Source organism: Lissotriton helveticus, chromosome 1_1, assembly GCF_964261635.1.
Source record: "Lissotriton helveticus chromosome 1_1, aLisHel1.1, whole genome shotgun sequence".
Classification (NCBI taxonomy): domain Eukaryota; kingdom Metazoa; phylum Chordata; class Amphibia; order Caudata; family Salamandridae; genus Lissotriton; species Lissotriton helveticus.
Genome location: NC_136057.1, coordinates 1,389,544,343 through 1,389,832,700, shown reverse-complemented (window position 1 = coordinate 1,389,832,700; position 288,358 = coordinate 1,389,544,343). Strand labels below are relative to the sequence as shown.

The following is a 288,358-nucleotide window of genomic DNA, read 5'->3' as shown; positions in this document are numbered from 1 at the left end:
GGGTTTACTCAGTGTAGTTTTTACTCTGGTTCTGACTTGCTGTGATTAAAGTAACCAGCAGCAATGTAATTGACTGCCCAGACTGCTGCTGCAACCGCGTTCGTGCACGGCGATTCTCCGCTCCTTGGGAGGCGTGGCTATGACATCAGTCAAATGGCGAATACAGGCATCCTATTCGAGGACATCCAGTGGTGGGTGACGTAAAGTGGGTGGTTGACCAGCCCCTCTTTTGCCATGTGGGATTCCTGTTGGTTCATCAAGCGCCGCCGGAAGGGAGCCGGCGTCCCATCCCAGCGAGGCTCTCCAGGGGGAGAGAGCACCGCCCGCCGCCAACAGAAGCCAGCCCAGCCGCCTGGCCCACTGCACTGGAAGAGGAGCCCCTGTGAAGGGGGGGGCTCCACAACGCAGCGCAAAGGCCAGAGGCGGCACCAACAGAAGACCGACAGCCGGAGTCCCGGTGAGTGGGGCTCCGTTTGGCAGCACTGGGGGCATTTGGTACTGAGAGCCTGTGAGGCACCCACGAGGCTCCTCCTGATTTTGGGGCCATTGTTCACTGAGTCCCCAGAGCGGGACTCTACCGAAGGGGGCATTATTTTGTTATTTAGAGCCCAGAGGCTCTTGGGGACATTTGTGTATTCCAAGTCCTCCAGAGCCCACAAGAGGCTCCAACGTCTGGGCAGCATTATTGGTCCGAGCCCACGAGAGGCTCAGGGGCATTTTGTGTTTGTATTTCAGAGCCCACGAGGCTCCCACGATCCCGGGCATTCCTGGTGGTAGAGCGGCCCCAGCTGGCAGCGGGCCGCTCCCCCAGTGGTGGCAGCATTGTTTTGAGAGCGAGGCTCAAAGGGGGCATTTGTTGTTCAGAGCCACGAGGCTCCTGAGGCCCCAGTTATTTCTTTAGAGCCCACGAGGCTCCAGCATCTTCGGGGGCATCTGTGTCATTTGGGGAGCCCACGAAGGAGGCTCAGAAGGCACGCTGGTGCCAGGCGCAGTCCCTACAGCTGCCCAGCACTTAGTGGGCAGCTGCTTCGTTTAGGCCCCTGCATCCTTCTATGGCTGCCTGCGCAGCCTGCCCTGACTGCGAGCAGCGATGAGTACCCACGCACGAATTTGCTGGCATGGAGAGGTATATTAATGCCATGACGAGGGACCACGACTTCCTAATAACGAGTACACCTGGTCTCGACTGTCAAGGCGACAGAATGTCGGTCTGTTGGCCCTTTCAATTTAAAGGTCGGAAGATCCCCCTACCCGTGGCTGCTTTGTCACAGGGGTGCTCTTCACACTGACTCCACAAGTGTTATTGCGAACTTAAGGTATTGGGGAAACAGAAGCGGGTCCTCTGTAGGGATAGGTGTGGTTGTATGAATAGATAGACTGCAGAGGAAAAAAAATAGTTAAAACTACCTTTTGGTGGATCCTACGCATTTTATTCCTGTCCCCGGTATGGAGAAGACAAAAAGGCAGGGGTTAGTTGATCCGCAGCAGTGTCTGTGCTACACATTCATTATGTGTGTGTCGTGCAGGAGTTTGGGAGTGAATTAGAATCAGAAACTTTCCCCTGTCCGTACTAGAGACTCAAAAATGCAATACTTCCAAGACAATCGGCAATTCCTTTTATAGAAGTTGTGCCTGGCTGGGAGCATAACGGTCCGCTCACATCTTGTCACCAAACTTAGTAGTCCCCAGGGTAGCACAGATGTGTCATGCATGTCACTTCACTAGCTGACCCAAAAATAAACTAGAATATGCAAGTACAAAAAATACAAGAAGGTAGTGGTGGTAATATGCAAGTGTTTTACTTTAAAAACCTCTGTAGGCCTGGTAGGTATATATGTTTGGTATGTTATGTTGCCTTTCATTCATAAATCTCAGTTATACCAAAGTGTCATGTAATTTCATTCAAATAGTGCTCACTACGTCTCATAAAGTGTTAAAGCACAAGCATTAAACTGCTTGTAAACACAGGGTTAGTGGTTAATTCAGTGGTTATTGGTTAGTTTTGGTTGTTAGAATTAGTCTTGTGCTCTCAAGGAAACCATTCCATGCATTTCCTCCAGTTTGTGGTAAATTAATAGGAGATAGGTGTGATCATTAGTGGGGGATATGTGAATCATGCAGAAGGTAGCAAGATTCTTAGATGGACTGAAGGAGTGTTAGGTGGTATGGGCATGGCTATTGACGATTCAGAAATTGTGATCCTTGATATGTGTCATGGACAATTTGCAGAAATACAATAACAGAAAGGGAAACATGCATAGGTCTTAAAGATCAGTGTACTCAAAGGAGGCATGCAGAGGATGGCCTTCAAGGAGGGAGTCATTTGAAAGGGGGGAAAAAAGGAGAGGCATGAGTCTGACGTTTCAAGTCAAGGTACATTTTTGATGCAGGACTTAAGGAGTTTAGAGGATGCCTTTTGAGGTATTGTAAGAAATTGGCTCTATATATACTGGACCAGAGTAAGGTACAGTGTGTATAGAGTCCACAGTCATCAACAAAACACTCAGAGAATGGTAGGGTCAAAGGGATAATTTAACTACCTGCCACAGTTCTATTCCCCAATCTTTACAATACCCATAACCTATTGAAATGAGGGTCTCGCAAACAAAGGGCCAACACTTGTTGGCACTTTGTTTGCGGGACCCCCAGTTCAATTGGTTATTAGAGTCCATAGTCCCCAGAGGATTGGCAGAGGCTAAAGTTAGATATAACCTTACTCTCTAAACTGGTAGCTTGGTCAAGCAGTAAGGCAGTATCAGAGGACAGTGTAAAGCATTTGTTGTACACACTCAGTCAGCAAATGGTCTCACACACTCAAGAACTGAACACTAGGCCAATTGTTTTGTATCAAAATATATAGTTGTTTTATTTTAAGAACCAACAAGGTATCAAAATATACTTTCTCAGAATGAGTTATTTTAGTTAAATACTTTTTGAAAAGGCAATAGGCTTTTTGATTACAATAGTTACAGTTGTTGAAATAGGCAACACAATTTCAAACACACAAGCAATTAAGCTATTGGCAATGTAAATGACAATGCCATTTATTTATGATTTAAACAAAAAAAATCATGAGCAATGCTAATAGCTCTACCTTTAATAATGCCAAGACCATTGCATTGTAAATGCTTGTTGTTTGGTGTTACTAGTGTGGGTAACATGTCTTGATAGTGAAATACTGCCAATTTCGTTTTTCACTATTGAAAGGCTATCTTGCCCATAGGATAGCATGGGGAATGCTGTGTAACATGTTTACCTGCATATCTTCCCATAACGGCAAGATGGACAAATGGAATCTGGTATCCCTGAACTCAGAATTTAATAACACATCCTTTAGTGAAGATGGTTTTTAAATTCTAAGTTTGGAAATAGCACTTTTAGAAAGTGGCTATTTTCCTGTTCAACCTTTCTGTGTGTCTCTGCCTGGTTGTGTATTGACTTTCTGGTTTGTGAGTGACAGGGGCTGGGGGCGGCTCCAGGAGGCTGGCTGAGTCAGCACAAGGCTGAATAGACCCATCTGCAGGTACTCTACATGCAGATGGGTGCACTCTGCCAGTGCACCTCTTCTTCCTTTGTGAGTGTGGGCCATGGCCATCAGACGCACCACAGGAGGTGGAGCCAGCATTGTGGCAGGCAGGCACAGCCCTATTGAGACCCAGGTGCTACTCCTCCCACCACTCTGGTAAAGTGTTTGGTATTTTATGGCTTCTACTTAATAAATATACCTTTTTGCCTATTTTATTATCCTTTGCTGGATGCGACTTCATGATTTTCTTAAGCACACAATGCTAGTTATCTTGATTTAGACCACGCCCCTACTTGGATAGGCCACACCCCTTTACGAAATTTGCCACGCCCCTTTTAGAGCACCACCAGTTTTTTCCCCCCACTTAAAGCCCTGTTGCTCATGCACATTATGTGATTGTGTGTATCATGAAAAACATGTGGAAGGCTCCCCCACAGACACCTGCCGAATGCGGTACACCCCCTCCCGTACCTTAACTCTTAAAACAAAGGTGTGCCAAATCCTCTTAATGCCGTTACTATAAACAAGTGTGAAGAATGGCGATGGCCCATGGGGCAATAAACTCAAATTAGAAGATAGGACAGTAGAAACGCAGGAAGTGAATGAAGGAATAACATATATAGAAGAGAAAATAAGGGGAAGAAGGAAGTACGGCTGAAAGGAATGGGAGCAGATAGGAAGGAGTAGAAAGACGGAATGGATGAGGAAAATAGAAACGAAGCAAAAGAGCAACTAAGGAAGAGAGGAAGTAGGAAGAGAATGATGGAAGGAAGACAGAAAGGAAGGCGGAAGAGTTGAACATATGGCAAAATGGTATAAACTAACAAATAAAGAGTGAAGAAAGAAAGAAGTGAGAAAGTAAGGGAAGAAGGAAGGAAGGTAGAAAGTGGGGAGGTAGAAAGTAAGGAGGAGAAAGGAGGAAAGGGTAAGTAAAATACGAAATAAGCAAAAAAGGGAGGAAGAGAAGATAAAAGAAATACAGGAAGGGAGAGAAAGGAAGGAGGAGAAAAGACATGAATGAAAGGAAGACGAAGGAACGAGGGAGAGTTGAATAATGTACCATAAAATGCAAGGAACCAATAAATGAAAAGGAGTGAAGAAAAAGATGAAAAAGAAACTTTGCGTGGAGGGTAAAATGGAATTCCTGCCCACCCCTGCCCCCAGGCCTATATGTTTCCAGCGCTGCCCAAAGCAGCTCGAATTCTCCCAATCAGTCTACGGACATGCGCCCCCACCCCAGTCTGGAAGGCCTCAGAGGGCACTGGTGTAAGACGAACAAACTAACCAGCTCCTAATGTCGTGACGTGGATTTAGGAATCAGGTAACATTCGACGTTTATGTTTTTATTTATGTAAGACCGAGAGTTTGGCAGCCGTTATTTTGGAGTTTCAATTTTTGTGAGACATGTTTGTATGTTTTATGATTCCCAGATGGGCCCACAAGCTGGCATCTGTTCTCGGTTCGCCCTAGTGACACTGGCATTAGAAGAGGGGCCTCACTCTTACCACAAGAACTGGCCAGGGCCTCTGAGAGCGAGGCAGCATGCCTCTGTCGGTCTGTGGTGAGATGGGTGGTCTGTGGCCTGCCGAGGAGCCCAGTGTCCGCTAACGAAGACGCCCATGGCCTCTGACACATAGCGCCTAGTGACGCCGCCGGGAGGGATGCAGGGAGCGCCACTCTCTTTTGTGTAAACCGCACCTGGAAGCTTCCTCCGAGCTGTAGAGAGAGTGCACATGGTGAAACATGACTTCAAAATGTCTTTTTTCATGCCAGTGCCTCGCCCAGAGCAATTAACACCTCCTGGCCCTGCGGCTCGGTGCACGCGGGTGTGAGTGAGGAGGTGCTCAGCAGACGGGCAGTGCGAAGGGGAGGGTGTGCACATGGGTTGAAGACCATGAACTGGGCGCAAGCTTCACACACTTTTATTCCATTCATTTCCCAAACTTCTAAGTATTACAAAAGACAAATTAGTGTTGGGCGCAGCTCTGTTCCTGGTGACGAGCGTGGGGAAGCCTTCGTGGCTGGGACCAAATCCGAGCGCGGCTGGGCAGTGACGTCTGGGGAATCCCTCGAGGTTGGACCAATACCAGTGCGGCTCGGCGATGACATTTTCAGAATCTGCGCACTGCAAATAGGGCGAGAGACCCGCGCCCCACACCGAGACATGTGTTTTAAATTATCGCGCAGGCATTTGTGCACGATAATTCAAAACACATGGCGCCCGTGCGGGTAACTGCCACCAATAGTCCTTGGGCAGAGCACTGCGCCCGCCTTTGGCCGATTGCGTGCAGTCTTTGTTAAAAAGACGCACGCAAAGGCCAACAACGTAGGACAAAAGAAAAAGCACACGTACAAGCATATGCAAGTGTGAGGGCAGATTTCAAAAGCCCCTACATAGAGTCGTCGCAAGAACAGTGTATGCGCGCTGTTACAGGCTCGACCTCAAACAGATTCACCCTACCTTCGTAGGCTGACACAAGAACTGATTGTGCCAGCCATATTGGTAGGGATGAACAACGTTTTAACTAGTATAGGTAGGACCACTGGAATTATGTGATTGTGTGGCAATTTTTGCATAATTTAAGATTTGCCGCTTAAGCCATCATTTTGCGCATAAGCTGCAGATGTTAACAAAAAAAGATATTTGTTTCTAGCTCAAACAGTTCAAAAGTTACTAAAAATGCAGCAACACATTTCTCCTCGCAGTGGAAGGCTCTTTGCAAAGCTGGACTGGTCACCTTTCGGTTGTTTTTTGCTATGTTTTGGTGTTAAACTAGTATTCACGTGGTTCAGCCAATGCTCAGAGAGTGTTACTAAGTTTAAAATCAAAGTAATACTATTCCAAAATGTGCTGCAGTATTGCATAGTTCCACTATATGACGAAAGGGGAGCAGTAGATGGTTTGCCCAGGATCACACACTGAACGCCTGGTTCTCAAACGTAAACCTACACTTTCGTATAAGTTTACGATTGTTTGTTATTCAAAAGGGATTTACTTTAGGACTGCGGAGTCTCCGAACATAAAATACCCATACTTTGTAATATGCTGGCTCTCGTAAAGATACTGCTCATAGAGCCGGTGGTATGGCTTTTTGACTCCGGAGGGGGGGGGGGGTTGTAGGGGGCGGAGTGGCCCATAGTTAATAGACATCTTGTGAGAGGTCTATGCCCGTGATGGGCCGGCAGTGCGGACAGTCAAATTCACATATAAACCTACTGACCCTGCCCCAGCCATGCTTGCCTTCCACCCAGCCTGCCACAGTCTCACCCCCCTTCGACATTTCTTTCCTCCGTCTCCTTTGTCATTTCTCACCCCCGTCTCTTCCACATGTTCCCCTCACCAGGCTGTCCTCTATAGCCCCTCTGCCCTTTCTCCTCCCAACCTCTCTGCATCTTCCTCTGCCACCTAGAGGGGCATCGAGTTCATGGGACTGAAGGACACCAGCCACCCTGGGAATGCATTCATGAGGTCACTGACCTCCAGAAGGGTGCCTTGCCCTCAGCAGACAGCCAGGGGCTGCTGGAGGGACGAGTCCAGCCACTACTGACCCCTCGTCCTGCAGACTACCACTGCCTGCTACCAATAAAGCACCTTCCACCGAGGGCCTTTTAATCTTTGAACATTTGTGCCTCACCCTGGCACCGTTACCTTTGTAGAGATTAAGGAGGTGGGCAAGCTGTGGTAATCAACACATGCGTTTTGCCACTTCCAGATGTCTATAGCTATGGACAAGGGAAGGCTCAGTGTCACACATGGTGGGCAGGCTGAATGAAGGTTACCACATGTGCCATAAATGTGAATATCGTTCTGCTGTTTGATTGTTAATCTCGAACAACATATTGTAGGCACAGTTAAGTTGTATATAGTTTTTTTCGCAGGTAGTGTGGACCCACGTCATGTGGGATATTTTTAGCCAACAGCACTTTGTATTCTCAGATTTTAGAGCCAATTTTTGCATGGAATAAAGTAAGACTACATGTACCAGAATGCAGCACGCTGTGGAAAATATAGCCGGGATCGGCTCCCATTACAAGCTTTCCATTGCAGCAATGGGAGTTCATAACTTCTCCAAAAGAGTATACATTAAGTTATTGGTAAACATATTTTTCGCTTCCCAGATAATAATTTACTTGTTTGTCACTAGGCAGGTTGAATGACTAAGTCTTAGGGGTTCACATCAGTTTAGAGGGGTTTCAAGTGGACAACCTTGCCACCTCTGATTAGACCACTCCATTATCCCCCTCGAAAGTGATAATATGTCTTTGGCAAGGGTGGGGTTGTGTTTGGGCCTGTTGTAGTTCTATGTAAACTAACATTAATTACTTTACATTTTAGAGATGTGAATGTCTAGTGGTTTTTCAGTGGCGCATGAACTCTAGGTGACACCAGATCTGCCACTGGTATGTGATCAGATTCTGTAAAGTGCACATCTGCCAAAAGGCCTCTCTGCGCTAGAGCTACAGAAGCAATACTACAATTAATCGTAAGCCATCCTAAAAAGCCAGGTCTTCAGGAGTTTCCTAAATTTGAGGAAAACTGGTGTCTGAGGGTAGGGTATTCCAGATGTGGGGCTCAAGTTTTGAAAAACTGGAATTTTACTATCAACGTATTTAGGCTTTTGTTATTGTTCATTTTGATGGGCCTTTTTTTCCTGCCACAAACTGTTTTGGCAGTTAGTGTTTTACCATTAGGTGTTGTTACAGTAGGTGAGGTAAAAGAAGAATTAAAAATGCAATAGGTCTCGCCTTTGATTAATTTAAAGCCATTTGATTTGCTAATGGTATTGTATAGCAAAGCAAATGGCTTTAACTTAATAAAAGGCGAGACCTATTGCATTTTTAATGCTTGTTATAAATGTTTTCTAAATTTCAAAGAACACACTGAGAAAAAGTATTGGGAAAACTAGTATATTATCTATTTCAAGAGAAGCCATTAAAGACTCCTTGAAAAAGATAGTGAATATTTTGAAAAAATACATGACTCGTAAGACCTAAGGCACTGATTGGTGGGTGGGAGAGACACCACCTTAGATTGAATTGTCACATTACTTCCGTTTTGAGGAGTCTACATCAGCTACATGTGTCTTCTCAAATAGAGACTAGTGCTCTTGCAGTGGTCGTTAAGGCTCCTCATAAAGACAGAGTGCCTCACTGGCATCATATTTTACTGGCACCACCCTTTGAGGGATCTCCAGCCAAAATCTAAGAAAGTATTGGCTATCTCTCTTATATGAGCTTCACCGTTCCAAATGACAGGCGTGCATCTTTGGAACCTCTTTCCCATTGACATCAAGCAGTCACAGAGCTTGCACGTCTTTAAGGAAATGTTGAAACTTATTACTTCAGCAGGCACCTAGATACCATTTGCTTTAGTTATTTTACAAATGCACTAAACTTAATGAAACCATTTTTGAGAGCACTGTCCACTCTCCGGCTGCCTGAAGCTCCTGTAACACTCCATTCCAAAATGCCGCCTCCTCCACTGTAGAAGGATCTTTAGGTCTGGCCTGGAGAAGGCTTTAGCTGTCTCACCAACTTCATGTTTTAAAAAAAAAATCTTAATCTAATACATATATGCTTACAGACAGGGGTTTCATTCCAGTTTCGTCACCAAATGGCCTCACATTTTCTTCCAACCACCACAGAATACAGTATGGGTCAGTGACTCTGTCACCCTAAGAGACCCCTCACCAAACAGGTGCACACTGCCACTGCAGCCTGCGTGTTTTAGTGCAACTAAAAGTGAAGAGTCGACCTGGCACACATCCCTGTATGCCAAGCCTGCCAGCACTGCAAGAGGCACAGTTAAGTCACTCCTACAGCAGGTCTTACAGCCCTAAGGCAGGGTGCACTACACCTCTTGTGAGCTCTATAGTGTCTAAGTCCATTCTTAGGCATTATAAGTGCATGGAAAACCATACTGAGTACATGAGCTGGGAGCCTGTTAATACGAGTTCCACAGCTCCATAACCGCTTCAATGAATCCCAAGATGTTTGGTACCAAAAATCTCAGATTAATGAGCCCACACTGATGCCAGTGTTGGATTTTTAATAAATGCACTCGGAGGGCACCACAGTGGCGCCCCCCTGAAAACCTACCAAACCACTAGTGTGTGGCTGACTGGTCTGCACCAGCCTGCCACTTTCAGACATGTTTTGGCCCCCTTTGTGCTCTTGTGGGTCAGAAACAATGCCTGCTCGGAGTGGAGGTGCTTCACACCTACCCGTAAGCGGGGACAGCATTCAAGGGCGGTGAGCCTCAAAGGCTTCCTACCCCTTGTTATGCTAGCCAGGACCTCTGCAGCTAGTGGAGATGCTCGCCCCCCTGACCAAGCCCCACTTTTGGTGGCAAATTTGGCAGGAAAATTAGTAAGCACTAGAGGTGTGTCCCCTCTCAGCCAGGACAACCTATTGTGTGTCCTGAGCTGAAGTGCCCCCTCCTTTGAAAATCCTTTATATTGTTTGGGAGGATTTCATGTCCCCTCTCCAAAGGGAGTGAACACACAAAGGGTGTAGTCACCCTAAAGGTAAGTGCCCATTGACTACTACCTGCCAGCACATGTAACACCACTAAATTGAGTATTTTAGCAGCAACCCTAAACCTTGATACTGAGATTCCTGGTGACCCAAAGAAGAAGAAGGACCAACGAGCCGTCCCAGCAGTGAAGACTCAAAATGACAACTGACTTGGCCCCAGCCGTACTGGCCTGTCTACAGTCCTTGAAGAAACCTGCTCCAAAAAGCTGCTCATCCTGCGGGCCCAGCAACCTCCAAAACCCTGGAAGGACTGCCTGCCTTTCCCAAAGACTAAGAACTACAGAGGACAGTGGCCCTGTCCACAAAGAAACCAACACCAAGAGCTCTAGTGCCCTGCTGAACTGCACAAATACCCCTCCGGACCCACCTCTGCACCCAATGCCTCAGGCCATAGTTAAAGTGGCCCACGGTCCCAAGAAGGTTTTCCAGCGGCCCTGAGGTCGAGTCCACCCCAGAGTGACCTCTCCTGGACTCCATAACAATGCTTGCAGCCTCCACAGGAAAGACCCCCAACCGTGACAGGCTCTAGTAAGACTTTTCCAACATCCAAAGACAGCCCTGCACGCGCAGCCCCCATGCCTAGGAGAGCTCCTCAGATGGTGTTCCTGGGTTCTTCAGCATCCCAACTTACCTTCAGAACCACCGATTCCCTTTGTCCACCTCTTTGGTCCAAGCCTGCAGCCGTTGTTTGAAATTTTCATTCTCCAGTGATTTGCATTGGGCGCCCAATGCTGTGTTTGCACTCTGCACCCGGCTGCCTCCGTGCCGCTGAGGGTGTGTGTTTGGTCCTGCCTCGTGGCCTCCCCAGTGCTGGTCTAAACCACCGGAGATTGACCCCCAACTCCAATTTGACCTACTTTCAACTGGCACCTCTTTGAGTGCCCTTAGTCTCCATAGATTAACATTGGGCACCCAGAGACTGAATTTGACCTCTGCACCCGGCCACCCCAGTGCTACTGGTGGAGCAGTCTCTACACTTACCTGACCCTTGCCCAGTGTTGGTCCTAAAACCCAAAGACTGGAATTGTAAGTTGTGTACTTACCTGGGACATTGCATTTATTTTTTCCTTCCATAGGTTAACTTTGAACTTCTTAAAAAATGCACTGTGTCCACTTTTTATACTGAAAAACTGTGATATTGCAGACATATTTTACTGCAACAAAGTATCTTTGGTTCTAAGTAATGAAAATACAGAAAGTAATATTTTTACAAACAGTTGGTCTTGAATTTAGTCATTGAGTGTGTGTAATCATTTCTTGCCTGAATGTGGACAACAAATGCTTAACACAGCCCTCTGTTAAGCATAACTGCTCACCCACACTAGCACAAAAGAGAGCATTAGTATTATCTACTTTAGCCTCTGTAAAGCCTCTGGGGATCCACTGGACTCTGTGCACACTATACCTTACTTTGTATAGTATATACAGAACCAGCTTCCTACAGCTCCCAAGACTTCCTATCTGACTCTGTATGCTTTGAGACTAAAGTCACCTTTGACCAGCATTTTTTAAGCTATGTCTCTATTGGCAATGTGCTTGTGTGCTTTGATTGCAATCTCTTCAAGGCTTAGTAAACATATTTTTCCATTTAACAGAAACTTGCTGATCTCATGTTTCTGTTTTCTTATGAACTTGCGTCTTTATGAAACCAAGGCATATATTACTCATTTAACTACGGATCGCTCTGCACTGCTCTCTACTAATGTCTAGGGTAGCTCAATCTCTTCAAATGTTATTTTCTCCTTAATATTCCACCCTATAGTTGAAATGTTAACTATTTTCTCTAATTCGGGATCTGCACTTAGTATCAAATAATATATATTACCCTAAGCATCTATTACCTGTGTAGGTGGCATGACCATAAACATCCCTCCAACATTTTTGCTCATCCTCTTACAACAAGCTGTAGTTAATTGGAAAACACAATAAATGGAAATAAAGCTTGAAACAGTCCTGATATCCAGGATGGTAGCCTATTGAACTATGCCTTAAGACACTCATCTGGGGCACCCTCCTCAACCACTACTTCCTTTAGTAAATTATGCAAAGTTTGTATGGCCTCTGAGAATGTTCCATTGTCACCATCATTTGCTGGGATGTAAATAAAACAAGGAGTTCCTATCTTGGAATAAACTTCTCTTTCCATAGCCATCATAAGATCAAGTATATAACGATGTTGCATAATCATCCTTCTCATGGCATGCAGCTCTTCCTTTACAGCATTGAATCTGTCTTTTGTTGCATTGATCGCTTTCATTAGTTACCATCTAGTTATTTGTCATTTGTGACTAGTTGCTTTTGCCCGGACAAATGGTAGAACTCTGCTAAAGAACAGCTTGGCATCATTGAACACCTGTACTCTTGGGGAACATCTTTTCAGGTAGTAGTGCCATGATATTCTGCAGCTGTTCTCCGGTGATGATATAACAAAGTCGTTGGACAGCTCATGGGGTGATCATACATTATTGAAATGTTGACTCTTTGGATAACCAAGAATGGTGTGTGCAAGGTGACTAAAGAATAGAGGACATTCCAGTTCGGTGGCAACTGGGTATATAGCTGTTCTCCACACTGCCAATAATAGTCCATCAGGCTGGAGGTACCCCCCTGCATGTCGGTGTTATCCATTGTGATATTGCAATTGATATTTTTTCCTACATTGATGGTGCCGTTGCCTCTGAAACAAAAAGAAACATATATTAGTTTCATGATTGTCCGGGGTTATTGTACCATCTATCCAAGTATATCACGCAATATTATCATCCTATATACGTGCATATTTCCCTATTGTATCCTGATAACATCAGTGCTATTCCATAGAAAAATGGCTGAACAGGGAATATTGATATATAAATGCTATTGTTCATCGGCATAAACTGAACCAGTAATTCTTAGTCCGGGCCTATGAGCACATTCCAGGAATAAGAGGTTTACTAGGTAACTGTTTCATCCAGTGGACGCGCGTGTCATTCCAAAAAAGCCTAAATCTAGAACTTTTTCTATCCATTCTGTAGTTTTGTTATAACCAATTCTCTGCATCTGTGCTATTTCATCCTTAATGTCCTGTTTTATCTGGACAAATGTGGTGTAGTGTTTCTACTAGGGAGTCATACTTTGTGGTGTTAACTCTAATTGTGCTACTCTAACATGTCCGCTGCATTCTGGCTTTAATCCTACAAAGGTAAAAGTGTAAGATACATAAAGCTGTTCCTGGGAATGCTTCTCTAGTTGAATGTAATCTATCTGAGCCAGTTGCCCGGGGTATCAAGGATTTGTTGCTTCTTTCTAATCCTATTTCTAACGTGTTGATACCACATGTTATCCAACACACTAGCACAAGTATAATGGACACATTAGCATGTACAGACACTTTTTAGGTTGAGCCTGTAACAGCGCGCATGCGCTGTTCTGGCAACGACTTTATGAAGGGGCTTTTGAAATCTGCACTCACACTCGCACACCACACGCTCGTGCCTGTGCTTTTTCTTATGTCCTACACTATTGGCCTTCGCGTGCGTCTTTTTAACAAAGACAGCAAGCAATTGGCCAAAGGCTGGCGCATTGGTCTGTCCATGGCCTATTGGTGGTGGTTACCCACACAGCCGCCATGTGGTTTCAATTATCAGACACGGGCGCGATAATTGAAACCACATGGCTCGCTTTGGCGCGCACATGGTCTCGTTCTATGTTAAAATCTTAACCGTGTTCTGGTTTTGAAAAGGAGGCTGCGCGATGTGGCTCGTGTGGATTGCTTGGCACGCGTTATCAGTTTGTAAATGTCTCATTTGTGAGCTTCATGTAATTGTTATAAATTATACAGTTAATGCCCATAGGTCGTATTTTATTCTTTGTTCCTGAGGGAATAAAATTGGCATCTATTTTCAACGAGAACTAGCGTTCGTGAGAAAATATTGTCAGATTGTGGGAAACACTACAGAGGGCGTTAATGGCAGAAAAGCAGCATACTGTATAAGCCAGTAATCGGGATGTAGATGAGATTGTTGTAATAAAAACTGCACAGTCCCTTTAACGGACCCATGAATGTACTGGCTAGGAAGTCCAACACTCTGGAAACCCGTGTCCTAATGTGAGGAACTGTAATTCCCCAATGAAATGGTCTTGCGGAATGTTGTTCTCGTGGTCTCCCGGTTAAGGGGACCGCATCTGGCACCAGTGGCTGCCTGGCACTCCAGGGGACTAGAGAAGAAAACACGCTGCCTCTTTTGTCGGTGACCTTTTCTTCATGGACTGCTGGAGATGCAGTTGACTGCAAGCTCTTTGTGTAGTGCCGGGAGTAGGAGGAGGATTGCAGCCACCCAGAGGGACTCGAATCCTCTTGACCGGCTATTGCTGTCTTTGCTCCTTTGCAGACAATGCGCCTTAAGCCGTTAAGAGGGTCACAGCTGTGGCTGGAGCTTTAGCCAGGCCTGATGCCTTCCAGGGACTGGGGTGATGCAGCTGCTCCTCCGATTGGCCGCTTCCCTGGGTGGTCAACGATAGCAGCCATTAACAGAATAGCAAAGCCTATGGGTGATCAGGGATGGTGGGGGTAGTGGTGGCGAGGACCTTGCTACTTGGGGTGAAGGCAAAGAGGAGGGTGTCGGGCTGGAGTCTGTGTATCAAGGACATCTGCTATTTCAGTGACTGGAGTAGGGGAGTACAGCCTGTGACTGAAGAACAAATTACTTATCTTCGGTAACACTTTTTCTGGTAGATACAATATCTGCCTGTGGATTCCTCACCTTGTGAATATCCCCTTGCGTCAGCAACATTCGGAAATTCTTTTTGTAGCCTCGCGCTGACGTGGACTTGGACGTCACAGAGTCACGGCCTCGCACGCGACTCCGCTGACGTCACCGACGCCTACAATAGGCCCACGCCGGCGTGATGACATCAGTTCCGCCCTTTTTTCCGTGCCATCGAGGCACACGGACGGACCAATGACAGTAGATATATACAAAGTATACACAGTACACAATAGCCAAGGCAAAACACACAGTGTAAAGCAAATGCAGGAAAGCAATTGAAACATTTCCTTGACAACAAAATAAATATACATTACATTACAATAACTCTGGTATAGAAGAGTGGACAACGGGGAGGCGGGTGGGTCAGTGAGGAATCCACAGGCAGATATTGTATCTACCAGAAAAAGCGTTACCGAAGGTAAGTAACTTGTTCTTCTGATAGATACATCTGCCGTGTGGATTCCTCACCTTGTGAATAGAGTCCCACAGCAGTCCCCACTCCCGGAGGAGGGTGTCCACTCTTCTTAAACCGGGAAATCCTGAAGAACAGAGCGCGCAAAGTGGCCGTCCCTCCTCACCTCGGTATCCAAGCAGTAATGCTTCGTGAAAGTGTGGAGGGAAGACCAAGTTGCTGCCCTACAAATGTCCTCTACAGGAACACCTCTAGCCAATGCTGAGGTTGACGATTTAGCTCTAGTAGAATGAGCCCTTATACCCTCTGGAGGTTCCTTACCGGCCAAAGAGTAGCAGATCTTTGTACATAGCACGATCCATCTCGACAAGGTTATCTTATTGACCGCTCTTCCTCTTTTGCAGCCAGCAAACCCAACGAAGAGCTGCTCATCCAAACGACAGTCTTTAGTTCTGTCCAGGTAAAAAGACACCGCCCTCTTAGGGTCCAGACGGTGTAACCTCTCCTTCTCCTTGGAAGGGTGTGGGGGAGGAAAAAAGGTAGGGAGGGTAATGGATTGACCAAGGTGGAAAGGAGTAACCACCTTAGTAAGAAAAGCAGCCCTGGTCCTAAGAACCATTCGATCAGCATGAATGGTCAAGAAAGGGGGCTTGGAACTAAGAGCTTGAAGCTCACTTACCCTCCTTGCAGAGGTAATTGCAACAAGGAAGACTGTCTTAAGAGTCAAAAGCCTCATAGGACATTTGTGAAGAGGCTCAAAGGGAGCACCCATCAGAAAGGTCAAGACAAGATTTAAGTCCCACAGAGACACAATAAAAGGAGTAGGAGGGAACTTATTTGTGAGGCCCTTCAAAAATCCTAAAACTACAGGAGACTTAAAAAGAGAAGGCTGGTCAGGCAAACAGAGAAATGCCGACAGCGCTGAAAGATAGCCCTTCACTGTGGCAACGGCAAGCCCCTGTTGCGCCAGAGAAAGGGCAAACTGGAGAACATCAGACAAATGGGCTCTCAAAGGGTCTATAGATTTCTCCCCACACCAAGTGACACATTTTGACCACCTATAAGAATAGATGGACTTAGTGGAGTCACGCCTGGCTGACAAGATGACATCCACCACGTAAGGCGGGAGAGAAAAAGAACTCAGGTTGCCCCGTTCAATCTCCAGGCATGAAGGTGCAATGTCTGGAGGTGGGGGTGTGAAACCTGCCCCTCCATCTGAGAGAGGAGATCTGCCCTGTGAGGGAGACGGAGCCGCCGGTGAGAGGAGAGGTGGAGAAGATCTGTATACCACACCCTTCTTGGCCAGTCCGGGGCGACCAATATGACTTGGGCCCGGTCCTGGCGAATCTTCCTCAGAACCCGAGGAATCAAAGGTATGGGAGGAAACGCGTAAAGGTGTTGATTTCCCCAACACAACTGAAACGCATCCCCCAAGGCTCCTTGCATCGGATACTGGAGACTGCAGAAAGACAGGCAGTGAGCATTCTCGCGAGTGGCGAACAGGTCCACCCGAGGAGTCCCCCACATCTGAAAGATGCCGTGAACCACCTCCGGATGAAGCCTCCACTCGTGGTCGGCAGAGAACTGCCGACTGAGACTGTCTGCACGAACGTTCAGAACCCCGGCCAGATGATTTGCCATCAGACAAATCTGATGGTCCTGAACCCAGGACCAGAGACGCAGAGCCTCTCTGCAAAGACACTGCGACCCCACTCCTTCCTGTTTGTTGATGTACCACATTGCTGTTGTGTTGTCCGTCAAGACCTGGACCGACTGACCGCGAAGGGAAGGGAGGAAGGCCTTGAGCACCAAACATATCGCCCGCAATTCTAGAAGGTTGATGTGAAGCAACCTTTCCTCGGGAGACCAAAGACCCTTGACCTCTAGATCCCCCAGATGAGCACCCCACCCTAGAGTGGACGCATCCGTAATCACTGTGGCCACCGATGGAGGCAGTTGGAAAGGCTTCCCTTGAGACAGATTGCCTTCCACGCCCCCCCAAGACAGATCCGCCGCAGCTTCTCTGGAGATCCTCACTGACTCCCCGAGATCTCCGTTGTGCTGATACCACTGCCTGCGGAGGCACCACTGGAGCGCCCTCATGTGCCGGCGTGCATGGTTGACCAACAGAATGCATGAAGCCATCAAACCGAGCAGGCGAAGGACCTTCAGGACTGGAACGACCGCTCCATTGTAAAATAAAGGAATCATTTCCTGTATGTCGCGAATCCTTTGAGGGGGAGGGAATGCACGACATACAGAAGTGTCCAGTACGGCACCTATGAACAGGTTGCGCTGGGAGAGCACCAGGTGAGACTTGGGTACATTTATCGAAAAACCCAACCTGTACAACTGGGTTGTCTCTCGCAGATGATGGAGCACTCTCTCTGACGACTCCGCTTTGATCAGCCAGTCGTCCAAATAAGGGAATACTGGAATCCCTGATCTCCTGAGATGCGCCGCCACCACTGCCATCACCTTGGTGAAGACTCGAGGCGCAGTAGTAAGTCCAAACGGAAGGACCGCAAACTGATAGTGCTGCGATCCCACCGTAAAACGGAGATACTTCCTGTGCGACTTCAGGATTGGGATGTGAAAGTAAGCATCCTGCAAGTCGAGCGACACCGTCCAGTCTTCTTCTAGCAGCGCCTGAAGAACCTGAGCAAGGGTGAGCATCTTGAATTTATCCTGTTTCAGATAGAGATTCAAGATCCTGAGATCCAGGATTGGACGAAGTCTGCCATCCTTCTTGGGAATCAGGGAATACCGGGAGTAGCATCCCTGACCCCTTTCCTGCTCTGGGACCACCTCTATTGCACCCTTTCTTAACAGAGTCTGTACTTCCTCCTGTAGCAGCAACAGATGTTCCTCGGTGCAAAAACCTTGACAAGGCGGGTAATTGGGAGGGAATTCCCGAAAGGGAAGGGCATACCCATTTTCTACGAGATTGAGAACCCAAAGATCTGATGTAACCGATTCCCAATCCCGTAGAAAGTGGGTAAGCCGGCCCCCCACCGGACCCACATGATCCTGAATGGCGGATCTAGGGCTGCTTTTCTGTGGCTGGGGGGTTGGAGGAGGTGGAGGAGGAAGAGGCTTGACGCCCTCGAGGACGTGCCCTTTGCTTTCCCTTGTACGACCTATACAAGGTATTTTGCTGCTGCTGCTGCGGTTGTTGCTGCTGCTGACCTTATCTAAATGTACGAAAGGAAGAGCGACCAAAACCTCTGAATTTCCTGGTCGTAGAACCTCTGACTTGAAGACCAAGAGATCTAGCAGTAGCCCTGCTATCCTTGAACTTCTCCAAGGCCGTATCTGCCTTTTTGCCAAAGAGTCCTTCACCATCAAAAGGCAGATCTAACAAAGCAGACTGTACATCAGCCGAAAAATCAGAGGATTTTAAGCAAGCTGAACGCCTTGTGGCAACCGCCGTGCCCATGATCCTTGCCACAGAATCCGCAGTATCGAGGCCGCTCTGGATAACCTGATGAGCTGCTGCCTGAGTGTCAGATAAAACTTCCTCAAAGTCACCCTTGCAGTCTTCTGGAACCTTAGGGATCAATGAACGCATAGAGTCCATAAGAGCGTGGACATATCTTCCCATAAGGCAAGTGGCATTTGTTGATTTTAACGCCATACTTGCGGAAGAGAAAGTCTTCTTGGCCACTTGATCCTGCTTTCTAGCTTCCTTGTCGCCAGGTACCTGTGGAAAAGCACCAACTGACTTCTTTGAACATGCCGCTTGAATCACCAAACTCTCAGGAGAAGGGTGAGATGACAAAAAGGCAGGGTCCTCAGGAGCTACTCTATACCTCCTAGCCACACCTTTTGAAACAGCAGGAGCAGAAAGAGGCTTCTTCCACACCTCCATAATGGGATCAGTCAAAGCATCATTAAACAGGAGTAATGGCTCCACAGCAGAGCTCGGAGAATGAAGAACCTCAGTTAGCAGATTTGACTTAAATTCGACAGTAGGCAAAGTTAAACCTAAAAGTCCCGCTGCCTTTTTCATAACCACATGATATGGTTCAACATCCTTAGAGGGTGCATCAGGGCCTGATGGTAAAACCCACTCCGGGGAAAATTCAAGACCACTCGCCTCTGCCAGGTCCTCGAAATAATTCCCATCCAGCTCACCTTCTTCCAAGTCAGAATGAGACTCACAATACCTCTGCTCCTCCAGGAGACGTTGAGCCTCTCTCCTAGACCTTTGCTTAACGCGGAGTGCAGCCGGATCCACTGTCGACTCCGACGGCGCCTGAGCCGACGTCGGAGTCGAACCCGAAGGCTTAGAAGGATGTTCCATAGACTTGCTTGGAGCGGGCGACGCAGGTGCTGGAGTCGTCGACTTCGGTCGAGCCGGCGTCGACCTCGGTGGAGCCTGGTACTGCCACATCGGGGTCGGGGCTCGCATATACGGCATGAAAGGTGCCGGGCCATAGGAATGAGGTATACCCAAATTGAATGCCATCGGACCCATGGGACCCGAAGGTGCTCCAGAGGGGTACCATGACCTCGAGAAAACACCATACATAGCGTTGAGAAACGCCGAAGGATCCTGACCTGGAGCTGGAAAAGGTGGATGCTCTGGTCGACCTCGAGGTAGATTCGAATCTGTTTCAACAACAGGAGTCGAAAACTAATCCTCAACAGGAACTCCACCGACGTCTTCCGGAGTCGGAGATGGAATCGGAGATGGAGCCGGAGTCGGATCGGGAACCGGAGTCGGAGAATGAACATGCGTCCCCGAAGGCGAGGCCTCGCCTTCTTGATCCGATTCTTGTGGAGGAATTACTTTCGATTTCAGCCTCTTAGGTGATTTCGACCTCGATTCAGACTTATCACCCGAATGACGTCGAGATTCATGCTTCCTCTTCTTATGTTTCTTACGCGAGCTCGAAGCATGATCTGACGAAGACTTCGAAGCCGACGCCTCTCGAGACCTCGATCTGGACCTCGACTTCGACTTCTTCGAGTGTTTTGAAGATCTTATAACCTTATCGGTCTCAGGAAGAAAGGGGAGCGCACGCTTCCAGAGATGCTTGCGAAGGGCCACGCCAAAAACGACAAAGGGGAGACGGCATTGCTTTCACAGTGAGGGAGCTGCTGAACATGCAGCTCCCTCTCTGTGAAAGCAGTTCTGCTCCACTTTCAGCATTTTCAATGCTCTTGCTTACTGAAAATGGAGCACAGTTTACTATGGCTTGGTGGGAGCAGTAAAGCTCCAGCCCAGCCAAGACATAGCAAACAGCTATGTCCCAGGGGTGGGCACCCGGGACAAGGGGGTTGGCAGTCCTCAAGGCCAAGATCAGCCCAGGAGGAGGGCTACGTGGCCCCCTTCCCATTTAAAAAAAATATTAATTTTGGCCCCGGGAGGTGGGGTCCCCGGGACCTGGAGATGTGCCTTAGGGCCCCCAATTACAAACTAAACAGCCCCGGGGAGGTGGTGGTCCCCAGGGCAAGGGGGATCCGCGAGTCCCCACAATTTCTTTTACATTAGCCCGGGGAGGAGGCCTCACCCGCAATCATTTATAAATAACCCCAGGAAGGTGGCTGTCTGTGGAGCAGCGAGGGGGCCATAAGAATTACCCCAGGGAGGTGGTGGTCCTGGGAGTTTTCATAAACCCTAGGAGTGTGGCCCCATGCAGCCCCTCCCTTTATTTTTGACATGCCCCCAGGATTTGGCCCACCCAGATCCAACCTTTGAATTTGCTGCAAAATTTAATCTTAAAATGTTTTTGACCCCCTCCCCCACCATATCTGGGGGGTCAAGGTATTCCTTCCCTGCTCCCTTTTCTTTATTTTTAAAAAAAAATGTCGGAGTCCCAAGATGGCTGCCAACACTTTCTGGTGTTGGCAGCCAATCAAATTTCAGCACGGAGACTGTGGATCCACAAGTCCACTGCAAGGGTCCCCAGATATCTATATTTTTTAACCTTAAATATCTTGAAAACTACTGAACGGTTTTACACCAAATCACAAAAGGCACGCTTTCTGGACCAACATCTAGCTTTCTGCCAAATTTGGTGTAATCCTGTTCAGCGGTTTGGGCTGTAGTCGTATTCAAAATCTCTATGGGAAAATGCATGGGGAAAACATGTTTTGGATCTCCTTTTTTCTCAGCTTCCGCTTGATGGCTCACCCCGAAACTTTCAACACACCAGCTGAACCATCGAAAGTAAAAGTTTTTTTAAATTTCGTGAAGATTCGTAAAGCAGCGCAAAGTTATTAGTAAAACAAAAAACGCCCTTCCTATGGAAACTAGGTCTAACTATAACTATAAATATATATGCCCTAGACACAAATGCCAAAAATGTCTTTGTAGATGAAGCAAACACAAAGAGATGATGGGCGGAGCTCTGAAAGTTTTCAGACACTCACCCCCAGTCACAGATCTGGGTTGAATCCATCATCATTCTTTAGTTCACTTCGCCACCCCAGTTCAGACACATCTATATGCAAATCAGTCTTGACCCCGTGCCTCATGGGAACAGTCCAGCCTGAACTGCCAAGCCATGTCTTCCCTGGACCGGAAACAAGCATCCTGGGACCGGTTTCTGGATATGACCCTTCATCATCCAGGCTACCTCGAATCCAGTGGTAAAGTGAGCATGGGACCCACGTCTAGGTATACCCTGCCAACTAAGGGCGAACAAAGCAAACACAAGGAGATGATGGGGGAGGGCTGACACTTTTCAGACACTCAGCCCCAGTCACATATCTGGGTTGAATCCATCATCATTCTTTAGCTCACTTAGTCACCCCAGTACAGACACAGCTAAGTGAGCAAGGGACCTACGTCTGGGCATACCCTGCCAACTAAGGGCAAACAAAGCAAACACAAGGAGATGATGGACTGATGATGGACATCGAAAGTGGCCCGGGGAAGGGGGGCCGCGTGGCCCCCTTTCCCTAAAAACAAATTAATACATTTTTAAACGGCTCAGCAAGTTGTCGGAGTCGCCACTCCCTTTAACCACCACTCTGCAGACGTGCCTTGTGGCTCCTTACTAGTTGGGGGAGGAAGTCCTCTTGGATGCTGAGGGTCCTTGGGGGCCAGCAAGCCCTCCTGTTACCTCCAGTAAGTCCCAAACAGCATAATTGCTGAAAGGTCATTGGAGGCCACGCCACCTTTCTCCACCACTCTGTAAACTCACCTCCTGGTGCACTACTGGTTGGGGGACGGCTGAGGGTCCTTGGGGCAATAAGCCCTCCTGTTACCTTCAGTAGGTCCCAAATAGCAGGACTGCTGAGAGGTTGTTGGAGGCCATGCCCCCTTTTCCCACCACTCTGCAAATACACCTCCTGGCACACTACTAGTTGGGGGATGGAGTCCTCTTGGATGCTGAGGGTCCAGGGGGGTGGGGGGTAAAAGAAGCCCTCCTACTACCACCAGTAAGTCTGACACAGTGGGATTCCCGAGAGCTGGAGCTGGTCGGAGGCCCCACCCCCTTTCTCCACCACTCTGCAAACACGACTACTAGTTAAAAGACCATAGAAATTCACTTTAAAAAGACAAAGTTTAGAGGGATGTTATAGTTAGGAAATAGAACATGAGAAACCATAGAAATCCACCTAAAAAAACCAAAGGTTGCAGGGATGTAATAGTTAGGAAATAAAATGTGATAAAAACATAGAAATTCACTGAAAAAAACAAAGGTTATAGTTGGGCTCAGATTTCACTTGTACAAACCCATAGATATTCAGCAGTTAAAGTTACCTGAGTTAACTATAACTTACGCCCCCAGAATGCACTGCTTATGACCTCGTATATTATGCCACTCATGACATGGTCAGGGACATCACTGGTGACATCATCACTCATGACACATCAAATGACATCACTGATGACATCATCCACAAAACCACTCACAAACCCACACACCCCCAAACAACCTCTCATAAGCCTACTCACACACCCACACAACCACTCACTGACCCATACCGGTAATCACATACCCACTCACTCCTCCGTAGAGGCACTCACACACCCACCCACTCTACAGCCACTCACACAACTATTTACTCATCCTTACAGCCACTCATACAACTAGTCATTCACCCGACAAGAAAGTTACATAGCCACACACTCACCCATGCAGCTAATCACACACCCACTTATTTACCTATACAGTCACTTACACACCCACTCACTCACCCATACAGTCTCTCAACACTGCCACTCACACACCCACAGAATCACTTACAAAACTATTCACACATCCATACAAGCCCTCACATCTCCACTCATTCACCCATACAGCCATTCACACAGACACTCACTCTTCAATACAGCCACTCAAACACCAACGCACTTAACCAAACACCCACTCAAACAGCCACTAACTCACCCAGACAACCACTTACACACCCAGTCACTTACTCATACAGCCACTCAGACACCCACTGACTCACCCATACAGTCACTACATACCCACTTACCCATCCATAGAGCCACTCACACCGCCACTCACTCACCCATACAGCCACTGACACACTTGCTCACTCACCAATACAGCCACTCACACAGCAACTCACTCACCCTCAAGCTACTCACACACCCACTCATATATACATACTGTCACACAGGCACTCACATAATATATGTTAGAATTAGTATCACTCAGTAGTAGTGCACGTAGTATACTCATTTAACTTTTGTGGTAGTACATAAACTCTTACAAAATACTTACACTCTAAATGAGGTCATCAGTGATGTAAATTTGCGATGTCATGAATATATATATATATATATATATATTGTGTCTGCCCTTCTGCTGGGTAAGAACCTCAAAACCACACCTTTCAGATTTGTGAACAAAGAGGTGACATTTGTTAGTATTGTAGGTAAACCCCAAATGGGAGATTCACACAGAGCTTGACGAGATGCAAAAAAGCTGGTTACATGATCTGATGTCCACAACAGTAGCTCAGGTGTGTCCTTGCAGGTAAGAGTCAACAATACTTTTGTCAACAATCCAATTATATCCACCCTTTCCAAAAGAGGTGACCATACACAATTATTGATTGGTTGCATTCAAAACATCACTGTATATGTTCATTATTTGTACTACTGCTTTTTCATGCATTTCCTTTTAGTGATGTTCATGATGTTTGTCAGTGGCCCACATGGGATATGCTTCGTAACTGTTGTGTGAAGGGAACTAATTCTATATTATTTTCCTCAGTTTCATAATTTCCTACTTGCCACTGTGTGAAAAGCAACCCGGTATGTATGAGAAACAACACACAATCAGGAAGAGTAGCCATGTCAGAACTGTTATAATCAATAACTTCCCCTGCAATGTCCTTTCTAACCATTTCTTAGTGACCAGGATGGCCACTGTTCCAGGTTGGGGCGGCACAAGGGTGGGTAGCTCAATGAACAGATATTTACCCTTCCTCACTATTACTGTTCCAGTGGCTCCTCTAAAGTATACCTCACCATCGATTGGACAACCACAACGCATTTTGTAAAATTTGTGTAACAAACTCATCTATTCTAGTGCTATCAAAGTTACATGTCCTTATCCAACTTAAGAACTCCTCCATCTCAGTTGTATCAAAGTCCCACTCATAATCACTGTAGGAAAGTTCCCCTTTTTGCATGGTCACCCCCCCCCCCACACTTTTTGCCTGACATCTGATGCAACCTGACTTGATGTACCTTGGGTCCCTGCCAATCACTTTCCAAGGGCCTGTGTTCTTTCCCAATACTGTACCTTTGTACCCACAATTGGCACATCCCTGGCCACAGGTAAACTCCTTGTAAAAGTTACCATGGGTACCAAGGGCACTGTGACCAGGGAAGGCCTCAAAGAGCTGCAGCACATATTGTGCTACCCTTAGAGGCCCTGTACCTTAACACTGACACACTGCCATTGCAGGCTGTCTGTTTTGGTGCAGAGAAAAGTGAAGAGTTGAGATTGCATACACCCCTATCTTCTTGCATTAATTTATTCAACAGTTACTGTAATGTGTAAATTGTTCTGCATGACAACTTTAACCCTTTAAAATGTATGCTTTCCCAGTGTCTTGCACTGCATGCAGCATTAACTTTGGAAAAATATGCTCTAACCAGACTTCGAGAAGCACCCACAGATGCTAGCTGTAACCAGACATATAGAAATGTGTGCAGACAGGTCTTTACGTGAGATGAAAAAAGTGGGTGCTCTCTGTAAAGGAAAATGCCAAATAAATTTCTGTGATTCCCATAGTGTGCCATCAGACCGGTATTTTGGTTTCTCTCTGAGTTGTAATTTTATCCAGATAAATGGCACAGCAACTGACATACGCCTAAAGCCTGTCAGTATGATTGGCTTTGTCACTGGGTGTTAGATGTTTAAAATAAATGGGTAACAACAATGATTTCTTATAAATAATTAACATTGCCCCTAAAAAATAAGTATTTAGGGGCAACCCTGACCCTTGCCTTTTCAGATTGAAGGGAGAAAGAAGAAGGACCAAAGAGACGCGCTGACCCAGGACGAAGAGGACACCAACTGATATGGCCCCAGCCCATTAGCCTGTCCTTTCTATGACCAGCAACCCCCAGGGCCCAGAGGACCTACCCTGCAACCATCTTACAGACTCTGTCTCACGTGAGCACCAGATTTGCTCAAGGAAACACTCACCCACAGAATCCGGATTCCGGCGACTCCGCAATTCTGCACCACTCTGCACCCGACGCCCACAGCCTGAGTTCAAGTGGGCCAATACCATAAGGAGGTCTCCCCAGCGAACCTGACCTGGGATCTGGTAATCACCGGCCTCCCTCAAGCTTTGAGACAACACATGCAGCCTCAACCTGAAGGGTCCCCCTGACCGTAGCTGGTAAGAAAACCTGATGCCAGAAGACACCGTTGTTCCAGACGCCCCACGGCCTTGGGTGGCCAAACTGACGGTGTTCAGACATCCCCCAAGAACCCCACTCACCTCTACAGCCGTTGGCCACCTTCAGGAAGACTCCCTCCCATAGACTACAGTCACAGAACGAAAGGTCTCCATTGAAAAGCACTGAGTCCCCGATGCCTTTTTGCACCCTTCACCCGGTCTGCCCTAGTGCTCCTTGTGGTGCAGCTCCTGTGCTGGTCATTTGTCCAAGCAGTGCTGACCTTAACCCTAGGAGATTTGCTCCCACACCCCAGTGGCCTGCTCATCAGCAGTTCCTAACTGGAGACCCTCAGACCCATTGGCTAACATTGGGCCCCTGCACTCTGCACCCGGCTTCCCAGTGGCGCTGGTGGTGCAACTTGAGTGCCCATCCAGACCTTGGGGAACCTTAGTCATAACCCCCAAATCTCCCACTCATAAGTTGTGTACTAACCTGAGAAACCGCTAACACTTTTTCTCCCAAAGGAAGCCATGTTAAGAGATTCTGGGCTTAACATATTCTACGTGTTGAACTGATGTTTGTATAGAGAAAAGAGAACTAAACTGCAAAGTATAAAACGTCTTATTTACCTTGTATTGTGAGATCCTAAGGTGTGGTATGTAGGCATACCACCCCAGTACTCAAAGTAATCCAAAAATAACTAAAAGGCTACCTGAAAGTAATTACTGTGTAATTCATACTGCATTATAAAGATCTACAAACCTGTAGCAATTGCAAATCCATCCTCAATTGAATTTCTGTGTAAATGTCTACAATTGAAAGTATATTTTATCAACCTGCACCAAGTCCTGCTTGGTTCTAGAAAATAAAATACAAGTATACCTTTCTTATACTTACACAATTGGTCTGGATTCAGTATCTGAGGGGGTGCATCAGTCTTGATTGAGTGAATACAATACATTCTTAACACACCCTCTGGATAAGCCCAACTGCTTGTCCACTCTACCACAAAGAGAGCTGTTAGTACTTACCTAATGTAGCCTCTGCTATACCTCTGGGGACTCCCTGGACTCTGTACACACTATACCTTACTTTGGTATAGTTTATACAGAACCAGCTTAGTACAATCACCCTCAAGATAGTTATCTATATTCCTGCATATACTGTCCAATAATTCTCTGTGTGTTTTGGGGTATTAATTCTTCTAGCCCCCAATCCTAAGGGAGTGCAGTTATGTTGTCCAGAGAACTAAAGGTTATGTACAATAAATACCTAGGTGTTTGAGGTTTTCTCAAATTAATTTGTCATTAGATGGTGCTCGTATTAGTGCTCTGCTGGGGTCAGTGCTGTTGGAGAGGGCAAAAATCTGATACTTATAAAGATGAATAATTAATTTGGGGATCTGCTGTGATTTATCACTTGCAAAATGTTGAGACATTTGCCCAGCTCAGTCAATCTTTACAGTTATTTCTTCTAAATTAAAAGAAGGGTACCTTCACCAGACCCGAAGATATCACCGTGATCTTCTCAAAAGTTCCTTTTCAGTCCTTAAGGGGCTCTGATACCGTGCTCATGTCTCAGTAATGTTGGTATATGGCGCTGTGAACAGTGGTATTCTCTTTAGATGGGATGCATGTGTACGGTCCTGATGGTTAGTGCATTTGATGTTTGTCTGTGTGGTGAGCAGGATTTGCTCTGGCCTCTTCCATCTTAAATAAGACACATCCAAAAAGTATTTTGTGTAGTGTCATCAGAAGTGTTTTATTTTGCACAATCAATTTGGCGCCTTGCTATTATCTTCTCTAATTTAACTAATATGATGGTCATTATTTAGGTTTTCTCAGGAACCCTTACATCTGAACAGAAAAATTACTCTGGGTATTGCATCAATATTTTTACTCCATTAATGGATCTTCCAGCTCCTGGATCCGAATATTCAGATCCTCCTGTATAATCTTCTCTTTCTTTAAAACCCTTCTGGAGTTCTTTGGCAGGGCAACATTCTGCATGACATTAATCCTTACTGGGTCGATATGCCTTTTGCCTACTTTGTCTTATTGTTTGACCCATACTCTGTCATCTATCATAGATAGAATATGTGGTGGAATAATCTGTAATCCTGATCTGACAAACCAATATAATCAAACGATTACAGCACACGTCATCTGAGGAGTGGCTGCTACTACAGCCCCTTCCTTTGCTCCCTTTGACCCTTCTTTTGGTCATGTGCTCACCTGCAGGGCTAGACCTTTGGTTCACCCTGCTAAATTATCTGTATAGGGTATGACATTATACCAATTGTTTTCTCATTGGGGTTGACATCATTGCTGTGTGAAGCAGATTGAACACTCAGCAGTGGTATTAGTTTATTACGTAGCGTCAATTCTCCTGTAACCTCACAAGATCCTCTTCTGAGATATGGCTAACCATGCGTTCCCTGAAACTGCTCAAGCTCTGTCACTTGGGGTTTCCTAGTATTAACCCCTTTGGCGCTGATGACAAAGCCAGCTCGTCATGGGCGTTACCTGCGCTACGCGGATGACGAGCTGGCTTTGTCATAAACAAGCCATTTTTTTTTCAGCGCACAGCGGGAAAAAGCAGTAGCGCGGTAGGGGTTAAAGAGAGTGCCCTGCTCTCTTTCTCTACTTGTCTCTATAAACATATTAGTGTGGCTGAGCGACCTCCTATGATCAAAATTGATGAGGAGCCTCTCTTGGGTGCTAGTGTTTTAAGTGGGGCGTCTAGCCTCCTGAGATTGAAGCATTTCACCCATGTCATCTGTGTACCTATGTACTGATTCTGTTCTGTCTGCCATCCTCCCAAAATTTCCCTGAAATCGTTCTGATGCATTATCACGATGTTCTTCTCTCCCTGCATCTCACGCATCTTTTCGATCTTCACTTCGTGACAACCATTTCTGAATGTTCTCTGGTGTAATTATAACACTTCCTTTCTCCTTTTGCTAAGGTGGCAAATCATCCTCAGTCTTTTTTAAATCCTCATCTTTGTCTCAAGGCACTGGCCATCGGTCTATACTAATAGCCCTATCTACATATTCATTCCACCTTGCAGCATCTGTATCTCTTTGTTGTGTGGTAGATACTTGCTCTACCACGCATGTTATGTCTCTTTTTTGTAACAAGTGTGACTTTGCTGATGAGATCTGTGACTGATAGTCATTATCTCCTGGGCCCTGCCCTTTGTCTCAAACCTCCTGGGAAGAGACTTGATCTAAATGTAATGTAACTGTGCATCCAATTGTCCTGAGAACTGTGAGTTTGCTAACCTTTGTTTGTTGTTTGAGAGTACTTGTGTGTTTTGACCTTGATGTCTGTAGGGCAACACTAGGGGGTCCCTTCGGAGATAGTGGAGGGGTCACAAACTAGGGATTCTCAAATCCCACTGCAGCTTCCTGTAACTGCACTAATGTATAAATACTCGGTACCTTGGGAGATTTACTTGTGGGGTCATATGGGAGTGGGGGAGTGGACAAGGTACAAGATGTATAGGTATTTAAGGAGTTTTTTAGATTTCTCACAAAAGACTTTCCTAAAGGCAATAGTGGATTCACCGCTTCTGTAACTTAATTCCTGTAAATTAAGTTTTAAGGTATGTGATAGTGTGTTCTAAGATGTTATCCTCAAATGTCCCTTACTCTGGCCAGAGATACGTATATTTTTGGGTAACCTAAAACCGCACTTTACAAAATGTAGTAACCTTTTCGATCAACAGGAAAAGTCTTTTCTATATGTTCTAGGCGAGTCTCCATACTCTCCGTATTTCTAGTAACGTTTTATAATATTTTTATTTTTTATTTTTATCTATTTACTTAATGTTTTACCTATTTAAAACTTACTTTCCTGTAGGTGTACACTATCCCTCACAAGATAGGAAATCCATCAATCTAGTCCTTAGTTACACATTATGCATCATAACATTATAAAACAACATTACTCTTTAGCCACATTTCGATTTACAAGTACATACACACATTCATCACCAATATATATATTTTCTTAAATATAAACACCTCAAACTTATTTCTTGAAATCAATCACAGTTGTTTCTACTCTAAACTACATACTAGGCCGGTAGCCATTGGTCACTTGCCAAACCATGTGCCTCATAGGCCATGGAATGACTTCCAGACATTAGGTCTGGGATAGTGATTTGAGTGTTCACTTTTTACTGGAGGTCAAGTTTAACGACATTGTCATTTCAGCCATCCCTCTAGGTCAAAATATTGGAACACAAATTGGACTCCCAACTTCGAATCACCCACACGTGACCACTTTCAACTTTATATTGGGAAAAACTCTCTACCAACTACATAGCGCATTAACCTAATATTATGCAATGTTCATACACAATCTTGCATGAGATAACCCATTTACATGTCATCCACGTTTACCATTGCCAAAAAACAAGTCATATATACAAACAAGGAACAAAGTCTGCGTTGTTCTCACCTTAAAGATGGCAATTTTTAGGTCCTACCTGTCCCCCGTGAATAGTCAGAACTGTAGGTAACATGGTGTCTGCTTAGCTTGTCATAAATATGCAGTATTCTATACAGCGGGGAAGGTGGTGTTCCCGTGACATAACTCAGTCGAGGACAAACAGGACTCCTGGCTGGCTTGCTAAATGTTGGGGGGAAAACTGAAATAAAAAGAGACAAGACTTCTCTTGGCAAGGCAAAAGTAGGTTTTCCTATTTCGGCCGGGAGATCAGTCACCTCCCTGGAGCTGAACAAACTGATATCAAATTGCTGCTCGCAGGCAGCTAGTTATATAGCTGAAAAACAAAACTGCTGACATTCTCAAATACCGATAAGTCAAGACAGGTTAAAAAGTTAATATGATGCTTTTACAAAAACATCACATCACTTGTGTCCTTTAAACTCCTAACCATTGCTCTACATTCTCTTTATCGTAGTTCTAACAAAGGTTTAATGAAACATTAACCTTCTTTTTTTGTTTGCATGCATATTTATTGCTCTGCTCCCAAGACTTCTTAACTGACTCTGTATGCTTTAGACTAATTTCACCTTTGAGCAACATTATCTAGGCCACGTCTTTATTGCCAATGAAATACATGCTTGTGTGCTGTGATTGCAATCTCTTCAAGGCTCGGTAAACATATTTTCCCATTCCATAGAAACTTACTGGACATGTGTTTGTGCATTCTGGTGAACTTTAACCCCTTGACCGCGGCGAAAATTCCGCCGCGGTGCGGGTGATTTATGGCGTGGTTCGGACGGCCCCCGGCCGTCGTCCGCACACGCCCATTTATTAACATTTAATTTTCTCTTTAACACAGGCTTGCCAAGGACAGAAATATTGGCTTTCTAAACGCTATTTTTAGTTGGGTACAATGCAGGAAATCTCAGATTCAACGAAGGTCCAGAATCCTTGATATGCCCCTGCTTAACTCAACAACTAGTGCATAAGGAAACTGCACAGGCAGAAAATTGGTTTCTGCACTACTTCAATCACATTGAAACTGTAGGCAACAATGCACAAAACAGCCACATATGATTGAAAATGTTGCATTTGGCTACGCTACGATCTAAGATGGCTGCTTAAGCTCCCGGCTCCGTCGACCTCCGCCGGCAGCTCGCATATCCTGTCATTTATCCTTTACCTACGCCGGACTCCCGTGTGTATGAAGCTCGCCTGATACCGGTGGTGCAATCCCGGACTCCCTAACATACTGGGTGGTGGAGTTATGTCGTGTTCCATTTTCGGCCTACTCCAGGGCTCAAGCCGGGACCTCGATTTCTAGCCCATCCGGGCTGGAATTGATCAACAGCGGCTGTGGAACCAGTGTTTCGTCCGGTCTTCCGTACTCGGATCTTTTTCTGCATCTCCGATCTGCAATCCAGTTACCAGCTGGCACTGAGGACTCGGTCTCGTGACACAGGGTGTGCATCGTGCGCCGCGGTCGGGGGCCGCTCGCCCAGAGACCCTGCTGGGGACGGCGGTGTTGAAGGGGGGGCCCCCGCGGTCGGCGAAGGTGTCGTGATCACCAGCTGAGGGAGCGCCTGCTGTTGCCATCGGCTTCGTGTGTGCCTGGAGCCTCGGAAGTGAGTCTGGGGCTCGAGTCCTGCTTCGTCTCTTTGGGGGGGGGAGATGGAGAGGACAGATGGCGCACCATTGTTGAGGTCCGTGATGGCCGCCATTGGGGCGCTCCACTCCCAATTCACAGTCACGTATGACCGAATGTCAGAAACGCTGGGAAGTATCTGCTTGGGACCGGACGATGATGCTGCAACACACGATCAGCATTCTGTGGTTCCAGTGGAAGATTTGGCCTACTGTTCTGAGGTTCCCGCACGGCAGCCTGACTCAGCTCACGTCGATGATTTTGGCCTCGTGAATGTTGCACCTAAGACCGTAGTTAGCTTTCCCGGTATGACTCCTGCTCTGCGAAACATCGTTGCCGAAGGTTTTGATCGCCAAGAACAGCTCTTTAGTGACCGTCGGAGAGGTCTGCTTATCTCCTTCATCTTTCCCCGTTGGTCCTGTGGATGCCGCCATCTTGTATCCTGTCCCCGGTCCGATTCAGCTGCTTCGAACTGCTATGGACGTTTCGATTACCACATGAATACTGTGGCTTGGGCGGCATGGGTTTTCATAAAGAATCGCACTGGTCAGGGCTGACTTCATCTTGTATCCTGCCCTAGATCCGATGCCACTGCTTTGTACTATCTGGGACGCTTCGCTTTCTGCGAGATTGCTGGCTTTGGCGACGTAGATTATCGTGAAGAACCGAACTGTCATGGTTGTCTTTGACTTTTGGGGTTAGCTACGCTTTGTGATCTATGCCGGGATTGTACTGTGTATCTCACTGGGAGTCGGGTGGTTTTGGTTGAGGTCCTCCCCATATTGGTGCTTAATACTTGCTTTTAATAATGGACAATATGTTTTGGGGAGGTCGCTAATGGCGGGGGGTATAGGTGGCCGGGAGTATGTTTGTTCTTCTCCTCCTCCGCTTTCTTTATTTCCCTTCTTTGGGGTGTTCCGGGGCGACAGGCACGCTGTTAGTGGGGTAGGCTGTAGCCATTACAGGGGTGCAGGGTGGCGGGTGTTGGGGGGGTTTGTTATTTTAGTTTGTTTTGTTCTATGGTCCCCTTTCTTTCTTTCCTCTTTCTTTGGGTAGGGTTTTTCCTCCCTTACAGTAGGGTTGGCTGTCTCTCCTTATCTTTTTTCTTTCTCTGTTTGGCGTCTATACTTGCCTATACCTTACTGTCTCCGGAGGGTGGGTTTTCGGGAGGGTGTGCTCGCTAATCGCTTGCTATTACATTGTCTTTTATTCCTCGTCAGCCTCGGCGGGCATAGTGTGCCCAATGTTCATATTGCTCATCACCTGGACTTGTTTGCACTGCGGGGTACCTCCCCCCCATCTCTTCTTAACTTCATGTTATGGTGTGACGCCACCGATAGTACAGCCACTTCTGCTTCTTTATAACTTTAAAATTAAACCTTTGATATCCTTCTGCGTTGAGGCATATACAATCACATGCTGTATCTGTATTGTCGATATTATTTGGTCGTATATACGTGCATGACTCCTGATCTGATTCCTGTGTTTGCGGCCGGCCTCTGTGGTTGTAGGCCTGCGCTTGTCATACTTTGATTAACTCAATAAAGGTTTTAAAAAAAAAAAAAAAATGTTGCATTTTGTGGGGAAAGAGTATGGGGTTTGGAAAGAGTATTAAAGATTTGTTAGATGATGCCTTAGAAATACATCATTATTGGAGTAAGATGGCGGAGTGTAGCCGCCACGGAGCACAGCCTTATCGAGGCTCCCCGCACTTATGCCGAGCGCTGAGAGAGAAGCGCCAATACTGCAGAAAAACAAAACTTTGGATAATCAGTGAATTTATATGCCGAGGCGCTGTTATATGCTATTCGCTTCGGGCTGATATCAGCTCAGGAACTTTACTGCGAGACTACGAGGGATTACGAGAGGAAGAAAAAAAGAAAACAAATGTGGCGGTCTTTTGCTGTAAAGAATGGGCGCTTTCTGTGGGCGCCTCGGCTGGCTACCTGGAGGTCAGTGGGCCGGTCTGTGCTTGCAGGTCAGGTCTGCTCTTGTTGGTGGCTCCAGCAGTGGCTCCTGTGTTTGGAGTCAAGAGAGTTGAGAGAGGTATGGCGCCGCCTAAGACTGCCCGAAGAGTACAGGGCCGGGAAAAACTGCTGCAGGCGAAGCGGGCGCGTCGGATGGTGGAAGTATTGTGGAGAAAGCGAGTAGGGCTATCGGTAAGCCGCTCTCGCGTCTGCTGCAGTCGGGGAAAGCCACCAAACTTTTAGCTGGCGGCTTGGACGGCCTGAATAAGGGGGAGCTAACCGGCAACAAAATGGCCAAAATTCTGCTTGCAGCATTACCAGACTGTAACAGTGTAGCAGAGGATTCTGCTTTGTTAAGAACCAGGACTTTGTGCAAGTGGCGGCCGGGGGTATGAAATACCTGGGGGTGTTCCTCACAGAATCTGTAGATATTGCCTGGGAACGGAATATAGTGCCAGTATGGGAGAGAGTCCAGACGGGTGTGAAAACGTGGTCACGGATGCCCCTAACAATCTTTGGTAGGTCTGCGATCTTCAAAATGGTTGCGCTCCCGCGCCTCTTATATCAGCTACAAAGCTACCCTCATCCAATTAACCCCCGGTGGTTTCGACAGGTCAACTCCATTCTGGGCCGCTTTCTGTGGACCGGAGGGGCGGCCAGAGTAACACTGCGAACATGCTTCCTGTCTACGTACTGTCGTGGTTTAGCCACGTCAGACCTCTTATCTTATTATCAGGCCTCCCAGCTGCTGGTACTCAATGAATGGTGGTATGGAGACAGGGACGACCCGGCGTATGCCCTGGAGCGCTTGCTGATGGGGAATAACACCCTCCACATGATTCTATACTCGGCTAGGCTAAGGCGGGCACTACCGTGTGCTACGCGAGTTGTCTTTGAGGTGTGGAGACAGGCACTGCGTCGCATGGGTTGGTGGGGTAGATTAACGGCGGAAACTCCGTTATGGCACAATGGACGACTACCCGCACTAGCTGCATTGACGGGATTTGATGGCTGGGACGCAATTGGGATCTCGTCATTGGACCATGTAATGACCGGGGTTACCCTCAAATCGTTCCAGGAGCTCAGTATGGAGTTCCGCATGCCCAAGACCCAATTCTTCCGATACCTTCAATTGCGCCATGCGTTAGCACCCAGCCTCACGAACCTGGAGTCACTCCCGGAATTTAGCCCAATTGAAGCGAAGGTATTCATGGGAGACCTGGGAGATAAGAAAGTGTCCCGAATTTATCAAACACTGGTTACTCACTGTTCAAACACCCTACTTTCACTCAAGGAGGTCTGGGAGGCCGATGTTGGTCCCCTGGATGAGGATGATTGGAGGGAGGCCCTGGAGTCCCCGCGAGGGGCCGCCATTGCCATACGGCTCAGGCTCATTCAGTTCAAGTACCTACACAGGGCATACTACACCCGAGAAAGGCTGTGGAAGGCGGGACTGATTGGGTCTCCGGAGTGTCTGCGCTGTGGGGCTGAGATGGGTACGCTGCTGCATACAGTGTGGTCGTGTGCTGGATTGGTCAGATTTTGGAGGGGTGTTTGGAGTTGCTTGTCAGAGGTATTGGGATGGGATCTTCCCCGCACTCCTCGACTAGGGCTGCTCCATGTATTGGAAGGAGTCGGTGGAAATATATATAAACGTCATCTATTGTTGTTGGGGCTTGTGGTCGCCAAAAGGGACTTACCGCGGGCATGGAAGGGAGAGCGAGCCCCCCCCCCCCTGTGTGCGTGGAAGGCTGGCTTAGATTACTTCATGGGACTGGAACGCCCGGTGTTTGAGGCGAGAGGATGCCCCCGGAAGCACTTTAAGATCTGGAAGCGTTGGGCAGAATATAGGGGATTGATACTGGACCCCCCGAGGGACCAAGAGGGAGAACTGCAGGTAGAAGATGTGGTACAGGCCTAGGCAGTGCGTCATACCTACCACAAAAACGACCAACTACGGATCGTCTGGTATATTCACGTGTAGGGGATAGGGAGGGATAAGGGGTGGGTAGTAGGGGGGTTGTGTGGTTGAGGTTGGTGGGTGGAGGAGGGAGGGGGGGTTCTGTTATTCATCTTCTCTTGTATGGAATATGCACTGCTAAAAAATGTGTCATGATGCTTGGTGGTGATCTCCTGATTGTGGGGAGCCACATATTTCTTATTTGCTTACCTGCTCAATAAAAATTCTGTTGTGAAAAAAAAAAGAACCAGGACTTTGAGTAATGGCAATGCTAGTATTAGGGAAGAGAATGGGGACAGAGGGGCAGTCCTCCCACCTTCAATGGCAACTCAACAAGGGATGGGGGGTGAGCTGCCAGGCAGGCCTATATCTAATGTACAGCTAGTGAATGCCAATCAATCAATGGATCACCTAGTGGTGGCGGAGAGAGCAGACTAGGTGATGGCTTCGGGCACAAAGATTTGTGATACTGTAAATTACACGGTGGAGGAAGAAAGTGAAGAGCAGGCTTCATATGAGGACATAGAGGAATTAGTGGAGTACTCCACGCAGGCTTCTCCTACTGACATAGCTAAAGTACCTGTAGGACAGAAAGGGAAGGGCAAAAATAAAGTAAAAAAGCCCCCAGCTAGGCAGAGTGTGGCATCTCCACGTGGGAAAGCTATTTCAGATAATAGGCCATTGCGAAAATGGGTGCAAGCGAAAGGGGGGGGGTCAAGTCAATGGCACTACGGATCTCGGGCAGTAGCCCTACTGAAAGTAACTCAATGAAGGCTCACCCAGTGTCATTAGCAGGGGGTAGTCCTAAGCTGGGGGAGTCAGATGGCGCGCAATCTCTACCGACTGTACCTTCAGTATCCAAGGCTACTCATACTACACCTGCAGCACGACAATTAATATAAGGAGCTATGGGTGGTTAAGAAGCTATGACACCCTCACTCTGAACGAGCAAAGACAGGAAGCTCAAAAGCACTATAAGCAGGCTCGAGAAGATAATAACAAACTGCAACAATCCTTACAGGAAATGGCAGATAAACTTGGTGGGATAACTCGGGATATATCAGAGCTGCAACAGAAGGTCGCAGATACAGAAGAACTGTCAGTACGTACAGATGCCCTAGCACAGAAGCATGAGGCACAAGGCTCAGATCTCAGGCATTCAGACAAAGCTGGAGGACATTGAAAATTGCCAACGCTGGCAAAACCTTAGGCTTTTTGGTGTTCCAGAAGGTGCAAAAGGGGCAGATCTTAGGGCCTATATGGTGCAATTGCTTCAGAAGGCCTTTCCCGATCTATCAGATTGGGATTGGGACTCTCAGCTGCAAAGAGTTCACAGAGTACCATTGGTCCAGAGGAGTAAGGGGGGTCAATTCCCTCGTCCATTCTTGATTTATCTTGGGAACTATTTGCTGAGACAGACCGTCGCATTGAAAGCCCGATCTAACTCTCCAGTAACAGTGGAAGCAGTTACTTTTTTTGTCAGATCTGATTTAGGCAAGGCCACAATGGACAGGCGGTGGAAGCTGCGCCAGTTTATAGATCCGATAAAAGCCCTAGGTTCTCAAGTTTTTTTGCAAGAACCAGCAGGGTTAAAAGTTTTTAAAGATGGACGTACCTATTTCTTTACTGAAGAAAAGAAAATAGGTCAGGCAGTGCATAAGTGGCAAACAGATGCTGTGGGGAAGACGCAGAACAAGGAACTATAAGGGTTTCTTTTTCAAAAGTTAAATTGCTGTGTGTGCCTCACCAAAATTTAGTTGGTTATATCTGACCAGTGGTAACCAGCTGTAATCATTTCTCATTTTCTTCTCTTTTTTTACGGGATAGCTAGGTAACTTTCTCTACTGGATAATGTATCTTTTTTTTTGGTGGGCACTCTCGAGGTTTGCTTTTCTTCTGTCTGTATTCAGTAGCAAACATTTAGGCGCTATCTTAAATAATGTTGACACAGAACAGGGTGTGGGGGTGATCTCTAGGGTTGTGACTCTGTATGGCTGCCTAGTCAGCGGCAGCTGGTAAAGGGGGGGGTCCTCTTCTATGGGACAGGGGGGTGGGGGGGGTTAGAGCTTTGTTAGGGGTGGTAGGGTTACGGGTGTTATAATGGGGCAAAAAAAGTCATCAGTAGGGTACTGTTGGATCAAGGAAAATGGAAGGTTTTTAGCTAGGTTTTTTCTGGTGCTAGAAGGTGAGACACTAACACGTACTCTTTTTTTGCTGAATTTAAAAGCAGAAATGGGGACTGGCTTGAAGGGCAGAAATTGAATTATGAACCAGGTTAAATGTATGGCCTGGAATGTGGTTGGTCTCAATAGTGCAATTAAGAGACAGTTAGTCCGAGAGGAATTACGAATGTATCAGCCCCATTTGGTCTTCTTAACAGAAACTGACCTCGCTTATAAAGATCTAAGCATGTTGAAACATTTAGGATATGATATTATTATTTGTACTGCCCAATCTGTATCTATAAAAGGAGTGGTCATATTAAAAGACAAGAGGTTTCATTGTAGCGTGATTAAGACTCAATCTGATCAATGGGGGCGCTGGGTGTTGGCACAGTTTGAATTAAGGGTTAGAAAGTTTCTGGCTTGTGTAGTATATGGCCCTAATGTGGACGATCCTGCTATATTCGAACACCTCAATCTAGAATTATTAAACTGGGAGGGCGGAAAACTGATTATGGGAGACTTTAACTGTGTAATAGATTACGGTATAGACTATACAGGGAAAGGTAGCAATATTAGAATGCGGAAGACCCTGGCTGCAATACTTCAGCTGGCAAGGCTTCAGTCGGTTAAGGATGTATGGAGGCATTTGTACCCAACTATACTGGGCTACACATTTTATTCAGCTCCCCATAAATCGTACTCTAGGATAGACATGGCCTGGGTATCGGACAGCTTAATTTAAATATCTGATATGGAAATATGTCCCCGGGTCACTTCAGATCATAAGCCCATTATCCTATTCTTTCAGGTTGAAGTAGAGAAAAGGGAAGGTTTGCTATTTTCTTTTCCTAGGTATATTCTGTCGGACAGCGAATATCTTGTTAAAATGGCCGAACATCTTGAGGAATTCTTTAGAGAGAATATAGGGACAGTATCCCTATTAATTGTTTGGGATACTATGAAAGCCTACGTTCGCGATATTACGCAAAAATATATTTTACTACAGAATAAAAAATGCAAAGGGGAAATGGGGATAAGGGTGAATGCTCTGCGTACTTTTGAGAAACCGCATGTCGAGGCAGTAAAAAATGCTCAGAGGAATCAAGATAGCTTGCTCCTGTCGTTAATAGACGCAAGAACTTTGGTGAAGAAGTTCCTCAGGGACAAAATTGCGGCTAGTTATAATAAACATTGAATAAAACAATATGAGTATGGGGAACATATGGGGCAGATGCTCGCCTATCAGACAGCGGAGGTGAAGGCTAAAACAAAGATAAGTGCAATAAAGGGCATGGATGGGTTTTTACATACTGAGTCTTCAGCTATTTTAGAGCAATTTTTGTTGTTCTATAAGCTTCTATATTCACTCACTTGGACATCAAATCAAGAGGAGATACTTCGATATCTCCAAGATAGCTGTCTGCCAGCAGTAGAAACTGAGGAAGCCTCTATGTTAGATATGACTGTAACCTTGGAAGAAGTGGAGCTGTCGATCTCAGCATTGCCAATAGGGAAGGCTGCTGGAGATGACTCGATACCATTAGAATTCTATAAATCTTTTAAAAAGATCTTGCTCTTGCCTCTTAGTAGGGTAATACAATCGGTGTCCATTAGTGGGCGGGTACCGGAGTCGTGGTGTATGACACAAATTGTGTTTTTTCTAAAAAAGGGCAAACCACCGACAGAATGCGGATCATACCGGCCCATTTCTCTAATTAATGCGGATGCCAAGATATTTTCAAAAGTCTTGGTGCCTCGTCTGGCTCCGTTAATGCCACAATTAGTCTCTGAGACACAGCATGGATTTATCATGGGTAGGGACACTACTTCCCATGTTAATATGGCTATCCGAGCGTTTGATTTTGTGGAGAAAAAAAAGATTAACTTCGGTATGATTCTTTTAGATGCAGAAAAGGCCTTTGACCGGGTCAGGTGGGAGTTTTTATGGGCTGTACTGGTCAAGGCCGGCTTGGGATCACAGTTTCGGGCTTGGGTGCAGGCTTTATATAGTAATCCACAGGCAAAGTTATCTTACTTGGGTTCTCGGTCCATTCCATTCAGAATCTTTTGTGGGACTAGACAGGGTTGTCCCTTGTCTCCATTATTGTTCGCGCTATATATAGAGCCATTTATACGCACGCTACAATCATGCATGCAAATTAAGCCATTGGAATCTGCGATTTCCAAACTCAAGATCACGGCATATGCAGATGATATCGCGGTCTATGCAACTAATGCAGGCGAGGCCGTGATAAGCATCAAGGAAGAAGCAGAGAAATTTGGCAATGTCTCTGGATATAAATTGAATGCTAACAAGACCCAAGTGCTCACTAACTTTGGGACTCAAAACTCAATCATCGGGGCTTGTACTACTGTGACTTATTTGGGGGTAAAGATAACAGCTAAAGTCATTCAGATTGTCGACTTAAATTACGCACCGCTTCTGAACGATACTACGAAACTGCTCAAAACTTGGCATAAGCTCCCTTTAGGGTTATTAGGTAGATGTAACCTCATAAAAATGAAAATACTTCCTAAGTTTTTATATTCGTTTTGGTCTATTCCTTTAAAAATATCTAAAATATTCTTTAAAAAAACTTGAGGGGATCTTTAGTAGTTCTATATGGGGATATAAACGACCTAGGAGGGCAATCGACTTGCTCAAATCGCCATTTGAGCAAGGCGGACTTGGTTTTCCAGATTTTAAAATGTACTTTTGGGCCTCCTTTATGGGTCGTTTCCGCAGCCTGTTGGGCCTAGACCACACAGATTAAATTTTTTGTTTTATTTTAGGCAATCAGAGGGATACGTTTTTATATGGCATTAGAGATCCAAATTACTTTAAGCGAGTTAGGTTCAAGACGGTCAGAGACACTGTATTTATTTGGCAAGCTATGGCTGATAGAGCTAAATTGCCAGCATATCATGGAAAACTTCCATTATGGAGGAATCCTCTGTTTCTCGAAGTCTTTCATGATCAATCAGGTATACTTTGGGCCAAATGTGGAATCACTTGTTTAGGTGATATATATGATCAGAAAGAAATTAAATCATTTGAAAGTCTACGGCTACTTTTTAAACTTCCTACTCATTACTTTTTCAAGTATTTACAGATTAGAGACTATTTGGCACAAAATCTGGAGGTAAAAGCAATAAGGCATTTAATTATCTAGGGCTGTCTGCACGGAGGGATAACTAAACCTTTAATAGGGTTAATGTATGAACATCTACATAGTTTTAGACCAGATGGCAGCGAGAAATTAGGAGAGCACTGGAGTACAACTCTGGCTATATGTGTTACACATGGGGGTGATCAAAAAGGCTCTTGGTCAGGTCAATGATTCAGTTCACTCTGTTAGTCTGCAACTTCAGCAATTACGCATTACTTGTATGCTGTACTACACCCCGGCAAAAATAATTAAATGGACTCAGGGTAACATGACAGGGATAAGATTAGATGTCCTAAATGCGGATTATACGCTGCCAATCTGATACATATGTTTATTGAATGCCCAGAGCTTAGGGGTTATAGGCGGAAAATCGAACAGCTACTTCAGCTTAAATTAGGCTTGGATTCCTCACTCACTAATTTTGAAATTATACTGGGTTATAAGGAGGATAACCCGGCAGGTGCCCGTCTTTTTTCAATTCTGATGGCAGCTGCCAGATTGGCCGTCACTCGGGTGTGGGTCTCTAAAGTACCGCCCTCGGTTGAGGATTGGTGGTCTATTATTAGAGAGACGTATGGACTAGAGGCAGCCTTGGCTAAGGCAAGGGGGGGTCTGTTCCTTAGTCAAGTTAAAAGCAGTGTGGAGACCATTGACTCTGGATGGAATAATTTAATTACTGACAGTCTCGTATGAAATTATGTTGTATCCCCTTTGTAATAATTTCTGCTTGGGTTTTTTTCTGCTGTACGTGTGTCCTCGCCCCTAATGTGTACATTTAAAACCTTCAGCTGATTTTTCTTTTTGTTACTGTTGTATATATGTGCCCATTCTGATGAAAAACAAAATAAGAAATACATATTTATTAAGGTCTGCAATACAAGTTTTGCAGAATTTAGTGCAGGGACACATGAGGTCGAAATCTCAGATTCCAGTCGGCGGGTGCTGGAATCTCCAATTCCAGCTGGTATCCCCACACAAAATTCTAATGATGAAGAGCTTTTCTCCCCAGAATGGAAAATAACTACAAGAACGGGAGATCCTGGGTCCTTTACCATGTGTTTCCCCAGATCTGGATAAAAAATGTCTGACATTTTTGCCTGCTCTGAGAATGCGGAAAGTGTCAACAGGAAGGACGGTGGAGTCTGGGTCAAGAGTTATGGGTAGGCTTTTGTCTGTCCGGGGAGAGCATTGTCTTCTCCTGTACTGTCTCAGGGGTGGGCAAGCTTAAGGCCGGCAATGATATTGCCTGCAGCACTGAAAAGGCTCTACTAGTCTACAGCCCCGGAATTATTGTGCCCATAGATTGCAGACCTGATAACACCGGGCATGAGACACTTGGAATTGTGAGGTACAGAACTTTACCCGGATGTATCGCTCTGCAAGAAATACCATAACTCCCAAAGAGGGCAGTGGGGCGTGGCCTGAACGGCTAAGATGGCGGACGCTCCTTGAGGGAGCTCCGATACAGACCCACTAAGAATCCGTCACTATCTTGAGCATTTCTTATGCTATAGGACCCCTTTATTTACTTGGAGAATCACAGGGGTGTTGATGCTGGCCTCGACTGGCAGCTCAGCCCCCTGTACAATCGAACTTCATTGCCTGCGGCCTACCTGGTTGACGAGCCGCGTTTGGAGCGCGGCATCCCTGACGGCGGCTGAAAGACTGGTTACGAAGTGTTGCAGTTGTGGCACTCGCTGAGCTTGCTCCGCTGTCTCTGCCTGGGGGCCTGAATTGACCTTGCGGTGGCCGCCTGGAGGAAGCCTGCTTCAGCCGTGGCCTCAGGGGCAAAGTGAGTGGCCGGGCCGGTGGGATTTCTGTCCGGTGGGTGCGGACCCGAGCCTCGCCCTCCTACAATTGTGCGGAGTGCGCCCTGGCTCGGCTGAGATGGAGCTTCGAGCAGAGAAAAAAACTATAAGGTAGGAGCGGCGGCTGGTAAGTGCAGACATCGCGCAATAAACAGGCCACACAGGTGTTAAAGCGTAAAAGGCCATTTTATTAGACCAGGCTGCATAACAGTAACAAATAATCAACATTATAAACAAACCCCCCAATATCACTCTTCAATACCTCACACTCTCCCGCCACTCTGCCTCATACACCAACCGCTCCATTCCATACCGTACCTCATCCGATTCACAAATTCACCTGTCCTCATATCCCGATACCTCTGACATTCCCGTCATTCTCTCAGTTCCTCAGATCATTCGAACTTCCCCCCCAAGGGATGGGTGCGCCCGCTCTTGACCCCCCTGTCCCTCCAAAGTATCGCCTACAGCAGCTCTGGCCTAAACTGGCACGCCAAGCCAACCCATCACCGAACCCTATAACTGCAGGGTGGGTGGGTGGCCTTTTTCACAACCCTCCCGATGGTGCTGAGTGCAGGAAGAGGAAGTTCCCTTCCTCCCCTGCACTTATAACCTCCCCACTAACTCCTCCCCTTCCCCCTAGCTAGCCTTGGTCTCGCGCGAATGACCCCGGGGGAAGACTAGTCTGCGACTGTGCTTCCCCCGGGGCTCGGCATCGCGCAATAAACAGGCCACGCAGGTGGTAAAGCGTAAAAGGCCATTTTATTAGACCAGGCTGCATAACAGTAACAAATAATCAACATTATAAACAAACCCCCCAATATCACTCTTCAATACCTCACACTCTCCCGCCACTCTGCCTCATACACCAACCGCTCCATTCCATACCGTACCTCATCCGATTCACAAATTCACCTGTCCTCATATCCCGATACCTCTGACATTCCCGTCATGCTCTCAGTTCCTCAGATCATTCGAACTTCCCCCCCAAGGGATGGGTGCGCCCGCTCTTGACCCCCCTGTCCCTCCAAAGTATCGCCAACCAGTGAACCCCCTGTAGGGCGGTTCACTGCCCCACCGCCCCCCCGCTACCAGTCGGCCTCAAGTGCATACCTCAAACCCCTTCCACATCGGCCTACGGCACCAGAATGCCACGTTCCCCAACCTACTGACCACATCCCTCATCACCATCATGTAATACGCATTCCCCAAACGTGACAGATGCACACCGTCATCCCCGAACAGTAAGGGTTCCTCCAGTCAAATACCCCCTTGAGATCACCTGTATGACCCTGTCACCACCGAACAGTCGCATCGCCCTCAGTTTCCTTCGTGCTCTCTCAATGGCACCGTGCTTCATTGCACTCCTCCAAACTTCCCTGGGGACAAGTTCAGTCCAGGCTATGCAATTCCCAGCAAGCCATACTTTGATCACTCCCACGTCCCTTTGCCTCAGCTGCAGGGGCGCCAAACCCGAGAGCTGCACCAGGTCAATGTCCACCAAATGGATTAGCAACAAGTCCTGACACCCTTTTACGGAACCATCCTTGCGAGCCAAGGCAGTAGTGCCCGCCATCGCATCCCACCTTTTTCCCCACCAGTGCACCTCATGTTGATGTCCTTCCAGTCCCAGGTGACGACCGTACACCTGCTGGTCCGCATACGATGATGCCCAGTGCACAAAGGAATGCCCCACAATACAGGTGACCGTCCTGGCCCCCGGCGCGCCCACGCAACCTACGAAAGAAAGATATGTTAGACCACCGAAAAAACCCTAAACCATCAACAGCAATGCACACCTTCCCAACACATTCGCACATATCTCTCACAGCACCGCGACCTCCATCCCCCAATCCATCGAATCCTCTCCCCTAACCACCCCAAACGGGCCGCAGCTGTCGCGGCCCCCATGCGAAAAGAGTGAGTCCCAAACCTTACCGGCTCAAGCCCAAAACGCAGCAAAGCCAAATGCATCCCCGCAAGCAACTGCCTAGACGTCACCCGCAAACCAGACTCATGACAGAAAATCACTCCCTGCCTCCCAAGCGATGCGGCTGAAAACATCCTTCAGTACACCACTGGGCACCCCCCCCCCCCAACTGTCTCACCAAGCCCGACACGCTTACCCCTGCCCAACTGATCCGTCCTAGAAGGACCCAGCCAAAACCCCAAACGTACACCCTCCAACCGGATCTCCACATACCGTCTCCCAACCCAGGACCGTGTGCCCAACAAATCAGACACCCGAAAAGCCCCAAAAAACACCCAAACCATACACAAACCGAAAACTTGCACCTCAAACCTGTCATAACAGCATTCTGGCAACATACTAACCAGGCGAACCAACAACTCAATGTGATTGCCTCCCACAACTTCCCACCCCCCACTCTGACACTCTCTACCCCTACCTCGGAGCATCCTACTGACCACCACATCCTTCGTTGGATCAAACCCTAAGAACAAAATACAATAAAAGGACACTCCTGCCAGTTTCCCGGATATCGTTGCCGCAGTCAAACCTCTGGCAATGCATCCTAAAACAAAACGCCACACACCCTGTTCCACTGCTGACCGGACCCCTGGCACCGGATCACCACCCATACAATCACCAAACTCAGCCCACGCCAGCTTGCATGTCTTCCTTGTTGCTGCGGCAATAGAGTGCTCCACCAGGCCTACCACTCGCACTCCCCCAAGGCCCAGCTGCCGGCCGGCAGCTCGGTCTTGCACAGCTCCGCTCCCGGTGCCAGAAGCCGGAACCGCTGCCACTGCGAACACGACAAAGCCTCAGCAAAGTCATTATCCGGTCCAAGGACATGCTTGGCTCAAAACACCACCTTCAGGCGCAGGCACTGCAACATGAACCTACGCAGCAACCTCAGCACTCTCAGATCTCTGGCTCTCTGGCGTTTGACCACTCAAACACTGTCATGATGTCAAAGGGGAGAAGAACGGACATATTCTGGAATTCCAGCCCCCCACACCTCCAGAGCCACCAGGAAAGGAAAAAACTCCAAAAATTGCAATGCCCCTCCCCTGTTTCAGCCAGTGAGCCGGCCAGCTCACCGCGCACCCCTGCCTTCCCAGCAGATGCCAAACCTGGCTGACCCCGCTGTGTCTGAGAAAATTAGACATAGCCAAACCGCCCTGTCTGCTTCAAAGTCCAGCGACACTCAGTTGAATTCAGCCAGAAACGTCAGCCACGTCCCCAAGTCAGCCCGCACCCCCATGGAGATCCGAACCCTGTAACGTGGAAACACCGCCCCCGACATGGCCATGCCGGGCCGCCGCCAGACCGCCCGTCCCGCCATGCCTACTCTGCAAGCAAAGTTCAAGAAAACCAGCAACTCCTGCACTGCCCTCAAGCAATCCTCATTACACCAATTGCCCACAGCAAACATGCCCGAACCTCTTCCACCGTAGACACAGGGAGGCGAGCCCGCCACTGGACCGAGTCCAACTCAATCCCCAGGAACGTCAATCAGCAGCTGGGACCAGCCATCTTTTCTGGCCCCAAAAGGACACCAAACCGCACTGCCAACTCCTGAAACCCAGCCAAAGCCATGCCACAATCTCCCGAGCCCATCCGCCCAAGAAAAAGGGGGAATCATCCAGGTAGTAAGCGACATCCCGACATCCGCCAACTGTCATGAAGGCCCACTGCAGGAATATACCCAAGAGTACAAACAGGGCACAGGAAATAGCACCCCATGGGCAAGATCCAGGTAATAAGGGAAATCCCGACAGCCGCTAAAGTTTAGGATGGCCCACTGCAGGAATGCACTAAAGACATCATCCGGAAATCCCCTTCTTCCCTCTTCGGTACCCCCCCCCCCCCCCCCCCCATTGGAGAAATGGGCAAATCACCCATCGGTCAAACAGTAAACGGGCCGGCTACTCCTCTTTCCTCAACCTCCTTTCTCAAGCACGCATCCACCACTCCTGGCAATTCCGTAGCAGCTTTCAACCCTCCGCCCAACTCAGCACTCTGGGACCCTGATAGCCTACCCAAAAGCCCTCCGTGAAACCCAGAAAAACCTCAATGCCGCCTCCTGGCCCGGGTCCATCCACTGCGTCCATAGTTCCCGGACAACTCCCCCCCAATACTTATCTGGATTGGCACCGCCTTTCGCCCTGAAACCCTCAACAGAACTCAACCAAGCGAAACCTCCAAACTGCATTTGCGCCTCACGTATACTGTCCATGCATTTCCACAACGCAATGGCCCTATCCAAACACTCCTCGCAGTATATGCTGGCCTAACTCAAGAAAGCAGAGGTCCAAATCTCCATTGTAACCGGTACCCTGGGACTTCCAGTCAGCTCCCACTCCTCTTCCGTAGAACCTCCCTTCGTCTGCACCTCCCTGTGCAAGCTTAAAAACACCCACATACTCAATGTTTCCAAATTTGCCCTCTGGTCTTCATCGACAAATTAGACCCCAGCGACACAGCCAAACCCATGTAAGGGAGCTCCTTCTATACCTTTGCATTCCCACTCTCGCTCTCTGTCCTCTTTCCCATCCCCTTTGTCCGTCCGCATCCCAGTCGTAGTCAACGACTTACCCTCCGCCTTCTTACCATCCGCAGGCGGACCACCCGTTGGTGCCCCTGGCTCCCGCACTGACCCATCCCCCACACCCACCGCTCTACAAACCTTCCTCCCACCCCCTTCGGCCCATGCCGTCCACCAAGACCCCTCACCTGTTAATGTGGAGTGTAATTCACGGGCCGCTCCCCAGGAGCCGACACCTTCCTTGCCACCGCCTGAACCTTGCCCTTCGTCGTCGTCGAAACCTGCAAAAACACCAAAACCTCTGTTGTCGTCCTCGTCATCCCTCACCTCCCCGACCTCAAGCTCCATGCTCTCATCCTCATAATCCAGTTCCAATGCAGGCTCCCCACCCACAGTCACGCATAGCACTGCCAACATCGCTCTCTGCACACCTTTGCCCACTCCTGCAGGCGCTCTCTGCACACCAGTCGTACACGTCGCCGTAGCCCGGTCCCGCGCTGGAGGGACGGCCGCCGCGGACCGCCCTGCTGCTTCCGGCCTGTGTTTTGGAGCCGTCTTGCGCCCCGCCAGGCCACCCCGACCTCTGCCGACACCTGCCGGCTTGGATCCCCACCCCACCCCTCAGGTCGCTCCAGCCTGAGTGGGCCCCAGCACCATCGGGCCTCAGAGCCGTCTTGGCCGTCCCTACCTGACCCCTGACCTCGTACACCCCCTCCGCTCACCTCCATGCCCTTCGCCTTCCTACCAAACTGCTCCTGCTCTGCCAACCTCTCCCCATACGACGTGGGGTAGGGGGTCCCTAAACTCATCCCCCCAGGCAGCTCCCACCCGGGCCACAGTTCGTCCGGCCCACCTCGCCTCCTGCCATAGCGCCAGGAGCCTCTGCTCCCTGACCCGTTCCCCCACGCCATTGGCCCCCCAACTCGGGAGGGGAAGGGGCGGGCATTAGCCCTGTAACCCCGCTCCAGGCGTCAATACCAGTCATGAGGGGCCCCCAGGGCAGGACCACCGACCCTCCCCAGGACACCCAGGAAGGCCGCCCCCACCTATCTCCCCTGGCTGTCTCGGCGCCCCCCCCCCGCTGTCTGGAGCCAGGGTCCCCGCCGTACACCCCACAGACAGGTCACTGGGAGCGTCCTCCCATTGCCCCCCTACCAGCACACCCAGGCGCCAGAACCTGCAGCGCTGACAGGCTAGTCTTCTTAAGCACACTCCCTGAAATCCACTAGACCAACGTCAAGACCCGCCCCCCGGACTCATGCCTCCCCCCCCCCCCCCAGAGCTCCTCCAGACGCCTCCCCCCCCTTTAGGGGCCAGTGATGAAGGGGCTGCCACCCGCCCTGCGGCCACAAACTCCAGCTGAGGGTACTATGCGTGGGGGCAAGCTCATACGCCTGCCTCCACGCGACGCCGGCTATGTCGCGCTGCCCCGCCCCCTCTCGGCCGCCTGCTCACTGGGCAGCCGAGAGTCATCCTGACACGTGAGAACCGCCGCGCGGGGCCCTCTCACAGCCAACCCACTCCTGGGATGAAACCCCAGTCTGCCGTAAATCCACATGTCCGGCCCTCGCTAGGACCCACAATGCCGCCCTCACCTCCCCAGCCGGGACCTCCGCCATCGTAAAATCACCGACGCTCCTACCGGCACACAAATGCTCCCCGTCGCCGATCAGCAACCTCGCCACTAAAATGCCAGAAAAATTGCCCCCTACAAGGCCACCTGAACTAAAACCACTACCTTTTTCACAACCCTCCCGATGGTGCTGAGTGCAGGAAGAGGAAGTTCCCTTCCTCCCCTACACTTATAACCTCCCCACTAACTCCTCCCCTTCCCCCTAGCTAGCCTTGGTCTCGCGCGAATGACCCCGGGGGAAGACTAGTCTGCGACTGTGCTTCCCCCGGGGCCCGGCATTGGCATCTGCGCGGTGACAGTCCCAGCCGGGGATGAAGCTTTGGCTTTGATGTGGGTCGTTCAACTCACCTTATCAGGCCGTTTATGAAATTTGGCTCCTTCTGGTGTACAGGTCTGGTGCCCCTCCTCCCCTACGTTTTTGGGCATTGTACTCTGCAGCCCCAATGCGAATGGGCTGGTTACCTCTTTGCTGATTCACTGGAGAGTGAGTGGTTGATGCTTGGCCCTACTTAAAGCACTGTGCTGCATCATATATCATAGATGAACTGCACGAGGACCCTGTAGCCTTCTTTATGGGTGTACGCATGCAAGCTGTAAGCATGGTGCATAGTAGGAGTGAACTGTATCTGCTTTTTACAATACTGCGTGCCTTAGCACCGTGATAAGCATAAGGCACTACGATCTACCCATTTCCAACTGTTGTCATTAATTATACGCCTGTCAGCAGCTATATTCCAGTGGAAAAGTAGCACCATTACTACACCCATTGCTGCAAGTGGTGGTAATATGGAAAAGGAACAACCTCCGTTTTGTTGGGTTCTTGAAGGGGCGGTGGGGCAATCAGTGGAGCTGATGAATGAAGAATGGATCAGTGAGTTCATGTGACCACCAACCCTGTCTATGTTCTACACGGTCGAACAGGCTCTCCGGGCTTCGAGGGCCATTATCGCCCGGATGTTCAATTACAGAGACCAAGATGCAATACCACAGCGCATCCGTGCAAAGGGCTCCCCTAACTATGAGGGGCAGCCCATTTATGTGTTCCCAGACTACACCTTGAAGGTACAGGATGTAAGAGAGTAGGATCTGCTTACTATGGTTACCCCCACTTTTTGCTGGTGTTTCACTGATTTGTCGACTTTAGTCTGGCTGGGGCCCTGCTAACTAGGACCCCAGCCTAGCTGCTTCTTCTCTAAATTGATTGCATGTACTTTAGGTACACTCCAGATTGGTTACTGGGTTACCCTTGTGAGTCACTAATATATGGTACCTTAGGTACCAAGGGCATAGGTACCCCAGAGGCATACCTGGGGCTGAAGCATGTATTATGCCACCCCTGGGAGCCTTCCAAAATGGCACCACAGGTCTGCTACTGCAGCCTGGGTAAGGTGGTGCTTGCACCCCTTGCTAAGATATAGGCTACCTATATCTACCTTTAAATAAAAACACATATAAACCTATAAGTCACTCCTATGGCAGGCCTTTACAATCCTGAAGGCAGAGTGCTTGGTTTTGTGTGAGAGGGTGCCCAAGCATGAGCTGAGCCCCTCTGCAGCTTTTGGAATCACTTCTCTGTAGCTGTTCTGTGATACAGCCATACCATATACTCTTAAGTGCATTATAACCTCGCAGTAAATTCTAACTTTGGAATGGCTGCATCAAAACATGTCGTGTTTGGTGTTAAACACTTTGGAATCCTATCCTCTGCCAGTCCTGGCGGCGGGGGTAGAATTCCACCCTTCTAGAGAGAGAAGACATGTACACACTTACCTGACCGGTAATAGTTTAAAAGAGCCCCAGCATCACAAAATGAATGCTGCTGCCACAGACATGAGTCTGACCTCCTGCTGCTGGACAAAATTCTGGCAGGGGAGGCCTGGACAATAGGTTTCCTGTCACAGGGAGGTGTAACCACCTCCCCAGACAGGCTTTAGTGTATTGGGGCTGGGCGGGTGCATTTAGTGAATGCTTTTCCGACAGTCCTGGGGGCACACTTGGTGACCCTGTGCATACCACAGTTCAAACCAGTTGCAGGGGCACTAAGCCCCTGCTCTGGCGTGAAACTGGACAAAGGGGAAGGGGTGTAACCACCCCCACCCCAGGTCCTCCCATAGGTGGGACCTCAAAGTAAGTCCAACCCCTAAACTTAGTATAAGTATAGGAACCCAGTCCTTAGGATTACCCTGGACGGAACTCTGCAACATATATCCTGGAACTTCGACATTCTATTTCGACTAGAAGACGGAAGGATCTCCCTTGGGGTCAAGGAGTGACTCCCCGGTTCAAACAGGTACCAAAGAAGCATCTTGCCGGTCTGCATTTCCAAGGCTCCTGCGGATAGAAGCACGCTTGAGGCTGATCTGACTAGGGAAGAGATCCTTGCATCTCTAAAACATCAAAAGTCAGCTAAAACGCCGGGTAGGGACGGCCTGCCTGAAGAATTTTTTAACAAGTCTGCAGACCAAATAGTGGATAAACTATTAGAGATGTATAGTGAGGCCATGAGTGTGGGAACACTCCCTGACACTATTCGAGAGGCAATGGTGGTGCTAGTTCCCAAGCCAGGTAAACCAATTTAATAGATGAAGTCATATAGATCAGTCTTGATGCTTAACGTAGATACTAAAATACTAAGTGGCCTGCTAGCCTCCCGAATGCTTCCTTACCTGCCTACGCTCATACATGAGGACCAATGTGGATTTATAGAGAAATATGATGTTAAACCTCCGTAGACTATTTCATGTCCTGCAGTCCCTGAAATGTAACAGGAGCCGTATGCACTCACATTCCTAGACATAGAGCAAGCCTTTGATTCAGTAGCCTGGACGTACATATGGCAGGTAATGGACAAAATGGGGGTGGACCTAAATTTATCACGTGGGTTGAAATTGTTGTATACTGCTCCGATAGCCAGAGTTAAGACAAGCCATTAGGTCTCCGAGGCCTTCCCACTGTGCCGTGGTATGTGACAGGGTTGTCCCTTGTCACTGCTACTGGATGGAGCCACTGGCGGTGTTCCAACGACACAGTCTTATGAATTGGGGCATAAAGACAGGTGGGACTGTACATGTGGTGTCACTCTATGCTGATGATGTATTACTGTACCTGCGGGATCCGGCAGTGCCACTGCCTATACTGCAGACAGCACTGGAGTTTGCAGCTGTCTCCGGCCTAGGGGTAAATCCCAACTTATGCCACTTGGAACGTTAGCGAGGTTAGATCTGTCCCAGCTCCCACAACTCCCACTACCTTGGTGCTGTGATGGAATCCACTATCTGGGCATCAGAATAGCCACAGACAAACAACGATTCTTGGACCTAAATATTCAAAGGGTCATGGTGAACCTCCAAACGTCAATTCAATTTTGGAAAGAACTCCCACTGTCGCTAATGTGTAGATCGGCTATAACTAAGATAGTGATATTGCTCCGTTGCCTGTACGTTATGCAAAATTCTCTTTATAAGATCCCCTGTAGGTATTTCTGAGAGCTCAATAGTCTCCTGGTGGAACTGCTCTGGTCTACATTACGAAAAAGAATAGGGCTCTGACAGCCCTCCGCAGGGCCCCATATGCCCGTGACATGCCGATCTGGGCAATTAAACCCTTTGCAGATATAGAATAAAATATGACAGTGAGAAAGATTGGTGGCTGCGAAGTATTGGGGGATTTGTACCTCGGTGCCCAATTTATAACCCGTGACGACACTACAGAGTCATTTGCCCTCGGCACAGGACAGTATCTACAATATATTATAACTATGCTGATGACACCCAGATAATCATCCGGTTGGATGATGGTCCGGGAGCCGTCACTAGGCTACAGGACATATTGAAAATCACAGTAAATTGGATGTCCGAGAACTCTTTGAAAGTTAATCCAGACAAGACAGAAGTGTTGCCCATTTCCATCTCGGGCAACCCTTGGAGCGAGAAATTCTGGCCTAAAGAACTGGGCGCACCACCAAAACCGGCAGTTGCGGTTAAAAGCTTAGGCTTACACGTGGACAATAAATTGTCCATGGAAAAACAAATCACCACTGTAGTAGGCACTTGCATAGGCCTTTTAAGACAACTAAGGAAGATCTCGGCCCTTCTCTCATTTTCCACTCTGAGACATGTGGTTTCAGCCACAATTTTGGCAAGGCTGGACTACGGGAACTCCCTGTACTTAGGATTGCCACAGCGGCTGCTGGACAAACTACAGGGAGTGATGAATGATGCTGCCAGGCTGATTTTTAAAAAACCCAGGACCGCTCATGCCTCTCCCCTGATGCAGGAGCTGCACTGGCTCCCAATTCGCCAGAGAATTGTCTTCAAGGGGCTGTGCATCGCTCACAAGGCTCGGTATGGCAAAGCACCAAATTACCTGAAATCACGACTATCCCCCTACATACCGGGTAGGACCCTGCGCTCATCGGACGCCACTCTCCTGTCCCAATCCCGCTTCAAATTGACCACGGTGGGGGGTCGTGCGTTTTCCAACACGCTCCCAGTTTTTTGGAACAAACTGGACCCAGAACTCAGGAAGGAAAGTAACCTACTCTCCTTCAGGAAAAAATTAAAAACTGTACTATTTAGACAAGCATGGGGCAGATCTTAGGCGTGCAACTGGTTTCAAGTGAATGTAACATCCTATCACGTAAATCTGGACACACAGCGCTTAGAGACCCCTGTGGTTATAACGCGCCATATAAATTAAATAAATAAATAAATAAATAAATATTAATATGTCAGACACTGCTTGCAAACTCTGGCCTGGCTTCCTGGAGGAGATGCCTCCCTCTCAATACTGACCAGACTACTGGACATGACGGGAGACGGAAAATGTATTACCCACTTATACAGACCATTATGCGAGGACAGCCCGCCAATTATCCCTAAAGACCATACCAGTTGGAGAAAGGACTGAGGTAAGATAATACCCCAAAGACCCCCAAAGAAGCATCTTGCCGGTCTGCATTTCCAAGGCTCCTGCGGATAGAAGCACGCTTGAGGCTGATCTGACTAGGGAAGAGATCCTTGCATCTCTAAAACATCAAAAGTCAGCTAAAACGCCGGGTAGGGACGGCCTGCCTGAAGAATTTTTTAACAAGTCTGCAGACCAAATAGTGGATAAACTATTAGAGATGTATAGTGAGGCCATGAGTGTGGGAACACTCCCTGACACTATTCGAGAGGCAATGGTGGTGCTAGTTCCCAAGCCAGGTAAACCAATTTAATAGATGAAGTCATATAGATCAGTCTTGATGCTTAACGTAGATACTAAAATACTAAGTGGCCTGCTAGCCTCCCGAATGCTTCCTTACCTGCCTACGCTCATACATGAGGACCAATGTGGATTTATACCTAAGAGAAATATGATGTTAAACCTCCGTAGACTATTTCATGTCCTGCAGTCCCTGAAATGTAACAGGAGCCGTATGCACTCACATTCCTAGACATAGAGCAAGCCTTTGATTCAGTAGCCTGGACGTACATATGGCAGGTAATGGACAAAATGGGGGTGGACCTAAATTTATCACATGGGTTGAAATTGTTGTATACTGCTCCGATAGCCAGAGTTAAGACAAGCCATTAGGTCTCCGAGGCCTTCCCACTGTGCCGTGGTATGTGACAGGGTTGTCCCTTGTCACTGCTACTGGATGGAGCCACTGGCGGTGTTCCAACGACACAGTCTTATGGATTGGGGCATAAAGACAGGTGGGACTGTACATGTGGTGTCACTCTATGCTGATGATGTATTACTGTACCTGCGGGATCCGGCAGTGCCACTGCCTATACTGCAGACAGCACTGGAGTTTGCAGCTGTCTCCGGCCTAGGGGTAAATCCCAACTTATGCCACTTGGAACGTTAGCGAGGTTATATCTGTCCCAGCTCCAACAACTCCCACTACCTTGGTGCTGTGATGGAATCCACTATCTGGGCATCAGAATAGCCACAGACAAACAACGATTCTTGGACCTAAATATTCAAAGGGTCATGGTGAACCTCCAAACGTCAATTCAATTTTGGAAAGAACTCCCACTGTCGCTAATGTGTAGATCGGCTATAACTAAGATAGTGATATTGCTCCGTTGCCTGTACGTTATGCAAAATTCTCTTTATAAGATCCCCTGTAGGTATTTCTGAGAGCTCAATAGTCTCCTGGTGGAACTGCTCTGGTCTACATTACGAAAAAGAATAGGGCTCTGACAGCCCTCCGCAGGGCCCCATACGCCCGTGACATGCCGATCTGGGAAATTAAACCCTTTGCAGATATAGAATAAAATATGACAGTGAGAAAGATTGGTGGCTGCGAAGTATTGGGGGATTTGTACCTCGGTGGCCAATTTATAACCCGTGACGACACTATAGAGTCATTTGCCCTCGGCACAGGACAGTATCTACAATATTATAAGATGTCAGACACTGCTCGCAAACTCTGGCCTGGCTTCCTGGAGGAGATGCCTCCCTCTCAATACTGACCAGACTACTGGACATGACGGGAGACGGAAAATGTATTACCCACTTATACAGACCATTATGCGAGGACAGCCCGCCAATTATCCCTAAAGACCATACCAGTTGGAGAAAGGACTGAGGGAAGATAATACCCCACAGGTTTGCCTAAAGTTCCATGAGGAAGTGCGTATAATCAGCACAAATGCCCGATTTAAACTAGTCCAGTATAACTATGTCCACCTTTTATATATTACCCCCAAGACTGCATGCTATCTATCCTATTCGATCCGATGAATGCCTGAGGTGTATGGCCTCTGCAGCAGATTTTGTATACATGGTCTGGCAGTGCACCTACATTGCATCATACTGGTGGGAGGCCCTACAGACAATTAAACATGCTACGAGTTGGGAATTTGAGGGCACCACTAGTGAGGTCTTGCTGGGCTTGCTTCCAGCCCCAGTAAAAAGGAAGCTCAGACACAAATTTTTGGCCCTGGGTTTGGTACTTGCCAAACGACGTATCACAATCAAGTGGATGAATGGGAACCCACCAGAAAATGGGGAATGGCTCAGAGATATGCTGGTTTGGGCAACAGCTGAAGAGTTCAGAATAAAGCATGTTAGAAAAGATGTGAAACTAGAGGACGACCTGGGGACATGGAGACAGATGTACATAGACCTGCAGATGGGGGCGCAAACACCGGGTACACAACACGCAGACGAGTAATAGATTGCTATATCACACACACGACATCCACACCAGCCAGCACTGGGTGCTGGAAATGGCCGCAGGACATGCTGCAGATCAGCCAAAATCACCCTGTACTCCAATCAGAAAATGCCTTATATTTGACCTGTTGGACTGTTTTATATTTACTAAACAGGCATTGTCCAACAGTTTTTGGTTAATATCGGAGTATAGCCTAAGTGGGTGGGTGGACAGGATGAATAGGCGATTGGAGTTGGCACATCCTAAATGATGAATAATGATGTGTTACTATTTGCAATAAATTGTAATCAGTCATTACTATTTAAAAATGAATAAACATGGTTTTAAAAAAAAACTCCCAAAGAGGGCCTATTTTTGTAAAACAATAAGTGCCGGGGTCCAAACTAATGAAAAAGACAAAATTGCCTAAACCGCACTTTCTTTATAAGCTTTTACGATTTTCGCTTCATGGCCAAACACTTTTTTTTTTGTTTGTACCGGTATTTTATTTATACCTTTTGTTACAAACGTTTTATATTTTCATTAAATTATTTCCGTTTGAAAAGGAAAAAGAATCCACTCTTTTGTACAATACATATACAAACAATTACAAAAAACATTTGAAATCCACATATTCATTAGGACATACTTGACATGCTACATCACAGTACATAATTTTACACAAAACGAACAAATACTCGTGACTTTGTTCATAGGTTCCAATGAATGAATCAATGTCCTAAACTTTTTAAGACAAAATATCTATATATCCATAGAAACATCAGGACATTAATGACATATTACATCAAAAGCAGAAATTAGTTCTAGACTATTCGAGAGCAAGATTTCAAAGCGCTATCCTTCTCGGCTCCTTTGTTGTGCCGACGCGTTTCGAATCATAGGAAATCAATACCTAGATTCTCATCAGGGCTTACTGATTTTCTGAAAAAAGTGCAGATATGCCTTCTTCATAGGTTTAATCTCAGGCTAACTTCAGGATTTTCTTTTTTATCAAGGAATCTCTTTTACTGGCTGCTTGGGGGACGTGACTATGTAGTCATACACTCAATTAAGATGTGTTGCGCCTTATACATGGAGCAGTGTTATCTTTACTCATCCAGTTCCCTTAAAGATTGTGACCAGCGTGTTTGTGATCGTGCGTCTTTTTTCGTTTCAAAATGATGTCCGCTTTGCTTCTAGAGCGTTGCCATCGCAGCGTTAATTTAGAATCTCGTTAAATCATATTGACGGGTCACGTTGCTTCTGGTTTCCTCTAATGTCTTTATTTGCGATCCCTTAGGCTGCATTTTGTAGCAAGATGCTGGCTACTCAATATCGTGGGGGGTCCAAACTAAGACACCCATAGCAAGTGCTAAGAATATCAGGGGTGCCGTGCCGTTACCAAGACTCCGTAGTCTTCTGACCTCATGCCTCTTTAATCTACAACAAGACTCTTCATGTCAGTTCATACGTCTTTATTTCGATTAATACATCATAAAAGACAATTTACAAGCAAAATTAAAAAAGACCAGATAATATGTACAAAATAGTGTTTAGGGCGATACAATTCATCTCGTCTCGAATTCCTTAAATAAAATCCATTAGATTCATTAAATCATTAAAACAAGAATTAAACAATTAATTTTAAAGACTCAGTATGAATGAATAAAAAGACCATGTATAAATGTTAAAATCACTGTACAAGATTGTGTCTAGCTCTAGAAATCCAAGCCCAACCTAGAAACTTAGCTACTCCAATAACCACGATCTCTGTGGTGTTTGTTCTTAAAGCCAAGAGTGCCTCATTACACCCTCCAACATTTAGCTTTCGACATATGGGCCCAATCCATTTTTTCCTTGCTGCTGAGTAAGCCGGACAGGCAAAGAAGAGATGTCCCACACTCTCCTTTTGGTCAATACACCAAAAACAGAACTCAGTTGTGTGTCCAACCCATTTCTTGGTAAATGACCTCACAGGTAGAGACCCTACTCTAAACTGGTGATATAATTTTTTGTCTAAACTCTAGGTAATAATATCCCAGTAGGTCTCAAATACGGGATCCAGTTTGTGGGCCAAGAAACAACCTGTTAGGGTGGGTGTATCTGACAATACAACAGAGCAGGATCTAACAGAAGCCCAAAAAAACAGTTTATATTCTTGTTTGGAGGAAAATATGTTAGACCCTGGGTTGGCCCACAAGTGGCTGAGTCCCATGCTTTCTAGGATTGTTTTCACTTCCCGGAACCATGGGATATTACCTGAACCCCTAATCGATCTCACGTCTGCTAATTCATTAGCAAAGAGGCTCAGGTCTGGAGACGTCCAGATCCGTCTCCATAGAGCTACAAGCCGATATTGTGCCATTTCTTTTATCGGTTTACAACCCATATCTATCTAAAGTGGTTTGATTGGAGAAGACTCTGGTAAGCCTGCCAGTTTACGCAAAAATTTGTTTTGGGCCCTAGCTAAGGGTGTGAGGTCCGTATGGGCCCATAAATCGGCCCCATACAAAATTGCAGAATTAATCTTCGCTTCATAGATTTTTAATACAGGTGAAACCCTTTTAGTCAGGGACAATCTATGTTCCTGGATCAAGCAGCCCATTAGGCGGGCGGATCGTAAATGGAGTGCCTCCAACTGTGGCTTCCAACATAGGCGGTAATCCAGGGTCACTCCAAAATATGTCATTACATTCACTTGTTCCAGTGCCACACCATTCATGTTCACATGACTTTTAACCTGACGATTCTTAGTAAAAACCATACATTTGGTTTTGCTCACGTTAATTTGCAGTTCATTTATTTTACAGAAATCCTCAAATCTATTGATCGCCTTTTGGAGACCACTACGGGTCTTAGAGAGAATTAATGTATCATCTGCAAAGATGAGCAACAGGAACTTAGTCCCACCCAGGATTGGCGCATCAGTTGGGGTATTTTCAAAATGATTCACCACCTGGTTAATAAATAATAAAACAAGCATTTGCAATGCAATAGGTCTCGTATTGGGAAAGTTTGAGCTATTGGTATTGTAAATGACAAATTTTTTATTTAGGTTTTGTTTTTGAAAATAGCGAAATTAATAGCTTTGTCATTTACCATGCCAATAGTTATAACTTTCGCAAATGTGACACCTATAGCATTTGTAATGCAATATGTGTTGTATTTACGTGACTTACATGTATTGATATTACAAATAACAATGGTTTTTAATTTTTTAAAATAATTAATACTTAAATAAAAGTCTGATGCCTGATGTTTGTGGATGTCTGACACTTGTGGATGTCTGACACTTGTGGATGCCTGACGCTTGTGGATGCCTGACGCTTGTGGATGTCTGACGCCTGATGCTTGCGGATGTCTGACGCTTGCGGATGTCTGACGCTTGCGGATGTCTGACGCCTGCGGATGTCTGACGCTTGCGGATGTCTGACGCTTGCGGATGTCTGACGCTTGCGGATGTCTGACGCTTGTGGATGTCTGACGCTTGCGGATGTCTGACGCTTGGTGATGTCTGACGCTTGGTGATGTCTGACGCTTGGTGATGTCTGACGCTTGGTGATGTCTGACGCTTGCGGATGTCTGACGCTTGCGGATGTCTGATGCTTGTGGATGTCTGATGCTTGTGGATGTCTGATGCTTGTGGATGTCTGACGCTTGTGGATGTCTGACGCTTGTGGATGCCTGACGCTTGTGGATGCCTGACGCTTGTGGATGCCTGACGCTTGTGGATGTCTGTTGCTTGTGGATGTCTGTTGCTTGTGGATGTGTGACACTTGTGGATGTGTGACACTTGTGGATGTCTGACGCTTGTGGATGTCTGACGTTTGTGCATGCCTGACGCTTGTGCATGCCTGATGCCTTTGGATGTCTGATGCTTGTGGATGCCTGACGTTTGTGGATGTCTGATGCCTGATGTTTGTGGATGTCTGTTGCTTGTGGATGTTTGATGCATGTGGATGCTTGATGCTTTTGGATGCCTGACGCTTGTGGATGCCTGACGCTTGTGGATGTCTGATGCTTGTGGATGTCTGATGCTTGTGGATGTCTGTTGCTTGTGGATGCTTGATGCTTTTGGATGCCTGACGCTTGTGCATGCCTGACGCTTGTGGATGTCTGATGCTTGTGGATGTCTGACGCTTGTGGATGTCTGACGCTTGTGGATGTCTGACGCTTGTGGATGTCTGATGCTTGTGGATGTCTGATGCTTGTGGATGTCTGATGTTTGTGGATGTCTGACGCTTGCGGATGTCTGACGCTTGCGGATGTCTGACGCTTGCGGATGTCTGACGCTTGCGGATGTCTGACGCTTGCGGATGTGATGTCTGACGCTTGTGGATGTCTGCTGCTTGCGGATGGGCGGATGTGCAGGACACTTGTTGAAAGAAATACAGTGAAAAGCGTGCAATAGAAACACGCCAGTATAATATGAGCTCTCCCTCCACCAATCAGCATAGTTGACAATCCGTTGACTTTCCGATGAGGGGGGGGAGGAGGGGGGTTAGTCATGAGTATAAGAGAGAGAGATCCCTTTAAGCTGAAAGCAAATGGACAGTTTTAAGAGGGAGATAAAAGGTTCGAAAAGAGGGTGACCCATTAATGTCTGTGACTGTGGATGCATTTTGTCAGGATGGTGAATATGTGATGAAAGAAGATGGCAAAGGCACAAAACAAGCATTGGCATAGCCAATAGGTCTCGCCTTTGGGACCTTATAAGTGTTTATCCATGCAGCATACAATCCTGCTTGCTACAACATCTACTGTTACTTCACATGTCACTGGTGAACAGCCACACACACCCAAGGATGAGCTTTCATGCTACTTAATTCCTCTGTGTGTGTTAGTGCATGTTAAGATTTGCACCTTCACCCATTATTCCTCACTATATGCAAGGAAGTTCCGCTGTCTGCAGCACTGTAACGAGCAGGGATACTGGAGAGCTTAGAGGCTGTACAGTGGCACTCACTCTGTGCAGGAAGCTGGGCAGTGAGACAGGAGTTGAAGCTACACTACTGCAGCTCCATGGATCTATTACTCTGTTTATATTTACCCTTTGGTGGCCTCAAATCAGTGATCCACATTCTAATATAAAGATCTTATTAATCATTTGATGCTGGCTGAGCAGGGTGTGGGAGGTGGAGGAGTGCTAGCAGAGATGGTGGAAGCTCAAGGGCGGGTGCTCCTTTTGGCTGATGAATAGCTCCCCCCAATGCTTGCAGCAGTAAAGTTCTACACAGGGCAGTGGTTGCGGGGAGAGCTGGGCAGCAGAGGGCAGCTGCAGGGGATGCTGGGCACTGTATGTTGACTAAGTGACATGTTGAACATCAGAGAAGCAGCTGGGCACTCTGAATAGATAGAGAGGCCTGTGAAGAATGAAGCTAGCCCTGGTGCTAGCCATAACCTGAGCATCTCAGCGTCCACTTTCTAGGGATGCTGGGGGTGGGGGCTCTGCATGTTAAATGAGTCGCAGAAAGGCCGGAGCACCTTCTGAATGGAGGGAGAGTAACCCCTCTCCGGTGGCATACGGGGTGGCTTTTGTACCTGTGTAACTCAATCCCCTCGCAATATAGATGCTAAAATCACAGCCGGCACTTCCACAGTTACTCACAGGTAATGAATCCCATGCAAAAGGACTTTCCTCCCTGAGCAACAAATAAGGTAAATGATATAAGTATTCATTCAATAATAGACATATTTTAAGACTCAGGTACAGCTGGTGAATAAACAAGGTCAGTACAAGTAAAAAAGTTTTTAAAGTAAGAATCTCGCTTAATTAGTCCATGCTTGGTGTTGTCCAAAAGTAAGAATCTTCCAATAAATCTTGTCCAAGATGGTCATTTATTTCAAATCAAGTGTCAACAAAGTCAAAGGTGCACTACATCCAATCCGTAGCAAAGCAGCCAACACGTGTTTCGTCATGCACCAGTCTGTGCAAATGACTTCATCAGGGCAGCAGTTCCAAAAGAACATACATTTAATTATAATACATCTTCCAAAAGAATTTTAACAAAACGGTGAAAACATCTTAAAAAAGTCATGCTTCCATTAGTCCAATAGTTTCGAGTATGAAATAAGTAAAGGAATGCAGAACAACACCACTAAAGTGTTATAACGGTAGTAGTGAAAAATACAGCAAGTCACCAGGGTCTGAGATCCACCGCAGTGCACAAATTCACCAAAGAATAAAATATAATAAATATAGTTATATTTCACCTTCTGAAACTATTAATTTTGAAGTCCCAAAATTCTACTTGCCAATATGACGTTAGGCTTGTACACTGAAAAATATTTATGATAACCAAAGCAGGTATATCAAAAATTAAATCAAAGCGTATCAGCCTTCTAGCAAAGTCAATACAAGATACTAGACATTGATCAGTAATATATGGCTCAACGTGACACCCCACCTGAGTTCATAATCAAGTATCACTACCCCTTAAAAAGACACCAGTAATTCGGCTTCAAAAAGTATAGGTGACTCAATATCCCTTACTATAATGCTCACCCGAATTCTTCAGTTATTCCTCACTCCATAATATTGACTAAATCATAAATATTTAATTTCCAAAAGGTAACCTGAAAATAGAAACAGGGGGTAAATATACACCCCAGAACGAATATACTCCACTATCAACAGCAACCCTATATTGCTCACCTATAATTCGAGGTCAGCAACAAGAAAACTCAATATCGATCCAATAACTCCTATCCGTCAGTCCTGTATGCAAAAATAGGAATAACGTGTATATCCTAAATACATCCATTAACATTCAAACCCCATAAGCCCCATTCCGTGTTCAAAATCTCACAGGAAATTGTCCGTAATCAATAGTACCGTTTACGTAGCCTGAAAAAATAATAAATCAATATAAACTACCGGTCATAGATACTAGTTGTAGAGCATAAATAAATCCCATAAAGAGCTAATCGCAAAATATCAACTGTTTGCACCGTATCAGTCTCTAACTGTATTACATGGCGTGCTCCCCGTGCGCCATTACAGAAGCTGTTTATAAAGTCGAAAACAAAATAGGCGCCATCTTGAAACGGTAAAAAGAACCCACTAATACAGGAAAGAAACGTATTACCTAGGCAATCAGTTCTCCCAATAGTATTTGTACCTACTTATGCATTATCTAATGCAATAGTATAAATTATAATGAATTATTAATTTCGTCGATCAACGAGCAATTTTCAGTCCGTAATAAAGTACATCATCACTTTCTATTAGTAATGTACGTCCTACCGTCGGCTTACAGGAGACGCTAAAATAATATTAGTTCCCTTTATCTGAGTCTGATTCATCCTCAAATAAATATAATGTGCGTAAGAGTTACATTATATATGTTAGAATAAGTTTGAAAAATACACTCAGACATAATGGCCAAAGCGATGACATCACTCACCTACGAAACGCAAGCAGCCCGGGCTGAGCGTGAGAGGGCGGGGGCTGCCGGCGCATGCGCGCTCCGAGCCCCGGCGCCAAAGCGGACTGCGGCATCTGAAGTCCCGGGTCCCAGGAGGGGGCCCGGGTGAAGACCAGCGCTGCGGAGGGAGATCGAGGATCGAGACTGACCCCCTGGCTGACGAGAGACAGAGACACGGAACACACTAAAAGAGCCCGGTGAGTTGGGGGGAGGGGGATGTGTGTGCGTGCGTCTGTCTGTGTGTGTGTGTGTGTGTGTGTGTGTGTTGTGTGTGCCTGCCTGTGCCTGCGTGTGTGCCTGCCTGTTCCTGCGTGTGTGCCTGCCTGTGCCTGCGTGTGTGCCTGCCTGTGCCTGCGTGTGTGCCTGCCTGTGCCTGCGTGTGTGCCTGCCTGTGCCTGCCTGTGCCTGCGTGTGCATGTGTTGTGAACAGCCGGCCGGGATCGGAGCGCGTGACCTGATCCGATTCCGGCCGGCTGCGTGCGCGTGACAGTCTGTTGTCTCTGCCTAGTCCTTGAACGGGAAAAGGACTGAAATGATTGCAATAGATCGCTTTGCGACAGCAGGGGCTTTCGCCCCTGCATCGCAGGCGCGACCTAAAAAAGAGCCTAACAGGGGCAGAAAAAACGCGGCTGCGAAATGAAATCCCTTTGAAGTCAAGCTGCTGAATGATAGGGAATCTGAAAGGCCTCTAGGAACCTGTAAAACAAGCTCTTGGCATTGCTGTGGGGAGGGGGGAGGAGAAATGCGAGTCACGGCCGTGAAGTGTGAAGCAGTGGGCGGGAAAGAAGATCCCTTTGAAGCTGCTGGGCAGAAATGCGAGCTCATGGCCTGGCGGCCGTGAAGTGTGAAGCAGTGGGAGGCAGGAGCAAATGGTATGGGGAGCCTTTGAAGAGCAAGCCAGAAACACCAGGGGGGCGGAGAAGCAGATTGCCTAGGAGGCAGGCAGAAGGCTCGGGCTCGTGCATGTGCTCATGCACTCGTGGAAAACCTCTTTTTGGTAGACCTTAGTTTAAGTCTTGGTTTCACTGCTATAGACTCGTCCTATTCCATTCCTGCGGAATGGGAATAGGCCGAGACCTAAAAAGGGTGGGTGCCAAATTTCACTCTTGACGAACACCCCTTGTGACTTGAAAACTGTCCGTTACCTGGCCCTGTCTCCCCCACCTCACTTTGGCAAAATTGTTCTCATGCAATCTAAGCAGGATCTCAAGTAGTTCAGGCGGTAGACCAATCTTGGCCAGAACTGCCCACATCTTTTCCCTTGGCACAAGGTCAAAGGCAGACTTAAGGTCCACGAAGGCGGCATAGATAGTCCCTCCGCCCAATAACACCACTTTCCAAAAAATCAAGACAAATCGGAAGACTTGGTCGATAGTGCTAGTACCTACTCTAAATCCTGCCTGTAATGGAGAGAGAATACTCTCCATCTCCATCCACCCATGAACCCTAGCAAGAATCATCCTAGCAAATTTCTTTTGCAGAGAATCTATTAAGCTAATAGGACGATAGTTGCTAGGGTTTGAACGATCGCCTTTCTTGAAAACGGGTAGGATTTCAGCCTCTTTCCAAGAATCTGGGATCCTTGCCCCCTTTGCGATTGCGTTAGCAACCTGGGTAATGTAAGGAACCCAGAATTGGGGATTAGATTTAAAAAGGTCAGCCGGGATGCAATCCATCCCTGGAGCTTTCCCGGCTTGAACTAATCGGAGCGCCGACTCGACCTCATCATTGGTGAACACCAAGCAGTGGATGGGCGATGGCTGGGACAGGGTCCGTATCACTAGAGTATCTCTACTTTCATGTTCTGAACCTCTAAACTGGGACGAGAAAAAATCGACCCATGTTTCTGCCGAAACATTGTTGTCTGGGATCTGTGATTCAGGGTTTCTACCCCATTTAACAACTTCCCAAAACTTAATATGGTTAGAGGAGAGACTAGCCTCATATAGGTCGGACCAATAACTCTCATCCCACTCTCGTTTCGCCACCCATTGGGCCCTCTTATAACTTTGCCTTGCTGATTTAATATCTGATGTTATTCGTGATTTGATTGCTTTTTTAAGACCACTAAATGCCTCCCTACAATCTCTGTTATACCATTTCTTACTAAAGCTGGGTGTTTTCTCTTTACTGTGCTTCTGTGGAAGGGTGAGGATAGCCTTTAATTTGATAAAACACTGCTCATGAAGATCAGTGATCTCGTGAAACGCCTCCGTAACAGAGGATAAATCACACATGGCCATTAACACTGTAGAAGCTACATGTGAAATACCATCCAGCATGGCTGGGTTCGCCAGGACCCTACACCATATAACCCGCCTTCTATCGTTAGTCGAAACGGCTTCTGCAGTAACACATGTGGCTGCCGGAGATCTTTCTGCGGCACAAGAGAGTATCAAACTTAAAGACAACGGGTTGTGATCACTCTCTGGCCTGTCCACTACTACCATGTCTATTACGTGGGACCAATACTCCATTTTAACCAGAATGTAATCTATTCTACTTTTACTAATCCCATTATCAAAAGTAGGATGGCCAGTTTTATCAGACTCCGTACGACCATTGGTCGCTCTCAAACCCCACTCCAGGCATAACCCTAACCAATGCAAAGCAGCCTCAGTACTCCTGTTGGTACAATTCAGGGACAAATTCGGGATGTTCCACGTAGCATCTTCCTCCCAACACATACCCTCGTCCTCATTCTTCTGGGGTTCAAAAGTACAATTTAAGTCCCCTGCTATAAGTATAAAGTTGTCTCTCCCAATTGACTCTAAGTAGGAGTCCAGATCATCTAAAATAGCCGGGCATCTCCCGCCAGGTAGACCCCGTGGATAAATATTAATTAAAATTATATTCTCCTGGTTTTCCATACACAATTTCATCCCCAAGATATCAGGGTTATTCACAGGGATTTCAATTGATCTACAATTAATGGATTGCCTTACTCAAATTACAAGGCCTCCTACAGCTCTACCCTTAATACCCTTTGTTGCCGGTTTATAAAAATTCAAATAACCCGGACGAAAGATTGGTTCTGGAGCCCAGGTCTCCTGAAAAACTAAAACATCAAATGAGTCAATAAAAGCTCCCCATTCTTCTGAAGATAGTCTCCCCTTGAGCCCTGCAATGTTCCATGAGGCTATTTTCAGAATCGAATCCTCATGTGAGGAGACCACATGATCTATACCCATCAACTCTTGTTCAGAAGCCTCCATTACAATCGGTACAAGAACATCATCATCGTGTATATATCCCATTATGGCACTCCCATTCGCCACTTCCGTGATTGATGTCACCCCTTCTTTGCTAGCTGGACATGTTATACTACATGAAACGACTACCCCAATTCCTGAATCATTAAGATGGCTCTCACCACTGGGTATAGGAGAGAGTCAGTTGTTACTCTCCAAACCAGAAAGAGCTTCAAAGCGGTTATATAGGTGGGGGAAGGACGGGGGATAGATATTCCTATCAACTGGAACTCTTCCAAAGGGTCTATTACTCATTAAAGGATTAAAAAAAGGAGCATTACATCTTTTGGGATAGAAGTAACTTAGACCCAAGTACTGTACATCCCCCACCCTCCCAAATCTAGCTTCCCTACTTATGAAATTCACCACACGAGGGTCCCTGAAATTAATGATGATACAATCACCTTCTAGGTCTTTCGGACAGGGTCCCACCCAGTCTACCCGCCTAACACTCAAGATCTCCGGGGCAAAAGATGGGGGGAGGGGTCTGTTTTTGTTTAACCAAAAAACTACTTTGTTTCTGAGGTCCCCATTCGATTCATTTTTATCATCTGTAAGGGGTGCAACTCCTGTTAGTACAATCGTGAAGGGGGAAGCCTCCGGTGGTAGGTTAATATATGGCAAGTCCTGTCTAAGAACTTTCCTGGGGGGGCTTGTATGTTTTTGCTTTGTTTCCCCATAACCCTAGGGTTTGGTTTTGTCAGAGTTGTCGAATGAGTGGGACCCCTAGCAATAATCGGGGGTTGGGCAACAATGGGAATTATATCATTATGCCTTACATCAACTGTCTTCATGCTCCCACCCCTTAATGTATCCCTAGCCGGATTGGATGTACTGGATTGGGTATTAGATTGCTTAGTGGAAGCCTGTAGTGGCCGTTTGGTTTTACCAACATCAACCGATGAACTAGGTTTACTAAAATAGATTGTGTTGGATGATCATGAACAATCTTTTTCAGGAGTCCTGTATTTTTCAGAACCAGATTTCTCAAAAGGTCAAGCTTCGTATTCATAAGTCTTGTGCGTTCAAATAATGGAAGCATGAGTGATTTTACTAACAATTCCATTTTCCTTAGAAGACCATCATCATCATTACTAGAACTGTCAGTAATAATGGCCTGGTTGATCAATTGTAACTGGGAGGGAACTAAAGGACTAGTTACAACCATAGGGGGTTGTGAATTAATAGATGTTTTAGGATTATGAATTAGCTGGGGATTACTGTTAATTTTGGGTATTTTAGAGGTACCCCCCTGCTGGGGGCTCTTACTCCTCTTCCGCTTTAAAGGGACGATCCGTTGAGATTCTAATAGGTTCGGATTGTCAGTGCTCCCATTTAATAAACTAACTCCACTAAGGCTTTCTATAGAAGTGCTAAGTTGGGAATCGCTACCAATAGAGTTCAGGATTGACTTTCCCCCCACAGAATGGACTTCCTCCTGAATTGTGTCCGAAGACACAGGGGGAGTCGTAGAGGATGGCTGCGGACTTGCCACTAATGCAAGGTGACCAATAGAGGAACGCTTCCCTGTAATGAGATCTAACGATAAATGTTTCTCCGCAAAAGCTATCTCCTTTTTAAAAAAAACAGTCGCCCTGGTTATGAAAGCATCAAGGGGGCCTGTTGCAACCCCACTGGCCGTTTGTATATTTACGACTCTTTCTTTCCCTGAGCGTAAAGGCATGATTCACCGTAAAAATATAACAGACAGAAGAATGAGGAGATAAGATGTCCGATGGTGCCAACTAAGATGTTAACGGATTGAGCCCTAGCAATCACAAGCAATTTACTCACAATAAAGTAAACACAAGGGGGGTGCCCCAACCCAACCTCATCCAACCTCGGACAGCAGCAGAAGGCCCCGCCCTTGTCCCGGGCTTCTCCCGGGACACTCCCGCGCGCTCCCGCGCAGCGGGCTACTACGCCTGTTATAAAAGAAAGGAGATGATCAAGGGGCGTGGCAAGCAGGGAGAGCGGGCCAGGTGCTGGTGATTTGATCCTGCAGGGACTCCTCGGAAATTGAGTCCCTGTGGCACCGCTCGCAGCCCTGCTGCTAGACCTGCCTTTGGCTCTACCAGCCACGAAGTCTCCGCCCCAGTTCTGCTGTAGACACCTCCAAACCGCGAAGCGGGACCCGCGCAGCGGGTCCGGCGAGCTGTGATGCTGGTCCCAGGGAAAACGAACAAAATCTCCTCGTGGCAAGGTCAGTTCAAAATAATGTCCCACGATAGTCAGGAGCACAGGGCTTTTTGTTGCACCTTGGTCAGTGGGCGTGGCAAGCAGGGAGAGCGGGCCAGGTGCTGGTGATTTGATCCTGCAGGGACTCCTGGGAAATTGAGTCCCTGCGGCACCGCTCGCAGCCCTGCTGCTAGACCTGCCTTTGGCTCTACCAGCCACGAAGTCTCCGCCCCAGTTCTGCTGTAGACACCTCCAAACCGCGAAGCGGGACCCGCGCAGTGGGTCCGGCGAGCTGTGATGCTGGTCCCAGGGAAAACGAACAAAATCTCCTCGTGGGCAAGGTCAGTTCAAAATAATGACTATTCATGTCCCTTTATCTCATTCTTTCAGGTTGCTTTTCCTCCCTCCTTTCTTTGTCACAGTTTTCTCGACTTTCTCTTTCTCCTCCCTTTCCCTTTTGTTTCTCTTTCTTCTCCCTCACCCTTTTGTGTTTTTCTCTTTCTTGATCTGGATGAAAGTATGATGTAGAAAAATAAGTGCTAATCCCTCCCCCCCACCATTGTCCCACATTAAGCACTGCCAAAGCGATCTGTTTGGAATTCCTGAGCAGTCCTGTGATCCTTGTGCTGAAAATGACCCCTCCCCCATTGGTAACAACCTTTGGGGACTTTTCGAAGATTGTAGGGAACTGTGTTTTTGATAGATTTCACAACGAAAGAGCGTGGTATGTCAGAAAAGACAACAAAAACATCATCTGACATAAATATGGTCTAAATATTGTTTACAAAAAAAACTACATTGGGTTTACATTTTCTATTATTAACTCCAAAAGAGCGTTATTTCTGTAAATTGTATTTTTTACATGATATTTTCTTTAGGCAAGATTTAAACCACAATATTCTGGTGTCTATACAGCCAAAGAGATGTCTTGTTTGTGGGGCGAGGTCTAGAGATGTTATGCTCCAAAGCAGCAGGAAATGGCTGGAAAGAAGGGCTCAGCGAGCTAAACACTTACTTCTGACAACTGTGTGATCTTTGGGAGATAAGTCTGTATAATGGCACAGTCATTTCAGCCTTTAATCCTTTAGAGGCGGGTACTATGAGTACTATTAAAATTTGGTTATAATAATACATGTTCTTTACCGTTCTGAGAAACAACAAAATCTTTAGTGTGGTTCACTATGTGGCAGACAAGTCATTTTTGTTTTGAAACTGAATTGTTGTAGGGTTTGCACTTGTGCATTTGTCTCCAATTCACAGTAGCACTGAATGTGAGTGTTGGGCATTGATTGCGTTGGGAGAGCTCAGTGGTGGTCCAAAACTGGAACAGCAGGAGTCTCTTTAACTTATGTCAGTGGTTTCTTAACATAGCTGAGTGTCACCCTATTGCAGACATAACAATGACTTCTGCATCTCAGGGTAGAGGTGTATCAACAACTGCTGCGTTAACCTCGTTTTTGAATAGGAGGCAGATTCCTGCCAGGATTAAGTCATATCAGAAAAAGAGCTGTTAAGTTCTGGAATAGAAGGGAATGCTGTAGGTTATGAACTGAGGTGCCTCAGCGGAGCTTTGAGTAAGTTCAGTCCAGAAACAGTAGGGGATCCTGTAGTTGAGAATGTAGATTCGTTGGCAGAGGTAAGTATGGATCTTGGTACTGGAACTGCCCGTCAAGATTGCAGTCCATCAGCAGATACTGGAATTGCAGGGGTGCCGCAGGTTAGAATCAAGATGCAGCAACAGACTATTACAGGTGCTCAGGAACTGGAAAAAGATCAATTGCTGCAGACAACCTATGATTGGCAAGGCAGACAATGGGCTGATGGACCTCTTGCGGAGTCCAGTTGGTGGGCTGGTTTTAGGTCTCAGCTAGACAGCGCTTGCGCTGTCTCTTCAAGACATGCTGTATCTACTTTGTGGGCTTCAGCCTGCCCATAGGCTTCCCTTTTGCTGGCTTCATTATTGCTCTTCTATTCTTTCTCCTCATTTGTCCACGGCGTACTTTAGTCATGCCTCTTGCTGTGTTTAGCCGTCCCTGAGAGCAGGGACTAAGTACTAACTAAAGACACTGGTTCCATTTTAACATCTGTACTTGAACTCCTTTTTCTTTAATCTGGAACACTTGAGACAAGGGCTCGTACCGAACTCTGCAGTAAACAGGGTTGCAAATCTTGTTATCTGGTCACATTTGCTGTGCAATCAAAGACAGAGATGAAACGTTAGATGCTGTTTTCCCGAGGGTGCGTGTTTACTTACTGTCCCGGTGTTGCTGGTTTCCATCTTGTATGAACTACAGTATTAACTGTGATAAGGCCCAATGCGGTGACTCTGTACTTTGGGTTTTCGAAAATTCATAATTTTGGCTTCTGACAATGCAACATTGAAAGAAATCGGTATATCAGCACTATGCAAATATCAAGTTGCTGCCATAATGCCTAATTATACTCCGACAAGTCACTGGTTACATTTGTAATTGAAACCATGCTTTTTAAAAAGCTTGCTGCCCATAAAGTGAAAGTGCGGCCACAATTGTTCCAATGAAAATGCAGTTGAATTGTTAATTCAGGTGCTTCAGATGCTGCCTTGGTTTCAGGTCACTATCCACAAGCAAATACGATCAAAAGCGGAGGTCTCATGTGCACCCCAGAGAAGCCCCAAGATTATCAGATTACCTGGCTGCCATCTTGAAAGTCTGGTAGGTCTCCATTGTCTCCATGTAAACTCTTCTTCACTCCCTCTGTGTTAAGCAGAAACATGCCATCCATTGTCATATCTCCAGTTGTGCTTGTCTTCTACAGGGCACAGTTCTACTGGTCCTTTTTTACTGTTTCTTCTTTTTACACCCAAGGCAAACAACATTTATCCATTTATGGAGGAGTCAATGCAACACTTCTCACTCCTGTCAGCCGTCTGTTTTGAAATGCTCCTCTCAGCCTCCCCTCATGGCCACTAGATGTTTATATATGTGTGGTAAGGAAAATGCTACTTACCAGGTTGCATCTGTTCTTGGCATGTAGAGCTGCAGAGTTGCACACTGTGCATAGATCGCCACCTAGTGTTGGGCCAAGATGTTTGCAGTTTGTTGTTGTCCTGAAAAGTTCTTTGGAAGTCACGAGATAGGTGACTCCTCCTTTGGACCACATTGCGCATGGGCATCGGCTCCATTCCCAGATTGTTTTTCGCCATTAGGGAAATGATGGAGCTTTGCAAGAAAAGGAAGGATGCCCATGTAATTAGCATCTAATTAAGATAATACTGGAACAGACAAGGGTACCCTGGGAGGCGGGTGGGCGTGTGCAACACAGATCTACATGCCAAGAACAGATGCATACTGGTAAGCAATGTTCCCTCTAATTTTTTTCCTCTGTGTGCGGCAATGTAGGTGTTCCGTGCACTGCAGCCATGGCTAGGTGCGCCAGGAACCAAGCCGCGTGTGTGGGTACCGCGCTAAATATCACTCCAAACTTTTGCTTAAAAAAGTGAAAAGACTGTGCATTTCCACACATACAGCACCATGTTAAGGGTCTTAAGACAGGTTTGTAATTTGGATACAAATGCCATGACATGAATTAGTTACACAGGCAAGTAGTACACTTCGGGTTTAAAGCACGAGACTCCAATGGTGGTACCATCATAAGATTTTACTGCTGTAGGTGTAATGTTACTTGTTGTATTATATATCTGGATGCAGAGACAGAAAGAAGCAGCAAAATACCAGCTGGGCGGCACACTAGGTTAAGCAGAGATTTCTAACTTATGTGTTACTTAAGAAATGCAGAGCGTCCAAAAGCACAATGTGTAAGGCGTGATGGTGCTCAAACCTGTCCAGGCCGCCCGCTCTGTCAGGTGGCACAGGAGCTAAATTATTGGCTACGCCGGCAAATTATTTCTAAGCAGTCCGGGACTGCCGACTGGAGTCCACAGGGCGAGGGAGAGTGCACTGCTGCATCATGCAGTTAGGAGACAGCAGTGAGATGGTCAGTCGTCACCAGTTGAGAGTCACGCTGCAGAGGGGAAGAAGAAGAGGAGCCACAGAACGAACACAGTAAGTATAACCACCAGTCACTGTCAGTCACAGTATACCAGTCACAATCAAGTTGATTTAGTTTTATGAAAGCGCATGATATGCTTTCTTTGGAAGCTCCCGGCTGCCTTTTGAGGAACGTCAAAGCAGTAAGCCATACACAGGGTACGGTAGTACACCCTACTTGCTATCGCCGTTGTAAACTTTAGAACACGAGTTGGTGAATTACCTGGTGTGTATTCTAGCACCAAATCTTAACGTTTAGCCGAATACATCCGCCTTTGACAGAATTACTGAATAGCGTCATCCACAGTAAGTACTGAAATACAACTATGAATTAAGTGTTGGGCAAATAAAACATTGTTTGTCTTTTTGTGGTGCTGGCTGCAGGCACAGTGGCAATGTACTGTGTGCGTGCTTACAGGACTTCACAATGTTGTCAGCGTCGGTGACTGAGGCTATGCAGGATGTTTTTATTTTACTAGCATCACCATAGAAGGCATTGATGCTGCTTGGGCTGGTGGATGGGCCCCCATAAAACAGCATGCAAGGAGCCCCGTAAGAAGCAAAAACTGCTGTGAGCCAGAGCAAGAAACCATGAGGGGAACTGCCTGTGGCTCTCCATGAGCTCTGACACATCTTTAAATTGCAGCTATAGACTTTTTCCTTTCTCCCTGGCTGAAGCAACAAAACACACCGCAGCTCAAGACTGAAAGCAAAGCTGCTCTCAGACACTGGTGGGAAGCAGCAGTCAGGTAACTCACCCTAGGGTTGAAACCTTTTCCAGTGAAAAATGCCTTTAATCAGTCACTTTTCAGATCTTTAAAACCAATATCTAGGATCCAATCATTAAAGTTTGATTTTGTACAGCAGTAAACACTACATTTCTGCCATTTATAAGGTATGGAAATAGCAGTTGTTACAATTACATAGTTTAGGGTACTCACATCGAAAAGATGAGAGGATAAGTCTGCTTTACCCAGTTTTAAATGCCAAAACATCACACTAGCCAGCGACAAGCGTTCAGTACACCCAGCCACCTTCCCGGACTATTTATGATGACATTTTCCAAAAACAGAACCTATATTAATAATACTTGGCAAAGTTATTCTAATACTTGTAGCAATTAGGCACATTCATACATTTGTGCCCTGTGGTTTAAAAGAAAATAATAAGTGTGAGTGACAACTTGAAAAAAGTGAAGCTTCATACACTTTTGTTCTTTTTTTTAGTTTTATGTAGCGCAAACTCCACCCGGAGGGGTCAGAGCGCTTTACATGAACACCAGTTACGTTATAGGCTGACACATTAATTTTTTTTTGTTAAGTGATTTGCCCAGAAATTGAAAACTTACATGTAAAAAACTGATTACGCTGACCTCTAAGGTTGCAGGGATGGGCAGCGCTGACTAGTCCTGGTGAAACTTTTAAAACTCTTCCTCTGAGTACCGGCGGGGCAAGAGTTATGAGAGGCCTCAGGCACCAAATAAACTCTGGCAGCCGTGTTCAGCCCAGACTATGAGTGACCCTTTCTCGCAAGCAAATTCAAGCCATGGAGACGAGGGAAACATAGAACTATCAGAAATTATACCCATTTGAGCGACAAGAAACTCTAAGAAGATCTTAAAACTACTGTAAAGCACCAGAAATCAGGAGAGTGTGGCACGCATTACAGCCTGCCGGTATGCTGAATTAGACCTGACTATAGCACTGCTTCTTCAACCCTAACAATATTGATTACTGAGCCCTGCTGAGCGGTGCCTGCCCCGTTCGGTACACTGCTACCTGCTGCACCAGATCACACCAGCAGGCTGTGTGGATGTCACAAAGCCACTACAAACACCAGGCTCTTAACTAAGTGGTGCCAGCCGCGTTGAAAGTTGGATCGGCATCTATTTGTCACTAGTGCTTTAGTCATGGTCTGCTCTGACTATGGCTGCATGAAGCTGATACAAGCTGTGTTGAAGTTCTTTCATTCTTTATAGTTACAGTAGCCTGGAGAGGTAGGAATTTTACGTATAAGATTGTTGCTGTGTGGGCGTTTTAGCTTAGACATTAATAATTTTAGTATCTTACAACAGACTCACTAACATCGGATCTTAGCAAAAGCAAAACAAAGAGCGAGTAATGTTCATAGGAACAATTATTTTCGTAATAAACTCCCTGATTCTGACATGTTTACGAGCATTCAGGCTGGAGGTCAGAGGACGAAGTTTCAAAGGTGGAAGTACCATACACCTCGCCAGCGACTCAAACCCTTCTGAAAACGTTACAAAGTTGATGTATTTGCGCACCTGGTACTGAGGGAGGACGTAGAGGGCATAAGCTTCTGGATATTTAAACAGCCAGCTATTTAGGAAGAGAATCGAGGCTGCTGATCGATCGCTTTGTGTTAACTGAAGAAGGAAATTACAATGACCACGTTTTTGGTTCTCTTTCATGTCGCATTTCTGTTTTTGTAATAATAGAGCAAACCTGAGGGCAGATTGTGAGCCATTGTGAAAATATTCCTGTTAATTTCAGCACGTAGGGTGCTGTAATTAACAGGAATACATTCACAAGTGCCCACAATCATCCCTCAGCCGAGCTCCATTAAGAGAAGAAATGCAGCAAGCCCAAAAGCACGACGTGTACTTTACACGTCGTGCTTTTTAACTTGATGCATGTCTTCTCTTAATGGAGCTCGGCTGAGGGCCGATTCTGGGCACTTGTGAAAGTATTCCTGTTAATTGCAGCACCCTACTGCGCTGCAATTAACAGGCATATTTTCACAATGGATCACAATCAGCCCACTGCTGTGGCTCATTAGGAAATAAATCTAGCAAGTGCAAAAGCCACTTGCTATGGAACGTGTACCTGAAAATTAACAGTTTTCGCGCCGCTCGTGTTTTAAAAGCGGCGGCGCGAATGTTCTCTCGGTATGTGCACGCTTCACTGAGACCAGTGCGCGCTCAGGGTCACTGAGGTGCGCGGTAGCGCACGCGCGCAGGTTACGGGGAACACTGCTGGTAAGTAGCATTTTCCGTTCTAGGCATATGAGCTGCAGATTGCACACTGTGCATAGATTGTATAGCTGTACCCACTCTTAGCGGCGACTACCCCTATCTGTTGCAGTATTTTGGAATAATGTTTTGAGAACAGCCTGGCCCACATTAGCTTGTTGCTTGGATTGCACATGTACACAATAGTGTTTTGTGAATGTGTACGGTGTAGACCATGTAGCTGCTCTGCAGATGTCATCTAGGGAAATGTTCCCTAAAAATGCCATTGAAGTCCCTATTTTTCTTGTAGAGTGGGCTTTAGGAGGAACAGATAACGTACGTTTAGCTTTGCTTTGCTGTGGTAACAAATCTGTATGCATTTGACAATCCATCTAGCTATCCCAGATTTTGAAATGGGATTACCTTTGTGTGGTGGTGAGAAAGACACAAAAAGTTGTTTTGTCTTACGAAAGGGTTGTGTCCTTTCTATGTAGTATAGCAATGCTCTTTCGACATCTAATGTGTGTAAAGCTCTTTCTGGTACTGTCTGTGGTTGCGAGAAGAAAACGGGCAGTTCCACAGATTGAGATGGAAGGGAGAAATGACTTTGGGTAAGAATTTTGGATTGGTACGCAGAACTACCTTATTGTGATGCTGTAACCTTGTGGGTATACAAGGAGGGAAGGAGCCGCTAAATGGGTCTTTGCACAAGAGTTTTATTGGGTTTTCTGTACAAGAGAGTGGTTTCTACAGTTCCAGTCTTAGATGTAGTTCCCAGGTACTTGCTATAACTTCCTGCTTTGGTTTCTTCGGGAGGTCATCTTGGCCGGTCCTCTCGGCGTGCCCGGTGTATGCAGGAAAACAAAAGAAAAACACAGCAATTACTTCACTCCCTTGTTTTTAAATGATTATGGGGGGAAGGGAGTGAGGGTAGCTATCGGGTTTAAGAGAGAGCGAACCACCGTCACCAAAAATAACTGCACAGTTATTGAGCCCAACGTGTGGTGAAGTGCACAAAGCAACTGGTGTGTCCTGGAGCCTCCCACTCCCACCTTTACCCGGTTCCCCCTTTCGTAAAGTTTAGAAGGTTACGGAAACGACCCCGTACCTGCTTGAGCCACGCGTCTTCCTGCGCTGGGCGGTGAATGGGACCGGTGGCCTCCTGGCTTCTCCCACGGCGAGGTCTCTCTCTCCCGCTCCGACGGTCCGTGGACGCCTGGCTCTGCTCCGGGTCCGCTGTCTCTCAGGTGCGGGTCGGCGTCCTCCACATCTTCTTCACGTCTGCTTCTTCTGCGCGGCTTTCGATCTCCACGGCACCACAGCACCTCTGCGAATTCCGGGTCCTCCTTTTCTTTGGCGTCATCGCTTGGGGATAGGCTGTTCTCCATTGACGTCAGAGGGGCGGATTAGCGGTCAAGGGAATCCAGACTTCCCTTAAAGGGCCCGGACCACTCCTGCAGGGAAGATGAGAAGTCTGTCACGGGGAAGGATCCTGATGGGTTTGTGACCCGGTGACAGATGCATTTGCAAAAAGGGTTCTTGAATGGTTAGTGCTTGTAGTTCCCTAACGCTCCGCAGAGAGGTAATAGCTACTAGGAACGCAACTTTCCATGTTAAAAATTGTAGTTCACATTTGTGTAAGGGTTCGAAGGGAGGCCCCATTAACCGTGTAAGAACAACGTTTAAATTCCACACAGGTGAAGGTGGTACTCTGGAAGGAATTATTCTTTTTAAGGCCTTCCATAAAGGCTTTAATGGCAGGCACTCTGAATAGAGATAGATGTTGTCTGTTTTGCAGATATGCTGCTATTGCAGCAAGATGTAGTCTAATAGACGTATAGGGTAAGTTGCATCTTTGGAAATGCAGTAAGTATCCTATGATGTGTTGAATAGACACATGTAGAGGATTAATATTGTTGTTGTAACAATATATTACAAATCGTTTCCACTTGGCTGCATAACATGCCCTAGTGGTTGGACGTCTAGCTTCTTTTATGACATTCATGCAGTCTGGAGGAAGGTTTAAATATCCAAATTCTAGGATTTCAGGAGCCAGATCGCAAGTTTGAGCTGAGCTGGGTCAGGGTGTCTGATCTCTTCACGGTTCTGCGTTGAGGTGTGGAGACAGGTGTAATTTTTGGTGTGGTACTACCGACAGTTGTAGCATTGTGGTGTACCATGGCTGTCTGGCCCACGTTGGAGCAACTAGGATGAGGGTCAGAGAATGCTTCTGTAGTTTACGTACTACTAGTGGCATGAGTGGTAGAGGTGGGAAAGCGTACGTAAATCTGTTTGACCAGTTCATCCATATCGCATTGCCTTTGGACAGGGGGGTGTGGATATCTGGCGGCGAAGCATGGGCATTGGGCATTTGGCGTTTTCGTGGGTAGCAAATAGGTCTATCTGAGGTTGTCCCCACATCTGAAAGAATGGCTGAAGAACTTGCATATGAGGTTCCCACTCGTGGGTCTGTTGTGTTTTGCGACTTAACAGATCTGCTATGGTATTTTGTACTCCTGGAACATGCTGGGCTAGAAGGAATATGTTTTGAGGTATAGCCCACCACCATATGTCCTGTGATAGTTGCAGGGAGTGTGTGCCTCCCTGCTTCTGTATGTAATACATGGCTGTCATGTTTTCTGTACGGACTAACACAGCTTTGTTTGCTACCTGCTTTTGGAAAGCTTTTAGTGCTAGGAATATTGCTAGTAACTCCAGATGATTGATGTGAAGTAACTTTTGTTGTGGTGTCCACCTGCCTTGCATGGTGTGTTGCAGTAGGTGGGCTCCCCAGCCGGAGAGCAATGCGTCCGCAGTTAAGATTATCTGAGGAACTGGCTTTAGGAACGGTCGTCCCTTGGAAAGGTTTTTGGTGTTCCACCACTGCAGAGAGCAATGAGTCCGCCGTCTATCAACACTAGGTCTGTCAATTGACCTTGAGCCTGGTTCCACTGACGTGATAAGCATTCTTGTAGCAGACGCATTTGAAGTCTTGCATGGGGCACTATGAAAATACAAGAGGCCATTATCCCTACGAGTTGCATGAACACTCTTGCTGGAAGGGAGTGTTGTAGCTGAAACCTTGTTAGAAGAGTTTGTATGCTGGCTATCCTTGCTGGAGTGAGATAGGCAAGCGCTTTTGAGGTGTTTATTGTGGCACCGAGGTACTGTTGTACTTTGGATGGTTGTAGATAGGACTTGGCGTGGTTTATTGTGAACCCCAAGTCGTGAAGCAGTTGTATTGTGGCATGAGTGTGTTCCACGCATTGGTTGTATGAGCTGGCTTTTATGAGCCAGTCGTCTAGGTACGGGAAGACATGGATGTGTTGTCTTCGTAAATGCGCTGCCACCACTGCTAAGCACTTGGTGAATTCTCTTGGTGCTGTTGTGACTCCGAATGGGAGTACTTTGAATTGATAGTGCTGTCCGTCTATTACAAATCTGAGATACTTCCTGTGAGCCTTGTGAATGGGAATGTGGAAGTATGCGTCCTTGAGATCTAAAGTAGCAAGGAAGTCGTTTTGCGACAGAAGCGGAAGGACTTGCTGCAGTGTGACCATGTGAACATGGTCTGACTGTATGTATATGTTTAGCGGTCTGAGGTCTAGAATAGGCCTTAAAGAGCCGTCCTTTTTTGGAATCAGAAAATATAGAGAGTAAACCCCTTTGTTTTGTTGGTGCAGAGGAACTGGTTCTATTGCACTTTTTTGTATCAGGGATTCTACTCCTTGCTTTAACAGTGCTAGATGTTTTTGTGACATTGGACGCTGTTTGGGTGGTATGTTTGGGGGTGGTAGATGTTAGCTCTAGACAGTAACCTGATTGAATAATTTGTCGCACTCACCCGTCTGATGTGATGTTGGTCCAGGCAGGAAGGAATTATTGCTGTCTTCCCCCCACAGAAGTGGAATGTTGAGGGGGAAGGGGAGGAAAGTCATTTGGTAGGGGTAGAGGCAGAGCGGGTGTTGTTGGTTTTGCCTCTGCCTTTGTTGTTGTTACCCCTGTAACCTCCTCTTTGGTAGCCCTTAGTGAATGTGGATTGGCTAAGGGTTTTGTAAGAGGTGGCGGGACTATTGGAGGAGTAGCCTCTAGCATTGCCTCTGTATGATGAGCGACGAAAAGCAAGGCTCCCATAGATTTTGCTGTATCGGTGTCTTTTTTCATCTTTTCTAAAGACACGTCAACATTTGGCCTGAATAAATGGGTCTCATCAAATGGTTGATTAAGGATGGAGTTTTGTACCTCAGGTTTAAAACCTGAGATACGTAGCCAAGCATGTCTACGTAGGAGGGTGCTGGTATTAATTGCTCTTGAGGCGGTATCTGCCGCCTCTAGGGCACAGCGAATGGAAGTGTTGGTAATATTTTTTTACCTTCTTGTATTAGTTCATTGGCCCTACTTTTGTATTTGTCAGGTAGATGCTGCATTATGGACTCTAGTTCATCATAATGAGCTCTGTCATATCTGGCCAGCAATGCTTGGGTGTTGGCGATGCGCCAGATATTAGCTGCTTGAGACGCTGTTCTTTTGCCTGAGGCGTCAAGTAGCTTGGATTCCTTGTCTGGTGGTGAGGCCTCACCTGACGTCTGAGAATTAGCACGTTTACGTGCATTAGACACTACTAAAGAGTCTAATGGTGCTGGACCTTTAATATAGACTTGATCAGTAGGGGCAGCTTTATAATTTTTCTCAATTCGAGGATTGAGGACCCTAGCCCTGATGTGGTCTTTAAAAACCTCTGTTGTATGTTTGATTACACCCTTAAGCATTGATAAAATGGCAGTAGACCTTTGTGTGTTATCAAAAGTGTGTAGTTGGAAATCTTCCTCCACCGCATCTGTGTGTAAGTCCACCCCATGATATTGGGCAGCTCTTTGGACTAGTAGGTTAAAACCTATAGTGTCCTCTGGTGGGGATGGTCTAGAAGGGTATATGTCGTCTTGTGGGACATAAGGCACATCGGGGGGTGTTGTAATCATCCCATGGATTAGGTGACTGAGGGGGACTATTGGTCCCTGCTGGGCAATGTGCACCTCCATCTGTCATCAGAGTCTATGTCAACATCATCTTGTGGATCAGAGGATGGTGTAGGTGAATGGTGAGGTGGAGTAGGTGTAGGAGGGGGAACAGTATGGGGAGGTGGAGGAGAAGGCACTCTTAATGGAGAGGTTGCAATCTCTCTCTTCTTTGGAGGAGGAGGTGCTGGCGCATCAAGTGGTCTCTTTTTGGAACTGGGAGTCAATTGACCAGTCTTAGGATCCTTGACAAGAGTTTTTTGGTTAGGATCAGGTGTGAAAAGTTCCTCTGAACAGGGCAGATCCTTCGGTGTCGAGTTTTTCGGCTCCGTAGGTTTTTTTCGGCACCGAGTCGGTAGCCGATTTTGGTTTAGAAGTGTGCCCTTTTGAAGGGTCCTTTACCGGAACCTGTTTCTTCGGTTCCGGGTGTTTTTTCGATTCCGAAGCATGTGAATCTGGAGCTTTAGGCGTTTTTTTAGTTGGCTCCGAATGCGGTTTCGACATCGATGAGCCGCTGCCAGTCTTCGGTGCCGTGTGCTTCAGTGTCAGAGCAACGGTCGGCGTGGTTGACAAAGATAGCTTTTTCTTCGGTGTCGGTGTACAATTGGCACCGTAGATAGGCTGGCTCGAGCCTGAGCTGCCTGAAGGCTTAATGGGCTTCTTTGCCGGGCCCGAAGGGGGGGCGTGGGAAGCAGTCTCTCGGTGTGCACCCGAGCCCGAAGATGAAGGTGTGCCCGAAGCCTTTTTAGAGGGTGTCGAGGAAGGGTTGGGGTCTACGATCTAACTTACGACCCGTTGAGCTGGAGTGACTTCCTCGACGTCGGAGTCTTCGGCGTCTGAGCAGCTGTTACTCTCTTCGGCATGCTGGTGTTCTGGCACGTCGATGCCCTCTTCGAAGATGTCGTCGGGGATCGAAGCTGACGAGCGGGCCATTGTTCTTCGAGCTCGTCGGTCCCGGATCGTCTTCTTGGAGCAGAAGGAGGCACAAGCGCAACTGTCTTTAGCCTCGTGCTCCGGTGAGAGGCAAAGGTTGCACACCTCATGTAGGTCGATGCGGGGAAACTTCGACCCACATAGAGGGCACTTCTTGAATGGCGTCCTTTCCATGAGCCAGAAGTAAGGCCTAGGTAGGCCGGAAGGCCTTCGTCGACGACCGGAATCGAAGACTTCGAAAGTGAAGAATTGCATCGATGTGAAGCGCAATCGAAACAATACCGTCAAACTGGGTGAGGATTGCGCGCTGAAGGAAATTTGGTTCCTAACCAGAGCGCAGGAAACACATCCGAGCCCGATGGCGGAAAAAAACAATCTGGGGATGGAGGTAATGCCCATGCGCTATGTGGTCCAAAGGAGGAGTCACCTATCACCAGTCAGTATATCCGATAGTGAGGCTGGGTCTTTTTCATTAAAATTAAGCCCTAACCTGACGGTGAAAGGGCTTCTGATCTATAGGCCCCCGGGTCCCTCCACACGCTTTTTGCCGAATCTATCAGAGAGCATAGCCCACTTAGTCCTAAGACATGACAAGCTCTTGGTCCTGGGGGACCTGAACTTTCACTTAGAAGACCCCTTGAATAAGGAAGCATTAAATTTACATCATGACCTACAGTCATTTCATCTAGATTTAAAATCACTCGCCCCCACCCATCAGCATGGCCACCTACTCACCTACTGGATCCGGTGTTTGCCAACTGGGAGGATGTTGAACTCTCCACGCCTCTCCCTGTCCCTTAGTCGGATCATTTTTTGGTGCCAGTGGTGACTGTAAGGGGAGGGGCAGATTATGAAGAACCAATGATAGAGTCCAAGGCTGCGTTTAGACTAAATAACTTAATTGTTCCCACCCCTGAGACTATTAAGAGTATTTGCCTTGGTGTCAAATCTGGCTCGCCCAGAGATCCTGCCCCGGCGAAGTTGATGTCAGAGAGCATGGACATTCTCGAACCATTTATTAGACATGTGCTGGATGTTTCATTTGGCTTGCATACGTTGCCAGAAAACTGGAAACATGCCATAGTTCTCCCAGTCAGGAAGAAGCCAAACGGTTAAGTCTAGATAAACTAGACAACCGTAGGCCGATTTCGCTTCTGCCTTTTCTGGCAAAGGTTGCGGAGAAGGTGGCCAACTTATGAAACATCTGGAAGATGCTGGCCTCCTTCACTCGTCGCAATCGGGCTTTCGGGCAGGATATTCAACAGAAACTGCCCTGTTAAGGGCCACAGAAAGCATCAGGCAGGGGGCAGATGCGGGACACACCATGGCTCTAATAATGTTGGATCTGAGTGCTGCCTTCGACACTGTAGCACACTACACCTTGCTGCAGTGTCTGAATAAAGGCGGTGTATCGGGATCTGCCTTAAAATGGCTAAAGTCCTTCCTGACCGGACACAGCTTCCAGGTTAGACTGGGTGCACACCACTCCAAAGACATTGAATTGCAGCAGGGGGTGCCTCAGGGCTCTGCCCTGAGTCCCACTCTGTTTAATTTATATATGTCACCGCTGGCAGAGATAGTGCAGGGCTTTGGAGTTGAGGTGGTCTCCTATGCGGATGACACCCAGCTGCTGATCTCCCTATCCCAGGCTCCGGAGATTGCTGCTTTCAGAGCTTGCATGCAGGAGCTCGCCTCCTGGATGGATAAGAACTGCCTGAAACTGAATGGCAGCAAAACCGAGGTGCTGGTGGTGGGAGGAAGTATGGAATTGTGGCCTCCGAGTTTGGGTCCTACCCCTGAACCATGCACCGAGGCGAAAAATCTGGGGGTCTGGGTTGACCCGGCACTTTCCTATGAAGGACACATAAGAAGAGTAGTTGGAAAGTGTTTTGGTGTTTTGAAAAAGCTGTGCAAAACTGATCTTCTCCCAGTAGGGGCAAGAAAGACCATGGTACATGCGCTCATAACGTCGCGCCTCGACTATGCCAACATATTGGATCTTGGGGCCACGGATAAGAGTCTTGGTCGACTACAGGTTATGCAGAATGCCGCGGCGCGGCTGGTCCTTAATCAGCCGAGGAAGGCGGCTTCTAAAAAAGCCCTTAACGCATTGCACTGGTTGCCAGTGAAGGATAGTCATTTTCAAGACACTATGTTCTGGTCATCGTATTCTTAACAATGCTAGCCCATCTTATCTAAGCGACTTGATCACCAGATATATGCCCAGGAGGCCTCTGAGGTCTACTGGCACCGGGCTACTAGTGATCCCTAAGGTAAAGAAGGCCAGGATGGGGGGTCGTTCCTTTAGAGTCCGGGCCGCTGAGCACCCGAATAAGCTCCCTCAAAGTCTTAGGCTGGAAACCTCTGAGATCAAGTTCAGAAAAATGCTCAAAACTTACCTATTCGCAGGCAGTATGTAGTGACCTCTAGCCAAGATGCTATGTTACTCCCTCTCACTTCAGCACGGGGACACGCCGAGATGGCGTAACCATGCGCTTTATAAATGTCTCTAATATTATTATTATCTCGTGACTTCCAAAGAACTTTTCAGGACAACAACAAACTGCAAACATCCGGGCCCAACACTAGGTGGCGATCTATGCACAGTGTGCAATCTGCAGCTCATATGCCTCGAACATACCAGTTATCTTCCCTCCTCTTCGGGATATAGATACAGGCAGGACTGACCCAAAGGCCTTGTACTGTCTCGTGCTGACTTGCTTCAAATTAGCACTTGCTCCAGATGGCACTCAAGCAAGAGGTTGTTTGCTAATTAGACAGTGCCACAAATGCCAGAGTTAAGCAAAGGTCCAGAGTGGGTATATCTCTCTGTCTCCATCTCGCTCCCCATATTCTATAATCACAACTTTTGACTTTTTTTCTCAAGACGAGTTTCGCTCTTTTCATTCTATTCCTGCACAAGTACCCGGCACCTGTTTTCTACATTCCTGATGAATGCCTGACAGCTGAAGGATGATATTGCCTTTCTGAACCTCAGTCCTTTCCATCTGTCTGTGTAAAGTTGAATTTACTGGGGTCTAATCCCATTCCAGTGAGAAAAACTTCAGAGGGCAGCAGCATGCCAATGCTTCGCCCTTGCTGTTACTCAGCATCACACACTGATCTACCATGTCACTGGCAATATCCTTTCAACTTAACACCACTTTTAAAGTATTTTGCGTGGGTCTGGCTAATGGTGCAGTATCACAAAATATCAAGAAACTATTGTGCCATATGTATGACAACCCAAGAAGATATCACCCCACCTAAAAAATAGAAAAAAGGCTTCTAGTACATACACCAGAGTTGTCTACTGAGTAATCGACTTATTTTTTACTCTAAAGGATTTACAACCTTCCTTCCTATTTGTCACCTTATCTGCCCAGCTCCATATGGTTCCACTTTTATAAGTGATGGACGCACTGATGTGTGATATCATGAATCAAGACCAAGTCAGTTTCTCAACACTGAAGATTTCCATACAATGATGTGGTTGTTGCTCCTAAAAGATACCATGCACTTCAGAGACTATAATTTGCACAACCAAAAGCTATTACATTTTAATTTATTAGAGATCTTTGCAAAGCACAGCACATTGGGATAAATCTGCCTTAGAGTAATTGTGACGGAAAGAAAGGGTTCTTTAAGTTACTCTGAAATTTTAGAAGTCTGATTTAAGATTTACAGGGTACACTCCCACACCTCATACAGGCAGCGAAGCATTCAGGAGGTGACAGGCAGACGCTTCATAACATTTTAACATACATTGATAACCCTTGGGTTTACATTACAGACCCTATCAACAGTAAGTCTCAAGAAACCCTTTGGTTCACCAAAGAATAACATTCATTTGGTCACCTTCCCTATGTTTCATGTAAAACCACCTTCTTATTTAACATAGTTCTTTCAAAGCTTACAAATACACATTAGCTCCATACACGCGACCACCATTGACGATGTCTGACTTTTACAAGGTCTTCAATCTTCAAATAGACCTCTGCAGCACCTCACATATGACCAAAATGCAATTTGTTTTAATGTTGGTTCTCTCTCACCTGTCTCTACACTGGTTAAAAATCTACTTCACGATTCAGTCTATCCAAACTACATTTGTTCCAATTTGTACCCACCACACTTTCTTACATAACCACAAAAGATATCCTCTCTGGTTATGTGAGCTATCAACATACACACATTCACTAGCTCACACACATCTTGCCAGACTAAACTACTCACCAGCACCTCCGGAATGCTTTCTTTAACCAACCAACTTCACAAATTTTTCGGCCTTTTGGTTTATGTGTGATACAAAGTTACAGGCAAGTGTTTGTTTGCTCCCATAATTCAAGTATCTTGTGAACAAACGTGTACATGTTGCTAGTAGTAAGGGTGACTCCATTATTTAAAAAACAAATCAACACAAGCCTGATCATAATTTTCAAACTCCCCCTTGATCAAAATGTACCTCCACTCTCCTAGAACACTAACTCAGTAGCACCAGAGCATATGGCTTTCCTCTGAATTATGTACTAATTGCCCAACAATATCCATCACCAGCATCTTTATCACCGTCATCAGGGAACTCCACATTTCGCAAATGTTGTAAACCTCCACAATTTGCAAACATAGTATTTATTATATGTTTATCTTGTCTCTTCACCTTCAAGCTTAACCTTAAGTTAAACAAGTGTTGGTGGAGTAGGCATGAACACCAATAGTATAGTTCCAACTTCAAATCAATTGGTTTGAGTGTATTTATAGGTTTCTTTTTCTAAATTCAGGACATCTTCAACTATGTTCATTTTGAAATTTTCTTTATTTCTTAAAACACAATCTTGAATGCAGGAATCAGTCACCCCATTTTTTTTTAGGCTGAAGCATGCGCTATCGCCTGCGTATCACTTGTGAGACATTGTTAACAAAAAGGGCTTGAAGTCTGCCCTTTGCCTACAATTTGTTGGTTTGCGTGCATTCTTCTTTACAGCCTCATAATTCATCATGGAAGGCCTAACATCATTTTCCTTCCACTCTGTGAAGTAGGGACCAGCAACTGATTGATTCAACTTAATCAGTGCCCGTCCGCTGCGCACGATGTGATTGAGGTACTATGTTGTTCTTTTCAACTTTTAGTGCCCAGCAAATAGAAGGCGGGTGACTAGCAAAATCACGCCCAGGAGGAAAAACAAAATTACAAAGATTTATTTTCTATAGTTAACTTTCTTTTATTTTGCCAAGTCTTCTTTTCCCACTGTGCACTCATGTTTTACTTTGTTTTTGCTTGTGGGCGCTGTACTTGAAAGATGAGAAAATATCTTATTGCAAAGCAACATTGTTTCTTTCTTATGCATAATTTCCGAAGTGATGCTTTAGCGCATAATTGTGCAGTACACCCAAATCCACCCCACTCCAGTCCACACCAATCTAATCCACCCCATTCCGTCCCACTCCAATCCACCCCAATCAGTCCAATCCACTCTAGACCAATCAATACCACTCACCCTAATCCAATTCGTCGCACTCGAATATTCCCAGCTCACCCACTCCAATCTGCCCCACTACAATTTAAAACAATCTGCCCGAGTCCAATCCAAAACAATGTGCCCCACTCCAATTTAAAGCAATATGCCCCTCTCCAATCCAAAACATTCTGCCACACTCCAATCTGCAGCACTCCAATCCAAACAATCTGCCCTATTCCATTCTAAAACAATCTGCCCGCTTCAATTTGCCCCACTCCAATCCCAAATAGTTTGCCCCAGTCCAATCCAAAACAGTCTGTCCCACTCCAATCCAAAACAATCTGCCCCACTCTAATCCAAAACAATCTGCCCTACTCCAATCCAAAACAATCTGCCTAACTCCAATGTGTGAGAGGTTGGCCTGGTATATGATGTTCACTATTCTAGTGAGCACCTTGCACCAGTCCAAACAACCCTTATGGTTATGGTTGTAAAGTCAACCTTATAGACCAGCTAGCCTAGTGGTAGCATGGACAAAGCAGTCTTAAGCTAAACTCAAGAGGGCATGTGAAGCCAGCTGTTTTACCATATGTAACCCCTTTAATACCAAGTGAAAGGACACCACACAGGTTCGGCTGGATCCAAGGGCGGATCGAGGATGAAGAGTACCTGAAAGCAGAGGGGACAGAGTCTGGGTCACTAGCCAGTGACCAGGAAGGAACCAGGAAGGAACCAGGCGATGTCGGGATGCAATCAGGTGATGTCGTGAAGCTTGTCTCTGCAGCCACGTGGACCAGGAGGTGTCGACGACGACGGACTGTACCACGAAGGATCTCGCTGTCGGCGGTGTCGGCTTCCGGATTGGAGTCAACAAGCCTTGGCAAAGGCAACCCACGCAGGAATCGAAGATAGCTTCTGGTTCAGACCAGCAAGGTCTGATGGGCTTCTCCTTTTCAGGGAAGCGGGGGCCAGTCTGGAGCAACCAGACCAGCGGTGTAAATCGAAAGGTTCGTTGTCACAGAAGCCACTAGCCAACGGGCAAGTGACCGGACAGACGCGTCAAGCAGGAAAATGCAGAAGGGCCCCACGCAGAACTCGTGGAGTGTGGAGGGCTGATCTTCGGTGCAGTTGGTGCTCGGGGCTGGGGCTTCTCAATTCCCAATGCACAACTTCGAGGGTGCCTCAGAAGTTGCACGGAAAGCAATTTGCTGGCTTTCCAAGATGGCCGGTCCCACATCTCGCGTCGCGTCCACGGGTCTCAGCTTTGCTGTGACTGTGGATCGGGCTGAAGCAAGTCTGGAAGTCCGGGTCTTGTCAGGCTCTGTGCTCGGGCTCCGGCAGGAGCGTCAACAAAGCAAACCGTTGATCGCTTAATGGTGCCTGCTTGCACAGGGTGGTCACTCCTTGACCACAAGGGAGATTCTTCAGTCGTCTTCTAGCAAAGTAGATCGTAGAAGGTCAAGAATTTTATTTCAGAGTTTCAGTCAGGATAAATCTAAAGTCTTGGGACTCAGCTCCTACCTATATACCAAATTTAGGGGCTGGATTACCCGCTAGGTCCCTCCTATGGGTGGGACCCAGGAAGGGGGTGGTTACACCCCTTTCTCTTTGTCCAGTTTTGCGCCAGAGCTGGGGCTGGAGTGCCCCAGCACCGTTTTGAACTGGACTATGCATGGGACACCCTGTGTGCCCCAGGCAGTGTCTCATTTCATTCAGCCCTCCCTGTCCCAATACACTATGGCCTGTCTGGGGTGGTGCTAGCACCTCCCAAGACAGGAAACCTATTGTCCAAGCCTCCCTCGCTGGAAGGGCTCCCAGCAGCAGGAGGTCAGACTTGTGTCTGTGGCAGCAGCATCCATTTTGTGATGCTGAGGCTCTGGTTAACTTTAACCGGGATTAGTAGGAACAACATGTCTTCTCCCTCTAGAAGGGTAGAATGCTACCCCCATCGCCAGAACTGGCAAGGGGGTAGTATTCCAAAGCGTATGACACCTTACACAACATGTTTTGATAAAGCCAAACCAAAGTTAGCAATAACCGTGAGGATTATAATGCACTTAGGAGTATATGGTATGGCTATATCATAGAATATCTATAAGGACATGGTTCCGAAAGCTGCAGACAGGCTCAGCTCATGCTAGAGCATCATCTCACATAAAACCAAGCACTCTGCCTTCAGGATTGTTAAGGCCTGCCATAGGAGTGACTTATAGGTGCATATGTGTCTATATATAAGGGTAGGTATAGGAATACTATACCTAAGCAAGGGGTGATTACACGACCTTGCCCCAGCTGAGTGATCAGCCAGTTGTGTCAGTTTGGATGGCCAGCCAGGGGTGGCATAAGATATGCTGCAGCCCCTGGTAGGCCTCGGGTGCACATATGCCCTGGGTTCCTATGGTACACTGTACAGGGACTCACAAGAGTGACTCAAATCCCAATTGATGATGTACATAAAGTACATGGTGTGAAATATCGAGAGAGAACAGCAGGGCTGTGGGTCTGATTAGCAGGCCCACAGCCACATTAAGTCGAAAAACAGGGAAGCAAAAAGCAAAAAGTGGGTTGACCATAGGAAAGCAGACCCTACTCTCCTACATAACCCCCCCCCCCCCCCCAAATGCAGGGACATTAGACTAACCTTGACCAGATGTGTCTTCATGTTCTAAGTGGAAGTACCTGGAGAGACCATCTGCATTACCATGGTCAGTCCCTGGTCTGTGCTCCACGGTAAAGTCCATCCCCTGTAGGGAAATGGACCACCTGAGTAGTTTGGGATTTTCACCCTTCATCTGATTTAGCCACAAGAGGGGCTTATGGTCTGTCTGAATTTTGAAGTGAGTGCCAAACAAGTATGGCCTCAACTTCTTCAGGGCCCAAACCACAGCAAAGCCCAACCTCTCAATAGCTGACCAACGTTTCTCTCTAGGGGTCATCCTTCTGCTAATAAAAGCAATGGGCTGGTCTTGACCATCTACATTAAGTTGTGAAAGCACAGCTCCCACCCCCAACTCAGAAGCATCGGTTTGGACAATAAACTCTTTGGAGTAGTCAGGACTCTTCAAGATAGGTGCAGAGCACATGGCCTTATTCAGGTAATCAAATGCATTTTGACAGCTTACTGTCCACTGAACCTTTTTTGGCATCTTCTTGGAAGTCAAGTCATTAAGAGCTGTCACAATGGAACCATAGTTCGTAACAACTTTCTGTAGTACCCAGCCAGGCCCAAGAAAGCTCTGACCTGTGTCTGGGTGGTTGGAGGAGCCCAGTCCTTTATGGTCTGGATCTTACTCTCCAGTGGTTGAACTTGACCCCCACCTACAAGGTGGCCGAGGTACACAACCTTACTCTGCCCTATCTGGCACTTTGTGGCCTTGACAGTTAGGCCTGCCTTCTGCAGGGCCTCTATAACCTTCTTCAGGTGGATCAGGTGATCCTCCCAGGTGGATCTGAAGACAGCAATATCATCAAGATAAGCTGCACAAAAGTCATCCAACCCAGTGAGGACTTGGTTCACCAACGTTTGGAAAGTGGCAGGTGCATTCTTCAAGCCAAAGGGCATCACCACAAATTGGTAATGACCTCCTGGGGTTGAGAAAGCAGTTTTGGCCTTGGCATCCTTAGCTAACCTGATTTGCCAATAGCCAGCTGTCAAATCAAATGTGCTCAGAAACTTGGCAGAAGCCAATCTATCAATGAGCTCATCTGCTCTTGGAATTGGGTGAGCATCTGTCCTAGTGACAGCATTGAGACCTCTATAGTCCACACAGAACCTCATCTCTCTCTTACCATCTTGGGTGTGAGGTTTTGGTACAAGGACTACTGGGCTGGCCCAGGGACTCTCTGATGGCTCAATTACTCCCAACTCCAGCATTTTCTGTACCTCAGTCTTTATACAGTCCCTGACATGGTCAGGTTGCCTGTAGATCTTACTCTTCACAGGCAGACTGTCACCAGTGTCCACCTCATGGGTGCACCAGTTAGTCTGACTAGGTGTCAAGGAAAACATATGTCTGAAGGACTGAAGAACTTGTCTACAGTCCTGTTGCTGCTGGTCAGTGAGGCTGCCAGCTAAGGCCACACCATCAACTGAACCATCATCAGGGTTCTGAGTCAACAGGTCTGGGACATGGTCACTCTCTTCCTCCCGTCCCTCATCTGTAGCCATGAGCAAGCCCATGTCTGCCCTGTCAACATATGCTTTGAATCTGTTGACATGGAGCACCCTGTGGGGGCTCCTGGGAGTTCCAAGGTCCACCAAGTAGGTGACCTCTCCCTTTTACTCAACAATTGTGTGGGGTCCAGACCATTTGTCCTGGAGTGCTGCTGGGGCCACTGGCTCCAACACCCACACCTTCTGTTCTGGCTGGTACTCAGTCAGCACAGCCTTTTGGTCATGCCAAGCTTTTTGAAGTTCTTGGCTAGCCTCAAGGTTTTTAGAAGCCTTCTTCATGTACTCAGCCATCCGGGAGCGGAGACCAAGTACATAGTACACAATGTCTAGTTTAGGCTTTTTGAGGGGTAACTCCCATCCTTCCTTCACCAGACATAGGGGTCCTCTTACAGAATGCCCAAACAAAAGTTCAAAAGGGCTGTAGCCAACCCCCTTTTGTGGGACCTCTCTGTAAGCAAAGAGAAGGCAGGGTAGAAGGATGTCCCATCTTCGCCTAAGCTTTTCAGCTAAACCCTTGATCATACCCTTGAGGGTCTTGTTGAATCTTTCAACAAGCCCATTGCACTGTGGATGGTAGGGTGTAGTGAATTTGTAATTAACACCACACTCCTTCCACATTGCAGTCAAGTACCCAGACATGAAGTTTGCACCTCTGTCTGAGACAACCTCCTTTGGAAAGCTCACTCTTGAGAATACTCCCAGGAGGGCTCTTGCCACAACAGGTGCTGTTGTGGTCCTTAGGGGAATAGCTTCTGGATACCTGGTTGCAAGATTCACTACCACCAGTATAAATCTGTGCCCAGAGGCTGTTTGGGGATCCGTTGGTCCAACAATGTCAATCCCTACTCTTTCAAAGGGAACCCCCACCACAGGTAGTGGTATGAGGGGGGCCTTTGTTGTGCCACCTGATGTGCCACTGGCTTGGCAGGTCACACAGGAGCGACAAAACTCCCTGGCGTCTTCTGACATATGGGGCCAGTGAAAGTGAGGGACAAACCTGTCCCAGGTCTTGTTCTGGCCTAGATATCCTGCTAAGGGAATATCATGGGCTAAGGTAAGAAGGAAATCCCTAAAAGCCTGAGGTATGACCAACCTCCTGGAAGCACCAGGCTTGGGGTCTCTACCCTCAGAATAAAGGAGTCCTTCATCCCAGTAAACTTTGTGGGTACCTGTAGCATTCCCAGCAGCTTTAGAAGCAGCTTGCTGTCTGAGGGGTTCAAGAGAGGGGCAGTCTAACTGTGCCTGCCTCCAGTCTGCCCTTGAAGGCCCCCCTGTCCCAAGAAACTCAAACTGTTCAGGTTCAAGTTCTTCTAGGACAGTTCCTTCAGGGGTCTCACAGTCAGCTTCCTGAGAAGGCTGATCTTCACTTGAGGGCAGGGGGGAAGGCACTGCCTTAACCCTACTGCTCTTTCTCTTGGATGGTACTTGGTCCATAGTTACAGGATCCAAGACCTGTTCAGTTTGGCAGTTTTTGGCCTGTGACCTGGTCACAGCAAGGACATGAGCTGATATACCTAACATCTCTGCATGATTCCTATACTCCAATTCTGACCATACTGAGGATTCAAGATCATTGCCCAACAGACATTCAACTGGGAGGTCTGCACTTAACACAACTCTTTTGAGGCCAGTTACCCCTCCCCAGGAGAAGTTAACAACTGCCACACTATGTGTAGTAGTGACGTTGCTAGCATTGGTCACCAGGTAATTATCACCCAGTACAATCTGTTCAGGGTCCACAAAGTTAGGTGTCACCATAGTGACATTGGCACATGTGTCCCTGTAGGCCTGAGACACTTTATCATTGATTAAAGGTGTTTGCCTGTACTTGCCCAGAGTACTGGGACTCACAGTAGTGGACATAGCCATGTCCACATTACAGACAAGAACAGCCTGAGTTGGTATCCTGACTAGGCCAGAATCCATCTCAGTACCCATGGTTAACCCCACTATAGCCTTGGGTTGGGAACTACCACTGTTAACTGTACTAGGGGGTGCAGATGCCTTAGGGGCTACAGCGGTAGGGGATGTACCTTTCTTGGTGCACTCACTAAACCAGTGAGAGGTAGATTTACAATAATTACACCAAGGTTTCTTTGGACCTTCTTTCCTCTTCTTCTTGGAAGCTTGGGACCCCCCTTCATTAGAATTTTGGGGGCCTGATGAAGACTTCTGGTCTTTTTGTTTCTGATCCCCACCTTTTTGGTCTTCCTTCTTCTGATCACCACCTTGGTTCTGGGGTCTCTGCTTAACCCTGGTTCTGACCCATTTGTCTGCCTTCTTTTCCAATTCTTGGGGAGAGGTCAGATCTGAGTCAATCAGGTGTTGGTGCAACAACTGGTTCTGACACTTGTTAAGAATTTGCTCTCTCATGATCAAATTATACAATCCTGTATAGTTCTTGACTTTATTTCCCAGTAACCAGCCTTCCAGAGCCTTAGTGGCACAATCAACAAAATCAGTCCAGTCCTGAGTCTGTGTCTTCTGGGTATCTCTGAACATCAACCTGTACTGTTCGGTGGTTAGGCCAAACCCATCAATTAGAGCACTCTTCAGGACAAGGTAATTGTTAGCATCATCATCACTAACTGTGAGGAGCTTGTCTCTTCCTTTTTCTGCAAAGGAGAGCCACAAGATTGCTGCCCACTGACTTTGAGGGATCTGCTGTACCTTGCATGCCATCTCCAAAGCAGTTATCCATTTGTGGATGTCATCCCCATCTCTATAGGGGGGCACACTCTTACTCAGGTGTCTACTGTCATAGGACCGGTCTTTATCCTTAGGGATATTGCTGCCACCAGTGGAATCTAATCCACTTAACTATTGCTCCCTTGCTAAAGCAAGTTTTGCTTTGGCTAGGGCAAGTTCTTCCTTCTCTATTCTGATCTGGACTTCCCTCATCCTAGCCTGGTGTTCTTTTCTCTGAGGAGAAGTCATTCCCCTCCTAGAACCCCTTGAAGCATTGGAGTGGAGAGATCCCCCTGAATTGGATCTATCCCTCCTATACCTCTGATTAAGTCCACTTGAAGGCCTGAATGGGGCTGTCCCATTCTCAGCCCCAAATAGGCTTAGATTAGCCTGGCTAAGTCTCCTAACTTGGACCTGGCTGTCTACCTCTTCCCCAGATTCTTCCTCTTCTACATCCTCCTCAACATCATCCTCATCTAGGATAGGAGGATCAGTGGTATCCTCTGTGAAGGGCAGTACCTCATCTGCATTCCCTGATGGACATGGATTAGAGGCCCTAAGAACATCATAACCTTCTAGGAGTTCTATCAGGTGCTGAAGGGTAGGGTTTGAACACTGTCTCAACCTCCTTGTGGTACACAAGTGTCTCAGCTCTTGGAAGTTGAGTATTTCATATCTGGAGGGTGCCCTGGGAGGGTCACTCACCACAGGTAGAGATCCAGATGGGTCACCTGTGCCAGACATGATCTAGTGAGGTGTGGTGTGTGCACCTACCTACACTAAGTGTTTCCTACTAAAACCTCTCTAGGAGTTGCAGTCAGGGTGTGCTAAGCCCTTTGGTCTACAACAACTAAGTTCAGTAGAACTCAAGTATTTTAAGTCTTGTTATATGTACCTATGGTACCTAATATGATCTTTCAAATGATATCTCAAAGATTACAATTGGTAAAACAACAGCAAGCTCAAATCCCAACTGCTGCACACCAATGTGAGAAGTTGGCCTGGTATATGATGTTCACTATTCTAGTGAGCACCTTGCACCAGTCCAAACAACCCTTATGGTGATGGTTGTAAAGTCAACCTTATAGACCAGCTATCCTAGTGGTAGCATGGACAAAGCAGTCTTAAGCTAAACTCAAGAGGGCATGTGAAGCCAGCTGTTTTACCATATGTAACCCCTTTAATACCAAGTGAAAGGACACCACACAGGTTATATATAAAAATATATGTATTTATTACTAAACACAATCCTCTCAACCCTTTATGAGGTCAGAGGCACAAGCAAATAACAAGTTACTCAAATATCATACGTTAAGTTGCACAAAATACAGTAGAGCCCTAGGGGCACGTAAAGCCATATACTAAAATAGTGGTATAAGAACCACGTCACAAACAAAGGATAGGCCTAGGGCCTGTGGAATCGCTGGGGCTACACTGTACTACCAAAGGATAGGAAGTAGGAGGCCCACGGGATGCATGTGCAGTGTCTAAACACACACGCAGGTTCTCATAGAGTTAGAATGGGAACGAAAGAATTGGAAAGTAGTTCTTTTAGGGCACTTCCGACTGGACTAGGAACCAACTACGTGAAACTAGGACACTAGGATAGTCAATCTTCACAGGAGCACCGAAGTACTCGTGTTACCTCACCCACAGGAAGCGTAAGGTGCATAGGTCCCAAAGTGTGTCGGGTTTCGCCGTTGATTCCTATGGAGCCTTGGAGAAAGATGTTGCAGGCGACCAGAAGAGAAGGGTCCGGGTGGATCCAAGGGCGGATCGAGGATGAAGAGTACCTGAAAGCAGAGGGGACAGAGTCTGGGTCACTAGCCAGTGACCAGGAAGGAACCAGGCGATGTTGGGATGCAATCAGGTGATGTCGTGAAGCTTGTCTCTGCAGCCACGTGGACCAGGAGGTGTCGACGACGACCAGGAGCTGTGCACGGACTGTCCCATGAAGGATCTCGCTGTCGGCGGTGTCGGCTTCCGAATTGGAGTCAACAAGCCTTGGCAAAGGCAACCCACGCAGGAATCGAAGATGGCTTCTGATTCAGGCCAGCAAGGTCTGATGGGCTTCTCCTTTTCAGTGAAGCAGGATCCAGTCTGGAGCAACCAGACCAGCGGTGTAAATCGAAAGGTTCATCGTCACAGAGGCCACTAGCCAATGGGCAAGTGACCGGACAGACGCGTCGAGCAGGAAAATGCAGAAGGGCCCCACGCAGAACTCGTGGAGTGTGGAGGGCTGATCTTCGGTGCAGTTGGTGCTCGGGGCTGGGGCTTCTAAATACCCAATGCACAACTTCGAGGGGCCTCAGAAGTTCCACAGGAAGCAATTTGCTGGCTTTCCAAGATGGCCGGTCCCATGTCTCGCGTCGCCACCACGGGTCTCAGCTTTGCTGTGACTGTGGATCGGGCTGAAGGAAGTCTGGAAGTCCGGGTCTTGTCAGGCTCTGTGTTCGGGCTCCGGCAGGAGCGTCGACAAAGCAAACCGTTGATCGCTTGATGGTGCCTGCTTGCACAGGGTGGTCACTCCTTGACCACAAGGGAGATTCTTCTGTCGTCTTCTTGCAAAGTAGATCGTAGAAGGTCCAGAGTTTTGTTTCAGAGTTTCAGTCAGGATAAATCTAAAGTCTTGGGACTCAGCTCCTACCTATATACCAAATTTAGGGGCTGGATTACCCGCTAGGTCCCTCCAATGGGTGGGACCCAGGAAGGGGGTGGTTACACCCCTTTCTCTTTGTCCAGTTTCGCGCCAGAGCTGGGGCTGGAGTGCCCCAGCACCGGTTTGAACTGGACTATGCATGGGACACCTTGTGCGCCCCAGGCAGTGTCTCAATTCATTCAGCCCTCCCTGCCCCAATACACTATGGCCTGTCTGGGGTGGTGCTAGCACCTCCCAAGACAGGAAACCTATTGTCCAAGCCTCCCTCGCTGGAAGGGCTCCCAGCAGCAGGAGGTCAGACTTGTGTCTGTGGCAGCCGCATCCATTTTGTGATGCTGAGGCTCTGGTTAACTTTAACCGGGATTAGTAGGAACAACATGTCTTCTCCCTCTAGAAGGGTGGAATGCTACCCCTGTCGCCAGAACTGGCGAGGGGGTAGTATTCCAAAGCGTATGACACCTTACACGACATGTTTTGATAAAGCCAAACCAAAGTTAGCAATAACCGCGAGGATTATAATGCATTTAAGAGTATATGGTATGGCTATATCATAGAACAGCTATAAGGAAATGGTTCCGAAAGCTGCAGACAGGCTCAGCTCATGCTAGAGCACCATCTCACATAAAACCAAGCACTCTGCCTTCAGGATTGTTAAGGCCTGCCATAGGGGTGACTTATAGGTGCATATGTGTCTATATATAAGGGTAGGTATAGGAATACTATACCTAAGCAAGGGGTGATTACACAACCTTGCCCCAGCTGAGTGATCAGCCAGTTGTGTCAGTTTGGATGGCCAGCCAGAGGTAGCATACAACATGCTGCAGCCCCTGGTAGACCTTGGGTGCACCTATGCCCTGGGTACCTATGGTACACTGTACAGGAACTCACAAGAGTGACCCAAATCCCAATTGATGATGTACCTAAAGTACCTGGTGTGAAATTTAGAGAGAGAAGAGCAGGGCTGTGGGTCTGATTAGCAGGCCCTCAGCCACATTAGGTCGAAAACCAGTGAAACAAAAAGCAAAAAGTGGGGTGACCATAGGAAAGCAGACCCTACTCTCCTACACAATGCAAAACAATCTGCCCCACTCCAATCCAAAACAATCTGCTCCAGTCCAATCTGCCCTACTCCAATCTAATTTAATCTAGCCCACTCCAATATACTCCTCTCCAATCCACCCCACTCCATCCCAAAACACGCTGCCCCACTCCAGTCTGCCCCACTCCAATCTAAAACAATCTGCCCACTCCAGTTCACCCCACTCCAATCCACCCACTCCAATCCGCCCTGCTTTAATCTGCCCAGCTCCAATCCAAAACAGTCAGCCCCACTCTAATCCAAAACAATGGGCCCCACTCTAATCTTCCCCACTCGAAAACAATCTGCCCCACTCCAATCCACCCCACTCCAATCCACCTCAACCCAATACAGTCAAATCCATTCTACCCCCTCCACTCTAATTGACCCCACTCCAAACCACCCTAATCTAATCCAATCCACCCCACACCACTCCACTTCACCCCAATCCAATCCAGCCCACCCCAAACCAATCTAATCCATTCCAATACACCCCACTACCTCAATCCACTCCAACCCACTCCATCCTTTTCCACCCCACTCTAGGACACTCTATGCCACTGAACTCTGCCCCCCTCTACTCCACTCTACAACACTGTACTCCTCCCTCTTTACCTTTACTCTAGGACACTGCTCACAACTAACATTTAACCACGCTGAACAGCAGCCACACTGGTGTACAACTTGGCAAAACCACATTGCATTGCCAAAGTCAATAGCTCTGGTATAGACGATACCTATTGGCTTTGCCAATGCTTGTTTGATCTTCTAAGGACTCCACCCCTGGTGCAGAAGTCAAAGGCTGTTGTTACAGCCTATACAAAAGTATATAGTGAGCTTGACCCCATGCACATGAAGTCAGGCCAGGAGGCTAATGCCAAATGCAGAATGACAATGGGCTGCTCCAACTGTCACAGCATGAGGTGCGCTTGACCCGATTGACCCCTGGCTCCCTCCAGGCGTGACAGGGGCTACAAGGAGCTGCTGATGGGAAGCCATTGGCACTTGCTTTGCAGAGGACTGGGGCAGGGAAGAGGACTGGAGGGGGTGGTGGTGGGTTGGTGAGGGCCAGAGAGGAACGCCTCAGTTTATATTTGTCCCCCTCTATTCCAAGCAACGAGCAGAGATAAATTAGTCTCTGCTGTTCTCCTTTGTCTGCCAGATTTACATTTCTGCAGTCAACAGGGACAGGTTGTGGCCTTCGTTGACTTTGAATCTGGGAAATCAGGTTCAAGCCTGGGCGTCCACTCAACATCCTTTGATTCTGGGCGAATCACTTATTCTACATGAACCTAAAAATATTAATATGATCCTCTGTAATGTTATCTGGTTCTCATATAAAGAGCCCCAATGCTTCTGGGCCAAGTTTGTGCTCCGTAAAATTGTGTGCAAGGAAAGTGACACTATTTTGTTTGTTTATTTTTAAAATTTACACACTAGCATCATTCCTTTTCACAGAATGTACATGTGATGGTAGCAGCAAGTGAAACAAAAAAATATAGATGCACCTTTCACCAGTCTGCGATCACTGGTGGGTCTCTCTTAAGAACGGCAAAAAATAAAATGAATATCAAAAAAGCCCAGGGTGAGTGTAAAAGTCAGTTTAGGTCTATGCCATGTCATGTTCCCCAGTAAACTTTAATCAAAACATCCACCACAAACGTATGGATAATAAACAATTAAAAGTGAGCTCACAATATTTTTGAAAATTTGTGCTTTTAAAGTAAATTTTTTCTTATTAGAGTGTTAATTTCCTATTTCAGTACTGGCCCTATAAGCTTTAAAATAATGTTATTACCACAAATGTTTGCCATCACTTAGCACATCACACAAAAAGAATTGCGGACCGGGAGCTATTTAGAAAGAAAGGAGGTCCAGTACCCGTGCTCCCACAAAAATAACGTTTATACACTGGGGGGTAACTGTTCCTAAGGTCTCAAGAGAAAAGCAACCACATTTTAGTTGGTAAGAGGGAATTGTAACATGTGGTCAGACTCAAAGAAGGTTGGGTTTATAAATAGTGGTGGGAGGAATCCCTCCTTTTTAGGTCTCGCCTAGACGAAAGCAAAGCGAAGCTTTGCTGTCTAAGGCGAGACAACTAATGTTGTTACTTTCAGGGGAATGAGGACTGCAAAGTGCCAAGCGCTTCAGGCCGAGATTTGACCTCGTGAGCGCGCACAGCCCATCTCCTGCCTCGTCAGTTTCAGTTTTACACAGGCTTCTACAGTGTGCTACTTTGTTGCAGTTTTAAAGTTTCGTTTTTGTTCTTACTGGTTCAGGGGCAGTGCAGCACATACTATTTTACAACACACACCATTCTACAGCACACACCATTCTGCAGCACACAACACTCTGCGGCATACAGCACTCTACAATGTACACCACTCTACAGCACACAGTATTCTACATCACATAGCACTGCACTCTACAGCGCCACGCACTCTACAGCGCCCCGCACTCTACAGCCCCCCGCACTCTACAGCCCCCCGCACTCTACAGCCACCCGCACTCTACAGCCCCCCGCAGCGCCCCGCACTCTGTAGCGCCCCGCACTCTACAGCGCACCGCACTCTACAGCGCACCGCACTCTACAGCGCCCCGCGCTCTACAGCGCCCCGCAGCGCCCTGCACTCTACAGCGCCCCGGGCTCGACAGCGCCCCGCGCTCGACAGCGCCCCGCGCTCTACAGCGCCCCGCAGCGCCCTGTACTCTACAGCGCCCGCACTCTACAGCGCCCCGCACTCTACAGCGCACCGCACTCTACAGCGCACCGCACTCTACAGCGCACCGCACTCTACAGCGCACCGCACTCTACAGCGCCCCGCAGCGCCCTGCACTCTACAGCGCCCCGGGCTCGACAGCGCCCCGCGCTCTACAGCGCCCCGCGCTCTACAGCGCCCCGCGCTCTACAGCACCCCACAGCGCCCCACACTCTACAGCGCCCCGCACTCTACAGCGCCCGCACTCTACAGCGCACCGCACTCTACAGCGCACCGCACTCTACAGCGCACCGCACTCTACAGCGCACAGCGCTCTACAGCGCCCTGCACTCTACAGCGCCCCGGGCTCGACAGCGCCCCGCGCTCTACAGCGCCCCGCGCTCTACAGCGCCCCGCAGCGCCCCGCACTCTACAGCGCCCCGCACTCTACAGCGCCCCGCACTCTACAGCGCCCCGCAGCGCACCGCGCTCTACAGCGCCCCGCGCACTACAGCGCCCCGCAGCGCCCTGCACTCTACAGCGCCCCAGGCTCGACAGCGCCCCGCGCTCTACAGCGCCCCGCGCTCTACAGCGCCCCGCACTCTACAGCGCCCCGCACTCTACAGCGCCCCGCACTCTACAGCGCCCCGCACTCTACAGCGCCCGCATTCTACAGCGCCCCGCACTCGACAGCGCTCTACAGCGCCCCGCACTCTACAGCGCCCCGCACTCTACAGCGCCCCGCACTCTACAGCGCTCCACAGCGCTCCGCACTCTACACCGCGCACTGCACTCTACAGCGCCCGCACCGCAGCCTACAGCGCACCACAGCGCCCCATACTCTACAGCGCCCCGCACTCTACAGCGCAACGCGCTCTACAGCGCAACACACTCTACAGCGCAACGCACTCTACAGCACTCTACAGCGCCCCGCACTCTACATCGCCCTGCACTCTACAGCGCCCCGCAGCGCCCCGCACTCCACAGCGCCCGCACTCTACAGCGCCCCGCACTCTACAGCGCCCCGCACTCTACAGCGCCCCGCACTCTACAGCGCACCGCGCTCTACAGCGACCCGCACTCTACAGCGCCCCGCAGCGCCCTGCACTCTACAGCGCCCCCCGGGCTCGACAGCGCCCCGCACTCTACAGCGCCCCGCACTCTACAGCGCCCCGCACTCTACAGCGCCCCGCACTCTACAGCGCCCCGCACTCTACAGCGCACCGCACTCTACAGCGCCCCGCGCTCTACAGCGCCCCGCAGCGCCCTGCACTCTACAGCGCCCCGGGCTCGACAGCGCCCCGCGCTCTACAGCGCCCCGCGCTCTACAGCGCCCCGCAGCGCCCTGTACTCTACAGCGCCCGCACTCTACAGCGCCCCGCACTCTACAGCGCACCGCACTCTACAGCGCACCGCACTCTACAGCGCCCCGCGCTCTACAGCGCCCCGCAGCGCCCTGCACTCTACAGCGCCCCGGGCTCGACAGCGCCCCGCGCTCTACAGCGCCCCGCGCTCTACAGCACCCCACAGCGCCCCGCACTCTACAGCGCCCCGCACTCTACAGCACCCCGCACTCTACAGCGCCCGCACTCTACAGCGCCCCGCACTCTACAGCGCACCGCACTCTACAGCGCACCGCAGCGCACCGCACTCTACAGCGCACAGCGCTCTACAGCGCCCTGCACTCTACAGCGCCCCGGGCTCGACAGCGCCCCGCGCTCTACAGCGCCCCGCGCTCTACAGCGCCCCGCAGCGCCCCGCACTCTACAGCGCCCCGCACTCTACAGCGCCCCGCACTCTACAGCGCCCCGCACTCTACAGCGCCCCGCACTCTACAGCGCCCCGCAGCGCACCGCGCTCTACAGCGCCCCGCGCACTACAGCGCCCCGCAGCGCCCTGCACTCTACAGCGCCCCGGGCTCGACAGCGCCCCGCGCTCTACAGCGCCCCGCGCTCTACAGCGCCCCACGCTCTACAGCACCCCGCACTCTACAGCGCCCCGCACTCTACAGCGCCCCGCACTCTACAGCGCCCCGCACTCTACAGCGCCCCGCATTCTACAGCGCCCCGCACTCGACAGCGCTCTACAGCGCCCCGCACTCTACAGCGCCCCGCACTCTACAGCGCCCCGCACTCTACAGTGCTCCACAGCGCTCCGCACTCTACACCGCGCTCTACAGCGCACTGCACTCTACAGCGCCCGCACCGCAGCCTACAGCGCACCACAGCGCCCCATACTCTACAGCGCCCCGCACTCTACAGCGCAACGCGCTCTACAGCGCAACACACTCTACAGCGCAACGCACTCTACAGCACTCTACAGCGCCCCGCACTCTACATCGCCCTGCACTCTACAGCGCCCCGCAGCGCCCCGCACTCTACAGCGCCCCGCACTCTACAGCGCCCCGCACTCTACAGCGCCCCGCACTCTACAGCGCACCGCAGCGCACCGCGCTCCACAGCGCCCCGCACTCTACAGCGCCCCGCACTCTACAGCGCCCCGCACTCTACAGCGCCTCGCACTCGACAGCGCCCCGCATTCTACAGCGCCCCGCACTCGACAGCGCTCTACAGCGCCCCGCACTCTACAGCGCCCCGCACTCTACAGCGCCCCGCACTCTACAGCGCTCCGCACTCTACAGCGCTCCGCACTCTACACCGCGCTCTACAGCGCACTGCACTCTACAGCGCCCGCAGCGCACCGCAGCGCACCGCACTCTACAGCGCACCGCAGCGCCCCATACTCTACAGCGCCCCGCACTCTACAGCGCAACGCGCTCTACAGCGCAACGCGCTCTACAGCGCCCTGCACTCTACAGCGCCCCGCAGCGCCCCGCACTCTACAGCGCCCCGCACTCTACAGCGCACCGCACTCTACAGCGCACTCTACAGCGCACCGCACTCTACAGCGCACTCTACAGCGCCACGCACTCTACAGCGCCACGCACTCTACAGCGCCACGCACTCTACAGCGCCACACACTCTACAGCGCCACACACTCTACAGCGCCCCGCACTCTACAGCGCCCCGCACTCCACAGCGCCCCGCAGCGCCCTGCACTCTACAGCGCCACGCACTCCACAGCGCCCCGCAGCGCCCTGCACTCTACAGCGCCCCGCGCTCTACAGCGCCCCGCACTCTACAGCGCCCCGCACTCTACAGCGCCCCGCACTCTACAGCGCCCCGCACTCTACAGCGCCCCGCACTCTACAGCCCCCCGCAGCGCACCGCACTCTACAGCGTACCGCAGCGCCCCATACTCTACAGTGCCCCGCATTCTACAGCGCAACGCACTCTACAGCGCCCCGCACTCTACAGCGCCCTGCGCTCTACAGCGCACGCACTCTACAGCGCACCACGCTCTCAGCGCCCCGCAGCGCCGTGCACTCTACAGCGCCCCGTGCTCTACAGTGCCCCGCAGCGCCCCGCACTCTACAGCGCCCCGCACTCTACAGCGCACTCTACAGCACCCCGCACTCTACAGCGCCCCGCACTCTACAGCGCCCCGCAGTGCCCCGCACTCTACAGCGCCCCGCACTCTACAGCGCACCGCAGCGCCCCGCACTCTACAGCGCCCCGCACTCTACAGCGCCCCGCACTCTACAGCGCACCGCACTCTACAGCGCACCGCACTCTACAGCGCACCGCACTCCACAGCGCACCGCGCGCAGAAACTTTTACAAATCATAGAAATCCCACCATCGACAGTAGTCAATTTATCCACGAAAGTATTGACAAGGGATGAGGAATCTGTCCTCAATCTAGGTTTAAAATGTGTTCCCAGTCAGCAAACATACAAGGCAGCTCCAATAATATCCTATTGGCGAGCTAGTCCTGGCAATAGTGAAGAACGAAATTAGCAGTATTTCACTATCATGACATGTAATACATACCTACACATGTCCCACCTTTAACATACACTGCACCCTGCCCCTGGGAGTGTCTTGGGCCTACCTTAGGGGTGTCCAACATGTAGTAAAAGGGAGGCTTAGGGCCTGGCAAGAGACTGCACTTGCCAGGTCGACTTGGCAGTTTAAAACTGTACTCAAAGGCACTGCAATGGTAGGCTGGAGACACGTTTACAGGGGTGCTTATATGGTTGGCACAATCACTGCTGCAGGCGCACTAGATGCATTTGATTTACAGGCCTTGGGCACACACAGTGCACTTTACTAGGGACTTACCAGTGAATCAAATATGCAAATTATGGAGAACCCAGCAGAATTAAAAATGACAGAGGTAGCATTTGCACTTGAGCACTGATTAGCAGTGGTAAAGTGTACGGAGTACATAAAACAGCAAAAAAGAAGTCCAGCATAACATCAAAAATACAGGTGGTAGAGCAAAAAGACAGAGGAAAACACGTCAAGGATGCCAGGTCTTGCAACTGCTTAGAGATCTTTGAGTGATGACAGGTCACATTGCCTCTCTCTCATCGTCTCATGACCCCAAAAGACAGAGGTCAGTCGCAGGTGTCTAGGGATAATTGGTGCACCTGAGCCCACTACAAGAGAGCGCTTCGATCCACGAGAATCCACTGCAATAATCAATCTAAATTACACCGCGCTGTGTTTGTTTACACTTCCTCTCTCGGGTGGGTTCTTTTCAGATGTGATCCCATTTGTAGCTCAGCAGACAGCAGCTTACCCTGACAGAGCAAGAGAAGGATGATCCGCACTCTGCTGCTTTTGGTCCAGCTCTCTCATTTATGTGTATTTTGTTGCCTGCGAGTGTTGTTTTTGTTATCACAGGAGAGGGGCTTGGCCTGATTCTACTCCCCACTACGAGCAAGGAGCCACGTGAATATCACCTGTGTATGTCCATTACGAAGTGATGCTAGAACACGTTTTATTTTAAAAATGGATTAGGCCCCAGAAGGTGTTCAAACAATTTCGAGGCATGGTGCTCATCTTCTCAGCATGAGAAGGATGAAATGCTGAGCCGAACTTGCTTTGATTCCAAACTAGTGGCCATTAGGTTGCAGTTGCATCATTGTAACAGGTGCATCAACCAACTGAGCTAGCTTGAAAAATTCCGGAGTGCAAACATACTAGATTAATAATGTAAGGTTCCTTTTGTAACACCTGCTTAGGACAGCTGCTAATCACCAAACATCTGATGCAGAGACACGCATTTTTTCCTTGACTGAAGCAACTATAACGATGATGCATATGTCATAAGTACATAGAAAGCTCACAAAAGTAAGCATGTGATGCTGAACATTTAAAAACATGATGGAATAACAATCTAGTATTTTAGCTATTCATCTTAACAAGACCAATGCATTGAACACCGTTACGTTGGCTGATAAAAGCGCATTTTATTTACAGTAGTCTAAAAGAGCAAAACTGCAGGAAAATGACCACTATACAAAATAAAAATAGCACTACTCTGCGCGCCGCCACTCCCGTGCACCATTTTAATTATGAAGACCCGGCCCGCCTCCGGTGCGTACCACTACCAACTATTTAATTAATTTTAAAAAGGCTCAGGCCAGGCCGGTAGGGCGTGCGCACCACGGCACCATAATTAATGTTTATAGGCCGGGGCCCGTTACCATCCGTCCCTGGCGTGCGTTGCGCACTGTAACCATTATAATATAGGCTTGCCTGCTTGCTTGCTTCAGCAGCAGCCGAGGGCAAATGGAGCAGGCGAGGAAGCAACAGGGGTTGGGGGGCTGGTTGAGTGCAAGGGCGAACCCAATATGGAGGGAAGCGGCACACAGGCAAGAACAGAGAGCAACACTGAGTGCGGCCCCGGGAGCAAAGAAGTACAGAAGCGAGAAAGCATGTTCTATAGGAGGGACAAACACGAGTGACAAGTTGGGACATAAATAAGAAGCAGGCAAATGCGCGACAGGAAAGCAACTAATTAGTGCACGCAGCAGGCCTGGAGGCAGGCAGCCAGCAGCAGCCCTGCCCCGCCGGTCGGTGACGGAGACGGAGTGACAGACTCTGAGTGACTTACTTTGGTCTTCGGACTCGGATTCGGAAATCGGACAGGGCAGCTCAGCGTGGGCGGGCCTGGCCGCCTGGCTGCTTTGTCTTGGACTTGGAAGGCAGTTAAGTTCGTAGTTTTCGTTGTTCTTCTCTTGTCTTCTTCTTTGGCTATGCGCGCCGCCTGCCGCGCCCCATATGCCACGCACAGGGGCTAACTGCTTATTGGCCCGCATGATGTTGTGCGTGCCCTGGGGCTGCCTGGCATTGCTCACCACCACTCAGCAGCAGCCAGCCCTGCTGCCCACGCCCCCCACGCACGCGGCACGCGCATACGCGGCGGCGGAAGTGCGGAACGGAAAGTGAAAGAAAAGGATAAAGGCCTGTCCCGCGTCCCGCCGCCATTTCATAGAATCAGGCGGGCTTAGACTAAGATAACAAAAAGTGCCTTACACACTGTGTAAGGCACGGTTTGTTATCATTGTCACTTTTGCCTCATGTAATGTAACGTTTGCCTTTGTATTTTGTTCACTAGTAATGTTCTCATGTATCAGTTCTGTTTCTATTGTGAATTCGCTCTGACACCTTCGGGTGAAGTCCGCACATCCCTTCTTACTCGGCTTGCTTAGCTGGCAGATTGGTGTTGCAGCGTTGGCTAGGAGTTTATTATAGTTGAGCTTTTTTCTTTCAGTTAAACAATAAAGTGACATTCATACAACCTAAATTCAGGATGCTGCCTCCCTGCCAATGTTTTAGGCATCTCTCTTTTTAAAGTCGGCAACATTCTGTTAAAACAGCTGCTTAGGATGTAAGGTATTACTTCTCACGAAACAGACTGATTTTTGATAATGTCCTGAATGCAGCAAGGACCGTCTGAATCAATGTAAAGAATTGCAGTGTTCCTAATGTTCTCTATGCGATTTGCCTTCAACTAGTAATTACCATTGGATCATTGTGTGCTGTCTCACTCTTAATGCCTGTTTAAAAAGAGTGCTCTTTATGCTGGACCCAAGTATGTTGCTATTTAAACAACACCAGCGATCAATGCACGCTTCCACCACACGCACACAGAACCAGACGTCGGTGCACGCTTTCACCAGGCGCACACACACACCACCAACCGTCAGTGCACACTTTCACCAGGCACACCCCATCAGCCGTCAATGCACGCTTTCACCGGGCACACACGCCACCAGCTGGCAGTGCACACTTCCACCAGGCACACACACCATTAGCCATCAGTGCACATTTTCTACAAGCACACACACACCACCAGCCATCAGTGCACGCATCAATGGTTAGCACATCCACAATTAACTATTGTAGCAATCGCAGTATGGCGCACTTTACTTCTAAACATGTCAGTGCACGCTTTTCCACCATGCACACACACCATCAGCCATCAGTGCACACTTTCAACAGGCACACACACACCACTAGCCATCAGTACATGGTTTCATCAGGCATACACACCACCGGCCGTCAGTACACACTTTCAACAGGCACAGACACCATAAGTCATCAGTGCACGCTTTCACCAGGCACAAACACCACCAGCCGTCAGTGCACGCTTTCACCGGGCACAAACACCACCAGCCGCCAGTGCACCCTTTCACCAGGCACAAACACCAACAGCCGTCAGTGCACGCTTTCACCGGGCACAAACACCACCAGCCACCAGTGCACCCTTTCACCAGGCACAAACACCACCAGCCGTCAGTGCACACTTTCACCAGGCACAGACACCATAAGTTGTTCGTGCACGCTTTCACCGGGCACAAACACCACCATCCGTCAGTGCACGCTTTCACCGGGCACAAACACCACCAGCCAATACAGAGTTTGCAAAAGAATTCATGCAACACATTGTCATATACAATGCCAATAACTCAAACTTGAATGCTGCGAGACCTATTGCATTGCAAATGCTTGTTGTATATATTGCCCTCCCACACCTTTGCGAGTGTCATGCTTCATCATCGGGCGTTGCTCCTCGTGGGGGCGGCGCTGCAGTCCCCCACGGGCCCCGCGAGAGGGCTCTTTAGCGGAGACCTTTTAAGGAGACGCAGCAGTTGTGCATAAGGGTGTGTGGGCCTAGGGAGGTGAGTGAGTGGGTGAATTAAAATTACCAAACGGTACCTTGAACCTGTATTTATCCGGGGGTCTGAATGGTAAATTAAAAAAGGTGTAAATCCTGGAGCTCTTCTTAAAAACAAATACAGAGGGCGGATGTATGACTAAACGCTGCTCTCAGAATAGGTGCCAGGGTGAATAAATCCCACATAAAAAAAGGCCAACATGTTTCGTGCTCTTAGTTGGTCACTAAGAGATCCTTAGGCGCTTCGTCAGGACCGTAAAGCTGGTGAAGTAAACATGAAGAGGACAGGTCCCAGGAAAAAGAAAAATCCTGTGAACCGGTGATACCTTATTCTTAAGGTGTGTAAGCGTCCTTGCACTGATAGGAACTCTCAATGTAGGTACTATCCCCAACCTGGTTAAACAAACATAGAAAAAGACACAGAAATATATATATATATAATAGTGCAAAAGGGTGGAGCTTATAGGCTGAATCTATAATTGGATACCCTATAGTTCCCACATTTACCAACCAAAATTTGGTTGCTTCTCTCCTGAGACCTAAGGACAGTTACCCCCCAGTGTATAAATGCCTTCACTTAGCTCCATGATCCCAACCAAGGAGTGTATTGCAAAAAGTTGCAATCTCCAAATGTAGGCCACTTTTTTTGGGCTGCTCGGACCGAATTGAGGCCCCAATCCAGCCCTGGCTGCTGGTCTGGATTGAGGTACATGCAGTGCTTAATTTGTTCTGGTTTTTGCCAGTGTCCAGAGCCGACACTTCATTCTTAACACCGGCACTGTCTGCCTATTTTCAGCAGAGCACATTAGTTTAGCAATGCAGTATGCACTAAAAATAGTAATAGCAGTACGTCCACAGGCCATTGGCACCGGCACTGGCAGGGGCAGCGGATGGTAAAAGCTGCAGTTGCATCTGTAGTGATCCGTGGACCCTGAAACTTGTTTTTTCTTTTTTTGACATTAAGCACTGGGTACATCAGCAAAGGTCTGTATGGGCAGAGACCAAGGTCCCTTTATAGTCCTACATTTTGGTGTTATTGTTAGGACCAGTGGCGGCCGAGACAATGAAGATGTGGTGAGGTGGGTGGAGCGGAGCGTGAGAGGGGGGAAGGGCACGGAGGGTTACAAAAATGTTTAAAACCACTTACCTGAAGCTGCTGGCCCCACCACTCCTCGTGCCTCAGTGTTCTGCTGCTTCCTGGTCCCTTTGTAACAACGGGGAGGTAGGTCCTGAGACGTAGGGGCAGCTGGACCATAAACTATTATTTGAAACACAAGGTGCTAGCCCTGCAAAAAATTGGTAATGCTCCTTAGTTAGAGCAACAAATCAGTCCTATTTCTAGATTTGTTCGGTATAGTTTATTTATACCCTTTTACTTTTTCATTTGTTCCATTAGAAATTCATTTGTATGAGAAAAACATTACATTCAAACATCACATATACTTATTCAAAGACATTTATACATAAAAAAGACTGTACATATAATCAAAAACACATCCTATTTACATTGCACTATCATTATGCAGCAAAATACTCAATTTTTGCATTATCTTTCATTGAGGGATAAAGTCACGTTCAAAAGGAGAAAAAACAGATTTACTCAGAGCAAATATCTATGACTAGACGAATTAATCAATGTTCTAGTCAGTCCAAGGGACAATTCGCTTCTTTCTGCTATAAGCTAGTTGACTCCGTTTTGCCGACGCGTTTCGAACTCGTTATCTTATTTCACGGGTTCTCATCAGGGCTTTATCACTTGTTATCTGCAAATTATGTGCAAAGGACAAAAATCAGTAAGTCTATATTCTCTCATCTTTAAACATCCCACTCTTATTATGCTCTACTGCTTAATTACAAGGTGCATACCTTTAACGTAATTTGTCGCAGTTTTCTTGGGTTCACTTTTTTTCTTTTTATCTCTGTTATAGAATCTGGAAGAATGCCAATATCCCAGATTTAGTAATTTGTTCCAACATATTGCCTGTGGTAAGACACTCTCAACACTCTTGAATCCTACCTTGTCAGTGTGATTGCTTCTCTCTCGAGGTAGCTTTAATTTAGGATGGAGGGCACCATCGCCACGCTGTTGTGCTTTTATTTCATATTCATCAATGCCCAAAGGGGTCCTGTATGTCTACCTATAGGGAATACTTCGTATCACTCAATGCGTTCATGTGCAGTATTTACACACAAAAAACACCCACAGCATAGGTTACGCCCTGAACCCAGTGTTACATGTGTACCTTTTACTCTGGGCTCAGCGTGCTCACTCTCGTTTCTCTTTACTACGGCGTGTGCTGTGATGTATTCCAAATTCTCCGGTCGTTTTCCTACCAAGGTTGTAAGCATTAAATTAGATGTCAACTCATGAACTCATTCCATGATACATAATCAGCATCGCATGTATGTTCACCTACCCAGTTTCTCCTGCTCGAAATTCGTTACACTGATTCACCGCGGCTCTCCGTCAGTCCGCCATATTGAAAAGGGCGTGGTATTTACTGACAACGCGTGATTCACGGAATTCTGGGATATGTAGTCCTTTCATTAGGGCTGGACGGTAGTTCTCGATAAGCCGTCTTTTGCGTGGAGCATTATACATGTTTATTGCGCTGCCTTTTATAGTCTGGAAATTTCAGACATGGAATTGAGCCCTGTCTGGATACTATTAAATCGCAGTATCAGGTAGGCTTCCTTTCTCAGTAAAACATCATCTACATCTTTGGTGTATTTTGTGTGAGCGATTGTATACAGAACTGTCCATTTGAAATCAGTTTCATTATGGCCCCTTTCTATGAAATGTTGGACCATAGGGGCAGACACCACTTTGTTTTTAATTCGTGATCTATGTTGTGTAATTCGGGTATTGACCTGCTGATTGGTTTTTCCAATATATAGTTTCTCACAGCTGCAAGTGATTGCGTACACAACATTCCTAGTTCTACAGTTAGAGAAACCCTCATTTTTCCACCTTATGTTATTGTGGACAAATTCACTGCCCTCGATCGTTGTCTCACACGATATACAGTTACCGCATCTATGGTGCCCCTTGCTCTGTTTCAACCCCCATATTGAAAGTAAGTCATGTTTGGGTTTTTCAACCATTACATCGGCCCGAACAATCTGTTGGCCAATGCTGCGGTTTTTCCTATATGCAAAAATTGGTTGGGGAAAGGGGCATTCTAGTTCTTCTAACAGATGCCAATTTTTCAGTATTGTTTGTCGAACTTTGTGAGTATGGGGACCAAACGTTGTAACGCAGACCATTTTGTCCAATTCTGTTTTTTCCTTACGTTGGAGTAGGCACTCACGCGGAGTATATCGTGCTCTTTTAGGGGCATGTTTAAGTAGTTTTTTAGGGTAACCTCTAGTTATCATTTCTTTGCAGAATCTCTGTGCATGTGAATCATAACCCTCAACTTCTGAGCAGTTTCTTCGAATCCGAAGTAACTGCCCATATGGTAGGTTACTTTTTAGATTTCTTGGATGCGCACTCCGGTGATGAAGGATGGTGTTTTTATCCGTCTTCTTTTTGAAAAGAGATGATTTTAAATGACCGTCAACACAACTGATCTCTACATCCAAAAAAGTCATCCTGGAACTGCTCTGCTCCATGGAAAATTTAATATCCTGATGCTTGTTGTTCAGCCAGTGGTGAAATTCTACCAATTCTGTGTGGCTCCCCTGCCACAGGAGCCACACGTCGTCGATATACCTCAACCACTGTTTTATGCAATTTTTGTAAGGGTTGTTATTCTCTACAAATTTGTTCTCATATTCAGCCATAAACAGTATGGCCATCTCCGGGGCATAAGGACAGCCCATGGCTGTCCCCTTTACTTGTACGAAGAACTCTTTATTGAAGCGAAAATAATTTTTCTTCAATGTCAATTCGGCAATTTCCAAAATGAATGTTGTGGGAACTCTGTGTGGCCTGTACCTCGTTTCCAAGTACAACTCCATTACTTCCAACGCCTCACTTTGGGGGATTTGCGTATAAAGGGACGTAACGTCCATGGTGACCATAATTTCAGTGAGTTGGTTAAACTCCATGCCCTCTATTTTGACCAAAAAATCGGTCTTGTCTTTTAGGTATGATTTGACATTATTCACAAAGGGCTTGAGAAAATAATCCACATATTTCGAAAGAGGCTCCATACACGAGTCGCACCCTGAGACGATTGGTCGTCCAGGGGGCTCGTTCAAATTTTTGTGGATTTTGGGCAGGAAGTACAGTAATGGTGTATGTGGAAACTTCTTTATCAGAAAATCACTTTCTTTTGGTCCCACGAACCCACCCTCCCTGCCTCTTTGTACCAATGCAACTATTGTCTCTTGTATTTCTTTTGTGGGATCTTCTTGTAGTTTCCTATACCAAATTTGGTTGTTAACCTGTAATTTGCCTTCCAGCAAATATTTATCCCTAGGCCACAGCACAGTTGCTCCGCCTTTATCGGCTGGTTTGATTATAATCATGGGATCCTCTCGGAGTCCCTTCAATGCTAGACGTTGGCCCTTGCTTATATTCTGCTTCACAAACTTATTGTTCTTTTCGAGCTTGTTTATTGCTGACAAAACCACTTGGTCCCTGGCACTGGTGCAGCATCAGACTCCCTGTGCAATGCCCGCACTGCGCTCATGCTATGAGGATGGGCCTCAGTGGGCTGAAATGATGCTCCTCTCAGGACAGGGAGTCTGTGCTGTTTCTCCAGCCCGGCTGTTCAATACAGCCAGGTTGGAAAAAACTAAGTGCGTATGTGTGTTTTACCTGCCTGAGACAGCCAGCCACACACACATGCGCACTGAGAAGTGCATATAGCACTCCTACTCCCACCTTCCCCTCCCATGCCCCGACTAGCCCCTCCGTGCACACGCTGGCTCAGAGCCGGCAAATGAAAAATAAAACGATTACGGTATATCGTTTTATTTTTCATCTGCTGGCTCTGAGCCAGTGGGGCAACGCTTCTCCGCCACTGGGGAGGAGCCGCTCTTGGTTAGGACTGCAGAGGCTGCGGCAGGTCAGGATTGCGGTACATTGACAGAGCAGCATGCATGTGATTAACAGCCAGGAAAGGCAGATGCGTGTCAGATGAGAGGTGCAGCCGCAGAACTAGATGCAGGTTTCAGTTTTGTAAGCATGAGTAATTGTGTCAGAATTGAGGTACGTCCCGGGCCAGCATTAGGCATGAGCAGATTGGGCAGCTGCCCAGGGTCCCGCCCTGGGCTCAACACCATGGACGGCTCCACCACACAGGCTATCTTTGGGCGAATGAAAGGGGTGGGGAAATAATAGTAAAATGTAAATCCCCGTGTGCGTTACATGCAGCAGCAATGAACGCTTATGCTCTGCAACCTAAGGCCTCACGAGAGAAACGGTTCCTGAGGCGAAGCATATATACACACACAATACTTGTCGTGTTTTAGGCTGATTAGAATGAGAAACTTCCATTCAACTGACACATAATCATAGGTACGGTCTGGACTATTCCCATGAGGCACAGGGTCAAGACTGGTTTGCATATGGCCAGGTCTACACCGGGGTGGCATGGTGAGCAAAAGAATGATGGATTTAACCCAGATCTCTTGACTGGGGGTGAATGTTTTGATTTGTTTGCATTACGTCTATCAATTGTGTGTCTTTTACATAATCATAGGGCCTGGTCGATCCCGTGATGTTACTTAAAAAAATATCTTTGTTTATTTATAACCATGATCAATGGTTTAACTAATAAATAGGTTACCAATATTAATAGTCAGGTACTGCAGAGGGAAGTTCCACAAAGAATACTTCCTAAAAATATACACTAAATTGACTGTAGTGATAGCAGGTGTATAGCATTAATTGTCTGTGTTCAGGTGATTTCTTCATTCAGTCCTGATACATACTTTCGTAATCTATACACACAGCTTGGTTATCGTTTTAAGAGTGTTTTGCTGATATTTGTGCTTACTTTGATTTAGTTCGGTAATGGTTTAGATAGGATAAGTCATTTTCGGAGTGACCCTTCCCAAGATAATGCGCTGTTAACTGTGATGTGTTGACAAGTATTACTTCGATGTTCGCTGATTCTGATTTTATCTTTTCTTGAGGTCATTCCTAGCTAAATCTTCTTACTTGGGCACATAATCAGATACACCATATTCATAGAGTAACAATTAAAGTGGTTTTGCTGTTCCCATGGGGTAATTAGTCCTAAGCCACCACAAAGAAAATGGCCAGTGTCTCTGAGAAGGTTCCAAAGTGTTTTTTTGATACAGGAATGGTTTCTGTTTAAGTCTAGTATGAATAAGCACTAATAATAAAAACTAGTGTTTTTTGCAATAGAAAAAAAGCTTCTCAAACTTCAATGTACTGCTGTGAAGGATCCACGAACGTTTGCTCTATAAAATAATTTCTTAGGGTAATGTTTTTGGGGTAATATCTTTTACTTTTGGAGCATACAGGCATGTTGATGCCTCCTGCAACTCATTTGGGCGTGTCCTACCACCAGGGCAGCTCCCCACTTTCCAAGCCTTCGTTAAAAGACTGCAGGCAGTAAGGAGGGACAGGACACGATTCGGTACTACAAGTGACATGGCTCCCTTGACGAAGTGAATAAGGAGAAAAGCGCTCACTTCGGAAGAACAACCAGGGTCACGAGTTAGGGGTACACTCGGGTGGACGCCGTCCTCCCACTTTTTTCACATGGCGGACGCCGTCCACCCTGCCAAGAAGTTGGGCCCCACTGAAAAAGATGCTGAATTCGTCCCCGTGTAATTTCCAAACACCAGGACCCTTTCAGCAGCGCCTGCACGTTATTTGCTTTCGAACCACAACGTGCAGTTGGGGCTCTCTTATTTCTGACTCCTGCTGGGCCCATAACAAAGGCCGAGCTTCAGGGGTCATCAAGCCTCCTTTTGTTGGACTTTCCTGTCTGGCAGCAGTCAGGAGCCTCACACCTAGAAGCAAATGCAGCAGAGGGGAAACAAAGGCTCACATCTTGTTAGCACTGTACACATACTTAAGAGAGGCAGCTTTTCACTTTCTTCAGGCTCTATTTAGGAGATCTGCATGCACTGTAAGAAGTCAAATGTGCTGATGTTTCCCAGTATTTGCACAAAATAAATAGCATTTATATAGCGTTTACTACCCCTGAGGAGGCGTTGTAATAATTTAAATATAACATTTTTTCTTTTAAAGCTCTATGGCTAGAGGAAGCTTTACGCTGACAAAAGGCAACATTGTTTTATGTGTAGCATACAAAAGTGTGAATCTTCTGCCTAAATCAGGAGGGTTTGCAAGTATACTCGAAATGTGCTCAAATGTACTCATGATACACCTGCTAAACATATATGTAAGAGGATAAGATCTGATGTCACTTCTTGTGATGCCACTTCCTGTGATGTAATGCGCGGTGATGTCATGCATCTCACATGCCACGATGTCATGTGCCATTATGTCATGCGCTGTGAAGAAACTTGCATACTGATTAACTAACTTTTGTTTTAGGACTTGTGCCCTGAGAACAACCATGAATAGGGCTCTTTGACCTTATGTTTTCTCTCCTAGAACTTTTACTGGTGATCCTGTGGGACCTTAGATAACAAATGTAACTGTTCTTACCGTGATACAACAGAGTGTGACTACAGGGGCATGTCCTTCCCTCTTCCTATGTGACAAAAAAACTTTCCCATAGCAGGGTAAGGACTATAAGGGGTGTAGCACATCATGATTTGCAGTGCGCATTTCATATCACAATTTGCAGTGCTGCTTGCTAGATGTCACGGATATTCCCTCATTGTTTGGCTATATGCTGTTACTGTCCTGTGTACATAACTCAATCAAGGTAAGCACCACCTCATTCAGGGTAATGGTTTCTGTGTGGTCACTATAATGGGAGCATGGATTGCTTGACACCAATATTGGATACTGTTAATGTTTTGCAGGAACCTGGACAAATAATGCGCTGGATTAGGGCGAGTCAGCCCTTGTTTGTTGCATATTTTAAGTGTTAAATGTGTGTGTTTAAGGCCTGTCTCACTCAGTTGGGCGAACAGACTGACCTTCAGATATGTAATTTCTGGGGCATAATAAATGTAGTCCTGATGAAAGTCTGGAACCTTCTGGGCTAATAATATAGGGCTGAAATCGGTCAACATTACAGAGGGTGTAGGGCCATTAATTCCCATAGGCACCCCCACTCAGTGACGGCTGGTGATATTTGAAAGGGGTGAGACGTAAACGTTGTAAGTGTCTTGTGTCAAGCGAGCATAGCGAGGTGGCCTGACTGTCAAAAATGGGATTGGTTAGGGGATGGGGGTTCTCCTCCAGAGAAAAATTTGAAAAAGAGTGGGCAAATGGTTCATTTTCAAGCAAATCTGAGAAAGCAAGAAGTTTAATAAAGCAATTGTGAAAGTGTAGTTATGACAACAATAAAGAGATTTCACATGAAAATGACGAAGGTAGCTGTGTATTCGGTGTAACCACAGAACTTCATAACAAAATTTAAGATAACAATGCGGAGTACCTCACAGATTTCTTTATTTATTGATATACCTTGAAGAGGGGCATCACAGGGGAGCCTCTGCGCCGAAAAGGGAGAAGAGCCACGGGCTCTGGAGGGGAAGAGAGCGTACAGGGCATCGCTCATCATTGCACAGCCAGTGGGGGTTATTACAAAGGAGGACCCGGGAGGGGACATAAAGGCATCCAGTTCCCACAGACAGGTCGATGTCTCTTGGAAGCCAGTAGGGCTGAGGCCGGGTCTGTACTACACTGTAGGGCAGATAGGACAGTTTCAAACAGTCTAAGGCAGGTGGGGCTGGGGCCATAGTCTGTACTAGGCTTACGGAGAAAGAGGGTGGTTTCCACCAGTCATGATCCTTTAAAGGCTGGTGGGGCTGGCACAGGGTCTCTACTAGACTTTATGGGAGAGGGTTGTTTTCTAACAGTAAGGGTCCTTTTTAGGTTTCGACTGGCCGAAATCTTATGTCTACAGTATGTGGCTTGGGAATCCGCCCTCTGTTCCATTGGCTAGCTCCATAAATGGAGGCTAGCCATTGGAACGGAGATCTGTCCGTCAATTGCGAAGCAGATTCGGGGGTGTTCCCGAGAATTTTAGGCTTTCTGCCCACGTCATGCGGCTGTGGGCGTGTTTTTTTTTTTAAGCTGTTTTCGCCATTTTTGACGTGTCTTTGGAAGGGGTGGGCTGCGCGATGTCCCGCTGTCCGTTTCTGCCCCCCTCCCGCTGTCCTTGTGCCCGCTCCTGCCCCCCCTCCCGCTCTCCGTGTGCCCGTTCCCACCCCCCCTCCCGCTGTCCGTTCTTGCCCCCTCCCGCTGTCACGGCACCTCGGCTTGTTGCTGAAGACTGCCGTAAAGCGGGTGACATCCGGCTTGTTAGAAGAGCAGATGCCTCATGTGCTTGTGAAGGGAGTGGGGTGCATTTATCACTGCACCTCAATTGCTGCACTCCCATTCCTTGCCCCCCAGCCCCACTGAGCCGGGGCGTTCCCCGCCCCTCAGCACCCGTGGCCATTTCGCGGCCGCCAGTATGTTTAAAAAGTAAGTCAATCCCTACAATTTGATACGTGTGTACTGCACGTGATGTACTGTTCTTCTCAATTGCCTGTCTATGTATAGTGCATGCAGTCTGCCTTGTCTTAAAAGGTACAGCCTATTTGATAACCCGCATATGATTGGATGTCTGGCTGCTAGAAGAATAGTGTGTTTTGTGCGTCGGCTGTTTAGTGTATAGTAGTCAGCGTTTTACATTTTCAAAGCCGAAGGTTTGATGTCCGAAATAGAGCGTATATTTTCCCATTGACTTTGTACGGCGTATGGATTTTTTGAGGCGAGAGCGACAACAACTGCAAAGATAAAACCAATTTTGTCCAGTATAGTCATTCACCGGATTATGATGCGTTGTCTAGTCATCTGGGATGGTATATTTCATGCGCAGACTCTTGAGTTGCGCTTTCTATCAGTGGTGAAGACTTTAATACATTGACTGTAGTCTGTAGATGTGATAAGTTCTACTAAAAGACCCTGGCACTGGTTCCCTTCATCTCAATATGTTGAATTTTGTGATGATGGATTACCCCATAAGGCGTAGACGTGATGGGCTTTAATCCACTGGCCCTGTGATTGGTTCATTTTAAGTTCTAAGGGTTGTATGTTTTAGTGCATAGGCCAGTGCTGGAAATGTTTTTCGATATTTCATAAATTGGGGGCAAGTTATGATAGCAATAAGGCGGTTGAGTCTCGAGAGTCATGAAAAGTGTAGTATGACAGTCAATTTATAAAGATTTCTTTGTTAAACTCTGCCGTAAATAATTTGTCGACAAGGTTAAGTGTGACAGTAAATCTGTTATGGTTTATTTAATGGGTCACAAACGCGCAGCGTTTGAAAACGTCTTAGTTTTAAGGCACCTGTGTTGAGATCTTTGTGTGCCGAACCCTAGTGGTAATGCACTCGATGTAGAGATCTGGGCTTTGTAGAGTCACAGTTTTGACTCATAATGTAACAGTGTTAATGTGTCTACTGCAAAGTACAACCTCTGGCATGCAGATCACAGATTTGTATTTTATTTAGTTAGCTCAGTGGTTTACTGCTTTTGAAGAGCTTTCGGTTTTTGAGTTAATAAATTATAGTTCGTCTAATAAAGCATAGTGTGCAATGTACCAGCATCATAGAGCTGCTTGCAAACTGAAAGACATAGGTTTAGAACCTTATTGTTTTTCTATACCTTTAATTATCCTAAGGTTTCTAAAAAGGTTTCCTTTGAAAAGTATATAAGCCTTATTAAATACAGACACCGCTAACCACCGTGTTATGATCTAAATCCTGACATTGTGTTTCTCAAGACCAGTCATTCTTAACACAGAATACTACCATAATGGGTGACATGTGACTTCTTGTAGTCTTGCGTAATGTTTTCTGTACATTGATTTACACACTTGTATTATTCATTCTCTGTATAATATATGTGTAGTGTAAAACACCCTGATACCCTACATTGGATTGAGGTGTGCTATTCAACAAATTAAAGTAAATGCTTTCTAAATGTTTTTTTAATTTTTTATATATCTTTATTGACATTTGAAACTGCTGCACTGCTGGGAGTGTGCGCCTGCATTGTCTCCCTCTGTGCACTGCTGGGGGTGTGCGTCTGAATGCTGTATCGCTGTACGGCTGGGGTGTGCCCGCGTGATGTACCTCTGTGCAGTGCTGGGTATGTGTGTGTGCACCTGCATGCCATTCCTCTGTGCACTGCTAGGGATGCGTGCCTGCAAGCACTACCTATGTGCGCTGTTAGGATATGTGTATGCCTGCCTGCTCTGCCGCTGTGAACTGCTGGGGGATTGTGTCTGCATGCTGTACTTTTGTGCACTGCTGTGGGTGTACACCTGCATGCTGTACCTCTGTGCACTGCTGGGGGTGTATGCCTGCATGCTGTACGCCTGTACCTCTGTGCACTGCTGGGGGTGTACGCCTGCATGCCGTACCTCTGTGCACTGCTAAAGATGCGTGTCTGCAAGCACTACTTATGTGCCCTGGTGGGAGTGTGTGCCTGTCTGTTCTGCCGCTGTGAAATGCTGGGGTGTGTCTCTGCCTGCTCTGCCATTGTGAACTTCTGGGAGTGTGCGCATATCCGCCCTGTTTCTGCGACCTTCTAGGAGCGTGCCTGTCTGTTCTATATCAGTAAAATGATGGGCGCGAAGCTGCTTGCTCTACTTACATGTACTGCTGTGAGGATTACCTGCCTGCTGTATCTCCGTGATTTGTTGAAACAAGTGCCTCTCTGTTCTACCTATGCGACCGGCTGGGAGGTGTGTTTGCCTGTTCTATATCGGGACTCCTAGGAGACCTGCCTAACTGCTCAGATATGTGCCTGCCTGCTCTATCTCTGTGAACTAATGGCATGGGAGGCTAGTCTGTCTTGTTTCCTGATGGACACTGTTTCTGTATCCCAAGGGCCGTGTACATCCCGATGTGCTGCAAAATAAGTTTGAATCCCAGCTGTGGTGCAAATTGTGTACTAAGGGGTTGTGTGCGTGCCTGGGCGTGTGTGTGCATCTGTGTGTGTTTGCCTGTGTATTTGAAAGCATCTTTGTGTGTGTGTATGTGTGTGTGTGTGTTTGCCTGTGTATGTGAACGCATCTGAGTCTGGGGATGTGTGCGTTCCTATGTGTGTGTGCCTATATATGTGTACGCATCTGAGTGTGTGTGCGTGCCCGTGCAATGGAGGAGCTGAAAGCCAAGGCGCAGGACTTCTCGCCCGCCCTGGCTCCTTCTTCCAGTGTCCTCGGTCTCCTCAGCTTCTTGGGTAACCTGATGGATGACTCTAACTTCACAGTCCTGCTCTGTGCACTGGAAGTGCTCAACCTGTTGGTGCTGAACCTTGGTCAAAGCACTGAACAGTACCTGCGTCCCGTCATCTCCGCCACGGTCAAAGTCTTGGGGGACAACAAGGCAGTCATCAGGCAGGAGTACATGAAGACCTACATGAAGCTAATGAAAGTCGTAGGACCACAGGAGGTGCTCTGCCTATTGCTGGAGCATGTGAAGCACAAGAAATCCCGAGTCAGGGAGGAGGTTGTGAACATCACAATTGCAGCTCTGCTCACCTACCCAAGTGAAGATTTCAACCTGCCTCAACTCTCCCGGGACATAGCCCCCTGTCTTGTGGATATTAAACGAAAGGTACGCCATGCAGCGCTGGAGGCATTTGCTGTGCTGGCCTCGTCCATGGGTTCAGATAAAGCCAGCCTCTTCAAGGCCGTGGATATTGTGGAACTTAATGAGGAGGGGGATGGAGTGATGCATGCAGTCCAGGCAAGGCTAGCCAGAAAAACCCTTCCCATTTATTTATCTGTTTTCAAAACCAACACATAAATACAAATTTTGTCATTTACAATGCCAATAGCTCTAACTTTTCCAAAGGCGAAACCATTGCATTGTAAATGCTTGTTAAGGCTGGTGGCCTGGGGCAGCCTCAGGGCCGACTTAAAAGATATAGGTGCATGTCTTCAGCCTTCCTAGCAGTGCCAGAGTTAATGCTGCAGCAGGGTGGGCATTGAACCCACGCCATGTTTACTTGGGTTTATAAATTTAAAAAAAACACATTTGGGTGATTAAAGCGGACCACATACTCGAAATCCACAAGAATAGGCAGGCTCATCTTCAGAAACATATACAACTCATGTTAGATGTGTTTGTGGCACCAAAATAATGGAGCTTTCTTCTAGCTCCATTTCAGTGGCGACAGCCTTATTTAACAATGCATTTGCTTGCTCATTTTCATTTTCTTACTTCTTCGTTACAATTGTTCATCAAAATTCTTCCAATGGATCTAACTTTTTAAATCATCCGTTTTCACCACATTCTTATGCAAGGCAATGCCAATTTTCAAAGTTTCTCATGATTTGGTGGGCCATCAGAACCTCTCAGCCAAAATCACGTACAAAAAGCATGGTTCTCTTCAAGCAGTATGTTTATTTATCCATTATCCAATGCATTTCGGACCGAACTGGCCCTTCGCAAATGCATTGTTAAATAAGGCTGTCGCCACTGAAATGGAGCTAGAAGAAAGCTCCATTATTTTGGTGTTTATGTTGAAAATTGGCATTGCCTTGCATAAGAATGTGGTGAAAACGGATGATTTAAAAAGTTAGATCCATTGGAAGAATTTTGATGAACAATTGTAACGAAGAAGTAAGAAAATGAAAATGAGCAAGCAAATGCATTGTTAAATAAGGCTGTCGCCACTGAAATGGAGCTAGAAGAAAGCTCCATTATTTTGGTGTTTATGTTTTACTCGTGCAGTACGGGCTTGGCACGATACAGTGTGCACGCCGCGCGAAAAAATAAAAGAGTTGAAAGAGATAAAGGAAACAGTTGGTGAAAGGAAGGTGTGCAACCTAATTCCATGTGAGATGTGTTTGTGGCCTCATTTCTAAATTCTGCTCTCTAGCTTACTGTCTGACTGCCCTCCCGCCTTTCTGCTCGCCTACGTATCTATCAGGATGCAGGCTAGATATAACATCACATATGTATGAGACGGCTCAGGTATGAGGATAGTTAATGACTGCTAAGAAGCACATATGACTCAAACCCAAAAGATTTCACAAACCAAACTAAGCAGGAACAAATCGCACTTACCCAGGATAAGTGCGGTATGTTCCTGATTAGTTTGGCTTGTGATGTCTTACCAAGCAAACTGCCAATAATGCATCTGCTTCTTCATTGGACTTCTAGCCGCACTTTCATCTCAACAATAAAACTACATACTATTGTTGCAGTGTGCAACAGTAGTGTGTAGTGTTATTGTTGGGTTTGAAAGTGCAAACTTGCAGTCACACTTACAAATGGTCTTCCTCGAACAGCACTCACCAGACGGAACCCCTTGCACTCTTGTGCACACGTGTGGGGGAACCAGTCGTATAGTTGGCAAAGCGCACCACTGTCATCTCAACGGCACTGTCCCGCAACGCACCAAGGTACATCATAAAACCACACAGATAACGTTGCACGCTTACAGCACAGCAACATTGTCAGGGTTTAGACTGCGCGCCTACCTGAACTACAATTCCCATGAGTATTAGGCTTTTGACTACATCTCGCATGAGCCTCTGCTTGCTGGCTGGATATAGCGCGGTCTGGCCGGGAGGTGAGTGTACGTGGTTTTGTTTGGATTTTTGCGGGAGCGGCTAGCTCTCATTCCGGAGGTTTCCTGGTGGCGGTATCAGAAGAGAACAGGCGTCTGCTGAGAAAAGGCGTCCTGAATGGTATCGTTATCGCATCCTTACTTTGGCGCATCTTTGCATTAAGAAGAGCGGGTCGCTCTTGAGCCGTTTGCGAGCATTTCTTGTGTCTCGCTTGTTTGGAGCTACATCTTTTGAATCTCTCACTTATGAGAAAGTGAACTTGGTTGTTCGTTTGTTTTGAGGGTCGAGTTTTGTGATCCAAGTGGCGGAGTGCAGGGGGAGCCCCTCCGCATTGCCGTCATGAAGACATGACGTTTTGATTAACTATCTTGTGGAATACAAATACCAAAGTGGACGGCGGTGGTATAGGAACTACGCCCGACCGTGTTTGGTTTAACTATGAACTTGGAGAATTGCTCATTGTTGTAATCGGTGTAGATGAAGGAATCAGTACCGGTTGCCTAGGAACTACTTTAGGATATCTCTCTTTGTTTGCATTACCCTATTTTTTATTTAACAAGGAAGCTGGATATTAGTCAAGATTTGATTGACTTTAAAGGTTGTTTTATATCTGAGTTCTTAACACTTCTGGGGTATGTACTTTGCATTAGCATTACATATATAGAGCAGTGTTGCAGATGTATGCAGTGTATACTAACTGAGGTCCTTGTGTTGTTTAGGGAAGGAAGGCACGAAGAGAATACCGCTGCATGGATGCTAAGAATCGTAGACAGCACAGGTGACACCCCATCCTTTAGCGAGAATTTAATGAGAGTAGGATTAAGGAAGTGTACTAACCTGCTGTGTATTTTGTCTTACAGCTTCCCTTCCCTGCTGTCCCTTTCCTTCCCTTCCCGTTTTTTTCCCTTTGGGGTCTTTTTCCCTCACCGTATCGCTTGAACGCCCTGTGTTTATAATTCAGGGTGTTTGGGAGGTCCGGAGGTGGAGCTTTATTACTGCGAGCAGATCCTGCAGAGTGCCAACCTGACAGAATCAAGTACCCAAGTATTACACTCTGCCCGGTCCGTTTGTAGTGGTAATGGCGTCCATGGAGGATGTGTTGCATGCATTAGTACTGGTCCAGCAGGAGTTGGCCTCATCTAAGGCTGACACTGCAGCTTTAAGAGACAAGTTAGAACAGTTGACTAGAAATCCCTTTAACGCCTCCTCTACTGCATCTTCCATACAGGTAACGGTGCCTCCACCCATCCCTTTGGCCAATCCCGAATGATTCTCAGGCGATCCTCGTAAGATACAGGTTTTCCTAACTCAGATACTGCTGCACTTTTCATGCAAACCAGCTTCGTTCCCTACCAATCACTCAAGGGTGGCTTTCGCCATATCCTATTTAGTGGGGGATGCTGCCAATTGGGCTGTGCCTTTAGTCAAAAACAACAATGCCATCTTGTCAGACTGGTCTGCTTTTAGGGCAGAATTTGAGAGGGTTTTCGATGGCAGGGCAACAACCTTTAGTGCAGACAAGGAGCTCCTAGAATTGAGGCAGGGAAAAGGCGAGTTAATTACCTATTTGACCACGTTTAACAGGCTGATGGCTGAGGCTGAATGGCCTGAAGAGAAAAGGATGTTCCTTTTCTATCAGGGGTTGAGGAGGACCTAAAAGATGTGGTGGCTCAAATTGATCCTCAGCCAACAACGTGCGTGGACATGATTAATCTGGCACTAAGATTAGATAGTCGGATGACAGAGAGAGGGGGTAACAGGAGAAGATGGAAAGAGGATCGTTCAGTTTCGATCGTTCCCCTCGTAAGGCATCTGGAGGGTTGGAAAACATCCCTGAACCTATGGAGATAGGAGCACTCAGAGCCCCGTTATCTAGAGAAGAGAGGGAAGTCAGGAGAAGGCAGGGTTTATGCATGTACTGCGGGAAGAAGGGGCATTACGTCAGAGAATGCCCCTCCAAACCCAAGACATCTAGTGTTAATCGATTCAAGAGAGTAGCTGTTTCGACCACAGTGCCTGAGACGGAACAGCTTGAGAACAAGAGACCAGGGGTTGAAGGAGGACAGGAATGGAAACTCACTTCTCTATCCACTTTTGGAATAGGAGAAACCGAGTCACATCTTGTCATAGGTATGACGCTTGAATGTGAGCAGGAGCTCCATCATGTTTTGGTTATGTTGGACTCCGGAGCAACAGGCAATTTTATTGACGATGGCCTGGTATCTCGCCTGGCCCTACCACGTATCCCGAGAGAGAACCCTGAGGAAGTCTTAGCGGTAGACGGGCAGCCTTTGAAATCAGGCCACATAACAGAGAGAACCAGCGAGGTAGGCCTGTCTATTGTGATGCAAGGGAACATACACTCTGAGCTTTTATCTCTAAACATCATTGCAGCTCCTCAGTATGAGGTGATCTTAGGCATGCCATGGTTATGTCATCATAATCCTGTTGTAGACTGGAAGGCTAAGACGTTCCAGTTCTTGCCAGAGTTTTGCCAGGATCATATGGTGCCTGGTCCCTCTGCTCATGTTGCTGTCTTGACCACCCCTTATTTGGCAGCTACGGCGGTGGAAACAAACGTTCAACTCCCTGATGAATACAGTCTCTACAGAGACGTATTTAGTGAGATCAAAGCTGAAACATTACCCCCCCACAGGGAGTACGATTGTCGCATAGATTTGGTGGAAGGGGCCACAATCCCTACTCGCATTGTCCGTGCCGGAAACTACTCACTTGAAGGAATATATAGACCACTACCTTCGCTTGGGGTTTATCAGACCTTCCCGCACCCCTGCAGCCTCCCCTCTATGCTTTATTGCGAAAGCCAACGGGGACCTAAGGGCTTGTGTGGACTATTGCGTCTTGAACAAGAACACTGTACGCAACCGTTACCCTCTCCCCCTCATTTCTGTTTTGCTCGACCAGGTGAGGGAAGCTAAGATCTATACCCGTTTGGATTTACGGGGGGCTTATCACCTGGTCAGAGTACGCGAGGGGGATGAGTGGAAGACGGCGTTCAAGACGCGATATGGTCTCTATGAGTATTTGGTAATGCCCTTTGGGCTTTGTAATGCCCTGGCGGCTTTCCAATTTTTATCAGTGACGTTTTGAAGGATTATTTGGACCACTTTGTGGTGGTGTATATCGATGATATCCTGATATACTCCCAGGATGAAGCCTGTCATACGGATCAAGTGGGTAAAGTCTTAGAGAAGTTGAGAGAACATCGCTTATACGTGAAATTGAGCAAGTGTGAGTTTGGCGTTCACGAGGTGGAGTTCTTGGGGGTGAACCTCAGCCCTAAGGGATTGCAGATGTCAGAAAGGAAGGTTCAGGCGGTTCAGGAATGGCCAGCCCCAAAAAACGTGCGGGAAGTACAGAGTTTTTTGGGGTTCGCCAATTATTACCGTCGTTTCATTTTGCAATTCTCACAAACAGCAGTCCCCATAACTAGTTGTTGAGAAAATGGGCATTGTTTGTATGGAACGGAGAGGCCGATGAGGCATTCAAGACCCTGAAAAGAGCGTTCATTACGGCTCCCGTGTTGGCACACCCTGTAGTAGAACATCCTTTTGTGGTAGAAGCCGACGCTTCGGATGAAGCGATAGGGGCTGTATTATCTCAGAGAGATTCACTCACTGGTCAGCTCCATCCTGTAGCATACCTCTCTAAAAAGCTGAGCCCTGCTGAGACCAACTACATCATAGCAGAGAAAGAACTCTTGGCTATTAAGCGTGCTTTTCAGGAGTGGAGGCAATACCTATGGGGGGCTTGTCACGCTGTGACAGTATACACCGATCACAGAAACCTCCAGTACATGACTTCGGCTAGGCATTTGACGCAAAGACAAATGCGTTGGATGCTTTTCTTTGCGGAGTACAACTTTGTGGTGACCTTTAGACCTGGCATAGACAACAGGAAAGCCGACGCCTTGTCCACGCAAGTGATACCAGCTGAGCAACAGGAAGAAGTCCCTCAAGCCATTATCCCCGCAGCAAAGGTGTTGTGTGTGGTTCGTGCGGAGAGTTTCTTGGAAGAGGTCAAGGGCTCTAGGTCTTTGGTGGCCTGGGAGTGATGGGCTGCTACTAAACCCGGAAGGGTGGTGAGACAAGGGTTGCCTTTCCAGGGAAAGTGTTTGTACCTGCCAACTATCGAGATACAGAAAAAGGCTTTTGTTTGGTGTCATGTAGCGCCTATGGCGGGTCACCCAGGCATTACCAAAACAGTGAGTCTGCTTCGGCGGTATTTCTGGTGGGACTCCTTGGTTAAGGATGCTACTCATTGGGTGAGGTGCTGTGAGGAGTGTGCAAGATCGAAGGGGGAGAACACAAGGAAGAAAGGCCAACTGATGCCCATGCCCACGCCTGCTCGCCCGTGGCAGAACATAAGCCTGGATTTCATAACGGGTTTACCCTTGGATCAGGGGTGTTCAGCTATTTTGGTGGTGGTAGACAATCTAACTAAGATGGGACATTTTATACCATGTAAAAATCTCCCCACGGCAGGCCAAACCGCCCAGTTACTGGCTTCTCAGGTCATACGGTTACATGGCATTCCTCAGGTGATTGTGTCTGATAGGGGACCACAGTTCGTTGCTCGTTTTTGGAGGATGTGTTGTCAGGCTTTGGGTATTGAATCAGCTCTCTCAACAAGCTTCCATCCGCAGACTGATGGGCATACTGAAAGGCTGAATCAGACCTTAAAAAAGTATCTGCGATGTTATTCTGAGGAAGCGCATGAATCCTGGGTGGCATTGTTATGGATGGCTGAATTGGCATATAACAATGCTTGGCATAGCTCTACGGGTATGTCTCCTTTCAAAGCCAATTACGGTTATGATGCTAGCACGTTGCCCATCAATATCCCTACGGATCTAAGTAATCAGCCCACTGTGATGGAACAAATCAATGCATTGAGGAAAGTGCATAAGGGCGTGCAAAAACACTTGTTAAAGGCTAAAGAAGTGTATAAACGCTGGGAGGATAAACACAGAAATCCTGGTCCTTAGTTCAAGGTGGGGGACAAGGTGTGGCTGTCCACCAAGTACATCCGATTTAAGCTGAGAAGCGTATTTCACCCGCGCTTCATTGGTCCCTATCCAATAGTGAGGCAAATCAACCCTGTGGGGTACAAACTTAGGTTGCCTGGTTCTCTGAGGATCCACCCTGTGTTTCACGTCCACCTATTGAAGAGGGCTTTCACATCCCAAAGGAGAGCGCCCCCGCCTGTGGAATGCGACGGGGGACTTGAAAAGGAGGTAAAATCCATACGTGACTCCAAAATGCGCAGGGGTGTGCTTTGGTATCTGGTCTCCTGGAAGGGTTATTCGGCGGAGGATGACTCATGGGAGCCTTGGAATAATGTGCATGCTCCGAGAGCTATCAATTCCTTCCATTTGAGGTTTCCTTCCAAACCTGGACCTAGGAGGCACTTGGGAGGAGGGCGTACTGTCAGAGTTTAGACTGCGCGCCTACCTGAACTACAATTCCCATGAGTATTAGGCTTTTGACTACATCTCCCATGAGCCTCTGCTTGCTGGCTGGATATAGCGCGGTCTGGCCGGGAGGTGAGTGTACGTGGTTTTGTTTGGATTTTTGCGGGAGCGGCTAGCTCTCATTCCAGAGGTTTCCTGGTGGCGGTATCAGAAGAGAACAGGCGTCTGCTGAGAAAAGGCGTCCTGAATGGTATCGTTATCGCGTCCTTACTTTGGCGCATCTTTTTTTTTTTTTTTTTTCAAAACCTTTACTGAAACAAACAAAGGCGAATAAGGGTGAACAGGTAGTCTGGTACAAATCATTCTGTGCATGTATACAATCGTTTCCTGTGGTTCACAATAAGTTCAGAGTATACAATTTGAGCACCTAAGTAAAAAGGCAAAGTGAAACAAAGCGAGGAAGTCCATTCGCAGAGCCCAGTTGTCATCCAGGTCCAGGGCGGCAAGAAGGAAAATAAAACACTGTGATATCAACATTAGTCCAGCGATCCCGGATGACACAACAAAGGTGGACCAGATATAAGGGCAATGTTCCTTCACCCATTCGCCCATAACTTCCCCAACACCCTCCCCCCTCCTCCCCCCCCCCTCGCTGCCGGGCCGAGCAAAAAGAGCAAGGAGATAAAAAAAAAATTAAAGAAATAAAAATAAAAATTATTATTATATATATATTTTTTTTGTCTTGTGGGCTTTAGTCATGGGATAGGGTTGAAGCTACCCTACCTCTGCGTCAGGTCCTCATGCGCCAGGCTGTTTTGAGCAAGTGAGCCCACCTGATCTGTGCATGTGGAAGTCAGGGTCTGCTGTGATAGCGGGGCGTCTAATCTCATCAGTTCCTGGATCATCACTCCCCAGGCCTGCAGAACCTCAAGTAATTTCCCATCCCTCCTCGTATGCCTCATATGCGCTTCTTCCGCCAAAGCCCATTCCCCCAGATCCACCCTCCACCTCTCTGGGAATGGGCCCTGTGGGGACAGCCAGTGGATTGCAATACGGCGTCGAGCCGTAACTAGGCCCAATATAAGGAAACGTCTGCTCCCTTTACGTTTTGGGTCCTTGGGGATCAAGCCCAGGAGGCACGGGCACAGGTCTAAATCAATTGCCCAACCTGTAATCCCTATCAGGGTCTCCAGAACCGACTTCCAATAAGATTGGAGGGTGGGGCACGTCCATACCATATGGACAAAATCCGCTTGGGCAGTGCGACATTTCGGGCAGTGGGAGTCTCTAGTCGCATCAATGACCTGAAGCCGTTTGGGGGAGAGGTAGGTCATGTGCACTATATTATATTGAATTTGTTTAAAGCGGTTACTCACCGACACCTTCCGCACACTCTCATGTATTTTTCCCCATTCGCGGGAGGTGATTTCCTGCTGACACGCCTGCCGCCATTTGGCCTCTATAGTCAAAGGTCGTAATGTTTTATCTTCCCGGAGAGCCCTGTAAAGGTGGGTCACGAACTTCCGGCCCCCCGCCATCGCTAGCATAGTGACTAAGGTATGGGCGTGAGGTGGGGCCTCCAGAAACGAGGGCCATAGCTGTCGCGCGGTAGCCGCAAGTTTAGCGTACTGAAGGAACTTTCCCGGACCGAGCTCAAAGGTCGTGACCGCATCTTGGTATGTGATAAATTGTCCGTCTGGGTGTAGGTCGGCTAACATCAAGCAACCCCCCTCCAGCCATTTGTCCGTGGACATGACCCTCGCAATCTGAGCAAAGGATGGCATCAGCCACATATCCATGTCCGGGGCGAATGGGGTGCGTCCAATATGGCGTCTCACCACCCGGTCCCAGATAGAGGCCCCCAGCTGCACCAATGGGGGAACACCATCCTGATGTCCCCCTTTCCGCCAGAGTAACGCTCCAAGCTGTTCAGTGCCACAGGTGCCCTCCAACAGGGTCCGCTCCCAGGAGGGGTCCGTGTCCAGCCATGCGATAGCATGCTGCAGCTGCGACGCAAAGTAATACAGCTCCAGGTCGGGGACTTCCAGGCCCACTGCGCCCCACTTACGCTTCAGGACTTCCAGGCCTAATCTGCACCGTTTCCCATTCCACAGGAGAAGGATCAGGAGGGAGTCCAGTTCGCGGAAGACCCGGTGCGGTATCTCGTAGAAGGAACCCTGCATTGTATACAGGCAGCGCGGGAGAACCACCATTTTTATTAAAGCGATCTTCCCCATCAGGGAGAGCCTCAGGGTGTTCCAAAAAGCTATGCTCCCCTTTAGACCCTGGAGTATCCGTCCCATGTTGTGACGGTAAAAATCAAGCGGAGTCCGAGCGATCCGAATCCCCAGATAGCGGAGCGTGTCCTCCACCCAAGGGAGTCCCATCTCCGGGCGCTGGGCCCCCTCCCAGTACGCCTGTCCGCCTATAGCATAAATTTGGGATTTTGCCCGGTTCACCGCGAGGCCCGAGGCGGCCGCAAAGTGTGATAGTTCAGTCAACAGGATAGGGAGCGATTGCTCCGGTTGGTTCAGATAAACCAGGGCGTCGTCCGCATAAAGGGACACTATATGTTCAATTGCCCCCACCCTAATACCCTGGCCCTGTAAAACAGAACGAAGATGGCATGCAAGTGGTTCCATTGCCAGGGCAAAGAGCAGGGGTGAGAGGGGGCACCCCTGACGTGTTCCTCTCGAAATTGGTATCTCCTCTGAGACCCACCGGCCCGTGCGAACTCTAGCCACCGGTCTGGTGTACAACAGCTGAACCCATTTCACAAACCCCTCCCCAAGGCCCATTTTCAGAAGCACTCTCCAGAGGTAGGCCCAACGGATAGAATCGAACGCTTGTTCGATGTCCAGGAAGACCAACGAATTATGCTCGGCTCGCCCCTCCAGGGCGCGCATAACATGAGCCAGGCGGCGGATATTGCGCAGAGTGTTCCGACCCGGGATAAACCCTGACTGATCGTCGTGGACCAAACGTCTGAGATGGGGAAGGAGTCTGGAGGCCAACACCTGGCTAATAATCTTCAGTTCCACGTTCAACATGGAAATGGGCCTATAGGACCCGGGGAAGGTGGGGTCCTTGCCCGGTTTGGGTATCATTACTATCGTCGCCGCCCTCATAGACTCCGGAAGTGAGCCACGATCATAGGCCTCCATCGCCACTGCTCGGAGTTTCGGGACCAGCACCCCTCTGAACTCCTTATAGAGTTCTGACGCCAACCCGTCCATCCCCGGAGACTTCGCCGTCTGTAGGTGGGCAATCGCCGCCCGTAGTTCGTCCTCGAGGAGAGGGCCCCCTAGGTCTTCCTTGCTATCTGCTTCCACCACGGGGAGCTGCACCTCAGCAAGGTATAACTCTATGTCTCTAGTGCCAGCGACTGGTTGAGAGTCCGAGTATATCCCACTCAGATGGGCATGGAACACACCATTAATGGCCTGTTGGGTATACACCACGCGGCCCTTGTCTCTCTGTAGGGCCAAAATCGGGTGGGGTTGGGTTTCAGCCCGGATCAGGCGTGCCAGTTGTTTCCCGGCCTTGTCACCCTCAGCGTACCATCGACGCCTACTAGCCGTCCTATTAAATTTACCTAGCGAGGCCCAGGCATCACCCAACTGGTGCCGCGTGGCCGTCCATTCGGGTCTCTGCTCTTTGTCAATGGGGAATTCCTTTTCCATCTCAGCCAGGCGATCCTCGTGTTGGCGGAGTTCTCGTTCTAGGACCCGTTTAACCCCTACCTCCGTAGACATACATGTCCCACGGAGGACCACCTTCATGGCGTCCCATTCGGTCGCCCGTGTGGTGGTTGACCCCCAGTTTATCGCAAAATAAGCCTCTAGTGCTTGCGCTATGGCCTCCTTAAACGTGGGGTCCTCAAGAGCGTCCATGTTAAGTCTCCAGAGTGGGATCCGAGGCCGTGGGCTACCCAACGAATAGGTGAGCAAGAGCGGGGAATGATCAGACAGGTATCGTGCAAGATAAAGGACCTCTTCTACCTGGTCCAACACCATGCCCTGCAGGAAAAAATAGTCCAATCTACTGTGCGTATTGGCGGCAGGCGTGCAGCAGGAGTACACCTGAAGAGTGGGGTTGCGGTGTCTCCACACGTCAGTTAGGTCATAACTTTGTAGCATTTGGGTCATTGCCTCCCGCATTTTTGGTTTAGCATCCGCCTTTGGGGGGCAGCGGTCCAGAGTCCCGTCTAGTGCGCAATTGAAGTCCCCTGCTATGATGAGCTCCGTTTCAGGGTCAATATCCAGCTGTCCCAGCACATTGCCCAAAAATCCCCCCTCGTCAGTATTAGGGGCATAAATATTTATGAGGCATACACTACGCCCATCCAGGGTGCCAACCACTATTACAAACCTGCCCTCCTGGTCTAGCTTGGTGGATGTAGCCTTAAAGGGAGTCCCCGGTGCCACCCAGATTAGGGCCCCCCTGGCGAACCCTGAGTAGGACGTCGCGAAGAACTGTCCCCGCCATCTACGCTGAACATACTTAAGGCAATCTCCCCAAAGGTGCGTTTCCTGTAGGAAAGCAAAGCTGACCCCGTAGCGCCTGAGATAGGTGGCTATTCTAATCCGCTTGATTCTATTGTTAAGCCCCCTAACATTCCAAGACAGAAATTTGTATTTGCTTATATCACCTGCCATGAGTTGACCCCGATGTGTTGCAAGACGGCCCGTCATTGAACTGACGCGGCAAACCACACAAAGCAAAAACAGAACAGGACCCGGCAGCAACCCTCCCCATCCTCAAACAAACAACCCCAACAGTGTCCACCCGCAGGCGGTAGTACCACATCTCCCAATCCGAACCCGGTCAGGAGACAGCGAACCCCGCCCCAAAAGAAAGCACCCCCCCTCTAACCCTCCCAATTCAATGCACAATTAGGAACTTAACATTAAACACTCTTCGTCTATGTGCAAACTGATCGCCTCTGTGTCCTTCACTCCCCACAGTCAGCAATGTTAATCTGAACACTGTAGTAGTAACGTGAAAGAGACGACCAAAAGGAAAATGGTGACCAGAAGGTAAACTATAAGAATAACCCCTCCCTACACCCCATGATTGAGCCTTCAGCCAATTGTCTGGCACCGCCCGGCGCAGCCCGGCCGAGGCCTAGCCGGTCGTGGCGGTACGGTACAATTGGCCTCTTGCAATTGGATTTAGCACAACAAAGCAGTCACTGGAATCAACAGGTCCTCTGTGCCCCCCTTCACACAGTTCAACAGTCTTAGAGTTCCGGAAGGTAGCCCAGTTCCAGGACCTACAGGTGGTAGAATCTCCCCCATGCAAGGAACTAAAGATATACTCACAATGGCAATGTCAAAGACCCCTCCACAGCAGATACTGACCACCAGGTGTAGCCATCAGGTGGCACGCGGCTGGCCGGTGGTCGGGTCGGCGGTACCCCCCTGGTCCGACTGTGTCTCCTGCACCAGGCAAAGTGGGGAGAACTGGTTCTGAGTCGGAATTTCCTCCATCTCCGCCCGGAGGGTACCATCCGGGCCCACCGTGATGCGTTCATTCTGTGTGGCGGAGCGCCCGCTCGGGGACTGACCTCCTCCATCTCTGCGATTGCTCCGGCGCCTGGCATTCCGTCGTCTTTGCTCCTGCCAGCCTTGCGCTTGTCCGCGATCCTCCAGGCCCTGTGCGTCCATCCATTCTTCCGCGTCCGCCGGGTGGTCAAAGAAATGTGTTCGGTCACCGTGTTGCACTCGCAGCCGGGCTGGAAAGAGCAGGCTGTATTTCACCTCATGGGCCCGAAGTCGTCGTTTGACTTGCAAGAAATCATTCCGCAGGTTCTGAACCTTCTTCGTGTAGTCTGGGAAGAAGCGGATCTCGGTGTTCTCATATTTAGGCGGTCCGGATCTGCGAATATGCTGGAGGAGTGTGTCGCGGTCCCTAAAATTAAAAAAGCGGGCTATTATCGCCCGCGGCGGGGCTCCCGGTTTCGGTGGCGGCCCCAAAGTCCTGTGGGCCCTCTCAATAGCAAACATTTTGGACAGCCGTAGGCTCGGGAAGGACTTGCCAATCCAGTCCTCTAGAAAGAGGTCTGCCGCCGGTGCCTCTGATCGTTCGGGAAAACCCAAAAAGCTGAGGTTATTCCTCCGGGACCGGCCCTCCGCGTCCTCCGCCCGATCCTCCAGCCTGGTCGCATGCTCCTGGAGGGCCGCCACCGACTCCCTCAGTTGTAGGACCTCCGTTTGCAGTTCGGTGAGGCCGCCTTCTGTGGTGGTGACCCTGTCCGCCACCTTCCGGAGGTCGAGGCGTAGATGGTTAATATCCATGGCCATGCCGTCCATCTTCCCCTCCAGCGCCAGCCTGGAGTCTCGGATCACCGCTAGGATATCAGCCTTGTCCTGCGCGGCCGCCTCCGGGCGGGGCTCCATCCTCCGGTCAAGGCCCTGTCGCTCCGCCGTAGTGGGACCGGGGACCGTGTATTGTACTATCTTGTTTGCCTGGGTCCCTCTCGACGGTCGGTCTCTTCCCATACTAGTCCCAGGGGTGTCTCCCAGAGGATAATACAGGGGGCCAGGTAGCGTCCGCGTTCTGTGACCTCAAACCCTCCACTGGGTGGCCAGGCAGCGTAGTCCACTGGTCAGTCGCGGTAAATGGCCGCCGCAGCACCGCAACCGGCACGAAGCCCTCCGGCGGTATCAGAGCAGCTCTCCACCCCAGGGGCCCCTCGGAGCCTCCGGCGGCCAGTGATCAGGCTCCAGGGCACTGTGAGGAAAAGGAAGGAGGGGCACGCCGGGGCTCCACACCCCTCCGCAGGTGGAAGGCCGGCTCCGGTCGAAATTCTCGGCGTCCACGCGCCGTCAGTATTGCGCAGGCCTCAGCTCACTGGCCTCGATTTTGGAGCCAGTCCTGGGGGTCAGGCGGCCCACTCCGCTCTGGGGCGCTCACCGCTCTCTCCCTGCACCGCCGGGGGGGCCAGCCGACATTGAGGCAGACAGTCGTGGCAGGTCCCGGTCCGAGGTCCCCGGCGTCCGTGCACCGCCAGGGGGTCACAGACCTCGATGCCCCGGCCTCGATTTAGGAGCCTGCCCCGGGGGATCACCGGCTCATCCCACCGCCGCTCCGGGGAACTCACCGTCGCTGCCGAGGGTTGCGGAGGTCGCGCGTCCCCCCCACAGATCTGGGCACCGGAGGGGGGGGGGGGGGGGACTCTCCTCTCTGTCGCCCGGCCGCACTCTCCACGCAGGCACCGAGGCACCTCACCGCGCGGCAGCCGCCATTACACAGGCACCGCCGCGGTCAGGAGCAGCATCAGTCGGGCAGACCCCTGACGTGTCCAGCGGCACCGCAGTCGGCACCAGGCAGCCAGCGCGATCCAGGGGGGCACTACACCCCAGGAGTAACTGCCAAATCTACAAGTGTGCCAGGATTCTGTAGGATCTAGGGGACAACGGGCAGGAGCTAGACTACAGCACGTCTAGTCGGCCATTGCGCCAAGCCACGCCCCCCCCTCCTTTGGTGCATCTTTGCATTAAGAAGAGCGGGTCGCTCTTGAGCCGTTTGCGAGCATTTCTTGTGTCTCGCTTGTTTGGAGCTACATCTTTTGAATCTCTCACTTATGAGAGGGTAAACCTGGTTGTTCGTTTGTTTTGAGGGTCGAGTTTTGTGATCCAAGTGGCGGAGTGCAGGGGGAGCCCCTCGGCATTGCCGTCATGAAGACATGACGTTTTGATTAACTATCTTGTGGAATACAAATACCAAAGCGGACGGCGGTGGTATAGGAACTACGCCCGACCGTGTTTGGTTTAACTATGAACTTGGAGAATTGCTCATTGTTGTAATCGGTGTAGATGAAGGAATCGGTACCGGTTGCCTAGGAACTACTTTAGGATATCTCTCTTTGTTTGCATTACCCTATTTTTTATTTAACAAGGAAGCTGGATAATAGTCAAGATTTGATTGACTTTAAAGGTTGTTTTATATCTGAGTTCTTAACACTTCTGGGGTATGTACTTTGCATTAGCATTACATATATAGAGCAGTGTTGCAGATGTATGCAGTGTATACTAACTGAGGTCCTTGTGTTGTTTAGGGAAGGAAGGCGCGAAGAGAATACCGCTGCATGGATGCTAAGAATCGTAGACAGCACAGGTGACACCCCATCCTTTAGCGAGAATTTAATGAGAGTAGGATTAAGGAAGTGTACTAACCTGCTGTGTATTTTGTCTTACAGCTTCCCTTCCCTGCTGTCCCTTTCCTTCCCTTCCCGTTTTTTTCCCTTTGGGTTTTTTTCCCCTCACCGTATCGCTTGAACACCCTGTGTTTATAATTCAGGGTGTTTGGGAGGTCCGGAGGTGGAGCTTTATTACTGCGAGCGGATCCTGCAGAGTGCCAACCTGACAAACATATCTACCAGCACACCCTAAAAGCACTGCATCATAGCTGCCTGTACATGCTTACAGCACTGCATCATAGATACCTGCCAAGCCTCACAGTAGTGCATATTAGCTGTCAGCACACCCTCACATCACAGAAGGAATATGCTACTTACCAGTATGCATCTGTTCTTGGCATAGAGGGCTGCAGAGTGGTACATTTATGAATAGATCGCCATCTGGTGTTGGGCTCGGATGATTGCACTTGTTTTTCTCTTGGAGAAGTCTTTGTCGTCACGAGATCGATGACTCCTCCTTTGGGTGCTAGTGCGCATGGGCATCGGCTCCATCCTTAGATTGTTTTGCCATAGTAGGGTTAGATGGAGTAGTGTAATAGAATACAGAAAGAGATGCCCATGTAAGTGTATCTAAATAAGATAATGTTGGGACAGACACAGGTTTCGGGGGAGGCAGGGAGGGCATGTACCACTCTGCAGCCCTCTATGCCAAGAACAGATGCATACTGGTAAGTAGCATATTCCGTTCGAGGCATATGGGCTGCAGATGGTACATTTATGAATAGATTATACAGCAGTTACCTCCCTAGCAGTGGTCACCCGTGTCTGTCGCAACTGTTTGAAATAAAGTTTTTAATACAGCTTGGCCCACTCTGGCTTGTTGTGTAGCCTGCACATCAACACAGTAATGTTTTGTGAAGGTATGTGGTGTAGACCAAGTTGCTGCTCTGCATATGTCATCTAGGGGAATGTTTCCTAAGGATGCCATAGATGCTCCTAGCTTACGTGTAGAATGAGCTCTAGGAGGAACAGCTAATGTTCTCTTTGCTTTTATGTAACATATTTGAATACATCTTACAATCCATCTGGCAATGCCCGCTTTAGAGATAGGATTGCCCTTATGTGTTGGGGAAAACGCTACAAATAGTTGTTTAGTTTTCCTGAAATGTTGTGTCCTTTCTATGTAGTACAATATTGCCCTTTTGACATCTAATGTATGTAGGACCCTTTCAGCTACCGTCTGTGGTTTTGGGAAAAAGACTGGTAGTTCCACTGGTTGATTGATGTGAAATGCTGAAATTACTTTAGGCAAGAACTTTGTTCTAAGAACCACTTTATTCTGGTGTAACTGTAGGAATGGTTCTTGTATTGTCAATGCCTGTAATTCGCTTACTCTCCTGAGGGAGGTAATGGCTATAAGGAAGGCCACCTTCCATGTAAGGAATTGTATTTCACACCTATGCATAGGTTCGAAAGGTGGTCCCATTAGTCTGGTGAGTACTATGTTGAGGTTCCAGACCGGGGAAGGTGGTAATCTTGGTGGAATGACTCTTTTAAGGCCTTCCATGAAGGCTTTGATTGCTGGCACTCTAAACAGGGATAGGTGTTGCCTGTTTTGTAGGTACGCTGCTATAGCTGCTAGATGTACTCTGATAGATGTGTACGCAAGATTACATTGCTGTAAATGTAGTAAATAGCAAATAATCTCTTTTGTTGATACGTCCAGAGGGTTGATGTTATTACTGGTACAGTATACAGCAAACCTTTTCCACTTTGCTGCGTAGCATGCTCTGGTGGTGGGACGTTTCGCCTGCTTAATGATCTCCATACAATTTGGGGTAGATCTAAGTATCCAAATTCTAGGATTTCAGGAGCCAGATCGCTAGGTTCAGTTGTTTGGGATCTGGGTGCATTATTTCTCCATGGTTCTGTGTAAGGTGCATGGGTAAAATTTTTAGCTTTTGGTGTGGCACCTGTGAGAGTTGCAGGAGCGTGGTGAACCACGGCTGTCGTGCCCACGTGGGTGCTACTAGTATGATGGTCATTGAGTGTTGTTGCAGCTTTCGGACCACTAATGGGATTAGTGGGAGAGGGGGAAAAGCGTATGCAAATTTGTTGGACCAATTTATCCATAACGCATTGCCCTGCGACAGGTGGTGTGGGTACCTGGATGCGAAGTTTTGGCATTTTGCGTTCTGATGAGTGGCAAAGAGATCTATCTCTGGTTGTCCCAATCTTTGGAAGAATGGCTGCAGTATTTGGTGGTGCAGTTCCCATTCGTGTATTTGTTCTGACTGTCTGCTATCTGATTTTGAACTCCTGGTAGGTGTTCGGCTAATAGATAGATGTTTTGAGGAATGGCCCATCTCCAGATTTCCTGCGCTAGTCTGGATAGTTGGAGAGAGTGCGTCCCCCCCTGTTTTTGAATATAATACATTGCTGTCATGTTGTCTGTTCTGATCAGGACTGCTTTGTTGATAACGTCCATTTGAAAGGCTTTCAATGCTAGAAACACTGCTAGTAGTTCTAGATGATTGATGTGCAGTATTTATTCCTGCACACTCCATCTTCCCTGTACTGTATATTTCTTCATATGCGCTCCCCATCCAGTGAGCGATGCATCCGCTGTTATTATCACCTGTGGAATTGGTTCTAGGAACGACCGCCCCTTGGCAATGTTTGTTGTGTTCCACCACTTCAGAGAGCGGTGTGTGCGGTCGTCTACCAACACCAGATCTGTAATCTGTCCTTGAGCCTGATTCCACTGTGTCGCTAAGCATTCTTGCAGCGGACGCATTTGTAGTTTGGCATATGGTATTAGCAGTATGCAGGATGACATCATCCCTAATAGCTGCATGAACACTCGCGCTGTTAGTGAGTGTTGTGGTTGGAATTTTTGAATGACTGTAAGCATTGTTTGGATCCTGACTGGATTGGGATATACTTTGGCTTTTTCTGTGTCTATAGTAGCCCCTAGATATTGTTGAACCTTGCTTGGTTGCAGGTGTGACTTTGTGTAGTTCACCGTAAACCCTAGCTGGTGCAACAGCTGAATTGTCTTTTGTGTGTTCTGAAGACATTCTTCTTGTGACTTGGCTTTTATTAGCCAGTCGTCCAAGTAAGGGAAGACATGTATTTGTTGTCTTAGGTGAGCTGCAACCACTGCTAGGCATTTTGTGAACACCCTTGGTGCCGCTGTGACACCAAACGGCAGGACTTTGAACTGATAATGTTGTCCTTCTACCACAAACCTGAGGTATTTCCTGTGGGCTTTGTGAATAGGGATATGAAAGTAAGCGTCTTTTAGATCCAGTGTAGAAAGAAAGTCCCCTTTCTTCAGTAAAGGAAGTACTTGTTGGAGCGTGACCATGTGGAAATGTTCCGAATTTATGTATGCATTGAGAGGTCTGAGGTCTAGTATTGGCCTTAGAGACCCGTCTTTTTTGGGGATCAGGAAGTATAGGGAGTATACTCCTGTTCCTTGTTGGTGTTGTGGAACCTTCTCTATGGCATGCTTTTCTAGCAGGGATAGTTCTTCTTGTTTTAACAGTGTAAGGTGATCTTGTCTCATTGGACGCTGTTTGGGGGGGATGTTTGGTGGGGTAGCTGTGAGTTCCAGGCAATAACCATGTTGGATAATTTGTCTCACCCACCTGTCTGATGTGATGTTTTCCCAGATAGGTAGGTACTGTGTTCGGCGTCCCCCGACCGGTGTTATATGGTCTGGGGGGAGCTGTATGAAGTCACTGCTTTGGGGTTGGAGAGTTGCGGTTGTTGTTGTTTCCGCGACCTCTACCCTTGTTGTTGTTACCTCTGTAACTGCCTCTAGAATTACCTCTGGGTGATGTTGGTGTAAAAGAGGTTGGTTGCTGGCTTGTACCTGTATTTTTGGATCCTCCTCTATAGGTGGACCTACGAAAGGACCTCTTTGGGTTGGCTGTTGCAATGCTCCCATTGATTTAGCCGTTTCTGTATCTTTTTTCATCTTTTCTAAGGCCTCATCTGTCCCTGAGCCAAAAAGTGTTTTCTCATCAAAAGGTTGGTTCAATAATGATGTTTGTACCTCTTGTTTGAACCCTGAAACTCTGAGCCATGCATGTCTCCTTAGCATGATGCTTGTGTTTATGGATCTTGCTGCAGTGTCTGCTGCGTCTAGGGCGCACTTAATGGAAGTATTAGTTATTATCTTTCCCTCTTGTATGAGTTGGTCTGCCTGCTTTTGATGTTCTTTAGGGAGATGCGTGATGAGTTTTTCTAATTCATCATAATGAGCTCTGTCATACCGTGCAAGTAGCGCTTGCGTATTAGCTATGCGCAGCTGTTTGCCGCTTGGGATGCTACTCTCTTGCCGGAGGCATCTATTAGCTTAGACTCTTTGTCAGGAGGTGGAGCTTCTCCTGTAGTTAAAGAGTTTGCTCTCTTACGAGCGTTTGTGACCACTAGTGAGTCGAGGAATTTGTCCCTTGATAAATATTGGGTCTTTTGGAGCTGCCTTATATTTTTTATCAATTCTTGGGTTTAATACCCTAGCCCTCAACGGGTCTTTGAATATTTCTGATGTGTGATTGAGGAGACCCTTAAGCATTGGTAGTGTTCCTGATGTTCTTTGTGCAGCAGGTAGTGTTTCTAACAGGAAATCCTCTATTTGAGGTTCTGCATGTAGCTCTACCTTGTGGTATTTTGCTGCCCTATTAATTAGTTGTGCAAAACCTGTATTATCATCAGGTGGTGAAGGTTTTGAGGGATACAGTTCAGGGTCGTTATCATTATCTGACCCTACATTATAATCTTCCCATGGGTATGCATCCTCTGGGATCGTGTCTTCATCATCCCTAGGATGTTCTCCCTCTCCTGTGTCACTTTCTACATCTGTTATAGGTGTAGATGGGCGTGGTGTGAAAGGAGTAGTTGGCCTAGTGTGAGGAAGAGGAGAAGAGGGTGTGTCTCTAAGTTGTGGAGAAAGGGGAGGAGTTGTATTTGTCCCCATTGTTCTCTTCTTAGGAGGAGGAGTTTTGTCGTCCAACTGTTCATTCTTCCTCTTTTTAGGTAGTTCTGTCACTACCTTGCCAGTTTGTGGATCAATAAACAGAGTCTTTTGTTTAGGATCGGTTTGATGCTCCTGTGTCGGTACCGAAGTTTTTGGTTCCGAAAGGTGCTTTTTCTTTTGGCTGTCCATTTGTGTTTTCGGCACCGAAAGTGTTTTCGAATCCAATGTTTTCGGTGTCGAGGATGTCTTCGGTGTCGAGGTTGTCTTCGACGTCGAAGCATGTTTCGGTTTCGACTTCGAGCTTTCCTTTGTATGGAGCTTCGGTGTCGATGTGGGCCGTTTTTCGGATCCACCATGATGGGAGACCGAGTGTTTCAGTTTCGGTTTCGTTGCCGGGCCCGAAGGCTGGGCGTCTGAAACTTTTTTCGGTTGTCTGACCGGGTTCGAAGGCGGGGTCGACACCGTGCGGGGTCTGTTCTTTGGTAAAGGGACGTCGTCACTCACGGTTTGATGAACGTCGATTTCCTCGACGTCGGACTCGTCCGCTTCTGACCCCGCCTCGTCCTCTTCTTCTTCCTCCTCTTCGGGGTGCTGGTCCTCGAACAGCTCCGGGATTGCCTGTGACTGCATTCTCGATACCTCGTGTCTTCGGGCTCGACGGCTTCTAATCGTCGACTTGGAGGAGAATGCCGCGCAGGCTTCACAGTCCCTGGATTCGTGTTCAGGGGACAAGCAGAGGTTGCACACCTCGTGTAGGTCCTTGTGTGGAAACTTAGCACCACACGTTGGACATTTTTTGAATGGAGTCCTTTCCATGGACTCCGGGCTGGACTACGTCGAGATGGGCCTCTTGGTCTCGTCGACGTAGCAGTTGGAAATCTTGTTGTTGACGTCGAAACGCGTCGAAATGGAAGTGTAGCCGCGTTCGATAACAATACCGTCGAATTGGAAAGGGAATACGCGCCGAATATAACTTTCTTTGTCGAAGTCGATCCGGAGCGCTTCGATCCTCATCCGAACCCGATGGCGGAAAAAAACAATCTAAGGATGGAGCCGATGCCCATGCGCACTAGCACCCAAAGGAGGAGTCATCGATCTCGTGACGACAAAGACTTCTCCAAGAGAAAAACAAGTGCAATCATCCGAGCCCAACACCAGATGGCGATCTATTCATAAATGTACCATCTGCAGCCCATATGCCTCGAACACATAGCTACCCTCACGCACACTACATCATAACTACCCCGCACAAATGCTGCTCATAGGGTCACCTTCACCCAATTGTGGTGCATAAAGCAGCCCTTCTCTGGCACTGCAATAAGAACTCAAAACTCTGCCTTACCAGATCTATGTGCGACCCCAACCAAAACCTTTAAAAAGGAGCACAGAACTCTTCTGCCCCAAATGACACTTTGGTGAATCATTATTCCTAACGCCAGCTTCTAATCTCCATTGCCTCAGTTGGAATGTGTTGTTTTGGTGCTCACTGGTTTTATTGTATCACTGTTACTCGCCACTACCTTCCGTGCAATTGTAAAGCACTCTAATGGCCTAGCGCCACGTTAGCGCTATAGAAAACTGCAAACATATGCAAATCAGTTTTGATCCTGTTCCTCATGGGAACAGTCCAGCCCGAACTGCAAAGCCAGGTCTTCCCTGAACCGGAAAAAAGCATCCTGGCACCGGTTTCGGGGTATCATCCTTCATCAGCCAGGCTAGCTTGAATCCAGTTGCACAGTAAGCACAGGGCCCAGGTCTGGGCATACGTGGAGCATGCCCCTTGGGAAGCAGAGTCAAGACTGATTTGCATATGGCTAGTTATAAAAACTATGGATTTAGGCCCAGATCTCTGTACTGGGGAGAGTGTTTTGACATTGTTCAGCATTCTGTCCATCAATTGTTCTTTATACTAGTTTACAGAGTGATGTGTAAACAAATGACTTAGGATGATTTCATCAGAGATTTCATCAATGATGTCACTTGAATGTCATCAGTGATGTCATTGATGATGTCATAGAACATGTCATGAGGGATGTAATATGTGAGGTCATAAGCAATGCATGGAGGGGCAAGTTATAGTTCGGTCTGCCAACTAGAACTGGTGAATTTTTATGTGTTTTCTTTAGTTGAAATGTTAATGCAGTCACTGACATATTCACCTAACTATAACATTACTTGGGGCGCTAGAGGGTGCCAAGCACAATGGCCGCACTTGCGTGAGGTTCTTGCTGTTCGGGCTGCCATCGGCCTGCTATCCTTGTCATCTCTTGCGGACAACGGCGGTAGAGCACTGCTATGGCTGCGTAGACGGTACGGCACAGTACCAATACCACACCAGAGTAACTCCACGCGCACCACCCCAGCGGCAGCACAAAGCTGATTGACCCTGTGATTGCAGAGGGACCCCCTCCCTTTTGCTCAGGTGTAACCTCACGTGAGCCAACCTTTCAGGATGGGGAAGCCGGATGGACGCCAACCGAAGTTGAATTTTGAAGCTCGAAAGGCCACCCGTTCACAGACGGACCAGGAAGACGACTATGCGGAAACCCAGCCCCCCTCCACTGCGGATTTAAAGGAGCTCCTGCTCGTCATGCAATCCAGCTTGATCTCCATCGAGTCAAAGATGGACTCCATGAATGCAAGGCTGGACGAAGTCACGCATAGGGTTGACAAGCATGAAGACCGGCTGGCGGAGGCGGAGTGCCGCATTTCGGACTTAGAAGACACCACCACTGCCACCACGTCCCGAACATCGGAGATGGAGGGTCCTCAAGGTAATAGCAGCCAAGAATGAGGTTTTGGAATCCCGCTCTCGCCGCAACAATCTCCGAATTCTTGGCGTATCAGAGTCGACAGCTACAGGGCGAATGGAGGACTATATTGAACTTCTCCTTATAACGCTGTTTGGACGGGAGACCTTCTCAACAGTCTTGGTGGTGGAACGGGCGCACCACTCACTTTCTGGATGACCTGTCCCGGGTGCCATTCCTGGCCAATTATAGCTAGACTATTAAATTACCGGGACCGCGACACCGCCCTCCGCATCATGTGCAGCTCCGCTTTGAAGGTATGGACATCTCTCTCTACCCCAATTTTACCATGGCTGTGCAGGAACAGAGGCGGAAGTTTCTCCCTGTCAAAAAGAAACTGCAGCAGCTCAATCTGCCCTATGCTATGCTCTTCCTGGCACAGCTTAAAATCACGCATTTGGGGAAACAGATAGTTTTCAACACCCCACAGCAGAAGCAGGACTTCCTTAAAACTCTGCCAAAACAACCGACGGCTCGTGCCTGTCCTCCCCACCCCCCGGATGAGCACGGCGGTGCCTCCGACATAGAATAAAGAAACGCTGCACCAGATCTACACCAATCACTGCTCTGGGGACGGGAACTTGCTGCCACGACGTGCCCACTCTTGGGAGTGCCTCATCTGCCATGGTCGCTGGGAGCGGAGGGGAGAGCTGGGAGGAAAACACTGGACGACTTTACCGGCACTGTCTCTTGATGCGGGCTCTCCCCCTGACCAGCGCCGCTGAAACCGCAATGCCCTGGATGGGTATGGCTTGGTGAGTTCTCTTGTCCTTGTCGGGTGTCAAGGGGCACCCTATTTGCCATCGCAATTGAACCATTGGCGGGCAAAGTCAGACAGCATCCGTGGGAGTACGCCCTGGTCTGCCCAGAAAGACAAATTTTAATATCGTTATATGCAGATGATCTGACCTTATATCTGAGAGACCATGGTGCCAGCCTTAATCCAATTCTTCGAGTACTGATATTATTCGGTAGACTGTCAGGAATAAAAGTGAATTGGGGGAAGTCCCAAATATTCCCCCTAACTGATACTAACCCGCCTTTCGAGCCGGACTATCCCCTCGCCAGGTGCGCGGACTCGGTCACGTATCTGGCCATTCACGTCTCCCGCAGCCGGGAGGAACTGATGTGGGACAACTACGGCCGAGTACTGGACCAATTGACGGACAAAATAACCAGATGGATCGCGATGCCCCGATCTATGGCTGCTAGAGTATCTTCGATCAAGATGGTGATATTGCCTAAGCTTCTTTATCTGTTCACTCACATACCTTACGATCCGAGCCGCCATTTCTTTAATGCATCAAAACGCAGATGTTCAGACTGATTTGGGGCGGAAGGCAGCCCAGACTGGCATGGGAGATCCTCACGCGTCCCTTTGACGCCGGCCTACTGGTTACATCCCCCCATACATGCCTCATCTGGCAATGGAAGATGGGCACATAACTCCCACGCCTTGCTCGGCATATTTGAGCGCTCCTACAGTCCCCAGACACTTAGCGTCCACTACTGTTCAATGCACTACTCGCGCCTGGCGGGATTTAGCGCAGAGGCTCCAGAGCCCCTTACTATACTCACCCCTAGCACCTCTGAGGGAAGACACAACTTACCTGTTACACAGGAGGGGGGATGCTGTTGGATGCCGAGGAAGCTTTCACGACTCACTTGGGGTCAACTGTACACACAAGGGGCATTTTGCACCAGTGAAGTGTTTTTTGGTACCTATTCCCCCACCCCTTTGGAACGTTTTTACTATGTACGACTCAGACAGGACATGCAGACTCACACCTTGCTTTCCGCTCGAACCCCCCATTATGGCCCCCCTACATGCTTTATTACAGCAAGCCTCCCAGAACATGTAGTATCATGAATGCACCGCACTACACATAGGGAGTGGGAGAGAGATCCCACCACCGGCCAGGACCAAGTGGGAGGAAGAACGGGGAAACCCCCTTACGGAGGAACAGTGGTCCTTCTGCTGCCGTCAGACTGGCGAAATCTCGGCCAATAGCAGATTACGACTCATACACTACAGATATTTACACCGACTACTACACACCTGCCCGCCTGCGCCGTCTTCGGCTGCGGGACACTGACTGCTGTGACAGATGCGGAGCAGAGGGTGCGGGGTTTGGACACCTGGCCTGGGTCTGCCCACTGATCTGGGAATACTGGAGGGAGACCCATAGCGCATTGGATGAGATGACTGGGGTGCATGTGCCCGACACCCCCTCTTAGCTCTCTTGGGGTACACCGAGCAGTTGTCCGTTAAGATCCGTGAATACATCTCCCTTGCCCTTCTATTATCAAAAAGACTGATAGCGTGTTGTTGGGGGAGAGGAAGAGCTCCTAAATTTAATAAGGAAGGGCTGAATGACCTAATACATTTTCAGGATCAACTTCATACTTAGGCTGAACTTATGCCACCTACGTCTCGCCCACGTGACATTTGGGCCCCCCTGCAAACTTACCACTTGAAACACACTGACACTGAAGGCATGAGCCCGCGTCCCTTACTGGAAGGGGGAGACGGGCGGGAGGGGGAGAGACACCGAGAAGGGCTAAGCTCCTGAATTGCTAGAAAAGGCGGACTGGTCTGCATGGAGCCTAGTAAAGGTATGACAGCCGTTTAGTACAGTCTACGGTCTAGGGTGGTGTGGTATCTAGTAGAGTATATCATTTACTGTATCTAGTAGAGTATATCATTTAGGGGCAACCAGCAGGCATGCGGGGCAGCGTTATTGCCGGACGGTGGCACATGGCAGGTAAATGACCTAGTGGCAGTCGACCGAGACGGAGACCAGTGGAAAGGAAATTGTGGCTTCATTAAGTTTATGGATTTGTGGTAAATAAAATATTACCCTGGCAGAATTTCTAGGCATTAACTAAATATCATGCATCAAATGAGAGACAGGATCCGTGGTGTCCAAGTTAAAATGGGCTTTATTCCAATAACTCGAGTCAAAGGGAGAATATGTTCCATCACCACTGAGGTTCAGGAAGAGTAATCTAACATTCAATAACAATGAACAGCATATATACAATTTTCTCCTTGTACATAGGAAGGAGCGCTCCAGGCCGAGCAAAAAAAAAAGAGATAAGAGCATGTGGGCGTACACTTTATGAGTCATAGGTAGATGATAGGTAGATGTCATAGGTGGGTGGGTACTTAGGGGAGGTGTTTGCATGACCAGCTGGAACTCTGCCCTAATTGTGCAACTTTGAGCATGGGGTGCAATTGACGTGTAAATGGGATGAAGCTGACTTTTGGCTTAGCAGAGTAATCTCTTGTGTCAGGGCGACTTGAGCACGTCTGGTACAACTGATGTCTGGAGTCAGGGGATGTTTTATCTGAAATAAAGGTTCATCGCTAGAAATAAAGAAAAAGCATATATTTCTCCGTTCATTGCATGGGGGCTGAGACAGAGAGCTAGGCCTTATCTGTCGCGAACGGGTTCTGTTTACATTTCCTCACCGGGCAAGGATGCCACTCTGTACAGCAAAACAGATAACTGTTATTCATAACACTGTCTTGGCAGAAGTTCAGAAAGTGGTTCAACCACAATAAAATAAAGGGCTCAGTACGATATTTATTTAAAATGCACAATGCAGAATGCAAAATACATGGGCCTTTATTTTAGCTTAACGTTTGGGAGACTTTGCTGACTTGACTCGCAGGACATGTTTGCAGAGGCCTAGTGATTCAGGCCACTACGAGAAATATGCATGGGTGCCATGCACATGAATGTAACATAGGGTGTATGTAGTGGACATTATTTGGTCAGGCAAAATATCATTTTCCACATTCCCTCCTTGTCACCTACATAACCCTTCAGGATACATCTATATTCATGAGACCGTATAGCTGATCATACAGAATCATTTCTTCACCTTTATCCTTTGTACATATGGATGGGGAACGCAAGCAGTGGCAAAAAGGCTGCAAATCGCCCTGGCCACATTGCAGACAGTGATAGTATCATGGCAAACTGCTCCTGGATCAAGTCGCCAGGGCAGATGCAGTCACATTCACTACTGCTTCAAGAAAAAGAAACCTTTGTTGAAATCTGTATATTGCTCACACGCTGTTTCTGTCTGCTATATAACAAGTTCCACCCTAGTCTAAGGGCAGATGAGAGTGAAGTTCCCTGTAAATAGCTCCTTGAAAATATGGTTTATGAAGAGCATGTCATTATTATAACTTGCTGAGTTTCTTGTAAATATGGCTTGTGAATAGCGCCATGTGGTCATGGTTTGTGCAGAGTATGTTGTCATTACGTTAGGCAGGAGAGAGCTGGATCACTTACAAGTGCTTGGAGGTAACGTTTTGAAGATGTTTTGCTTTAACATGCAGCTTAACAAGGTGTTGACGGATTTTGGCGCTGTTTGGCGTTTTCGGGGGGCGTGTTTTTGAGCGGAAATTCGTACCCGTTCCAGTGGAGGGATTCGGCTGCTTTTTGGTGAGGATGTAGGGCATTGCTTGGAATACTGTGATGCCAAATTTGAAAAGGATCTGAGCTGTGGAAGTGGGTGAAAAAGCATGTCTTGTGCGGAGGTGCGATTTGCCATGTTATCCAATGGGCGTTTTTTTTTCTAAAAATTATCTTTTAGAATCTATTTTGGCAGAACTCCCTTTGTTTTCTGATAAGGGGGTAGTTTGCCACATACCCAGCAATTAGTTGCATTGCTGGTCTGGCTGGTCACGTATGCATACTGGATGAATGTATATGTGAGGAAATAAAAAAGAAAACATGTAGCAATAAACTAACACCGATTATAACAATGCACAGAATAAAATAATGATCAGGGTAACAATCCATCTGCTGCGTAATGTCTTGTAGTATCTGCAGTGTCTTGCAGTGTCTTGCAATCTCTCATCTTGCTATTCTCATATGTGATCTTATACATGTCAGAAACTGGTCTAACCGATTCACCACCGGGTGGGCTTAAACAATTAAACTACGTCTGACTTACTAGATCTAAGTTTGGACCTATACTCTTGCTGAGGGGTCTTTTCAAGCAAAGGCGGTGCAAAGTCTGTTTTGTTATCAAAGTCACTGTTCTTTTCGAATGTTCCACATTGTCCAAAATAGCGCTTAACGTGATGGGCATGGATCCAGCCCTTGCGTCCCTCCACTTTCAGTGCGGTCCTCGTGGTAAGAAGCACCAACTTCGGGGTCTTCCATCGCGGCTCGAGGGGGCTGGAACGATCAAAATTCCGGATGCACACATAGTCCCCTGGGACTATGGCGTGTTCCTTGACCTGGGTGTTGTCAGGGAAGGCGGCAGCAACCTGTGAACGACAAGAGAGTAGTGCAGACATCAAGGAAGCCAGGTAATCTGCCAGCATGTTACTGTCAACATCAGTTATTTTTCTGGGCATAGGCGTACCCAACATATTTGGCGGTCTACCGAAAATCACTTCATACGGAGATAGGCCTGTTCTGGAATGTGCTACCATACGCATGTAAAAGAGGGCAACCGGCAGGGCTACCATCCAATCCACGCCTTTCTCTGCACAGACCTTTGCTAATTTTGTCTTGAGGGTTTGATTATGTCTCTCTACAAGGCCTGCTGCTTCCGGGTGTCTGACACAATGGAACTTCCATGTGTAACCTAACAGAAGGGACACTTGTTTCATTAATTCAGAGGAGAATGGCTGGCCGTTATCTGAATAGATCACCCGAGGTAATCCATACCTGGGGAAATACTCGCGCACTAACTGTCTGGCTGTTGTTACAGCAGTATAATCTGGAACTGGATAAGCTTCTGTCCATCTAGACAGTGCACACACTACCACCAAGACATACTTGTAACCTCTACATCTGTCCATTTGGATATAGTCCATCTGGAGAACCTCAAAAGGGTGGTCAGGAGGATGAAATCCGCCTTGTTCCACCGGGATGCCTTTACCTGGATTGAACTGACAACAGATCATACATGTTCGTACTTTCTGCTTCGCTGCGGCACGCATGTGCTTGTTAAACCAGATGTTCTGTAAGCTGTCTAACATTGCTTTTTCTCCTAAGTGTGCTGGACTATGGGCTGTGTTAATGATTACTTGTACCATGGAATCTGGGAGAAACCATGTGCCTTTTCCCTTAGTCATCCAACCTTGGTCAGTCTGGACCCCTCCTTGTTCAGTCCATTTCTTTATCTCATCTGCAGTGGCATGTGTCTGTATGTCGAGTACGTCTTGAGTGGGATCCCTGACTGTCATACATGTTGTCAGTAATGGTACCTCTGTCCTTGTCGTGTCTGTTGGTGTCTGGGCTGTAAGTCTAGCTGTTCGATCTGCCAGGTCATTACCCTGGGAAATGGTGTCTGTAACTTTGGTGTGAGCTTTGCACTTCAGGATAGCAATGGCTGTAGGTAAATGTATGGCTTCTAACAGGGCTTGAATAAGCTGGCCATGCTGAATCTTGGTCCCATGGGAGGTCAGGAAACCTCTCTCCCTCCATAGTACCCCGAAATCATGAACAACGCCAAAGGCATATTGCGAATCAGTATAAATGTTTACTTTCAAGTGCTTAGCTCTTATGCAGGCTTGTGTCAGAGCGATGAGCTCTGCTGCTTGTGCTGACAATGTGTCTATTTTCTGTGTCTCTATGATTTCTTTATCAGTGGTCACAGCATAGGCCGCTACTAACTCTCCTGCACTCGTTCTCATGCATGATCCATCTACATAGAGCGTTAAGTCTGGGTCTGAAAGTGCAATATCTGTCAGGTCTTGTCTTGGTTTTGTCACTATATTCATGAGTTCCACACAGTCATGTGATGGTGCATTTACTGTACTTGAGGGCAAAAGTGTTGCAGGATTCAGAATATTACAACGTCTGATCTCTATGTGTGGTTGAAATAATGTCAGTTCATATCCTGTCAGTCTTGCTACAGTCAAGTGTTGTGTTTGTGTTCTGTTTAAGAGAACCTCCACTGCATGTGGAACTTGTACTGTCAGAGGGTGGCCCAATACTATTGAATCACTCTGTCTTATGGCTAGGGCTGTCGCTGCAACTGACTTCAGGCATGCAGGCAGAGCCTGGGCCACTGGGTCTAGCGTGCTAGAAAAATAAGCACAAGGCTTGTGTTTTCCTGCTTGATCTTGTGTGAGAACAGATAACGCTGTTCCTTCTCTTTCAGTTACAAAAAGCATGAAAGGTTTGCTGTAACATGGAGTTGCTAACACTGGCGCTTGACATAAAGCTCTTTTTAATTCCTCGAATGCCAAGGTGTGTTCTTGTGTCCAAGGGAGGACAGTCCCCCCTGCCTCCTGTGTAGTTAACTGTATGAGTGGTTTGGCTAGAAAGGCATACTGGGGAATCCATTGCCTACAGTATGAAGTGAGGCCAATAAAGGCACGTACTTCCTTTTGTGTCTTGGGCTGTGAAAGGTTAGCAATGAGCTGTATACGTGCTTGTGTTAGCTGTCTCCCCTCCTTGGAAAGCAAGTGTCCTAGGTACACTACTTGCTTTTCACAGAATTGCAACTTCGAAGGCGACACTTTGTGCCCCTTGTCTGCCAGAAAATGTAAAACTGTCAATGAAGCATTTTCGCATTCTTTTTCTGAACGTGCTGTAATTAGGATGTCATCTACGTACTGGAGTAGGGCAGTGTTAGTAGGCATGTGAACACTGTCTAGCTGTCTTTTTAATGCCTGACTGTAAATACTAGGGCTTTCTGTAAAACCTTGAGGAGCTCTTGTAAAGACAAAGCTACGACCTCTTAATGAAAATCCAAACAGGTACTGGCTGTCTGGGTGAATGGGAACACTAAAGAAAGCGTTCTTCAAGTCGATAACAGTAAAGTAAGTAGCCTCTGAATCAATAGCAGTCAACAATGAAGAAATGTCTGGCACCACTGGATATTGTGGTACTACACATTTGTTCAATTCTCGCAGGTCAATAATCAATCGGTACACTGGCAATACACTAGGATCAGATCTTTTAAGGATAGGAATGACAGGCGAGTTACATACATTTGAGACTGTCTCTACCACTACCCCCCGTGCAATAAATTCGTCAACTATTTTCAGTAATGCTGTTTCGGCGTCAGGTGGTAACTTGTATTGTCTAATACGTGGAAGTACTACTCCTGCTTTGAGTGTGACATGGTGAGGCGTAATGTCCATGTAACCTACATCAGTCGGTCCTTGTGCCCACAGGATCTGTGGTACGTTCTTGAGTCTGTGGTCAAAATCAGTCAGTACATAATGTCCCTTAAAATCACGTAAGAACAGGCGTACTCCCTCTGGAGAACAGCAGATAACTGCTCCTAGATCTTTTAATGTCTTCATACCAAGTAAGTTTTCTGGACATGACTTAGTAAGTAGCAAGTCAGTGGTACGTGACAGTGGACCAACCCCTAGGGAGACTGGTTTTGATACTTCATTAACAATAGGCTTTCCTGAAAATCCCAGGGAAACATTCTGTGAGCCTGAGAGAGGTGCCCCTGGAACCTCGTCATGACTGATGGTAGTTCTGCTCGCCCCTGTGTCAATCAGAAACTTTCGATCCTGACCTAGAACACGACTATGTACATACGGACCCTCTTGATCTACAGGAACCTCAATAAGGGGCAAGCCTACTTCCCTCTCGAGGCTGTTTCATGAGAACTGTTGATATTCTGGATAGTCAGACTGTGTGTGCTGATACATTTGTGGTGTGGCATTAACAGGCGGTGGTGAAGGATAATTCGCTACTGTCTGTTGCGTGTTCTGTTGCGTGTTACTCTGTCTAGGAGTGTACTGTCGCTCTTTTGTCTTGCCTGTAGCTATATTGTGTTTCAGAACAGTGCAGTCCTTTACAAAGTGACCTGGTTGTTTGCAATAATTACAGTTCCCTTTGACAGGTGTCGTGTTATGTTTGTTTGAAGTCTCCGGTACCGTCTGGGCAACCAGCACCTTCATTTTTGTCTCTTTCATGCGTCTCTTTTCATGATCCTGCTCTTCTCTAATCCTATTCTGATGATACTGTAGCATCTGTAACATTTGTGAAGGGCTGTTTGCTTGCCAAGTACTCTCAACCTTCAGTACTCTATTCTTGATCTGGGGTAAGGAATTCTCTACTAATTTGCTCACAAAAAGATGTGGAAATGACTCGCTACCAGGCTTAAGGCCACTATTAATAGTAAAACATTTCTCGAATCTAGAATAGAAATCACTAGTGTCCTCGTCTTGCTTTTGTTTACAGGCTGAAATAGCATCCCAATCTTCCTTTTTAGTAATCAATAATCTTGGCAAAACTTGTATCAGAAATTCAGGTAGTTCTCTAGCTCTATCTCCAAGACCAACTCCTGGGGCCCTGCCCTTCTCTTCTGTTTCCAATGCATCCCAACTTAACTTTTTCTCACCCACTTCCCAGTCTTTTTCCTTAAGTTTTTCATAAATCCCTGCAGGTAACAGTACTTTTAATAGCTTCAGAATGTCAGCGTATGTATAATCTCCTATGCGGAGGATGTCTTTTAATTCACGGTGAAATCCCCCTGGGTCTTTATCATGACAAGGCAACATCTTTTTCATTTCAAGAATCTCTAATTTCGTTAAGGGGGTGTACACATACACTCGTTGTAACTCATTGGCCGCATTCTTAACGGGATGAACCTCTCGTAGGGGGTTCTGTCTGTCTATGTGTACGTTATGTCTGTCATGGTGTAAGACTGGAGGCATGTATGTAGTCAGAGAATCTATGTACTTATGTCGTTGATCCAGGATTACATTAATTAATTCAGTACCTAAACCTGTCCATCTATCTAGTAAAATGTCGTCAAGTATTTTATGCAAGTGACCAGGATCAGAATGCTGACTTTTATACAACGTTATCAAGTGTTGAACCATGTAAATACCAGCCAAACGCTGTTCGTTCGGTGGAAGGCTTAAGAAAGTCTGAGCCACTATATCACTGCTATATATATTGGCATTGGACACCCACTGGGTGGCTGACCCGGCCAACTCTATTTCGTGTTGTGTGGGAGGTCTCTCACTCCCTATCCATTGTTTCAGTGCTTTCTCAGTAGCTTGGAATAGAGCTTCAAGGGAATACCTTTCTTTTATAGCTGGCCCCTGTTTACGGTAATCAAGGCACTTGGGTCTGTCAAACTGTCGCGCTTTTCCTACATAATTCATTTTGTCTTTTGGCTCATCTACTTCTTCTGTTGATAACTCACCATTCTCCTCAGACTCTTTTCTGTGCCTTTCTATTATTTCCTTTCGTATTTTCTTGTACATGGCATCTATCTGTCCCTGTTTCTCATGTCTACCGGCATCTATGTGATAACTCCATTCTATCAATCCTGCTTTTACATCTCCGTCCCCTTCGTCCTGTTCCCTGATCAGGCAGTTAATAATAAAACGTAAGACATGGTTCTTAACCCCTACTTTTCTCTGTGACATGGCTTGTGCTATACTATCTGGTCCCTCCCCCGTTCTAATAAAACGATACATGCTATCTAGGTGATCTTTCATGTCTGGTAATGTCTCTAGATATGCAACAGCTTGTCTTAGTCTACGTGAAATCACGACCATTGAACCCTTTCCTGGTTCTGTATCATATACACAAAATGGAATGGCTTCATCTACAGTAGGCACCCCTCCCACTGCCCCTGGACCTACGTCATCTTTTGCTAGCTGCTGCTGAAGTTGCTGGAGCTGATCTGCTGCTGGGGGTGGAGGAAAACCTGCATTAACGTAGTCTGGAAGGGACTCGTCTAGATACGAGGAAATGAATGCTTCAGATGCTGTCGGCTTTATTCTATGTACTCTATATGGTACAGGTGGTGGCGTTCGAGACCTACTGGATCTCTCTGAGGTGGTCACTTTAGCTAGTTCTTCTGACAGAACGGGATAAATACCATTAACAGCGGCGTTTCTTTCCCTATCAGTCTGTTCTGTTTTGACACGTTCCCCCTCCTCCCGCAGTTCCTTTTCTCTGGCTTTTTCCCCAGCTTGTCTAGTTCTATCTGCTTTATTCAATTCTTTCTCTGTTCTCCTATGTGACTCTTTGCGCCACAATTCGATGGCATCTTTCTGAGAGGGTCTTGACTTCTTTTTCCATAGTGCTTCCTCCACCCTCATAATACATTCAGGATCCCATGTTCCCGAGATTGGCCATCTATACTTTTCCTCCAGGTCCTTGGTGTAGTCTACCCATAAATCTAAAAACAAAATGGCGTCTAGCCCATGCTTATTATACATATAATGACCAGGTGTGTCTCTAGGCGGGATGTTAACTGGTTCTTCTAGTATACCTTTTCTGGTCCCTATCTGACGTAACTTTGAAAACAGTGGCATGTCTGAAACCAATATTCACAAAAATAGACTGAAACAATCAACAATCATTCACACACAAACAAATATTAAACACTAAAACAGTTACAACCTAAACTGATACAGAGAGCTAAACATGTACTTGAAAAACTTTATGCACTGAAATACAGTGCAACTATACCGGTCTCAAAAATGAGACCCGTCTTGACCGCGCCCACGTTTACCATGGGCACGTCTTTACCGGTCTCACGTGAATGAGACACGTCTTTACCGCACCCACGTTTACCATGGGCACGTCTTTACCGGTCTCACGTGAATGAGACACGTCTTTAATCTTGATGCATTCCCCACAGTGGTACTCACCGGGAAGCAGAATCTTGAAACTTGAAGGCCTCGGACTTCTACGCATGCGCCTTGGAACAGGTGGACCTCTGGAGACCTCGGACCTTGCTCTCTCATGGGCTGGGCTCTGGGTTGAGACGATCCGCTTTCATCACCGCCTCACATGGATGCCTGGTCGCAGTCCGTCCTCCTCCTGGGCCTGAGGGAGTAGCGGGTAATCCCAATGGAGTGTACACTTTAAAGTCCGTCACGGCTGTGGAAGGGGGCAAAGACTAGACCTACAAACTCCGGCGAGTGGGGAAAGGGACATGTCCCTATTCGGGCGCCAATTAATGTGGTAAATAAAATATTACCCTGGCAGAATTTCTAGGCATTAACTAAATATCATGCATCAAATGAGAGACAGGATCCGTGGTGTCCAAGTTAAAATGGGCTTTATTCCAATAACTCGAGTCAAAGGGAGAATATGTTCCATCACCACTGAGGTTCAGGAAGAGTAATCTAACATTCAATAACAATGAACAGCATATATACAATTTTCTCCTTGTACATAGGAAGGAGCGCTCCAGGCCGAGCAAAAAAAAAAGAGATAAGAGCATGTGGGCGTACACTTTATGAGTCATAGGTAGATGATAGGTAGATGTCATAGGTGGGTGGGTACTTAGGGGAGGTGTTTGCATGACCAGCTGGAACTCTGCCCTAATTGTGCAACTTTGAGCATGGGGTGCAATTGACGTGTAAATGGGATGAAGCTGACTTTTGGCTTAGCAGAGTAATCTCTTGTGTCAGGGCGACTTGAGCACGTCTGGTACAACTGATGTCTGGAGTCAGGGGATGTTTTATCTGAAATAAAGGTTCATCGCTAGAAATAAAGAAAAAGCATATATTTCTCCGTTCATTGCATGGGGGCTGAGACAGAGAGCTAGGCCTTATCTGTCGCGAACGGGTTCTGTTTACATTTCCTCACCGGGCAAGGATGCCACTCTGTACAGCAAAACAGATAACTGTTATTCATAACACTGTCTTGGCAGAAGTTCAGAAAGTGGTTCAACCACAATAAAATAAAGGGCTCAGTACGATATTTATTTAAAATGCACAATGCAGAATGCAAAATACATGGGCCTTTATTTTAGCTTAACGTTTGGGAGACTTTGCTGACTTGACTCGCAGGACATGTTTGCAGAGGCCTAGTGATTCAGGCCACTACGAGAAATATGCATGGGTGCCATGCACATGAATGTAACATAGGGGGTATGTAGTGGACATTGTTTGGTCAGGCAAAATATCATTTTCCACAGATTACTTATGTTTGTTTGAGACCTGACTAGGCAGCTGGCCAACTCGTATGCCCTCCTGACGCGGCCCTCCCGATGGGTTGTAGGCGGCTTTCTGTGTCTCTCCCCTTACCCCTTCTGATGAAAACTACAATGTGGTGCAGTGCCGGCCCGCTGGAATGTAGGCACCCTGCTGTGTCAGTTTTGCATAAACTTAATAAAGGTCTTTTTGAAAAAAAAAAAAAACTATAACATTACTTTAATCTTAGTTTTTTTAGCTTGTGTGTGTGTGTGTATATATATATATATATATATATATATATATATATATATGTCCCACAATTCCTTGAATCAGCGCGCCCTCAGGAAAGAGAAAAACAGCAACTCGATAAGTGTCTGTGTTGTTTAATTCTTAATTGTGAATTAAACAACACAGACACTTATCGATTTGCTGGTTTTCTCTTTGCTGAGAGCGGGCTGATTCAAGGAATTGTGGGACATTAGATTGCCAGTTGACTTCGCCGGGGTGCGCGCCACTCTTCGAGGGTCCAGTGGGGTTCAGAAGGAGTGCTGCTGTGTGTGGATATATATATATATATATATATATATATATATATATACACATACATATACATATATACACACACACACAGCTAGAGGGGCTCATCCGTTGATCTGTTTGAAAGATATTAGCATTCTTCTGCCTAAAATATCATACGGTATGGGGCACTGGGTCAACCCCCTTCATTGACGCATTTGCCTTATCACTTTATTCATCGGTTGAAAATAAGGGTGCTTCACTGCCAGAGCTGGTGGGCCAGTGCGTTAGTTTTCCATGTTCTTCTTTTATAAATCAGCTTTTCTTTTCTTCTTTTTTATGTATTTATTTATTTATTTTTGTTTAAAGTAATCCCACTGAGCAGCTTGCTTGACGGCATTTTATCTGTACTGAGCAGTATCCTGCAAGGTCATTTCTTCTTAACCAGCCATCAGGTGGAGTTGTCCAAAATGTAACATTGTTTTGACGTTCTGTAATAATGCATTATGTTAGCCACATTGGATCATTACAAAATGATACACTGTGCACAAGGCCATTCTGAGACAGCCGTTTGCTGGTATGTTTAAATTTGACCTATTTTTTTACTGCATGAATAAGCCCATCACATTTAGGTGGCGGTATTTATGCTTTTTTCGACTTTTATTCTTTTAAAATATCTTGCATATGCATATTGAGTTTATGTATGTGTTGTATTGATTATGGTTGAGTGGGTGACAGCAGGAATGCGTCAGTGGGTTGATGAAAGGATGCATGGTTCTGGGTTGAGTGACAGAGGGCATGCATGTATGATGACTTACTGGGTGCCTATTCACCAGTCCCTTAGAAACACTTCCAGTATGAACTAGGCATTGCCAGTGCTTGATAAACATATCTTTATTGACCATTTTTTATTCAGTTACAAAATATTCAATGTTTTTCCAACGCCATAAAAAACATTATAAAATGTACTCATCAGTCGTTTTGCAAGGAGTTTCTTGGTACAAAACCAGACTCTGTATAAATGTTGACTAGTTCGCAAGTTTCACTTCTAAGCCCGTAGCACAGTTATTTCAACCATTTGTATAGTATTTATAGCCTATAGTCTTGACTTGAATGACCTGAATGAAGGGGCGGCCGAGGGAGATGTCCTATAGAAACAGATCAGCAGTTGCACTTTGTGGACCTGTAAACCATTCTCCTGAAGGGGTTCAGACTTGTAAATCACAAATCAGGGGGAAATTATTTACAAAAAAGAGGAACAGCAGCTTCTACACCATCCTCAGCTCTGCTCCTTGCCAAAGATTGAAGATTGGGAAGAGCCTTTGTGTGAAGCTGGTGTGGGGGAAAGTGTAGAGAAGCTCCATGGAGTCAGCATTGTACACAGCCAGCCGCCCTCCCTCGTAATCCAGATACATCCCCAGCTTCTTGAATGTATCCCTTGGGGACAGAGAGATCTGAGGCGAGGTGAGTACTGAGTACTGACCATTGGACCCGGTTACAGCCCAGACTCCCGTTTGAGGTGACCATGAGAAGTTACTCTTCCTGTTGACGGAGTCGGCTAAAACGCCCACATACCATCTTACCCCCTCCTGCACAAGCTGCACCTCCCAGTAATGCCTTCCCGAGGTGAACCCCTTGCTCCCCAGCACACTCCACCAGTTGGTAAATCTCTTTGGAGTTTGTGGAAGGATCTGTGCTTTGTCTGCGACTCTCACGTGTCTCTGATTCTCAGACAGGACGAGCCGAGGATTTGCTGTGTCTGGATCCAGGGTCACTGTCACTGTAGAGGGGAGAGAGAGAGACGGGGTATTAATAGTGATTTAATGCAAACAAATAAAGGGCTATAGTAGCCATTTTATATTTTATTTGAGGGTATTTGATATATTACGTCCGTATCTAGAAGGAGCAGCACAATGATATAATTGAATATTTTTTATAGTAGGAAAAAACACAAACACCAGCTGCTGGACACAGGTCACTGGGGTGTACGGTTTTCAGCTTAAAAATGAACTAGAGAGCACCTTACAATATATTAGATGGCCTGATGTACTAAATGGTTCACTGCACTAGATAGCATAGTGAACTAGGCTAGATGGCACACTGCATAGAGAGCACATTGTACTAGACAGTGCACCGTAACAGACCGCTCACTGCACAAAACTGATCACTACACTAGACAGCACAGTACAAAAGCACACTGTACTACACAGCACATTGGATGAGACAGCACTCTGCTCTAGAGGGCACACTATACTTGTCTGAACACTGCACTTGGTGGTACCCTGCACCCGACAGCGCATTTTACTAGACAGCATGCCACACAATAGCGAGCACAACATACTGGAAAGCACACTATTCTCGACTTAACACTGGCTAGGCAGTACATTGTACTCAACTAAACAATATATTAGAAAGCAACCATATGGCAAGCTGATATTCTATATGCTGTACTGTACTAGACAGTACACTACACTAGACAGCACAGCACACTAAAACATGTATTGAAGGATACCCTGCACCTGATCGCACGCAACACTGATAGCAGACTACACTCTACCAAACCGGACTATATATTTATTTATAAAGCCAGTAGATATTACGCTCTAGTAGAAGGCATATTGCGGTCAATGATATACTCTACTAGATACCACACCACCCTAGACCGCAGACTGTACTAAACGGCTTTCATACCTTTACTCCATGCAGTGATACCATTAGAAAACATATGTAAAAGCCACACAACATTTAAGGCGTATGTGCTCAACTTTCGATTGCCAGGATCCAAGAAAACTACATATCTTAACTAACAGTTCTTGGACATATGAAATTCGGTAGAAGACTCCCTAAATTGATTAGTAATAACCCTTTGAAATGGGGTTATTGGTCCTGGAGAGTGTCTTCAGAGACATCGATCAACTGTTGATTTGCCTTATATAGGCTGGTGTTAAGCTGGACACTTTAAAACTACAGTGAGGGAGAGGAGGGTTTGAACTTCCTGTTCTGCGACCCAGTAGCAACAAGTAGTGCATTGGCAAAATGAGGGGGAGACATGGGAGCGAACCCTGCTGATAGGAGGACACAGCAACATTGCACTACATAATCTACTTATGATGGAGAGGATTAGGCCGAATCACATACCTTATGTGAATGGACAAGAGTGCAATACAAGGGATCGGGATCATGCATACATAATAAACATCTGGAGTGAGACAAAGCTTGGGCAAAGTGGGAATGATTATACAAAGGGCCCAATCAGAAGTGGACACTGGCAACGCAGAGGGCACCAATTCAAAGCTGGGCTATGACGGGAGGGAGGGGTTGTGTTGTTCGCCAACACATTATTTATTTTAGTTTTCCTCTTTCTCAAATTCCGAGTTCAATAATGGAAAAGTACTGCTGTACAATGTTAAACTTAAATAACAATATATATTATACAAGCATTGGCAAAGTCAAAAGGTCTTGCCTATGAAAGAGCTATTGGCTTTGACAATGTGTTTTAGCAATGTTGTACACCAGCTTGGCTGCTGTTTAGCATGGCTAAAAGTTAGTGGCAAGGATTGGAGGAGAGTGTTGTGGCTTAGAGAGTGTTTTGGCGTAGAGTGGAGCGGCATAGAATGGAGAGGAGTGGCATAGAGCGAAGTGGCGTGGAGTGAGCTGGACTGAAGTGACGTGGAGTTTCGTAGAGTGAAGGGGCGGAGAGTGGAGTATGAATGGTGTGTCAGAATACTGCCATTACAGAAAACACACTGTCCATTGAAATGACCATTACATTTGCATGCATACAGTTTTAATGATAAAACTATACAGGGCACAAACTAATGTGATAACGTGTGGAATTTGGCATCACCTAGGGTATCGATTTGGTTTGATCAAATTAAAATTTGGTTCCACCACAGTTCAGAGTAACAAACGTTCCTAATTCTGATTTCTTCTGAAATATTTGTACAATTAATTTACTGCCATTTAAATTTTGTGATGTGCTAGAAAATAAATAAAATCCTTATACCTTTTCTTTCACATCCCAAGTACCCAGCAAGTTTTTGTTATATAAATCCTCTCACTTTGCTGTCATAAAAAGAAAATAACCTAACATTTGACCGCTTTCTATGCCCAGCAAATATGACAAGGTAAAACAAAATTTAAAGGCCTGTTTATTTGTCATTCACTTCTGTACTCAAACATATTTATTCTGGGAGGGCTTCAGCACCTCCTCACCCCTTACCCTACGTACAGTGCCTATGGCATGGATGTGAAATTAAAGAAGCAAATTGTTTAAGTTATGCTATTACTAAAGAGAACTGATCACAGGCATGCAAGGTTGATGTACTGGCAGAGATAATCTGATAGAGACTTCTAGCCAGAAATTACTTCCCTTACAATATTCCCTAGGTATCAGACTAGATCTGGACATTTTTGATAAGCAGTACCCCTGCACACCGGTAGGTGGTGGTGTTAGTGTCTTACAAGTCAGAAGTGATGTGCGCGGTGCCTATATAGACGCCACCCCGGTGCTGATGTCCGTTCTTTTCTTCCTGCACCAGTCAGCGCAGATCCTGAGAAGAGCTACCCCCAGTCATTTTTGACTGACTGTTTTTCGACCTTTTGTTGAATATTTTTTGACACTTTGTCTCCAGGGGTGAAGGATGTCCAGCAGAAAGGCAGGTTTTAAGCCATGCGGCGCCTGTCATCAACATATGTCGGTGACGGTTCTGCATTTAGTTTGTCTATGGTGGCTTGAGCATGACCACGATGCCAAGACATGCGATGACTGCTGCGCCATGCATTCTGAGGTGCTGAGAGAGCGCTCCCTCAAGCTCCTCACCGCCTGACGTCAATTGTCTCTGTGACGCTTCAGGTCTCGCTCGAAGATCCTGAGATCATTCATGGAGCTATACCCAGCAATCGCCATCCTACTCCAAATCGTTGGGGAAGTCCCACAAAAATAAGAAGTCAAAGATGTCTTTGCCCCACAAGTCTTTAGATGAGTCGCCGGTCCGTCGGCGATTGAGGCCTAGTTCTGTGGTGAAGCCTGGGCTTTGGCGGCTGTCTCTGCGTCTCCCCACCACCGATGCCCAGAAGTGGATGTGTCCCCTTCATCATTCCCAACTCCGACACGGAGCTGGACAGGCTTCGTCTGATGCCGGCGCCAACCAGGTGCAGACTCCCAGTATTGGAGTCAGTGCCCTAGTCCTATGACAGGCCAAGGTTGAGTGATAATTATGGTATCGATAAGACCCTAATAGATACCAGTATTTAAAAGATCCTGATGACAACTGATAGGAGGATCAGGAGAATGTAGTTTGATAGGATACCTCCCCAGACACTGGCCTGGTCTCTCCCTCTACTGTGGCTATGGAGGAGGATGCCTCTTTTGCAATGGTGGTGCGGAGGGCGGCTGAAGTACTGGACCCTATGCTGACCTCAGTGGCAGTCAAGATGAAGATCTTGACGGAGGTGCTTCAGCCAGGATTTGCCCCCACAGAACCTTTACTCCCATTCAGTGAAGAACTTAACCATGTCCTACTTGAGGTTTGGTCCAAGCGCTGCACAGGGGCTCCTGTGCATAGGTCACTCGCACGTCGCCATCATCCCACCCTGGAGAGCTTGGGGGCCCAAGCCTCCACCTCCAAAGTCAACCCCAGTGTATTCCATACCACATCACTGGACAGGGAATCCTAAAGGCTGGAAACCTTCGGGAAGAGGATGTTCTCTTCCGCCAGCCTGACACTGCGGTCAGTGAACACTGTGTCTCTTGGGCTGATACTCACATACAATCTGGGACTCGGTTGCGCCAGTGTTGCCCATTGTCTCGGAGGAGGCAGAGTCACACTCTGTCAAGCAACTGCTGACAGGAGGGATGCAGCCAAGTTCACCATAAGACAACGAACACACTGGGCAGAGCGATTTCATGGTCTCTGGCCTATAGGCACAATGCCTGGTTGAGAACCACTGGCGAAGCCTGGATAGCTCACGGACATGCCCTTTGAGGGATCCCGTTTGTTCAGCGAGAAGGTAGACTCAGCAATGGAGCTTTAAGGACAGCAGGGCTGTGGCCATGTTTTTGGACCTTTCCATAGCCCCTTGCCAACCCCAGTCTGCCTTCCGCCCCTTCTATTGCGTATTTTTTGATCTTTTCATGCCCACTCACCATGGCCAACAAGTCAAACAGTCTTTTCACGGCCAAGGACTCGGTTCATGAAACACACAAAAGGTGATGGGAGCCTGCTTGCAGTAAGTCTAACCACTGGCAATAGCTTTGGGGGAGCACTCCAACCCATTATTCTTTTGCTCACCAAGCCACCTCAGTTTGGATCAGCCATATGCAAATCAGTCTTGACCCTGTTACTCATGGGAACAGTCCAACCTGAACTGCCAAGCCAGGTCCGCCCTGAACCAGAACACAATCATCCCAGGACTGGTTTTGCCCTAGTTATGGGCTTATCCACTGGGTACAGCTTGGTTCCAGTGGCATAGTGAGCCTGGGGCCCACTTCTGAGCATGTCTATGCCACTTAGGGCAGTACATGAAACACACAAAAGGTGATGGGAGGCTGCTTGCAAGGAGTCAAATCACTGGAAATAGCTCGGAGTAGCTATTCTTTCTTTTGCTCACCATGCCACATCAGTTTGGACTCAACCATATGCAAATCAGTCTTGACCCTGTTCCGCAAGGCAGTTCCCATAGACCACGTGGGACAGGTAGCCAGAAGTAGAGCTAGTCCACCACTCCCCCCATACCCCTTTAGTTTGCCCTCTGGCCATCACAGGCACCCAGTGGGGGGCAGGATAGACCATCATCTACACCACTAGAGGTCACTAATATCAGACCGTTGGGTTTTTCAGCTTGTCCAAAGTGGCTACTCTCCCCCCTTTGTGACACCCCTCCGCACCCATGCTGCCTACTTCCGCTAAGCTGGTGAAAGAGCACTTCTCCTTGCTCCATCTGGAAGTATTGGCTCTCTTGGCCAAGGGATCTATAGAGAAGGTACCAGCATTAGAAGTAGGTCGTGGTTGCTATTCTCGCGACTTTCTGGAGCCCAAGAAGGACGGAGGCCTTTGTCCAATTCTAGACCTGCGCCTTTTCAATCTGTTCCTGAAAAAGAAGGAATTCAAGATGCTCACACTTGCACAAGTCCTGTCTGCCCTAGACCCAGGATACTGGATGGTATTGTTAGACTTGCAGGATGTATATTTTCACATCTCTGCCCTGCCTGTCCACAGGCGTCAGCCAAGAGCACTTTGCTTTTAGTTTGCCATGCTCCCCTTTGGCCTTACCAATGCACCTTCGGTGTTCAGGAAAGTGATTGTGGTGGTCGCAGCTCATCTACGGAGGTCAGGGTTTCCAGGCGTCACCTACCTCAATGATTGGCTGTTGAAGGAACGCACGCTACTGGCAGTCGCCTCCTACCTCTAGACTACAGCAAATCTTCTGTATTCGTTCAGGTTCACTATCAATGTGCCAAAGTCACAACTGACTCCATCTTTGATGTTCCCTTTCATTAGAGCCATTCTGGATATGCTTAAGTTTTGGGCTTATCCTCCTGAGTGGCGAGTCCACGATATTCAGGCTATGATACTGATGTTTCAGCCTCTACTCTGGATTTCAGTGAAACTGACTCTGAGGCTGCTGGCCTCATGGCCTCCTGCATTCTGCTAGTAACACATGCCATCTGGCATATAAGGGCTCTGCAGCGGGACCTGTAGTTCCAGTGAGTGTAGCATCACCATGGTCTCTTACAAGAGTGGGGAGAGCCTTCATTAGATCTGTGTGCCTCTGTTGAGAACGTGTAATGTCAGCACGTGTAAGGCTTTTCATTTCAAGAGGAGCTTTGGTCTCCTGTACGCCTTTCTGCCCATACCACTCCTGCTCAGAGCTGTCAAGAAGATCAGGAATGACTGGGCCCCAAGTCAATCTTGTGGCTTCGGATTGGGCATGTGGAGACTAGTATCCAAAGCTACTGAGCATGATCAGGCTGCCTCTTCGGGAGGATCTTCTGTTGCAGTAGCAGGGCAGCGTTCTGCACCTGAACCTCAATATGCTCCGTCATCATGCGTGGAGATTGAGGAGCGACAGTTGACAGCTTTTGACCTTCCACCCAAAGTCTGCAATGTTATCTTGGCAGCTAGGCGTCCCTTCACCAAGATGGTATACGCCTGCCGTTGGAGCAAGTTTGTGGCATGGTGCACATATAAAAAAGATGACCCTCTACTTGCACCCCATTCCCAGGTTCTTTTGTTTATCTTACCCTATCCCAGCAGCTTTGGCACATTAAAAGGTTATCTTTCTTCCTGCTTGGCATTTTCTGCAGTTGCCAGATCAGCCATCCTTTTCAAATCTTATAGTGTAAATAGGTTTCTAAAAGGTCTTCCCCCCACCACCTTTCATAATGCCACAGTGGGACCTCAACCCAGTTCTCCCATTTTTGATGTGAGCACCCTTTGAGCCACTTTATAATTGCCCACGCAAGCTTCTTACCATAAAAACCGCCTTCCTAGTAGTGATAGATCTGCCCGGAAGTGTCAGTGAGTTGCAGGCACTGTCAGCACATCCTTCGTGCCTCAACATCTACCCTCACAAACTGATCCTTCGGACTAGAGCATCCATTCTACCAAACTGGTATCTCCCTTGCACATAGGCCAATCCATCACTCTACCTACCATTCACGCTCTGCTTCACCCCTCGGTTGCATCCAAAAAGAGCGTTGTACCTTGATTGCACAAAAGAGTTCCAGGTGGATGATCAACTCGTCATGGGGTACGTCGAAGCAGAGAAAGGAAAGGAGGTGCAGAACAGACCATCTCACGAAAGATTGTGCATCAAAATCTGCTATGCATTTGCCAAAAAGCAACCTCCTGATGGTTTACAACCTCCGTTCACCAGAGTCAAGGCTTTGACCACTGCGTTAGCTTGTGGAGTTCCTGTCCTGGATATCTGTCAGGCAGCAACATTGGCTTCCCTGCACACATTTACCAAGCACTGCTGCCTGGACAGTCAAGTCTGGCGTAACAGGCATTTCGCCTGTTCACACGTACAGGACTTTCTAGTCTAACCCGTATCGCAGCCCGTCCTCTGGGAAGGCACTGCTTGGGTATCTATTCATAGGTAATGAATCTGCGGCTACAAGTCTCTATCAGATGAACAGATGAACAGATTACTTACCTTCGGTAACGCCTTATCTGGTAGAGACTCTGTCTAGCTGCAGATTCCTTACCAACCCACCCATCCTCCCCGCTCTACTGACAACATGAGCTCTCCTGGAGTGCTTCACGAAAAAGGAAAACAAAGAGTTCCCAGAAAGTGAGCTCTAGTGGAAGATTACAAGGAGCCAGTCAGACAGGTGGTAAACAGGCTGTGCTCCACGGGAGGAACAAAGACAAGCTAGACAGCCAAAAACACCGAACAAAGACAAGCTGGGCAGCCTAAAACAAATAAAGCCAGCAGATAGAAAGCTACAATGGGTGGAATGCATTCCAAGTGAAGTTTTCAGCATGTCCCCAATTATGTCTTTGCAACCAGACACCTGCATTGTCTCGTAGAATTCGACCTAAAAATGAGGTGTGCAAGGTGAATGTTCAAAGGTGAATTGCAAGAAAAGAACAGGTATCTGGACATAAAAATGTGTCACAAGCAAAATTTGTTAGTAAGTTACTTGACATTAAATTTGCAATTAGAAAAATACTTTTTTCTCTTATACCTACTGCAACTGTATATGAAACTTGCTTATACCATTTTTAGGGCTCGCGCCTGCGTTGCTGTGCACAGCATTGCTCGCGCAGCAAGATCACTTTTGTATGGGTTTTGAAAATTGACCACACGTTTGTGCGTGTGATCAGGCTTTCGCTGTCAGGCATTGGCTTTCGCGTGTTTTTTTTTTATTAAAAAAAAAGGCACGCGATTAGGCAAAGGCGGGCGGATGTCCTGCCTTTACAACGTCCATTTCCGACGGTGGCTATCACGCACAGCAGCGTGTGTTCGCCTCGCTGCTGCGCTCCCTCCCCCGCTACCTCTGTGGTGCGCGCGCACCACTAGTTTCCATTCCCGGCCCTGCTCCTCTGTGGTGCTCGCGCACCACTGGTTTAAAGAATATGAGCGGCTGAAGAAGGGAGTAGTGGGACTTTTCAAAGAGGCGCTTGGGCTGCTGAAAGCCTTCTCCCTGTCCCACAATCTGTGCTGGTTCTTAATGAAGTGTCCTGCGTTTGTTAACAATGTCTCTTTGTAGGAAGGTCGCAATAGCATCTAAGAATGTGGCCCAGGCAGTTGCTGTAGTTACAGAGAGGGTGTGGTTAGGGGAACGGTAAGGCGAGCCAAGTGAACCGACAGGAATGAGCGCGTCACCTGTCTGCAGCTTGGGTGTTTAATTGCGACGCCGGATCGCTGGTCTCAGCGGAGAGCAGACATCACTGCCTGTTGCGCACCATCCGCCACGGAAGGAAAGGGTTCTTAGAGTCAACAGCTACCTGTGTGTTTTTCAACTCTGCTACAAACTGCCCGGAAACCAGTAGTTTCTGTGTCTTTATATTTGATGAGTAATGGCATTTGTTTTCTCTGCTCCCCCCAGCCCTGTACTGATGTACTGAAACACGGCATCAGCACTAGTGCTGTACGTTAGCACGGAGGCACACGTGCTAACGTACAGCAGCACATCACAGGCTGACCATAAAGGTGCACTTGAGGGACCACACATCACGCAGGAGTAAGCCACACACACTCTTGCTTCCAGTGGTGTGCTTTTTTGCTCATTGTGCCGAGCAGGATTTTTAGAGCATTGGCTTACCTTAACTCTCATGTTACCAGGGCTTTCGTGGTGAAAAGCGGAGCAGCACCTTTGTTACTTTCACCCTTACTGTTGCCATGGCATTTCTACATTCTGAAAGGCCAGGCGCTCTGTGAGAGGGCAGGCACACAGAGAACAGCCTTATTTCCAACCTGCAGTAGCGACGGTGTTGCCATTACAAGGGTAGGATTTGTATAACAGAACCCCAGTTCACACGCCACTTTGACATCGCTTTTAGTACATTTAGCCTCCTAGAATCTGTGAAACAGCACAAGCTGTTGTTTCCTCTCCGTACGAACAGTTTGGTTGTGCTTTGCAGGCAGAATTTGCAGGGCAGTGCTGCGGACCCTGTGAAATGTTTTCAAGGAGGTGTTCCCTGGTGCGTCACCCTCACAAAGGCCACTCTCTGGCTGGAGACAGGACAGCAGCTCCTCTTGACACCTCTAACGGGGAGGAGGGCAATTTCGTCTTTGGGCAGGGCAGAGTAGATCCCTGGGAGAGAGAGGCACCCTACCTATGAGAATTTCAGTCTTGCAGGAAGAGGGCTGGGTGTTCCCTGCTCTCCTCCACGTGTGGGCCAACCCATTTGCGTTCCACCTGCACCCGTCAGTATAAAGCCACAGCTGTCGTGTGCCCCAGTAACGCATTATGCCCTGCTAGAGCAGCAAGCCCGGAGCACCCCAGGTCCGACCCGAGCACCCGACACCATGAAGAAGACCCACTCCAAATCCGGGAACCTGACCGGACTCTTTGGAAAGAAGCAGGCCAACGACAACCTCTTTGCCCCAAATCCACCCTGGATCCTACCACAGACTTCCAGCAAAGGAGACAAGAACACCTACGGTCAGTATAGCATTTATCATAAATCCCTCCGTTCTTGCTTTTGAAATATCATGTTCCTGTTTGCTTTTCAACCCTTGTGGACTTCTCAGTGGTGTCATTGAGGGGGATTTGGTCTTTAATGATTTTCTTTTGCCTAATTGCGTTTGTTGGTCTTGGTCGTCTAAGAGCTCTCAGTGTTTCTAGGTCGACATTCTTAATCTTTACCTAAACTGTACTGTCAACGACGGGGTTTCTTGAATCGCTCCTCCTTTCATGCTCTTCAGGCCTAATGTGGCCATCAGGAGTCCGCCCCTAGTTAAACTTGTTCGCCTCTCATCTGTCCATCAATACCATACTAATGATCTATTTAGTGGCATACAAGTGTCAATTATTAATACCAACAACACATCACAGCACTGTGTGTTGACACCCGTGCACCATTTTACAGTGTGCCAGCTGAAGCCGGCAAGAGGTAGCCTTGACTGCCGAGGATGTGGCGGAGTGGTCAGATTGTTAGCTCTGAGACCTGATTACCCCACACAAATAGGTAGTGTAGTGTAGGATTGACACTTTCACTATCGTCAAGGATGTGCCAAATAACGTCATCACGTAACGTATTACAACAAAATGCATTCAATGAGTTGTAGTTCTGGTTTACCGTAGTTGATGCAATAAAACAAACATATCTAGAAACAATGATTTGCAAACAAAAAAGCCCAGGTTTGTAATATTTCGATCTTGGTTATATTAAGGTATATTTTCATCTTGTTGTTGTGTGATCCAGTGAAAAATCCTTTATTTGCTTGAAATTAGGTTCCTTGTTTTGTCAAAAATTAGAAGTGCTTCAGAACAAGCATAAACTGCAATAGTATATATGTGAAAAGAGAGCATTTTTGGAACTGATTTTTACCATGGCATCATATCTACCATATTCAGCATAGCTGCCAAGTTTCCCATTTCCACGTGTGACGTGCTGCTCCAGTCCAGTCCTCTTCCTTAGATTGCTAGGACTTTTAGTCCTGTTTTATGATTGAATAAACAAGACTGCAAGCCCCAGAATAAACCTGGACTGGAGCAGCACATCATGCATGGACCTTGGAAACAGCAGGGCTGCATCAGCTTGGCAATGCTTAGTGAGCAAGGACGCTTAGTAAACAAGCATTTGCAATGTAATAGGTCTCGCATTATTAAAGTTTGAGCAATTGGTGTTGCATTATTTAGCACTGCCAATAGCTCAAACTTTAATAATGCAAGACCTATTGCATTTCAAATGCTTGTTCCCCTTGTAACCTGCTACAGTAGCAAAATAAAATTAGTTCCTTCTTACAACCTGTTGTAGCTGCAGATTACTTGAGAAACTTCTATAACTACTGACAAGTTGCCTGCAAAATCAACTAATGTTACTTCACATTACAAGACTTATATTTACTTAACCTGCATTACAACTCAGAGATATCAGCCACTCACTTAAGATATTAACATTATTACAAAAAAGTACGCCAAATCAGAAACCACATCAGCACATTACATAAACCCAAGTATCTGAAAGAAACAGGTTAGTATTAGATTCCTTACCTTAGAATATCCCCAGGCGTCAGACTGGATCCGGAAACTTTTGCGTAGCAGTACCCCTGCGCGTCGGTAGGTGTCTTCTGCGGCTCCGTGTCCGTCGTCAGCGTCGTAGGCGCAGAGATGACGTCGCCGGAGTACTTAGAAGCCGCCCTCGTGCGCTGACGTCAGTTCTTCTTTTTTCCACGCCAGTAAGCGCCAATCCGGAAAAAGTGGTACCCGTAGTCATTTTTTGACTAAACTTTTTCGATCATTTTTGATCTATTTCGAAGTTTGTACGACTCCGACGGTGCCGGTTGGGATGCCCGGGTTCAAACCCTGCGCCGACTGCGACCGACTGATGTCGGTTACCGACCCCCATCGCCGATGTCTTCATTGCCTAGGCCTCGACCACGACGACAAGGCCTGCTCCGACTGTCGAGCCCTGACGTCTAAGGCTAGGCGGGAGCGGTCCCGCAAGCGGCTTGAGCTCCGACAGTCGGCCCCGCGCCGCTCGAGGTCCCGGTCCGTGAGGAGGTCGAGGGACTGGTCGCGGGGTCTGAGCCACCATGGCTCCGGGAGTCGTCCACGGTCTTCGGGCTCCTCAGGTAAGCACAAGAAGTCGAAGAGACGGCATCGCTCTTCCGACTCCCCCCCGACGCTCGCGCAACACGGCCGGGGGTTCGGGCGACACCCCCCGCGCGGCTCCGTCGGAGTCGCGGACGTCGGGGCCTGCTTCATACCCGACGGTCCCTGAGATCAAGGCCTTCCTCACGGCCATGAGGTCGCTCACTCCTCCGTCGGGCTCCGTGGGAGTCCCAGCGGGTATGGCGCTTCGGCCCAGACGCTGTCGGGTTCTTCGGTCCCGACGCCGCCGGTGACTTTGGTCCCGGTGCCGCAGGCTCCCGCAGGATCCGGTTCCGGGTCGCCGCCGGTCGACCTCACGACCTCGCCAGCGACGGCCCCCAGGGTGTTGCCCCGGCGTCCCCGATCCCTCCTTCAATTCGGGTCCGGACCGGCGCCGCTCGGCACCGTATCCGACGCAGATGGGAGATTTCTACTTCTGTGACCCGGCCCCATCCTTTGAACCTGAGTCTCAGGAGATAGGTGGTGAGGGAGATTGGAAGGGGTCTGAAGACCCTCTGGCACGAGAGTGCCAGTCTTATCAGGACTGGTCAGGTGAGCTAGGGGACGCCAGTGGTCTGGACACCTCGCCAGACACTGGCTTTGTCTCCCCTCCTACCGTGGCTATGGAGGAGGGGGCTGCTTACAGTGTGGTGTTGACGCGGGCAGCCAAGGCCTTGGGCCTTAAGCTCCCCGTCGCTGCCGTGAGGACTAACCTCCTCACTAAGGTCCTTAAACCGCAGGCGAGCTCGGCCGAGCCTCTACTGTCGTTTAAGGATGCCTTGTCCGACGTTCTTCTGGGCACTTGGTCCAGCCCCACTACAGGTCAGCCTGTAGATAGGAACGTGGCCAGACGCTACCACCCGGCTCCGGGCGACCCTGCTTTAATGTCCACCCATCCCACCCCTGAGAGCCTGGTCATCCAGGCCTCTAACTCCCAGACCGCATTCCCGACGGCTCCCCCCGATCGGGAATCCAAGAGGTATGAGCAGAGGGGGAAGAAAGTATTCTCCTCCCTGAGTTTGGGATTGCGGTCAGTCAACACCGCATGCCTCTTGGGCCGCTACACCCACTCTCTGTGGGACACGGTCGCGGACGTGCTGCCGCAATGTCTGGAGGAGGTCCGGACAAAACTCACCCAAGCCCTTGCGGAGGGTCGAGATGCGGCACGGTACTCCATCCGGTGTGGGCTGGATACCACGGACTCACTGGACAGAGCGATGGCAACGACGGTGGCGATTCATCACCACGCCTGGTTGAGGTACTCAAACTTCTCGGCTGGTGTCCAGAACACTCTTATGGACATGCCGTTTGATGGCCGTCGCCTCTTTGGCGACAAGGCAGACCATGCGCTTGAGCGCTTTAAGGACTCGAGGGCTACGGCCAAGTCCTTGGGCCTCTCGGCCCCGCGCCAGCCATCGGCTGCCTTTCGCTCCTTTCATGGCCAAGGAAGGGGTGCCCCCACACATGCAGCCAGCCACGGACTGCAGACTACCGTACTGCGCGGTGGCGTACGTGGAAACCGCCATGGCGACGGTCGGGGACAATGGCGCGGCCAGTCCACACCTGCCCCTGCAGCATCCGCCTCGAAACCTTCCTAGTCTGAGCTTTCAGGCCCATGTGACGCCAGTGGGGGGCAGGGTTCGCCATCACCTCCTCCACTGGCGCACTGTTACATCGGACAGGTGTGTGCGGCAAATCGTCCGAAGGGGCTACTCCCTCCCCTTCGAGGCGAACCCCTCCAGCCATGCCACAGCAGTACCATCGCGTGTCGGGGGATCACTTGGCACTTCTCAGAGAGGAAGTTACGGCCCTCTTGCCCAAGGGGGCCATCGAGCGCGTTCCTGGGCCAGAAGTAGGGTGTGGTTGTTACTCCCACTACTTTCTGGTGCCCAAGAAGGGCAAAGGGGGCCTACGCCCTATCTTGGACCTGCGGAACGTCAACGACTTCCTCCGGCAGGAGAAGTTCAAGATGCAGACACTAGCTCAGGTCCTTGCTGCCCTGGACCCAGGAGACTGGATGGTAGCGTTGGACTTGCAGGACGCTTATTTTCATATCCCCGTCCTGCCGGCCCACCGGCGTTACCTGCGGTTCACGGTAGGCCACGAGCACTTTCAGTTTACCGTGCTCCCCTTCGGCCTTACCAGTGCCCCACGGGTGTTCACGAAAGTGATGGCGGTAGTTGCAGCTCATCTCCGCAGGTTAGGGGTTTAAGTCTTCCCCTACCTCGTCGACTGGTTGTTGAAGGCGGGCTCACCCCAGACAGTCGTCAGCCACCTCCAGATTACGGCCGACCTCCTGCACCTGCTGGGGTTTGCCATCAATGTGCCGAAGTCACACCTGTGTCCCTCTCAGAAGCTCCTCTTCATCGGAGCGGTTCTAGACTCAGCGCAGTTTCGGGTTTATCCTCCCGAACAGCGGGTTCGGGATATTCAGGCTCTGATTCCGATCTTTCAGCCGTTATCCCGGGTCTCGGTCAGGTTGACGCTGCTGCTTCTGGGGCTGATGGCCTCCTGCATCCTTCTGGTGCATCACGCCAGGTGGCGGATGCGGGCTCTATAGTGGGACCTGAAGTTTCAGTGGGCCCAGCATCAAGGCAACTTGTCCGACCATGTCTTGATCTCGGAGGGCACTGCAAAGCAGTTGCAGTTTTGGCTCACGGACCGCGATTGGGTCAGCGGCAGATCCCTCTCCCTACCCCAAACGGAGCATGTGCTTGTGACGGACGCGTCCCTCCAGGGCTGGGGGGGCCACATGGGAGAGGCGGTGATCAGAGGCCTCTGGTCTCCGGCGGAGTCCCGGCTCCATATCAACCTTCTAGAGCTGCGGGCGATCCGGCTTGCACTGAAGGCATTCCTCCCCTCTGTCCGGGGGAGTGTAGTGCAGGTGTTCACGGACAACACCACCTCTATGTGGTACTAACAACAACAAACAGGGCGGGGTGGGGTCGTGGACCCTATGCCAGGAGGCTCTGCGCCTCTGGCAGTGGCTGGAACATCAGGGCGTGACCCTGGTGGTTCAACACCTGGCAGGTTCCCTGAACGCCAGGGTGGACGAACTCAGCCGTCGGTGCATGATGGATCACAAATGGCGTTTGAACTCGGACGTGGCGCAAGGCCTCTTTCAGCAGTGGGGAGAGCCTTGGTTAGATCCATTCGCCACCGAAGAGAACGCGCAATGTTATCAGTTCTGCGAGTTGGAATTTCCAAGGCGGCACTCGCTCGGCGACGCTTTTCGTCGCGAGTGGAGCTGCGGTCTGTTGTACGCCTTTCCGCCTATACCACTTCTGCCCAGAGTGCTGAAGGCGATAAGGCGCGACCGGGCCCAAGTTATCCATGTGGCTCCGGACTGGGCACGAAGATACTGGTATCCCGAGCTACTCAGAATGTCTGTCAATCCTTCGATTCGTCTGCCTCTTCAGGAGGACCTTCTGTCGCAGCAGCAGGGGGCGGTCCTCCACCTGAACCTGTCCAGTCTCCACCTCCATGCTTGGAGATTGAGCGGTGACAGTTGAGGCCATTTGACTTGCCTCCTGAAGTTTGTACTGTGATTCTGGCAGCCAGGCGTCCCTCCACAAAATCGGTATACGCCTGCAGGTGGAACAAATTTGTGGCATGGTGCACAGCAAAGGCTGTGGATCCTCTCTCTGCACCCGTTTCTGAGTTTCTCCTCTTCCTTATTTCTCTGGCCCAGCAGGGCTCTGCTCTGGGCACTATCAAGGGTTACCTTTCTGCCCTTTCCGCCTTCTTAAGGCTACCTGATCAGCCTTCTTTATTCAAGTCCCCGATTGTAAATAGATTCTTGAAGGGCATCACTCATATGTTCCCCCCCTGTTCCTTTCGTGATGCCCCAGTGTGACTTTAACCTGGCTCTAACTTTTCTGATGTGCGCTCCTTTTGAGCCGCTTCATAACTGTCCTCTCCGTCTTCTTACGTTTAAGACTGCTTTCCTGGTTGCCATCACCTCTGCCAGGAGAGTGAGTGAGCTCCAGGCTCTTTCCTCTAATCCTCCCTTCCTTTCTGTCCATCCGGACAAAGTTGTGTTGCAGACAAGACCCTCTTTCCTGCCCAACGTAGTCACAGCCTTCCACATCGGGCAGTCCATCACCTTGCCCACCTTTTTTCCGCCTCCGCATCCCTCGAAAGAGGTAGAGAGGCTCCACCGTCTGGACCCAAAACGTGCGCTCTCCTTCTATCTGGATCGCACTCGCCAGTTCCGGGTGGATGACCAACTCTTTGTTGGTTACGTGGGCGCTAAGAAAGGTCGGGCGGTGCACAAGCGTACCATCTCTCGGTGGGTCGTCTTGTGCATCAAGGTATGCTACTCCTTGGCTAAGAAGGAGCCTCCTGTTGGCTGAGGGCCCATTCCACTCGGGCCACGGCAGCTACTACTGCCCTAGGCCGGGGAGTCCCCTTGCAGGACATCTGTCAGGCAGCTACGTGAGCCTCGCTGCACACGTTCGCTAGACACCACTGCCTGGACAGCCAAGTCCGGAGGGATGGCTTCTTTGGCAGTTCCGTCCTCCAGGACTTTCTGGTGTGATTAGTGGTTCGCAGACCCACCACCAGGGTTGGTATTGCTGGGGTATCTATTCTAAGGTAAGGAATCTAATACTAACCTGTTTCTTTCAGATGCACAAGTTACTTACCTTCGGTAACGATATATATCTGTAAGAAACAGTAGTTAGTATTAGATTCCTTACCGACCCACCCATCCTCCCCGTTCTGCGAACCGATATCTAGGGTTAAGGTCATCCCCTTTCAGGGCCCTAGTTTCATGGCACCAGTGTTGGTTTTTATCATGGCTCTGCGTTTCTGGCGCGGAAAAGCTGTGTATAAGAACTGACGTCAGCGCGCGCGGGTGGCGTCTAAGTACTCCGGTGACGTCATCCCGGCGCCGCCGCCAACGGCCGCAGAGCCGCAGACGACGCCTACCAACGCGCAGGGGTACTGCTACGCAAAAGTTTCCGGATCCAGTCTGACGCCTGGGGATATTCAAAGGTAAGGAATCTAATACTAACTACTGTTTCTTACAGATATATCGTTACCGAAGGTAAGTAACTTGTGCTACTAACCCGGTCATTCTAAGCACACGCTTGTTCATAAATAACACAATTCAGTTGGTATCACCTATCCTAATCAATATATTATTCATAATTTAACAAACTCATTAGGTATCACTCCAAGCCTCAGTAGAGTGTTTGGAGGTAACGACGGAGAGAGCGGGGCCTCGTATACCTGAGCATGGTCCAGGTGAGGTGAGGTCCAGTCCCTTGTCATACTGGCTTTCTATTCATATCCATTGACATGGAGGATTAGCGTGATATGGTTGGTACAGGTTGTATCGTTTCCAACCCTTTTTATATCATATATTATTTGATATTGAGCACTATCAGATTTAATTTACATCACTATTAAGGCAGTAGCAACATTTTTGAGAGCAGAGGCCATGATGAAAGCCGAGGGAGTTATTACCTGGTAGGCAGAAACATGTTGGCTCATTTTCCGACAGATATTTGGCCATACTGTTGTGTGCACTGTTCTGGTTTTTAATTAGGGGATGTGCCCCGACATTGATTAAAGTAGTAGTTCTTAGGACACATCATCCTATTTTAACTCACTACACATTTTTTCGTTGCACTGTGTGTTTATCACTATCATAGCCATCAATGATCAGCCATCTGAAGGCGGTTCACAGATAGTTGTGGACTAGATCCAGCACCATTGATTGAGTGTGTGGCATTCGGTCTCGATGATCAAGGGGCTTGCCATTTCACGAGTTGGATGGCCAGATGATATGACTGATCACCAAGTCTGTTTGATGGTAATCCATTATTCCGTGGCCTGGATCTTGTCGACCAGTTCTGTATGTATTGGAGTTTCTTGTTCATTTGTTGCCATACACTGATGTGTTCCCCGATTTAGGCTGTTCTAAGGTGACTCGGGCACCCACTGATTCATTAGAGTGAATGACAGCGAAGCCAGATTAGGTGACCTTTAGACTCCCTGTGTTCTTTGTGTTGATTATATCACTCCACTCTAAGCACTATTTTTGTTCAGGACTGATCCAACTCACTAGGTATCACACCACCCTAAGTGCTGCATTTTATTCACAACTCTCCCCTCGCCTGATGCACTTAGTACCACCTTATCCTAACTATTATATTTTCTTGACGGCTGATACAACTCACTTCCTTTCAAAATACACAATTGTAATCACTACTTTCTATTCAGGTCTGACTCCAACTCACTTGGTGGCACACTATCCTAGGCACTCATTTCATTCAGTATCAACAAAACTCATTTGACACCACACCATCCTAAGCACTACATTTGGCTCGTGAATAACCCAATTCATTTGGTATTGCAGCATCCTAAAATCTATATTTTATTCAGATTATCCCTACCTTGCGTAGTCCTTTACTATCCTAAGCACCATATTTTACTCTGAACCCGACTGATTTAGTACCACACTATCCTAAGCAGTACATTCAGACGTTACTCGAGTCATTTTCTACCGCACCGTCCTAAGCACTACATTTTATACAGACCCTATCACCTAAGCGCTGCATTTTACTCATCACTTACCTGACACATCTGGTACCACACCATCCTATGCACTGCAATTTGTTTAGAATAATGTTCCTCATTTAGTATCATAGCATCTCAAGCACTACACTTTATATTTTCAAGGACTAACCCTACTCAATTGGTACCAAATTATCATAAGTACTTCATTTTATTCAGAACTCTCTCAACTCATTTAGTACCTCAGTATCCTAAGGACTATATTTATTGAAGACGGACTCAATTCAGTGGGTATTACACTACACTATCCTAGGCACTATCTTTTATTCAGGACTGACCCAACTCACTAAGTACCTGGTTTAAAATCTGGTACTCCTCCGGGAGAAACAAGAACCATATCTGATCCATGAACTAGTGGAGGCATGGCCTCAGTATTGTATGGCAGTTTATTATGCTCTGCCCAGGAACCTATTGGGAAATAAAGGTGTTTGCAGAAACAAAGTGTTATGCATTATTTTGAAATTAGGAAAATATTATGCGATTGAAGCAAGATCAAAATAGGGATATGTGGCTATTCAGGAACCGTGAACTATATTCACAGTTCAGTCAATACTACGGGTCAGTCAGTACTACGGAAATGCATACATTTTAAAGACCCAAATCAAACATTTTACTTTGAAGTGAGAAGTAATGCACATTGCCATTTAAAATGTTTTGTTGCAGTGGCATGAGTGTGCTAAATCAAAAATATAACCAAACAACTGTATATACCAAAGCACTCTATTTCATTTTTGAGGAACACCAAAACATAAGTATAGTCCACACAATTGAATTTACCTTTATAACTCTTCACCGTCTGAAACGTCACATCATTACACCTGAAACAGAACACAAACTGTCTATTACCTAAAAAATAACAGTTTACAGGATCAGAAGGAACGTCAAATGCAGCCTGGTATTAGAAAGGAATTACTTTTATCAAATGTGCTCCGGCGAAACCGTAAGCAAGTGGAGTTCTATTCACAATAAAAGCTCAGTTATATATAATAAAGTTGATTTTTAGAATGTCACCTACTTAAAAGTCAATGTAAAATTGTCCAGGTAATGAGGTTGTGCCCTTAATTATTACCTATGGACAATTCCGAAAATGTTGAATTTCGAAAGTCGTTTTTATTTATATGCATTCTTTAATTTATCTAACTGAACCCTAATAACCCCTTAGTACCCCTTATTGCTTTCTGTCTCTGAACCCTTAAAACACCTTATTACCCCTTAACGCTATACTTCCCTAACCCATAAACGCTCCTTAATATACCTTAATGCTACCCTTATTGGAACCTAAAAAAACCTACTTCCCATAATTGTTACTCTCCCCCGAACTCTAAAGACCCTTACTACCCCTTAATGGTACCTGCCTTGAAACCTTAAAGCTCATACTACCCATTAACCTACTTTTAATACTCTTAATGCCACCAATCCCTGAACCTCACACACTTTTTACTAACCCTTAATGCTACCCTTACATAAATCTTGAAAACATCTTATTGCCTCTTTGTGCACCCTTCTCTGCACCCTATAAACACCTGATTACACCTTAACGCTGCTTTTCCATAAACCACAAAAACCTCTTACTACCCTTTTATGCTACCCATCTTTGAACCACAATTATACCTTAATGCTATGCATCGCTGAACCCTACTAACATTTTATAACCCTTTAATGCTACCCTTCCCTACGCAATAAACCCACTTACTACCTGTTAACTCTACCCTTCCCTGAACATTAAGAATCCGTTACTACCCCTTAATGCTACCCTTCCCCGAACTTAAAAACACCTAAATTCCCATACATGCTAACCTTCCCTAAACCCTAACAACCCCTACTGCGCCTTACCTCTGATCCCTAAAACAGCTAGTTACTCTTTTACACTACTAATCCCTATACATTAAAAATTCTGAACTACCAGTTAAAGCTAATCTTCCCTGAACCTTAAAAACCCCTTACTGCTCCTAACCACAACCCTTCGCCAAACCCTAAAATCCTCACACTACCTTTTCACATTATCTGGCTCTGAGTCTTAAAAACCGTGAACCAACCCTGGATGCTACACTTCCCTGAACTATAAAAAAAAGTTACATCCCCTTAACGCTACCCTTCACTGAACTCTAAAAATCCCTAACTACCCCTTAACACTACCAATCCCTGAACCCTAGCAATCTCTTGATACCGCTTAACGTCACCCTTCCCTGAATCCTTAAAAACCCTTACTAGTCAACCATTCTTTTCCCTGCAGGGAATTCTTAAGGAATTTGGGGACCCGGGGCCGATAGTTTTTAGTGGCCCCCTGTTCTGAACAGTTTTGAATTATGATCCAGTTTCAGCTTTTTCAGGCCCTCTAAGGCCAGGTCACTGACAGTGCACAGGCACACTCGTCCAATTCTAAAGTTGTTACATCTAATGTTCATGGATAGTGGTGAGTGTTTTCAATATTGTAGCACAGCAGCAGCTCACTTACATTACTGCAAATAAACTTTGTGACACCCGCCCCGTTCTCAAATATGAAGTCCTGTTTTGAACTAAATTAAAGTTTATTCATGGATGTTGCATGAAACAAACACAACATTTCGCTGCAAAATCTTTGTAATAGACTTTCACGCACCACTCACATCAAAACTAAGTTAAAGAGAAACAGTATTTAAAACAATCTATCAATGGATTATTCAAGGTCATCAGGGCAAGCCTTGCAGAGCAGAGTTGGCTCTATCAGCCCCACCTAAAAGGCTGGGGCCCAGGGCCAGAGCCCACTTTGACCATACCTTAAAACATCTCTGTTTACCTGTCCCTCTGGTACATACGTGTGATAATATGTCTCCACAGTATGTTATACTTTCCAATTGCTTTGATTATTACACAGGTACATGTGCCGTTGGTTGCCTCGTTCCTTAGCACTGCCTCATTCTCTGGTTTTAGCCAAGTTGAGAAACACCCTACTCTGCTCTATGCCTTAGGGTTCCGGTCCTGGGCTGTGATTTGAAAACGAATGCCTTCTGGTTCTGGAAGTTATAGTTTTGGTTTGTTTGTTTTGAACAGAGTCGACAAAGCATCCATATGAATGAGTGTTAATGAAAACCTTTATGATGGTGCCAAAACTAGCATCGAGGTTACAACCCTAATGCAGTTTCACACAAACTGGATTGATTTTTGCATAAACATCACTCCACTGCCTGGTCTTATGAGCAGTAGGAACCCGGGCTTTTCAGCAGCCTTAATTGATTCATGCTCGCTACCTAGACGTGCAGATAACATATGTGAATTACTCTTGTGAGGAGGTCCCAGGGGCGAGATGTACGACCATTGAATTTTGCGACTCACAAATTGCGAGTCACAAAATTTAATGTACAACAGTTTCGCAGACACTGTTTGCAATTCACAATGGGGTCGCAAATTGCATGCCTCTTGAATATTAATGAGGCTGTCGCAATTTACGACCCCATTGGGAATGGCTGGCACTCCCAGGGATGGTGGCCTGCTGGGGTTTGGAAGGAATAAAAAATTGTCTTTGCCTCCCCCCAATCTGTAAAACTTGAAAACAACCATGACAATAGTTGATAGTAATACCAGCATTCTTAATCACCAGCAAACACTACTACATGCATTACTTTCACTTTCATGATCTCTTACCCTCATACTTCCTCATCTGTCCTCCAAACTGTAGACCTGCTTGAATCTAGAATAATCTCTTGGTTCAGATTCTATGTTTTGCTGGGTACCTTCTTACATACGTGGTTTTATGCATTTTATGTGATTAAATGTATAACAATTAGAAAAAACGTATTGATAATAAAGAATTTTAAGTAGAGATATTTTGTATCAATGTACACTAGATAAAATAAGAAAAAATTACAGTGAATCTCTAGTCGAATTACGATTTATTTGGAATGCAAGCTACATAAGCTAGGCATAATTTTTAGGTTTTGCCCAATAGATTTTTGAGATCTATTGTTTTTAATATAAACTTAAAAGGGACTTACTTCCCAATTCCTCTCTTTCCTGGCGTCTCATTGGTTCTTGTGCGTGCCACATACCTTTCCTCCATTTCTATTGGCTGTAGCATATTTTCCTGCATTTACCAATGCTTGTTCCTCATCTGCTTCTCTTATCTGTTTCCCGCAGCCAAAATACTGTTAACATCCGCTTTGGTCTAACTATATTTTCATAAAGTTTTGCCTTTTACACTTGCAGCAAGTTTATATAGCCATTTATCACCCAGAGATTAAGTGATTTGCATAGAATCACATGCTGTTGCGGGGCGCCGCCGAGACTCAAACCGGGATCGCCAGCTCTCGAGTCTGCAGCTCTGGCCGCCGCACCACATCCTCTCCACTCTGGTTTAATCTGTCAGCGAGCTCTTTTCTGCTCCTGAAGATGACTGTTAAAAACAGCTCTTTATTCATTACATAGGCGAAACCGATGCATTACCAATGGGTGTTTATATTATTCCAGATCCCAAAAGGGAGCATTTATAATTTCCTCCTAACTACAACTCGCTGTATATTTTATACCATTCTTCTAAATTAAATAGAAAGGTGTTGAACAAATAATTATTTTGATGGGTTGAGATTTTGCACTAATTCATGTCTTGCTATCTGGTATCAGAAAAGGAATAACTACGAGGCACAACACAGTCATTTATGCTGAAGCTAAGGCGTTGTTTGAAGAGGGTGACTCCATGGGTTTAACGGCTGAATTGGGGTGACAAAAGTTAATTGATAGCTCCAAATTGTAAAATGCCAAAACAGAAGGGCAGCTGTCACTCACTCGCCGTACAAGACTTTGTATATGACTTTTGTATGTGTGGGTTCTAGAGTGGGAGTTAGCCATGGAGCAGCTGTTTCCACCTAAGATTGGTTCATAATATCTGACATTCTGCTTCTTTGCTGATATCACCATCTACAACCAGAAAGCACAAGGGCTTCAACGTGCCGTGGATGTTTTTTCCCAGTTTTGGTCAGCAGTCATTTAGCTATAAATAGGATTAAGACCCAAACCACAACATTGAATTCTACCTCCTTCTAGGAGAAATATTATACCAATCATAACCAGCTTAGTCACACTAAAAGGGCCCTTTAGAGATAGGTGGTAATGGGCATCCGCAATTGGTAGGTATCTTGTTTGTTCACCCTTTACTTCCCCCAATGTATTTAGAGGTTGGGGGGCCTCTTAATTTCTGAAGGCAGTGCCTCATCTAGCTTCAAAATTATGTACTACATCTTATAAGTACATGGCCATTGTTGTTAGTAGGAAGCCGCTGTAGGTAGAAGTGTGGGCTTTTCAAGTATTAGGTAAAGCACTTTTAAAATTTTAGGCATAAGGAGTAAACCAGGTTTCTGTTGTGATTAGTGCTTACAATATCATGATTACTCCAGGACTATCACCTTTGATGGTTTTGAATTCTTCATTGGAGGAACTTCCTACGGGTCTGAAAATATTACCCCTTCTGAACTGTTTCACCTTGAACTGATTATCAGTAGTGGTTGTCTGGCTCTTTGGTCTGCCTTGAGCTGCTCATGATTCCTTTTGATTAACACCTTGGCTGCTTCGGAGCATCCTCTGCTGTGCTGGGCCATAATGGAAATGGGTGTGGTCATGACGAGCTCAGCTCGTCATGAGCACACGAGAGGTATACCTCATGACGAGCTGAGCTCGTCATGAGCATCCAAGGGGTTAACTGAACACGGCTTTTAAAAGAACAAGCATTTACAATGCAATGGTCTCAGCATTGTTAAAGTTAGAGCTATTGGCATTGCTCATGACATTATTTTTATTTATGTTTTTGTTTTTAAAACATATAAATAAATGGCATTGTCATTTACAAAGCCAATAGCTTAATCACTCGCAAATGCGAGACCTATTGCATTTGAACCCACACACAGAGCCACACACACAAAGCCACCCACACACACATACAGAGCCACCCACACAGAGCCACACACACATAGTCATTCATATAGAGCCACCCACACACACACAGAGCCACCCACACATAGAGCCATCTACAAAAAAGCTACCCACACAGAGCCACACACACAGAGCCACACACACACACACACAGACAGAGCCACACACAGACAGACAGAGCCACACACAGACAGACAGAGCCAAACACACAGACAGAGCCACACACACAGACAGAGCCACACACACAGACAGACACAGAGCCCAACACACACACACAGAGCCCAACACACACACACAGAGCCCAACACACACACACACAGAGCCCAACACACACACAGAGCCCAACACACACACACACAGAGCTCAACACACACACAGAGCCCAACACACACACACAGAGCCCAACACACACACACACAGCCCAACACACACACACACACAGCCCAACACACACAGAGCCCAACACACACAGAGCCCAAAACACACACAGCCCAAAACACACAGAGCCCAAAACACACACAGCCCAAAACACACAGAGCCCAAAACACACAGAGCCCAAAACACACACACACAGAGCCCAAAACACACACACAGAGCCCAACACACACACACAGCCCAACACACACACACAGCCCAACACACACACACAGCCCAACACACACACACAGCCCAACACACACATGCACACACACAGAGAGCCCACACACACAGAGCCCAACACACACACACAGCGTTATCCAAGCTGCGGGCCGGGGGTCACATAAGTTCCTCCTCCCCGGGATCCTGCGTGCGGGGCAATCACAGAGCTCGCAATCCAGGAAATGATAAGGGAAAGCTCGGCTGAGCCAGCACCCGGGGCGCGGGAAGGCGCTGCGCGGGCAGACGGGGCAGTCAGCTCATCGGATCCAGTTCAGGGGCTGCCCGGGGAAATCTCAGCGCAGCCTTCCCTGGCAGCGCCGCCCAGCCAGCGCCAAGAAGCCAAACAACAATCCACACAAACAGTGACAAACTGTGCCTGCCCCCGGCGCCAGCGACCAGGAGAGACTCAGCGCCGGCTCGGGCCCTGCAGGGCAGAGGGACGCGTGCGGTACTCGCTGCACCCAGGGCTGCTGCACCTTCCTACCCGCCTCCTGCCCCTCCTCCTTGCACTCCCCTCTCCGGTGCGTGGTGCGCTCCAAGCTCCGCAGGAAGGACAGCGACAGCAGGTCCCCCTCAGAGCTGCAGTTACAATCTCCCCAGTAACATGGCGGCCGGCCTGAGGAGCGGGAGAGGGAGGGAGTGAGATGGGCTGCCACGGAGTGGGAGGGAGGGAGCGGGTCAAAGGGAAAGTGCAGGTTAGGGTGACCATTATAAAAATAAGTTTAATTTAGATTGATTCTATGTAAATTTAAATTTGGAATAGATCACCCCCCCCCGGGCGTTCCTCAAACACCGTTAAACGTAAAACTATAATAACATAGGTCACACGTGAGAACAGCAAAACTGCACACCTTCGAACACATTTGCTGTTGTCGGTCGATCGAAGACTGGGTGACGTATAGGTTCACAAAGAGTGTTTAACAAAAGTCAAAAGGAAGCCCACGGAGACATATATAACTTAACACCACAGTACAAACAAGCATCACTAGAGGGCAGATACTTACCCTCGGTAGCTCCTGCAGGAAATCGGACCACGTCATAACAACAACCATCTTTCTCCGAGGTCAAGAAGAAATGCCTCGGAGAAACGCGCCGTGATTTTCAGACTGGGGGCGTGTTTTTCTTTCTCTCCTCTTCCCATTGGCTGGAATGTAAAATTACAGCCAATGGGAAGAGGAGAGAAAGAACTAAAAAAACACGCCCCTCAATCCCAAAAACACAAGGCTTAAATGGACAGATGCCCCTCTCCTCCAATGGCTGGCCTTCGTTTAGGAAGCCAGCCAATTGAGAAGAGAGGCGGGTTCAAGCCCCACACTGAAAAACGTAAGATCTCGCCGGCCAGACTGCGCAAGCGCAGCATACGCAGGCCGAGACCTAAAAAGGTGCACATTCTGTAGGTGTGATACTCATGGTTGGCTGTGTAAGCTCTATCTTGAGATATTAAAATACAAGGGTCTCTTTGAGGATTAAACAGTCTTATTGCAAGTAGTAAAGCAGTCATAAGTGATATTTCTAGGGCCACTGATTTTGTATTTATACCCTTAATAATAAACCTATACATTAGAAAAGGGGACGGCATTGCATGCATCTACTGCTCAGACCTCCTTGTCACAACTCCATGCAGATCCCACAGACTCCTGTGAATATCTTGCTCTCTCCATTAGTAACAACACTACTCAGTTATTCAAATTGCACATCTTCTACCACCCCCAGGCAAAATCGACACTTTCACGGATCTCCTCGTGGAAATCATCACTGCTAAGGTCTCCCCTACTCCAATGACATTTTCCTCTGTGACTTTAACGTGCATTGGAATACCCCAATGACTCCCAGGTAAACCCTGTCTAAGTCTTCCTCGCTGACCAATCACTCACCCAGGCATGCACCCTGCCTACCCACACAAAAGGCGCCACTTTGGATAATCGCTAAGGCATCGGCGGTCAGGCTGAATTCAATAGAACCATGCGAGTGGTCAGACAACCACGCCACCACCTTCACAATACCCGACTCCTGCCTGAAAAGACTTGGGCAACTGGTGAAACTAAAATGCTGGCTCAGAGACACCAAGAGACTTGACCTTGAGAAGCTGACAGCAAGCTGCGAGAATAACCTTCACCACCCCACCCCCAAATCTATCTAAGGTCAACGACCTCACAGAGCACTACAATTCGACTATGACTAACATATTGGATGATCTGGCCCCATTAAAGCTCAAAAGGTCCCAACTCAAAGACAAAAAACCCTGGATCAGAGGACCGCTCAATAGCGAAATGAGAGCTCTCCGACTCAAAGAAAAAAACTGAAGACAGCACCCCTCAGCCTCCCAACTTAAACTTCTCCGTCAGACCAGAATTACTTACAATAAGAATATCTTCAGGTTCAAAAAAAGAGTTCTTCAAATCAGAACTGGAAAATGCCATGAACAGACCCCGCAAACTCTTCGAAATAGTCAAACTTCAATCAAACAAACTAGCGAAAGAAACCACTAAATCTCTAAAAACCTGCGATGAGTTCTCCTCCTTCACAACCAAAATCAACTTGCTAGGTAACAAACTCAATTCTACCTCAAATTTCCCTCCCCCTCCTACTGGGACCCAGGAGTCAATCAATCAATTAGAGTACTTGTAGAGCGCGCTACTTACCCGTGAGGGTCCCAAGGCGCTGAGGGGAGGGGGGGGTGCTGCTACTGCTCGAAGAGCCAGGTCTTGAGGAGTCTTCTGAAGGCGAGTAGGTCTTGGGTCCGTCGTATGTGGGTAGGGAGGGTGTTCCAGGTCTTGGCGTGAGGTAGGAGAAGGATCTGCCACCGGAGGTCGTTCGTTGGATGCGGGGGACAGCGGCGAGTGCGAGACCCATCCCTCCTCTCGTCCCCTCCAAGCAACACCCTAAAACAAGGCTCACTGGTCCAACTTCGAATTTTATGATGACCAGCCCAGCTATCCTATCCTCCTTAAAACCAAACACCCACTTCAACAACCCTCTCCCCGCCAACTGCTTGGTAGTGACCTCCACACTCATCGTTCCCATCTGGACTACAAATATCAATGCGTCCCTTCTTCAAGGGTCCATACCCGACTCCCTGAAAACCGGGCAAGTCATCCCCATCCTAAAAAACCCACTCTGAATCCAGAAATTCCAGACAGCTTTAGACCAATTTTGAATATTCCTCTTCTTGCGAAAGGCAATTTCTAATCTGGGTTCAGGCCTGGGCACAGCACTGAAACTACTATTCTTCACATCGTAGACGATGCTCTCCTAGCCCTTGACCAAGGCAAACCCTGTCTCTTGTTCCTTCTGAATCTCTCCTCAGCATTCGACACAGTTAACAACGCGAAACTGCGTGAACGCCTTGAACACAGGATGGGTCCAGGAGGCACTATCATCAAATGGTTTGCTTCCTTCCTTCAGAACCGCGCCCAGGGATTCTCAGTCAACAACAACCTATGTGCTCCTTCCCCCATCTCCATCGATCCCTAAAGGCTCTACTCTGTCCCCCCACCCTCTTCAATCTCTACCTTGAACCATTAGCTGAAATTCTTTGCACGTCCAACATCCCCTTCCACATGTACGCCGATGATACTTGGATATACATCAAAATCTCTTCTCTTGAGGTTACCCATCTGAATAATGACCTGAAACGGACTGTTCAATGGCTCGCCAACAACCAGCTCAAACTGAATGCCCAAAAAGAGGAGTTCCTTCTCATCTCCCCCCCCCCCCCAAAAAAAAATCCAGTGACATCCTGGTATGGATTAATTCGATCACAGCACTCAACTGCACACAGACCAAAGTGGATTCTGCCAAATCTCTTGAGATAACCTTGGACAGCACCTGAATATACGTGAACACATCAACTCAACGGCCAAGACTGCCAGGTTCCATCTGAGCTACTTGAGAAAACTGAAACCTTTCCTTGAAACCGCTGACCTAAAAACCACAGTTCAGGAATTAGTCATCGCCAGAATTGAATACGTCTACTCTACCGTATCTGGCCCACCAAAGACCTCAACGGCCCCTCTAAAAAGCTTGCCTCAACGCAGCAGCCACACTCCTATCTGATTAAAAAAAATTGACCACGTTTCACCACATCTGAAGACCTTGAACTGACTTCCTCTTGAAGGCAGAATCTAGTTCAAGTTGGCCTGCATAACTCACAAAGCCTTGTACACAAACTCCCTGGCATATCTTGCTCAGAAAATTGTGATATCTGGGAGATCCAGAAATTTCTGGTCCGCCAGAGACCGTGTGCTCCAACCACCCGACTTCCGCAATAAAAAAACACATAAACGAGCGTTCTTTGGTGCTGCACCAAGAATCTGGAACTCGCTACCTACCTCCACCAGAGGAATACCTTCTCTGCTGCTCTTCAAAAAGGAAGCAAAAACCTTCCTAATGAGCAAATTCATCCAAAAATTCTCCTCCTTTGCCCATACCACCTTTTTCATGGATTTGTTTCTGTGCATAATCTTCCATCTTGCTTGTCCCTCTCCGTGCACCAATTCTCACTCCTCCTAATGTTCTGCCGGTTCTCTTTGCCTTTTACTATCACTAGTATACATTTGCTGGTTTCCTCTTTTTATTGATGACATGTCGCTCGCTGATTTTGGTACTGTAATGTTTATTGTACATAACTCTGGCTTTGTCCTACTGTAGTCAATTCCCTAGCCCCCTTCCTTTTATTTTGCCTTTGCTTTTCCTGTACGTAACATGTTTATTCCTGTAAAGCGCTGTATTGCTTTGCCCACTTGCGTAATCTGAACTTACGCACACCACTTACTCACGCAGAAACTCCAACGCTCCTTTGGAGGTAAAATGAGTCTTTTTGTCAAAGAAGTTTTTCTTAATTTTTCAACATAGACTCAAGGCACAATTCGCCCATTATCCCACGAAGGGGAGAGCTGGTCACTAGCAAAAGCGATGGTGCATAAAAAAGAAGAACCCTGTTGTACTTGTCAGTGCACCCCAATCACAATTCGTAGCTCAACTGAGGGATACAGATTCTAAAGCTTATTGGTACATAGCTCAAACATTCCGAGCAGGAGTGTCAGTGTGGGCTTGCGTCAGCTCCGTCGTCGTCTCTGCAAGAGACAGTGTCCTGTGCAGGTCCATCATCGAACAAAGTTCCAGTGGGTGTGGGTATAGCGGGACTTTCTCCCTGAGGCCAAAAGTTAAGTCAAAGCTAGGAATCACAAGAGTCAAACAACTGAACAAAACCCCCCTCCCCCTCCCCCCACCCCTACCCTGGTGGTGGCCTCTATATCCTGGCCCGGGTCCGCCAATGTGGAGCCTACTTAGAGTTGGAAGAGATGTAGGGTCATAACTGTGGCGGGACAAACTGCTGATGAAAGACCCCGTGAGAGGAAGGAGACCAGCGGACCCCACCTAAACTCGAAGTTCTTGAAGTCTTCCTTAAATATATCCGACATACGTTCCAGGCTGAGCAACTTCCAGAGGCGGGAGTGCCACAAGGACATTACTGGCGCCTCCCTCCTCTTCCATGCTGCCGCAATAGTGGTCTTGGCCGCCCCAATACACAGCCACATGATTCTTTTATCCGCCCTAGTTTGGTGTTCTAACATAGGATCACGGATGCCCAAAAGTGTTTCAGCCATGGATGTCGGGATGAGATACCCCAGCATGTCCTTCACCTGAGCTAAGATTTCCTCCCAAAAAGGCCTGATGGTGGGGCAGTCCCACCAAATGTGTTGGAAATCTCCGAGCAGTCCACACCCTCGCCAACATCTATCTGATGAACCCGGGAAGATTCGAGCTAGCTTGGATGGATACAAGTACCAGTCCATCATTGTCTTCAAGTGTGCTTCTCGCAGATCTGTGGATTGGTTAAATTTAAAAATGTCAGACCACAAATGAGCCCATTCTTCGTCAGTAATGTCCCGTTGGGCCAGCCCTTCCCATATAGACATGTATCGCGGCTGGGGAGAGTGTGTAGTGGAGAGCAGAAGTTTGTACAGAAATGATATTGCCCCCTTCATGGATGAGGATTTAACAAGGAAGGTCTCAAATTTAGTAAGGGAACGGGTAGCCCCCTCTCGGATCTGGGGGCCTAAGGCCCAATGCAGTAACTGGGTATAGTGATAGCGCTCAGAGTCTCCTACCCCGTAGTCTCTCTTACAGTTTTCGAATGTAAGTGGGTCATAGTTGTTGAACAAGTTGGTCAACGCCAGGCACCCCCCCCTCCTGCCAGCAGTCAAAGGGTCCCTCCTGAAGAGCCGGAGGAAACGCTGCATTGAAGTCTAGTGGTGTAAAGTGTGAAGGGAATGTAGACCAGCTTTCATCTTTCGTCACAGAATCCCAGACTCGTAAGGTGGTACGCGTAGGGGTGCTAAGATATGCGTTTTTGGGTCTGTCTTGTTTTGCACGCCAGATTAGGTCCCAAATCGTTCTTCCCGCTACACTGCGGTCCATATGGAGAAAGTGTTTCTCGGATTCTTTCTGTGACCATTCAACCAGAATCCTAAGTTGCGCTGCTTTATAGTAGAGCTGGATATCAGGGAGACCTACCTCCCCCCCCCGCCCCCCCGTTGGGAGCGGCGCAGCAGGAAGAATGAGAAGCGAGCACGCCCTTCTTGCCAGATGAAGCGTAGGATCATTGCTTTTACACGCCTAAAGAAGTCCCCTTGCAGTAATATTGGGAGCGCCTGGAATAGATAAAATAACTTAGGGAGAAGGGTCATCTTGATTGCATGGACACGGCCCAGCCAGGATAGCAAGAGAGGCTTCCATCTCGTGAGCTCCGCCTGAATGCGGGTGATAGTGGGTGGGAAGTTGGCTGCGTATAGTTTCCCTACTGTCGGCATCAGTTGGACACCCAGATATTGGATAGAGGAGGAGGCCAACTGCAAAGGCGTCAGTGATGGAAGGTGATGGACCTCCTTCTGCGAAAGGGTGAGATTAAGTATATAAGATTTATCCAGATTAATTTTGAAGCCTGCAGTCTCCTCAAAACGATCTAGCTCCTTCTGTAGGTGCGGGAGAGACACCGTCGGGTTTGACAGAGATAAGAGGACATCGTCAGCAAAAAGAGAGATCTTATGGGATTCCCCGGTGAAGGGGAGGCCCTCAATCCCAGGGTGTTCTCTGACAGCAATTGCTAGTGGTTCTATACTAAGGGCGAACAACAGGGGGGACAGGGGGCATCCCTGCCTAGTCCCTCTGGAGTGCGTAAAGGGGGAAGACTGCACGGCATTAACCGATACTTTAGACCGTGGGTTCCCATAGTTAGCCCGGATCATGTTTATGAACTGTGGGGAGAAGCCAAACGCCGAAAGTGTGGAGAATAGGAACCTCCAGTCGACGCGTTTGAACGCCTTTTCGGCGTCCAACCCGATCAGAACTGCAGGGATCTTACATTTGTTGGCCTTTTCGATCAAGTGGACAATGTGGCGGGTGTTGTCATGAGTTTGGCGTCCCGCAATGAAGCCAGACTGGTCTGGGTGGATAAGAAGCGGCATAAGGTCGTTCAGTCTCTTAGCCAGAATAGAAGAGTATAGTTTTGCGTCTATGTTCAAGAGGGCAATAGGTCTGTAGGAGGCGCAGCGCGAGGGGTCCTTCCCTGGCTTGGGAATCACCGATGTCACCACCTCGGACATGAAACCAGTCGTGTCCCCGTCTGCGGCCATTCTATTAAAAAGCCTAACTAGGTGGTGACCGATGTCAGAGGAGAATGTCTTGTAGAAAGTCGTGGTGTAACCGTCCGCGCCTGGCGCCTTATGGGATTTCAATGCTTTAATAGCAGAGGTAACCTCGTCAAGGGTGATCGGAGCTATAAGCTCTTCATTCCAAGCGGGGGAGACCTGAGGGATGGGCAGGTTCTTAAGGAAGTCCTGCTGTCTGTCAACATCCAGAGTGTCTGCAGAGTATAGGGTCTTGTAAAACTCCCCAAAAAGGTCCACCTTATCCTCGTCTCTATGGACGATGTCCCCTGAGGGATCTTGAATGCCACCTATATACTCTCTTTCCCGTTTATCTTTTAGTTGCCTGGCGAGGTGTTTCCCTATTTTATTGCCTTGAGTATAAGAAAGATTACGCAACTTAAGAAGAGTGAACTCTGCCCTATTATTGTAGATAGCCCGGAGTTTACCCCTGATCGCCGTGAGTTTGCGTAGTGTCTGTCTGGTGGGTGAGAGCTTGTGAGTTTGTTCAATGTTCGATAGTTCCGCCTCGAGTAATTCCCTCTCCTTGGCCCGTTGTCTATTCAGAGCTGTGTTGAGTGCGATGCACTTGCCCCGCAGCACGGCCTTAAAGGAGTTCCACGTATTATATTCAGATGTGTCTTCCGGCCTGTTAACGGAAAAAAATTCTTTGATAGTCTCCCTGAGTTGGGTACAGGATTCCTTGTCCCTCGCTAATGACGCCGGGAAGTACCACCGAGCAGGAGACGGGGCATTACCAAACCAGGAAAAACATACAGAGTATAAACTATGATCCGAGACGGATATGGGGAATATCTTCGCCTTCTTGAAGTTGCCCTGTAGGAACTGGCTGGCGAAGATGTAGTCCAGCCGGGAGTAGGAGTGATGAACATGTGAAAAGAAGGTATAGTCCCGGGTCTGGGGGTAGAGAGCGCGCCAGGTGTCCAGCAGCCCTAGGTCTTGAATATGTCTCTGAGTGTCAACGGAAAAAGAGCCCAAGTCAGAGCGGCGAGTATGTATGCTATCAAAATCTGGGTGCCATACTAAGTTAAAGTCCCCCATAAGAACCAGAGGCCCCTCGGCAAAATCCGTTACCTTACCCAGGAGAGTTTGCAGGAAGCCCTTATGCCCAGTGTTAGGGGCGTAGAGTGCCACAAAGGTGCACAGCTTCCCTTTCAGTCGCCCTTTGACCATAATCCAACGTCTGTCCCTGTCGCTCTGCACCCCTATGGGCTGGAACTGAGTAGTAGACCTAAATAAAAGTGCCACCCCCCTATGCTTGGTAGTGGCTGAAGACTTCTAAATTAGGGGGTTTTGCTTGTGTTTTAGACGAGAGTCCTCAGTCTTAAGTAAGTGTGTTTCCTGAAGGGCAACTATGTCCAGGTGAGGATCTAGTATATACTTCCATACTTTCTGGCGTTTGAGGGGAGTTAAGCCCCTTGACATTCCAAGTACCTACGGTAATCGGCATTGCAATGCGGGACCCATGTACCTCCTCTTTGACAGTCTAACCAATATGCCCCAAACGACCACCGTGTTAACTCCCCAATCCCTCACCCATGGGTGCAGGAAGAGACCCGGGTGACTTAAAGTGCCTAGATTCTCCCAAAGATTGTCAAAGCTGAGACCACCACTGCCCCTCTCCCCCCCCCCTCTCTCCCCACGACCCCATGCACAAATCCTGACAGGAAAGATCAAAACAGTACAGTCACCACCATCCCTCCCACCCCACCGCCCAACCCCCGCAAAACTCAACGAAACAAGAAACCAAATTAATACTCTAAAACCATTGGTCTGTCGTAGCGTGGGGCAAATCTGCCCCGCATGGACTCGTGGGGGCAACGGGTCCTGGGACCCAGTCCGCACAGCACTGTAGCGATATCTCAATAAGGAATCTACGAAACATAAGGCACTCACAGTTTGTCCCAGACACTGCAGCTGCAAACACCCATCCTAGCGTGCAAGTCCCCGGTTGCCCCGGCACAAACCAGACTGAGAGGAAGGGCAATCTAGCTCGCCACCTCTACGAGAGGGTAAAGCTTAGGGCTGTGTCACTGATACCTGTGTGGTAGACAAACCCCGTGACATCACCTCATCTTCAGCGTTTCCCCCTTCTTGTGTTCTGCGACCAGGCCGAGCTGGAAGCCGCACCCCCTGGAGGGTCGCCAGGAGAACCAGACGAGGAGTCTCCCTCTTCCGTCGGTAAGCCCAGGAGGTGCAGGCCATCCTTCAAGTCAGTGATGTGGCGCCGCTTGTTATGGAGTTCGAAACTGAGGCCGAAAGGATATGTCCACCGGTATTTGATCCCGTCTTCCTGGAGTTTGGTAGTAATAGGCCGCAGCGTCTGTCTGCGTTCCAGCGTAGAAGGAGCGACATCCTGGAAGATGGCGCAAGAGAAATTCTGAAAGGCGATGGACTCCTTTGCCCTAGCTGCTTGTAAGACCGCCTCCTTGGTTTTATAAGAGTGGAATTTTGCCAGGATATCACGAGGCCTCCTCCGTTCGCCCCTCTAGGGGGGCCTACTCTGTGTACTCTATCCTGTTTTATCTTGAGCACCGTGGGGCTCAGGACTTCCGCAAAGAGGCCCTCCAAAAAGGCCTCCAGGTCTGGCCCCTCTGCGCCCTCTTCCAGGTCTTTGACGCGAATGTTCTTCCCGCCGAGCGCGGTTTTCCAGGTCTTCAGATTTCAGCTGCGCTTTCTGGAGCGGTTCTTTAAGGGATTGGATGTCCACCTGACACTCACCCACCGCTTGCTTGTGCTCTTGGTGTTGTGTTTCTAAATCGAGAACTCTGGTGCCCACGGAGTCCACATCATTTTGGAGAGAGGCTAAGCGTTCCGACAAATCCAAGCGTAGTTGGTCAATAGAAGATTTAATGTCCTGATGAATCTCATTGCGCAGTTCAGATTTGAATTTCTTAAACATGGATAGGAGATCCGCTTTGGAAATGGCCATGGCGGTCTTCTCAGTATTGCCTCTGAGAGCCAGCCGATTATCAGTGGTAGTAAAAAAGTCCGATACCTTGCCAGTTCCCTTGTTTGCGCCTTTCTTCGGAGGCATAAGGAAGTGTACCCACACCACTCGGCCGCCTCTTAATTTGGTGGAGCACCCCCTCTACATTGAACGTAGGTTCAGGAGGAGGCCTGTAGTGCAGCAGGGAACAGCGATGCGCAGACTCCCCTCAGACTGAGAAACGCAACATCAGGACTAACCTCCACCGGAGTCTGTATGCGCCTCTCCGCACCGTCGCGATGGCGTGGGGGGGGGGATCTTTCTAGGCGCGCGGCCTCCAGGTTCCAGCCTATGTAGCCCTCCTCAGCCTTCCCTCGTTGCAGTAGTTGCCTGGCAAAGTCTCGGACATCTCCAACTGGGTCTATCAGCCCTTTCGCTGTCTGTGGTTCACGTTTCTCATCGCCCCACTGCTGGTACTCTGTTGGGGCAGCTCCAGGCCCGCAGGGGTGAGCCCGGAGCCCCACGAGGTCCGCCGCCATCTCAGGGTGTCCCACCGGCCGCCATCTTGAGGTCAGGCAACCGGTTTGTCTGCCTCCGGAGCGTTTTTAGAGAAAGTGCAGGCCTGTGCAGACGCCAGGGACTCACCCTCCAGTCCTCCACTGCCTCCGTGGCGCCAGCGCTCCCCTCAGCCGCCACAGAGACTGCCGATCGGTGCCCCTGGCTGTCTCGCCGGATTACGTGCTGGCCGCCATCTTGAGCCCGGGGCCGCTCGCCGCCCCTGTATCCAGCAATCCAAAGCTCCCGGGGCCCAAATAGTTCCTCAAAGTGCCACTCTTTTATGCCTCAGGACTTCCGCCGTCTGGGGATAGTCCGCAGTAGCGATTCCATGCAGTTTCGCCGCCAGTTTGGCTCGCCAAGCGCTGCGCGGACCGGGAGCCGAAGCAGGTCACGTCTGCTCAGCCATCTTGCCCGGCCACGCCCCCGTAAAATTAGTTTTATTAATATTGTAGGCAAAGGCAATAAGTCACTGAAGCTAATAAATTCTTAGGCACTGAGTGAAAGGCAAAAGACAATGAATACACCACACTATATACATAAATATGAAACTGTGAATACAGGTATATAAACAGTTAATGTACAAAGCACCTCACCAGATTCATTTGCAGCACAGCATGAGACTTCAACATCCCTGGCCAAGCAATGAACACCAAGTCGGGAACCCGTAGACCGGGGCTCAGGGAGTAATCTCTTCGGGCACCAAAGTTGTCCCACGGGTGCGTCCACTCCAAGACTGAGTTCCAGAGCACCACCCCACAGACACCGCTTTTTATAGTTTAAATCAACCTGTTCGAGAAGCCTCTAGCAGGCGCTCTCGCCCATCTATTCACAGGTGCTGGCCCCATCTCTGCATCAGACCCGCCCAGACAGACCTGGCCAGATTCTGTTTGTGCTGTGCCGAGGCAAAATACATTCCTTTCCCTATCTACGGCCATGGAGCTTTGCACGGCCATCCTTCCTCTGTCCTAGAGATAAGTATGGAATGTACGAAAATACACTGAAGGTACAACATAACCTCACGAGGCATCCTCACGAGATTCCTCGAAACCCACTTGTACTGGTTTACGTGAAAAACATGTTTATGTTACTGCTAAAGTGTAACTACAGGGCAAGGCAGCACAAAATGGAAGTGCGATTAAATAAAATGGAAGATCAGAGCATTGCATGGAATCGAGGTCAACATGCAATTTAGCACGTGTTAAATGGCAAATGTACTACAAGATCAGAGCATTGCATGGAATCGAGGTCAACATGTAATTTAGCACGTGTAAAATGGCAAATGTACTACAAGCGCTCTGATACCCCAATGGGTCATGTTTGCGCTATATAAAACCTTTAAAAAAAAGATAAATAAATAGAAAAATTGCTGTGAATTATAAAAAGAAGGGCCTATGGGATATTTGGGTTTGCAGAGGAATCAGAAGTTAGGAAAAACGTTATAAATTTCAGATGCCGCCATGTTAACACTCTGTGGGTGACATGTGCGTCCAAGGCAATTCCTGAATTGCAGAAAGTATGTAGAATGTATTATCTGGAAAAAAAGTTTTGGTCCTTAATTTACAGTGCTGCATGAGCAGTTTATAATGTTAGAGAGATGACCATTTCTCCACATTAGTCTAGAATCTTGGGGCTAACTGAATGCAAGCTTATTAAAGGGTGAGGCGAGTTACTGTGGACGGGGTAAGGTTTTCTGAAAAGTCCAATGATATTTCTAAGCACTAGAGGGGCATTCGAGGATTGGCATGGGTGTTAGCAAGTTTAAAGGACTTTTTCAAATATTCTGAATTTAAGGAAAGAAACGTTGAGTGGGTTTTACATGGATGTCATTGAGTTTTATGTGGGCTTGTGGAGCTTTCCTAGGACTCAATATAATACAGAAGTTTTCTGAGGGATTATAGAAGTTTTCTGAGGACCCAACTCATTTTCTGAGGACCTTGTGCACACATGAATGACTAATGTTCTCTTCCATTACACCAAGGGTTTCAAATAATAGATAAAACGCATACATATTGATTTGGGATTTTCAAGCGAAAGGAGTGGTTCTAACAACCTGAGATATGCTACTTAAATATGTATGAAGTGCTCTTATCATATTTCATAAGAAAGAGAGGATCTGTGTGACCGCAGCAGTGGCCTTTGTACAGCCAACCTGCTTTAAACAGACAGAACACAATAAACCAGCCTTACCTGCTTAGAATGCTTCTGACATCCTGCAAAACAGAGGGAAACACAAGAGAATCAGTTTCCACAGAAGATGATAAATTATGAAAAGTCATGAGTCTAAAAGAGGTTGAGAAATTCAATCTTTGTTAAATACTTGTAACTATTTTTACTGAGGGAACATTGGCCACCACTCCCAAGCCTCCTTACACAGTCTATGATAGTCTAATAGGGTCACGCCTCCCAGCATAGTCTCAGATATTCTGACGGGGGTCACGTGACGCACTGCAATCTGACCACAGTCTGATACGCTGAATTGGGTCACAAGACATAGCACGGTTTGATATTCTGAATGGAGTCACACTGCAAAGCACAAGCCAATATCCTCAATGATGTTACATGATACCTGTTTGAAATCTTTTTTTTTTATTTCAAAGTATTTTATTATTATTTATTTTATAAGCAAAGACATTAGCATTTCTGTTACAAGGTTAGCCATTCGTAGTTTGTACAACACTGTTAACATGTACTTCGAAATATATGCTTAGCTAACCCCACCTGGCGTGATTTAATGAAAACAAGAAAAAGGGTGATAGAAAGAAAAACAAAAAGAAAGGGGTGAAGGGAGGACACAAGTTATCAGGTCTAGTAACAACTTCCTAACGTTTGATACACACAGTTTCACGGTGTGGTGTTGACCAAGACTTTTTGAAATTACCAAAATGATATGTATAATAATCTTACTTAGTAGGGATTATTTCAGCCAGCCCTCGTCATCTATTGGTTTGCTGTTGTGTCATTTAAATTTTTCTTTATCCCGCTACAGCATACAGCAGTTCACCCATTGGCAGGGGGTGGCTCCTCCGCTAAATCAGAGCGCATCTGAGCGCACCAATCAGAACGCTACAATGCAGCGTTGCGATTGGCTCAGGAAAACTTAGGGGAACCAATCCATCGCAGCGTTGTCATTGGCTTAGGGAGCCTGGGTGCTCCCCCTGCAACAAAGAGAGGCGGCGGCGGCTGGCAACGCGACCAGCAGGTACGTTTTTAATTTTTTTTTACTTTCTACCCCCACCTTTGTCACCCCCCACCACTGTTCCTTACCAGCCACCCCTGCCCATTGGATAATTTGACAGGGAGTGATGGTGTTCTGCTTTTTCACAAGGAGCACATCCACCCACAAATAATTTCCCTTTAGTGACAGAGCTTTTCAGACCCAAAAAATATGTTTTCTTCTTGCATCTAAATTTCTTTAAATAGATGAGGGTCTGGCCGCTTCGCCAACAATAATGTTTGGCAAAACTCATCACAAATCAAAACAAGGACTGACAAAGCCAAAAGGCTGGCAGCCATCACCAGACCTACTGGCATTGTAAATACCTGTGTTTTTTTAATGTATGTCATCCTCTGTCCCTGAACCACTTCATGTTCTCATCTCCCTTTCCTTACCTCATGACTTTCTCCACAATCTATCTCTGCTATAGGCTGCCTCCTTATTTGCCTCATAACACCTTCAATGCTACAGGAAATTTTCCTCCTGTGCTGAATGATCTGTAAATCCATTGTTCATGACTAGCTCAGCTCGTCATAAGCACACGACCAGTGTACTGCATGACGAGCTGAGCTCGTCATGAGCATCGAAGGGGTTATATAAACTTTATCAATCCAATCCTTTTCTTGACACCATACTTTAGCACTTATTTTCCATACCTTAACCATCATTTACAAGCTTCTTTGCACTGCCTTCCATAGTCGCCCCCCATGTCCTTCTATTTCACCCCACCCCCTTGTACGCAAAATGCTACTTTTTTTGACACTCGTGTTCTTCTAATGTTAGAGCCATAGTGGCAGTGTAATCCACTTATAGTTTTTTATCCTGGAGACAAGTATAAATCGTTTTTAACACCAGATGTTGGGTATGATACGTGTTCTTGTTCTTTGTACTGCAAAGATTGCTGATCTTGACCATTGTTATAGGGTTATTTTAGTTGTTTTATATATTCGCCATGCCAACTCCATTTGCTATCTGGTAAAATACTACTTGCAAAATAAAAAATAATGCAGCACTGTTTGTGGTATTTTAAATTGAGTCAAATGACAAAAGCACACTATGAATTTCGCAAAATATAATGCTTTTGAAATATTTCCATCCATTAAAAAAAGACACTCTATAAATGTTTTAGGTGTTATCACCCACTGAGAGCCCAGATTGTGTGGCATCCAGGAGTGTTCAACTCCAAGTAACATACTAAATAATGCCCATGTAGAGAAGCGTGGCTCAGTGGTTAGAGGCGGCAGACCCGGAAGCTGAGATCGACCGTGGACCAGGGTTCGATTCCCCGCCTCGGCGGGTCTCGGGCTCAAAATTCCACGGACTCGACAATTCTCGCTCTGGTGCCTACTCAACTCACGGGGTCACACTCTGCGACTCTGGGCAATAGCTTGCTTAATCTCCACTACGGCCCCTCGCGGCGGGATGCCTGGCTTTCACCTTGTGGACACCCTGCCGGGGTTTCTCACAGGGGAATACCAGGACGGGTTCCCTAAGCAAGCGCCGGGACGCTTACGGGCAGCTGTGCGCTTTACAAGTCCAGCACATTTACATTTACATGTACGGTGCAATACCAGAAAATCATGGGGAAAATATTGTCACAAACATATTGAATACAAACATATTGTCATGGTCGTTATATATAGTAAGTATACACTTGGTATACTCAACTCTTTGTATATGACAACATATGTGTGTGTGTGTACATTTTGTTCAAGATGCATCGCTGTGTAGTTAAGAATAGTGAATCTATACTTCTACTTACGAGCATATACTTACCATGACAACATTTTGGTTGGTAATCAGTATTTTGGCTACAATATTTTGTAGCACGATATTTATGTCGGTGATATTCTGACATACCACCATATAGCCCCCTATTTATCGCCCATGTACCATTCTCTAGCATTCTAAATACCTCTTTCTTCACTCCCATGTGTTAGCATGCACCTGATACTATAACATGAACGTGCCTGTAGATTATGAACACATTATTGCCATGCAGGAGCATTGTAGATAGGATTAAAGAGTATGTTGTAATGAATTACTGCACTGCATGCAAAGCTGTATGCACAACTAACCTGTATATTTGGCTGAATTTCTGGCATTCATGTGACACTGTGGGGAGGCTATACATCATACTGTGATGTATTATTTGCATTTAAAGTGTAACTGTAATCACAACCTCCCTGTGCAATGTTATTCTTTTTGGCTCTTAGAATACACAGAGTTGATCTAAACTGGGCCTTGTGATGTTTCTATCAACACAGAAGAGGCCACTATGAATTCACCCTGTCTGGAAATTGAGTGATCATCTCATACATGTAATGGTGCACATGCCACAAGACTCTATTACGTCTTTACTGTATACTATTTACCCAACAATGTCTCACCTTCAGAAGTCCCCATGCAGGCTCCTCAAACCTCTTCTGTATCTCAGTTATCAGGACATTGAGAGAGGTGATTTGATTGGACAGTTTGGCTATATTTGCATTTTCTACTCTGGTAATTTTCTTTTCTATCTCTTCAAGTCTATTGTTCATTGTCTTTTCATTTTCGCTGAGGATCTGGCGCAGTTGTTCAATGTCATATTTAATTTTCTCCTTCTCTTCTTTCAACTTGATCTGCGAACAGCAAAGAAATACTGGTTAGGCTTTGTCAGCATGGTCATCCTTAGGTTGAAGGTCCAGAAAAGGGGGGAGCAAAAGGATATATTTATAAATGAATATATGTATCTGCCCCATGAGCTGCATATCCATTTTATAGTTTGCCTACCATTTCACAATTGCATGTAAAACTACTGCCAACATTCGCTTCTTGCATTCATCGTTGCCAAGTTGTCCTATCACTGAAAGTTTCAGCAAATCCCACTGGCCAAAATAGCTTCAAGATCAAGGTAGTATAGCAGCGCGATTATGTCCACAGTTAGGATGAAAGAGAGCAAACAAAAGGTCTTGATTTACTGGAGTACTGTAAGTGGAATTCCTTGGGGAAATGGTGCAAGGTTGGTTGTAAGAAGATGTTTGTAAAAGTTTCATTGCAAAATATAGGGTCTCTCAAAGGCCAAACTACAAGGAAGAAGTTCTTCAGCTCTAGGCTGTAGGTTTTGTTGGCATAAAGATAGATTCGTGTAGGTTATATGATGTGGGTTTATTCAGCTTAGTTACAAGTTACAGGTAACACCCCACCAGGAGCAGCATTCTTGCTGCTCAGCTCACTCTCTCCAACTGACATTCACATCTCTCTCTCATTCTCCCCCCCATGCCTCCCCCCACCCCCGCAGCAGGGAACTATGGAGAGGATGCACAGCAACCAGGACAAGTCACAACGCATCTCCCTCCCTTGAAGTAACAATTGAAAGTGTAAATAAACAATCAACTAGTCCCATAAATACTCGTTCGATTAAATATCAATCAAAAGGACAAAATATGGAAGGAACAATCAATCAGTCCTATCAATACTAAACTCACAAAACATCTGCAGATACATCCAATTCACCATTACCACACACACAGTACATCCTTAACCCCGAGGAAGGTTACACAACATTAGGGCATAACGCACATGCCCCTACATCCTTAACCCCCTAGGAAGGATACACCACATCACACATACTAACGCATGGTAGAACCAGTGACTTCTCATACCCTCTACAGCATGCATGGCAGGGCCAGCGACATCTTATACGCTCTGTTGCATCCACATAAAACACATGGCAGAAACTGGGACTTAATCACACCCTCAATTGCGCACACATTGGGGACACCCATTACACATTCGCCTCAACCAGATTCTTTTACAGAACACACATCGTCTTGTACTCAAAACACAGTCTCACATCAGGACCAGGGATACTCAAAACACAGTCTCACATCAGGACCAGGGATACTCAAAACACAGTCTCACATCAGGACCAGAGATGCTAATAGAAATCTGCATAGCATACTCGACATAGCATCACCACAGCTTGACAGCATATCTAAATAAATAAGCATTAAATCTAATTGTCATTGAGCAGGTAGCTCAAGCTGGGGAGCGAGATCTCACCCGAACCCAAAATACTTGTTTATGGTGAGCGACCTCTCACCCGAACTCATCGTCAAAGTACCTTTTCTCTCATTCAAATGGATATCATTAACTTAGCCCCCTGTGTAAAGTTGGCGCTCTAGTTCTCACACCACTTGAACTGTAGTCATTAGCCAGGTCGTCTGACACCACTCAAACTGTTCTTATTTGCTAGGTCGGCACTCTTGTCTTCCTCCCAAAACACTTCCTGAACAGATCAGCTATTCCATGACCTCCCTAGAAGAATAAGTAGCGGAGCTACTCAGCAAACCAGACAACAATTCAGAACAAGAAAGCGGCACCATACGGATTCCTCCGTTTTAATATTCCTTTTCCTTCACACTGCCACACCTTGATCAGATCCCTTATGATAAGTCCCAGCATAACAGCACACATGCGCGCAAGCCAACAGCATGATAAGCTTGAAAACTGCTATCACTGTAGATTTCAGGGCACACCCACAAACTGGCGACCATCACTTGCCTGGCTATCTCATGGTGTGCACGCAGAGAATCACTCAAGCACTGTTCCGTTGTGTCTTCTGCTGACTGCAGGATGTCTGTTGAGAAAGATACTGGCTGGCCTTTCAGGGCCTTTTTCTTCTCCTCATAAAAATTCGAATTCTTCTTTGTTTTGGCACCAGACTTTCTCTTGAACTTCTTTTCCGGGTAGATTTGTTTTCCAGTTGTCGCCAGTGTTGTAATGAAGATTGATCCTTGCATGGTATAGGATGTAGGTTTATTCAGCTTAGTTACAAGTAATGCCCCACCAGGAGCAGCATCCTTGCTGCTCAGACCTCCTCTCTCCAACTGACATTCACACCACCCAGGCACTCGTCAACATTCTGTAACCTCACGCACACACACTGGCTGAGCAGCAGGGAACTATGGAGAGGATGCACAGAACCATGACAAGTCACAACATATTTTTGATACCCCGTCTTCTACCACCTTCCTTCCTTCTCACACTCCCATTTGCATCTCCTTGGCTTGCCAACAGGTGTTGAGCCTTGGAAAACTGGTGCTCTCTGCTAGCTCTGGTATCTACATGAGGACTGTGTAAGGGAGACTCGAGAAGTTGATGTCAGTCTCAGTTTGTCAAAGCAGAGGCTGCTGGTGGTAGGTAGGAAGGACATCTCATATGTGGCAGAATGCCTGTGCCCCTGAAATGCCGCAGGCACAGGGTGACCTACCATCCGTAAATTTCACGGACTGTCCGTGAATTTACCATAATGTCCGTTGTCCGAGAAGGAAGTTTCCATGGATGGCATTTGTCCATAATTTTAGCCTTGGTGCTAAAGGACAAGTATTTTCAGAAGTTGAGATGGCTCAGCAGAAGGGAGTGGGGCCTCCTGTGAAGTGGTTCAGTGGGAGGGGAAGCCAGGGGGCCGGGCTGCTTAAAAGAAATGGAAATGCGGGCAAGTAGTTAATCTGCACATGTAAAGGCTGCTTGAATCCGAAATGGGTGTTAATTGCTGACTTTGTTACGCTGCCTGGCGTGAAAGATTTCTTATTTCTGCTGTAACTGCACATGGGGAGGCTTTTCTCGAAATGTTTGCTATATTATATTGGCTCACTGCCCATGCCCCCCCCTTCATTGATCTCCCTGACTTGCTTCTTGTGGCTATCTTGAGTTTCTCGGTTTGGATGTCCTACTTTAAATGAGACAATGAAGTGCTATGTTGTGAACGTGAATGTAAGAAGGCATGCTATCTCACAGATGTTTTATACTAAGGGAAGCAACAAAAAAAAGCTATATTGTTTTGAAAGCAAGTCACAAGCTTAACAGATTAGGACACATACACAATTTTGAAACACCTGAGATGCAATAGGTTTACAGAAGTGCTGCTTTCTTTGCATATTTATTTCTGCATCTAAAAGGTAATGCAAAAAAAGTTTCACCGTCAAGTGCCATTTCTCTACCCGTGGATCCAATATATTTATCTGCCCCATGAGCTGCATATCCATTTTATAGTTTGCCTATGATTTCACTATTGCATGTAAAACTACTGCCAACATTCGCTTCTTTCATTCATCTTTGCCAAGTTGTCCTATCACTGAAAGTTTCAGCAAATCCCACTGGCCAAAATAGCTTCAAGATCAAGGTAGTATAGCAGCGCGTTTATCTCCACAATTAGGATGAAAGAGAGCAAACAAAAGGTCTTGATTTACTGGAGTACTGTAAGTGGAATTCCTTGGGGAAATGGTGCAAGGTTGGTTGTAAGAAGATGTTTGTAAAAGTTTTATTGCAAAATATTAAGAAGGATGCTTTTATCAATTGTTTTATTTTGATAACCGGCATTGCCAAAATATGTGCTAGCTTTGCCATTACCTAGAGCTTCAACATTCTTAATTCCTATGAAATACAACAAACAGACCTGCACAGTTGCTCAAAGCTGCGCGCATACTGAACAAGCATTGGCAGAGCCAATAGGTCTCGCTTTTGGGACCTTTTAAGTAATTAGTTATGCAGCAGAATATCCTTGATGCAACAACACCAACTGTTGCATGGCTAAACACTTATAAACACTCCTCCAAGACAGTGACGCTAAGCAGGATGACCCCGCCCTAACGTCTGGAATACAATGACCAGGGAGAAAGGAGGGATGAAAAATAATTTGTAAGCGTGAGATACAGAGGCAGAAGTGTAAGGTGGATGTATAAAGAGGTATGAGCGTATTTGCCACCATTGAAGTAAAGGAAAGTGGCGATTTAGATAAGCAAATCGGGGGAACGCATTTTCCCCATTGACTTCTATTGAAGCAGAGGCAATTTCAGGCAGGAGACCGTTAAAATGAAATCACAATTTGCTTTAAGAATCAGGATTCTACAGCCTAAAGTGGGTCGATTGGCATGTATGTAGGAGGTGAAATCAAGACCAGGGAGCTTGGGTATCCTTCACTCCAGCATTCAAAAAGCTTTAGGCCCCTGATTTAATTGTTTCAATTTCAGCACTAGGCCAGGGGCATGGGTGGAGTTCGTGATTTGGGCTCAACTTAATGTGAAAGGGTGGGTGGTTGGTCGAGTGAGTGAAAGGGGGATTAGAAGGATGATGGATACAATTGTGGATGGACGGATAAGTGAAAAAATGGATGAATGAAAGGGAAGGTAGGTGGATGAAAGGGTGAATGTGTGGATGAATGGATGGATGGATGAACGGGTGGATCGGTAAGTACACAAATGGATGCAAGGATGGATTAGTGATAGGGATAGTGGGTGGGAATGGATGAGTGAAAGGGAGGGTGGGTGGGAATGGATGAGTGAAAGGGAGGTTGGGTGGGAATGGATGAGTGAAAGGGAGGTTGGGTGGGAATGGATGAGTGAGAGGGTGGGTGGGAATGGATGAATGAAAGGGAGGGTGGGGGGGAATGGATGAGTGAAAGGGAGGGTGGGTGGGAATGGATGAGTGAAAGGGAGGGTGGTGGGAATGGATGAGTGAAAGGAAGGGTGGGAATAGATGAGTGAAAGGGTGGATGGCTGAGTGAAAGGATGGATGGCCGAGTAAAAGAGGGTCGATGGATTGGATGAGTGAAAGGGTGGGTGGATGGATGAGCAAAAGGATGGATGACTGAAAATATGGCTGAATGAGTGAAAGGATGAATGAATTAAAAGGTAAATAAATGAATAAAAGAATTAAAGGGTGGATGGATGATTAAAAGAATGGATGGATGAGTGGAAGGGAGGATGGATGGATGAGTGACAGCACGGATGAGTGAGTGGATGGGTGAATTAAAGGGTATATGGATGGATGAGTGGTTGGGTGGAAGGATGAGAGAAAGGATGGATGATTGGATTGCTGAGTGAAAGGGTAGGTGGATGAGTGAAAGGGAAGATGGCTAGAGTGCAAGGATGAATGTAGTGAAAGGGTATACGTATGGAAGGATGGATGAGTGAAAGGAGTGATGGATGGATAGGCTTGGAGATGGATGCATAGGTTTGGATATAGATGGGTGAATGGACAGAATGGTGAAAGACTGAATGATGGATGAAAGATTAAAGATTAAATACACGACAGAATATAAAGGTGACATTGTGGATATCAGCAAGTAGAGGGAAGGACGAATGGGTAGATGCATGGATGGAATAGACAAGAGAGCTCTTCTGAGGATTGTGGTAATGACTTGTTTAGTTTGCATGGTGCCATAAGATTTTTCGTTCGAAGTGGGGGGATTTTTAATATTTTGGCTACTCGCTTCACTAGGCCCCATCAGTAATTTCCTGAACAGGACGACCAAGATGGCGGGTTACCAGGCTGGGCAGCTCTGTCCCACACCGCAGACTTGTCTGCAGAGCTGGTCTCCTTGTCCACGCTTAAGCGCTTCCATACAAGCCTTCATTATAGAACCTGGCGCCAGGGGAGGGGAGGAGCTTTGGAGCGGATCCAGCGAGCAGCCTCATTCAACGCAGGGCAGAAGAGGAGGCCTGCGGGGGTGGGGGCGGGAGGGCCGGCAGCAAGGCCACTGTCGCACGCAGGCTCCCAATTACAAAGATATTTGGCACACGCTGGCAATTAATGCCAACCTGGCGGAGGATGAATGGAAATCGCACAGCGACCCACAGGGATGAGGTGGCATCTCGGGGGAGTGGGGTGAGGGGAGAGAAAGTGGGTGAGAGGCGACGGCTGACGGTGGGGAAGAGTGTGGGAGTGTGAAGGTGTGAAGAGACCGCTAGAGAAAAGACTGGAACAAGTGAGGCACACAAAGGAGGAAAGGGAACATAAAACATATACAGGAGATAAAACATGATACTAAACTGTTTTCATAGCTGAGAATCACTAAAGCTTTCACAACACTGCTTGGAGACATGTCAGCTAGGGAAACGGAGAGAGGAGGGAGAAAACGGAGCAGGAGAAAGAAGAAAGGCGGGAGGAGGGTAAGATAAGATATGGCGTAAGAGGTAGAATGATAGTGAGGAAAGATAGGGAGGGAGGGAGAAAAGGGGAGGCAAATAAGGGGAGGGGTTGCGTAGCTAGGGAGAGACAAGATAAGGAGAGAAAGAGCTTTCACTCTGTAAACAATTAACAAATCTCGGGCCACATAAATCATGCTTCTAAAAGGGTACAGCGGAGCAGAGCATCAGGGAAACAAGCATGCGAGTGGTGCGTGTGTGCGTGAAAACAAGCAGAGGAGTTCTGTGCGCGCGCTAAAAGAAAAAAAAGCACCACAAGTGCTGCGCGCGATGGCAAAAGTGTAAGCAGGCTGGCGAGTGGTGTGCGATGTGCGAGCACCATGACGAGAGAGGAAAGGCAGATGGCGCCTCTGCTCGTCATTGTGCGTGTAACCACACGCTCTATGCCAGCCAAAAAACTGTGGTAGGACTTTTAAAAGCCCTCTTACTAAATGTCTCGCAGAGCAACGCATGCGCTAGCTCAGGCGAGACCTAAAAAACGTGAAGTGCACGGTATCTCAACCTAATATAAACTTATTTTGACTTGTACTTATGTTGGTTGCCTATTTACTTACTTGTATACTATTGCGCCACCTCCTCTGTGTGTATAAAACGTACCTTTTGTTGCCATATTTTGTCCTGAAGTTTGACCATCTGTCCTGAATTTTTGTCCTGAATTTTGACCCTTCGTCCTGAATTTTTACACTCACCGTCCTGAATTTGCACCCATGCCACTTGGTCACCCTACGAAAGCATGTTCACAGTGGGCAGGAATTTGATGATGGCCTGGGTCTACTGGTGTGAAATGGAATATGTTAGTAAGCATCCTGTACTGCTGCAATTAGTTAGCACTGTGTACTGCTGCAAAGCATCTGAAAGGATGGAAGGCTGAATCTGCTTAGAGAACACAAACCACAATAGATTTAGAGTTCAGAATTTGGAAAGCTACAGCCCCAGAGAATGTAAGTAGAAAGTCCAGTGCAGAGACAGTCTAAGTCCCAGAGACAGGGATTAGTGTAGTGATTGGCTGAACCCACCCGTGAATGAACGACTCGTGAGAATGTGAATGAGATAAGAGCCCAGGAAGTCTCAACACTTGGGTTAGAGAGCAGGAGATACAGAGGAGGATAGCTGCTGCCAAGAAAGAGATAGGATTTCTCGGGATACTTACTTGAGAGGTAGTCACTGTGCGCTTGGGGACAAAGGCCTTACAATACCACAGAATAGAATCGTTTGAGCTATTAGGTGAGGTAAGTCTCTCACTTGCCTCAAATACGTTTTTGGCTTATCAATCAATCAAACCGGATTTATAAAACGCAGTTAATCACCCATGAGGGTACCAGGCACTGAGATCCAAGCTGCTCTGGTGGCTTCAGTTGAATAGCCAGGTCTTGAGTCCCCTTCTGAACTCCTGAAGAGAGAGTGAAGTCCCAAGGTGGAGTGAGAGGCTGTTCCAGCATTTTGCAGCGAGGTAGAAGGAGCATCCTCCACTGTTGTTTCGGAGGATGCGTGGTGTGAACGAGGGAGAGGGAGGCGGAAAGCAGGAGTCTGGAGGGATGGTGGAGGCTCGGGCGATGGTTGAAATATGCTGTTCCACAGTTATGCAGGGCTTGAGGTGTGAGTCAGAATCTTGAATTAGCATCTCTTTTGGACGGGGTGCCAGTGGAGTTTCTTCAGATGATGGGTGATGTGGGTCTGTCTTTGGAGGTAAAGGATGAGTTTGGCCACTAAATTGTGATGAGTATGCAGTCTCTACAGGAGGTGTGTGGTAACTCCTGTGTAGAGTACATTGCTGTAGTCCAGGCGGCTAGCGACATGGGCTTGAGTGACGGCGCGTCTAGTGGAGACAGGGAGCCATTTGAAGATCTTACGCATACGCATCATGAAGAAGCAGGTGCAGGAGACTGCGTTGATCTGGTTCTTCATGGTGAGGGGCTGGTCCAAGATGATGCAGAGGTTCTGGGCGTGGTCTGTGGGGATGGTAGAGGGTCCCAGTTCAACAGGCAACCAGGAGTCATTCCACAGGGAGGTTTGCAGAAAAGGATGAGTGAAAAATAAATCCAAAAGCAACTTGTTGTACGTTTTTGCAGTTGTGAGTTTTATTCACAAGGAGAATTTCCCCCAATCCATCACTGTTAGAATAATCAACACTGTAACAAGTACCAGAGCAGCCCAAAGTAGCCCACGTGTTTTGCTCCCTTATGGCCCATTCGCTTGGGGCTTATTCAAGGCTTATACATACAAGGGAAAATGCAGTTGTCTAGATTCCTTATATATATTTTCCACAATAATCAGTTGCGATGGTAGACTTGGGCTACATTCCATAAAACTCATTGTGAATAAAACTTACAACTGCAAAAATGTACAAGTTGCTTCTGGAACGCCTACATTGTGGAATACACTGAAACTAATGCATTACCAAATACAGTATATGAGAGGGAGGATGCACTCATCCTTTACTACAAATTTTCGAAAGAGGGAAAGGAAGGTCCAAACCTTGAGTATTGACCCACCCGCAACAAAAAGGGTATTCAGTTCCACAGGGAGGTGTTGTTCCCGAAGATCAGTATTTCAGTCTTCTCTGTGTTGAGCTTGAGGCATTCGCTTTGCATCTACTTAGCGATGCTGGTCATGCACAGGTGGATGTTGGCTCTCGTGGTGGAAGGGTCTTTGGATAGAGAGAGGATGAGATGGGTGTTGTCTGCTTAGGACATAATGTTCAATCCGTGTTTTCTGATGATGTTGGTCAGGGGGGTCAAGTGGATGTTAAACAGAAGCATGAACCTTGAGAGACGCAGCAGATGATGTTTTTGGACTCGGAGGTGAAAGGTGGGAGTCGGATTCTCTGTGTTCTTCTAGTGAGGAACGATGCGAACCATTTGAAGGCTTCCTCATGGAGTCCGATCTTATGAAGACTCTTTATCAGGGTGTGGTAGGACACAGGGCCGAAAGCTACTGAGAGGTTGAGAAGGATCAGGGCAGAAGCTTCTCCCCATGGTCTAAGAGCGTTCTGATGTCGTCAGTTGTTGCAATCATAGTGGTTTCTGTGTTGTCGTTCATGCGGAATTCGGTTGGGAAGTGTCCAGGATATCTTTGTTCTCAAGGTATTCCGTGAGTTGGTGGTTGATGGCCTTCTCAAGGACTTTGGCAGAAAGGGGAGCAGGTATATGTGATGTTGTTTTTAAGCTCTTTGAGGTCAGCGGACGGTTTCTTGAAGAGGGGTTAGGCTTCCGTGTGTTTCCATTCATCTGGGAAGGTGGCTGAGGTGATAGATGTGTTGGAGATGGCTGTGAGCCTGTTGCTGATGATCTTGTTGCAGAGCTTTAGCATTTGGTGTGGACAGGTGTTCATGGGTACCCCTGAATGGACGGAGTGCATGATGTCAGTGGTACTCTGCATGGTGAGCGGGTCCCAAGCGGGGATCCAGTGGTCGGAATTTGTGACGGGGGGAGTGAGGAGGCGGAAGATGTTGGTGGAGGCAGGTCAAAGTTCGAAGAGTAGAGGTTTAATTACTGCCGTTTTCCTGCTTTGGGGACTCGGTGCCCCAGAACCACGGTGGGCCACAGGAAGAGCCTGCAGACCCACCCACGCCCGCATCGCTCGCTTTCTTAAGCGCTGCTGGACTTCCACGGCACAGGAGAGTGATAAGTACCACTGTTTTCCTGCTTTGGGAACTGGGTGTCCCAGAACCACGGTGGGCTACAGGAGGAGCCTGCAGACACACCCACGCCACTCTTGCACTTAAGCGCTGCTGGGCTCCCGCGGCGCAGGATGTGCCCGGGCTAAGGGCGGGCCCATCTGTGCCAGGAAGAGGCTGGTTGGGCCTACCCCTTGGATTTTCTAACTGGGGACCCCCCACCTATACCTGTCTACATCTCGGAGCAGCAGTAATAGACTAGCAGCGAGCAGCAAGAAAGGTTCTTGACCTTCCTACGGTCAGTCTTCATTTGGACCTGAGCTCAGAGACCGCTTTGTCACAAAGTAAGCCCCATAGGGGCACCATTGTTACTTTCTTCAACGTGGTTTCTGGACTGCCCTGGGTAGTTTGTGGGGTAGAGGAACAAAGAGGTCTTCAGTACTCTCCTTTTTTATTTTACGTCAGGTACGCCAGCGCATATGCCTCGCGAATCGGTTTTTCTTTTTGTTTAACTTTGCTTTTTTTCTTTTCAACTGAACTTCAGTTCAGACAAGCCATGGGACACCTGATTTGAGGGGCTCTTATAGTAATACATCCCTCATACAGCGGGCATCATGGGGAAGCGCAAGACAGCTGCTGTAATCCACGCAGCTCCGGCTATCAGAACTATGGACTGTTTTTTCAGTGAGCGGCGGGGGTCCTTGAAAAGGAAATTGAGCTGGTGGCACGACACCTTTCACGTTGCCCGGTAAACCAACGCTAGTCCCGCAAGTGGAAGATCTCTTTCACGGTGCACTACTGAGTTGGTGGAGCTAGTAGACCCTTTCCCCCCCTCGACCATCCCGACCAAGGTCCAAGTAAAATATGGAGAGACGAATCCCAGACTGCCAAGGGGAGGACAGGCAGGGTACAGTCAATCCCAGCGCCTGTGTTAGGCAGTGGGGTGCCCGTCCTCAATCAAGCAAAAACCCGAGCAGACACCCAGGAGGGGCAGTCTCATGGGGGGACTGGACCTGGGGTCAAGCGTAGTGTTACACCCTGGGGCTAGGGCAAAACGCCTTAGAGTGGACAGTTTGATTTCACCCAGGAAGCAATACCCCCCTCGAAAGATGAGCTGACCGCCATGCTGGAAGCCTTTGTGAGCTCTCTACTTGACGGTTTGGTCTCTAAACTGGAACCTAACAAAGAACGCTTGTTATCTATTGAGAGGGAATTTTCCAACTGGTCCCAATTTATTAAGACTACCAACCTACCGTGCCTAACAAAAATGAATGTGTCCTTATGTAATGCAACTGGTGCTATGTAAAGCGCTCTGATACCCAATACCTCCGGGTCAAGTTTGCTGTATATAAAGCTCCGTAAAAAAAAATCTCACAGCCAGGTCGAGCAATTGTGTTCCATTGATCAGTAACGTCCACATGAGTCAAAGCCAGTCTATTTCATCAACAGTAATAGGGGAGGCCTACAAGGCCCAAATTATGCATCCTAGTAGCATCTTTCAACAGCCCGCCCCACATCTCGCACCGTCACACACCTATTCCCTATGGATGATACACATGTGGGGGCTCATCCTCTAGATTCCACCAGCCTAGAGGTTAGTCATTGGAGTGACTTAACCCCCAGGACAGGGTTAGGAGGCCGGGAGGCCTTCTTCCCTGTTAACAGCGGACCGGGATCACAGCTCCAGGGCCTAAATGTTATCATTCACCTACCGCCACATTTCTTAATTCTTGGCACACCAGGAAACCACTCAGCCTGGCTTTTTACGAGTGGCCCCAGGTTTCCTCACCTTTTCCATTATTTAACACATTTGCACCGCTGGGGCTCCTCGACAACTGTGATTTAATCGAAGGGTAAGTGTCTACGATTCCCAAAGCCCTTTCCCTAAAACTGGACATCTCGCATCAGCCGGAACAACACAATCCCAGTAGCCACACCAAGGACATTGACTCTTGTAATCTGATCTCTCGGAATATAGCCGGCTTGGCCAGTAAGTTCACAGATCCAGAGTGGCATTGTTCTTTTCAAAAGTATGACATCATATGCCTGCAAGAGACCTGGGCCACTGACATTTCTTTTTTTCTGGAAGGATTAAAGTCATTCAACGTTCCCAAACCCCCCAGGAGGGCTGGACAACCCAAGGGGTGTCTCGTAATTTTTGTCTCACTCAAGATAAGAGTTGGTATCGTGGACCTGAACACAGATAATCCATGTCTGCAGGCCTTGCTATTTCCCCTAGGGCCTTGCAGTTTATTGCTCTTACATTTTTACAATTCCAATTAATCCCTCCCTGAGGTTTGCAACATCACACGATTGGGCACTTTAATGACTAATTTTAACGGTTCGTCCCGCTCCACCTGTAATGTCGTTTTGCTGGCTGATTTTAATGTCCTTCCTAATGTGGATTTAAGGTCACAGGGTTTTGGGGCTAATGGATGTTCCCTCTGTCCTCGCGCGGCTGATGCACACTTTGAACATAGTGGACATGAGGACAAACTAAATTCCCTAGTCTGTGATGTGGACCTTTAATCAGCTATGGGGATAAGCAATGCACTACTCCAATGTGTTCACTTAGCTGCTCCCGATTTGGTCTCACATGCCATCCAAGTTGCATGTTTTACTAATGGTGTTGCCCTAGGAATTTTCAACGGTAACCCGATTGGGGGAATTTGTATAATGCCGTCATTGTTATTACTGTTGCATATGTGTAGCTATTGAATCACATGTAATTTGTTAATGCCCAGGACCTCTGATTCTCCTGCCTAAGGGGTGTGTGGGGGGGTTTGGGGTGGTTTGTTTACTATTGTTTCATTGTAATAGAACTTGGTTCTTTGATGCCATTGCTTTGACTGAAACTAATAAACAAATTTTAAAAAAAATTAAACTATGGGTAAAACAGATCGTGTTCTGAGGAACTTAATCCCCACCTTCAGAGGGTTAGGTCCTTCATTGATTTTAATCTAGTTTCCACTCCGTTATTTTTCCTGATTTCAGACTTTTCTATTATAGCCTGTAACTATAGCAATCACAATCAGCTGTGTATTAAAGCTAGCTGGCCTGTACTGGGTCTAAGTAGGAGTAGTGAAGGTATATTACAGCCTACAGTTGGAGGGAGAAGGCTTAAATGGGCACAGATTATCCATGGCTTTTTGCTTGAGACCTTCTGGGATAGGTGTCTGAACGAGATTCAGACATGTCGGGGCATAGAGCCACAGCAGGACGAGATTATCTTCGGCGCCTTCGAATCTATCTCTCGCTCTGTCACTGTGCTACTAACGGTTACCACTCCGAAAAGCCAACAAGTAAGGGCACCCAGATGGTTTAGCCCAGAATGCTTGCTGGCCGCTAGGAGACTCGGGAAAGCTCTGCATGCCACCCCCAGGAATAGTGTCTTAGTTAAAGCACGAAAAAATGATTATAAGATAGCCCTTAGCAAGCACAGGGAGGCATTGATGGAGGAAGCTTGGGGTAGGCTCATGGAAGCCTCAACCATTAAGAGTAGTGCCAGATTTTGGAGCATTATCAACAGCCCATTCTTGGGAGTAGAGACGCCAAATGTCTTGGATGCACAGATTGCGGAGAATGATTGGGTCAGCCATTTTGAGGGTATGTTTGAGTGCTCTACGGTCCAGTTTTTACTGCCAGAGGGGGGGGGACGGAAGATACAGTCCGGTCTGTTACGGAAAAGGAGTGAGGCAAGGAACTGCTGGTATGACGCACCTGATGGCATCCCTCCTGATCTTTACCTGTATGATATGGAGTTTTGGGCTTCCTTGCGTACCTCCATCATTAATGCTTCTGTGAGAGAAGGGTTAAAAAGGTCCCGATCCCTTACTGGCCGTTTATTGAGCAAAAAATCTTGTTGTGATACTTGCCATTGACAGGGGGAAAACCCTAACCCCCTAAAATGTAGACAAGGTTCAAAGTCATTGAATTCGGTCTGTAGGTGAGGTTAACCACACCTATAGACTGAATTTGACCGGACCGGCATTACACCCGATATTACAAGAAACTACAGGACTTTACACAGACGACTCAACTCCATCAATATTATCGCAACGCCCTGAGGAAGCCCCATGCCAGATGGCCGTGTGAAGGGGTGAAACACGTGTTGGCTGTCAATTTGTTTGTTTCACACTCTCGGATAGAGTGACAACACCTTTATAAACAACCAACAAAATTAACTATTGTTTGATTGGAATTTTTTCCTGAAGGAGTACGAGAAACCAGTCTTGCCCTGACAACCACTTTAAACCGTCATCATCAATGCAGCTGCGAGGTCTAGCTCTCCGGCTTCTTGGGCCACCTACCTTATTGTCCTGGTTTTTAAAAAGGGGAACAGGGATAGTACCCATTGTTACAGGCCTATATCCCTGTTGGACTCAGTGGTTAAAGTGGTTGGACGGATCCTACTGGACAGGTTATCCTCTTGGGCTCTAGACAATAACATCCCAATGTGGTTTCCGTTCTGGCCGCTCCATTATTGACCAAAATCTAAACCTTTTTAGGTTATTGAATAAGTATACAGTAGCCCGTTCTGGTACCATCTTCTTGCCCTTTATGGACCTTTCCTCCGCCTATGATTGTGTCAACAGAGGGAAGTTGTGGCAGATTCTTCTTTCCCTGGGGGTGGACAGGGACACAGTCTCCTTTTTAGAAGACCTCCACCGAGACACTAAGGCGACCGTGCGATATTCGGCCGGCCTGAACATATCACACTTGTTTCCTGTTCAGGGTTGAGTCTGTCGGGGTTGTAGCTTGGCCCTTTTTAGGGCTCGGGCTACGTCAAACCCTGCGTCAGCAGGGGAGGCGGAGCGCCGAGCTCTTATGTTATAAAAACAAAAAAAAAGTTTCTTTAGGGGTCCGGGAAAGACACATTCCTTAGTTTTTTCTTATCTGAATGTTGATTGGTCGTCGCGGTGCTGTTTTTGTAGTAGTCTTGATGCCATAGGGCATTAGGCGGCCATGTTGGCATATTCTCGGCGGATTCGCGCACGGCCGTCATAAATATCAATTAGGAGCTGTCAAGGAGGTGCTGTAATGGAATCCAGATGCTGTGTGCGCGTTCACCATTCTGCAGTGCAGATGCCGCCTCCGGGCGGGCGTCGTGTAACCTTGTTCTTAAGTGCTGCTTTGAAAAGGAACGATTAATGTATAACTAGTAAAGTCCACATTCAACCTCAAGATGATTAAAGAGGTGAACATGTCCTTGCAAGTAGTTTTACGTTTAGAAATTTTTACTAGATGTTGCATTCGAAATAAAAGAATGTGTTTAATCCATTCCTCCTCGCTGGTCCTTATGCTCTAGTTCACATAGTTTGACCTTCAAACGACACAGTGTGTCTCTTTTGGCCCTATTGTACATGTTCAGCCTCTACCCAGATTCCCCTCCGCCCCCAGCATAAATCTGCATTCATTTGCATATTTTCAGAAGTAAAAAAATTAGGATCCTAATAAAAATCTGCATGCTGCCTACTGCCCTTTATCTATAGCTGCAGAATGAAATCACACACCAGAGAAAGACATCCAACTGTACTAAGCTGCAATAGCTCAGTGGGTAGGGGGGCAGTAACAGGGGAATGTGCTGCCGGTAGTTTAGAGGCTGACTTCGAGTTAGGGCTGTGTTAGACTTTAATCCTACCCCAGGCTGTTATTGAGCTAAGGGAAAACATCCGTTTGCACCCCTGATGGACTGCGTGACTGGCTGGGCCAATCAAAGACCTATGAAATGCGTGCATTAACTGTTGTCTGCATGTATAAGGGGCATTCCTGGGGCGCGGAAGTGCAGAGCAGGGACATTATGCAGACAAGGCAGTGGGAATGTGTGCAGTGTGGCAATGAACAGAACGATTGTTGTGACCCTCACAGCTCAGAGTCTGCTGGACATAACAGCCTAGGCTAATAGACTTGCACGCCCATCACTCGCCTTCGCCTTTCGTTCTGGGTGCAAGGGAGCAATTATCGGGAGTTAACGCCCACAGCAGAGCTCAATAACACTGTCTGTCCCAGAGCGTCAATTCAGTGGTAGGTGTCCACGATATATATGTTTAATATGTATGCTGCTCAGCGTCATCTCCGGGATTTTTGTAGCCCTGGGCAACTAAGTTATATTTTGAGGCGCTCTGTTCGGAACAATGTTGAATTTAGGACTCATTTGGTGCAAACTGAAATGAGCAGAATGATAAAAAAAATTCAACTATTTTCAACTTTCAGAAATGGAATCACATAAAAACTGATGTTATATGCATTGCCATAGGTCCCAAAAATCCTAAAGATTCCACTAGAGCAGGAGAGAAGTTGAGAGAAACAAACAGAGAGCGAGAGAGCAAGAGAGAGAGAGCAAGAGAGAGAGAGAAAGAAAGAGAGAGATCGATCACCATCCCAGAGGGGGGATTCATAACTGGGGGCCCAGGGCAAGTGTCCATTTTGCCTATGCCTTACAACGCCTCGGCAGCTTGCCTCGGTTTGCTGTCGTCATGATCGAGGACATCATGCCATTTGAGTGTGCTCTCTCTAAAAGTAGCGTGCATCGACAACCTGCTAGGGGGCGCACATGAGCAGTCTGCCTCCCTACTAGCAACGAATGCACAATATGCCTATTGTTGAAGCCTGCATAACGTGCTCAACAGCTGATTGCTCCCGATGCACACTGCAGCAACATTCTGCAAACTGCATTGGCAGCAGCTGAGTGACGAAACTGCTTTATGTCGGCCCTCTTTGCAAAGTAGTCTTTAATTAGTGTTTGAAAATGTAACAATGCGGTTCCTAATTCACTATTTGCCAATTAATTTGCAAAGAAATCCTTGCTGAGAGAAACCACAACACCCTCTGTAAAGTAGTCCGTACATCCCACAGAGTAGTGAGTGCAGAGTAGTGAGTGCAGAGTAGTGAGTGCAGAGTAGTGAGTAGTGAGTGCAGAGTAGTGAGTAGTGAGTGCAGAGTAGTGAGTAGTGAGTGCAGAGTAGTGAGTGCAGAGTAGTGAGTGCAGAGTAGTGAGTGCAGAGTAGTGAGTAGTGAGTGCAGAGTAGTGAGTAGTGAGTGCAGAGTAGTGAGTGCAGAGTAGTGAGGGCAGAGTAGTGAGTGCAGAGTAGTGAGTAGTGAGTGCAGAGTAGTGAGTGCAGAGTAGTGAGTAGTGAGTGCAGAGTAGTGAGTGCAGAGTAGTGAGTAGTGAGTGCAGAGTAGTGAGTGCAGAGTAGTGAGTGCAGAGTAGTGAGTGCAGAGTAGTGAGTAGTGAGTGCAGAGTAGTGAGTGCAGAGTAGTGAGTAGTGAGTGCAGAGTAGTGAGTGCAGAGTAGTGAGTGCAGAGTAGTGAGGGCAGAGTAGTGAGGGCAGAGTAGTGAGGGCAGAGTAGTGAGTAGTGAGGGCAGAGTAGTGAGGGCATAGTAGTGAGTAGTGAGTAGTGAGTGCAGAGTAGTGAGTAGTGAGTGCAGAGTAGTGAGTGCAGAGTAGTGAGTAGTGAGTGCAGAGTAGTGAGTAGTGAGTGCAGAGTAGTGAGTGCCGAGTAGTGAGTGCAGAGTAGTGAGTGCAGAGTAGTGAGTGCAGAGTAGTGAGTGCAGAGTAGTGAGTGCAGAGCAGTGAGTAGTGAGTGCAGAGCAGTGAGTAGTGAGTGCAGAGCAGTGAGTAGTGAGTGCAGAGTAGTGAGTGCAGATCAGTGAGTGCAGAGTAGTGAGTAGAGTAGTGAGTGCAGAATAGTGAGTAGAGTAGTGAGTAGAGTAGTGAGTAGAGTAGTGAGTAGAGTAGTGAGTAGAGTAGTGAGTAGAGTGGTGAGTGCAGAGTAGTGAGTAGAGTAGTGAGTAGTGAGTAGTGAGTAGAGTAGTGAGTAGAGTAGTGAGTAGAGAGTGCAGAGTAGTGAGTAGTGAGTAGAGTAGTGAGTAGAGTAGTGAGTAGAGTAGTGAGTAGTGAGTGCAGAGTAGTGAGTATAGTGAGGTGAGTAGTGAGTGTAGTAGTGAGTAGTGAGTAGAGTAGTGAGTTGAGTAGTGAGTAGTGAGTATAGTAGTGAGTAGAGTAGTGAGTAGTGAGTAGAGTAGTGAGTAGTGAGTAGTGAGTATAGTAGTGAGTGCAGAGTAGTGAGTAGTGAGTAGAGTAGTGAGTAGAGTAGTGAGTAGTGAGTAGAGTAGTGAGTAGAGTAGTGAGTAGAGTAGAAGAGTAGTGAGTAGAGTAGTGAGTGCAGGAGTAGTGAGGAGAGTAGTGAGTAGTGAGTAGAGTAGTGAGTAGAGTAGTGAGTAGAGTAGTGAGTAGAGTGGTGAGTAGTGAGTGCAGAGTAGTGAGTAGAGTAGTGAGTAGTGAGTAGAGTAGTGAGTAGTGAGTAGAGTAGTGAGAAGAGAGTGCAGAGTAGTGAGTAGTGAGTAGAGTAGTGAGTAGAGTAGTGAGTAGAGGAGTGAGTAGAGTAGTGAGTAGAGTAGTGAGTAGTGAGTGCAGAGTAGTGAGTATAGTGAGTAGAGTAGTGAGTAGAGTAGTGAGTGCAGAGTAGTGAGTAGAGTAGTGAGTAGAGTAGTGAGTAGAGTGGTGAGTAGTGAGTGCAGAGTAGTGAGTAGAGTAGTGAGTAGTGAGTAGAGTAGTGAGTAGAGTAGTGAGTAGAGTAGTGAGTGTAGAGTAGTGAGTAGAGTAGTGAGTAGAGTAGTGAGTAGAGTGGTGAGTAGTGAGTGCAGAGTAGTGAGTAGTGAGTAGAGTAGTGAGTAGTGAGTAGAGTAGTGAGTAGAGAGTGCAGAGTAGTGAGTAGTGAGTAGAGTAGTGAGTAGTGAGTAGAGTAGTGAGTAGTGAGTGCAGAGTAGTGAGTGTAGTAGTGAGTAGAGTAGTGAGTAGTGAGTGTAGTAGTGAGTAGTGAGTAGAGTAGTGAGTAGAGTAGTGAGTAGAGTAGTGAGTAGAGTAGTGAGTAGTGAGTGCAGAGTAGTGAGTATAGTGAGTAGAGTCGTGAGTAGAGTAGTGAGTAGTGAGTGCAGAGTAGTGAGTAGAGTAGAGTAGTGAGTAGGACATCACAGGCAGCAGCTGTGCAAGCTTCTTACACTCACAAGGAGACCACAGGCAGCTGAGTAGTAAGCTTCTCCCACTCACAAGAAGGACATCACAAACAGCAGCGGTGCAAGCTTCTCACACTCACAAGAAGGACATCACAAACAGCAGCGGTGCAAGCTTCTCACACTCACAAGAACGACATCACAGGCAGCCGCAGTGCAAGCTTCTTACACTCACAAGGAGACCACAGGCAGCAGCGGTGCAAGCTTCTCACACTCACAAGAAGGACATCACAGGCAGCAGCTGTGCAAGCTTCTTACACTCACAAGAACGACATCACAGGCAGCAGCGGTGCAAGCTTCTCACACTCACAAGAAGGACATCACAGGCAGCAGCTGTGCAAGCTTCTTACACTCACAAGGAGACCACAGGCAGCTGAGGTGCAAGCTTCTCCCACTCACAAGAAGGACGTCACAAGCAGCAGCGGTGCAAGCTTCTCACACTCACAAGAACGACATCACAGGCAGCAGTAGTGCAAGCTTCTTACACTCACAAGGAGACGACGGGCAGCAGAGGTGCAAGCTTCTCACACTCGCAAGAACGACATCACAAGCAGCAGTGGTGCAAGCTTCCCTTACACACTCACAGCAGGTACTGTGCCAAGGCAGCAGCAGCAACAGAGCAAGAGTCCCTTACAAAGAACAGGCACAGCACAGAGATGCACAATGCAATCTTCTCATACTCACAGGCAGCAGCGGTGCAAGCTTCTCACACTCACACGAAGGACATCACAGGCAGCAGCTGTGCAAGCTTCTTACACTCACAAGGATACCACAGGCAGCTGAGGTGCAAGCTTCTCCCACTCACAAGAAGGACATCACAAGCAGCAGCGGTGCAAGCTTCTCACACTCACAAGAACGACATCACAGGCAGCAGCAGTGCAAGCTTCTTACACTCACAAGAAGGACATCACAGGCAGCAGCAGTGCAAGCTTCTTACACTCACAAGGAGACCACAGGCAGCAGAGGTGCAAGCTTCTCACACTCACAAGAAGGACATCGCAGGCAGTAACGGTGCAATATTCTCACACTCACAAGGAGATCACTGGCAGTACACACCACATGAACACACTCCATAACACATAGCAACAATACATTGGCATTTACAATGCCATTAGCTCAAACTCAAATAAATCCGAGCCCGATTGCATTTCTAATGCTTGTTTAAAATGTAATCTTTACAATAACAACTTGGGAAACACCCTTTTGGAAGCCAGGGTCGACTTCCCTCAGGCTGGGCGGCGGGTCTCCCGGTCCTGTTATATGCGCACCATGCTGTCACGATGGCTAGGACCGAACAGGGACTGCAAACGCTTATAAACTCCTTGGCCCAATTTATGGGGGACCTAGACCTGAGGGTTAATAACTCCAAGTCGTACATCATGCAAGTAGGCGCCCAGTCCAGCAGACCAGACACTTTTAGTGTTGGACTCACCCTGATTCCAAAGTCGAGTGTGTTCTCGTATCTAGGGGTATTATTAGATGACAAAATGAATTGGAGGCCCCAACTCACCCTTAACAAAAAGGACCTCACCTGGGAGACTGCAGCCATTTTTAACTTGGCCTCTAGATTGGGGAAAAGACTGGTGGGGTCACTTTTAAAGCTCTACATGGCCAAGTGCATCTCTAAGGCCCTCTACGGCAGCGAAATTTTGGGTACACCGCTATAGATGATCTTCAAATTGTGAAAAACAAATTTCTGAGACTTTTATCCATTCCTCATGGTACTCCCTCCTTCACTGCTCATGAGGAGCTAGGCATATCTTACGTTTCTGATCTGATAGCATTTTGTCCTGTGTCTCTCTGGCTAAAAATCTGGGTTGAGAAGGGGACTACCTTAAATGAAGCGATCCTTAAAGATTGCATGGCTCTTGATTATGCATCCAGGGTACCGTGGCTTGGTTACATTGAAAAGAGCCCTAAGATCTTTGGAAGAGGAGATCTCTTTTTTAACCCTTACACAACGAATAAGATAGATTTGCCCCTTTTCAAGATGGCCTCATTTGAGTACCAGCTTATGGCAAGGGAGGAGAAGGAGCTAGCGAAGCCCAGAGTATGTCGCTTCATCATGATAAAGACCACCCAGATGGTGGAGCCGTACTTACTGGGGTTCATAAATTCATATGACCGATTTATTCTGACTAGGTTCCAATTCGATCTCTTTCAGCTCCTCCTTGCCAATCCTAGATGTCAGAATAAGAGACAAATTCTGTCGACCTGTGGTTGCGATGAAAAATCTCCACAGAATATGGTTCATTTTATGATGTTTTGCCTATTTTACGATTCCCCCAGAAAATTATTTTTAATTCCTATTTTTGAAGAAGGCTAGCTTTAGGCAAGTACAGCCTGCTCCGTTGTCTCTTTTTTTTATAACAAAATGTTGACAGGTAATACTGTCTTTTATGTACTTAATTTTTTTTAATCTGCTATCAGGCTTAGGGCGAGCTGTGACTAACTAGCCTCACTCCTGATGCTACCTCTGGCACTATGCACTTTATCTTACTCCACCCGCCTGCATAACCAACAATCTGATCATATGATTGGTTCTATTGCATTCTCCAGATTGATTTATAAGCTGGTACCAATCGTGAGTTCGTGGAGTCTTGGTAATTACAATTTTCTCATTTTTGTATATATTATGGCTAAACCAGGTATGTCCCTGGGTGGACTGCATGTTTTACATTTATATTTTTATCTTGTGCTTTTATGGTTTTATTATATGAAACCGAATAAAGTTTAATTGATTGATTGAATTCGACGTTTTTGTAGACAGTGGAGAGCTTGCCGTGGAAAAAGTCTGTCAGGGTGTCGCAGTGTTCTTGGGATGAGTTGATGATGTTTTCATTAGCCGAGAGGTTGGAGAACTCCTTAATGATGTTGAAGATTCTTTGCTGGGGTTGAAGCTGGCTGTGAAAAGGTCGGCTAAGGCGTTCCTTCTGATCTCTTTCAGGAAGTTGTGGTACTAGTTGAGCGATGTCTTGAAGGTGGTCGGGTCAGTGGGCTCCTTGCCGGTGCACCATTTCCTTTCCAGATGCTTGCATTTGCGTTTCATGGTTCTCAGTTCTGGGGTGAACCAGCTGGCATGTTTGGTGGATCTCTTGAACTTGGTCGGTTTGACGGGGCGACTCTGTCGGCTCAGTCGGAAATACAAGAGTTGAAATTCTTGACCACCTGCTCAAGGTGGGGTCTGGGTGGGAGATGTTGAGGGCTCTGGTCCATTGACTTCCATATACTTTGTTCCAGCTATGGTGTGAGGAGCTGGGTAGTCTGTTGGTGATGCTGGGGGCTGCTGTGAAGGTGAAATCGACAATACCGTGGTCCATCCAGGTGAGCTCTGTGGCATGGCTGCACTTGACTCTGTTGCTGGCTGTGAAGATAGGGTCCAGCATGTGCCCTGCGATGTGAGGGCTGACTAGCTGGGTGAGACAGATGTTGTTCATGCTTTTGAGAAGGTTGGCTGTGTTGGCTTCCTTGGGGTCATGGAGATGAAAGTTGAGGTCTCCGAGGAGGAAGTTGTGTTTGGTACAAAAGGGGGTGGTGATGGACGGAGCATCTGAATCAATCAAACACTCACACCCAGTCAACAGATCTGGGTTTAATCCATCACCGTTCTTTAGCCCACTCTGCCACCCCAGTTCAAACATCGCTATATGCAAATCAGTCGGACTCTGTGCCTCATGGGAACAGTCCAGCCCGAACTGCCAAGCCATATCTTCCCTGGACTGTAAACAAGCTTCCGAGGACCGGTTTCTGGCATTCCAGCAGTCTTCAGTCCGGCTTGCTTGAATCCAGTGGCAAAGTGAGCAAGGGACTCACGTCTGAGCATACCCTGCCAAACTTATGGTGGCCAAAAGCGGTACAAAAGGGGGTGGTGATGGACTCTGTTGCTGGCTGTGAAGATCGGGTCCAGCATGTGCCCTGCGATGTGAGGGCTGACTAGCTGGGTGAGGCAGATGTTGTTCATGCTTTTGAGAAGGTTGGCTGTGTTGGCTTCCTTGGGGTCATGGAGATGAAAGTTGAGGTCTCCGAGGAGGAAGTTCTGTTTGGTGTCAATGGCCTAGGGAGCGTTGGCGTTGCAGAATCTGCAACGTGGTCCTGGAGGTTTATAGGCTAGGGTGCCTCCGATGGCGCTTTTGCTGTCTATTCGGAGTTGGAAGTTAAGATGTTCCATGATCGGGGTGGCGTCATCCATGGTGGTGGTGCAGTGGATGGATTCTTTGTGAATGATGGTAATGCCACCTCCGTGTAAGTTGATGTGGTCACAGTGTGCTATCTTGTAGCCATTTGGACCTGGCGATGTCAGGTGTGGATGCTGTGTTTAGCCAGGTCTTGTAGAGGAGAGGAGTAATCAGGTGAGATAAGAGTTTCATCCAGGTATATCACCTGATGATAATACACAAAATGTGAAAGTCTTTCCAGAAATGTGGAATAACGTGCAAAATTAACATCTATTTGTTGCACTGATTAAGTGTGTTTTTCCCTTGTTTTATTTATATTTGGTGGTGCACCCTATTCCATGTTACTTTATATATTGGCTAGGTTTTTAACTATGTGTGATCACACCGGCGTAGACTTCTTGCTACTAGAAAACTCTATTTGCTAAGAGTATTGATGTTGTTATTATTATATGACAGAATGTACACTGAATCTTAATATTTCTAGATGATTTTAGGTGTGTTTGTCCCACACCAATTATCCATCCTCGCCCGGCTGAAGGTGTAGCCCAGGCGGGGGCTAGACACCGAAACGCGCGTTGGCGTTTTTCTGTTGCGGGTAGCTGGATTGTCTCCACCACTGCCTGTTGGATGATATTTTGAAAGCTTGTCATCCAACCATCATGTGGTAGCTTAACCATCTTGATGTACCTGTTAATGTGATGTTGGGGTGTTGTGCTGTATGAATGACTTTGGTATCTGGAATGTATGATAGTATGATTGTGTAATCTGAATGAGGTGTGTGGGACATGGTAATTATAATAATTTGTTGTTGAGTATTATGTATGCTATGTATTTATTCTATTAAAGTTCGATAAAATGTCTGCTGAAAATATGAAAATAAAAATGAAAAACTATTTTGTTTAAACAAGTTCATTATTGGATTATAATGATCTGTGCAGCTGTCTTCACCGGTGTGTTAATGTAAGTATTGGGATCTTTTTTATAGGGCCTTCTTGATATCCTTAGGCAGGTAATTTCTTTATATTGGTTGTGCTTCTGGATTGTGTCACAGGTTTTGTTAACAGATTGTGTGTTGTGTGTCACATGTCATGGTACAGCGTTAAGTTCCTGCAATATCATTGTGCTCCTATGACTACATTAGTCGGGGGGGGGTCCCAGCATTGTCTCACCAGACCTACCAGAGGGCTGTGCCCCTGTGTTTTGTCATCATTCATAGTAAATGTGTGGTTCTTCGTTGTGTCACCCGTTTTTTCAGAAGATTGCGCTTCTATGTTGTGTGATGGCAAAAAGTGGTGTTCTTGTGTTGTGTGCTTAGTAGTGCTATAGGGATGGGCTCTGTGTTGTGTGCCCAGTACCAGCCGGGGGTTGTGAGTCCGTATTGTGTCACTAGTCATGGTGGAGTGTTGTCATCAGTCATGGCAGAGGATTGTGCTCCTGTTCCAGGGGTATGAAATTTAATAAAATATCTACTTGTCCATGGGGAAAGTTGCTTCATAAATCTACTTGCCCTGTAATAAAATCCACGTGTACCTTTTGTGCCATGTAGTGCAGTGACAGCTTATGGAAGCAATCTCATAATATATGAGCTCTGCTATAGCCTCTCTGATTATGCCAGAGATCCTTCCATAGTAGGCTTTGAATACTAGTAATTCCCTTATTTTGCCATGGTTCCGCAGATCCTCATACTGAGACTGAAGGCAGTGGTAAGCAATAGTACCAGGATTGGACTGCCTTTTTAAGTCTGTGCAACCATACTAACTTGGATAGTTTAAGGGTTTTCAACAGCACTTCTCTAATCTTTTTTCCATACTGAGAAAGATTAGAAATTCACTCCTCGCAATTGCTGACGTAAAACTTCTTCCAGGGTTGAGAAAAAGTGGTTGGAGGCAAAGTGAAATTGCAAACGCTCAACAGATTGTTCGTGTTAAAATGCTGTTCACAAATATTTTCTAGGACTATGATTTCTTGACCTACTTCTGCAAATTCTTGTGAATTCATGAAAGTCTTAAATCTGCACTAATGCATGGACATATACCATGGGTGCACTTTTGAGATTTCTTTAATAATTATGCCCCTAATTAGGTCTGGAGTTAACAAAAGACCTTTTGTGTTAATTAAATGTCTATCTCTGTCTCTCTCTGTCCATCAATCGACTGGCTTCACTATGAGTGACAGCTTTCTGCTCTTTCACAAGGAGAATATTGACACACAAAATACTTTTATTGAGTGCCAGGAGCTAATGTGGCAATGTGTGCTTTTTGATACCACCATTTTTTTCCTTTTTGCCAATGCTTGTTATAATAGTGAGGGCCTAGCAGCTCCCACGCCTGTAAGGTTTTACAAAAACCATGCCAAAACAAGATACACATTGACAAGGCCAAAAGGCTGAACAATTGCAGACCTACTGACTTTGCCAATGCTTGTTTATTTTTAGGTTCCCATAATCTTGTTGCAGCTGGATACACAGATTTTCTATTAGGAATATTTTTGTAAATACTAGCATGCAACAACACATTTTATAAATGATGCTGCAAATAAATAGTACCTAACTTTTACAGTAGTTTAGCTATATGGTTTGTTTCCTAGTTGCATTTTTTGTGAACATTTTATTTTGAAAGCAAAGAATCATCCATCTTGCTTTCACACTTCTGCAAATATTTGCATCTTATCAGAGAGCATTATACATAGCTTCATTCTGCTAAACTTTGAAAACGTATACACATGTTTATACTGGAACCGCTGTAAGTAGTGCAGTCCGAGCTTACAAAATTTGCTTAGAGCGCTCACCCTAATAATAAAGGCTTTGTATTAGTGAACCATAAATACAAGTTTTAACAGCATTAACATATGAACACAAACATTACCTTAACTGCAGCCAATAGCCTTTTCTGGTCCATAATGTGGTACTGTAAATTGTCAGCCAAAGTGTTTGTGCTGCATGGTTTTGGGCATATTTGTCCCAAGGAAAAAATACACATGAAAAGATGTTGTCCTAGATCCCAAATAATGAGTCCTTCCTTGCTGGAGTGTTGTTCGTCCTGGTTTTCCTGCTATCCGGCCACTTCGCCACGCCTCGCGGCCCCCGCTCCGCGGGTGCCGCTCGTAGGCACAGACTCTGCTACCTGTGGACTCAGCCTCCTGTCCACCAACGTGCATTGTGCACCAACGCGCCACCGGGACCTAGCAGCTGACCACCAAGGGCAGAGGCGGGACTGCGAGGACCAGCGTGCCTAGCGGCGTGGATTGGCCGCAGCTGGTCCTCTTCCCGCCCCCTCCTCCCTTTAAAATCAGATCGGAGTGAGCGCGCCCTGGGTCCTTCCTTGCTGGAGTGTTGTTCGTCCTGGTTTTCCTGCTATCCGGCCACTTCGCCACGCCTCGCGGCCCCCGCTCCGCGGGTGCCGCTCATAGGCACAGACTCTGCTACCTGTGGACTCAGCCTCCTGTCCACCAACGTGCATTGTGCACCAACGCGCCACCGGGACCTAGCAGCTGACCACCAAGGGCAGAGGCGGGACTGCGAGGACCAGCGTGCCTAGCGGCGTGGATTGGCCGCAGCTGGTCCTCTTCCCGCCCCCTCCTCCCTTTAAAATCAGATCGGAGTGAGCGCGCCCTGGGTCCTTCCTTGCTGGAGTGTTGTTCGTCCTGGTTTTCCTGCTATCCGGCCACTTCGCCACGCCTCGCGGCCCCCGCTCCGCGGGAGCCGCTCGTAGGCACAGACTCTGCTACCTGTGGACTCAGCCTCCTGTCCACCAACGTGCATTGTGCACCAACGCGCCACCGGGACCTAGCAGCTGACCACCAAGGGCAGAGGCGGGACTGCGAGGACCAGCGTGCCTAGCGGCGTGGATTGGCCGCAGCTGGTCCTCTTCCCGCCCCCTCCTCCCTTTAAAATCAGATCGGAGTAAGCGCGCCCTGGGTCCTTCCTTGCTGGAGTGTTGTTCGTCCTGGTTTTCCTGCTATCCGGCCACTTCGCCACGCCTCGCGGCCCCCGCTCCGCGGGTGCCGCTCGTAGGCACAGACTCTGCTACCTGTGGACTCAGCCTCCTGTCCACCAACGTGCATTGTGCACCAGCGCGCCGCCGGGACCTAGCAGCTGACCACCAAGGGCAGAGGCGGGACTGCGAGGACCAGCGTGCCTAGCGGCGTGGATTGGCCGCAGCTGGTCCTCTTCCCGCCCCCTCCTCCCTTTAAAATCAGATCGGAGTGAGCGCGCCCTGGGTCCTTCCTTGCTGGAGTGTTGTTCGTCCTGGTTTTCCTGCTATCCGGCCACTTCGCCACGCCTCGCGGCCCCCGCTCCGCGGGTGCCGCTCGTAGGCACAGACTCTGCTACCTGTGGACTCAGCCTCCTGTCCACCAACGTGCATTGTGCACCAACGCGCCACCGGGACCTAGCAGCTGACCACCAAGGGCAGAGGCGGGACTGCGAGGACCAGCGTGCCTAGCGGCGTGGATTGGCCGCAGCTGGTCCTCTTCCCGCCCCCTTCACCTGACCCTCTCCTAGATAAGCTGTGGCAGTAACGCGCACACGGGACGCGCGCGGGGCAACGGCCGGGGCGAAGACCGGGCAAAGAGTGGGCCCTCTGTGGCCCTCCGTGGACCGAGGAGCCGGGTCAGGGGCCAAAACTTTTCTTACGCTCTATACCGGTAAAAGTTTGTGAGTGAGAAAATATTTTCCTATGAGTCACGTTTGTTCTCTACTGTTATTAGGAACTATATTCTAATATGTCTTCCAAACTGGTAACCATGGACAATTTCCTAATTAAAAAGGTAGCGAAAATAAATAGTAATAGAAGGTTGTCCCTGGGTTTGGATCACTCGCCCACAACTACTATCACCCCGGAGCCTTCAGTTATAATTTCTGATACTCCCTTGGAAAAAGACCAGCCTATATTGGCTGGCAAAGTAACTACTGTAACCGCCATGGTTCATATGGGTCAGCATGATGAGGATTCCCATGCTCTAGCCCCCACAGGATCAGGCATTGCGGTTTCTTTAGAAACACATAGCATGGCAAAAGGGGAATCACCCAGGAAATTTAAGAAAGCCCGAGTGAGACGAAGGGGGAAGCAAAAGAAAACATCTCAGAAAATTACACAAGGAGGGGGGAGTGAGCGTGGGAACTTACCATTATTCTCAGATATGAGATCTTCCAAGCTAGGGGGAATAGGGGATGTTAACGTGTTAAATTCCCATAAAGATTCTGTGCTACTTATTGACCTGTCAAATTCAGGGATTGTAGGTAACACTGATAGCCTCCCCGCTGATTGTTCTGTGACAAGTGAAAATCTTTTGTCTAGCACACTAACTAGTCCATCTCTAATGGATTTACCTATAGGGAATGATAGTCTCAGACTATCGGGCACCCCAAAACTGTTTAATGAACCGTCTCCTGGGTCTCCTAATTCCCCACCAACCAACGGAAACTGTAAAAAAAGGGGGGGTGAATCATTGGGTATCCGAGTACATAAAATAAGTAAAGGGGCAGTTTCCCCATCGCAGCCACAAACTGACCAAATCGTTGTAAATGAGGCGGAAATGGTCGCTAAGATAGTAGAACTCATTAGGGGTGTGATGCAACCACTTTTTGATAAGACCTCTAAAATATTCACTCAGTTAGATAAAATAGAGAAAAAGGTCAATCAAAATTCTTTGCATATTCTCGACCTGGTAAAGGGGTTAGAAAAAGGCAAAATGAATAACATAGTAACAATGGACTCTTCTGTAAAACCCAAAGTAATAGTTTCCCCTCCACTACTTGCACCCATACCACCAGTATCTGTGCAAAAAGGGATATCTGGGTTAGAGGGGATAAGACCAGCCAGCCCTGTAATTACGATACCTGCCTCTACTACGCAACTGGCTATACCCCATGGGACGGCTCCTGTATTAAAGGAGCAAATATCTAAACCAGGGAGGATTCAGAACCAAGATGGTAGTAAGCACTCGCCGATAACTAAGCAGAGAAAAGGGAATGTCTTGGCCATTGCCTCTGAAAAAACAAGCCGTACTGTAGATTTAACCCCTGATTCGGCCCCTTATGTTATTATAATGGCAGGGGTCCCAGAACTATCTGCAGGTAAATGGGAAGATCACGGAGCCTTACGGAATAAGGTTACCTTCTGGCTCCGTGATAATAGACCGTTACCTGCATCTATAAATGGCGAAATTATAAGCGTAAGGCGTGCCAACTGGGTGGGCACTAGGCCAAAGGATAGAAACGGTGACGTTATAATTATTAACTTTAAAGATCATAGGGCCGTCAGGCATATCGGGGATTGGTTTAATGTGGATAATAGCACTTCCATCTCCACGCATCTATTATTTTATTTCTATCCATACGCACCGCCAAAAAGTTCTCATAATTGGGGTAGGGATAGGCAGCTATTAAAGAAACCAACTTACCTCCATCAGGGGTTTGGAAATGTAAGACCTTGGGATAGGGCTGGCCCAAGGGGAATCCAACCAATGGCGGAAAATTCTGCCTTTCTAATTGACCGAGATCCTTCTACCTATATTCAGAGGCCGGAGGACCTCTATCCTAGACTACAGCATCAAGCTACATATTATCCTCCCCCTGGTAACCAATATTCTCCATATTTGGAGTCTAACCCCATTGAAGGCAGACAATGGAATAATAGAGGACCGCTCCCATATACGTATAACCTACCAATTCAAAATCGTTTCCAGACTCTTTCTGGTTTAGAAGGGGTGGACTGACAGCAAGCCCAGCTACCCCGAGAACATTTGGTAGGGAACAGCCCTCTTTCACCAGTCCCACAAGTTCCAACTGCGGGTGGGGTTCCCCTTATCAGTATTGAGGTCCCTACTGAGTCACCCCAAGAACTGCCTACAACACATGAGTACACCACCTTGGATGGATTGACATCTTGTCCTAGTGATGTCTCTGATCAGATGCAATCCACTATAGTTGAAGATAGTGGGAGCGGGGAAAAGATAGGAAGAGCCCCGAGACAGATAAAGAGTGATCTCTGCACATTGCTGTTTTGGAATGTGGCAGGGTTGAGCCAAAAAATTACTAACCCAGCTTGGGATTCAGTAATAAGCGGTCAGGATATAGTGGCTTTGCAAGAAACATGGACCCAGGTTCCTATTCATGTAAATGGTTATAGAACCTTTTTTACTCCAGCTGTGGGAGGCCACTTCGGAAGGGCTAAGGGTGGTTTGATCACGTTTGTCTCAAACCAACTCAAAATTAAACAAGCTCACTGTAATTTACAATCTAATTACTTCCAGCTCATAATCTTAAGAAATTTTAAAGGAGGAAAGGTGATGATTATTAATTTTTATAATAATGTCCCGAGGGATGAAATTGTGGTTGCAATGAAGCAATTAAAGGATGAACTTCAGTTAGAGGTCGATAAAAACGACAAAGAATTGGTAATTTTATGGGGGGGTGATTTTAATTGCCAACTCTGTACAAAAGGGAGTCGGGGCCTATGTGGATTAATGACAGACAGAGATACGCATCTTACCCACTTTGATCACACCCTGATGGGAGACTTGCTTAATGAATTATTATTCATGCTCGATCTAGGGTTTGTTAACGAGATGGCCCTAAAACCCATCCCCTTTGCCCCGACCTTCGTTGGTAGAGGATTGGAGTCAACCATAGACTTTATTTTGTCTTCCAGTAATCTTGGTCATAGAGTAGTGGGGGTTACAGACATCAAATTGCCCATAAGTGACCATCTTCCCCAATGCCTTAAGGTAGCAGCTTTGTTCCCAGACCCATCTACGGCCGCGCCACCTTTAGGGGCAGTGGTTGATGTTGTCCTTGGGAAACAAAATGGGTACACACTTAATTGGAGCAAAGTAATCCCCGCAACCCTCTTTAAGGAACTCTGGGAAGGGTGTTCTAATAGTTTTTTGATTTGTTTGGGCGACAACTCTAAGAGTGAGCAAATAATTGAGCATTTTTCTATAATTGCAGCAAGTATAAAAAGTAGCCTAATGGTGAAGGCGAAATGTAGGGCCAAAGGATCTAAAAAATGGTTTAATAATGCATGCACTAGGGCCCTGAAAAACCTAAAACAGGCAGTACATAGAAGCCCCAGAGATAAAAGTGAAGTAAGAGTTTGTAGGTCTGCGTATAATCAGGCCCTGAAACTAAGGAAATCTGCGCTAAATAAGGAAGCATTAGACTCACTTTGCGCGGCCTCAAAAACAAAAAATCCCGCTGTATTCTGGAAGGTAATTAATACCCCTTTCCCATATGAAACTCATACGGCGCGAATTGAGATCGCAATAAATGAAGATAATTGGGTAGATCATTTTTCTGATCTTTATAAGGCCCAGGATGACAACCATGGCGGAGATCCTCCTTTCAGACCGGATTCACATCCAAATTTGAATTTGCTAGTGACTCTGGAAGAGGTACTGCTTGCCTTGAGGGCTACTAAAGGTGGCAAGGCAGCCGGGCCTGATGGGATTCCTGCGGACCTATTTAAAGCAAATACCGAAATCTGGGGCCCAATGTTGGTTCAACTTTTTAATGCGGCTCTATCTGAGGGTTTAAAAGAATCTTGGTTTAAATCCATCATCGTCCCAATTTACAAGGGGGATAGAAACAACTGTGCCTGTTACAGGCCGATCTCCCTTCTTGATTCATCAATAAAAATTTTGGGACGCATAGTGTTGGCAAGACTCCAAAGTTGGGCGGAGGAAAACGAAATCATGAGCGACTTGCAATTTGGTTTCCAAAAAGGGATTGGCACAATCGAGCAAGGTTTAAATTTAATGTTACTGCAGCATAAATATATAAGGATAAAATCAGAACGCCTGTATCTAACTTTTGTAGATCTTTCATCTGCGTTCGACTGCGTATCACACACCAAATTGTGGGCAATAATGAAAGGATTGGGTGTGGATAATATTATAATTTGTTTTTTAAGGGATCTTTATAGAGGAGCCACAGCTTCTGTTCGCTACGGTAGGGGGGGCGAATGCTCCAGACAATTCAGCGTGGGCCGGGGAGTGCGACAAGGTTGCGTTCTAGCACCTTTTTTATTTCTTCTTTATATTAATGGGCTTGAGCGTCACCTGCTGCATGAGTGCGGAGATATGCCCAGGGTGGGGAGGAGGGCAATCCCTGCACTCCTGTATGCAGATGACGCCGTACTCATGGCTCGTACTCCCCGGGCACTACAAAAACTAGTAGTTAGTTTTGAGAATTTTATGCTGAACTTAGACTTACGAGTAAACTGTAGCAAAACTTTTACTATGAACTGTGGCACTAAACTAGGTAAACCCATGAAGCGGATGTTTTTAAACAACGTGCCGTTAGATAATACCCCAACCTTTTCTTATTTGGGTATTTTATTCCATGAGTTAGGTTCTTGGACAAGTGCCATTAAGGCTAGAACACTTTTATTTATGAAAACGATCATGGCCTTAAAGAATTTTGTCAGAAAACTGGGCATGAAGCCGATAAAAGAAATGTTAACTATATATAGAGCAACATGTATATCTGTTGCCACCTATGGTTCAGGCTTGTGGGGGTATGCAAATGTTGATCCAATCCAGGTGGTGGAAAATAAATTTCTGAGGGAAGTCCTGGCTGTTCCACAATGTGCAGCAACCTATAACTGCCATGCAGAACTCGGCCAACCTTACATAACAGACATTATCAAAATTCAACCTATCCTACTGTGGCACAGGGTATGGACCACAAACTAATGTGTTATGAACCGGGCCTTGTTACAGGACATCCTCAGTCTGGATCACGTGCATAGAGTGGAATGGCTGGGATATGTAAAGTGTTTCTTGTCTGAGATTGGATGCTACTCTTACTATCTGGATCCATCCTCATTGGGTAGCATTCCCAGGAAGACACTAAAAACCCTCTGCCTGGACCATCTTGAGGCTAAGAGGAAGAGAACTGAAATCTTGAAACAATCGGTACATTCCCATCTTCCTACTCTCTGTGAGATTAACTCTGTACAGCCATATTTATCCCTGCCCATGTCAAACTACGATCGTTTTCTTTTAACCCGTTTTAGATTTTGTATGTTTTTTAGACTGGTGTCCTTCCCTAATATGAACTCATGGAATCGTATGTTGCCCACTTGTCCATGTGATGGGTTGTCAATTCAGTCAGACATCCATATTTTATTTTTCTGCAGACTCTATGGTGCCCATCGTAGAAAAATTATTATCCCTTTTTTAAAAGAAATGAATTTAACCAGATGCCGCCCAGCTTTTTTAGAGTTACAGAGATTGGATATGGTTTTAACTGTAACTGTGGTCTTAAACTTTTTAAAAAGTGTTTTTAAATCACGAAAACAAATGATAACTGAAATGGCTTAAATCTTAGTTCATTGTGTAACTGTCTACTTGATCTCCCTCTTTCCAATAATAATTATGAGCTGTATTCATTGTAATTAATGTAATTTGTTTGTATGTTTGTTACTTTTATGGTTATATGTTTTAACCGAATAAAGTTCTTTGAACTGAACTGAACTGAGTCCTGGGAGTCGGCTTATAGGAAATTTCACACCCCTGCTGTTCTGACCTGAGCAATTTTGGTTGAGGGTTGAATTTCAGCGTTGTATCACCAGACATTTTGTGTCACTAGTGTTGGTAAAGGATAGTCCTCCTGTGGTTTGTTATCATCAATGATAGATGGCTGTTCTGTTGTGTTATGCCTGCTGGTGTGACAGAGGGTGTGGTTCTACGGTGTATCACCAGCCCTACTAGTGGGTAGTGCACCTGTGGTCCTCTCAAGTCTCTAGACGAAATGGCAAATTTGAGACAGGGAAGGTTTAGCCAAAGACTCTAGAGAAGAGCCGTGCCTTCCACTGTTTCCTAAACAAGGAACAGTGGAATATGTCTTTAGCAATCGGAAGCGACTGAAACCAGACATTTATAAAATCCTTAAAAAAAGAAATGTCATTGAGGTGTCGGTTTGGGAATACCTAGTATCGCTGTATGCACTGCTGATCTTATTCTGCCAAGATAAGTGTGTTTAATATTAGAAAGAATGCCCAGGTTAATGTTTTGAGAGTCTTGTGGGAGGGGATTAGAGTTGAGGTCTAATGTAGGGTGTTGTTGTGCAGGGCTTAATGGGAAAGTGTAAACGTTTTGAATCTCACTAGACTCAATGGCGAGTCCTCAGGATGTGGTTGAAGTGCCTTGCCTTATGAAGTATTCTGGCTGTTGAGCTGCAGTGCCTGGAGGTTTCTTGAAAGACTGTAGTTCACACTCTCCAATAGGAAGATATGTTAATCTAATTTTTCAGAAAGAGCCTTTTGATTACAGCCCTGAGTGTTTCTGGTTGTAAAGGCATTTCAGTGTGAAACTTCTTTCCATTTAGTTGAGAGCCAAGAGTAATGAAGAAGTTGTTTGCTTTCTTAGAGAACACTATATTCAAGATACTACAGTTAGTACTGCAACAGCCAAAATGTAGATGGTCTCTAAGGGAGCTGAAAGCAACAGAGCTCTTAAGTTTCCCAGTTCCATATGTAAGTAGATCGTCAAGTCTGGATTTCTCTTTACAATCTAGTATTTGCAGTCCTGTTCATTCCATTATAAATTCAAGATTATAAGTCCCAGAAAACAAACATTGGCTTGTTGAGCTCCTACTGCATAGACCTGGGAAACTTAAAAGATATGAAGTTAGGGAGTCTGGGCCCGAGTTAGAGTTTAGCAGGTAGGTACTCTATCACAAACGTGATGGATATCCAGTCCACCTTATGAAAAGAGCATTATATCCTACTGCACCTGTTTCTAAGAGAGACAGAGGGCCTGATTTATAGTTTGGTGGACTGGTTCTCCATCTGATGGGATAAGATATAATGCACTAGCTATAAAACTGGTCACATTTGTGATGGAGTGACCATCCGTCAAACTCTAAATCAGGCCTTCTGCTTCAGAAATAGTTGGGCAGAGGTGGTATTTATCTTTACCCAGTGTTGAGCAGATGAGAGGGGACAGAAAAGGATACCGTTTGGTGACAATCATTCCAGAAAGGTCTATATAAAGGTGTGCTTGTTTTTATAAAAACAAACACTAATACTACTGATTCATAGGTCTCACAAAAAGTGCAAGTAGCTATTGAAAGGCGCTGGTAAGAGTTGAGTTTTGGGGTACACCCTGGAAGATTTGTACTGGAGGATCTGAGAAGGCAGCTTGCCGACCTGCAAGCATTTGCTTTTATGGAGTGAATATATGAGTTTGGATTTTGGATCCCAGGGGTTAGATGCTGTAGAACAAACAAGAAGGGAAAGAGGAAAAGGAGGGCAAAGTCACTTAAATCCACAAATCAAAGGAGGACCTCCACCACTCCTACCATAGAGATTTCCACAACACAGTAAGGTTGAAAGGAGTTGGTAATGGAATTGTTATCAAAGATGTTCTGAAGGACAGAAGTTGAGAAAAGATAAAGGCTTCCATATGGTTAGCTAGCAACAAGATCAAGGGGCCCCCAGAAGGATAAATATATTTTCTCATACTTATTCTAAAAAATTGGCAGCTCGGATTGTACTTAGCAATTCAAACAGCAGTTATGTTCAGTTATCCCTTTCCAAATGCAATAAAATGCATGATTGCGATCATGCTAATGGTGGACTGAACTCTGTAAAAGGGTAAAAGTGTTCACACTGTGATTGTTTATCAGAAATGGTGATTTTGATAGTTATTGAGAGCCCTCCCACCCACCTCCTCCCTCACTTTGGCTTTCAGGCAGGACTAGTGAAAAAAGGCAAACAGAAGGTCATTATAGAGGCAAAACTAATTTAAGCATGATGTTTTCGTTCTTCTCTAGGGGAACAATACATGCTCCTCTTTGCCAGGACCTGCTGCTCTCCCTGTGATCAATTCATCTCCCCCTCCTCCCAGTTCGAAGTACTCTCCTATAGGGTGACCCATAGACTTCTGGCGTCATGTTCTTTAGGATAGTCCCATCATGTACATACAGATTACATACATTGTGTCCCATCCATACAACATAACGGTCCTAAACACAGGTGATCTTTTACCTAGTAGCCTACTTCTGTCTCTTCGACAACCAGGCTCTCTGTATCCTATCTTAATCCTTGTACCTGACGTATATAAACATGTCCCCAGGTTCTGTAGATTTATTCTGTCGAAGGGTCACCACTTTTTTCATCCATAGCCAACAGCCAGCTGTGCATGAGTGTTTTTGTTTAAAAAAGGATTAGCAAAGCATTAGTGAATGTTTTAAAAAATATTGATTCTATAAAAACCCTGGAGTGTCAACTTTAGTATAAAAGACTCTCCCTTCCCCTTACAGACAGAGTGGGGAATTCCTTTCAGCCTGGACTGAGACTCTGCAGGCTGATCCTTCGATAAGCAGATACCTGACAAACCTTGCGGGGTGCCATCCTCGACACAGAGACAGGGTCCTTCATTCAGAACCATCAGGTGAGGGGTTAGCACTTCCCCAGGGGATTCTTGGCTCCATTAGGATTTACATACACATGATTCACCGACATATCTAGGCTAGGTACATTTGGGTAGACTACGCATCGTAAGAGTAGGCCAATGCTATTGTTTTATATAATGTGTTTTTTTAATCTTATAAGCACTATGGTAGAAATGTATCTACTTTTTACGATATTGGTACTAGCGATTACATTTGTCTGGTCCTGTCTTTTTTAATTGTCACAGCTAACATGTTTCACACTAGATTGACGCTTGACCAATAAATAATTATTGAAACCGTTCCAATCGTCATTCTATGTGTATTCTGAGAAAAGCCAGCACGAGTGACCGAGCGAAAGATACTGTATTGTTTCCACGATACCTGAGGAATCAGGGTTATCATGTTCAGTGGTTGCCAGAAACTAACTACACCGCTGTAGAATACAGTGGGTTGGTAGTGGCACCGTATAGCTAGCCGGTGTAATGGCTGACTCATCCTGTGGGGGTGTCCAGAGTCTGCCTGCACACCAAGAGCTCAGTTTAGGTCATCCAAAACGCGCAGGTCCTTGAGGGTCCTAAGAACTACACAACACTGGGTGTTTAGAACCTTGACAGCAGAACACACTCATACACACACACACACACACACATACTCCTCAAAGCTACGACTCACCATCAGGGTTTTATATTGTTCCTCTTCCCTGCATTTAGACTCCACAGCATATTCCATCTCTTTCTGCAGAGGACACAGCCAGTCCTGGAGCTTTGCCTGCAGACAACAAAGTGCAAAAGAGATGAATACAGATAAAACAAACTTTTTTACAAGAAATTATATTCACTACAAACCCAGACCCTCATGTTTCTTCCAGTAATACACTTCACATTTTATCACCTTATTCCACCATATTCAGATGTTAAGTACAGACCACCCATATGTCACACACAATCATATTTTAAGAACCAGCTGCATATTGGAAGTAGCAGTCATACACATCCAGTGGCATGCAAAACAAACCCTTATTGGGATGACCAACAACACATATGCAGAGTGTTAAGTACCAGCAACACTTACCCAAATTGTTTCTACCAACCGCAAATACCCAGTCTGGTCAATGCTCATTCCGTATTGTGTGAACCAATCTACTAATAAATAGTTCAGCTCCCAAAATATCACTAGATATGCAAAAAGTCGACGCAGTATTGGTAACCCTTTTCGCAAATCTAAACGCATATCCATAGTAACATACTTTAACAGTTAGAGATGGACATTACAAACCACAAACATTTTTTAAATGTTTTAACCTACAGCGATGGTTCTTACAAAAACGTTTTTTAAACAGTTAGTAACTTAGTTTGTGGAATGTTTTTATTTGGGGGGGAGGGGGGGGGTTAACTAAAAATAACTAGACACTGCATTGAAAACATTTTCGATGCTCGATGGGCAGCCATATGGTGTCATGAGCTGTGGCACTCTGCTCACCCACGGATATTATTTTGGAATACTGAATACAATAAAACCCTATAGTTGAATTTAAAGGGTTGACGTCGCATTGTGAGCCGACAAGGATAGTGCTGCTACAGAATCACCAGATTGCAGACTCTGCACTACACTAGACGTAGACATCCACTTGTCTTCTTATAGTCTCTGCTTTGCAGCATTCAGCTGCTGCTTATGCCATGCATTAAAATGCTTTAGCAGACCAGAAGTACCTAATGGGTATTTATTTCCAGTACCTCTTCTGAATTCATTGTGGCACAATTTGAACGTGACCATTTTTGCAGACATCTTATTTACTCTGTGTGAACTGGAGAAGAACTTCCATACAACTGATTCGGGAAAGCTCTTTGGCTGCTTTTCCTCTTCCTGAGGGTCTTCTGGGCACTCTCTAGTCTCCTCCTAATGCCATTCTGGAAGTTATTTTTGTTCTACTCCCCAAAAAGAGATAATCCTCCCAAAAATATCAAGTGTACAATATGTGAGCCAAATCCCTAATGTTGGAAATAGTTCTGGAACTATTTCAAATTGCAAGAACAGTCACACAAACCAATCAAACATGTTTGCACTGAGAGTCAAGGGTACCACTGTACCATTTTTAGATGCTGAGGCAGATATATTAATAAAAAACTACAAGATTTCTTAGTTATGTATACCTGTCAGCGAAACCCTAGCCTCAAACTTGAAAAGATGACCCATTCATAGTAAAGAAAACTTTTTTTTTACTTCTGGGTCCCACAGAATCGCTGTGGAACCCGGAAAAGAAAGTAATGGCCTTGCGCAGTGAGACAGCACTCTATAGGTCCACAAAAAAATAAAAATGAAAGCAGTCATCTGATTTGCCACTGAAGGTAACCTGCTAAAAAAATAAGCTATTAAGCTGCGCAAAAAAAGCCTAAATCAATTTTCTGAATACTATTAGCAGATTTGTGTTATGCAGAGGAATACTGTTGTGAAAACTATCCAAGTCCATCATGGCCTCAGGAAAAGCTTCACACCAGCAGCCACCTACCACATCATCTGCTGGCCCTTCTACACCTGGGACATCACAGGATGACAAACATCATTGTGCTGCCATCTACATCTGTAACACCACACACTAGGCCCGAATCAGTGGTGTGGCAGTTCTTTTCATATTCACCTGGGCATCACATGGATTCAAAGAGGTTCCGTACACCTTGTGCTCCACAGGGGGGAAACCTGGCCAGTACTCCATAGGTACAGGTTGGAATGTGGAAGCACCGGCAGGCTACGCATCCCAACCACATAGCTCCTATGGAGCTGTGAAGAACACAGTAGGAAGCAGAAGGAGATGAAACTGCACCAGGAAAACAGTGTTAGCAGGAAGAACAATATACAGTATTTTGCCATGTACTGAATACGCTGTCTCAAGGTTGTAGTTTTTGGCAAAACAAATATAATAATTTTTGTGCCAGCCAAGCAGGACAATCTCAATAAAGAGCACAAAGACATGTAAAAAGAATCATAAGAAATGAATATATTTATATATATATTTAAAAATAATTAAACATTTACAAAAATTCAGTTACCCACCTGAAGATGGGATTGCACATGCTGTATTTAGACTATGATAAAAAAGCAGAAATTCACACAAAAAAAGAAAGATTCAAGTGATGTTACAGTGAAGTATGGTAATATGATCTTAACCTACTTAAAAAAAGAAATTCACTGAGTGAAACAAAACGTTATAGTTCGCTGACTGAAAAACCACTGAAATGTGTCAGTTATAGCGTGGTCAACTAACTATAACCTGCCCCCCACATGGCTTAGGACCTCACATATTACATCATTCATGACGTGGTAAATGATATCATTGATGACAGTACTGACATTGTTGACACCACTGGCGAAATCACACAATTATTGTGAGAGCATGCTATAGGTGTTGTGGGCTGCAGGTAATTCAACAAGCTACACCTGTACCGAATATTCTATCACCAATCAAGTGATAATGGGCATAACCTCTTGCAGTATGCAAGACACATAGCATATCTCTGCACTCACCCACAATTGGTGGATGTCATCATGTTTTCACTGGTATTTACCGACCCAACCAACAAAACACCTCTATACGCTTAATTGGGGTCACCCACTTTATTAAACTTAAATACCCTATAATACAGTGTTTGCTCTCTATTCACCTTGAATGGATCGCATGCTTAAAAATTGAACATGACCCGCAATTTGGAGACAAGCGTTGTCAGGGCCTAAGGACAACCCTCCATAGTTTGACAAATACACTACACACATTCCTGAGACGACCAGTACGGCACACAACCACACTGTGAGTTAACCGTTATCTAGGTGGGTCATCATTATATTCTATACAAGTGTTTCCCAAACTGTGGGTCGGGTCGCAAGCTAATTTTTGTGGGTGTGAAAGTCAGTGCAATAAGGAAAGATCACTTTTAACTCTGTTTAACTTGTCACATTTGCCGTTCAAAGTCAGGGGTCAAATGTCAGGCTGCTTTATTCTTTTACCATGGGACTGGTGTTTACTTTTCCTTCTCGGACTGCAAAGTGAGGGGCATTTTAAAGTGAATTATGTGACAATGTAGGATGTTGGTTTTTGCAATACACAAAATAATGTAAATACCTGTAAATAAACTGGATACATCCAGTAGTTAGGAATGCAAAAATAAGTCGCCTTTTTGGAATTTTGATGTGTGCTGGAAACAGATTATAATAGGATCAAAACAAACCAAGACACTTAGTTGGTGATGCAGAAATTATAAATATTCACACAAACCCGATTTCTACACATTATCATTTGTGTGCTATATAGTTTAGTCAGTAAACCTGTATGTCTGCACATTCCGTTGCCATTTCAATGGAACCTATCACCGTATAACAACCCCTTAATGTGGGAACGTGCCCACACATCCACTTGTGGATAATCGATTGTGAACAGGATCTTTGGTTTTTCTAGCAGATATTTTCACAATAGGCTTTGGTCTTCAGGCGCAACCTACTTGGAAACATGCGTATGCAACCCACACCAGATGTGATAATCTTTACCTTGTTTAACATGTAATACGGATTGCACCTGAAACCTTGCTGATAGGTAAACTGCACACCATATAACTTTAACTGCAGGCCCTCAGCAATTTCCATTCTATGCAACCACTTATACACACAAAAATGATATGCTGTAAATGACAATATAGCAATATCATGAATGATGCACTAAGCATTACACATACACACTATAAGTAGATAGTGCCCTTCATGTAGGCATACAATCAGGCCTTACATGTATACATTACCAAGAAAGTCTTGTCATACACAAAAACTCTTTGTTCTAGTCTTGGACAATCCTACCCACACAGGGTGGATCTGAACATGTGCACATGTACAATAGCACTCTGAGGCCTATCAGTCACTTCAATGTGGAGATATTTGAGGTGGACACAGTCATTATATCCCTGTCACATGCAGAGCAACTGCGAGGCGTAAGTTGGAAAATAATCCTGTCCTCTGGATATCCTACTTCAGAGGCCCACTTCCACCATCCTTTGCTGAGACTTGTCAGCCTTTCCAGGGAGGCATGATTTGTTTTGAGTGTAAGGCAACCTCAAAACCTCCTTTAAATGATGGCAAGTAGACGTTCATCATCTCTGGACCAAGGGTGATCACGTTAAATTCTTTTCAGTGCTAATCCAAGATCAACCGGGCTCCAGCTACTCCAAAAATCAGCTGTTTAGGATGCAGGCACATGTTTGAGATCTAGAAAACGGGTATTAGTGATGCCGACATAGGGTTGGCTCAGGAAAACAGGTTTTCAGGATTGAGTCACAGGAATGAACTCCAAAAAACAACTTTGTGATCCAGCAACCAAACATTCAGATTGAGGGCAAAGTATGCTCAAAACTCCAGTTATTCACATTGTGGAAACCGTTTGGTCCCCCTGAAGATCAAGTATTCAGGATGCAGGCACAGGTTTCAGCACCAGAGAGCAGTAATATCGGATGCAGGCACAGTTTTGACGTGAAGGCAAGATACATCAGGGAACAGAAACAACCTTGCCGCAGGGTTTTGTCAGATGATTTCTTGCCCTACACCTAGAACCTCCTCCCCAAACATGTAAGAGACAGCAAGACTGTGCCGCGAACTATTTGACGGTTCTCTAGTGCAACCCTGCTACAACTAAATCCTGCACAAGAGAACAGGCGGAGCATGAGAGCACACACCCTCTACATGCAACAGAAAAGAGGCAGCAAGAGCAATAGAGCAGGCGCCAGCAACTTAGAGGCCTGTGTTAAAAAGCAGACAGCCAGAACGAGAAACCATGGACCACTCAATACAGCATGACCAGAAATACCACAGCAAGAGAGCAGCCACCGGCCTCATAAAGGACTGTGGAAAAAAAACAGGTATAAGAGTACAAACATCAACTCCAAATCTGGGCTGTTGGTGGAAAGTATGCGATAGAGTTGCATGCAGGTGATAGAGCGCGCGGGTCACCCGACCAATAATTTCGCCACTTCTGGCTTCGGGCCCATATATTTCAAATCACCATATACATTGATCAGATGACCTCACGCTCTGCTATCAGATATTTGTGAGTTCTTTTCGTTGTTTTTCAGCGTACCCGACTTACCATCCACCGACACGGGTACCTATGACCACAATGGATCAGGGAGCTAGCTGTAAAAGGAAAGGCAGCAAAATACAAACCCAACAAAATAATATTCAATACCTTTTGTAAAATGACCACGGACAACTGGAAGTTTTAAAGTCTTTATCTATTTTAGTAAAATTCTGAGAGTATCAAATTCACAGTAATTAAGCAATCAATAATCAGAATAACAGAAAGTACATAGCTGAATAGCAAATAAGTCAGTGCAACCATTTATAAACTAATGGAACCAGGACACACTTAAATGAAGGATCAGGAATTAGAACGTTTAAGATGAATCACTAAAGATGGGATAGGCTTCGATTAGGATCTATAGGGGAGTCTATGGAGTGAGACACGCTATGCTTTAAGGCAAAAGTTCTTTAGACAATTTAAGTAAGGAGGTTCTAGACCATATGAGGAAATGACAAACTGCAATGCAAAATATAATTTCTAACAGGTAGGGTAACATAAGAACACGTTACGAAACAAATGCAAATGACTTTATGATTCAATGGTTGCGGAAAGGCATGGAAAATAAACATATGCAAAGGTATGTCTTTATTAAAGCAAAAGACAGAAATATAGGAAGGTGCAAGGTTTCAGAGCTTTTCAGAGTGATATTTACCTAGACTGGTGTGGAAACCAAACCCTGACCACGGGTCAGTTAAGGACAGGAAACCCTCAAGGAAGGATACCCCTCAATGGACAGCAGGTGCAGAAGGGACACCCAGGACAGGACAGGAAACCCTCAAATTAGGAATCAGGACAGGACCTCTCGGACAGGACCCTCAGGACAGGACCAGCACCCGCAGTTCAGAAGCAACGCCTGCGCTCCACCCTCTCTGCAGCTATCGATCAAGACCCCGATTGGGTCAGCGAACTCCCAGCAAAGTGCTCCGCCAGCACTTTAAGGTTTAGTAAAACCTTAGTCTATGGTCAAATTTCGGACAGAGTGCTCCGCAGTACTCTGTATCTTCAGTCACCTATTGAGTGCGTTGGGTCAGTGACAGGTCAGCTAAACCAGACAAGTCGGACAATTTCCCTAGGTGAACCCAGGGTAGTTATACTGTTTTGGGACGGTGTACCACCCCCCAATGTTGCAAAGTGTCAGAATCCCTCAATTTGGATTGGTCCTAAGGTAGGCTTTGGGTAACACACCAATCAGAATAGACTATTTGGAGGCCTAATTTACATCTCTGGGTACCGCCTAGCGAGATTGGGGTTCCCATGAGAAAGACCAGTGGAATACAATGAAGAGAATACATTTTAGTAACAATTGAGCATAATCATGATGCTTCTGCTGGGTGAGGTGTTCCTTTCCCAGGGTGGCTCTGGCATCAACCTTCTTTGGCTTGAGTTCAATGCCATAGCAACTTCTGGCGAGTCTGCGCAGAAATACCCTCCAAGATGGACTCCCCAGCCCAGCACCCCTCCGAGTCGAGGATACATGAAAAGTAAGCGAAAACAAATTAATACATAGAAATGACGGTATGAAAAACACATCATTGGGTTTGTACTTTAAACTTATCATTATAAAAATATACTATGCAATTGAAATGTTAGCAACATAGACACGTTCACGAGAGCAATACCACGTTATTCACGAAAGCTGTGTATTACGCATGCGCACCCTTTCCCACCAAACTTATAACTACGTCAGGTCACGTGAGTGTGACTGACGCATGCGCACAAGAACTTTTCAAGCGGCGGCCATGTTTTAGAGACATGGATTAGTTATATTAGAAATACACGTACGCAAGCTTCCTCTACCTCATTCAAATATAAAAATAAAGATTAGTAAGACGTACAATTTATTAATTGATTACACACGGGCGAGGTTCATGACACGAGCAAGTCGCAATGCGATGCTTGCTCTATCAATCCCCTCTTTGATGATATTTACTATCATCACAAAAATAATGGAACCAGATGCCAACTTCTCACACCTTATACAACTCTATCTCTTCCAACAAGCGATTTAGCTTCTCTTTTTCATCTTTATTAGGGTGAGAATTTTTCACCCTTTTGTATATCTGATTATTAATTTCCTCTAATTCAAGCTCATCCACACTTCGTTTCACTCCTCTGGCATTCACTTGATGCTTTCCGGTGTGTTTACGACATTTGCAACAGACAAATATGAAAAATAGGATAAGACCTATAATTCCAATTGGCATCAGTACCTTGAACAATAAGCTTTTACCTAAGCTAGCAAACCAATGACCTACATTTGAGAGACCATCTACCAGTCTCTTCCAGGCACTGTCAACCTCGAGTGGTTTGAGTTCCCTTTCCAAATTAGTAATGTTTTTCACATATCTTTTGAGCTGCACACTTTTGTCCGGAATATAAGTGCAACAATGTTGCGCCTTCAACATCCGGCAGACTCCGCCCTCTTTTGCTAATAAGGTGTCAAGAGCAAGTCTGTTCTGCATAACCATTGATCTGATCGCAACCAGTTCGGTATTGACCAGCAGAAATCCATGAGCTGTGTCAGTAGACAACACATCCACTATAGTGGACAATTTGCAAATTCTGTGAGTGTTCAGATCCACTCCCACTCCAGGTATCAGTGCACTGAAAATACTACCCATTATTTCACCTACGCTTTCTCTTTTACTACGCACTAAGCCATTAGTATTTTCACTGCTTCCAGCAACTTTGTTCACATGGTATATTTTCGGGAAGACAATGCCAAAATAGCAGCTTCCATACCAGTGATCCGGCAATTTGAAATAAGCCTTGTCTCCACATATATAATATATTCCAGGAAACACAGGCTCTGACCCATTTTTGAAACCCCATCCTCCAATTACCTTGTAATTATGTTCACATTCACTGGAACCAATGAAAATGTTATTATAGTAGCTAGTCTTCTCGCGGTGAAGACATAGCTTTCCTTTCTTTTCAAAATCCAGCAACAGAGCAGGACCCGCCCCACCATTTGAGGTGCCTTCCATGTTCTCAGCCCATTTTGGTGTTTTCTGTCTTTCGTCATCTGCCTTTCTTTTTATTTTTATTCTCCTCTTCTCTGCCATGTTCAGGAACATCTTTTCCTGCTCACGCAAAGAACAGGTCAAGTTATCTCTGTGTGCGTCACCTATGTCTATATTACCTATAGTCAGAAAGTATTCGCCCATGTAGCGAGTAACGTCACTTTTAGTATGTACAGGATTCAAGTTCCCACGTATAGGAAGTTCAGAAAAGATCACGTCATTGTTTGAGTAATAGTACTGTAACGGTCCTCTTTTGTAAAATAAGCTTGCTAAAATGCTACAGGAAATTCCATATGTCAGGGGCAGGTGATGGTATGTCATGTTTAGGCAAAGGTGTTTCTTTAATGTCTGGGCGTGGCTTTGTGCTAAATTCTGTTAAATCAATGCAGTTATGCTCATCTTCCTCCCCATCTTCCATATCCATTGAGTTTGGAAGCAGAGTGGCGGGGTTCAGAATGTTGCACCTGACAATTGTTAGATTTGCAGCACCCACGAGAATCCTCTCGTATTTAGTCAGCCGACTAGGGGTGAGATACTGAGTTTTCGTTCTTGTTAGCAAAATTACCACTCCATGGGGAACATACACAGTTACAGGATGTCCCATGACAATGGATTCACTCTGCTCTAAACTTGTGCAAGTAGCAGCTACTGCTTTCAGACATCCTGGTAATCCAGCAGCCACTGGATCCAGGGTGGCAGAGAATTATGCCACTGGCCTTCTGGTTGTGCCATGTTCTTGGGTTAGGACTGACAACGCGCAATTATCGCGAGTGTCACAGAACAGGGCAAATTCCTTGGAATAGTCTGGCATTCCCAACGCAGGGGCTGTACACAGACAATCTCGCAATTTTGGGAAGGCTGTTAAGCTTTCATCATCCCATTCTACAATATCCGGTGTTCCTCTCTTGGTCATTTTTATCAAAGGCCTAGCTAGGACTGCAAATCCCACAATCCATTGCCTGCAGTATCCTATCACTCCAAGGAACATTCTGATTTCTTTCTGAGTACGGGGTAACTGCATCTTTTGAATTATTCTTACTCTTTCTGACGTTACTTTCCTGATGCCTTTCTCTATCTGGTGCCCCAGATATTTCACTGATTTTGCACAGAACTGTAATTTTTCAGGGGCCACTTTATGTCCCTTCTCACTCAGGTGATTTAGTAGGGCAATGGTGTCAATCACACAGTCCTTATGACTTTTAGACGCCACCAAGAGGTCGTCAATGTATTGCACCAAGACAGAATTTCCAGGTAAGACCAAAGTTTCCAAGCATTTTTTCAAGATCTGATTAAAGATAGACGGGCTCTCTGTGTACCCCTGGGGGACCCTGTTCCAGACATACACGTGACTGTTGAAGGCAAATGAGAAAAGAAATTTGCTGTCTGGATGCAAGGGAATGGAAAAGAATGCATGACATAGGTCTATCACAGTGAACCACTCAGCATCCCAGGGAATCTGGTACAGAATCACTGCTGGGTTCGGGACAATAGGGCAGCAAGGAACCACTATTTTGTTTACCTTTCTTAGGTCCTGCACTACTCTGTACTTGCCACTAGGCTTTTTGATGCCCATAATCGGTGAGTTGCATGGGCTACTCATTACTTCCTGTATGATGTTTCCTTCTAACAATTTCTGTATTTCCAGGGCAACACCTGCTCTCACTTCTGCATTCATTCTGTAGGGTTTAGTATTAGGGTATACTGCATTGTCCTTTATCGCTATCTGTATGGGGTCTACGTCTTTCATTAATCCTACATCTTTTCCGGTAAAGTCCCATACTTCTGGCTTCACTGTTTCTTGGAGTTCTTTGGGCAAATCCTGCATAGCCATTCGTTTAATTTCTGAGTCAGGTCTGATTAACATTAATTTATAAATGCCATCTTCATCTGGGGTCTGAATTTCAACACCCTTTGGTGTGCAAAAGATGGTACAGTTCATTTTGCACAGCAAATCACGTCCCAGTAAGTTCACTGGACTGGTGTCACAAACTACAAATCTATGCATTTCTTTAAAGTTTCCAATTGAGATCTCCATGGGCTCGGTAACAGGAGTACTAATCAATTGATTAGATACACCCACTACTTGGATGGCTTCTCCCGAGAGGGGTAGGTTTGGAACGTCCACTGTTCTCACAGTAGAACGGGTAGCGCCAGTGTCCAACAGAAAAGTGACATCATTTCCGTCAACCTTTCCTTCAATGTATGGTCCGGACTGGTCTACCGGCAAGGAGGCGCCAAGTACGCACTCCTCGTCCTCCCCTCTCAGGCCCCGTCAGTACTGGTCATCACAAAGGAAGGTATCATTTAGTAAATACTGCGAAGTTGCTGTATTTCTGTTCTCATTGCTTTCCCAGACTTCTACGTCATCACCCTGCGTGGATTTTCCCTTAAATACTTGCTTTGGTGCTCGGGGCAACTGAAGCGTTTTTACCTGTGGTTGGGTCTTTCTTGGTCTTTCTTTCTGCGTCTGTGGAGTTAAATCAGGTGTTTGGGAGTTATCATCGGGCAAATAGGGACACTCGTCTCGCCAGTGTCCAATTTCTCCGCACTGGTGGCAGGGAAATTTCTTCTTAGCCTCCTCCCTGCTCATTTTCGGCCGGGGCTTGCCTCCTCCCCCTCCCCCAGGACCTTTGTTCTCATTAGATTTAGCCATTTTACTCAATTGTTTTTCCTGCTGTTCTGCGAGCTTCACTTGAGCCCACATAACCTTCTCCTTGAGAGCCTTTTTCTTTTCCGCCATTTCGTCCTCACAGTACTTTGCGTACCGTAGGACCTCGTCCATCTTTTTAGTATGCCAACAGATTTTGTTATCTTTTATCCACTGACAAATTTCGGGTCTTAAACCATTTACAAACCTGTAAATAAAATGTGTCATATCCTTCATCTCGATGTTGTCTATACCGCTGTATGTTTTGAACACCTGCAACAGCCTTTCATAAAAGGAGTGCACTGTCTCGTCTCTTTCCTGTGTTGTTCTATCTATCTTGGTCCAATCAGTTTCCTTTGCTGGCACTTTTAGTTTCAAATGCTGTAGTACTTGTTCATATTTTTTCATCACTTCTTTCGATGGTTCCCCTGTGTTGCCATCTCTCGGGTATTCCTCACTAGGCCAAGCTATGGCTATTTTACACTCGGTCCACAGATCTACCGGGACCACAATGTCGAAAAACCCGTCCAGGTCTTTCCACAGGCATTTTTGCACCTTTATGAACCTTTCCACCTGCCTGTACCAGTCGACTGGCTTTTCGCGTAATTTGGGGAAATCGTTAGTAAAGGACACAATATCCTGTCTGGACCATGGAACGTGGACATATTTCCCACCTGGTACTTCGCGCATAGGGCATAACTGTTCTGGTTTTTCAGCTTCTTTTAGCAAGAATTCGGGAGTTGCCTGCCTAGACCTGGCCTCATCCTTTTTCTTGGCCCATCTGGCTTTCCACCTTTCTACATCTCCCCATTTCTCCAGTACTGTCAATAGTTCTTTGACCTGTGCTTTCTTCCCTGAAATATTCAAATTTTCCAAATCTTTGTCTGAGAAATCTGCCCTGTATGGTTTTCGCAGCGGTTTCGATCTTGAAATATCTATTCCCATGGTAGCAGCCGTGTCTGTCAGTTTTTCATGAAGTACTCTGGTACTTCGGGTGAGACTTTTGCAGATAAACAGCATTTCGTCTTCGGAGTAGGTATTTAATCTGTCTAATCCTATGTTTCCTGCCATTAATTCCTCTATTTCTATTCTCAGCTTGTAGAGATCTAAAGGTTTCGTTGGGGACGCTTGTCTTTCAAATTCTTGACTCCATCTTTCAATTTCTTCAGGAGTCACCACTGTGACACTTTTCGTACCTGAGGTCGATTCCATCTGAATTTCCCTCGCATTAAAAGTATTATGTCCTTTCGGTATCCTTTTTCCAGTCTTTCTAATGGGCAGATCTAGCAGCGAGACCTCCGACTCGCACTCACTGGTCTGGTCATCTACAATCAAGGGTTCTGGTCTGGTCGGTGCAATGACAGGAGTAATTACGGGAGGTTTCGGACTCCCTTGACGGTCCCCGTACAGCGGAACCACCGGTCCGATCGTTACTGGGATCGTTAAGGCTTCAGGACTTGCATTTAGCTGTGACATTTTCCGTATTATTTCAGCTCTCTGATTTCCCAGCGCTTCTCGCTCTTTCTCTTCTAATAACCTGTCCAAGGCGTTTCCATGTAACACCTGCGGGGTCAGAATGGGAGCATAACTCGGGGCAGTGGGATGAGTCTCACTCGGCCCTCCGCCATAGTTAGGCTTCTGAAACAAACTTCCTGTGCCTAGAATTCTCGGATCTTCCTCACTCTGGGGCTGTAATAACGGCATTCCTGAACCTACGGACCTCACCTCTCCTCCATAAGGGGGACGAGGGAAAAAATCTCCTTCACGTGAATATCCCGTTTCCCCCTGCCATGGGTCTCCTGGGGTAAATACTTCGGGCTTCTACGGGTCCTAGGTTTTCAGGATAAGGAGGAATCAGATAATCCCCTCCTACACTTGCGGACCTGACCTCTTCCCTTTGTAGGGGTCTCCGGGGAATATCTCCTGCACTCGAAGGTCGGTGCCCCTCATTATAAGGAGGCGGACTTCTCATGCACATGTCATCTAACAGTTCGTCATCTGATTCTCCCAGGGGCCCCCAATGTTTAGTCTTTTCTGTTCTTTCCCCCCCCCCGGGAGGATCTTCTGCTGGCATCATGGGAAACAGTCCCTCAACAATCATGCTCTGTCTCCATTGTTTCATCTTTTTATCTCGGGATTCCTGTCTCAGTTTTGGGTAATACTTTGTCAGCCCTTTGTCCATTCGGGGCTTCTCTCTTTGGAAAGCCTCAATCTCCCATTCCTCTAATGCCTCATACTGCGTTAATCTCGGTCTGGGATGTAACTCATTCATTCGGGTTCTTAAGTTAAATAAGATCCTACCATTAAAGGTACCTTCTAACGGAAAGGCCATTATTCCGTCGTTTTTTTTGTATTTTACCCAATTTTCTAACCACACACACGTATTGTACCCTCTGTCAAACATCATGAAAGAGGCGAGAGTATTTGGTGGTGGAATAACAATGCCCTCTCTAGTTTGAATCGGCTTGTCCTTTTTGAAGTAATTCTTTACCTTATTTACAAGGGACATTTTTCTCTTAGTTCCGTACATAATATCGTATCTATTAGCTTTCCACTGATCCCTTTCAAACCCTTGGTTTCTTGGATCGGGTCTAGTCTCTGGAGAATACGAGTGCCACATACGATTTCTACGCTTAACTTTGTTTACAAAATTACCTCCAATCAGAATGCGTCTTGCAATTCCGTGCGACCAATGAGGTGCACGAGTTCAAATATTTTCGGCCAATGGGTGCGCGGCCTTTTCGCGAGACAGTTCTCACGCTTCGGTGCTCACCCCTCCTTCACAATTCCAGCCCCGCTACCCGCCCGCTGTTTCTACCAATCCCAGCGCGGCACAGAGTGACGTCAGAGACGCTTCGCGACTGACTCCCTCCCTTCACAAGGTAACGAAAACTTTCTTTCTTTCTAAAGTGCTTAGTACTTGGTTATTTTACGACGAATACACATTCGCCACAGTGCTCAAGTGTCTAGACAGGAAAGAGTTGTTTTACTGCAAGTAAACTACTTCCATTTACTTTTCACACGCTGCGGGTAGATCTCTTCCGCCTACCCTTCACTCTAGCATCAGTGAACCTGTTACTTCCCTAGACCCATCCACTCTTTCCGGGATATATCCGAGTCTAAGGTTTCCCAGCGGACCCCTTTGCTTTCACTCAAGCTCCGATGAACCTGCTATTCTTCCGATGTGACCCTTACTAGGTTACGCCACTATTGGAATTTTGCCAATGAACCTCGTTACTAACATTTATTCACACACGTATTCAGGAAAAACCCTAGTTAGTGCTTCTGGTTTTCTACCTAACCTGCACCTAACTTTCCTTGAGCCTGCGACCTCAAGGCAATGGATTCTATTCACCACTTGCCTATTCAATTCCCCGGGGAGTTCTGACAACACTGAACAATACGTTTTACATACGCTTGGATTAATACATATAACAATATAAGAACAAGAATAACAATTTTAAAACAATTCATAAATTTCAAAAGCAACACATTTCAAGTGACTGATCAGATCTCCTGAAGTGCCTGCTCTTATAGCAGCGTCAATATACTAGCAGCTTCCGACTTAGCTAGACTAACTAGTCCTACCTAACTTTTAACTAGTCCCTAACCATACCTCTGCTACCAGAAAATACTGATAGAGCGCGCGGGTCACCCGACCAATAATTTCGCCACTTCTGGCTTCGGGCCCATATATTTCAAATCACCATATACATTGATCAGATGACCTCACGCTCTGCTATCAGATATTTGTGAGTTCCTTTCGTTGTTTTTCAGCGTACCTGACTTACCATCCACCGACACGGGTACCTATGACCACAATGGATCAGGGAGCTAGCTGTAAAAGGAAAGGCAGCAAAATACAAACCCAACAAAATAATATTCAATACCTTTTGTAAAATGACCACGGACAACTGGAAGTTTTAAAGTCTTTATCTATTTTAGTAAAATTCAGAGAGTATCAAATTCACAGTAATTAAGCAATCAATAATCAGAATAACAGAAAGTACATAGCTGAATAGCAAATAAGTCAGTGCAACCATTTATAAACTAATGGAACCAGGACACACTTAAATGAAGGATCAGGAATTAGAACGTTTAAGATGAATCACTAAAGATGGGATAGGCTTCGATTAGGATCTCTAGGGGAGTCTATGGAGTGAGACACGCTATGCTTTAAGGCAAAAGTTCTTTAGACAATTTAAGTAAGGAGGTTCTAGACCATATGAGGAAATGACAGACTGCAATGCAAAATATAATTTCTAACAGGTAGGGTAACATAAGAACACGTTACGAAACAAATGCAAATGACTTTATGATTCAATGGTTGCGGAAAGGCATGGAAAATAAACATATGCAAAGGTATGTCTTTATTAAAGCAAAAGACAGAAATATAGGAAGGTGCAAGGTTTCAGAGCTTTTCAGAGTGATATTTACCTAGACTGGTGTGGAAACCAAACCCTGACCACGGGTAAGTTAAGGACAGGAAACCCTCAAGGAAGGATACCCCTCAATGGACAGCAGGTGCAGAAGGGACACCCAGGACAGGACAGGAAACCCTCAAATTAGGAATCAGGACAGGACCTCTCGGACAGGACCCTCAGGACAGGACCAGCACCCGCAGTTCGGAAGCAACGCCTGCGCTCCACCCTCTCTGCAGCTATCGATCAAGACCCCGATTGGGTCAGCGAACTCCCAGCAAAGTGCTCCGCCAGTACTTTAAGGTTTAGTAAAACCTTAGTCTATGGTCAAATTTCGGACAGAGTGCTCCGCAGTACTCTGTATCTTCAGTCACCTATTGAGTGCGTTGGGTCAGTGACAGGTCAGCTAAACCAGACAAGTCGGACAATTTCCCTAGGTGAACCCAGGGTAGTTATACTGTTTTGGGACGGTGTACCACCCCCCAATGTTGCAAAGTGTCAGAATCCCTCAATTTGGATTGGTCCTAAGGTAGGCTTTGGGTAACACACCAATCAGAATAGACTATTTGGAGGCCTAATTTACATCTCTGGGTACCGCCTAGCGAGATTGGGGTTCCCATGAGAAAGACCAGTGGAATACAATGAAGAGAATACATTTTAGTAACAATTGAGCATAATCATGATGCTTCTGCTGGGTGAGGTGTTCCTTTCCCAGGGTGGCTCTGGCATCAACCTTCTTTGGCTTGAGTTCAATGCCATAGCAACTTCTGGCGAGTCTGCGCAGAAATACCCTCCAAGATGGACTCCCCAGCCCAGCACCCCTCCGAGTCGAGGATACATGAAAAGTAAGCGAAAACAAATTAATACATAGAAATGACGGTATGAAAAACACATCATTGGGTTTGTACTTTAAACTTATCATTATAAAAATATACTATGCAATTGAAATGTTAGCAACATAGACACGTTCACGAGAGCAATACCACGTTATTCACGAAAGCTGTGTATTACGCATGCGCACCCTTTCCCACCAAACTTATAACTACGTCAGGTCACGTGAGTGTGACTGACGCATGCGCACAAGAACTTTTCAAGCGGCGGCCATGTTTTAGAGACATGGATTAGTTATATTAGAAATACACGTACGCAAGCTTCCTCTACCTCATTCAAATATAAAAATAAAGATTAGTAAGACGTACAATTTATTAATTGATTACACACGGGCGAGGTTCATGACACGAGCAAGTCGCAATGCGATGCTTGCTCTATCACAGGTATTGTTCTACCCTGTCAATAGCAGTGCAAGCTTCATGACATATTAAGCATTAGGTATAAGCTTTTCTCATATGCACAATACCGTTCTTCTGATGTGAAGCAAATTTCTTAATTCTCACAGATAAGCACAGCTCATAATATTATTCCACAACTAGACACTGGCCCCTGTACACTCAAAGACACATGCATTGTAGTCTAAGACCATAGACAGTAACTTGAGAACTCAGAACACGCGCAGGCATTATGTCATTCGTGTACATCCTTCGCTGAAAAGTCCAGAATGTAACTCAAGATGCAGAACACTCACAGACATAACTTGTATTAGAACACTGGAATGTTGGGAGCACTATTGAAAATAATGGAGTGCTCTGGGCTTCTAATAGCTGGTAGACGCCCAGAGCTAAAACATTCCATTGTTGTCGTTCACGGCTGTTGCTATAAACAAAAGCCTCACAGAGTCTGAGATTTCAATCCCCTCGGACTCCGTAAGCCTTTTCTTTTATTTGTTATAACATTCTGCCCTCTCGTGGATGGTGAGGGCCTTCATAAAAACTAATATGTTTTCCTGAGACACACACAACATGAGCGTTATCAGTGTAGCTAGCTCCTATTGATTACTACAAACATTCCTTGGGGAAGTGAACTAGCTATCCTAGTTCCTCACTCTCCTTTGTGATTGACACTGTACCAGACAATTCCAGTGCTCCTCTGCAGGCTTTCCTGTGGGGTTACTGTGTGAGACCTTTGTCACAGGGCTGCCTATAATAGGTGTAGGAGAGTAGGGTCTGCAATCCTATGATCACCCAGATTTTTGCTTTTTGCTGCACTGGTTTACGACTTTTCCCTGGCTGTGGGCCTGCTAATCAGACCCACAGCCTAGCTGTTCTCTCTATCCAAATTGTACTCAGGTACTGAATTGGCACTGGGCCCTCTCCAAGTCCCTGTACCCAGGGCTGAGGTGCACCCAGAAGTCTCCCAGGGGCTGAAGCATGTATTGTGCCACCCCTGGATTGACTAACTAAAACTGACACAACTGGCTGCACGACAGCTGGGGCAAGGTGGTGTACTCACCCTTTGCTTTAGATATAGTATACCTATATCTAACCCTAAAATGGACACACAGATCTCCTATCAGTCACTCCTATGGCAGGCCTTAACAATCCTGAAGGCAGAGTGCTTGGAATCGTGTGAGATGGTGCTCTGGCATGAGCTGAGCCTGTCTGCGGCTTTCGGGATCCATCCCTTAGCCGTTTCCATGATATCGCATACCATATACTCTTAAGTGCATTATAATCCTCGCGGTTATGTGCCAACTCTGGTATCGCTTTATCAAAACATGTCGAGTAAGGTGTCATACGAATTGGAATACTAACCCCTCGCCAATTCTGGCGACGGGGTTAGCATTCCACCCTTCTAGAGGGACACGACATGCATGTAACCTATAACCCGGTTAAAAGTCAGACAGAGCCTTAGCATCCACAAAATGGATGCTGCCACCGAGACACAAGTCTGCCCTCCTGCTGCTGGGAGTCCTCCCAGAGCAGGAGATAAGGACAAAGGGTTTCCTGCCAGGGGCGGTGCCAGCACCGTCCCAGACAGGGTTTTGTGTATTGTAGGTAGGCAGGGCTTTAGAGGAAGGTGACTGCACGTGGCACCCCGGTGCTCACTGTGCATAGGCTGGCTGGAACCAGTTCCAGGGTCACTCCAGACCCTGTGCTGGGGAAAAGCCCGCCAAGGAAGTGGGTGTAACCACCCCCCTCCTAGTCCCACCCCTAGGGCAGGACTTAGTCGCGTGCCAGCCCCCTTTTACAGGATAAAGGTAGGAACTGGCCCCCTTCCAAATCAGATCATCTTTGAATCCTGAAACTACTTTCCACGAAAGGAACTCAAGACTTCTTCCTAAGATTTCTCCCTTGTGACTAAGGAGTAGTCACCCTGCATCCGCAGGCACCATCTAAGAACACTGCGGTCTGCTGCAAGTCCTTCCTCCGGAATCCGACTGCCCAGCTCGACGAGAACCGGCTTCCCTGGCACCTCTGACCTCTACCTACTTCATCAGTCACGCTGAGATTCGTGGGTGTGACGAGACCTCGAGGGACCGGCCATCTTCAAGACTGCACGACTTCTGAACAACAAGCCCGCCGAGTGAATTCCTGGTGAGTGCTTTGGGGTCCGAGAAGCCCCCACCCTGAGCAGCTCCAGCACCGAAGAGCAGCCCCCCAGCATCTCCACGATCTGCGTGGGGCCCTTCTGCTTTTTGCTGCTCACCGCGTTGTTTGGCTACTAGCCCGCTGGCTTGTGGCCTTCCTGACGACGCCCGACGACATTTCTGCTGCTGGTCTGGTTGCTCCAGACTGGCCCTTGCTTCCCTCCATCGGAGAAGTACCCTGGACCCTCCTGGTCCACCCAAGACGCCATTTTAGGTCCACCGCGTGGGCCTTGCATTTGCCAAGACTTGTTGCCCAATCCTGGGTCCAGCGACGTCGACAGCAAGAACCTTCGTGGGACAGCTCGCACCTCCATCCTGGTCGCCGACAACGCCTCCTGGTCCGAGAGACTGCAGAGCCCAGCAGCGCCCACTCACCTGACTGCGGTGACTTCGCCCGGTGCCATCCTGGTGCCCACTTAATCACTGGCTAGTGATTCAAGAACTTGGTCCCCTCTGCTTTCAGGTTTTCTTCTTCCTTGATCCAGGCTTGGATCCATCGAACTTTTCTTCACTGGACGCCTGCCAGCAACTTCTTCCTTCCAGGCTCCTGGTCCGGCAACGAGATCCCCGACGTCTTTTCAGACCTATGCAGCTGCAGCCCCTGGGCTAGGTAACTTCGGCACTTCGGTGTCCCAGCATAGCCTCACTATCCTAGGGTCAGGATCCACTGTCGTTTTCTTCCTACCAGGTCGGGTTCGCCCGTGAACACTAACTTTGCCTTTACTAGCCTCCATAGACTTTGTCCCGCATCCCGCGTGAGAGTGCACACTCTGCACCCGAGTCCCCTAGGTCTCCTAGTAGTAATCTAACGATTCCCTAGTTCAGTCCTAGCGATTCTAAAGCCTATTAGAACTGTTACTTACCTGCTAGTAATTCGCATTCCACTTCTTAAGTATATGGTTTTTCGTGCCCCTCGGGCATTTGTGTATAACGTGCTAACTTAAGTATTTTCGTAAGAGTTTTGTTGTGTGCTTAGCACCCTGTCCTCATAAAGAGTACAGGGTTGTTGTGATTCTAATAAATACACTGTTTATTTTCATAACAACTTGTGTGGTGTCCTTTCACTGGGTGTTCAAGGGGTAATGTGATGGTAAAACAGCTGGCTTAACACGCCCTCTAGAGTCTTAGCCTTAGACTGCTCGTATCCATGCTACTAGGATAGCTGGTCTATAAGGTTGACTTACAACCAATCATCAATAAGGGTTGTTTGGACTGATATATAGTGATCACTAGAATAGTGAGCACTGCACATCAGGCCAACTTCTCACATTGGTGAGCAGCGGTTGGGATTTGAGCTTGCTGTTGTTTTACCACACATGCCCTAAGAATATCTTGTGAAAGATCACATAAGTACTAAAGGTACATATAACTTAGCTTAGAATACTCTGAGTTCTACTGAACCAGCTGTTGTAGCTCCTAGGGCCTAGCACACCCTAAACTACAACTCTAGCAAGGGATCAGTAGGCAAACATATAGTGTAGGTAAGTGCACCACTTACACCTCACTAGAAAAGCATGTCGACTCAGGGGGACTCTACTGAGACTCCCCTGGTCAGTGTTGACCCTCCACAGGTCACTTCAAGATATGCAGCTCTCAGTTTTCAGGAGATGAGACAAATCTGTGTCTCCAGGAAACTGAAGCAGGGGTCTAACCCCACCATTCCCTTTCTGATAGGTCTCTTAGAGACATATGATGCCAGAAAGCTTTCTCAATTACATGAGAACATGCCAGCCTTAGAGGGAACCTCTGGGGATCCAGATCTCCCCAACATTGCTACTGCAGTTGAGGAGGAGGATCAAGAGGAACTCTCTGGGGATGAGGTAGACAAAGGTCTTGAGGTAGTCAGAAGGCTAACTAGGACCAACTTAGACTTACTTGGGCTAGGATCTGGGGGACCCCCAGTACTAACCCGAAGTGGGCCTAACCTTGGAGTTAGGAGAGATAGATCTCTTTCTAGGGACTCCAATAGATCTCTGCACTCTAATGCCTCTTCTCAGGGGAGAAGGAATCCTCCACAGAGGAGATTTACTTCCCCTCAGAGAAAAGAGCATGAAGCTAGAATGAGACAAGCTGAACTGAGGATTGAAAGGGAAGAACTTGCCCTGGCCAAAGAAAAGCTTGCCTTTGCTAGAGAGCAGCAGATGAGTGGGCTAGCTCCCACTGGTGGCAGCAATCTCCCAAGAGATAGAGAGAAGGGTTTAGATACTAAACACCTGACTAAAATAGTGCCCCCCTTTAAGCAAGGGGATGATATCCAGAAATGGATGGCTGCTCTGGAGAGGGCCTGCACTGTGCAGGGCATTCCCCAGAGTCAGTGGGCAGCTATACTGTGGCTCTCCTTTGATGGTAAAGGTAGAGATAAGCTCCTCACTACAAGAGTGGAGGATGCTAACAATTACCAGGTCCTGAAGAATACACTGGTTGATGGGTTTGGTTTAACCACTGAGCAGTACAGGTTGCTGTTCAGAGACACCCAGAAAACGCAGTCTCAGGACTGGTCTGACTTTGTGGATTGTGCCACTAAGGCTTTGGAGGGCTGGTTACTGGGTAGCAAGGTTACAGATTACACAGGATTGTATAATCTAATGATGAGAGAACAAATTTTAAACAATTGTCAGAACCAGTTGCTGCACCAGCACCTTGTTGATTCAGATCTGACCTCTCCCCAAGAATTGGGAAAGAAGGCAGACAAATGGGTCAGGACAAGGATCAAGCAGAACCAGAACCAGAACCAGGGTGGTCAGAAGAAAGCAGACCAGAAGGGTAATGTTAAGAATGAGCAAAATGACCAGAAGTCTTCACCAGGTCCCCAACAAACCAAAGAGGGTGGGGGTCAGGCTTCCCAGAAGAAGAAGACTCAAGAAGGCCAGTCAAAAAGGTGGTGCCAGTACTGCAAAAGTAAATCTCACTGGTTTAGTGAGTGCACCAAAAGAGGAGGACAAACTCCTGCCACTACAGCTCCTAAAGCAACTGCACCCCCTAGTACAGTCAGTAGTGGTAGTGTACCTCCCAAGGCATTAGTTGGGTTAACCTTGGGTACTGAGGGGTCTGACAACTTAGTTGGCACACTCACTCAGGCTGTCCTTGTCTGTACAGGGGATATGGATATGTCCCCTGAAATAAGTCCCAATACTTTGGGCAAATACAGGCAGACACCTTTGATAAATGGCAAAATGGCTCAGGCCTATAGGGACACTTGTGCCAGTGTCACCATGGTGACACCTAACTTTGTGGACCCTGGACAGATCATGCCAGGTACTGATTTCCTGGTGACCAATGCCAGCAATGTCACTACTAGTCATAGTGTGGCAATTGTGGCTTTCTCCTGGGGTGGAGTGAAGGGACAAAAGAAAGTTGTAGTCAGTTCAGACCTCCCAGTTGATTGTTTGTTGGGCAATGATTTGGAGTCATCACAATGGTCAGAAGTGGAGCAGAGGACTCACATGGAGATGTTAGGCTTGCCAGCACATGTGCTTGCTGTGACTAGGTCACAGGCCAGAAGATGCCCCACTGAACAGGTGCTGGATCCTGAAATTATGGACCAGACACCTTCCAAGACGAAGAGCAGTAAGGGTAAGGCTTTGCCTTCCCCCTTGCCCCAGGTTGAGGATCAAGTCTCTGAGGAGGCTGATCTCGAAGAGCTGAGGGAAACTGAGCCTAAAGAGCTTGAACTTGATCAAGTTGAGTTTCTGGGCTCAGGGGGACCCTCCAGAGCAGACCTGGGGAAGGAACAGTTGAGCTGCCCTTCCCTTGAACCCCTCAGACAGCAGGCTGCTGCTGAGGCTGCAGGGAATGCCACAGGTGCCCACAGGGTATACTGGGAAGATGGACTCCTGTACTCTGAGTCAAGAGACCCCAAGCCTGGTGCAACCAGGAGGCTGGTCATCCCCTTGTCTCTGAGAGGTTTCCTTCTCACCTTGGCCCATGAGATTCCCCTTGCAGGTCATTTAGGTCAGACAAAGACTTGGGACAGGCTTGTCTCACACTTTCACTGGCACCATATGAATGAGAATACCAAGGAGTTTTGTCGCTCATGTGTCACTTGCCAAGCCAGTGGTAAGTCAGGTGGCACAACAAAGGCCCCCCTCATACCACTACCTGTGGTGGGGGTTCCCTTTGAAAGAGTGGGGATTGACATTGTTGGTCCAATGGAACCCCAGACAGCATCAGGGCACAAGTTTATACTGGTGGTGGTGGACCATGCCACCAGGTATCCTGAGGCTATTCCCCTTAGGACCACTACAGCCCCTGTAGTGGCAAGAGCCCTAGTTGGAGTGTTCTCCAGAGTGGGTTTCCCTAAGGAGGTCGTTTCTGACAGAGGTACAAACTTCATGTCAGGATATCTGACTGCCATGTGGAAAGAGTGTGGTGTGAACTACAAGTTCACCACACCCTATCATCCACAATGCAATGGGCTTGTTGAGAGATTCAACAGGACCCTGAAAGGGATGATTCATGGACTACCTGAACCTCTTAGGAGAAGATGGGATGTCCTGATCCCCTGCCTCTTGTTTGCTTACAGAGAGGTCCCACAGAAGGGGGTTGGCTACAGCCCTTTTGAGCTTCTGTATGGGCATCCTGTAAGAGGACCCCTGTGTTTGGTGAAGGAAGGATGGGAGAGACCTCTCAAAAAGCCTGCAACCAACATAGTGGACTATGTACTTGGTCTCCGCTCCAGGATGGCTGAGTACATGGAAAAGGCATCTAAAAACCTGGAGGCCAGCCAAGAACTTCAAAAAGCTTGGCATGACCAAAAGGCTGTACTGACTGTGTACCAGCCAGGACAGAAGGTGTGGGTGCTGGAGCCAGTGGCCCCAGCAGCTCTGAAAGACAAATGGTCTGGGCCCCACACCATCATTGAGCAAAAGGGAGAGGTTACCTACTTGGTGGACCTTGGAACTCCCAGGAGCCCTCTCAGAGTGCTCCATGTTAACAGGCTCAAGGCATATGTTGACAGGAAGGACATGAGCTTGCTCATGGCCACAGATGAGGGACAGGAGGAAGAGAGTGACCCTCTCCCAGACCTGCTCACTCAGAATCCTGATGATGGGTCAGTTGATGGTGTTGTCTTTTGTGGCAGCCTCACTGAACATCAGCAACAGGATTGCAGGCAAGTTCTGCAATCCTTCAGACATATGTTCTCTCTGACACCCAGCCAAACTGATTGGTGTACCCATGATGTTGACACTGGAGACAGTCTGCCTGTCAAGAGTAAAATCTACAGACAGCCTGATCATGTTAGAGACTGCATCAAAACTGAAGTGCAGAAAATGTTGGAGCTGGGAGTCATTGAGCCCTCAGATAGCCCTTGGGCTAGCCCAGTAGTTCTAGTGCCAAAGCCTCACACCCAGGGTGGTAATAGAGAGATGAGGTTTTGCGTAGACTACAGAGGCCTCAATGCAGTCACTAAGACTGATGCCCACCCAATACCAAGAGCAGATGAGCTTATAGATAGATTGGCTTCTGCCAACTTCTTAAGCACATTTGATTTGACAGCTGGGTATTGGCAAATCAGGTTAGCTGAGGAAGCCAAACCCAAGACAGCATTTTCTACCCCTGGAGGGCATTATCAATTTGTGGTAATGCCCTTTGGACTGAAAAATGCACCTGCCACCTTCCAAAGGTTGGTGAATCAAGTCCTCACTGGGCTGGATGACTTCTGTGCAGCATATCTGGACGATATTGCTGTCTTTAGCTCCACCTGGGAGGATCACCTGGTCCACCTGAGGAAAGTGTTGGAGGCCCTGCAAAAGGCAGGCCTCACTATCAAGGCCACAAAGTGCCAGATAGGGCAGACACAGGTTGTATACCTGGGCCACCTTGTAGGTGGAGGCCAGGTTCAGCCACTGGAGAGTAAGATACAGGCCATCAAGGACTGGACTCCTCCAATCACCCAGACTCAGGTTCGAGCTTTCTTGGGCCTGACTGGGTACTATAGGAAGTTTGTCAGAAATTATGGGTCCATAGTGACCCCCCTTAATGACCTGACAAGCAAGAAGATGCCAAAGAAAGTTCAGTGGACAGCAAGCTGTCAGAAAGCATTCAATGACCTAAAGCAGGCCATGTGCACAGCACCTATCCTCAAGAGTCCAGATTACTCCAAGCCATTCATTGTCCAAACAGATGCTTCTGAGTTGGGTGTGGGAGCTGTTCTGTCTCAACTGAATTTTGATGGTAATGATCAGCCTATTGCTTTCATTAGTAGAAGGTTGACACCCAGAGAGAAAAATTGGTCAGCTATTGAGAGGGAGGCCTTTGCTGTGGTCTGGGCCCTGAAGAAGCTGAGGGCCTACTTGTTTGGCACTCACTTCACCATTCAGACAGACCATAAGCCCCTCTTGTGGCTAAATCAGATGAAGGGTGAAAACCCCAAACTGCTTAGGTGGTCCATTTCCCTACAGGGGATGGATTTTACAGTGGAGCATAGACCTGGGACTGATCACAGCAATGCTGATGGGCTCTCCAGGTATTTCCACTTAGAGCAAGAAGACTCACCTGGTCAAGGTTAGTTTCTTGTCCCAAAGTTTGGGGGGGGTCATGTAGGAGAGTAGGGTCTGCAATCCTATGATCACCCAGATTTTTGCTTTTTGCTGCACTGGTTTACGACTTTTCCCTGGCTGTGGGCCTGCTAATCAGACCCACAGCCTAGCTGTTCTCTCTATCCAAATTGTACTCAGGTACTGAATTGGCACTGGGCCCTCTCCAAGTCCCTGTACCCAGGGCTGAGGTGCACCCAGAAGTCTCCCAGGGGCTGAAGCATGTATTGTGCCACCCCTGGATTGACTAACTAAAACTGACACAACTGGCTGCACGACAGCTGGGGCAAGGTGGTGTACTCACCCTTTGCTTTAGATATAGTATACCTATATCTAACCCTAAAATGGACACACAGATCTCCTATCAGTCACTCCTATGGCAGGCCTTAACAATCCTGAAGGCAGAGTGCTTGGAATCGTGTGAGATGGTGCTCTGGCATGAGCTGAGCCTGTCTGCGGCTTTCGGGATCCATCCCTTAGCCGTTTCCATGATATCGCATACCATATACTCTTAAGTGCATTATAATCCTCGCGGTTATGTGCCAACTCTGGTATCGCTTTATCAAAACATGTCGAGTAAGGTGTCATACGAATTGGAATACTAACCCCTCGCCAATTCTGGCGACGGGGTTAGCATTCCACCCTTCTAGAGGGACACGACATGCATGTAACCTATAACCCGGTTAAAAGTCAGACAGAGCCTTAGCATCCACAAAATGGATGCTGCCACCGAGACACAAGTCTGCCCTCCTGCTGCTGGGAGTCCTCCCAGAGCAGGAGATAAGGACAAAGGGTTTCCTGCCAGGGGCGGTGCCAGCACCGTCCCAGACAGGGTTTTGTGTATTGTAGGTAGGCAGGGCTTTAGAGGAAGGTGACTGCACGTGGCACCCCGGTGCTCACTGTGCATAGGCTGGCTGGAACCAGTTCCAGGGTCACTCCAGACCCTGTGCTGGGGAAAAGCCCGCCAAGGAAGTGGGTGTAACCACCCCCCTCCTAGTCCCACCCCTAGGGCAGGACTTAGTCGCGTGCCAGCCCCCTTTTACAGGATAAAGGTAGGAACTGGCCCCCTTCCAAATCAGATCATCTTTGAATCCTGAAACTACTTTCCACGAAAGGAACTCAAGACTTCTTCCTAAGATTTCTCCCTTGTGACTAAGGAGTAGTCACCCTGCATCCGCAGGCACCATCTAAGAACACTGCGGTCTGCTGCAAGTCCTTCCTCCGGAATCCGACTGCCCAGCTCGACGAGAACCGGCTTCCCTGGCACCTCTGACCTCTACCTACTTCATCAGTCACGCTGAGATTCGTGGGTGTGACGAGACCTCGAGGGACCGGCCATCTTCAAGACTGCACGACTTCTGAACAACAAGCCCGCCGAGTGAATTCCTGGTGAGTGCTTTGGGGTCCGAGAAGCCCCCACCCTGAGCAGCTCCAGCACCGAAGAGCAGCCCCCCAGCATCTCCACGATCTGCGTGGGGCCCTTCTGCTTTTTGCTGCTCACCGCGTTGTTTGGCTACTAGCCCGCTGGCTTGTGGCCTTCCTGACGACGCCCGACGACATTTCTGCTGCTGGTCTGGTTGCTCCAGACTGGCCCTTGCTTCCCTCCATCGGAGAAGTACCCTGGACCCTCCTGGTCCACCCAAGACGCCATTTTAGGTCCACCGCGTGGGCCTTGCATTTGCCAAGACTTGTTGCCCAATCCTGGGTCCAGCGACGTCGACAGCAAGAACCTTCGTGGGACAGCTCGCACCTCCATCCTGGTCGCCGACAACGCCTCCTGGTCCGAGAGACTGCAGAGCCCAGCAGCGCCCACTCACCTGACTGCGGTGACTTCGCCCGGTGCCATCCTGGTGCCCACTTAATCACTGGCTAGTGATTCAAGAACTTGGTCCCCTCTGCTTTCAGGTTTTCTTCTTCCTTGATCCAGGCTTGGATCCATCGAACTTTTCTTCACTGGACGCCTGCCAGCAACTTCTTCCTTCCAGGCTCCTGGTCCGGCAACGAGATCCCCGACGTCTTTTCAGACCTATGCAGCTGCAGCCCCTGGGCTAGGTAACTTCGGCACTTCGGTGTCCCAGCATAGCCTCACTATCCTAGGGTCAGGATCCACTGTCGTTTTCTTCCTACCAGGTCGGGTTCGCCCGTGAACACTAACTTTGCCTTTACTAGCCTCCATAGACTTTGTCCCGCATCCCGCGTGAGAGTGCACACTCTGCACCCGAGTCCCCTAGGTCTCCTAGTAGTAATCTAACGATTCCCTAGTTCAGTCCTAGCGATTCCAAAGCCTATTAGAACTGTTACTTACCTGCTAGTAATTCGCATTCCACTTTTTAAGTATATGGTTTTTCGTGCCCCTCGGGCATTTGTGTATAACGTGCTAACTTAAGTATTTTCGTAAGAGTTTTGTTGTGTGCTTAGCACCCTGTCCTCATAAAGAGTACAGGGTTGTTGTGATTCTAATAAATACACTGTTTATTTTCATAACAACTTGTGTGGTGTCCTTTCACTGGGTGTTCAAGGGGTAATGTGATGGTAAAACAGCTGGCTTAACACGCCCTCTAGAGTCTTAGCCTTAGACTGCTCGTATCCATGCTACTAGGATAGCTGGTCTATAAGGTTGACTTACAACCAATCATCAATAAGGGTTGTTTGGACTGATATATAGTGATCACTAGAATAGTGAGCACTGCACATCAGGCCAACTTCTCACAATAGGCATACTTTTTTACTTGTGGACAGCATTCATTATGAAGCTCTTTGAATCAGTGGCCTAACAAGAGTGTCCATAGCCCTAATACACGCAAGGAAAATTCCCCCCTTGCTCATTGGATAGTATTAACAAGCATTTGTAATGCAATAGGTCTCGCATTAGGAAAGTTTGAGCTATTGGTATTTTAAATGACAAATATTTTATTTATGTGTTGGTTTGGAAAATAGCGAAATTATTAGCTTTGTCATTTACAATGCCAATAGTTTTAACTTTCGCAAACGTGACACCTATAGCATTTGTAATGCAATATGTGTTGTATTTACATGACTTCGATGTATTAATATTACAAATAACAATGGCTTTTATTTTTTTAATAATTAATACTTAAATAAAAGTTATTGTAATTTATAATGCCAATAGCTTAAACTTTTGTAAATAACTTTTGGAAAGATTATGTTCATTGTATTTTATTGTGATGAAAATCCAAGAACAGCAGTGAAATATTAACATCTTTTTGTGACATTTGTAATAAAGCTTGAAACATTGAGAGAACATATTAGAACCAGTTGTTGTTGAATGGTTGCACAGTGATGCTGTGGCGTTCAGTGGTGCTGAGTGCTGCTGTGGCCTTCAGTGGTGCTGAGTGCTGCTGTGGCCTTCAGTGGTGCTGAGTGATGCTGTGGCCTTCAGTGATGCTGTGGCCTTCATTGGTGCTGAGTGATGCTGTGGCCTTCAGTGGTGCTGTGGCATTCAGTGGTGCTGAGTGATGCTGTTGCATTCAGTGGTGCTGTGGCGTTGAGTGGTGCTGAGTGATGCTGTGGCGTTGAGTGATGCTGTGGCGTTGAGGGATGCTGTGGCGTTGAGGGATGCTGTGGCGTTGAGGGATGCTGTGGCGTTGAAGGATGCTGTGGCGTTGAAGGATGCTGTGGCGTTGAGGGATGCTGTGGCGTTGAGGGATGCTGTGGCGTTGAGGGATGCTGTGGCGTTGAGGGATGCTGTGGCGTTGAGGGGTGCTGTGCGCTGAGTGGTACTGTGGCGTTGAGTAATGCTGTGACGTTGAGTGTTGCTGTGATGTTGAGTGATGCTGTGACGTTGAGTGATGTTGAGGGATGATGTGCGCTGAGTGGTGCTGTGGCGTTGAGTGGTGCTGTGGCGTTGAGTGATGCTGTGGCGTTGAGTGCTTCTGTGGCATTGAGGGGTGCTGTGGCATTCAGTGGTGCTGAGTGATTCTGTGGTGCTGAGTGATGCTGTGGCGTTGAGTGGTGCTGTGGCGCTGAGTGATGCTGTGGCGTTAAGTGGTGCTGTGGCGTTGAGTGATGCTGTGGCGTTGAGTGGTGTTGTGGCATTGAGTGGTGCTGTGGCATTGAGTGGTTCTGTGGCATTGAGGGGTGCTGTGGCATTCAGTGGTGCTGAGTGATTCTGTGGCGCTGAGTGATGCTGTGGCGTTGAGTGGTGCTGTGATGTTGATTGGTGCTGTGGCATTGATTGGTGCTGTAGCATTGAGTGGTGCTGTGGTATTGAGTGTTGCGGAGTGATGCTGTGGTGTTGAGTGATGCAGTGGCATTGAGTGATCCTGTGGCATTGAGTGGTGCTGGGGCGTTGAGTGGTGCTGGGGCGTTAAGGGGTGCTGGGGCGTTAAGGGGTGCTGTGGCATTCATGGTGCTGAGTGATTCTGTGGCGCTGAGTGATGCTGTGGCGCTGAGTGATGCTGTGGTGCTGAGTGGTGCTGTGGCGTTGAGTGGTGCTGTGGCGTTGAGTGGTGCTGTGGTGCTGAGTGGTGCTGTGGTGCTGAGTGATGCTGTGGCATTGAGTGATGCTGTGGCATGGAGTGATGCTGTGGCATGGAGTGATGCGGTGGCATGGAGTGATGCTGTGGCAGGGAGTAATGCTTTGGGATGGAGTTATGCTGTGGCATGGAGTGATGCTGTGGCATGGAGTGATGCTGTGGCATGGAGTGATGCTGTGGCGTTGAGTGGTGCTGTGGCGTTGAGTGGTGCTGTGGCGTTGAGTGGTGCTGTGGCGTTGAGTGATGCTGTGGCGTTGAGTGATGCTGTGGCGTTGAGTGATGCTGTGGCGTTGAGTGATGCTGTGGCGTTGAGTGGTGCTGTGGCATTCAGTGGTACTGAGTGATGCGTGCAGCAGTGTGAGCCGTGCGGCAACATTAAAATGCTTCAGGGCATACCTAGGGTATATACAAACTCTCGGCTTCGATACTAATCTTGTTCTTGAAAAAAGGAATGTTTAAAGGGCACCAAAGACAATGTGCGGCGGAGGCAATACTCTGCCTTGTTTTAGATATGAACGGCTGCGCATTCCAAGCGCCCAGGGAGGCCATGAAAGGAATGCACCAACTCACGCGTTCCTGTGGTTTGGTAATAATAAAAAGGCATGCGTGTACTTGGCTTTTTCCCTGCAAACCTGCGCCTTAGTAGGAGAAATCACTGAGAAGTGTTTCAGTATTTTATAGTAATTTTAAACATTTTGGCTTTTGGAAAACCAATCTGGGCATTAGCCAGTTTCCCATTCGGGGACAATCATGACTTTTAATAAAAGTGGGTTGCTCAGAGGTTTGGTGGGCATGTACAGGCAGCCACTGTCATTCCAGGCCGGGGTGGGGCAGAAGTCAAGGCGGGTGTGGGCGGGGTACCGGGGGGGGGGGGGGGGAGAGGGAGATTTCACGTGAAGGCTCATTTTTGGATTTCACAATGAAAACAAAACATTTAACCTTGGCAGGCAGTTGTTGCTCCAAGGAGCTATCATGTAACTTGCTACAAATTGCACAGTGTATAATCAACTCGAGGAACTGTTCCCTGGCATGCTCCCACTGATTTAGAACATGCATGTATGTTGCCTTCAGTAGATGAAAGCAAGTTCGCATTAACAGGAGCTTGTGATCAATAATAGTATGTGTAGCCAATACCGTCTTCTCAGTGTTCCTTGATCTCAGTGGAACACTTCCGGGGAAGGTGAGAGGTACAGGTGGTCGATTAGGTGGTGGGGTTGCCCTGATCGCCCGTGCGGGCCGGCACTTTCAAGTGCTTCCCTCCCCTCCTCTACCCGCGACAGATTGCCTGGTTATACGTTCCATCTCCTCCCAGGTTCCCTTAACGTGCGTTCTTGCTTATCGTCCCCCCCAGTCCTGCCCACGCTTCCTTCCTGCCATTTCGGACCTTTTGGGAACCCTTGCTATTAATAACTCCTCGGTCTTGCTCCTTGGGGATTTCAATTTCTGGCCCGACGATCCAGCCGAAGATGCTACTTCTCGTGATTTTACCGAGTTCCTTCTTAGCCTGAATTTTGTCTCCCAGGTCCACTCTCCCACTCACATCGGTGGTCACACCCTAGATCAAATTTGGACCCTCAATACCTCAGTTTCTGCCCTCACTGTTCAGCCTTGTACATCGTCGGACCATTTTTTGATTTCTTTTTCCCTGGATCTTGGCATCAAAACTAATTCCCCCTTCTCCAAACATACTTGGGCGAGAAATTGGATATATCATGAATGATTAAATAGATATTTATTCATTTATATAGCAGAGGAACTATTTAATTTTGAGCCTAAACATTGTCTAAAGGCAGTAGTAATGGCGAGGATGGACTCTACTGGAATAGCGATGGCAGGGAATCGCAAACACTTCCATCTCATCGGCACGCCTGATTTGCGCAGCCCCACAATGCCCCAATAATTCACTTGCCTGAATTAATCTGAGCCTGCATTACCTGAGAGGAAAACCTGCTCCTAGGAGCTAAATTCACATCGCCATGGGTGCACCTACGCTCAGGACAGCTTACCAGTGTAAATTAAAGTCAGACGTTCATAAAATGTGCTTTTGCACTCCCACATCAATGTATCCGAACACTGCATTACACCATACACTGTAATTTTATGGGTGAGTAAATCTGCATCCAGGGGCGAGGAGTGAGCATTTTAGAGCAGGGATACATGAAAAGACAGTCAACTGAGGAGAGGATGTGTCTTAACAGCCAGAGCAACCGACTTGAAAGCTGGGGAACCAGGTTCACAGGTCCAGTTTTCTGGTCATGAAGTGAAAGTTGTGTCCTAGGAGCAGCACATTGCCTAGTTACACTGTGACGTAGGTGCCTGGGACCTCGGTGGGCTGGAGAGCAGACTGACCTGAAGAGTTGTGTGCTGTGAGCAGAGAAGGCGGCTGTGTTGATAACCGTGACTATTCATAATTATTTCGAACTCTCAGGTAAATATGTGAAACTCCCCGATTGATGACTTTGCACGCATCGCCAACTATTACCACATGTATACAACAGGGAAAAAGAGTAATTCCCTTTTGACAACCCAAAGAAGAGACCGAATTTAGTCACTTCTTACACCAGGTACCTATTGAATTACAGTATGTAAACAAACACACCCTGTGAACTGATCAATAGCGCTGCTGGTTTCACTCAAGACTATAGACTTTACCCGAGCCAACTCTATTGTCGGAGCTAAGGAGAGCAGTGAGTATAAAACACTCGGTTCAGTTCTTCAGTTGTATGATTCACAGTTTCACACACAATTCATGTTTTCTAAAAACGCTAAAGAGGGAGTAGAAATAAAATGTAAGAGGTCAACTGGGCAGGTTCGCACACTGGGCTTGAATCGTATTGCAAATGCGTGTTTGTTTTGTCATGCTGCATGTCAGGATTAGTTGCGTGTTATGCTCAACAGAGTCAGCGCGCAACTAATCCTGACATGCAGCATAACAAAACAAACACGCATTTGCAATACAATCTCGGCACTCGTGCTTTAGCTGTAACATCTTAAGTTAAAGCGGGGGTGGCTCGATTGCTTACGAAGTGAAGAAATAGAAAAAAACGTTTTTTCTATTTCTTTACTTTTGAAGCAATTGAGGCACCCGCGTTTAGCTTGAGATGTTTACAGCCAAACTAGATTTAAACCAATGTAATTAAAGATACAATGTAGTGAGGAGGGGTATGAGGGGGAGGGAGGGAGCAAGGGGCGAATGGGAATCCGTGTGTAAAACAACGGTGAAAAAAACAAGTCAGATGGGGGTGGGGGCAGGGGAGTGGGAGGGAACGAGCATATGGGGTGTGAGTGAGGCCAAGCGCGCGCTGGCGTAGCGTCACGCTTCAATAGATCACATGCATTGGGAGGAATCCGCTTGTTCAAGAGTGTTGTTTCCACTACAATATGTCAGAGCTATATAATAGCTTGACCTAAAAAATTACTATATTTGGGTAGAGTGCCCCTCGCACCTATGGGCGCACATTACTGCTCCTGCTGTATTGAAGATAACCGCACTGCTGTTCATTGGTCTGTTCCTCATCACCTTCCTCCCTTTCACTTTCTCACATCCCTACCCACTTCAACTCTCTTTTCCACTCTCTCGCTCATTGGTCCTTATGTTTCACTGTCCCCTCTTTGCTTTCCCATTTTCCTCGTTTCCACACATCTCTCTATCTTCTCAATTATATCTACGTTTCTCTGAATATCCCTTTAAAATGCCTCTCCTTTCAGTCTCATTCCTCTTTGAAATTAATATATTGACTTCACTTTCCTCTCTCTCCCTTTCTCTTTGCTCCCTTTCTGTCTGATTTACTTATTTCTGCAACAGATTTTCGCCTTTTACTTTCTCTCTTTTTTTCTCTCCTTTGTACTTCCTCGTTTTCCTCGACTTCTGTCTCTCCTTCCGCCTTTTCTCTCTTCCCTAATTCTGCCTTATTCTCACCTACATTTTTCTACATTCTCCTTTGTTTCTCACCTCCATAGTTCGTCTTTTTTAAGTCTTGGCCTGTGTAGGCTGCGCTTGCGCAGTCTCTCTGGGGAGATCTTATGTTTTCCAGAGTGGGGCTTGAACCCGCCCCTCTTCTCCATTGGCTGGCTTCCTAAACGGAGGCCAGCCATTGGAGAAGACGGGCGTCTCTCCATTTAAGTCTTTTTGGGCTTGAGGGGTGTGTTTTTTTAGTTTTTTTTCTCTCCTCTTCCATTGGCTGGAATTTTACATTCCAGCCAATGGGAAGAGGAGAGAAAGAATAACACTCCCCCCAGTCAGAAAATGACGGGGCTTTCTGAGATTCATTTCTGCTTGATCGCCGCCGGAATAAGAAGAGAAGCTGCCGAGTCCTCCGCCCCAGCCGGTGAGTGCTCGCTTTTCTTGCCTCTGTTCCCTGATCGTGTCAGTTTTCTGGCCTCTGTTCCCTCGTTGTGATTGTTTTTCTGGCCTCTGTTCCCTCGTTGTGATTGTTTTTGTGGCCTTTGTTCCCTCGTTGTGACCGCCGCCGGAATAAGAAGAGAAGCTGCCGGTGCGGGGCTCCCGTGGTAAGGGAGAGCCCCGCAGACGCCCCTGGTGCAGCCCGACGGCGGAGGGGGCGCGAGGCACATTGCAGGTGCCTGTCCACACCGCGGGAGAAGCAAGGGAGAACGTCTGAGTCCTCTGCCCCAGCCGGTGAGTGCTTGCTTTTCTTGCCTCTGTTTCCTCGCTGCGATCGTTTTTTCTGGCCTCTGTTCCCTCGTTGTGATCGTTTTTTCTGGCCTCTGTTCCCTGTGTGTGACTCTGTGTGTGTGGCTCTGTGTGTGTGTGTGGGTGGGTGGGGGGCTCTGTGTGTCTCTATGTGTGTGTGGGGGGGCTCGGTGTGTGTATGGTGGGCTCTGTGTGTGTGTGTTGGGCTCTGTGTGTGTGTTGGGCTCTGTGTGCATGTGTTGGGCTCTGTGTGTATGTGTGTGTTAGGCTCTGTATATGTGTGTGTGTTGGGAGATTAAGCAATTGGCATTGTAAATGACAATGCAATTTATCTGTTTTCAAAACCAACACAAATACAAAAATTGTCATTTACAATGCCAATAGCTCTAACTTTTGCAAAGGCGAGACCGTTGCATTGTAAATGCTTGTTCTTTTTTTGAGCCCACTCCATTTCTGCTCTCCTTTCTCTTTCTGCACTCAAATCTTTCCTCTCCCTCTCTCAATTTCTGCCTCCCTCTTTAACTTGCCCGGTCTCTTTCCATTATTTCTGACCTTTTTATCTTGTCTCCTTTCCTCTCCCAAAGCTTATTTTTCCACTCATTGTCCTCATTTTCTTGTTTTTTTCTCTCTTCCCATCATGAGATTTTCTCATTCTATCTATGCCCCAGCTCTTCTGTTCTCTCACTGTTTCTTTACATCTAGTCTGTACTCCCTATCGTGTCTCCTATCCTCTCCATCCCATCTCCTTCTTTGCAGTCTCTCTGTCCTTACCATTATCCCTATTCTCTCCTCTGCCATCTTTCTTTTCGCTTTCTGCATTCTCCATATTTTCCCTCAGTTTCTCTCTCAACCGTCAAATCTCCCCACTCCCTTGCTGTTTCTCCTCCATATCTCCTACCTAACTCTAGCTTTCCATGTTCTTTTGTTTCCTGTCTATACTCCTTGTTTTCTCTTACCCCTTATCTATTTCCCTTCTATTCTCTCTGCCTGTCTTATTGTATCTATTGTTCTATTGTATTTCTTAACTTTGTATTATTTATTTCCTATATCCTTTGTTATATTTATCTCCCTGCCATCGCGTTCTCTCCTTCATAGTTCTCTGCCCTATTTTCACACCCTTCCATTCATGTTTTTTTCCTTCTCATTTAAGTCTTCCCCTCACTTCCCTAGCTACCGCTTTCTTTCTACTGCCCCTGACCTCTTTCCTTTTGCCTCTGCTGACTATCTCCCATCCTGCTGTCTTCCTTTTCTTTACCTCCACTGCCTTCTTTCCCTTTTTGCTCTTCTAACGTCTTCGACCTGTGTTCATTCTACATTTTTCATTCTGATATCTTTCTCTGTGGACAACCTCTGAATGCTTGAACACGACTCCCCTGCAGTCTATTTTCTGGGTTTGCTAGTGTCTGCCTGGGGGCTGTCTCCCTCTCTGTAACAGCCTTCCCCCAAACCCAAGGAAGGGACAACAGAGAGCCAGACGGAGGGAGTCAGCATAAAATGACATTTTGAGAGGGGAAGGACAGCCCGGTTAAAAAAAAAAAAGAAGAAAATGGCTCCATAGACTAATGGTGCCATCCACTTTTCAAACCTGCATCACCCTCCAGAAGGTGCTAACTCCCTATTGACCGTAATGGGATCAATCAATCAATCAATCAGTGACACTTATAAAGCGCGCTACATACCCGTAGGGTCTCAAGGCGCTGGGGGGGGGGGGGGGGGTGCCGCTACTGCTCGAACAGCCAGGTCTTCAGCTTCTTCCTGAAGGAGAGGTGGTCTTGGGTCAGGCGCAGGTCGGTCGGGAGGGAGTTCCAGGTCTTGGCGGCCAGGTAGGAGAAGGACCTTCCTCCTGTAGTCGTTTTTCGGATGCGGGGGACGGCGGCGAGGGCGTGGTTGGCTGATCGGAGGTGGCGTTTGGGAGCGTAGAAGTTGACTCGGCTGTTGAGGTAGCTCGGGCCTTGGTCGTGTAGGGCTTTGTGTGCGTGGGTGAGGAGGCGGAAGGTGATTCTTTTGTTGACGGGGAGCCAGTGAAGGTCTCTCAGATGTCCGGAGATGTGGCTGGTTCGCGGGATGTCGAGGATGAGTCTGGCTGAGGCGTTCTGGATCCGCTGGAGTCTCTTCTGGAGCTTGGCGGTGGTACCGGCGTAGAGGGCGTTGCCGTAGTCCAGTCGGCTGGTGACGAGGGCCTGGGTGACGGTCTTCCTGGTCTCGGTGGGGATCCACCAGAAGATCTTCCGTAGCATGCGTAGGATGTTGAAGCACGCCGAGGAGACGTTGTTGACTTGCCTGGTCATGGAGAGGGCGGGGTCCAGGATGAAGCCCAGGTTGCGTGCATGGTCTGTCGGTTTGGGTGCGGTGCCCAGGGCGGGAGGCCACCAGGAGTCGTCCCAGGCGGAGGGTGAGGAGCCCAGGATGAGGACCTCCGTCTTGTCCGAGTTCAGTTTCAGGCGGCTGGTCGTCATCCACTCGGCTACCTCTTTCATCCCTTCGTGTAGGTTGGCTCTGGCGGCGGCGGGGTCGTTGGTCAGGGAGAGGATCAGCTGGGTGTCGTCGGCGTAGGAGATTATGCTGAGGTTGTGTTTGCGTACGATGGCCGCGAGGGGGCTCATGTAGACGTTGAAGAGGGTGGGGCTCAGAGATGATCCTTGGGGGACGCCGCAGATGACTTTGGAGGCCTCTGACTTGTACGGTGGTAGGCGGACTCTCTGTGTTCTTCCGTCGAGGAAGGAGATGATCCATTCCAGTGCCTTGTCCTGGATTCCGATGTTGCTGAGGCGCCGTACTAGGGTGCGGTGGCAGACCGTGTCGAATGCCGCGGAGAGGTCTAGGAGGATGAGGGCCGCTGTTTCTCCATTGTCCATCAGGGCTCGGATGTCATCGGTGGCGGCGATGAGGGCGGTCTCGGTGCTGTGGTTGGCTCAGAAGCCGGACTGTGAGGGGTCGAGGGATCCGTTCGTCTCGAGGAAGGCGGCCATCTGCTTGTTGACGGTCTTCTCGATGACTTTGGCTGGAAACGGGAGGAGCGAGATGGGGCGGTAATTCTTGAGGTCGGTGGGGTCCGCTGTTGGTTTCTTGAGTAGAGCGCTGAGTTCGGCGTGTTTCCAGCTCTCAGGGAAGATGGTGGTGTCGAAGGATGTGTTGATGATGTCTCGCAGGTGGGGTGCGATGACCGCGTCGGCCTTGTTGAAGACGTGGTGAGGGCAGGGGTCGGTTGGTGATCCGGAGTGGATGGAGTTCATCGTGCGGATGGTGTCTTCGGTGCTGATCGGGGTCCAGGCGTGGAGGGTGGTGGTGGGGGGTGGTTGCTCGGTCATGGTGTGCGTTGGTTGGTTGTTGAAGCTGTTGTGTATGTCCGCGATCTTGTTGTGGAAGTATGAAGCGAGGGAGTTGCAGAGGTCTTGCGATGGGGTGATGTCGTTGTTTCCTGCGCTGGGGTTGGAGAGCTCTTTCACGATGTTGAAGAGTTCCTTGCAGTTGTGTGCGTTGTTGTCCAGCCGGTCCTTGAATGCTGTTTTCTTGGCGGCGCGGATCAGCTGGTGGTGTTTCCGGGTGGCAAGTTTGAAGGAGGTCCTGTTGTCCGGTGTCGGTTCCCTTCTCCAGACTTTCTCGAGGGCTCGGCAATTCTTCTTGGAGCTCTTGAGTTCGTCGGTGAACCATGGGGCCTTCTTGCTGCCGGGTCTGCTAGGCGGGGTCCTCAGTGGGGCGAGTTCGTCCGCGCAGTTGCTGATCCACTTCGTGAGGTTGTCGGCGGCCTGGCTGGGGTTCGCTGAGCTGGCAGGGGGGTGCTGGCTCAGGGAGGTGGCGAGCTGGTCTGCTGTGATCTTGTTCCAGCTTCTGCGGGCGGCCTGTTGCTGGTGTTGGTGGCTCGTCGTTCTCTTGAAGGTGAAGTGGACGCAGCTGTGGTCCGTCCATTGAAGCTCTGTGGCGTGGCTGAAGTCGATGTCTGGGCTGGAGGAGAAGACTGCGTCGAGTGTGTGTCCGGCGAGGTGGGTGGGGGTGGACACCAGTTGCTTGAGTCCCAGGTTGGCGAGGTTGTCGAGCAGGGTGCTGGTGTTGCGGTCGCTGTTGTTCTCCAGATGGAAGTTGAGGTCTCCCAGGAGGATGTAGTCAGCGGAGGGGAGGGCATGCGGGCTGACGAAGTCGGCGATGTCCTCGCTGAATTGCGTGCGTGGTCCAGGGGGTCGGTAGATCAGGGTGCCTCTGAGGGTGGTGTTCGGGTTGGTGTGGATCTGGAAATGCAGGTGTTCGGCGCTGGTCAGGGTGTTGTCGGTGCTGGTCGTGAGACGGATGGTGCTCCTGTGGACGATGGCGATGCCTCCTCCCATCTGGTTGGCGTTTCGGTCCCTCCGGACGATCTTGTAGCCCTCTGGGATAGCGATGGCGATGTCGGGAGCTGAAGAGGCGTTCATCCAGGTCTCCGTGAGGAAGGCAACGTCCGGGGCTGTGGCGTCTAGGAGGTTCCAGAGTTCGATGGCGTGTCTGTGGACGGAGCGGGTGTTGAGCAGGATGCACTTGAGGTGGGTGCTGCTGGTGTTCGACTTGGCGGGTGCTGGTGCGAGGCTGGTCCGGATGCAGGTGAACTTGCAGGCGTGGCAGCTGAAAGGTCCGTGGGTACGTTGTGGAGTGGCTTGATGGCATTCTGGGAGTCGGCCGGTGTTGAGAGCGGTGAGGGTGGCGGCGGAGTACGACAGGCGGGTCGGTCGGGGTCTACGTGGGCCAGGGGTCCTGGCACTGGGCGCGGTCCAGGCGCGGACGGGCGCAGACGGGCTTACCTTTGGCGCGCCTTCGGCGCACAAACGGCGCGCCCGCTGCGCGTCAACGCTGCGCGTTCGCACGGTCGCCATTTAAGGCGAAGTGCGCGGGTGGGCGGAGCAGCTGGGAAGCGGGAGCGGGGAGGGTACAGAATAGAAAAAGGGGCGGGGAAAAGCGGCGGTGGCGGGAAGGGAGGGCGGAGGGCGGCGAGGTAGGCGGACAACAAGGAAGGAAAACCACAACACGGGCAAAAAGAAATTGACCACGACAGGCACAAAGTATTGACAAAACAAGGGAAAATGAAATTAAACCACCATCTTAAATGCCGGTGTTGTTCTGATGAATCCTTTATTCGTTTGGAGTAAAGAAACTATGAACCCAGATCACCCGCACACATACCTTGAACTGCTCTGCAGCCTCATCTATGGGACTTGCTGAGTGAGTTTTGTGATCCTTGGACTCTCGGCAGACCCAGCATATCATCCTCTGATCTTCTTCACAGAACAGCCGCAGCCTCTCCCCGTGTTTCTCGCATAGGGTGTCCTCACTGGGCTTCGCCGGGGGGCGATGGAGCTGTTTTGCTATTTCCACAATGTTTCCAAGTTGCCTGTTGGGCCGGAGATTTCTTACCAGAGATGTTTCTCTGCACTGCGGACACGGGAAGTTGTCATCTCTTCCCTCCCAGCTGCAAGTGATGCAGGAGCGGCAGAAGTTGTGCCCACAATCAATGGTCACCGGGTCACTGAAATATTCCAAACAGATCGAGCAGCTTGTCTCTTCCTTGAGATTCCCGAACTGAGATGCGGCTGCTGCTGCGGCCATGATTCCGGAAGTGAAGAGAGTCCAAACTTAGTTTCGTTTTCTCTCCCTCTGTCAGGTGGGCTTGCCTGTCTCCATCTCCCTGTGTGCGGGCTCTTTCGGTTTTGTTTGGAAGACTCTGAACACACCAGGAGCGAGACATATGTCTGCCCAGAGGCCCGAAGTGCTGCTGCTTGCTCTGTGTGGGAATATCCCGGTAACTTGTAAAGTAATACAGTCTGCGCGTGCACCGAGCGCGCGCAGCTCTGCTGCCGGTGCTGCTGTACGTCATATATCAATTTTTGAAAATTCGTCGGCGTGAGTTTTTAATTTTTGTGATGCTGTCACGGTTCACAAGAAATTGAGAAGCGCAACCTGTGACGTGAAGGCAGCAGACCACGTGACTTCCAAAAACTTATGAAAACGGTGCAAAACATAGTAAAATATATATATAGCTTTCTCACGGTCAATATATATACATATCTCAGCCTAAAGTAAACAAGACCTGTAACAACGAGCTATACAGAGCCACAGCACGGACATATAGGCAGCAATCTATATTACTTCTGAAAACGTATCATATCAAGCAGGGCCGGTGTTCCGTCGCTTTGAGCTCCCCGTCTGCCTGTGCCCCCTCCTCCTCCTCCTCGCGTGTGCCAGGGCACCAACATATTGGGGGGGGGGGGGGGGGCTGGGTGCATTAGGCTACTGCCAACAGCAGGACCCCTGTCAACCTGCTCCAGGTTTGTCCGTGGCCCTTCCTGCTCGTTTCTGTCTGATTTACCAGTTTAAAGTGGTTCTAATCCGTCATTATCATACCCTGGGCATTGTTTTTAACACCCCATTAGCACTCTTCCTTGCCCTCGCACCCCTGCTGACACATCAACAATGCAATCATCAGCGTGAGGCAGCCAAGCTAGCGGTGATTTAGTAAAGCTGGGAAGGGGGGGTCCTTTGGCATCTGTGCTCAGGGGCCAGTCACAGCTCAGCCCGAGGCTGGCCAGTGAACTCAAAAGGGCCTCCTGCTGCCTCATTTAATTCGCAGCATTAGCAAGGGCGTCACATTTCTCTGCGCCCAAGACCCCTATCTGAACAAAGGATCGGATACCAAGGTAGCGAAGGAAAACTCACCCACATGAGTAGCAGCCATTCCTATCACACAAAGTGAAGGGGGAGGCAGGATAGTTGTGAGGTAGTGAGAGTGGACCCTGCGCGCTGCATTCCAGGCTGAAATGCACACCGATATCACGTTTGGATTTCCACTGATAGACTTCCTTACCAAATGTGAGATACGGTCTGACATGAACGAGGAGTCAACCTGACCTACGCGTGTGTAAATCTCACGCAGATTTTAAAAATGCCAGGGCTTAACTTGCTAGCGAAAAATAAATGCCAGTGCCCTCGTCAGAAGATCCCTTATCTTGCACCACCAATGGCCCCTGCGTGCGCTGCAAGTAACAGTACCAACACAACCTCTACCCCTCGCAAACCTACAAGTGTGAGAATTCAGACTATTCTAGGCAAACCAAAGCTACAAGAATGGTTGGGTGGCAAGTATTTGGTAATTTGCAAATAACACATGTAATGATGCAGGCATGCACCAATAAAGACTCTGGAGCCAGGCTGTGTTAACTGCTTTTATTTCTAGTTATCTCCTAAAGAGCGCCGAGCCTGTGCCCTATGCCGGCTCCGCTCTGACTGTTCCTGTTCTTTCGCGCCCCTCGCACGCCTCTGCGCGCGCAGCCGATCATGGTCGCTCACACGTCACGTCGCCGACGTGACGTGCATCAACTAGACCGTCTCTACATATCTCCCTTTTTTCACACAACATTTGTAACTTACAGTCCGTCGCTCAGATCATAGTCTCTGAACCTCGTGGGCTTCACCACCACTCTGCCACTCCGAGTCTGTCTTACTGGGGTGGTGTGGTTCTCTTCCTCGCCGTTCCTTCTGCTTCCTCTTGCCTCTCCTTGTCCAATTCTGTCACCGCCATTCTCATCCGCTCTTATCTCCTGCTCGATGCTCCTCGCTTCCACTTGTCGTTGTTCTCCTCCTCTCAGGGCAAGTTCATTCTCCTGATGTTCCTGTTGCCCGAACTCATTCTCTTCTTCTTCTCCGCCTGCTCTTCCATCGTCCCAGGTTAGGATCTTATTGCATCTAGCCATGCGGTCCTGTGACCATATGTTGCCGTCACTCAATCTGGCCGCTCTGCCCTTAATTTCCTTCACCTGCATGGGCTTGCTGTATTTGCTCTCTCCCTTTCTTTGTAGTGTGGGCAACTTTACTCTCACCCATTCTCCTTCTTTGAGCTCTGTGTCACGCACATTCCTCCGCTCGTTGTAATGTCTTGTGTATACTGCCTGAGCTCTTTCTATGTTGGCTCGCACCACTGCGGGGGACCATTCGCTTACTATCGTTTTTTCTTTCCATACTCGGTTGTCCTGGGTGACTGGTTCCCGGCCGCGCAATAACTGAAAGGGGCTATAGCCCGTGCCTGTGGGGGTGATCCTGTATGCCCATAACATGTGCCAAATGTCCTTCTCCCAGTCTTTGTTGTCTGAGATGGCTGCTTGGATTGATCCCATCACTACCCTGTTGAAGCGTTCTACTTGGCCGTTTCCCGCCGGGTGGTAAATGGATGTGTGTTTCGCCAGGATGCCATTTCTTTGCATGAAGTTGTCCCATTTTTCCGATCTGAATTGGGGCCCATTGTCACTGAGGATGGACTTGGGTATGCCCTCCCTCACAAAGGTGTCTGCCAAAAACTTAACTATTGTTTCAGTGTCCATGGCTTCCTCTATCTTCACTTCTGGCCATTTCGAAAATTTGTCGACCAGGACACACACGTACTTCTGGACTCCTTGTGTGTCTAAGATCGGGCCTAAGATATCAACTGACAACTCTTCCCATGGATTTCTTGGCGTTTCAAAAGTACCCAATGCTGTGCGCAGTGGTTTGAGTGTCTTATCTGCACCTTGGCACCTCACGCACTCCCTTACATGCCGTTCTGCTCTTATATCCATTCCTGGCCACCAATAGTCTTGCTTGGACCGCAGTTTGAGTTTCCCGATGCCCAGGTGTCCTTCGTGTAGCATGTCCAGCAGTCTGGGTATGATGTTTGTCGGGGGGATGACCTTCTCACCTCTATACACGAATATTCCTTGGTTGTCCAATGATAGTTCTTCCCTTAATTCGAAGTATGGATTGAGTTCTCTCTGGATGTGTCTCTTGTCCGGCCATCCTTGGGTGATGTATATTTTCACCTCTTCCAATGTCTGGTCTTCCTCATACGCCTGTGTCCATTCTTGGAGGCTGATGACTCTTTCGTGATCCTCCATTAGTGCCACCCATTCTTCTGTACCGGCCTTGTCTTCCTCCCCTGGTTCCATGGCTGCCGCTCGGCTCAAGTAGTCTGCGACCTTGTTTTTGCTGCCTGGTATATGTTCCACATCGTACCTGAATTCAAGAAGTTTTAGTGACATTTTCGATATGCGGGGCGTGGCATCTGCATGGCCGCTCGATGTTAGCACTCTCAGTAACGGTTTGTGGTCTGTCCGCAACTGAAACCTGGTGCCCCACAGGAATTGTCTGAATCGCGTGGTGGCCCACACCACCGCCAGCATCTCCTTCTCTATCACGCTGTACTTCTTTTCTGTTTCACTCAGTGTGCGTGAGGCGAAGCTGATTGTTTCCAACTGTCCTTGCCCTCGTTCTTGCATGAGAACAGCACCCAATCCTTTGTCGCTGGCGTCAGTGGTTAGTACGGTTTTGCCTTGAGGGTCGAATCCTTGGAGGGGTATAGCTCCGGCCACTTCCTTTTTGATGATCTCAAATTCCCTTTGTGTATCCTCTGACCAACTGAATTCTGTGTTTTCTTTTGTAAGCTGTCTCATGTGATGAGTCTTTGAGGCAAAGTGCTGCACAAATTTCCCGTAATACTCTGCCATTCCCAGGAATGACCTGACCTCTTCCTTGGTGGCGGGGGATGGTGCTTCACAGATCGCTCTGACATTTTCTGCTTTAGGAGTCACACCCTGCACTCCTATCTCATGCCCCAGGTAGGTTACCGAGTTCATCCCTATTCGGCATTTGGACCATTCGGCCGTGAGTCCTTTCCTTTCTAGGATCTTCAATACTTTTCCCAACTTCACATCATGGTCTGGTAGGTCTCTTCCCATCACCAAGATGTCATCCTGGAAATATTGAACGTCAGTGAGGTCCTTGAATAATTGGTGCATCATGTTCTGAAACACTGCCGCTGCTGAGGCTAAACCGAATGGCATCTGGCGGAACTGATAGCACCCGAACGGGGTGATGAAGGATGTTAGTTTTCGGCTGTCCGGGTGCAGAGCTACTTGATGGTACGCGGAGGTCAAATCTATGGTGGAGTACCACTTGATCCCCCTGGTGCTGGCCAGCATCTCCTCTATCCTGGGCAAGGGGAACCTTTCCACCACAATGTTTTTATTCAGTTCTCTCAGGTCGACACACAACCGGACCTTTCCGTTGGGTTTCTTAACCACTACTAAGGGCGCCAGCCACTCGGCGCACGTGATGGGTTCGATGATCCCCTTCTTTTCCAAGTCTTGGAGTTCTTCCCTTACTGCTTCTCTTATCGCCAACGGGACATTTCTTGCTTTGTGGGCCACTGGGACGGCGTCCTCCTTCAGAATGATTTTGTGGGCGAACTTTTCCAGCTTCCCTACTGTGCCTCCAAATACTTTGGAGTATTCGCTCCTCCATTTGTCCAGACTTGGCACTGCTTCCTGGTCCGTCACTAGTATTTGCTCCTTGCCTCCCGGATCCAGCTTGATGCCCAGGTCGCCTTGATCCAGCCATCCTAAGACCGACGGGCCTCTCTCCGATACATAGAGCTTGCAGTGTGCTGACCGGCCTCGAAATTCGAAGGTCAGGGGTCTGAACCCCGCCATTGGTATGCGGTCTCCGTTGTACGTGACTGGGCGGATGTCTAGTTTCTCTAGCTCTGGGCCGAGACGTGGTGCAAATTTCTCTTCCCATACTGTTCTCTGGATGATGGTGAAGGGTGATCCTGTGTCTGCCACCACGTTGATCTTGACACCACCTATAGCCATTTCCAAGACTGGTTTCATTGTACGTCTTCCTTCTCTGTCCAGGACTTTGCCATCCGTACTTAGTATTTGGTGTTCAATGTATATCACCGTGACCTCTTCTGCCTCGGTGTCGTCGTCCAGATCCTCGTTGCTTTGACCCACACATCTCACCGTGCTCTTGGAGGCCTTCTTCCTGCAAACCTTCTCGTAGTGGCCAATTATTCCGCAGTACATGCACTTGGCGCGGAATGCGGGGCACTTCCGATCATGTGCTTCGTGCGACCAGCTCCCACACCTGTAGCATGGCTTCCTGTGGCTCCCTGCTTGTTTCCCTGACGTGCTTGCGTTGCTTTGCCACTTGGTGGGCCCTTTCTCCGTTGGTTTCCTGTTCTGATACTCTCTGCGAGGCCCTTCCTCATCTACCTTGTTCACCATAGTGCCAGTCGCCATTTCTTTCTTCGTCACTTCAGCACATCGACGTGCTAGTTCCGCTCTTTTTACGATGACTAACACCTCTTTAAGTGTGGTGTCTCCACTGGCCCATAACTTGTCCTGCACGGTTGTGCACGTGGTGTGCATCACCACCTGGTCCTTGATGAACTCTTCTTCCCAGTTGGCGTACTTGCACGTGGCTGCCAGCCGTTTCAGTGCCGCCACGTACTCCTCCACCGTTTCTCCTTGCCGCTGCTTCCTCTGTTGGAAATTGAACCTGTCCACCGACACGCACACTGCCGGTCTGAAATGTTCATTGAGGTCGTCGAGCGCGTGTGCGTATACATCGTCGTCCATGGCTGTTCTCTGTTTCGGGACTAAGCTCTTGTAGATCCGGAGACCTTCCGGGCCTAGGTTCAGTAGCAAGATGCGCTTCTTTCTCTGGGGTTTGAACACCTCTTCGTTCTCGTCTTCCAGGACACCTATGAAATTGTCTATGTATTCTCTCCAGTCCTCCCATTTCATGAGGGGTTCTCCTGGGCGAGGTAAAAACTGTACCGGCGCCGTCGCGTATCCTGTTGGCGCGCTCATCTTCTCTCTCTTTAGCGTGGGTAGCGTTCCTCCTCGGCTGCGGGGACTCCCTGGTGCGTCGTCCTGTTCTTCTTCACTCGCTTGGGCTCAGGGGCTATCTGTGTCGGCCCCCTCAGTTCCCTGTGAGTTCTCCAGCGCGTGTTCTCTGGTCCTGCGGGTTCTGTGTGGGTCGGTGCCTTTTATTCTGGTTCCTGGGGTCTGTCCCCCCTTTTTTCGCTCCTCTGCGCCTCCCCCTCAGGTGTTCCTGGCTCTGCCACGGTCTTTAGGGTACCTGTTGTCCTGCACAAGGGTGTTCCTGCTTGTCTGTCCCTTGTGTGGTGGTCCTGGTGCCTCTGGTGCTCTGCTTGCTGTTTTGGGGTCTGTTTGGTGGTCCTGCCTTGCTGGGGGGTCTTCATCCCACCCTCGTCGCCATTGTAATGATGCAGGCATGCACCAATAAAGACTCTGGAGCCAGGCTGTGTTAACTGCTTTTATTTCTAGTTATCTCCTAAAGAGCGCCGAGCCTGTGCCCTATGCCGGCTCCGCTCTGACTGTTCCTGTTCTTTCGCGCCCCTCGCACGCCTCTGCGCGCGCAGCCGATCATGGCCGCTCACACGTCACGTCGCCGACGTGACGTGCATCAACTAGACCGTCTCTACAACACATTATTAATACTTGCCACCCAAATATTCTTAACAGTTTTTAGGTAATTCAATATGCATTACAAATTGTAATACATATTGAAACATCAAACAACTGTTGTGCTCATGTGCGCGTCTCAAAATTGGACAAACAGTGCCTCCATGTGGTGGAATGTAATAAGTGCTGGTGTTGACAATTAAGTGCTGGTGCAGAGCGTCGGAAATCACCGAATGGCTCAAATTAAAGCACCGAATTCTCTGGTATGTGTTCTAATGTCAGGGAAGCTTGCTGCATGGTTACATTGGATATACATTATTATATTGTCGTTCTGTGTGTGAGATTTTTTTTGCCAAAATACTGTTTGTAACCATTTTCGAACATTGTTCATCATATGATATCATACAAATCTCATGCAAGTCATGCAGGCTACCATGATATGGTACACAAAAGAGGGATTGGTTGGATAGCAAAACCTAGGGCCAGCCTAAAAATATTCACACATGGAAAACAGGTCAAGCGCAACTTCTATCTCTAAATAGATGATGCACACATAAAGCTGTAACACTGGAAGACGTGGTATCAGTCCTTCATTTCTCTTGTGGGGGCCGAGTACATCCCCATTTTAAAAAGCATTTCTGTAACAGTTCTAACATTAGACCCTATCTGACTAAAAGCATTAAAACATTCTCCTTGATGATAGCAGACACATAGGCCTGATCACAAGTGGGGCATGAGGTATTTGATTAATCTAGGCTCAGATGAACGAAAACTCCATTTAGCAAATTCCTAATTGCAAATCGTTGCGATTCGCAATTAGGAAATCCCTACATGGCATGTATGGTCATAGGCTGTCCGAATTTTGAGACTAAATGAGTTGCATCGCTAAATAGAAAATCACAATTTGCGATTACCTAATTGGTTGCAAGTTGAGCAAGTGGTTGCATATAGTGACCACATTAAAAAAGAGGATTCTGCTTCCTGGGTCAGGGAGATGACCCCACAAATAGGAAGTGTTGTCCAGGTGAAGCCAGGAGAGCAGGCAGAGTGGGGAGGGGAGAACTGCTACAAAATCCAAATGACCTGAGGAGCCCCAAAACTTTAATTAATACCACAGGAATGGCCAACCAATATGCAGAGAAGGAGTCAAGGGTGAGAAAGCGCAAATTGAAGTTCTCCAAAAAAAGAACTGGATATACTAACCAAGTAGAGCTGCAACAACCACGAGGAGCTGTTTGGCTGAGCATCTGTGACTGTGCCTGAGACCCAGAAACGCAAATTCTGGAAGGGCATGCAGCAGCAAATAAATGCTGTAGGTGTGGCACATCGCTTAGTGGAAGACATATGGAAGAGATGGTATGACCTCTGGCCTCGCACCAAAGAAAGGGTGGCAACGCTCCCGAGTGAGTCCCGGGAAACAGGAGGTGGTCCCTCAAATGTACCGCCACCCACTACGCTGTTGGCAATGGTAGTGACTGCCTTAGAACCATAGGCAGTAGTTGGTTTTGCAGCCTTGACACATTTCTGCACCAGCAGCATTTCAAAGTAAAAGTACCTCTATATAACTGTCTACTACATGCATGTAAAAATAGAACTGATACAGGCAGATCAGTATGGGACCATTACATAGCTACCCCTTATGGTGCATCAGGGGCATCGTAGTAAAAAGAATAGACACTGTAGTCAGTGTCAGACAGTTAATAAATCGTATTGTACAACTAAAGATAAATGGGGT

The 288,358-nt window shown here is 47.4% G+C and overlaps 1 protein-coding gene across 1 annotated transcript; it reads right to left on the bottom strand.

Annotated features, from left to right (window-relative positions):
* Positions 1–159,436: 159,436 nt before the first annotated feature.
* LOC144773099 (E3 ubiquitin-protein ligase TRIM39-like) lies at positions 159,437–280,167 on the bottom strand. Its single transcript, XM_078657919.1, has 6 exons — positions 279,512–280,167; positions 239,672–239,767; positions 202,215–202,445; positions 198,798–198,820; positions 179,694–179,734; positions 159,437–160,340 (listed from the first exon to the last, which is right to left on the bottom strand). The coding sequence occupies exons 1-6, from the start codon at positions 279,932–279,934 to the stop codon at positions 159,829–159,831; spliced, it is 1,326 nt and encodes a 441-aa protein (XP_078514045.1). The 5' UTR covers positions 279,935–280,167; the 3' UTR covers positions 159,437–159,828.
* Between the last annotated feature and the right edge of the window lie 8,191 nt (positions 280,168–288,358).

Coding starts and splice junctions, on each gene's coding strand:
- LOC144773099 (XM_078657919.1), bottom strand. CDS start 279,934: ATGGCCGCAGCAGCAGCCGCATCTCAGTTCGGGAATCTCAAGGAAGAG. Junction 179,735..198,797: donor GTCAGAAGCATTCTAAGCAG/GTAAGGCTGGTT, acceptor GTTCTGTTTCAG/GTGTAATGATGTGACGTTTC. Junction 160,341..179,693: donor GACGGTGAAGAGTTATAAAG/GTAAATTCAATT, acceptor TCCCCTCTACAG/TGACAGTGACCCTGGATCCA.